The sequence below is a fragment of the Leucoraja erinacea genome, chromosome 7 (genome assembly GCF_028641065.1).
Source record: "Leucoraja erinacea ecotype New England chromosome 7, Leri_hhj_1, whole genome shotgun sequence".
Taxonomy (NCBI): domain Eukaryota; kingdom Metazoa; phylum Chordata; class Chondrichthyes; order Rajiformes; family Rajidae; genus Leucoraja; species Leucoraja erinaceus.
In genome coordinates this window covers 8,547,290-8,790,824 of record NC_073383.1, presented here as the reverse complement: position 1 = coordinate 8,790,824, position 243,535 = coordinate 8,547,290, and the positions used below count along the sequence as shown (strand labels likewise).

At 43.1% G+C, this 243,535-nt stretch overlaps 4 protein-coding genes and 1 long non-coding RNA gene across 5 annotated transcripts; 1 reads left to right on the top strand and 4 right to left on the bottom strand.

The window, feature by feature from the left end:
* Nucleotides 1–7,449: 7,449 nt before the first annotated feature.
* Nucleotides 7,450–10,204, bottom strand: LOC129698620 (uncharacterized). Its single transcript, XM_055637739.1, has 2 exons — nt 9,641–10,204; nt 7,450–8,399 (listed from the first exon to the last, which is right to left on the bottom strand). The coding sequence occupies exons 1-2, from the start codon at nt 9,954–9,956 to the stop codon at nt 8,092–8,094; spliced, it is 624 nt and encodes a 207-aa protein (XP_055493714.1). The 5' UTR covers nt 9,957–10,204; the 3' UTR covers nt 7,450–8,091.
* A 27,550-nt stretch (nt 10,205–37,754) lies between these two features.
* Nucleotides 37,755–81,174, bottom strand: rftn2 (raftlin family member 2). The gene is made up of 10 exons (XM_055637736.1): nt 81,027–81,174; nt 80,461–80,610; nt 67,663–67,846; nt 64,235–64,346; nt 58,365–58,719; nt 56,739–56,942; nt 46,665–46,786; nt 43,934–44,037; nt 42,901–42,985; nt 37,755–40,300 (listed from the first exon to the last, which is right to left on the bottom strand). Exons 1-10 carry the CDS (start codon nt 81,112–81,114, stop codon nt 40,040–40,042), a joined length of 1,665 nt encoding a protein of 554 aa, XP_055493711.1. The 5' UTR covers nt 81,115–81,174; the 3' UTR covers nt 37,755–40,039.
* Nucleotides 81,175–90,853: 9,679 nt separating this feature from the next.
* LOC129698619 (uncharacterized) lies at nt 90,854–96,829 on the bottom strand. Its single transcript, XM_055637738.1, has 2 exons — nt 95,861–96,829; nt 90,854–92,716 (listed from the first exon to the last, which is right to left on the bottom strand). Exon 2 carries the CDS (start codon nt 92,131–92,133, stop codon nt 91,246–91,248), a length of 888 nt encoding a protein of 295 aa, XP_055493713.1. The 5' UTR covers nt 92,134–92,716; nt 95,861–96,829; the 3' UTR covers nt 90,854–91,245.
* Nucleotides 96,830–110,012: 13,183 nt separating this feature from the next.
* On the bottom strand, nt 110,013–202,538 carry LOC129698618 (protein boule-like). The gene is made up of 11 exons (XM_055637737.1): nt 202,244–202,538; nt 184,342–184,494; nt 184,146–184,237; nt 176,212–176,266; nt 155,316–155,391; nt 153,371–153,498; nt 151,829–151,909; nt 134,429–134,476; nt 122,127–122,255; nt 116,920–117,018; nt 110,013–112,351 (listed from the first exon to the last, which is right to left on the bottom strand). The coding sequence occupies exons 1-11, from the start codon at nt 202,259–202,261 to the stop codon at nt 112,193–112,195; spliced, it is 1,038 nt and encodes a 345-aa protein (XP_055493712.1). The 5' UTR covers nt 202,262–202,538; the 3' UTR covers nt 110,013–112,192.
* On the top strand, nt 201,486–222,830 carry LOC129698621 (uncharacterized). The gene is made up of 3 exons (XR_008723687.1): nt 201,486–201,645; nt 207,513–207,604; nt 222,523–222,830. It is a non-coding gene; the product is annotated as an uncharacterized LOC129698621 (long non-coding RNA).
* Nucleotides 222,831–243,535: the final 20,705 nt, after the last annotated feature.

The window sequence follows — 243,535 nt, the reverse complement described above, 5'->3', positions numbered from 1 at the left end:
AACGTATCTGCTATCCTGTATCCATTAAATGGATTGTTAAAATCAGGGGTGAAATGGAATTGGTCGTTTGAATGTGTGAAGGCATTTGCTGATAGTAAGGCCTTGATTACATCAAGGAAGGTGCTTGCACATTTTGATCCAGCAATACCAATTAAGCTGGCTTGTGATGCATCTCCTTATGGTATAGGTGCAGTGCTTTCACATCAGTTTCCAGGGGGTCATGAACGACCAATTGCATTTGCATCAAGGTCATTGTCCACGGCTGAAAAGAATTACGCCCAAATTGATAGGGAGGCTCTTAGCCTTGTATGGGGTGTTAAAAAATTTAATCATTACTTATATGGACAGAAATTTACATTGATTACGGATCATCAGCCGTTGGTTTCGATATTTAATCCAAAAAAGGGGGTGCCCTTGATGACGGCACAGCGCTTGCAGAGATGGGCCTTGTTTTTGGGTGCACATCGTTATGACATCCAGTATAGAGGCACAAAGTTGCATGGGAATGCAGATAGTTTGTCAAGATTGCCATTACCGATTGTAAATGATGTACCAATGACTGATGTGGCAGAATTGTTTCATATGTCCATTTGTGAAGTGTTGCCAGTGGATAACAAACGTATAGAGCGTGACACAAGGAATGATAGGACTCTTTCAGGGGTATATGATGTAACAGTACGAGGGTGGCCAGCGGAAGGAGATTCTCGTTTTCCTCAATATTCAGCAAGAAGAGAACAATTGTCTACGCGCAGGGGTACCGTGATGTGTGGTTCTAGAGTGGTGATCCCCCAAAAGTTACAGAAACAAATCTTGGCGGAACTACACGTTGGTCATCTAGGATGCACTAAGATGAAAAGTCTGGCTCGTGCATATGTATGGTGGCCAGGTATTGATGGCCAGATTGAGGAATTGGCCAAAAATTGTTCTGGCTGTCGGCTTGAGCAGAAGACACCTCCATTGGCCCCTATCCATCCATGGGAATGGCCGTCTGGTCCATGGAAACGGGTTCATATAGATTATGCAGGCCCCTTTCAAGAGTCTATGTTCCTGGTGGTAGTAGATGCGCATTCGAAATGGCCAGAGGTTATAAAGATGTCCTCGACTACGTCTCAGAAGACGATTGCGACGTTACGAACAATTTTTGCAAGGTATGGTTTGCCTGAACAAATATGTTCGGATAACGGGCCTCAATTTGTATCTGAAGACTTTAAGAGGTTTCTGAAGACTAATGGCATTAAACACTATACGTCGGCACCTTATCATCCAGCAACAAATGAACTGGCGGAGCGCTTAAAGCAATGAAACATGAGGATCTGCCTATGCAACATAAATTGGACAATTTTTTGTTCAACTATAGAAATGCGGTTCATGCTGTAACAGGACAATCACCTGCGATGGTGTTTTTCAACAGACAGTTGGGTTCCAAATTGGACTTAGTTCGTCCTGATCTTAGAAGACAAGTGGAACAGAAAGTGTTCCATTGTGCACCTCAACGTCTTACCAGGAGTTTCCAGGTTGGTGAAGCTGTACTTGCCCGCGATTATAGAAACCAGAAATGGCAGCCGGAAGTTGTTGCGGAGGTACAAGGACCTCTAATGTATGCAGTCAACACGGCCGATGGCCAGATTCGCTGGCATGTGGATCAAATCGTACAGTCTACTATTGCTCCTCATCTGGAACCTCGGTTAAGTGCTTCGGATCAGCCAGTATCAATGGGGGGCCAATGGTCGAATAAGGAATTGGAACCTATTGTGCCTATGTCTTGTTATCCTGTTCTAGCTGCCAAAGAAGCACCTATGCCTTTGTTGGATATTTCACCAGCTAAAGTAGCAGTACAGGTTCCTGACCAGGTGGTTGCAATACCAAAACAGGTGTTCCCTAGCTCGGAAGTGCGGTGTTCGCCTGAAGAATCTGGATTAAGACGCTCAACCAGAATATCAAGGCCGCCACAGAGGTTGATTGATGAACTTTGACATTGAATACAGGACTGACTAAGTGATGTTTCCTGTGTGTGTTTGTTTTTTTTTTTTTCCTCACGTATTGGTGATGGTGTTATTATATTGTGCTTGCAAAATGTAAGGTGATAATGTAATTTTGTCATCTATTATATGATCTGTTGTAGGTATGGTGTACTTTTCCCCTTAGTTTTTGTGTAAAACTAAGGGTTTTAAAGGGGGAGGATTGTGGTGTATGCCCCTTTAAGAGATATCATACACCTATTGTAATACCGGTAGCCACCAAAGGGGGCTTGCTTAGTATAAAAGCCCTGGTGGTAGTGTGAGCACTCTCTCTCCCTTTCCCCCTCTGAAACCATGATTAAAGGCACGTTGGTTCTACCTGATGGTTTCTCGATGATTATTTAAGTATCTGACTCCAGTACTTAACAGGTTGGGACAGACTCCGGGACTTGATTAGGAGGGGGAAGTCTCCTTAATTTGGGGTCTGCGTACAAGACAGACTAACGACAGTTCGAAGAGATGACAACCAAACAAGCACAAAGCAAATGCACAATAAACCCACAAAACAATTTCCAAAGTCTCCGTTCGGCTCAATATTTTTGTAGGAATACAGATTTCCTTGGACATGAGCCTGATGGGCTGAACGGCCTCTTCTGCGCTGGGTCATTCATTCTGATCTCTCAGATCTGGGTCAGAATTCAGGGTCTGCAATGCGACAGCTTCGTTTGAATTGTTTGTGACATTTCCTGTAACTTCCTGTGGATTTCTGCAGCTCTGTATCAAACAAGAGCAACAAATATGTTTTAAATAAAGAGTTTATCCTGCAATGATAAACAATAGGCTGGAAGTGATAGGTAAGAGGGAGATTGTAGACAAAGTTGGGAACATTTACATGGCCATTTCATGTAAACATAAACACTCATTAGAAGTACGAGGAGTTCTGTAGCCCAATTGAAGGAAGGATGTGAAGGCTTTGGAGAAGATGCAGAAGAGATTTACCAGGATGTCGTCTGCATTGGAGTGGGGAAAAATGCAACATTTATGAAGTTTTATGAAGGGTTGTGGTAGAAACTGCTCAGAGAATGGCGTTTACGAGGTTTTTAGATAGTTAGATAGGCTCATTAATATGTAAGAAATGGAGAGGTTTGGATCATGAGCAGGTTTTTAGATTGGCACATTATTTAGATAGGGACATTATTTAGATAGGCACATTATTTAGATAGGCACATTATTTAGATAGGCACATTATTTAGATAGGCACATTATTTAAATAGGCTCATTAATATGCAGGGAATGGAGAGATTCAGATCATGGGTAGGCAAAAGGAATTAGTTTAAATTAGCATCATGATCAACATCGACATTATGGGCCAAAAGGGCTGTTTCTGTGGTACCCGGATGTGGCATCGAAGGACAAGAAGTCGAAGCAAAGAAGTCGAAGCCAAATAACCAAAAACATACGAAGCGGAAACGCCAATAAACCGAAAGGCCGTTCTGCCGAAAAGTCAAATAATGGACATGATATCACGGGAGGCGAGACTTGTCAGCAATTGTTCCAGACCCCACGCGTCCATCACATCACTGGCCGGTGGAGACGGGAGGGTGGGGGTCATTTTCACTAACAAGCCATTATCTGACTTTTCGGCAGTGCGGTCAGTGCGGCAGTTGGCGTTTCAGCTACGTTTCCTTTCGGTTATTTGGCGTTTCAGCTACGTTTCCATTCGGTTATTTGGCGTTTCAGCTTAGTTTCCATTCGGTTATTTGGCGTTTCCATTTGGTTATTTGGCGTTTCAGCTACATTTCCATTCGGTTATTTGGCGTTTCATCTACGTTTCCATTCGGGTCGTTGGCGTTTCAGCTTCGTTTCCATTCGGTTATTTGGCGTTTCAGCTACGTTTCCATTCGGCTATTTGTCTTCAACTTCTTTCCTTCAGATTCTCATCCTTTGATGCCACGTCCACACACTATTTCTGTGCTGCATTGTTCGATACAAAACACTAAAATACAGATTGTCACCACTCTAATATGTTCTGTGAACAGCCATTTCCTCAATGTCAGAGACAGCCCGCGATTGGTTTCTGTTATATTGAAAAGCTCATGAAATTCTCACCCTGTTCATCCTCCACGAGCAGCAAATTAGTCCAAGAGCAACGGCCAGTTTAATCACCAAGTAGCCCAGAACTATGATGATCCTAATGACTGTGAAGGACGGAATGTCTAATGATCCTTTGAAGGACAAAATTGACATTTTAAGTTCCTTTCTCCACCGTGTTTCATAATTAAATATTCCCTGTCTGTGGCGTGACAACATTCTGAATTAGACACTGGGACACAGTGAGAAATATTTGGGCCACGTCTAAGTCCAGGGTACCTTTTATTTAGTGTCCATAACATCTGAGTATTTCTGTTTGATATTTTCTGCTTCAATACTTTTGGAACAATGTGAATATGTTTTGGCTCTGAATATACACAAAATAGGTTGATTCAATATCTAAAATGATGTCAACCAGGTGTCTACACAAAAGGGCGTGGATACAGATTCACAGCTGAGACTCTGCAGGATCTGAATTCTTACTCTGGGCCGTATTGCCTGAGGAGCTAATAGGGTCATAGAGTGATGCAGTGTGGAAACAAATCTTTCAGCCCAACTTACATGTCCCAGTTACACTAGTCCCACCTCCCCCAAGCTTGGTCCATATCCCTACAAACCTGTTCTATCCATTACCCAATGAGGTGTGAGAGGCATGGCTCATTCACTTGGGTTCATTTAAAGAAATGTCCATTTTACAAAGGTGCAATCTTGCTTCAATGTTACCCTCATGTATAGGTTTGAAAGATCTGTGTTTCTGTCACATGTAAACACAAAATACTTCATATTTGTTGCTTTATTCATGGATATAGCATTATGCCATCAATTGGCAGGCTCCAGTGAAGTTACACCTTGATCAGTAGCATTGGGCATTGATGGAAATATTGGAGACTTTGAGAGAAATTGTTTTATTTAGGATTATACAGGAAAAAGGGGTGGAAGTTTGCAACCCTCACGTGGTCCGCCCTGTTTCAACTAATGCAATCAACTCGACGTGTCCAAACGGAAGATCAAATAGAACAAGTTGCCCAACAACTTTAGGCTGTGCACGCCACACGCAAGAAGAAGAAGATACAGGAAAAAGTATAATTATTACTCCAGCAGTGGTTGAAGGTTGTTATTGGTCCTTGTGAAATCTGCGATTAGAATTTTGTTTGGAAATGCCTCTAATGTCAAGTATTTCACACAGTCAAGGTACAACTATATTCCCCTTTCAAATGTCAGGACATCGAAACTCAATCATGACTAAGTATGAAGAACAAACCCTTATCACTTACCACTGGGCTTCTGATACGGGACAAAAAGCCGGGGCAGCTCTTGATCAAACAAAACACATCTCCAGTTCCCTCTGCCTCTCTCAGCTTTCTGAATAACCAGACTCAGTGATTTCTCTTCCACAGTCAGTGTCTTTTCTCCAACACGTTTGCCATCACCATTGATCCAAACCAGTCTCATTGACCCAATGACTTTAGACACAGAGCAGGTCAGGGTAACGGTGTCTCCCTCAGTCACTGCATCAGACGGTTCAGCTGTGACTGTGGAAACAAGCAGGTTGTTTACATTTTAAATAATAAGTTCATCAGTAAACACAGTGGCAACATTCTGACTCCTACCTTTCACTGTGATTAGATCAATGGTGGGAAATATATTTGATTCCAGGAAACAGATGTAAACTCCGGCATCTTGAAACACAACAACGGGGACAATCCTCACACTGAAATCCTTGCCATCGAAGAGTTTCCCTGAGGTCACCAGCCGATTCCTGAGGTTGGTCCCATTGACATTGATGATGACGGGCTGAGATCGTTCTGCAGATGCTATTGCTTTTTGTTGTTGATGGTGATGAGGTGTCCAGGCCCACTGAGCACGGGAATAGCCATCACCATTATTCCCAGAACAAACCAGGTGAGGTTCACTGTGATCGGTGCTGGAGCGGTAAAGTGTGTATCTCTCCTTATTTAAATCTGTATCAGAGAGACAGAGGGTAATTCATTTCAGTGTTACTGTTACTGTGCCATACACAGATTCTCAACTGTATTCTTATAAACATTTGTGGTGTTTTGTTCAACTGATCAAGTTTCAAATGTAACATCTTTCATGAATGCCACACTAAACTCATCAGATCTTAATAAAATACAATGTGCTGTACGGCAGTAAGTTGCAGTGAAGTTTGAATATTCCACTCTACATTTCAACATGAGGTTGGCCCCCACACCCGGACTGTCCGGGAAGGGTCAGTGTGGGGAGAGGGGATGGATTGTTGTTCAGTGTTGATGTGTGGGTCGGGACTCCCAGTGTGAGTGTGGGCAGCAAGTGCTGGTGACTACACTTTCTATCTGACACTTTGATGTGAGTCCTGCATCAGTATCTCAGTCTCAGATACTGGAGCATTGATGGCAAGATGAGTCCTGTATCTGTATCTCAGTCTCAGATACTGGAGCATTGATGGCAAGATGAGTCCTGTATCTCAGTCTCAGATCTCAGATACTGGAGCATTGATGGCAATATGAGTCCTGTATCAGTATCTCAGTCTCAGATACAGGAGCATTGATGGCAAGATGAGTCCTGTATCAGTATCCCAGACTCAGATACTGGAGCATTGATGGCAAGATGAGTCCTGTATCAGTATCCCAGTCTCAGATACTGAAGCATTGATGGCAAGATGAGTCCTGTATCAGTATCTCAATCTCAGATACTGGAGCATTGATGGCAAGATAAACTGACAAAATACTTTACTGAACAATGGTTACAGAAAGACATCACCCTCCTTGGCTGTGTGTCTGTCACACAGAGGTAAGCAGGCAGCTGCTCCACACAGAGACTTTCTGGAAACTTCTCCCTGATCATTGCAGCATTTTAAACTGGAGAGCAGTTGGTCACTGCCACAGTTCTTCATGGAGCACGCATATAATATTACAAGAAGCACCATGATACAACTGTCTACTTGATACCCAATGGGAGGTGTACACACTCACCGTTGTTTACAGTAAAATCTCCCATACTTGTGTGAAGAATGGTTCCGTTTTCCTGCACTTCACACACATACAGCCTCCCATGCACTGCCACAGTTCTTCAAGGAGCGCACACATATAATATTACAAGAAGCACCGTGAATCAAGTGTCTACTTCTCAATTTCAGAAGGAGAAGGTTAAATCGGAAGTGTCAGTAATGCAGTTGAACAAAGGGGACTATGAAGGCCTGAGAGGGGAGCTGGCCAAGGTAGACTGGAAAGGGATCCTAGCAGGAATGACGGTGGAACAGCAATGGCAGGAATTTCTGGGCATAATCCGGAAGACGCAGGATTTTTTTCATTCCAAAAAGGTAGAAAGATTCTAAGGGGAGTAGGAGACAAATGTGGCTGACAAGAGAAGTTAGGGATAGAATAAAACTAAAAGAAAAGATGTATAACACAGCAAAGAGTAGCCGGAAGCCAGAGGATTGGGAAACTTTCATAGGACAGCAGAAGGAAACAAAATGGGCAACACGGGCTGAAAAGATGAAGTACGAAGGGAAGCTGGCGAGGAATATAAAGAAGGAGAGTAAAAGCTTCTTTAGATATGTTAAGGGAAAAAGAGTAGCAAAGTCAAATGTGGGTCACTTGAAGGCAGACACGGTGAAATTATTATGGGCAACAAGGTAATAGCAGAAGAGTTGAACAGGTACTTCGGATCTGTCTTCACTAAGGAACACACAAACAATCTCCCAGATGTACTGGAGGACAGAGGATCTAAGGGGGTAGAGGAACTGAAAGAAATTTGCATTAGGCGACAAATGGTATTGGGTCGGGTAATGGGACTGAAGGATGATAAATCCCCTGGACCTGATGGTCTGCATCCCAGGGTCCTCAGGGAGGTGGCTCTAGAAATAGTGGATGCATTGGTGATCATTTTACAATGTTCAATAGATTCAGGATCAGTTCCTGTGGAGTCAAGGGATATGGGGAGAAGGCAGGCACGGGTTATTGATTGGGGACGATCAGCCATGATCACATTGAATGGCGGTGCTGGCTCGAAGGGCCGAATGGCCTCCTCCTGCACCTATTGTCTATGTTTCTATATCCAATGGGAGGTGTTTGCACTCACTGGTGTTTACAGTAAAATCTCCGTTACTTGTGTGAAGAATGTTTCCGTTTTCCCGCACTTCACACACATACAGCTTCCCATCCTCCACTGTAACGTGTTGAACCATCAGATAGACCGTGTTATCCAGGCGGATCTGATCAGTGTTGCTCCTGTTCTGCTGGGATGAGTCCATGGGTCTCCAGTGAAGACTGACTGTATCTGAGAGTCTGGAGATGGTGCAGCTGAGTGTGACGTCACTGCCCAGCAGAGGCCTCTGTGGACTTGCCTCAACTGTGAAAAACAGATCAATGAGATTCAGAGTGAGTAGTGGTTTGTACAAGTCAAGTCCCAGATAGGACAATGACATTCTTGCTTGCTGCAACACAACAGAATATTGTAGGCATAAATACAGAACAGAACAGTGTGTCCATATACCATAGAATATTTATATATATACACACATAAATAAACAGATAGAGTGCAATAAGCTGTTATAGTTCATAGTTTGTTTGAAGTTGTGTTTAATAGTCTGATGGCTGTGGGGAAGTTGCTGTTCCTGAACCTGGATGTTGCAGATTTCAGGCTCCTGTACCTTCTACCTGATGGCAGTGGAGAGATGAGTGTGTGGCCAGGATGGTGTGGGTCCTTGATGATGCTGCCAGCCTTTTTGAGGCAGCGACTGCGATAAATCCCCTCGATGGTAGGGAGGTCAGAGACGATGTTGGACTGGGCAGTGTTTACAACTTTCTGCAGCCTTTCCCGCTCCTGGACGCTCACGTTGCCTAACCAAGCCACGATGCAACCGGTCAGCATGCTCTCTACTGTGCACCTGTAGAAGTTCGAGAGAGTCCTCCTTGACAAACCAACTCTCCGTAATCTTCTCAGGAAGTAGAGGCGCTGATGTACTTTCTTTATAATTGCCTCAGTGTTCTGGGACCAGGAGAGATCTTCGGAAATATGCACGCCCAGGAATTTGAACAACGCTACTCACCGTGGGACTGCAGGTGGAACCGGCAACATACAGGCGTTGTTGTATTTACACATGCTCTGTTTCAAATATTCACAAACTGTTGAAAATGCATCTATTTCCACTCCTTCTAGGTGTATCTGATTGGTCTCAAGAGGTGAACTCTATGACAGAGCCCATGTTCCACAGGTGATGGATGAACTTCCATCCACCTGGTCACAGGGTAACATTAAGTAGCAGTGTCACCCCGGGACCACTACACGGACACATTGGTTCCATACCACCTTGCTTGCCGCGATCACCTTACCGTGTGCCGGCAAGAAGACCATGGTATTCGCTGCGGCTAGATTCATTGATTTGCTGTTCCCAGTGAAGTCATCAAACTATTATCACCCATCTCTGCTGATCATTACAGAATCAATGAACAAAATCACTTCCCCAGTTGTTTGACTTTTCACCGGGTGGAAGAAGTCTCACAATTCCCGCCATCTCTCATCATTCATTATAGGTGACAATATTTACAGAGATTAATTCAACATTATTGATCCTTATCGCACCCACTCACCTTTCATCACAAATATTTCATATTGTTTCAGGATTTGCTTTCCTAGTTTTGTTTGAGTCAAAGTGAAAATTCCCGCCGATTTAAATGTGGGTTTATCAATTGTTAGATCAAGGGTATTCTGATTCACACTAATCTCCGGGTACAAGTCGCCAGCGGCTTTATCTTTGATCAAATAGTTCCTCATTCTTCTAAAAGTCGACGATTTTCCGATTTGCTTCCCTGAGTGTGGTTTCCATTCCCAGACAACAACAGTGTCTTTCTCAGCATTGTCCGGTCCGTTTAACACAATGTCGTCTCTATTATCTAAGAAATACATTCAATTTCTGTTTTCTGTTGCGAATACGAACAATGAAGAATTAACATTTAAAACACATTTCCCCCACCCACCCCATATCCGTAATCATTAATTTTGAACAGAATTTAATTCCAGACAGTTGTGATCTTCCTTGGAAACCCCAGCGAGGAAGTCACGGTTTGTGAAGAGATGTGTGTGTGGAATAACCTGGCCTGATTGATGCAGGGATATTTCATCACATGAAAGAAGTGAGTGAGTGAGTGGGAGGGAGGGAGGGAGGGAGGGAGGGAGGGAGGGAGACAGAGGTGGGGGATAGGGGGTTGTGTTGGGGTTAGTGGAGGAACTACACCTGGTTTTGAAGGGACTTTGTGGGAGCGTGAAGTGAAGACATTGGGTCTGGTTCTCGGGCTGCGACTGGATCGATAAGTCGAGGGCATTTCCACCCACATGGACTGTGGTGAGGAGATGTTGGGGAGGATAGTGTGGACCGTGTCAAAGGCTGCAGAGGCTGAGCGGGATGAGGAGGGAGAGTTTAACTCTGCAACAAGTTCACAGGAGGCCATGTGGAATGGAGGTCCAGCAAGGATGGTGTGGGTTTGTGAGAAGCAACACATTCAGGGATGTGGAATGGAGGTCCAGCAAGGATGGTGTGGATTTGTGAGGCAGCAACACATTCAGGGATGTGGAGAGGAAAGTGAGATTGACAATAGGGTGTGGGTTTACACGGACAATGATAATTAATGCAATGTGATTGTGACCGGTGAAGAGAAAGTACTTACTCTGTGTGGAAACTGGTCGAAGAAACCCAACATCAAACCTGCAGGCAAACTGCTGCAGAGAAACCTCGGCCTCATTTTGTACATTCTCTGTTTGGAAACAAGGTGCAGTTTTAGACTAAGGATCAGTAAATTGGTAGTTGGCAAATGTTGTATTGAGTACAGCCAGTTTGAAACTTCTGACCCTGGAGCATTTTAGAATTGGTCACACACAATTACACGGGGAAAATACATTCACTTGGTGGACTCTGCAGCTGGAATATTGTCACTTCAGTAATCTGGGATTTCACCACCATATTCAACTGCTATTGTCCCAAATCATTCACCTGTACTACGCCTTTTTAATGTTTGACTCAATTACCTCCGACCACTGGTAAAATGTTCTCAACTAAATCAGACCTCGCTAGTGAGTTAATGAACAGAGAAGGCAACAAAATGGCAAGGAACATTCAATATTCTCAAACGGTCCCAGGACGTTGCCGGCGAAACGGGAACAAAAGTATTCAATTTAGATTGACTAGGAAACGGAGATGAGGAAATACTTTTTCTCACAGAGAGTTGTGAGTCTGTGGAATTCTCTGCCTCAGAGGGCGGTGGAGACAGGTTCTCTGGATGCTTTCAAGAGAGAGCTAGATAGGGCTCTTAAAGATAGCGGAGTCAGGGGATATGGGGAGAAGGCAGGAACGGGGAACTGATTGGGGATGATCAGCCATGATCACATTGAATGGTGGTGCTGGCTGGAAGGGCCGAATGGCCTCTACTCCTGCACCTGTTGTCTATTGTCTATTGACACCAGTAGGAAAATGGCATATGCTGGTCATTTAGCTGTGGGAAATAAAGGAGACAAAACGAAATTAATAAAGTTTGTATGCCCTTGTCAAATCTAACGTGGAACAAACTGATTGAATGAGTGATAAATCACAGTTTACAGGACATCCAACATTGTTCAGTTTGTGGATACCTGTTAAACCACTCTTTGACATGAAGTGAGACTGCAGTGAGGTCACCTACCTTGTGAGAAGAAACTGATGGTGAACGAGTACAGAGACTGAGTGACAAAGCTCCAAGCACGGCGACACACTGAGATTCACAGTCTCACACAGTTTCTTTGGAAGGGCAAACACCCTTCCTCTTTCTATCCAGCTCAGGATTCACACACCATTTGTGTTGATAATGTTTGCGTCAGATTAAAAATCATCTTTTTAGGAGGTCCAGAACCTGGCAGCCTGGTGTACCAACAATAACCTCGTCCTCAACTCCAAGCAGACGAAGGAAATCATCGTTGACTTCAGGAAGACCAGAGGTGGCAGACATACCCCCATCCACATAAACGGGACTGAGGTGGAGCGCGTCTCCAACTACAAATTCCTCGGGGTGCACATCTCAGAGGTTCTGTCCTGGTCCCTCAATACCACCAAATTGATCAAAAAGGCGCAGCAGCGCCTTTACTTTCTGAGGAGGCTTAAGAAAGTGCACCTGTCCCCCCAGATCCTGTCCAACTTTTACCGCTGTACCATCGAAAGCATCCTGACCACCTGCTTCACGGTATGGTACAGCAGCTGCACCACAGCTGACAGGAAGACACTGCAACGGGTGGTGAAAACCGCTCAGCACATCATCGGTGCCCTGCTCCCTGCCATGGATGCCCTCCACCGAAAATGGTGTCTGAGACGGGCTGGGAAGATCATCAAAGACCCCTCTCACCCTAACCATGGACTATTTGCCCTCCTTCCATCAGGGAGGCGGAACAGGAGCCTCAGGTCTCGCACAAGCAGGCTGAGGAACAGCTTTTTCAATAACACCATTACACTGCTGAACTCAGAGTCCCGTCGCTAGCTATCTTTAGACTCTCCCATTTGTATAGTTATTTGCCTATGTATCAGTTTTAATTCATCCACAATCAACATATTGTTAACCAGTATTTTAATTTATTTTTATTGTATGCTTATTTTGTATTTTTATTTTTACTTCTACTATCTTGCACTATGACCAGACGCTAAACTGCATTCCGTTGTACCTATACTGGTATTTGTGCAATGACAATAAAGTTGAATTGAATTGAATCTTGTAAAAGCTAATTTGGACAAAACAAATCGGGAATTTCCTGAGGTCACAAATACATTGGATAAGTTTAGACGTGGAACCTCCTTATATTAAATGCTATTAGTGGGTGGCAAATGTCTAAGATAATGGCAAAGGAAGGAATCTGCTGTTTTGTAAGGAAGGGAACATGGTCAATATTCACGCCTTGCAGCTATGTTAGAGCTTTAGCTCAAGTTCAAGTGAGTTTATTGTCATATGTCCTTGATAGGACAATGAAATTCTTGCTTTGCTTCAGCACAGCAGAACATAGTAGGCATTGGCTACAAAACAGATCAGTGTGTCCATATACCATTATATTGTGGCGGCTCCTAAGGGTCGTCCCATTATACTGCCGAACCCCTCGGCACAGGAGTGGTGCAGTCCGGAGGCGGTCCTTAGCCGGAGGGTATAAAAGGCAGGGTTTGGGTGCCATCTTTCCCTGGTTTCGTCTTCCCCTGAACCGGGAGGAATTAAAGTAAAGTGCTTCTCAAACTTCAGACTACTTGCCTCGTTTTGAGACCCACGCACTACAATATGTCCATATACCATTATAGCAGTTTAAACTACCTGTATATCCAAATGTATCAGATCACGGTGGGTTTACGGGGTTACAAATGAGGTGCATTTGAGAATCAGGATCATACATTATTTTCAAACTTAGTACAATATTGAATGCAATTTTCTCCCGAGCTTTTAATTTCACTCAAGGAGGAACCTGCAGCCAATATTTTCATTGCCATCCAAATAGTTCCTGCATCTTGCAGTTTTCTCCAAGTTCAACATCACAGAGTGCACCAAGACCTTCACAGCCTCTGAGAATAACCCACATCACCATCTTGCATTTCTGAAAAACAAACGTCACCATTTGAAGTGGTGACGAGTGGGCAACAGAATGGCGAGGACGTTGAACATCCTCAATCAGTCCCAGAGGATTGCCGGGGAAATGGGAAAAATAAAATCCACATGAGCATGGATACATTAGATTGACCAGAAAGCCCAAATGGGTAAAATGGCAGATGCTGATAATTTAGTTTCATTAAGTTTCTAGTGGAAAAAATGGAGACAGAAATACATTGATAAAGTTTCATGTTGGAAGGAACTGTAGATGCTGCTTTACACTGAATATAGACACACAAGTAACTGGGCGGGGCAGGCAGCATCTCTGGAGAGAAGGAATGGGTGACATTTCGGGAGACACACAAGTAACTGGGCGGGGCAGGCAGCATCTCTGGAGAGAAGGAATGGGTGACATTTCGGGTCAAAGATGTCTGGGTCTGAAGAAGGGTCTCGACCCGAAACATCACCCATTCTTTCTCTCCAGATGCTGCCTGTCCTGCTGAGTTACTCCAGCATTTTGTGTCTCTCTTCATCATTCATTACGTTTCTATGTCCTTGTAAAATCTAAAGCAGAACAGACTGGTACAGTCTAATAAATGGTTGTAGGAGTGGAATATCACACGTTAGAAATTTGAAACCTTACATAGACTATATTACTCAAAAACTAAAATAAGTAAACTTTTTCCAAATGTCTCCCCCATCTGTGATAAATGTCTATCCCATGAAGCAACTATAGCACATTCCTTTGTTTTTTGTAGAAAAATCCAAACATTTTAGAATGACATTTTTGACATTTTTACAAAATTATTTAAAATAAAACTGAAACCGAACGCAGAATTGATTATCTTTGGAACAATGGAAAGCAGCCCTGAGCTAACTGTGTCCCAAAAAAGCCGACTTAATTACGGTTTAATAATGGGAAAAAAACTCGTACTTAAATTCTGGAAAAACGCCCCAACACCAACAATAAATATGTGGATTTCAAATATGTTCGAAACGTTACACCCGGAAGATATGAGATTCCTTCTAGCAGGAAAACCCAGACCATTTCCAAAAGATTTGGTCTCCATTTATCGACTTGCTACAAGTATAAGGTGCAACAGATACTGCAAATAAATGGTTTCAGGACCTGGTGAGGGGGGAGGAAAAATGCAAAGTTTGTTTATCCCTTTTAGCTCTTTTTTTTAAAAACTTTTAATATATCTTCTGTTTTCTTTTTCTCTTTTTCTTTTTCTATGGCTTGCTTCGTAACTCTTTTCATGTCTAAGGGTCTCTTTTGATCACTCTTTTACACACTTACTATCCTATTTAACTCTCTTTACTTTTCTTCTTTTCAAAGTTTAAAATATAAAGTGGTACAGGAAATGTATTATGTTATTTTTGGCTTATATTATTGTAATGTACACTACTAATAAATAAAATTATATTTAAAAAATGAATAAATTAAAAAAAGAAAGTATTGAACACGGAGTTCCGTTTCTAGATCCCATTTAAACCACACCTTTACCTGAAGTGAACCTGTAGTAAGGTCGCCTACCTTGTGGGAAGAGACTGATGGTGAACGAGTCCAGAGACTGGGCAGCAAAGCACCAAGCACGGTGACACACTGACTTCCCCAGTCTCACGCTGTGTCTTATGAAACTACAGGACCTTCCTCTTCCTCTCCTGCTCAGGGTTTAGAAATCACTTCTGTTGAAAGTGTTTGTGTCAGTGTAAAACCCATCTTGTCAAACCTTATTCGGCAAAGGAAAATTGGAATTTACTGAGCTCAAACATGCATTGGATGCGTTGAGACATGGAACCTCATCATTCTAAATGGGAAGGGGGGAAAGGGGAAGTACAACGGGATCTGGGGGTCCTTGTTCATCAGTCTATGAAAGTAAGCATGCAGGTACAGCAGGCAGTGAAGAAAGCCAATGGCATGTTGGCCTTTATAACAAGAGGAGTTGAGTCTAGGAGCAAAGAGGCCCTTCTGCAGTTGTACAGGGCCCTGGTGAGACCACACCTGGAGTATTGTGGGCAGTTTTGGTCCCCTAATTTGAGGAAGGACATTCTTGCTATTGAGGGAGCCCAGCGTAGGTTCACCAGGTTAATTCCCGGGATGGCGGGACTGTCATATGCTGAGAGAATGGAACGGCTGGGCTTGTACACTCTGGAGTTTAGAAGGATGAGAATGCATCTCGTTGAAACATATAAGATTGTTAAGGATATGTACATGCTAGAGGCAGGAAACATATTCCCGATTTTGGGGGAGTCCAGAACCAGGGGCCACAGTTTAAGAATAAGGAGTAAGCCATTTAGAACAGAGACCAGGAAACACTTTTTCTCACAGAGAGTTGTGAGTCTGTGGAATTCTCTGCCTCAGAGGGCGGTGGAGGCAGGTTCCCTGGATGCTTTCAAGAGAGAGCTGGATAGGGCTCTTAAAGATAGCAGAGTCAGGGGATATGGGGAGAAGGCAGGAACGGGGTACTGATTGGGGATGATCAGCTATGATCACATTGAATGGCGGTGCTGGTTGGAAGGGCCGAATGGCCTCTACTCCTGCACCTGTTGTCCATTGTCTAAAGGTTATTGGAGGATAACAAATGTCAAGGGCATTGGGGAATGAGAGTATCTATTGTTGTGTAATGAGAGTATGTGTCAATCTTCTTGTATCTGTAGTGATGTTCTGATTGAGTTTAGTTTTGAGACACAGCATGGAAACTTGCCCTTCAGCCCTCTGTCCGTGCCGACCACTGATCACCCGTGCACACTCGTTCTGTTCTCTCACTTTCCCATCCGCTCCCTACACACTACAGGCAATTTATGGAGGTCCAGTAACCAACATCCCCACTCATTCATGGCCACAGGGAGCGTGCTATCTCCACCCAGAGAGCACCCGAGGTCAGGATTGAACCCTGGTCTCCGGCACTGTGAGGCAGCAGCTCTAACATCTGTGTCACTGTGATTTGGGTGGTTTGGCTGTTTAAAACAATGTGAGTTTTGGGTTGAGGAGAACACAAACCAGTAGATGTGATATTAAAATGCTGAATTTACTCAGTTATTCCAATATTGAGTGTAATTATCTCCTGAGTTTCACACAAGGTAACCCCACCAGTCACCAGCCTCATCATCATCCAATTTCTTCTGCAACTTTCAGTTTTCTCCAAATCAAACCGCACAGTTTGCACCAAGACCTTCACAACCTCTGGGAATAAATCACACCCCTTCCAGTTCAATTCAGTTTAGTTCAGTGTCACGTTCGTGAGGTAAAGAGAAAACCTTTTGCAGAATGCTAACCAGCCTGGAGAAAGACAAGTATAATTAATGCCATTCACAACTGAAGGTAGAATTGTTTCCAGTAACACATATTCAAGCAGATGACTGTGTGATGTTTGAAATGTCTATGACAATGGCAAATGACAGAATCTGTTGTTTTGTAATAAATGGAACGGTCAATATTCTTGCCTGTTCATGCTGTAGTTGGTCCGATAGATCAAACTAATATTTATTGCATCAGATCATGGCGGAGGTTGGACTTAGGAGGTCACCAATGAGCTGCATATGATGATCACTACTACAATTTGTCAAAGTAAGTCCAGTATTGAGAGCAAATTTCTCCTCAGTTCTGAATTTCACTCAAGGTAGAACCTCCAGCAAACATCTTCACAATCACTAGTTTTTCCCTCTGTCATTTGGTGTTCTCCAAGCACAACCTCACAGAGTTGCACCAAGATCTTCACAGCCTAGAGATATGGACACGAGAGATACATTGTGTTCCAGGTGTACACTGGCCCTATCCCCGAACTCTATCCCCATTACATTGATGACTGCATCGATGCTAGAAAATATATCCACAATATGCAAACACAATCCATACCCAGGATTGTTTGGTCATGTTAGTGGAGTGGCACAAATTGACCCAGTCACCATCATAACTTGGAAAGACATTGCTGGTCCTTCGTTATTTGTGGGGCCTACTCCTATCATTTACTAAACACATCCATCAGTGGTGGAATAAGGATGGTCACATCCTCATGGGTTAAAACTGGAAGCCTAAACACTGAGGCCCACACCCAAAAACATAGATTTATCAGCAAAACATCTGGAGGGAATCACAACGTGTAGCTCATCATCAGCTCAGGAGTTAGTGTCGTCCTCATTGTGACAAGAAATCTAATCAGGCTCCTTCCTTAATCCGGGTTAACAACTCATTTCCCCCATATTGTGTGAATTCTGCAGAGAAATACAATTCATTTTTATTGCTGCTCACCCTCTGTTTTAGATATTTTTCCCCAGTTCCTGAATCTTTCTTATCATAATTCATCCCATCTCCCCGTCCACCCCACACTGTCTGTCACTCTCACATTCTAAACATAGAAACATAGACAATAGGTGCAGGAGTAAGCCATTCGGCCCTTCGAGCCTGCAACGCCATTCAATATGATCATGGCTGATCATCCAACTCAGTATCCTGTACCTGCCTTCTCTCCATACCCCCTGATCCATTTAGCCACAAGGGCCACATCTAACTCCCTCTTAAATATAGCCAATGAACTGTGTGGCCTCAACTACCTTCTGTGGCAGAGAATTCCATCAGCCATCTTTATGAGGGGTTGTTGGCGGCCATCTTGGTGAGGGCAGGTGAGGTCGGCGCCGATGATTGGTCGGACGCCGGCGGACATCTTGGTAAGGGGAGGTGAGATCGGCGCCGCTGATTGGTTGGATGCCGGCGGCCATCTTGTGAGGGGTTGATGGCGGCCATCTTGTGAGGGGTTGATGGCGGTCATCTTGGTGAGGGCAGGTGAGGTCGGCGCCGTTGATTGGTCGGATGCCGGCGGCCATCTTGTTAGGGTCCTGCCGTTCAAGACGCCATCTTGAGAAGGTACCAAAGGCCCAGACACTTGTGTCCATTGTCCCCTCTAAACCTGTCTTGTCCACTCACCTGTCCAAGGGTCTTAGTTTACAACTCTTCACCCACCAGTGCCCATTTGACTTACTTTGGCTGGGAAAGTACATCTGGGACCCGTAAACACTCAGCATAGGAGCACCGCAAAGCTGCGTACTCTCTCCTCTCCTCTACGCTCTCTACACCAACGACTTCACCTCCACAGACACCTCTGTCAGTCAAGCTTCTCAAGTTTGCGGACAACACAACCCTGATTGGACTGATCCAGGATGGGGAGGAATCGGCCTACAGACAGGAAGTGTCACAGCTGGCGTCCTGGTGCCGTAGCAACAACCTAGAGCTCAATTATCTTAAGACAGTGGAATTGATTGTGGACTTTAGGAGACTTCCCCCTCCCCTCACCCCATTCACCATCAACAACACCACAGTCACATCTGTGGAATCTTTTAAGTTCCTGGGAACCATCATCTCCAAGGACCTTAAATGGGGGGCTACCATCGACTTCACAGTCAAAAAGATACAATAGAGGATGTACTTCCTGCAGCAGCTGAGGAAACACAATCTGCCACAGGCAATGATGGTCCAATTCTACACGACCATCGTAGAGTCTGTTCTCACCTTCCCCATCATGGTCTGGTTTGGCTCAGCCACCAGGCACGACACCTGGAGGCTGCAGCGAATCATCCGATCAGCAGAGAAGGTTATTGGCTGCAACCTTCCCTCCATTGATGAACTGTACACTGCAAGGACCAGGAAGCGAGCGGGTAAGATCATCTCTGACCCCTCTCACCCTGGCCACAAACTCTTTGAATCACTACCCTCTGGAAGGCGACTCCGGACTGTCAAAGCAGTTTTTTATCCACGAGTAGTTGCTCTACTCAACAGCCAAAAATCTGTAGCCTCCCTTTGATCTGGTATTTTGTCGGTTCACATGCTTGATCAATGCTGTTTTATCATTAATGTTTTATTATTATTAATGTTTCGTGTTTTCTGAGTCATTCGTAACTGCCACTGGATGTGATGTTGTTACTTGTGGGCAGAGCATCAAGGCAAATTCCTTGTATGTGAATACTTGGCCAATAAACTTACTTACTTACTTATTAAAACATGCAAAAGAGGAGCAGGAGTGGATTATTTGGCACTTTGAGCCCATTCCGTCATTCAACACAAACCTTCTCTGTCAACCCCAAATTACAATTCTCTCCCTATAATCATTTATGCCATTTGTGTAAAAAAAAACCTATCCCCTACTTAACTGGATTCAGTTACTTGTCATCTACCACTTTTTCCATGGGGTGAATTTTAAAGGATCGCTATAATCAGAATGAAGACATTTTTCTACACCTCAGCCCTTCAGGTCTTAAGTCTGCGACCCCTGGTTCTAGATCCTCTAGTCGCCAAAAACATTCTTACGGAATTTGTCTCACTCTGCCTGAATTTTGTTTGATTTAGTGAGGTCCCGTTCATGTCTTCCAAACTCCAGTGACTACTGGCCCAGTGGCTCTTCCTCTCCTCACACGTTAGCCCTGCCATTCCAAGAATCAGTCTGGTGAGCTTTGGCTGAATTCCTTCTGTGGCAGGAAAACCCTTTCTCGGGTAAGGAGACCAAAACAGCACACAAGGGGTGGTCCCAGGAATATCCTGTAATATGGCAACAAGACATCTTGTTACTGTGCTCAAAAACTCCAGAAGAGAAGAGCAACAAATATCACTTGCCTACTTACTGCATGCTGCATCACATGTCTGCTTTCAGTGATTAGTGCACAAAGACGCAGATATCTTTATCAATATTTCTGAATTAATCACAATTCCCATAGTTCTCAGTCTTTCGGCTTTTTCATCAAAACAGCAAGTTTATCCACAATATTATGGATAGGAGATGCATGGAGGGACATGGGTTAGGTGCAGGCAGTTGGGACTGGCTCAGATAGACAACTTGGTAAGCATGTATGTAGCAATGTTACAACATTTTGAGATTTAAAAAATCAAGTCTGCAATTTATCCCATCAGATAAAGCGTAAAAAGAAGTTTAATTTGACACCTAATTCACTTTCATATCTCAAGTATTAAAAAGGTTATGGCCATTTTCATACTCGGAAATTAGCATCTTGTTCCCTATTGATTTTCTATGGACATAACAAAAAAAAGCTGTGATCGTGGACAGTCAAAAGCCCATAACTTTCTTAAAAATTAAGAGAACTGAATGAAATTTTCAGTTATCATAGATTGAAGCATTCTGAAACAAATATAAAACAATCTTACTTGGATGACCTGAAATTAAAGCATATAATTAGTTAGTTACTCAATTGTAGCTAATTCCAAACTTCAATTACTAGATCTAAACATCTATCCATTTCTTAAGAATAGATTAACATTTTTAAATAGCCTAAGTGTCCAAATAACATTCACACAATAATTCAGAATATAACATACTTTTTAAATCTCACTTCATGGGTTTATAGGCCAAATGGAAGGAATTTAATGTTTAATACCTGTAGATTAATGCCCATTTAAATCAGCTTGCGAATGGGATTTACTGGAACGGGACCATTTAGAACGTTCAGATGCGGTAATTTTAGTCCCCCATATCTGCAGCAAATACACTGCCGGTTGTTCGGGGGGAAAGATCACCGTTTCGCAACTTAAAATGTGAATTAAATACATCTTAAGCAACACTTTTATACATTAAAAATAAACTACTTTCCTTTACGTGGTCCTGTATAAAATCCGTCCCAGTTTTCTGCATTGACGGCTTCAGAAGCTGCTTTTAAAATCACTCCAGCGATTAACTTGTCGGGTACATTTAAAAAAAACACACAGAACGGCGGTAGGAACAATTCTTTAGCAAAATCTTGCACTCCAACAAAATATAATTCAGGACCAGGTCGGGAAAAAAAAAAAACCCCATTTTAACTCCTCCCCTCCCCTCCCCCTCCCCCCCCTCCCTCCCCCCCTCCCCCCCCCCCCCCCCCCCCCCCCCCCCCCCAAACGTGCCAAAATCACGCACACGGCCAGAGGGTGAATTGCAGTGCCCTGATGGTAAGTTTTGTAACATGCAGCATGGGACCCATACACAAATAAAAACATTTCTTCCATCGAACATGTCCAAAGACAGGCAGCTCGATTTGTTACTAACACCTATGAGAGAGAAGCGAGTTTCACCAAACTTCTGAATTCTCTGGTCGAGGTGGAACCCTCTCCAAGACAGACGTGAAGCTCACCGTTTGACCTGTTTTTACAAAATGTTAAATGGTCAGCTAGACATAGATTACAAGACCTACACCGAACCCAAACCAATTAGGAGCAGACGAGGGCATTCGATCCAATTTGTGATCCCAGCTACAAAGACAGATGTGTACAGCAATTCGTTCTTCCCACGCACAATTAAAGCATGGAATAATCTCTACCAAACTATAGTTACCCAACCAGATGCAACTAAATTTAAAGTAGCACTTTCTTCCCAATAGCCCTTTCTAGCTTAATCCCTCCCTTCACCACCTCCAGTTTAAATTCCAGTTGGAATATTTTGGAGGACCAAGAAACCAAGAACATACCTAATGTATGCATTGGGCCAATGGGCTTATTTCCATGCTGTACAGCTCTATGACTCTATGCTGCATCTGTGTGTATATTTGGATACTAGCTCAACTGACTGGGAGGAGCTGGCTAAAGTTGACTGGAAAGATACACTAGCAGGGATGACAGTGGAACAACAATGGCAGGTAATTCTAGGAATAATACGGAACGTGCAGGATCAGTTCATTCCTAGGAGGCCAAAAGATTCCAAGGGGAGAAAGGGGCGACCATGGCTGACAAGGGACATCAGGGACAGTATAAAAATGAAAGCGAAGAATTACAAAGTAGCAAAGATGAGCAGGAAGCAAGAGGATTGGGTAATGTTTAAAGAACAACAGAAGATAACTAAAAAGACAATACATGGAGAAAATATGAGGTACGAGGGTAAGCTAGCCAAGAATATAAAGCAGGATTGTAAAAGCTTCTTTAGGTATATAAAGAGGAAAAGATTAGTTAAGACCAAAGTTGGACCCTTGAAGACCGAAAAAGGTGAATTTTTTATGGGAAACAAGGAAATGGCAGATGAGTTGAACAGGTACTTTGGATCTGTCTTCACTAAGTAGGACACAATCAATCTTCCTGATATAGTAGTGGCCAGAGGATCTGAGGTGACAGAGAAACTGAAGGAAATCGACATTAGGCAGGAAATGGTGTTGGATAGACTGATGGGACTGAAGGCTGAAAAATCCCCAGGGCCTGATGGTCTGCATCCCAGGGTACTTAAGGAAGTGGCTCTTGAAATCGTGGATGCATTGGTGGTAATTTTCCAATGTTCTATGGACTCAGAATCAGTTCCTGTGGATTGAAGGGTAGCTAATGTTATCCCACTTTTTAAGAAAGGCGGGAGAGAGAAAACAGGGAATTATAGACCAGTTCGCCTGACATCAGTGGTGGGAAATATGCTGGTCAATTATGAAAGATAGTGGCACATTTGGATAGCAGTAGCAGGATCGGTCTGAGTCAGCATGGATTTACGAAGTGGAAATCATGCTTGACTAATCTTCTGGAATTTTTTGAGGATGTAACTTGGAAAATGGACAAGGGAGAGCCAGTGGATGTAGTCCACCTGGACTTTCAGAAAGCATTTGATATGGTCCCACATAGTAGATTAGTGGGCACATGGTATTGGGGGTAGAGTGCTGACGTGGATAGAACATTGGTTGGCAGATAGGAAACAAAGAGTAGGGATTAACGGTGACTAGTGGGGTACCGCAAGGCTCGGTGCTGGGACCGCAGCTTTTTCCAATGATTTGGATGATTAGCAAATTAGCTCATTTGTAGCATTAGTAACATTAGCAAATTTGCAGATGACACAAAGCTGGGTGGCAGTGTGAACTATGAGAATGCAAGGTGACTTAGACAGGTTGGGGGAGTGGGCAGATGCATGGCAGATGAAGTTTAATGCGGATAAATGTGATGTAGTCCACTTTGGTATTAAAAGCAGGAAGGCAGATTACCATCTAAATGGTGTCAAGTTGGGAAAAGGGGAAGTACAAAGGGATCTGGGGTTCCTTGTTCATCAGTATGAAAGTAAGCATGCAGGTACAGCAGGCAGTGAAGAAAGCGGCAGTGAAGGAAGTTGGCCTTCCTAACAAGATGAGTTGAGTATAGGAGCAAAGAGGTCCTTCTGCAGTTGTATAGGGCCCTTGTGAGACCACACCTTGAGTATTGTGTGCAGTTTTGATCCCCTAATTAGAGGATGGACATTCTTGCTATTGATGGAGTGCAGCGTAGGTTTACAAGGTTAATTCCCGCTGAGGGAATGGAGCGGCTGGGCTTGTACACTCTGGAGTTTAGAAGGATGAGAGGGAATTTTATTGAAACATATAAGATTGTTAAGGGTTTGGACACGCTAGAGGCAGGAAACATGTTCCCGATGTTGGGGGAGTCCGATTCCAGGGGCCACAGTTTAAGAATAAGGAGTAAGCTATTTAGAACGGAGACGAGGAAGCACTTTTTGTCACAGAGAGTGGTGAGTCTGTGGAATTCTCTGCCTCAGCGGGCGATGGAGGCCAGTTCTCTGGATACTTTCAAGAGAGAGCTGCATAGGGTTCTAAAGATAGTGGAGTCAGAGGATATGTGGAGGGCAGGAATGGCCTACTCCTGCACCTATTGTCTATTGTCTATTGACAGGCATTCCATCTCCTGTGGTTGCAGGGGAAATTTTGTAATGTACGTGCTTAAATCCAAGAGTTATGCTCAAGACAGGGTCTTGTGCTGTAAGCCAAGGTTCAGTGAAAATCCCCAAGTAGTTACACTCAAGTTTCTGTGTAAGTGACAGATGTTTTTAAGAAGACAAAACTCCCAAGTGTAGCATGCAGCCATTAGTGACTAATACAGAATGATTCCCAGTTCAGAATTGTAGTTTTCCACTTGTGTGTAGGAATGAACTGCAGATGCTGGTTTACATCAGAGATAGACACAAAGTTCTGGAGTAACTCAGCGGGACAGGCAGCATCTCTGGAGAGAAGGATTGGATGAGTTTTCGGGTAGAGACCCCAGTTTGGTGACCCCAGTACACTGCTCCATTTAGTTTGTGCAAATCGGGCCATTCTCCCCCACTGACCTGTGCCTCCTATCATACTTGCCAAGGTTAATGGTGGCAGGAGGAGTGGATGATTATTTTTCCTTCTTACGGTTCATTTTACCAATCTGTTACAAGTACAATTTTGGTCGCCTAATTATAGGAAGGATGTCAACAAAATAGAGAGAGTACAGAGGAGATTTACGAGAATGTTGCCTGGGTTTCAGCAACTAAGGTAGAGAGAAAGGTTGAACAAGTTAGGTCTTTATTCTTTGGAGCGCAGAAGGTTAAGGGGGGACTTGATAGAGGTCTTTAAAATGATGAGAGGGATAGACAGAGTTGACGTGGATAAGCTTTTCCCATTGAGAGTAGGGAAGATTCAAACAAGAGGACACGACTTGAGAATTAAGGGACAGAAGTTTAGGGGTAACATGAGGGGGAACTTCTTTACTCAGAGAGTGGTAGCTGTGTGGAATGAGCTTCCAGTGGAAGTGGTAGAGGCAGGTTCGATTTTATCATTTAAAAATAAATTGGATAGGTATGTGTCAATAGTCAATAGTCAATTTAATTGTCATTTGGACCCCTGGAGGTCCAAACGAAATGCCGTTTCTGCAGCCATACATTACACACAAATAGACCCCAGACACAACATAATTTACATTTTACATAAACATCCATCAAGGCCGAAAAAAACTGTGATGGAAGGCCGAAAAAAAACTACTCCCCCCCCCCCTGCCCCCCCCCCCCCCCCCGATGTCAGAGTCAAAGTCAAAGCCCCCAGCTGGCGATGGCGATTGTCCCGCGGCCATTAAAGCCACGCCAGGTGGTGCGAGGTCGCACACCGGATCTTGGTGTTAGAGCCCCCGGCGTGCGCTCGCAGAGTCCCGCGGCCATTCCAAGCCGCGCGGGGCAGTGATGTAGGCCCCGCTCCAGGAGCTCTTCGACCCCGCAACTCGGGCGGGAGAAGTCGCCGTTGCGAGAGCCCTGACAAACGGTCTCCCTCCAGGGACCTGCGGGCTCCCGGTGCCGCCGTCCGCAGACCCGTAGTAGCAGCCTCCGCATCAGCAGCAGCAGCGGCAGCAGCAGCAGCAGCGCTCCACCACCGCTCCACCCGCTCTGGGTTCGGCCAGCTCCGCGACGGCGAGGTGAGTCGGCACCAGAGTCCCCGGCTTCTTCTGTTGGAGGCCGCTCCACGTTGCAGCCCCAACGACAACTGACACCCGACAAGAAAAAGGTCGGGTCTCCAGTGCAGGGAGAGATTTAAAAATTTCCCCCCTCCCTCCCACCCCCCCCCACCCCCCCCCCCCACACACACACCCCACACACCCCCCCAACAAAAAAATAACAAAAAACTACATATAAACATAGACAAAAAATAATAAAAACGCGGACAGGCTGCAGAGGCCGCTGCTGACCAGAGTCGTGCCGCCTACCGGATATGGACGGGAAAGGAATGGAGGGTTATGGTCTGAGTGCAGGTAGAAGGGACTAGGAGAAAATACGTGTTCGGCACGGACTTGAAGGGCCAAGATGGACTGTTTTCCGTGCTGTAATTGTTATATGGTTATAACAGCGGCGTCTAGCATTTATATATGCCTGAAGTAATCGAACTCCGCAATTGAATCTACAATGTTGTACACGTTCTTCTTCCTAACGTGTCTAATCTGATGTGCAACTATTTGGGCGGCACGGTGGCGCAGCGGTAGAGTTGCTGCCTTACAGCGTCAGAGACCCGGGGTCAATCCTGACCGGGGATGCTGGCTGTTCTTTCTTCCCTGTGACAGCGTGGGTTTTCTCCGGGTGCTCCAGTTTCCTCCCACACTCCACAGACCGGCAGGTTTTCAAGGTTAATTGGCTTCGGAAAATTTGTAAATTGTCCCTAGTGCGTAGGGTAGTGCTAGCGTACGGGGTGATCGCGGGTCGGCGTGGTCTTGGTGGGCCGAAGGGCCTGTTTCCGCGCTATATCGCTAAAGTTTAAATCAGCTTGTCTTAACTCATCTCATTCCCTTCCCCACCAAACCCTTTGTTAAAGTTAAAGATTGATAACCTGAGGTATAAAACATATAACAGTACAACACAGGAACCGCCCCTTCGGCCCACAATGCCTGTGCTAAACGTGACACCACTGCCAACTCTTATCTGTCTGCACATTATCATTATCCCTCCATTCCTTGCCTATCCAAAAACCTGTTAAATGCCACTGTTGTATCTGCCTCCACAACCACTGACAACACACTCAAGGTGCACTCTAACCTCTTATAACTTGCTCCACACATCTTTAAACTTTGCCCCACTCTCGTTAAAGCTATGCCCTCTAGTATTCCATCTCTGTCCTGGGAAAAAGGGGCGGGCACGGTGGCGCAGCGGTAATAATAATAATAATACCTTTTATTTAATGGGCGCCTTTCAGACGTCTCAAGGACACCTTACATAGATTAATAGGAATAAAAACATATAATCAGAACAAAATAAGTAATAAAGACATCACAGAGACACAAATTAAAAACAGAATTCAATCCAAAAACAGAAAATCAAAAACACAATGTGAAGAGAGAGCAGCGGCAGCCAAAGCGCGCCAGCGTCCACTCTCTCTTCACGGCAGCCATCTTGGACACAGACTAACAGGATTACATTAGACAAAAAAATCATCCCCCCACAGTGGATAGCACTGTGGGGGAAGGCACAATGTCCAGTCCCCACCCCAAGTTCACCCCAAAGTCAGGCCTATTGAGGCCACCGCAATTGCCTCTACGGAGGCCCGATGTTCCTGGCCGTTCTCACCGGGTGGTCTTGCCCCGGCGTCGGGAGAGTCCTCTCAGCGGCTGGGCCACCTGGAACGGCCGCTTCCTGGTTGAAGACCGCGGCTGCCGAAGCCGACAAGGCCGCGCCGGTTTGGAGCTCCCAGGCTCCCGATGATAAAGTCGGCGCTGCCTCTCCGCACTGCCGCCTCTCCGCACTGCCGCCTCTCCGCACTGCCGCCTCTCCGCACTGCCGCCTCTCCGCTCCGCAGACCCACAGCCCGGAGATGTTGCTCTCGGCGGTTCAGCTCACCAGAGCTCCAGCGCGTCGCTCCAGGCGGCGACCCAGGCAAGGCATCGCCCGCTCCACTCCGCTCCGCGATAGCGCTCCAGCGCTGTGCCGCCACCGAGGCCGAGCTGCTGGGCGGTCCCGCCAGGAAACGGCGCTCCAAGTACGCTGGTAGGCCACGAGGACGGGTCGACGGGCAGCCCGGAGAAAAAGCTGCCACACCGACCAGGTAGGGACCTAGAAATAAAGTTTACACCTACCCCCCACATTAAAAAGTCCATATCCCCTACAAACAAAAAAACAGGACTCACTAAAAACTATTAAAAAAAACGAATTAAAACGGACGGCTGCTGGCTAGTAGCCGTTCACCAAGATGGCTCCTCCTCCACGAGCGGTAGAGTTCCTTGCTTACACTGCTTGCTGTGCCAGAGACCTGGGTTCGATCCTGACTATGGCTGCTGTCAGTACAGATTTGTACATTTTCCCCTTGACCTGCGTGGGTTTTTTTTCTGAGATCTTCAGTTTTCTCCCACAATCCAAAGGTTTCAGATTCAGAATCAATCTTTATTGTCATTGTGCAGTGTGCAGTGTACAGTACAGAGACAGCGAAATGCAGTTAGCATCTCACCCAGAAGAGCGAACATAGAATAATGGAACAGCAAGATATATATATACGTACATACAATTTTTGCGTAGTGCAATTTTTCTGCGGGAAGGTGTGTCCGGGATGGGTGACTGGCAATCACCAAGGTGCAGAGTTAAGTTGTGTAACAGCCGCAGGGACGAAGTTGTTCCTGAACCTGCTGATCCGGCAACGGAGAGACCTGTAGCGCCTCCCGGATGGGAGGAGGGTAAACAGTCTGTGGCTGGGGTGAGAGCAGTCCTTGATGATGCTGTGCACCCTTCGCAGACATCGCTTGCTTTGGACAGACTCAATGGAGGGGAGTGAGGAACCGGTGATGCGTTGGGCAGTTTTCACCACCCTCTGCATTGCTTTCCGGTCCCCACGCTTGGCGTAGCTGCTTCGTCAGCTCCGCCCACGCTTGGCGTAGCTGCTTCGTCAGCTCCGCCCACGCTTGCCGTAGCTGCTTCGTCAGCTCCGCCAGCTCCGCCCACGCTTGGCGTAGCTGCTTCGTCAGCTCCGCCCACGCTTGGCGTAGCTGCTTCGTCAGCTCCGCCAGCTCCGCCCATGCCTGGCGTAGCTGCTTCGTCAGCTCCGCCAGCTCCGCCCACGCTTGCCGTAGCTGCTTCGTCAGCTCCGCCAGCTCCGCCCACGATTGGCGTAGCTGCTTCGTCAGCTCCGCCCACGCTTGCCGTAGCTGCTTCGTCAGCTCCGCCAGCACCGCCCACGCTTGGCATAGCTGCTCCGTCAGCTCCGCCCACGCTTGGTGTAGCTGCTTCGTCAGCTCCACCCACGCTTGGCGTAGCTGCTTCGTCAGCTCCGCCCACGCTTGGCATAGCTGCTTCGTCAGCTCCGCAAGCTCCGCCCACGCTTGGCGTAGCTGCTTCGTCAGCTCCGCCCACGCTTGGCGTAGCTGCTTCGTCAGCTCCGCCAGCTCCGCCCACGCTTGGCGTAGCTGCTTCGTCAGCTCCGCACACGCTTGGCATAGCTGCTTCGTCAGCTCCGCCCCCGCTTGGGCGTAGGTGCTTCGTCAGCTCCGTGCATGCTTGGCGTAGCTGCTTCGTCAGCTCCGCCCCCGCTTAGGCATAGCTGCTTCGTCATCTCCGCCCACGCTTGGCGTAGCTGCTTCGTAAGCTCCGCCCACGCTTGGCGTAGCTGCTTCGTCAGCTCCGCCAACTCCGCCCATGCCTGGCGTAGCTGCTTCGTCAGCTCCCCTCATGCTTGGCGTAGCTGCTTCGTCACGTCCGCCAGCTCCGCCCACGCTTGGCGTAGCTGCTTCGTCAGCTCCGCCCACGCTTGGCGTAGCTGCTTCGTCAGCTCCGCCCACGCTTGGCGTAGCTGCTTAGTCAGCTCTGCCCACGCTTTGCATAGCTGCTTCGTCAGCTCCGCCCACGCTTGGCGTAGCTGCTTCGTCAGCTCCGCCCACGCTTGGCGTAGCTGCTTCGTCAGCTCCGCCAGCTCCGCCCACGCTTGGCGTAGCTGCTTCGTCAGCTCCGCCCACGCTTGGCGTAGCTGCTTAGTCAGCTCCGCCCACGCTTGGCGTAGCTGCTTCGTCAGCTCCGCCAAATCTGCCCACGCTTGGCGTAGCTGCTTCGTCAGCTCCGCCCACGCGTGGCGTAGCTGCTTCGTCAGCTCCGCCCACGCTTGGCGTAGCTACGTCGTCAGCTCCGCCAGCTCCGCCCACGCTTGTCAGAGCTGCTTCTTCAGCTCCGCCCACGCTTGGCGTAGCTGCTTCGTCAGTTCCGTCAGCTCCGCCCACGCTTGGCGTAGCTGCTTCGTCAGTTCGGCCAGCTCCGCCCACGCTTGGCGTAGCTGCTTTGTCAGCTCCGCCAGCACGCTTGGCGTAGCTGCTTCGTCAGTTCCGCCCACGCTTGGCGTAGCTGCTTCGTCAGCTCCGCCCACGCTTGGCGTAGCTGCTTCGTCAGCTTCGACCACACTTGGCGTAGTTGCTTCGTCAGCTCCGCCCACGCTTGGCGTAGCTGCTTCGTCAGTTCCGCCCACGCTTGGCGTAGCTGGTTCGTCAGCTCCGCCCACGCTTGGCGTAGCTGCTTCGTCAGCTTCGACCACACTTGGCGTAGTTGCTTCGTCAGCTCCGCCCATGCTTGGCGTAGCTGCTTCGTCAGCTCCGCCAAATCCGCCCACGCTTGGCGTTGCTGCTTCGTCAGCTCCGCCCATGCTTTGCGTAGCTGCTTCGTCAACTCCGCCCACGCTTGGCGTAGCTGCATCGTCAACTCCGCCCACGCTTGGCGTAGCTGCTTCGTCAGCTCCGCCCACGCTTGGCGTAGCTGCTTCGTCAGCTCCGCCCACAATTGGCGTAGCTGCTTCGTCAGTTCCACCCATGCTTGGCGTAGCTGCTTCGTCAGCTCCTGGAACATCCCAACCTCCAATATTAAAATTTGGAGGCATCTTATCTTAACAGGGAAAGAACTTCACATGGAGGGAACTCTGGGGCACATTAAGGAATGTCTTAAAAACTACTTCCTGGGAAATGTGCGACCCTCATCAGACACCAGCACCTCAATGACCACGGAGGATGCCGAAATAGTAACAAACCTACTAATAGTAACCAGGGAGGTTGGTGGGATCTAACAGATCTATCTGTATGCATAAAATTATTCTACCGACACTTAAAATTCAGAGTTATAAGGGTATACCTTAGAATTATTCATTCCATTATCCTCCAGTTCAGCATGTACCGGACTGAATGTTAATGCTTAACGGGTAAGAATCAACTAAAGCGCATACTGAACTACAGTGCCCATATATTATAGGAGTCATGGAGGACATCCACCACGTATCACAGGAATTCGTGTCCTAAATATCCTTATCATAATTTAGAGGTGGTTGCCACTTCATCTTTGATTGACTAATTTGAATGCTTCTTACTTTATATTCATTACAGATGGGAACCTTTGGTGCAACTAAGGTATTGATCCTAGGGTACTACATGGCAAGCATGGTATTAAAATATGCTTGCTATATAGTACTTATTGGAGGTGCCCACAGATGTATTTAACACAACAGATCGTCTGCGGTCCACCGTTAACACACTTCACATGGCAGTGACTTTGCCGTAAAATTAGATTAGATTAGATTAGATTAGATATAATTTATTGCCACACAACCAGGGTCAGTGGAAATTTGGGTTGTCAGCAGTAGTACAATAATAAAGAACACACAACCACAATAAAAATGTAACACAAACATCCACCACATTCATCACTGTGGTGGAAGGCACAAAATTTGGCCAGTCCTCCTCCATTTCCCCCCCCCCATGGACAGGACCAGAGTCCAGAGTCAGTCCAGGATCGGCTCTTCCTCACCGGAGACCGCGGCTTTAAGATGATGTAGGCCGATCGGTCGAGATTTAAAGACTCTGCCGCAGCCAGAAGCACTGCAGACCGCAGGGCCAGCGGTAGAAGCTGCCCTCCAGGGGTGATATTAAGTCCATGCCGGACCCGCGGTAGGAGTTGGCCGCGGGCCGGCAGTGATGGCTTCTTCTTCCCCCGGGTCCCCCACGAGGGATCCCGGGCTGTAGACGGCGCACCAGCTGGAGCTCTGCAGACTGCGGCTTCAGGCTGCCGGCTGCCCCGGGCCAGCAAAGCGGAACGCTCCCCTCCAGCGAGGGTTCACCCGCTCCACAACGAGAGTCCACGCTGCGCCCGCCGCTGAAGCCCCGGGCATGTCTCCGGGAAAGGCCGCGCCGATCCTTGATGTTAGGCCACGGGGGAGGTGAACTGAAAAAAGTTGCTTCTCCATGGAGGAGACGACCAAAGCGGTTTCCCCCTTACCCGCCCACACCACCCCCGACACAAAACACCCAAAGGAACATTAAATGCATACTTTAAAACATACTAAAAAATAAAAAAAGGTTGAAAAAACTGACGCGCTGCTGACATGGCTGCTGCCAGAGCAGCGCCCCCTAAAGGGTACAGCCTTTATGGAGGCTTGCAGGGAACTAAACCATCCATCAGACTGGTAGTAGAATAATTGGCATTAGGGGCTGTGTGACAGCCACATGATATCGGACCTTTACATAATCATAGTACAGAGCGTAACACGTGTCACTCAAGAAATTATGTGGGGGTCATTCTGACAGACTAATGAAGCAACCAACAGAGGCCACTATGGTACACAAATGGTGGAACATGCATTAGGCATTGTTCCTAACCAAACACAGTTACCCGTCTATGGAACCACATACTGATGGGCCTTGGATTGGGATGCTACTAATTCCATCTCCAGCTGTGGGGCAGATAGAATGCTCAGGAAGCATCACTACAGGTGCACAACCTTTTATCCGAAGCCTTGGGACCAGACACTTTTCGAAATTCAGAATTTTTCGGTTTTCGGAATGGAAGATTTTTAGCGTAGATTTTAACGGCTGGCTGAGTGGTAGAGTGCTCGGCTCGCATCCGTAAGGTCGCGAGTTTGGGCCTCGATCCCGGCAGTTACTCGATCGCGAGTTTGAGTCTTCAATGTAGGTTTTTCTTGCAGAATAGGAGAGAATAGGGAGGGTTAGGCTGGGATCCTTCTCTGCGAGATGATCTTAGTGCGGGAGACAAGTGTTGGAGAGGTGTACTGACTGTGTGGGCAGAACTTTGGAAGTGATTGCCCACCATTCTCAAAAGCTGCTGTGGCTCCCTGTCCCTCCAACTCCAGAGGAATCCGCTCCCCGATGCGCCGCTACGGCGACAAGTGGCAGTTCGCCCACAGCCCGAGCTGCGCCCCCTCATCCGCAACCCGGGTTCCTCTGGAGTTGGAGCGGGGCTGGGCTAGAGTTGTTGCTGGCTGTGAGTCTCTGGGATCTCCGTGCTTGCAGTGGGCCTGGGGGTCGGTGTCCCGATGAGGGGGCGCAGCTTGGGCTGTGGGCGAACTGCCACTTGTCGCTGTAGCGGCCCATCGGGGAGCGGCTTCTGGTGGTCCTGACGTCTCTCAGCTCCTGTCTAGGGGGATGGCCGGAGACGTCAGGACCAACAGGAACCCGCTCCCCGATGCGCCGCTACAGCGACAAGTGGCAGTTCACCCACAGCCCGAGCTGCGCCCCCTCATCCGCAACCCGGGTTCCTCTGGAGTTGGAGCGGGGCTGGGCTAGAGTTGCTGCTGGCTGTGAGTCTCTGGGATCTCCGTCCTTGCAGTCGGTGTCCCGTTGGGCCTGACGTCTCCGGTCACCCCTCTGGACTGGAGCTGAGACTGGGAACTGTACCGCCATTGCCCCCCCCCTCTGCAACTGCAAACAACCCCACAGTTCCCAGTCTCAGCTCCTGTACAGGGGGGTGGCCGGAGACGTCACAGCCCGAGCCATCAGCTTCTGTCCCTACGGGGACAGCGGAGAGCGTGTTCCTCTGGAATTGGAACGGGGCTGGGCTGCTGCTGGCTGTGGGTCTCTGGGATCTCCGTGCTTGCAGTGGGCCTGGGGGTCGGTGTCCCGTTGGTCCTGACGTCTCCGGTGACTGGCACTAGCTCCGACGTGAAGACAGTACAAAGCCCCCGCGCCGGGAGCTGGAGAGGGGAGGGAAGGGGTCACACACATGGCCGGGAAGCAGAGGGGTGTAGGTGGGGTGAAACTTAAGGGAGCGACAATTTGCTGCTGCCCGCTGAGTTAAAAAAGTTCCCACGCAAGGCTCACGATACACTGTGTATCGTGAGTCTACCGTGGGAACTTTTTAACCTCAGCGGGCAGGCAGCAGCAGATTGTCAATTATTAACCCTCCCGCGCAATATACCCTCACCTTCTCTTTTATGAATGGGGCTTTAGTTCCCCTTTCTTCGAGGACCGACGGGAGGTTCCGCTGTCACCTCTGCGGGCCGCCCTCGGTGAACGTTTTCAAGGACCTTTCTTCAAGGACTGAAAAAATGTCGCTATTCGGAGGTTTTCGTTATTTGGATCTTCGGATAAAAGGTTGTGCACCTGTACTAACGTTGGGCATATATACCTGGGGAAGTGAGAGCTAGTCATGGCTTTAAGTCATATTGTTTTGGGTTATATCACCAGTGTGTTAGTCTACAAATTGACAACACCACCGGGGTAGCATATGTCAACCATATGGGTAGAAACATATCGACACCATGTGACTATCTGGCCAACACTATTTGTGAATTGAATTGAATTGAATCCTTTATTGTCAATCAGACCTTTCGGTCTGAACGAAATGTTATTGCCTGCAGCCATACATGTAATAATAACAACACACAATAAACACAAACTAACATCCACCACAGTGAGTTCACCAAACACCTCCTCACTGTGATGGAGGCAATAGTCTTAGAGCTACTGTCTCTATTAATCTGGATTAATAGCGTATCCAGATAGATTGGATATCAGCTTCCAACTACCAGGGAAACTGAATTTAGTGGCAGACAACAGGTCACGCTAAGTCTAAAAACACTGTATGGATGTTGGATAAAATATGTATTGCTGGAACAGCCGGTATGGAACCCCAGATAACGACCTATTCACATCCATGCTCTTACCAGTTATCAAATTATGTTCTTGGGAGCCAGAACCTGGGGCAATGGTTCAGATGTATCTTCGCTGATTGGGGGATCATTTATGCATCCCTCCCTTTGCCTCATCAGTCGGGTATTTAGGAAGAAACTATAGACTCCACGCCTCGAATTTTGATAATACCTGATTGCCCTACGCAACCATGGGTACTAGTGATATCAACATGGGTCAGAACCATACATCACCATCCATCATAGACCTAACTTACTGGGTCTTCCCACAACAAGGGAAGTTACCCATGTCACTATTATATATTAACCTATTTATTTAGAGTTAAAAGCACCTCTTCTACACCTGGGACTGATGGACTGAATGCGGAATTATTTCAGCGGGTCACAGACAGTCCACCCAAACATCAGTACTTGGTATCATCTAGTAATGGGAAGTACTGTCACAGCAATAATCATCACCCACAGATCTATGAACATCCCGTCTGTTCTGGAATTCCTGGCAAGCCTCCATTACGATGAGAGGCTCAGTCATAGTGCCATCAACTGCGCCAGAAGTGCTCTGTCAACATACCTGTTGAAGGTACAGAGCGGCATTCTGTTGGGACAAACCCTGGTAAACAAACTCATGAGGGGCATTTTTAAAATTAGTCCCCAAGAACCAGGTACTCCCAAATATGGGATGTGAGCATTGTACTGACCATGTTAAGAAACTGGTCTCCAGCTACAGCTCTGTTCCTACGGAAACTGACTATGAAAACAGTCATGCTGATGGTCCTGGTCACGCCACAAAGGGTCCAGTTACCACAGAAACTAAGGTTGGACAACATGATTAATTCATCTGGAATTTAAGGTTTACATCAGTGTAATAGTCATACAGAACAGACAGGGGTCAACACGCCTAAAAAACAGAATTCAGAGCCTACCCTACAGATGGTCGTCTCTGTATTATAACTCACTTACTATCATACATGAAGTATACTAAGATCATCAGAGGGAAGAAATGTCACTTTAATCAGCTACTAACAGCCATTCAAAACAGTGATAGTCCAGACCATCTCTAGATGGCTAAAACAAGTCCTAAATAGGCTGGAGTGGACACTAGCATTTCAAATCTCACTCCACCAGGGCTGCAGCTACATTGACAGCTATGAAGTTGGACGTACCAATGGACCAAATCCTCAAGACAGCAGGATGGCCAACGGAGGAACTTTCCAACGACTTTATAACAAACCAGTCATTGAACCTGGAACATTTGCAGAAACAAATTTAAGTTCTGTAATATAATATACCCATAAATAGGGGCAATAATTGCTGTTAATATTTTTACTGTTGGATTTCAATATCGTATTGATGTCTAATGATGTTAACTCTATTTACCCCAAAAATCAAGGCAGATGTGATGCATGGACTCGTTTCACGGCATGAAATCACGGAGCTTTAAAATCTTCACGTAGTCACTCACGTGACTCCGAAGTAAAATGGTAAGATTAAACGAGAACTTACCAGTTTGAAGTTTGATCTTTATTTTATGAGGAGGAACGTTGAGGGAATACGTGCCCTCCGCTCCCACCCTTGATCATAGTCTGAACTGGTATCTGTTGTCTAATCTTACTATGTTTAGTCATTATAGTAATCTGTGATTCCACACTGCTGCTTTGAAGAATGACATGCATGCATCCTGGCGGGGTTCTTCACGTATTCCCTCAACGTTCCTCCTCATAAAATAAAGATCAAACTTCAAACTGGTAAGTTCTCGTTTAATCTTACTATTGTACCCACATCAGACAGCTTTGGAAGGTCAAAACACAATTGGCGACACATCGTGTTAATACGGTGTTAACAGAGACATTTAACAAGCGCTTAACAGTGACACCCCCACTGTCTCGCGGAAAGCGGAGATTTTAATCTTTTTTTTCCCATCCATTAATTCTTCCCCAACTCTCAAAACATTGGGGGGGGGGGGGGGGGGGGACACGTGTCCCCTAGGATTTCCACCCATGCTCCCCAGCAACTCTCTATTGTCACCGCAGGAGATCAACAAGTATTTCTACCCCTCTTTTCTCACCTCCATTCTGGGACCCCAAAAGCCAGTCCAGATGAGACAGTGGTTTAGGTGCATCTCTTCCAATCTTGTGTCTTGTATTTGTTGCTCTCGATGAGGCCTCCTCGTTAGCCTCATCGAGACCAATAGTAGACTAGGTGGCTGCTGCCCTGAATGCTTGAGCTCTGTCTGTTAGAGCCAGCTGGAGCTCCCTGTTGCGAGCCACTTAAGTCCCACTACTTATCCCCATGCAAACCTTTCTGTCCTTGGTCTTCTCCACTGCCAGAGTAAGGGCCACATGCAAACTGAAGAAACAGCACCTCATATTCTGCTTGGGTAGCCTACAACTCAATAAGCATGAACATTGAGTTCTTCAATTTCAGGTAAATCCCTCCTTCCTTTTCAGGCCCCCCCCCCCCCCCCACCTGCACACCAATTTTATTTCCATTCCCCCCCGCTCCTGTCACCTAGTTCGTTTCCCCCCTCACCCTCTCCATCTGGTCACCTCCCACTGCTCTCTGTTCTCCCCCCCCCCCCCCCCCCCCCCCCATTTTCATCCCTCCCCTCCAATTTCAGTTTACCTACCATCCTCTCTCTAGTTTACATTTCACTATCCACCTTGCTTCCTTTGAAGATTCCACCATTTGCACCCATTCATCTTTTCGACCTCAAGCCTTAGTTGCTATCTCTACCCTTTGGCCCTCTATCCGACTCATCTGCCATTCCACTACTTGTTACCTGCATCCACTAGCTCCACCCCTTCCCCCGTTTCTCTCTTCCCAGCTATGTTCCTACTTTCCAATCTCTGTCTGAAAGATGGTCCCAACCCAAAACACCATCTGTCCATTTACTTCCTTAGATGCTGCTTGACCTATTGAGTTCCTCCACCAATTTGTTTCATTATATTTCAGCATCTGCAGTCTCTTGTGTCTGGATTTCTAATTTGTTTGGTTTATAATTTCTATTGAAGTTAGTCAGAAACTCCTGTTTTTAAAAGTCAACATTTTATTTGGACTTTAATATAGCTTTTTGCAACTTTGAACGTGTAACTCAAAAATATTGTGTAAAAAAGCATAACATGAAAATAACACTGTAAAACTAACATAGCATGAGAAAACAGGAATTTTGTTCAAAAACAATAATAAGACAAATAATGCACCTTTAAAGTTAACAGCATACTGTGCAGCATATTATTATTTAAAAAAATACAAGATCATAACACAGTATTCTAATAACTATGGCCATATTAGCATTATAATATGCTTTGCTGCAAGACTAATTTTTTTTACAAAACCCTTCTGTCTATCAGTTGATGAGATTGTCACTCTGCAATGATGATATCACACTCTCGACAATCTGTGTTATTTTAATTAATTATTTAAAAACCACTATGCATGTATCAAAGATTATGGCAGGTTGCAATTTAATTGCAAGACATATCTAATCATCCGAATCTCAATGTTAATTCCAACTTTAGCACACTCACAAATACCCGTAATGCATATTACATGGTTTGATATCAATAAATTGTTTCCCTCTGTAACATTAAAGTAGCAAAATAGAATTCTGAAGGAAGGCAGCATCTGTGGAGAGAAATGGACAGTCTACATTTTGAGTCAAGACCCTTGCTTGTTCACTGTCCATTTCTCTCCACCGATATTATCTGATCTGCTATGTTTCTCCAGCAATCCGTTTTTGCTCCAAATTCCAGCATCTGCAATCTTTAGTGTCTGCAAAAAATCTAAGAACGTCAGCTCCATTTACTCTCTCCCATTCCATCCTTTCACACTAACAAAATGATAAATGTTAATAAGCACCCATCAAACCTCGCTTCTGAACAGTAACATCGTTAAAAACTTTACAGAATTCAAAGATAATTAACATTTATACACCAAAAATGTAGCAATCTGTTTTATTCCACAAAAAAAGGTTATTGTAAGGATTGTATAATTTCAAATGGAGATTTTGTAACTTGTTCTTTGTTTTTTTTTACCTTTGTGTCTGGTCAACAAGAAATTTGCCAAATAGATACTACAGGTTGCAGGTTGCATCTTGCAGCCATCCAAATGTAACTGCATGCCCAATTTTTCATCCTATCAAAAGGTTTTCATTTTTAAGTTAAAGGAAGAGTTTTAATTCACTGCTGGACATGGACATGGATGCATTTAACTTCAGCATTGTACAAATAATACAAGTGTGACTACAAATACTTCAGTATCATATGAATAATGTAAGTATGACAAAGCATGTAGTCATGTTTATAATGACTTAAAAATCATTGTCCTAAATGATGGATGACTATTGTGCACATATTCTTCAATGTTATAATATATAACTGGTAATTGTGCAGAGCAATAAATGAAAAAATATCACTGTGGTCCACATTAAGTACATGATTCAGCTGAGTGCTGCAACTGATATCGTACTCAGTATACACAATGTTACAAAAGATTCTTTATACATGGCAACAACAATATTTTCAGTTATTCTCCTAATGAACAAAAGAAATTAATAAGTTAACCGATGGAATATTGTATTGACACCAGTGCCAGACTGATTCCTATAAAATACCTCAATGCGTTCGAAGTTAAAGTTAATATTTCCATCAGTAGATTTAGCTAATATCAATGGGACAGAGCTAAATGTTTTTTTGTACAATTCATAATGACTTCTACGTTAGTCAGCAAGGTATCTGCCAATGTTTTCATTTGTTGAACAGTGCTCCCAATTAATTTCAATAATTCAGTGATAATCTAATCTGTATGAACATATTCTTGAAAGCTAGGAATATTAAAAAATTAAAAAATTGTACAAACAGAAATGAAAGGATGACCTACTATTAACAATATCAGTACGCATATTATAACTTGAACAAATGACAAAAATATCACTTGAAAATTGTAAAATAAAATATAAATATTTGTGGATATGTAAATATTCCCTATCCTGTGAAAGGTTTTGCTAAATAAGTAGAAAGTAGTTTTAAACCATGTTGAAGTTCTTTCGCAAGATAAATTGTAATTGATTTGTTAAAAACCTGGATCTGAGCTTAGATTCTGACAGACTGAACTATTTGTCAACATGTTTGCTGTAAAATTATAGAAAGGTAATAAAAAGATTTCAAAAATAAATATTTTCCAACATAGTTTTCTGTTGAAAACAGGATTCTTCTTGTTTCAGCCAAATCTATCAGATCTTATCAAAGTATGATTTAGAAACTCTGTTTAACTTTATACAATTACCTTTTGTAAATAATAGCAGAATAGTGTGCATCATATGCAGGTAACTTGGGGTGTTTCTTCCTCTTGATCTAGCTGCCCGTCATCCAAGTCTTTGAGAACACTCTCACTACTGGGCATCCCTGAAAAGCCTTCATGTTGATTGATAGTTTCTTTGATCCAGAAGGTTTTCTCCGTGGTACTACAGCAATGTTCAGCAGATTCTGAAGGCTTATTTTTACCAGTGTTCACACCCACGTTTCGATTCCAATTTCTGCTTTTTTCGTTGGTTTTAGGCTGCTGAGTAGATTTTTTCTGTAAAGTAAGTCTTAATAAATTGGCTTGTAGAAATGGAAAGTACATTTTTGTTTTACTGAGCACATCTAAAGGTAATTTTCAACATAAGCAATTAAATCACTTTTCCTCATTCACTGTTAATTTATTCCTGTTCTTGTTAATCTAGTTCACTGTTAATGTCATCTTACCAGTTACTATCACTTTTCATGAGTTTATTGAAAGTAAATATGCTCGGCTGTCATCTATAAAACCATTTACTAGAGAATTTAAAAAAGTGAATATAAAAGCACATGACCATAGGTAATTAGAATATATTTACACAGTGAGAGACAATCAAAATGTGCACTATGGTCTGTTGAGAATTCTATATTCTCTGAAATAAAAACAGTAAAAAATATCAGAATAATCAAAACAAAACAATGATGCTTCCAGAAATGTAGGTGATCAGAATTAATAAGGATTTTGAACTGTGATAACTCACATCAGCAGGGGTGAGAGTAAAGACAGAAGTGAAGATGGAGGAATCGACATTGGTCTGCACTTTTAAGAGAAAAAAAGTACCACGTTTTAAAATGCTTTGCGTTAGCTTCCCTGATCACTTGGCTACTGATCCTAGGAATGACAGAACCGCAGCTTATCTGATCTATCTTAGTATCGCAAAGGATGGCTATGGATGGTGATATACAGGGTTACCCTCTGGCCTTCAAATGAATAGCAGAGAGAGAATCAAGTGGCCGAAAGAATGTAGGACAGGTATGATACCATAGTTAATTTTATGGTAGAAGATCTGCAAAAAACAGGACCGTTTTGGAATAATTCTGTTGGTGTGATTTCATAGATTTCAAGTCTATGAACTGGGAGTAACTTATCAACAATTTGTATTGACCACTTTTAACAATGTAAAATATACCAAGGCACATCATAGAAATGTTGTCAAATAAAATCTGATTAATGGACAACCAAACATTTGATCAACAAGGAAGGTAATTATAGAGAATCTTGAAGGAGGATACCAAAGTGGAGAGCCGGAAGGAGAATGTCCAGAGCTTAGCTCTAATGGAGGCCCTGGGAAGATTATTTAACCGTCATACTTCAGACTAGAAGCTAGAAGGAGACCATCACTTTTCTTGAGTAGTCTTTAAGGAGAAACATAAGGTATGTTACCATGTCCCAGGGACATGGTGGCTGCCAATCTGTGAACTTTCCCAGTTACTTCACAAGTCAAAAAAAAGGTACAGTACATTAAAGGAGCTGGTATTACCCACAAGCACTCAACATTAGTGATTGTAGGATTCCTCCGTAATTCAAAACCCTTAATTACGATGAGCTCCATTACACGTTAATGTGCGATATGGTGATGAATAAGATGTTGCCTTTTGAAGATTCTTGACATATTTTAAGGAATTGCGAAGGAATTGCGAAGGAACTAAACCTAAGGGAACAGAGCCATGGTACGGTTGAAGGATCCATATGCAGCTATCTATTTTTAGTTGGAGACTAACAGAACACCTTGCCCTGATGCAGAGGAAGAGGGCTCCTTGGGGCACCAAGAACTGTTTTACATCAATGACAATTTTCAAACAGCCACTGTGACATGGCTATTTGAAAATTCAGGCCATCTTCATGTGTGGCTGCATCAGGCTGTGAGTAGAGCACGTGGGCATTAAGTGGCATTACCAGCTGAGGTTCTACCCGTCCCTGATGTTGCAAAGGATGACCAGTCAGCTGGACATTGCCAAACCATCTGTCCTCCATGGAAAGGTTCTTTCGCAACCAGACCTTCGGCCACAATCCATCGGACAGTGGTCTCCATTGAACATCCTGCTGGTACTGCAGGACTTGATGGATCCTGTGGTGTGATTCCTTAAGCAGACTGCCCAGCTTTTCTGGCAAGGTGCCTCATCACCCAAACTCACCAACAAGCACCAAGACCTGGCTTGGCTGACAGTGAGAGGGGCCCACCCAGTCACCGTTAGAATCTTAGCACACTGCTCTCGGGATGGCTGCTATGGAGACAGTTGCTCACCTATTTGCAGAGTGTGGATTTGCAAGGAGAGTCTGGAAATGATGCAAGGGTCCTTGTCACAGTTTATCTCAAACAGCTCTATAACAGAGAACTTTAATTTACAACTGTTCCAATCTAAATATTCTGATTAATGATCCAAGGGACATTAGTTCACATTTCACATTTCACTAAGCAAGAGAGGAATTTAAATTTATTAATTAAACAAATTTGTAATGGAGCCGTGTGTATAAGTAAAAACCCATCCGGTTCATCAATGTCCCTGGGGGACGGAAAGTGTGTCATTCTTATCATGTAAATGACTCCAATGTTGCTGTCTCATAACTGTACTCTGAAATGTCGTCAAGATGGCCATTCAGTGCCAAAGTAATTTTGGTTGGTCAAGAAAAGTTGCATTTGCCAATCATATTCATATCCTGTGAATTAATTAAAAACCTCCAATTCCTTCACCTCGGACACTGCAAATATTGGAACTAACATGAAGATTTTCTACTTTCTATTTTGCTTTGGAAAATACAATTCACATGAGTATTAAAAACATAATTACAATAGCAATAGTAAACAAAATATTACAGTGTCCTTTGACATAGCCTACCTCTGCCTTTTCCAGACGCAGATCATGGCTTGCTATGGCAGATCTCTGTAAGAATATTACTTGTTTTGTTGCTAAATTTCCTTCACTGTAAACATGAAATAAATGGCATTATATACAAGATCTGGAACGATTATAACAATGAATCTAATATTAGGCACAAAGGGTCATTCAAAGCATTATCCATGGAAAAGAGAAAATAAATAAGTAAACCTCTAGTCTCTCTTTAGCTTGCACTGCAATTGCTAATCTCACCAAATGAAGTGTTCCATCATACCGAGACTTCACGGCTGCATTCATAGGTTCAATGTGGAAGGCACAGAACGACTAAAATAATATTTGTTAATTGTCCTGACGCATGCAGGTGATGAGAAGATAACAAGATAATGATGAAGGCAGTCACTTCTCCGTAATGAACTGACATAATTCCATAATCATAAGATAAAAGATGTAATGGACGAATAAACGTCACTTTTTAACAAACATATTTCTTAAATTGACATGCATTCTGTCTAATCTGTTCTTGAAATAATGACTGTTATTGCTTGAAAATAGCCTGTTTGTTGCTTGGGCCTTTTACAAGTGAATGAAAACAATTTATAGTACTGAAGAAGGCCCCTCATGTTTGTGTAATCGTACAAAGAGCTATTTAGATCCAAATAGGTTACAACATATCCAATGTCTACCTGGTGCTTTCAAAATGAGGATTTGTGCTCCACTAAACATTCAGACAGTGAGTTCCAGATCTTCATCACTTTTTGAGATAATTCTTCAGTTCTCCTGATTCTTCTATAACTTATCTTAAGTATATATCCCCAACCATTATACTTCCCTAGGAGAATATGTTATTTCCATTAATTTGTTTATGCTTACCATATTTACTTGAGAATACAACAATATACTTCTTACCTGGAATTGTCATGTAATATTTAAAGTGAAAAGTCAAAATATTGATCTTTATCTTAAATATTTCTCACGTGATTTGTAAAAAGTACTTCAGCAAGATAGTCAAACAATTCTCCATCAATATATGTACCTGTCATGGCGAATGATAGGTGTGGCTAGCACACAAGTAACCAGCCATCCAAATTCAGCCAGTGTATGTAGCAAAGGACCATAATCAGTCTTTACTTCACAACCCTGGAAAAAAAATGGGTGATTAACTAATTCAATTATTCACGTAATGCTGCTCATCTATATATTACTAAAAGTCTGTTCTTGACTGGTTTTGGCCATCTGTGCTGCAATTTCCGAATGAACGCCGCCACCTACGGCCGTCATTTTTGGCCACCTTGCTCAGAGCCCCCCTCCGCCACATGTATGCCGAGGATTTTTCCCGTCGATGAAAAATGACAGAGATATTAATGTTTTTACAAAATTCCCCATTCTCTCTGCTGCCCCCACTGGCGGTAGGCGGGAGGGACTATAAAACCAGGAAGTGGTGTGCCACACAGTCTCTTCAAGATGGAGGAAGGCAGAGGGTCACGTTTCTCTGAGCTGTGAGTAACACTGAACACATGTCTACTCAAATGTAAGTGCCCTTAGTGGTTCTAAAATGCTTGCAGAATGTGTCTATTGGTTCTAAAGCTTGCAAAAAATGTATATTGGTTCTAAAGCAAAAGCTTGCAAAAAAATGTCTATTGGTCCTAAAGCTTGCAAAAAATGTCTATTCGTTCTAAAGCTTGCAAAAAATGTCTATTGGTTCTAAAGCTTGCAAAAAAATCTCTATTGGTTCTAAAGCTTGCAAAAAATGTCTATTGGTTCTAAAGCTTGCAAAGAAATGTCTATTGGTTCTAAAGCTTGCAAAAATATGTCTATTGGTTCTAAAGCTGGCAAAAATATGTCTATTGGTTCTAAATTCTTGAAATTGAAAGGCACTACTTACTGAAAATGGCGGCATGAAGTTAAAAGGCACTACTTACTGCAAATGGTGGCTTGGGAGCTTTGGCTTGAAGTTGAAAGGCACTATTACTGCAAAGGGTGGCTTGGTTGTTTTGGCTTGAAGTTGAAAGGCACTACTTACTGCAAATGGTGGCTTGGGAGCTTTGGTTTGAAGTTGAAAGGCACTATTACTGCAAATGGTGGCTTGGTTGCTTTGGCTTGAAGTGGAAAGGCACTACTTACTGCAAATGATGGCTTGGGTGTGGCTTGGGTGGGGCGAAGTAGAAAGGCACTACTTACTGCAAATGGTGGCTAGGGAGCTTTGGCTTGAAGTAGAAAAGGCACTACTTACTGCAAATGGTGGCTTGGGTGCTTTGGCTTGAAGTTAAAAGGCACTACTGTAAATGCACTTCCTGTTTGCACTGTATATTGATTTTAGATAAAACGCTACCACTTACGGCTGTGATTTTTGGCCATCTTACTCAGTCCCCCTCCGCTGAGCAGATGCAGAGAATTCTTCCCATCAATGAAAAATAAAAGTGTTATTAGTTTTTTTTTAAATGTTGAGAATTTCTCTCCTGTCAATCACTCCAGGAGGGGTTATAAAACCCGGAAATGTGGGTGTGGCTCAGTCTCTGCAAGATGGAGGAGGGAGAGGTCACGACTCGCTGTCTTTAGAGGCTTTGTACCCTACTTCAAATGGTATGAAATTGCACTTGAATTTGGTGGCCTTGCACCCTGCTAGAAGTGGTAAGAAACTGCACTTGAATTTGGTGGCCTTATACCCTGCTTGAAATAGAATTTCAAGGATTAGCCTCGAGTCAACTACCAGCCCACCAGCCGCGAGTGAGTTGCCAGCACAACAGGCTTGATTGACTGAGACGCCAACCCAAGAATCCATTTGGCGCACAATTTGCAAACTAGCCCTCTGGAAACCAGTCCCTTCAGCCCACAACACCCATACTAGTGCTCCAGAAAGCCCCCCCCTACCCCAACTGGCCACCAATATTATAATTGGTGGAGAGGTGGAATATTGCGTTGGATGACCAGCCCTCCTGTGTGATGCTGGGACCCAACGGGTCCCACTTAGTCTAGTTTTATATATAGACACGGCAATTCTTTTTTAAGGACCATCCAATTATCTTTTAAATTATACCACGGATTCATTTACCATTAGGCTTTCAGGCAATAGATCATTTCAATTTGCTGTATAAAAATAATTTCTCAATTTTCTTCTTTCAATTATCTTACTGTTGCTAAAGATTTCTGCTCTGCAATGAAATATTTCTCATTCGCACCATCAAAAACCCTCATAATTTTGAATACCAACAAATTAATTACATTTTTTTCTCAACTGGAAGAATTGCTAAGTCATTATAAAAGCAAAGATGGCAGCAATTTTCAATGCCAGTAAGTCGGCATCATTTCCCCAACCAATGGAGTACTGGGAGACAACCTGATCTTCCAAGCACTTTGTTCGATAGAGTCCCCTAGGGAATATCACTTTACCTTTCATCTCTTGGCGACAATCTTCCTCTCCCCGATCATCTCCTGAGAAATATTTTGTTTAAATGGTGTACAATTTAGACCACAGGAGTTTATTTAGCAAATGATGTTGTGTGCAAATAGAAAAAAAATCTTACCCAGCCTAATCTCACCTTTTAGCACCTAATGCATTATTGTGTACAGCTCACAAGCATTTAGAAAAGTGATTAAGGTTTCTGTTCCTGACATTGCTTCAGATCCCTAACGCCTTTTGAGAAAAAATGGTTTAAATCTCTCTAATCCATCTGCTAATTAAGAATATGCCCCCTGGTTTTTATACTGAACTACAAGTGATAGGACATTCCTAATGCAAACTCTAAACAAATAGGACAGTAGCTTACCTCAATGACAGTCCACTGTTCAACAACTATAGCATCATGTGGCATCTTGTTTGACTTAACCGTGTCCAAATTACGTTCTTCATATATAAACATTCCATCCACAGTCTTGGATAAATAGTCCCCTGGAATGGAAAATGTATGTATCAATCAATGTGGTCAAAGGTGGTAGATTTATTACACTTGAACCTTCTTAATTTTGCCCACATACTTTCAATAAGCTTTTTCACTGGCGCTTACTGTGATTGAAAAAGCACTTCATGCAACATCTTCTACAGGATGGTAGACACAAAATGTTGGAGTAACTCAGCGGGGCAGGCAGCATCTCTGGAGAGAGGGAATGGGTGACGTTTCGGGTCGAGACCCTTCTTCAGGGTCTCGACTCGAAACACAAGAAATGTAGTCTATCTTTTTAAAAACTCCAACCATTCATTTTCTTGAGTGAAAGTGTCTCCATGTTTCTATTTATTTTTTCCAAGACTAGAAAATGTATTTAGCAATAATTATGGTCTACCTTTACATGAAAGCCACATTTGACTGAAAAAGGACCGATGATAGTGGTACATAGCTCCTAGTGCAGATCTGTGCCAGTTCCATCAGCAAACATGGCAACAGTATCCAATGGATGAAAATGTAATCACTGACTGCAATTTCTGGATAATTAAATTCTAATTACATTTTAATCCTTTTGAAGCAGCCTCTTTCAGACAGAAAAATGTTTTTTATGTGCTCATTCCTTCATCTTAATTTTGGTTGGAGTTTGAGCACTGACAGCTCCTCCATTCGCACAGCAAAATATGAGCTATCAAAGCATGTATAAAAACTAAATTAAAGACATGGAAATAAAACTGGGATTAGGAGAGTGAGAGGAAAGGAAATATGAAGCAAATTCAATGTTTTCTCCTCCATTATTTCAAATCTCCACACAGTAGTTTTATTACTAGCAAAACTCATTGTGAACCTTTGAAATATGATTTACAATATTCTTTAGATAGTCACACAGTTGTTACAATAAATTGCTGTGTATTAACCTGGGACAATTAAAAAATGTTGGAATTATAATTATCATTGATCGGGATGGAACTGCAGTAAAAATTAAATGTTTTAATAGTGACAACCGTCACATATTTTAGTTTGTCGAGAAATAATAATGAAGAATATAACACATGAAATTCCACAAGACATAACTATTTTGATCAGGCCATCTATATAATAACTGCAAATCAAAAGTATATTATGGCCCATTAACCAGAAGATGCAAGAATAGAAAATCAGAGCATAGACTCAATGTTAAAAATGAAATACCAAGCTCATTACCTGTCGCTATCAATATATTCTTAGTTTATCACTTGCTCTTTTATGTATGAGTAAATAAAACAAGTTTGACACAGAAGTGAAAATAAAAACTTTTTATTTGTCTTTTTTAGTTAGTAGTAAATACATTATTTTAATATATAACTTTGCTTCTAATTCATATTTGTTGAAGCCCTGTGGGAAAAGTCAACATGATCAGAGGTCTCCAGAGCATCATCATCAGATTAGTTGTAGTTGCAAATATCTAAACAAACTCACAAGAATGAGTGATTGATGATTCCAAGGAGATCTTATAACAACATGAAGTGTTTACAAAAAGGAAAAAACTGGTGAGGGTGAATGTGGGTCAGAGATTATAAAAGTAATTATAAGGAAAAAAACAGAGGAATGAAATAATTACTTTGTGTCTCTTTTCAGGGAAAAATGAACCAGAAAAACTCCCAGAGATTCAGGGGTCCTGTGACAATATGCTATGATGGAAATACGTAGTAATTATAAAAAAATAGGAGAGTTAAAAGTTGATATAACAGAGGATCTACTTTCCGGAGTTTTTTAAGAGTTGGTTGTAGAGATAGTTATCATCCACCAAAACTCCATGCATCTGGAATTATTACTGTGGATTGCAGGGCAATAATTATGAGCCCACTGTTTAAAAAAACGGCAGGAGAATGAAAACATGAAATAACTGATCTGTAAAAGTCTATTGTCAGTGGTGGCAAGGTGTTGTAACTATTTGAGGACACAACTAGTAAAATAAATAAAAGGGAGCCAGTATACAGGTTTTTCCTCCGGTTCCATTCCTCTGCACTGCTCATAAACCTGAATAGTTCACGTCAGAAATGCGACCTTAATCACATTCCCCCATGGGAGAAGATGCCTGCAGTTCCACAGAGACCAGCAAATCCTCACCACTGGTCTCCCAAACACTCGTTTGTATTAATGGGCTGTACATAAATCAGGCATTTGTAAGGTAATGAGGACCAGTATTTGGATTTTCAGAAGGCTTTCAACAAAGGCAGACGGTGTACACTGGCCAATAACATTAGAACATATGGATTTGGAGGTACCCTACTGACATGGGTTGAGATTTGGTTATCATATAGGAAGAAAATAGTGGGAATACATGGATCTTTCGCAGGTTTGGAGACTAGGACTACTGGAGTGCTGCAGAGATTGGTGCTTGGGTTCCAGCAACAATGATCTGTATCAATGATCCAGCTGAGGGAATCACTGATATATTTCCATGTTTGCTGATGATACAAAATGAGGTAGAATTGTGAGCAGAAAGAAGGATGTAAATAAGTTCAAAGGGACATCAACAAGATGATAGGGTGTACAAGAGCATTGTAGACCTGAATGTAATGCAGAGAATATGAAAGTATGGAAATAATATACTTTACTATACAAACGAGAAAAGCAAGGTGTCCCTTACATGATCAGAGATTGAGACCAAAGGGACCAAGGGGCAAAAGGTACAAACATTTAAAACCAACATTTCAATACTGCAAGTAATTAGGAAAGCAAATGGGACCCTGGTCTCTATTACAGAAGGATTTGAATATAAGAGTAAATTGTATGGAACTTCAGTGAGATTGTATCTGAGCATTGCATGCAGTTTATGTTTACTTACCTATAAAAAATAATGAAAAAAAGATTCACTAGATTGGTTCCAGAGAAAATAAGGTTTGACATATGAGGAGAGATTGAGTAGACTTGGCCTATATTCTCCAGTGTGTAGACAAATAAGACAACTAATTGAAACTTATAAAAGTCAGTGCTTGACAAACTGAATACAAGAGAATTGTAAGTCTGGAAGCAGGTATTACAATCTTAGAACAAGGATAGGCCTGTTAGGATTGCGAGGATACATTTCTTAATGGTCTGTATCAATCTGTGTGAAACTTTGGAATTCTACGCTCTGTATGGTGTGGAGGGTTAGTTATCATGTTGATTCAAAAGAGATCAAGAGATAAAGATTATTAGGATAGTGCTGGAAAAGGCACCGTTTGAAGATTAATGGTGGAGCAGACTCGAAGGGCCAAATAACCTACTTCTGCTCCTATATGTTATGTTCAAACATTTCTGAGATGAACAGAGAAGAACAGGCAAACTGAAAAAAGGCCCAAGTTCAAGTAGTTTTGCCATTTTTAGCGACGAAAGGATAGAATGCCATTTTCATTGGTGACCATTGTTTTAAGAGTGTCACAAAGCATTTCTGTCTCTTTGATCTCTTCGACTGCTCACTCTGGATGTGAAGGTTCGACCGGCTAATCCAAACAATGTCTTTTCATATTATGAATATTTGTCGAACCAGCAAGCTGTCTTTCAAATTTGATATTTCTTAAGCTAATTTATGACCTTGAATGTTGGTTGGTCTTTCACATTTGGTAATGGGATTGAGCTTTCTTCATTTTATTCATCTTTACCGAAGCTCTAGAACTGAGAACTTCTTCCAATCACTGGATTTGGTTGAACATCAGAAATTATTGGAAACACTCAGCAGGCCAGACAGCATCTGTGAAAAAGGAAAAAGCGTTAATATTTGAGGGCAGTGACCCTTTGTCAGGTTGGATTTAATTTGATGTTAAGTTTACTGACCTGCAAGACATGGAATTTAAAAACAACAAGGTGTGTTTAGCTGATGGTGGGGCTTCCTTGGCCCCACCAAAAAAATAATTTATTAAGAAATTTCACTTTTCATTCTCGGTCTGGTGTCCTGAACGGCTTGGATTTTCAGATATTCTTCCAGTTAATTCATAAATGTAATGAGAGCCTCTGCTTCCATCACTCTTTCAAGCAGTGAGTTCAAGACCTCCAGGTACTCATTGGGAGACCATTTTTTCTTTCAACTCCTCTTTTGTACTTTTATCAATTACCCTGAAATTATGTCTCTTTTCCGTGGAGAGAAATAGGTCCTTTCGGTTCAGTCCGTCCAGGCTTTCATTATTTTATGCAATGGATTGAATTTCCACTCACCATTCTTTTTTCCAAAGAAAATATACCTAACCTAGCCAATCCTTCATCATAATCAACAGCCTTGATAATATACTGGAAAATCTCCCCTGCAACCTTTTACCCCACCAAGAACTATAAAATCTTCTCCGATATGGTGGTCAGCACCACATTCAGAACTCTAAGTGCGGTTTAACTCTTAACTGAAGACATAATGGTGTCGGAAATTGTAAATTATTTTAAGAGCTGTATATTGCATAGGATCTGTGACAATACCTGGAGGTATGGTAGAATTAGATTCAATACTTACTCTAAAAAGGGAAAGGAACACATTTGCAAGTCTATGAAAAGTAATTTATTTGTATACCTCTTTCAGTGATTTGCCCATACACAAGAGTCATATGGCTGTAAATTATCTATCAATCTACCTACTCTTGAGTTGATATTTATATTGTACTTTGTTCAATGATATAATGCTTGATCTACTTAGGTGTTAATCAAATTTGTGCATTGGTTGAGCGTACTGTCTTCTCTTTAATAAAATAGCCAAATATAAAAAATACATATTTCTTTCAGCAGAAGTTACAGATCAAGTTAAGGCAATGTTCCAATGATATATTCCTGGATTATTAGGGAACAACACATTCATAGTGTGTTTACCATGATACTGTGATTACTATGATAACTGGTAGAAGTCTCAGCAGGGGGAGCTGTTGGGGAAAACAAGGATGTCTGAACAAAAACTAAAGAGGACACATGAAAAACACATGATGAACACATGATGACATTGATTTATTTTAAAATGCTATCTAGAGATGGCAGAAGGTCTGTGTGACAGAGAATTTAAGTTTTGCCTTCCACCACAGTAAAGAGGTGTTTGGTGAACTCACTGTGGTGGATGTTAAATTTGTGTTGATTGTGTGTTTTTGTCATTTAAAAAAAAATTATATGTATGACTGCAGGGAAATAACATTTCCTTCAGACCGGAAGGTCTAAGTCTAAGGGTGACAATTAGCTGAAATTCCAATTGTAAAATAAGAGTCATAAAATAGACATGCTACAATTTATCTGCAGTGTCAGGGCTTGATGTTTTTTTCATTTCATTGCTCTTGGAAGAATCTTTTGTCCATAATTCTCCAGGAACCTATCCATAATAAGACAGAAAAATGTCTAAGCCTATCAGATTTCACACAGCAGCAGAACTGATCATATTGAAATAAAATGAGATAAAAAGTACAACTTGGAGACACAAGAGACTGTAGATGCTGGAATCTGGAGCTAAAAACAAACTGCTGGTTTGTGGGTCAAGCAGCAGCAAGGCTGATTGATAAACAATAGACAATAGGTGCAGGAGTAGGCCATTCGGCCCTTCGAGCCAACACCGCCATTCAATGTGATCATGGCTGATCATCCCCAATCAGTACCCACCGTTCCTGCCTTCTCCCCATATCTAGAGCCCTATCTAGCTCTCTCTTGAAAGCATCCAGAGAACCTGCCTCCACCGCCCTTTGAGGCAGAGAATTCCAGACTCACCACGCTCTGTGAGAAAAAGATTCAGATTCAGATTCAGATTCAATTTTAATTGTCATTGTCAGTGTACAGTACAGAGACAACGAAATGCATTTAGCATCTCCCTTGAAGAGCGACATAGCAAACGATTTGAATTTAAAAAAAAAAATAAGTGTCCGGGGGGGACATAGGGGGGGGGATTGGCAGTCACCGAGGTACGTTGTTGAGTAGAGTGACAGCCGCCGGAAAGAAGCTGTTCCTCGACCTGCTGGTTCGGCAACGAAGAGACCTGTAGCGCCTCCCGGATGGTAGGAGGGTAAACAGTCCAAGGTTGGGGTGAGAGCAGTCCTTGGCGATGCTGAGTGCCCTCCGCAGACAGCGCTTGCTTTGGACAGACTCAATGGAGGGGAGCGTGGAACCGGTGATGCGTTGGGCAATTTTCACCACCCTCTGCAATGCCTTCCGGTCGGAGACAGAGCAGTTGCCATACCATACTGTGATGCAGTTGGTAAGGATGCTCTCGATGGTGCAGCGGTAGAAGTTCACCAGGATCTGAGGAGACAGATGGACCTTCTTCAGTCTCCTCAGGAAGAAGAGACGCTGATGAGCCATCTTGATCAGAGTAGAGGTATTGTGGGTCCAAGAGAGGTCATCGGAGATGTTGACTCCCAGGAACCTGAAGCTAGAAACACGTTCCACCTCCGTCCCGTTAATGTGGATGGGGGTGTGCGTGCCGCCTCTGGACTTCCTGAAGTCTACAATGAGCTCCTTGGTCTTCTTGGAGTTAAGGGCCAGGTTGTTGTCAGCGCACCATGCTGCTAAGTGCTGGACCTCCTCCCTGTAGGCCAGCTCATCGTTGTTGCTGATGAGGCCAATCACCGTTGTATCATCTGCATACTTGATGATGGTGTTAGTACCATGTACAGGTGTGCAGTCATAGGTGAAGAGGGAGTAGAGGAGGGGGCTCAGCACACAGCCCTGAGGAACGCCGGTGTTCAGGGTGAGGGTTGAAGAGGTGTGCTTGTCTAACCTCACAGACTGGGGTCTGTTGGTTAGAAAGTCCAGTATCCAGTTGCAGAGGGAGGGGTCGATGCCCAGGTTACCGAGTTTGGTGATCAGTTTTGATGGAATAATGGTGTTGAATGCTGAGCTGTAATCGATGAACAGCATTCTTACATAAGTGTCTCTGTTGTCGAGGTGGGAGAGGGCGGAGTGAAGTGCCGTTGAGATGGCATCCTCCGTACTCCTGTTCTTGCGGTAGGCAAACTGATAGGGATCCAGTGTGGGGGGTAGGCAGCTTTTGAGGTGTGCCAGGACCAGCCTCTCGAAGCACTTGGTGATGATGGGGGTAAGTGCAACTGGGCGGAAGTCGTTGAGGCTTGCCGCAGTTGAGTGTTTTGGCACTGGCACGATGGAGGTGGCTTTAAGGCAAGTGGGGACAACTGCTTGGGCAAGTGACAGGTTGAAGATGTCAGTCCAGACGTCTGTCAGCTGCGCAGCACAGGCTCTGAGCACGCGCCCGGGGATGCCGTCGAAGAGTGTTTCTTCGTCTCCGTTCTAAATGCCTTACTCCTTATTCTTAAACTGTGGCCCCTGGTTCTGGACTTCCCCAACATCGGGAACATGTTTCCTTCCTCTAGCGTGTCCAAGCCCTTAACAATCTTATATGTTTCAATGAGATCTCCACTCATCCTTCTAAACTCCAGAGTGTACAAGCCCAGCTGCTCCATTCTCTCAGTATATGACAGTCCCGCCATCCCGGGAATTAACCTTGTAAAACCTACGCTGCATTCCCTCAATAGAAAGAATGTCCATCCTCAAATTAGGGGACCAAAACTGCACACAATACTCCAGGTGTGGTCTCACTAGGGCTCTGTACAAGTGCAGAAGGACCTCTTTGCTCCTATATTTGATTCCTCTTGTTATAAGGCTATATTCGATTCTTCTTGTTATAAAACTACATTTGATTCCTCTTGTTATAAAGGGTTCAGATTCCTCTTGATATTTTGGGTTGAGATCCTGCACCAGGACCAATGACCAACCTGTTTGATTAACAAGTTGTTTTAATCATTTAACAAGCTGCGTGCTTCTATATTTAAACAAAGCCCATCACCCATCATTGAAGCAGTGGACTGCAATAAACAAATAACGTAGAATCAAAGAGCTTCAATAATTACTAATTACAGTTGGAAGAAGATCTATATGGCTGGAGGCTTGTTTCCTATACGTAGGAAAAAGGTTTAATTTGATCTGTCCTATAAATACAACACAAGGGTTTAGAGGATTGTGTACTTTGGGCGATAAGAGCATTGTGGTGATGGGAGGAGACCAGAGATTTGAAAGGAAGCCAGTGGTTGTTAAGGTGGGGGCTGGAGATGGGTTTCTGATGACATGAGAATAGTGATGAAGAATAAGGTAAACAAGCCAATTGCCGCAATGGGGCCACAATTTACACACTACTGAGAAGGTTTAGTTGCGCTGAAGTGCCCAACAGTGGTCACTCTTGGGACATCTTGTTCCGAGTCCCCCTGTTATCCCACAAATCAGACACAAATTGGATCTGCAACTTTAAATGACACTGAGACGAGCACTGTGGCTTTTTTGGAATGAAAGTTTGCAGATGACACTAAGATTGCTGGGGTTGCAGACAGTGAGGAATGTTATCAGCAGGATATAGATCAGCTACAGAAATAGGCGGAGAAATGGCAGATATATTTTAATCTGATCAATTGTGAGATGGTACACTTTGGGTGGTTGAATGTAAAGTGACGGTTTACCAGAATGAAGTCTATATTTGGGGTATTAGCCGCATGGTAGGTTGGACAGATGATTTATTTCCTCTGGAATGCCGGAGGTTGGGGGGGGAAACCTGATAGAAATATGTACAATTTTGAGAGGCATAGATAGGGTAGACAATCTGCACCTTTTTCCCTGGATGGAAATGTCAATTATAGGGCATAGCTTTAAGGCAAGGGGGACAAAGTTTAAAAGAGATGTGTGGGACAAGATGTGTTTCTACATGGAGGGTGTGAATACCTTGAATGCACTGCTAGGGGGTTGTGGTCGAGGCAGATACAATACTGGCATTTACTGTAAGAGACATTTGGATAGGCAGATGGGTATGAAGGGGATGGAGTGATATGGTTATGTGCAGGCAGATAAGTATTGGCATTGTATTCTGCACATGCACTGTGGGCTGAAGAGCCTATTCTTGTGCTGTACTGTTCTATATATCCCTAAATAGTGTTTAGTCACTTTATTCCATAGTTAGGTTATTTACAATTGCCAAAATCATTATTTAGTGTTTAAACATTTCATTTAGTTTTTAAGAAATTATATTTTAGAAATTCCTCTGCTCAATGCCTCAAAAGGGACCATTGTGCTGATGAAGATTGTGGTAATGTGGCATGAACATGTTTTAAGCACATTTTGAATGAGATAATGCCAGCTGTTAACATGAGAGGGATATTAGGGTGCAAGCATTTTGTGGTATCCAGCTAACTCAATTTGACAGCTGTGCAACACTCAAACAAAATAAACTGATGCTGGAACATAGATGATGATCAGAAACACTAACAAAATGAAGGAAACCTATGGGTGTAAAGCTCAACAGTCTTAAATGTACAATTTCCCAAATTACCCTCCCAACACAACATACATTACAACATACATTTAAAACATGTATTTTTAAATCAATTAAAAAAGTCTATTACTTTTATGCTGAGAAAAAAAATATTTTGTACATTGTGCTATGAAAAGTGATTAGCAAATAGATTCATTTTTAAAGATACATTTCAAGGAGCTTACCAGAATTGATGATCCATCAAGATTATTGTCTCCATTTTCTTCTTTCTGTTCCACACACACATTTGGAACTCTTCAGTTTCAGATATCCTTGTATGGATGATCCACTGGTTATTGTTCCATAAGCTTGATATTCTGCTCTGTGGCATTCTCTTGTTCTTTACTGAATTACTACTTTCTAATATCCTGCCAAGTTCTTTTAATGCAAGAGATCACATTCATTTGCACCATGTACTTGATCCTATGCATGCTCACAGCCTCCAACCAGGTATAAAACTTTAATTTATCTGATGAGGGTTGTTATACATTAAATCATTTACTACCGCTATACGTACATTATCTAATGACAAGATATTTTCAAAGCAGTTTTCTAATATAATAACTTTTAATCAATTTCCCTGAAATAATTAAATGTATTCTATCTAATATATATTTTGCTGTACTTGGAGAAGCTGCTGTTTAGTACCTTGTTGAATTTTGGCAAAAATATGTATTTACCCTTCATTGTTTCCCAGTCTACGAATGAATCAATCAAGGACATTCCTCTTTTATAGTAAGCTGTTGTAATTTCCAGCCAATCTGCTTCCACGGTGCAGATGGTTTGGCCTCTGCGTGTTACTCTGAGAGATAAATTGCCTTCATGGTAGGACCGCTTACTGCAATCTTCATCAGTCACGTTGAAAAGAGCAAACATTTTCAAATCTAAATTGAAAGTAGAAAAAAACCCATTCATGTATACCTTTCATGATGACCTCAACAGGCATTTCAGAAGAACAATGGAATTCAGACGAACAATGGAATTCAGACTGATGTTGGCTTGATTATTTATCCAGGCAATTGATTTTACTTCTCTTTGGAAAGGGTATCTGGTTGAATCACAGTGCTGAGGCTGAGAACTGGGGTATGAAACCGTCAACCAAGCCAGCCACATCAGACTATGACCACCAGGTGGCGTCACCAATGGCTGCCTCGTCAACAGTCTGTCTGTCTGTCCCTACCTTCTTTATTGTTTTATAGTACGCATTAAATGTATGTTTTAGTGTTCTTCAGCTTGTTTTATGTGGGGCGTGGAGAGGGGTTGGGGGAAACTTAAATTTTTTTTTACCTCGACGGAGATGCGATTTGATTCCGTAACGTATTTCCGTCCGCATGCAGCCTACATCAAGGAGCTGGCGGCCTCTGCTGGAGACCGACTTCAGGAGCTCCAACAGGAGCCTGCAGGACTTACCACGGTGGAGCTGGTGATCCCTTTGCCAGGGATCGACCTCGGAACTCCATCCGCAGGAGCCTGCGGACTTAACATCGAGGAGCTCGCAGTCCCCAATTAGAGACCGACATCGGCAGTTCAAATCCGCAGGAGCCTCGACCAACCGCCTTGACGCGGGGGCTTAGACTTCCCTGACGCGGGGACTTCGACCGCCCTGACGCAGGGACTTTAAACGGCCGGACACGGGGACTTCGACCGCCCGGACACAGGGACTTCCATCGCCGGCTGCTGGAGTTTCAATCGCCCCGATTGCGGATGGTTCAACTACCCCGACAACGGAAGAATAAAGAGGGAAGAAGATTAGACTTTATTGCCTTCCGTCACAGTGAGGAATGTGGGGAATCCACTGTAGTGGATGTTTATGTTAACTTTTATGTAGTTGTTTGCCTTGTTGCTTTTTTTTAGTATGGCTGTATGGTAAATCGGATATCACTGTAATGTAATTGGTACACATGCCAATAAAAGACCTTTGAAACCTTTGAGTGTGAAAAGCAGGTGGCCTGAACAATCTTGTCAGTGCCTGGTGATGTAAAACAGGTGGAAAAGCAATCATGTCAGTTCCTATTACATGGTTTAAATAAAATGACTTTTATTGTAGGTTTGGAAGTGGTGATTCAGAAACCAACAGGGTAATCTTTTCATTTACAACTTACAGAACTGTGACATGATTTTTCATGTTACACCTCATATTGTTGAAGTATGTGCACATTAGCAGATGTTGGATTATAATGAAGGTTAGATAAAATAAAGGGCTTTTGTAGTACACCACTGTTTCGATATATAAACTCCAAATAAACACGATTTTAAACCATACTTATGAAAGAAGTAATTAAAAAATATATAACCATCACACAAACCTTCTTTTGGTTGAGCAGAAGCAAAGCTTTCTTTTCCAATTCCCTTTCCTCTTCCATGCAAAATATCTTCTTCTGGAGATGGGCCATTCTCTGAAACATTGGTGGTTTTATTGCACCAATGTTCTCCTTCTTCTGTAGATTCCAGAGGCTTCATGTTTAAAGTTCCCTCATTATATTTAACAGAGTTATTGTCGGGATTGTGCTTACTTTGATCTGTCAATTGAAAGGTGGCGACCTGAGCCAAATCCACATCTGGCTCTGTTGATAAATTTGTGCCATTGCAGGCCTTTGATTGCGCATGGAGCTGGTTTAAAAACCCAATGAACTTCATTCCTTTCTTCGCTGAATCGTTGACCTAGAAGAAAATTGTTATATTTGGGTTAATCAGTAATATCATAAGAGGCCTGTAGAGCAGGTTGTGGTTCCATGGGAAGAACAAAGGAGGACATAATAAATTTTTTATTCCCAAACACAGATCTGCAGAGGGGCGGGAAGGGGGGGGGGGGGCCGTTGGATTGTCACACAGCACCTCAGCTGTGGAGATCAATGCTCTGTGCCATTATGCAAACCAGATCTCCAGATTGAGGACTAAGTTCCTTCTGTTGCTTCTTAAAGTTCTAAAAAAATCTAAAAACAAGGAGGCTTAAAAATATCTCATCTGATGCATTCTGGAAACATCAGTGCAATCTGTAGAGTGTGCTGGAAGCCTTCTCTACTATTTCTCTCGAAGTTGAGGGTTTCTCGCTTTGGCTCCAGTCCTGTGATTCTGAGGTGGCTGATATACCAACATAGGATCTGGAACTGCTAAAGATTGGGTATGAGGTGCATGGAATGGTCGCCCGAGTTGAGTTGGAGGTTCCATACTCTTTCTGCCATTCTTCTGGACTTCCATGTATTCTGAGAAAGAGACCCGTAGGTTATTTGTGTCTTCCAGGATGCTCCATCTCTGTTTTGAGTGGTCGCTGGTCAGGGATTCCCATGAATGAGTGAGAATGTTATAGTGTTCCCAACGAGAATTTGGTAACACCAAGAAGCATGTTTCTACTGTCCTGGACATTTCGTGCCAAGGAAGAGTGCCTATTTCAGGAATCTGCTACAACTGGGGCTTACTGAGTTCATTAGTGCTCCTGTGCAGGGTCTACCTGAATACAAAAACCACAGAAGAATGAACAAATTCACTATCTGCTAAAGTCCAAATCCAAAGCTTTCAAGAAGGATGAGCCTGCACTGTACAAGAAGGCCAAATATTATCTCCACAAGGCTATCAGGGATGCCAGGTGACTGTGGCGCCGATGGACGAGAAGCCGAAGCAAAGAAGTGGAAGCCAAATAACCGAATGGAAACAAAGCCGAAACGCCAAATAACCGAATGGAAACTAAGCCGAAACCCCAACTAACTGTAAGGATGGGACGCCTAAATGCAAACTAACCGAAAGGGCGGGACGCCTAAAAGCCAACTAATTTAAAGGCTGTGTTGCCTAAAAGCAAACTCACCGAATGGCCGCTCTGCCGAAACGCCACCTACCCAAAAGGCGGCGTCGCCTACAAGTGAACGAACCGAATGCCGCTCAACAGAAAAGTCATATGCGCACATGACATTGCCGGGGGGCGTGACTTGTCAGCGATTGGTCCAGACCCTCGATTCCATCACATCACTGTGGAGGGATGAACATTGTCCAACACCTCAACTCCACCTGACCCACAGCCCGCGGAGGGTGGCCGTGGGAGAGTGGGGGCTGTCCCGAGGGATGCGCACCTTCGGCCACTTACAACTTGGTGCTTGGGTTCAGATTGCCCAGCCACCTATGACTTGTGTGGGAAAATGACCCCCACTCTCCCACTTCCACCCACATTTTCTCACACATGCCATAGGTGACTGGGCATTCGGTTATTTGGCTTCCATTTCTTTGCTTCGGCTTCTCGTCCGTCGGTGCCATGTCCGCACACAGACTGTGGCAGGGCCTCAATATCATCACGGGCTACAAGTCAAAATCAGTCAATCTCTGGCAATTTACACACCTTTACCAGAGGACTTCAATGCCCATTTGAACAGGCAAAAAAAAGTTCCACCAAGGCACGGCCCCCCATCTCCTGCTGATACTGCCCCACACAATTCAGTGGCAGAAGTCAGATCCACTTTCATGAAGATAAACTCTTGGAAAGTGCCAGCCTGGATGGAGTCCCTGGATGGGTTCTGTAATCATGTGTCTTTAGACTTGAGAAACAGTGCAGAAACAGGCCCTTTGGTCCCAGTCTGTGCCAACCAGTGATCACCCATACCCTAACCTACACACGAGGAACAATGTTTACAAAAGCCAATTAACCTACAAACCTGTACATCTTTGGAGTGTGGGTGGAAACCGGAGCATCCAGAGAAAATCCACGTGGTCACAGGGAGAATGTACAGACTCTGTAAAATCAGCACCCGTAGTGAAGGTCAAACCCGGGTCTCTGGCACTGTAAGGCAGCAACTCTACCATTGTGTTAAAGAGGGAACTGCAGATGCTGGAGAATCGAAGGTTACACAGAAAAGCTGGAGAAACTCAGCGGGTGCAGCAGCATCTATGGAGCGAAGGAAATAGGCAACGTTTCGGGCCGAAACCCTTCTTCTTCTGTGTAACTCTACCATTGTACTGGCCCAATATTCCAATCAACCTCCAACTTTAATAGTATGTTGTGCCTATCTGCTTCAATGAAACCTCCATCTTTCCAGTCCGCAAGAAAAACATGACCTGTCTCAATAACTGATGCCCAGTAGGCCTAACATCAACCATAATAATATGCTTTGAAAGAATGGAAATGTCACACAACTAAACCAGTCTTCTGCATAATCTCTACCCCTTGCAATTTGCATACAGGAAAAATAAGTCTATGGAGAATGACATCTCTCTTGCACTACATTCAGATCTGGATCATCATGATAATACAAACACCTATGTCAGGATGCTTATCACAAACTACAATTCAGCCTTCAATGCCATAATAACAAACAAGTCCATCCCTCAAGACACACAGGGAACTGCAGATGCTGTAATCTTAGAAGACAAAGTGCTAGAACAATTCAGCGGGTCAGGCCGCATCTCTGGAGGACGTGAATAGGTGACGTTTCGGGTAGGACACTTCTTCAGATGTCAGACTTTCAGGTCCGAGAAAGGCTCCTAACATAAAATATTACCAATCCATGTCCTCCGTAAATGCTCCTAACCCACTGAGTTATTGCAGCACTTTTGTGTTTTAAGCTCATTCTTCAACTTCTGAACCTTGGGGTCTCCATCTGCAACTTGTGTCCTGACCGGCAGGTTCAATCAATTAAAATTGTTCATAACAGCTCCTCCATCCTGACCCTCAACATTGGTGCTCCTCAGGGTTGTGTGCTAAGTCCGTAGCTCTACTCCGTGTACATTCATGATTTTATTGCCAAGTACAATGACCAAATGAGATAGAATTATTTTTCAGACTATGTGGCAGCACCTCCAGGAAGGGGGTGTGAAGGAGACGATTGATTCAGGTGTTTATGATAGCGTTGTGGAAGAAAATGTTTTTCTGAAGGTCTGAGCTTTCTTTGCCCAAACTATATCACTTTTGCCATCTGAATATATCAGGGAATCTGTTACTGCTCATAAACCATAAAACCTATGTAAGTTCATTGTCAATATTGAAATTTAATTCTAATGAAAATCAACCTTTTTTTGCTCAGGATTATTCATATTTTAATAAACTTTAGTTGAAGCAATTACCTTCTAAAGCATTACATAGTGCCTACTTAATAGAATAAATGTTTAATAGAATTTGTAAGTTTTCAAATGGATTGATTTATTTTTACAACATTGAGCAAAATTACATAAGGAAATAAACAAATACATTTTCCAAAAGTTGTAATTCCTAAGAGGTGATGCAAATTAAACACTGATTTTGGGGTAACTGAAGAAGATATGCCCTGGTCACAACTGTGAATAATGCATCTTACATGTATCCAATAGGTATTATCCAGGGGGACTATGACACTGCAAGTCCCAGGGGTGAAACTATAAAATCACTCAAAACAAGCCAAAATTCAGGCCCATTATTCAGATGGAAAACTGATCATCTATGCATTTGCCGAGTACAGTCCCCTGCATAATGTTTGGGACAAAGACCCATCATTTATTTATTTGCCTCTGTACTCCACAATTTGAGATTTGTAATAAAAAAATCACATGTGGTCAAAGTGCACATTGTCAGATTTTATTAAAGGGAATTTTAATATATTTTGGTTTCACCATGTAAAAATTACAGCTGTGTTTATACACAGTCCCCCCATTTCAGGGCACCATAATGTTTGGGACACATGGCTTCACAGGTGTTTGTAATTGCTCAGGTGTGTTTAAATGACTCCCTAAAGCTAAGATAAGAGCTCTCAGCACCTAGTCTTTCACCCAGTCTTTCACCCAGTCTTTCCATCACCTTTGGAAACTTTTATTGCTGTTTATCAACAAGAGGATAAAGTTGTGCCAATGAAAGTCAAAGAAGCCATTATGAGACTGAGAAACAAGAATAAAACTGTTAGAGACATCAGCCAAACCATAGGCTTACCAAAATCAACTGTTTGGAACACGTTGTTAAGAAGAAAGAGAGCACTGGTGAGCTTACTAATCGTAAAGGGACTGGCAGGCCAAGGAAGACCTCCGCAGCTGATGACAGAAGAATTCTCTATATAATAAAGAAAAATCCCCAAACACCTGTCCCACAGATCGGAAACACTCTTAAGGAGTCACGTGTGGATTTGTCAATGACCACTGTCCGCAGAAGACTTCATGAATAGAAATACAGAGGCTACATTGCAAGATGCAAACCACTGGTTAGCCGCAAAAATAGGATGGCCAGGTTACAGTTTGCCAAGAAGTACTTAAAAGAGCAAACACAGTTCTGGGAAAAAGTCTTGCGGACAGATGAGACAAAGATTAACTTATATCAGAGTGATGGCAAGAGCAAAGTATGGAGATGAGAAGGAAATGGCCAAGATCCAAAGCATACCACCTCATCTGTGAAACATGGTGGTAGAGGTGTTATCGCCTGGGCATGATGGCTGCTGAAGGTACTGGCTCACTTATCCTCATTGATGATATAACTGCTGATGGTAGTAGCATAATTAATTCTGAAGTGTATAGACACATCCTATCTGTTCAAGTTCAAACAGATGCCTCAAAACTCAATGGGCGGCGGTTCATTCTCCAGCAAGACAATGATTCTAAACATACTGCTAAAGCAACAAAGGAGTTTTTCAAAGCTAAAAAATGGTTAATTATTGAGTGGCCAAGTCAATCACCCGATCTGAACCCAATTGAGCATGACTTTTATATGCTGAAGAAAAAACTGAAGGGGACTAGCCCCCAAAACAAGCATAAGCTAAAGATGGCTGCAATACAGGCCTGACAGAGCATCACCCAGCAACTGGTGATGTCCATGAATCGCAGACATCAAGCTGTCATTGCATCCAAAGGATATGCTACAAAATACTAAATTTGACTATCATCTACATGACATTGCTGCATCCTAAACATTATGGTGCCCTGAAATGGGGGGGACTATGTATAAACACTGCTGTGATTTCTACCTAGTAAAACCAAAATGTATAAAAATGTGCACTTTAACCACATGTGATTCTTTTCCTTTTACAAATCTCAAATTGTGGAGTTCAGAGGTAAATAAATAAAGGGTCTTTGTCCCAAACATTATGGAGGGCACTGTATATACTCAGGTGCTCCTCGAGGACCTAATTCACTAACGCAATGCTCATTTGTTTGACTCTATTCATGACTTCCATGAACCCATTCCTGATTCTGTCAGTGACTCAACAGGCTGCTTTGAAAGGCAAGCATTATGAGAGAGTACCTTGTCCAACAGCCCCTTCAAAATATCACTGGAAAGCATTTGATTACTGACAGACCATTCTTCAACAACTAGTTTGCTGTGCTTTTGTTCTCGGTGCTCTGACTTCTTTACACTGTATTGAAGAAAAATAAACAGAAACGATATCAGAGCCATAAACAATTTTCCTGATCATGAGAGCAATAAGATTTTTTCCAGGACCTATACATGAGACATGTAATCAATTACATCTTGTTCACATTAGATTTGATATTACCAAAAATATTCTGATAACGCGAGTAAGATTCAAAGTTATCATATGATGAGATTGAAGGACAAATATCTTTTTTTTCAGGTTTTGCATCAGGTATGTTTACATTTTCCATATTTATTTAAAATATCAATACAAATGCAACACATTTTTTGTTCAGCAGAAGTCACCAGATGTAAACGGAGACTCAGCATTATCTAAGCTCCTCTGTTAAAATATGAAAAGTTTTAAGAGCAGAATAGCCATTTGGATGCATATGTGTTAGTTTTGTGAGATTACATAAACATTCTGATGTTTAAAAATGATTTACAGTTTTTGTCCATGTAATGCAGGGTAACTGTAGGAATTGAGGCCACCCAAATAAAATCCCAATGCTAAGATTTAATTTTATGTTGTACAATAAGAGGTTTTTAATTAAATATATGCATGATCTGTTTGCCTATGATTAGTAAGACATTAGGTATTAAAGTTAGGCTCAGTGTTATAAACCATGAGATCTATTGGACAATATTGCACTTAACTTGATAATGATTTTTAACGTACTCTTTGTACACCTGTCTCTAAATACGTTTCCCCATCTTTTGGGGCAAAGCCATCCTGCAGAATGCCAACATGCCTTTCACGTCAACTCCCCTACCCCTCCGATTATCCTAATTTTCTTCTGCAGCCTCCATGATTGCTCCTTATTTCATCCCTTTACTCCCCAATCACATGCCTATTTTCTCATCCCTGGTTTCTATGAACAGAAAATAATATCAAAAGCAATTTCAAGAAGGAGGCACTAGAAGTTCCAGGTACTGGATTTTTGAACAAAAAAAACCCCAAACTGCTGAAGGAACTCAGCGGGTCAGGCAGCACCTGTGGATGGAAATGGACAAATGACATTCTGGGTCAGGACCTTTAGTCTGAAGAAGGATCTCAACCCAAAACACCATCTGTCCAAGTCCATCCACAGATGCTGCCTGACCCACCGAGTTCCTCAAAGAATTTTCACTTCGCTTAAAGACCTGGTTGGAATGGGAATTGCAGAATGATAATGAATTGAGCCATGTTAGAAAACACAACCATGAAGCCCCAAACTTAATTACAGTACAGGCAAAACTGAGGATGAGTGGAGAAAGATGCAAAGAAATTAAAACAACTGTGGTTAAATTTAAATCTGTAGGCAAGTCATTGCTCTAAAACATTGAAATTTTGATTTGGAAATATGTTAAGTCCTGGTACAATGCCTACAAAGTTACATGCTATAAGGTTTGAAAGATAAATAGACAACAGTGCCACCTAATTTGGAGACCTGGTAACGCAGTATCTGTAAGTAAAACAATGGAAAAGCAAGAGAAAATAAATGGCACAAATGGGAATAGCACTGCATAAATGTCAATGTGACAAGTTAAATGCCAGTTAAAGGAAACGTCCCAAAATTGGGGAAACAGAACTTTTGGACATATCACTTTTCTAAATCCACAAGCCACAATGTCCACAAGCAGTTAAGCTACATTAAAACAAAACAAAAATATTGTAGATATCAATCAGAAACATCAATAAAATGCTGGAAAGCTCAGTGGGTTAAGCTGCGTTTCCAGGCAGAGAAACTGATGTTCATTGTCACATAAGTTTTAAAACATTTAAATTCAATAATTTATTCTTGCTTTGGACATTAGATTTTTTTTCTGAAAGAAAAACATAATAACCAGATTAGAAAAGATGTCTGAAGTTGCAGACGAGGAGCTGAAGAAAACATAGGGAGTGCCTGTGATAAATTTGAAACCAAAAGAGAATAAATGACCTAAATAATATCGGTGTCTGATGAAGAAGGAAGTGGCTTGTTAATCATGGTTGAACTGTCTAGAGGTGATGAAATTAGTTAAATGAGGAGAGGGTGAAAATGAAAAGAAAACAATGTACGGGCTGTGAGTTATAAAATAGTGCAGATGATGGAAATCTGAAATAGAAGAAAATGCAGGAAATATCTAGCAGTCCAGGAAGCATCTGAGGAGTGGGCAATAAAATAATCAACTTTGTAAGTTAACGATTATTGGGCAGAAATGACTAGTTCTGATACAAACTGGAAGCCAATTGAGTCAATTTTGAACTTGAGGGATGCAGCGTGCCCATTTGGAAGTTAAGATGTTGCTCTTTGAGCTTACATTGGATTTCATTGGAACAGTGTAACTGTCCAAATATCAGAGTGGGATGGATCATTCAAGTGATAGGCAGCTGCAAAGTCACGGTGTGCCTTATGTACTATATGGAAGTGTTTTGTAAAATAGTCTCCCAATCGGCATTTGGTTTCTCCAATGGAGAGTAGTCCACATTTCGGAAGAACTACAAATGCTGCTTCACCTGGAGGGAGTGTTTGAGGGCCTGGAGGTGGAAGGGAAGATGTAAAAATATAGTTGTTACATATCCTGTAAAGGCAAAGAAAGGTACCATGAGAAGGAAAGTATTTTATTCTCATGGTTAGCCTCCTGTCCCTCAGTTATAATTTAGCCTGATGGATCCCCCACATGATGTATTAGCCTTTTTTGTACCATTTAGTAGATAATCAGGATTTTGCTTGTTACTTCGCTCTTTAAACCACAACTTCACACACGCGTCTCTTCAGCATCAAATTTTAAACAGGAAGCATTTGCAGATATGATTTAAATTCTTATGTAGGAAAGAATTGCAGATGCTGGTTTAAACCAAAGATAGACACAAAAATCTAGAGTAACTCAGCGGGTGAGGCAGGTCAAACTGAGGGACTGACTCAGTCTGAAGAAAGGTGTCGACCCGAAACGTTACCTATTCCTTTTCTCCAGAGATGCTGCTGTGTTACTTCAGCTTGTGTCTATCTTAATTTATATTCTTGTTGATCATATTCTGATATCAACTACCTGGACTCAAAACGGGATATTTTTCCCCAAATGCAGCAATAAAACTAACAAGCAATGAATCAAGAGTGGGAGTAGGTCACTCAGCCTGCACTGCCAAAGGTCTGCTCCAAAATTCATTTTGATCATGGCTGATCTTTGGTTAAATTGAAACACTTACAGCTTTAAGCCTGTATAACAATTACTACAACCCTCAAAGGCAACTGTACTCTGAAGCAGTTTAGAATTTTCAAACATCAGTCTGAATTAGAACTTTTGAGCTCATAAATTGAAGCTTAAGCAAAAAAAAGTTTATTAGTTTAACTTACCTTGACTTTATTTTAGTTAAAATAACTCTAAGGATGTAACTTAATGGTGATTGTTTCCTTCGCCCCACGGAAAGAATTGTAGGGTGGATGGTGGCAACAACATATCCCTTCCTGTAGTACCCTTCCAGCTTCGAATTAAGATCCAAGGGAGAAGAGATCCAGATAACGTCTGGATTTGATGAACCTAGAATGTGATGAATAAAAGACAAAAAAATTAGCTCTTTAAAGATGAATTTATGCCCTAATTCCTACAATATGGGAATTTTTAAATTGCAAATTGTAGATGCAACTTTCCACAATGTCACTATTATATAATAAACAAAGTAATTGTTATTGAACACATTGAATGTAAAGCATGGCAGTGAAATTAAGAACACTTTTGTAAGTTAATGGAAGTTGTTAAGTTAAGTTGTGTTTTCATGTCAGATATTAATCCATCGATAATAATGGGCCGTGATGTCATCACTAAAGAGTCCTGAATTGTTTGACACTGAAAAGCATGAAGGTTTAGAGCAAAAAACAAATGGCTGGAAGACCTCAGCAGGTCAGGCAGCATCTGTGGAAAGAAATAGACCAACCGCATTTCAAGAAGGGATAGTCCTTCAGATTCAAATCCATCTAAGTTTAGTATTTCAATTGTAAACGTTCCAGTTGAATAGATGGAAGATATATAAGTGGAGAGGTTGGCCAAGCAGACCTTATGACATGCTTGGAGAGAGAAGGCTTTATTATCACTTTAGGACACGGGTGTCTATTGAATAGATTGTTTTTATTTTCTGCAGAGAAAGTGCTTGAATAATACTAATTGAAGGCATTTCTCAGGGTTTTTAGGGTATGCACAAATGAGCATCAGGATTTCAAACTATATAATTGATCTACCGTTGAAACAATAATTTACAAGCTTCAGCAAGCTTGGCTGAACAACAGTTAGGCTGCACTTGTGGATAGGGAAACAAAGTTAACTTTTCAGGTCAATGACTTTTCATCAGAATTGGGTAAACGTAGAAATAAAACAAGTTTTAAGTGACAGAGAAAGGGAGGCTGTGATGAAGAGTTCAGTGATGGCTTTAATGGAATGCATTTTGGATGGTGCAACTACCCATAAAAAGTGAATTTCCTTTAATGTTTTAGAGTCGCCACAGAATGCCATGTTGTAAATCCACAAATTGTTTGTGCTTGAGGATCTCCCAGTAATCTCATGGAACTTTGTCCCCTGTAGATAAAAGTTTAAACAAAGAGTTAATCTTTGTCAAAATTTAGGGTTGATAATATTTTAGTAATTTGAAAGGCTGCTACCTACCTGTTGCCCGATTCTAAGCCTCAGAAGCGACAACTTTGTAAGAACATTCAAAGCGTAATCATTAATACTGCAATATCTGTTTTTTGTAACTTGTTGGTCGAGGTAATTAGACGCAAATCTGGAATCGATGTTAATGTGTTGCTATGACCACTTAACCTGCCCATTTGGACATATTAGAAATTCAAGGCTATATAATATCCTATCAGTAAAGCAAATCAGCAAATTTACAAACCAAGGAAGCCATTGTGACTCTCGGCTGTAACAGAGCAGATACATGTACAAAATAATAAATCCTATATTAAAAAGATCACGGAAGCAATGGATAAAGCTAAAGATTTGTCTGCGGGAACTAAACAAATAGATTTTAGTTGGGAATTTCTCAAGAATAGAAGGCTTTAACCACCTCAGTACTATTAGGTATTCACACTAAATTCATCACAAAGAGCCAATGATTGCCTAGAAATTTAATTGCAAACTGTGGAGGAGCCCAGAGATATGCATGCAAGCAAGAAAGTGGGGTTAAGGCCAAGATTCGATCAGTCATTGTCCTGGAATTGTGGAGCAGGTCCAAGGAGCTTTGTGGATGATTCTTGCTCTTTTTTCTTATGCTAATGAGAACGGTGTGCAATGCAAATTTTGACATTAGTTGTACAACGCTGTAGTCCATTGGCAAACACTGCAAACCTGGCAAAATGAAACAAGTCATAGCCACAGAGCTGAGGCTTATATTTTTACTTAATGGACATGTCTTTGGGGCAATGCTGGGACATTCTGGGAGACCATCTTTTTCTAGGTATGTTTTCCTCGCTGACTAATGCTATTTTTAAAATTATTACAATGTGTACTGAGGTGTAGGGAAAAGTTAATGTTTGCATGCTATCCAATCAGATCAAATCGTACTATAAATGAGTATAATCAACCCATCCACACGTACAACAAGTAGTTTGAAGAGAAAAATACCCGCGTGCATGATATAGGGTGGTTGCACGTAAGGTTTCCCGGTCATAGGGCTTGACGCACGGAGCCCGTTCAATCCATCTGGAAGACATCCGTCACTTCCGGTGTACGTTATTAATGCTAGAAACGCGTACTTTTTTACCTGTTAAAAACCGCCAAAATGTTGAATTTTTTCACTGAAATAAATTGTGGGAGTCGGGGTAAGTGTGAGAAACATGTACCCAACTTTAGAATTCCAAAAGTGAAGCGAAATGAAGGTATAGAGAAGCGAGAACTGAAGGGACAATGGCAGCTAAAGTGCTTGGTAAACATTGGCCGTGCAGATATCGGAATTGAAAATATTGGGAATTATCGCGTTTGCTCACTGCATTTCATGAAGTAAGGCATTATTTGTGGTTTTTCTTGATTCCTTTGTTATCTAAAAAGTCTCAGAAGTGATAAATCTGGCTGTAAATTTTTCTTTAGATGCGTTTTCATTTTGTATGTAAAAACCCACTTGGGAACCATGGGCGATTTAAAACATTTGCAGCCAGATTTATCACTTCTGAAACTTTTTAGATGCCAAAGGAATCAAGAAAAAACACAAACAATGCCTTAATTGATGAAATACAGTGAGCAAACGGCCAATGTTCGCCAAGCACTCTGGCTGTTGTTGTCCCTTCAGCTCTCACTTCTATCTATCGTCATTTCTCCTCACTTTTGGAATTCTGAAGTAGGCTAAATGTCTCTCACGCTTATCCCGATTTCCATAATTATTTACAGCGCAAAAATTGACAATTTCAGCGGGTTTTAACTGGCCCGCTACGCTGGAAACAATGGTAAGTGCCTACCTGCAGTACATCCCCTATAATCCATTTGGAGTAGCGTAGCAACAGTACGGGTCATGGGTCGTGACCCGACTGCCGTGAAACCTCCCTATAGTGTTATCATATAGCATTACAGCATTACGGTTACAGAGAAGAAATCCATAATGATGGGGGGTGGAAGATCAGAACTACATCCTAACTAATACTTGCAGAGTTTGATTTCCTGCTCTGTGTGCCTATCCTTACAACCAATTTACTTATCACATCAACAATTTACTTTCAATTTTGTGAGCATAATTGCTGTTTCTTTTGAGGGTCTTCAAAATAACTTTGTATGTTTAAATAAATAACATCAGGAGACATTCACTGGGTCAAAAAAAAAATCAATCAGATTCATCTGGCATGTTTAGCTCAAAGATTTCAAGCAATTCCGAGATCTTTTCCTTAATTACAGTCTATACAAGGATAACCAGCTTATGATTTCTTAATTTCTATCTAATCTTTCTGAAATAACAGAGTGGCATGCACTGTTATGCTAATTGAAGAAATTGAGTAAATTAATAATGATGCTTGTAAATAAACTGGTAAGAGATGCCAAGATCAACTCAAACTTTTTTTACATTTAAAAGGATGTTAATCATGAGCAATGTTAACTCTTTAAAACAGATATTAGCGATACTAGAGATGAAAATAAAAACAAAATGACTGACAATGTTCCTTTGTGATCAAGGAAAAGAATCGGAATGGCTTCTTGGGCCAAGTGGGACCAATGGTCATTAAAATGATCAAAGGGATTTAAAGCACGGTGAGGTCCACAACTTGATGAATTTTGTGAATAACTCACTAGTATGCTGAAAATTATGTTCATGAGTTCAGATACTCTGAGGATTCAGCTACATCTTCTCCCCCCATGTTAGCCAGCGGCCTAGAAATCATGGGTTCCTGAAAGGTTAACGATTCATTTACATTTAGGAGTCTAAATGCAAGGAGGACACAGCAGTGTCATAAATCAATGGGGGAGAATTTCAATATGTATGGAAATCCTATCATATAATGAGCCAGATGGTTCACATCCACAACACTTCACAAAACTCATCATACTAATCAAACCCAACTGGGATTCAAAGTCCACTATAAATTTAAATTTCCAACCAAAGAAGAACTGTGTCGGCATAGAAGAGCAGCAGGTAGAGCTGTCCCCTCACAGCACCAGAGATCCGGGTTCAATCTTGAATGATGCTGTCAGATGCTGTCTGTGTGGAGTTTACATGTTCTCTCTGTGATGCGTGGTTTTACTCCTGGTGCTCCGGTTTCCTCCCTCTTCCCAAAAATGTGTGTTTGCAAGTTAATTGGCCTCTGCAAATTGTCCCTCGTGTGATGGGAGTGGATATGAAACTGAGTTAACATAGAACTTGTGTGAATGCGTGATCGATGGTTGGCACGGACTCGCTGGGCTGAAGGGCCTGTTTCCCTGCTGTATCTTTCAATCGCATCCTCAACGTATTGCAATAAAAATGAATCAGGAATTTCATAACTGAAAAGCCACTGAAAACCCCTGTGCTCTCCCTTTCTGACTTTTTCAGATTTATTTTACCCTCTGTGTATTAGTCATAGAGTCATACAGCATAGAAACAAGTCCTTAAAGCCCTGTCCCACGGTACGTTCATTCCAAGAGTTCTCCCGAGTTTGCCCTGATTCGAACTCCGAGATGTACGGTAATGGCCACTCGTCGGTACTCGGGGCTCTCGTGGATATTTTTCAACGTTGAAAAATCTTCACGAGTCTTCCCGTGCTTACATGCCGTTAGTGAGTCTTCCCGAGTACCTGCCGTTAGCGCTAAGAGACGTCTCCGAGCTCCGACGTACCTGCTACGTTCATTCTCCGTGCTTTCCTCGAGTTTGATTTTTTTTAAACTCGGGAGAGCTCTTGGAATGAACTCGTACCGTGGGACAGGGCTTTTAGGCTCAACTCATCCATGCTAACCAAGATGCCCCATCTAATCTAGCCCTTTTGCAGTGTTTGGCCCGTATCCCTCTAAACCTTTCTTATCCATGAACCTGTGTTTTAAATGCTGTGTTAATACTTCTCTGGCAGCTTGTTCCATATACCCACCACCCTCTGAGTGAAAAAGCTGCCCTTCAAGTTCGTATTAAATCTTGACTCTGTAGGTATTCATCTCTGACTCTGTGCAGGTTGAAACTCTCAAGTCCTGCAATTTAGAATCTGACTGGTGCCTGACCACAGAAAATCCCAACCACATAAATTGCCCCCCAGTCATCTTTCTGAGCAGGAGAATGTTTCTTTTTAAGGATAGACATTCCTGGATTATGCAAGGGCTCTGAGAACTTTTTGTAATCCGTAATGGAAATGTTGGCACTGAGATCGCTGTTAGCTGAGATCGCAGAAGTTGCATAGACAGGTTAATTAGCTACAGATCAGTTTAGAGTTTAGTTAATTTTAGATCTTAGTTAGAATTAATTAGAATCAACCTGTATTATAGATTCAGAGTTGCCAGGTCATAGAATATTGGACCAGAGTTTAACCCTGTAGTTCTGCTGTATGAGCTGTCGCGCCTCAAGATATAGACAATAAGCATCACCTCCTCACAAATGTTTCACAACTCCCAGGTACATTTGACAATTGCCTGGATCCTGACCAACATTAAGAATAGCTACCCTCGGTTACCGAGGTTAGTGCAGCGTCATGGTTTGACAGATGTTCCACCCCACAACGTCTAGTGCTGGTTCCAGATCTATTTTCAGGGTATCGGTCTTTTCTCTGGCTTCTCCATTTCCTGTTTATTAACTCTGATCATTTTCTTTATTGCAACTTTTACATCATCTGAGGCTTTCCTCAGTTGTGGTGGGTAGTCCCTGACCTTCGTTGTCTTTGACCTTAGGTTATTTCCCATGCTTCCACTCTTGGTCTATCTTCTAACAATGCTAACATGCTCCCTCCTACGTCAGAATTTCCATCCCAGAGTTTATGGATATGTTAATGATTTTTCATGATTTACAACACATTTTCAGCACCAACTTGACATTTAAACTCGAGCCATACCTCTTCCATGTTTCACCACCGAACACACTTATACATTGATTGACCACCTCAACTTCCATCCGCACGTTCCTGACCATTTCCCCATACTCGTGTACAAAATATGGAAAACAAGCAAGACAAACTTAAAGCTAGAATTACTTAAAAAAGTGAGAGACTGCTGTGTGTTGTTTCATAGACACATGGCTCACACCTGTCATATCTGACTGTGCCATTCAGCCAGAGGGCTTCTCCCTTCACTGGATGAACCGCAGTGTCTTCGGGCAAGGTTAGAGACGGCAGTCACTGCGTTCTAATCAATACCTTGTGATGCTCAGGCGAGGCAGTCCTGGCGAGTTCTTGCTCCCCGGACTTGGAATATCTGACTGTAAAGTGCCGCCCCAATACCTGCCGAGGGAATTCACCTCAGCTATCCTGACAGCAGTCGACATCCTCCCCTGCTCCCATGCAGATGTCAAGCTTGTTCTTAACAAACTGTATTCAACTATCAACAGCCACAAGCCAAAACACCCTGAGGCCCTGGTCGTTATAGCTGGAAACTTCAACCAAGCCAACCTCAGGGGCGTAGTACCAGCATGTCTCATCCCAACAGAGGCCAGAACAGCCTTGACCACTGCTGCACATCAATTAAAAACACCTACCACTCTGTCCCCCCAGCAACATTTCGGGAAATTTGATCATCTAGCTGTGCTTCTACTCCCTGCCTACAAACAAAATCTGAAGCAGGAAGAGTTGTTAAATGCTGGTCAACGGACATGGATGACATCCTTTGCAAATGCTTCAAGTCAGTGGACTGGTCTAAATTTCAGAGATTCTGCAGCTAGCCTGAATGAGTACGTCACTGCTGTGACTGACTTCATCAGCAAGCGCATGGAACACTGTGTGCCGACAAAGACAATCCGAGTGTTCCCCAACTGGAAACCATGGATGAACCGTGAGGTACATTTACAGGTGAAGGCCAAGTCCACTGCATACAAGTCAAGTGATCCCGAGTGGTACAAGAAGGCTCGCTATGATCTCCGTAATGCTATCAAGGATGCCAACAGACAATAGCGAGACAAACTTGAGTCCCAGTATAAACACTCGTATGTGCAAAGTACTAATGATATAGTCATTATATATCATAACAAGCACTTTTAGTTTGAATACATATAGAGACCATCGAAATGAGTACTGTAGGCTCTGAATCGTAAGTTGAACTAACTAGCATGGCTGCCCACATGCCATCAGGTGGTGGTGTGGAAAACCTGACATGGAACCACAGTCTGAAGAAGGGTTTCGGCCCGAAACGTCACCTATTTCCTTCGCTCCATAGATGCTGCTGCACCCGCTGAGTTTTTCCAGCATTTTTGTGTACCATGGATTTTGGATCAAGTCATCAGCAGCAAAACCAGACACGGATCAAATCAGCAATACTGTTTGATCTACATCGGATGCACGCAGCAAGGTCTGAATAAGATAATTGGCTGCAAAGCGAGCTCAGGCAACATCACTGGTGATAGTACGACCCTACCTGATGAACTGAATGCTTTTTACGCTCGATGCAAGCAGAAGGCCAATGGGCCTTCAGACTGAAATGCGCCTCTTCCCAGGGTCACTGTTGCAGAGGTTTGATCTGCTTTCCTGAGGGTGAACCCACAGAACGCAACTGGCCCAGATGGAGTTCCAGGCCATATCCTTAGTAGCTGTGCAGATCAGTTAGCGGAAGTATTCATGGGCATGCTTAATCTCACCCTACTCCGTTCTGATGTACCCACCTGTTTCAAGAAGACTACCATCATCCCGGTGCCGAAGAAAAGCAAGATTCCATGCCTTAACGACTATGGTCCAGTGACCTTGACATCCATCATAATGAATTGCTTTGGGAGGCTAATTATGGATCGCATTAAATTAAGATGAATGGCGGTGCAGGCTCGAAGGGCCGAATGGCCTACTCCTGCACCTAATTTCTATGTTTCTATGTAAGTCTACCGATCAGCAGCCTTGACCCACTGCAGTTCACCTCCGCCACAACAAGTCCACGGATGGTGCCATCTCCCCAGCCCTACACTCATCCCTGGAACACCTGGATAAGAAAGACACCTTTGTCAGACTCCTATTCATAAACGAGAGCATTGCTTTTAACACCATTATCCCATGCAAGTTCATCACCAAACTTGCGGGACTTAAGTCAGCACGCATTTTTGCAATAGGATCCTCGACATCCTGACCAACAGACCCCAATCAGTGAGGATTGGGTACAAATCATCCTCTACGATAATCCTCAACACTGCTGCTCAGCAAAGATGCATACTTAGTACCCTTTTTACTCCTTGTACACAAACGACTGTGCAGCCATGTACAAATCAATTTACAAATTTGCAGACGATGCAACTATTGTGTGCCGTTATCAAATAATGATAAGACGGGAGTACAGGAAGGAGATTGAGAACCTCGTGACCTGGTGTTGAGACATGTTCCCAACAACTTTCACTAATATATAGATGCACCATAGAAAGCATTTTATCAGAATGCATCACAGCATGATGCTTGGGAACAGCTCCATTCAAGACCGCAAGAAATTGCAGAGAATTGTGGACACAATCCCAGACCATCATACAAACCAAACTCCCTTCCATTGACTCAATTTACACCTCGGCAAGGCCACCAACATTATCAAGTACGAGTCGCACACTGGCCACTCCCTCAGTTTCTTCCTTGTTGTTATCAAGCAACTGAACCATCCTACCAACAACTAGAGAGCAGTCCTAAACTTCTATCTTCCTCATTGGAAACCCTCAGACTATCTTTGATTGGACTTTACTGGCTGTACCTTGCACTTATTCAAAATATTCCCTTTACCATGTATCTACACACAGTGGATGGCTCGATTGTAATCATGTATTGTCTTTCCGCTGACTGGTTAGCAAGCGATGATAGCTTTTCACTGTACCTCGGTACATGTGACAATAAACTAAACTCAAACTAAAATGCAACATCTGCCCATTTATTTCTTCTTGTCGCTGTCCACAACCCAGCTACCTCAACTGTCTTGAGATTGCAATTTACTGGCATAGCATCCAAGATATTGCTATTCAAGGAGTAACCTTGTCGAATAACTTTGCTCAAAGCATTGTTCTGTCCCTGAAATATCACTTTGAAATAGAACTTCGTTGTCATCTTTGAGTACTCGCATTATTTTAAGATCTCCTCTTGCAGTTCTCCACATAATGATTTGAGCAATTTCACAATGCAGCTCCCTCACTTATTTGTTTGAAAGATGTGAGGGGTTCATCGTCTGAAGATAGACACAAAAAGCTAGAGAAACTTAGCGGGCGGAGGGTGGGAGAAGAAAGTTGGACCTGGTGCGGGATACTTTGTAACTTTGTCGGCACCCTTTATATGGCGACTATTGCACACCTTGGGTAAGCAAGCAAAGAATTTCACCGTGACAATGAAGTATTCATTCATTTACTCTTTCACGAATAGATGACGTTTTGGGTCGAGAAGGACCTCGACCCAAAACGTCACCTATTCTTTTTCTCCAGAGATGCTGTCTGACCCGCTGAGTTATTCCAGCTTTTTGTGTCTATCTTTGGTTTAAACCAGCACCTGCAGTTCCTTCCTGCACAAAGTTGATCGTCTGTTGGGTTCCTACGAAAATTGGGAAGAAAAGGAAATATGATTTTTGGGCATAATTCCTTTGGTGGAAAAGAACAATTTTGGTCTGTTATTTCTAGTTTGATGCTGACAGACCTTCTGAATAGTTTTGTTTTACTTTGACTTTCCTGCACTTGCAACTTTATCTTTAATTATTTTGTTAAATGCATCTTTTCTCCGACTCTTCCAAGTTACTTTTTTAAATCTAGTTGGCTCCCAAAAGTAAACTTTATATCCATCATCTCACAGTACTTGGTTCATTCTTGGACAAGAAGGCTCTGCAGAGAGTAGTGCGTTCGGCCGAACGCACTATGGGAACTTCACTCGCTCCCCTGCAGGAACTATACATCAGGAGGTGCAACTCCAGAGCCAATAAAATCATGGGAGACCCCTTCCACCCCTGCAACGGACTGTTCCAGCTGCTACGGTCAGGCAAATGCCTCTGTTGCCATGCTGCGAGAAAAACTTGACTTGACTTGACTTGACTTGACCCCATGTTGTTAGTAAATCCATCATTTTGTTCATTGGATCAGAGGTTCTCCTGGATCAGAGGTTCATAGTGAGTCTTACATTTAGCCCTTTATCAATGCGGTCCTTTTATCCTCGACCTTAGGTCATTTTGAGCACTGTGTAGGCACCCAGAGGCAACTGTCAACAAAGGGAAACTGCCACTGTAAAGGAAATAAATGTTGATTATGCTATAGTGGTCACCCACTGCAGCATCAAAAGAGCAAAAGGCACAGTTAAAGGGATGGAAATGCCTTAATATTAATCTAAATCACAACATGACCAACTTTTAAAGTGTGGGACGGGGGCAAAAATGAGACACACTCTTCTGAGTGTCATTCATAGAAACATAGACATAGAAAATAGGTGCTTCGAACCAGCACCGCCATTCAATATGATCATGGCTGATCACTCAAAATCAGTACCCCATTCCAGCTTTTTCCCAAAATCCCTTGATTCCCTTAGCCCTAAGAGCTAAATCTAACTCTCTCTTGAAAACATCCAGTGAATTGGCCTCCACGGCCTTCTGTGGCAGAGAATTCCAGATTCACAACTCTCTGGGTGAAAAAGTGTTTCCTCATCTCAGTCCTTAGTGGCCTACCCCTTATTCTTAAACTGTGTCCCCGGTCTGGACTCCCGCAACATCGGGAACATTTTTCCTGCATCTACCCTGTCCAATCCTCTAAGAATTTTATATGTTTCTATCCCCTCTCATCTTTCTAAATTCCAGCAAATACATGCCCAGTCGACCCATTCTTTCACAAATGGGTTGAGCTGGGAAGCTTGCAACATTAGGATGTCTGAAGTGATGGGGGAAAGAAAATATATAACTGCACCTATAGAAGGAGGGATGGAGCAGTAGGCGCCATTCCTTATGTCCCTTTTAACCCATGATTTTGGAAGTTAAACAATAAAAAAGTCATGATCACATTGAATGGCGGTGCTGGCTCGAAGGGCCAAATGGCCTACTCCTGCACCTATTGATTATTGTCTAAAAAAGTTAATTAGCTCCTCTTTGTGAGGGAAGAGAACAAATGTTTTGATCATTTTTACCTTTTCAGCTTACTTTGTTCAGACCTATTAAAGAATCTATATTTCACCCAGTTCCCAGATTTACATTCCGGATTCTGTGGAAACTACTGTATTATTCTGGCATTTTTAATTTTCCTCAATAAATCTTCTTGTTCAGAGTACTTTAAAACAAAAAGCAAGAAGTCAAAAATATTTTCTATGGAAGCAAGCAAACATGCCTATTGTCAATGTCCTAGACAAATGTGTGGATTTCATTAATTTGTGATGTTGTTGACGTCACATAGTTGTTTTTAAAGTGATTATCTTCTGAAGCTGTCTGGTCTCAATCGATTTTTGACACAATTTCAGATTCTTATATGGAGTAGAAACAAAACTGTAGTCAATTCCGCTCTCAACCATTAAAAAAAACATTAGAAATCACAGAGGAATAGACAATATAGTTCATGATGCATGATGCCGAATGGTTACTTCTTCCACGTTTCTGCATAAACCCAACAAAGGTATGTAAGTTTGCAGGAAGGAAATGCAGAAAATAAGTTCCTTTAAAATGTTCTTCTCTAAGTATCTAAGTTTTCAAATGTGATTTCCCCATTTCCCTTTTCAATGGCATTACTGCAATTAGTTTATGTTCTTCAAATGGACAAAGCATAAGCAGTCATGGTTATGAAGCCGTCATTTTTACTACAAAGTGCTTTTATACCAGGGTGTAATACGGAATAAGTTCAGTGCTAATGCTTGCAAAGGTTAAAATATCATTGACACTGCTTTAGTTTATCTATAAAAAGCTGGTGATGGGGGTGGGTTGGTGGGAAACGGTGGTGGGGGAAGAGGTCGAGCAGAAGAAAATATCCAAGATGGTAAACAAATACAGTAATTAATTTAATTCTACCTTCTTCAGTCATCTAACTTTCATCAAATATGATAACATTATTTTTAACAAATTAGCAAACAACATCTGATTGAAGATGTGCTGAGTAAATGGAAATCTTCAAATGAATTATAACATGACTGCTTTAGATTGCGATCTGTATTCAAACCTCAACTGAACACTGGATATTCTGTTTCCAAAATGCTACCATCTGGAGTTGTTTATTTGCCTATGGATAGTTTAAGCCATGGTGCTAACTGCACAAACCAGCACCTATGGGAGAAAGCTGCTGGTTGCATTCTAAATTAAATAGAAACTGAGCACCCTACAATAACATTTAGTATCCATGCGATTTACTTTGTGAAACTGAATTCCATGTTTAACTTTGGACGCATTTCTGAAGTGGCTTTGTTTAACTAAAGATTGCTGTCAACATGTGTTTGGAGGTGACAGATGCTAATGTCAAATAACAATTATATATTTGATTAAACCGGAGAGAATTGACTGAAATGTGAATAAGCAACTGCTCAAACAACGATCTGATTTTTGATCAAATCAATGTTAAACGCCATAAAACCAAGCAACATTAAGTAAGGTTCCGACAGAAACAGCAATAAAGCTAAGGGACTCACTGATGTCCAAAGTAAAATCCAGCAAAAGGTATTCGTATGAAATATCAGTCTTTGTTTCCACTTGCGGTCTCTTCAGAGTAGAAAATATTTTGCCAGGACTGCTATCATCCGGCTCTTCCAGCTTTCGTAGCCCACAACCCATGGCAGGATCTGCAAACAGATTCAAGAACTGCTCGTGAGTCCTGTGACCGTGATTTTAACAAAGAGCAGTTATAATTTCTGTTATGCCTCTGGCCTCCATAAATCCTGAAGTCAGTTAAAAGTAAAACAGGGCCCCTGAACTCACAAAAACTCAGCTGTTTCTCAACATACAGTATTAAACTCCTGCCCACTAAATTGATATTTTAAACATATTTTAGGCATAGTCCCTGCATTCATGAAGTTAGTTACATCCATTAATACTGCACACATACAGCTTAACTTATCACAGCCTTTCAAGCCACGTCAATCTGCACTAAGGCCCTTAATAGTTTAATAGTAGACACAACCCTTGTCCTCCCCCACAGACTTAAACTGGGTAATTAACAAGTAAACAAAAGGCAAGAATAAAACTTGGATGGCATTACCTGCGATGAGAAGAGCAGCTCTGGAACTAGGCAAATGGAAACTCTGTCTGAAGTAGAAAGCTCCAAAATGGTTGTAGACTAAAATCATTTCCAGAAAGGAAGTAAAATCCCTGAGAGGAAACTGTTTCTGGCATCTGAGAGGAATGGTTAACGCACTGAGAGCTTCAGATTCTGCCGAAGCCATTGCCTTTCAGATTAAAGTATAGTTCCTGGATACATTGGAAACCACAGTAAATCAAGAATTTGTTTCAGGAAACTAAATTGCCAAATGCAATTACCACAAAATTGATCATACTGCATTAAAATATGAAAACATTTTAACACTTTTGTCCTAGTTTTATAGGAACAACTAAAACTAAAATTGACTTGAATGGACTGAATAATAAAGCTCTGAAAGAATTTTATGACTAAATTATTTGAGAAAATTATACATTTTTACTTTCAGAAATTCAAAATGATAGAGAAGGGAGATATGCTGATGCAATTTCTGAATCATCATAAATAAAATCATCGCCTTCAGACTGCTGTAATTAAACAAATACATCTGGAATTCAAAACAACACGGTTTATATATAAATAATTGCTGCAGTATTAATATACTTACATCATGTTACAATAATTAAATGTAGCTTGAATGTTATATATTTTTTACTGTTATTTTTCAGAATTATTCAAATGTATACATAGTTTAGAGTTACAGCGTGGAAACAGGCCCTTCGGCCCACCGAGTCTGCATTGACCAATGATCCTCGCACATTAATACTATCCTACACACACTAGAGACAATTTACATTTATACCAAGCCAATTAGCCAAGGCAACAACTCTACCGCTGCTCCAGCATGCTGCCCCTACTTATGCACAAGTGCTGCTGACTGTAGATGGATTGCAGTAATAGTCAGATTGCCTTAGTTCAAAATTAGTGTCCTGATTTGATCAACTGTGCTGTAGCACAAAGGGTTGCTGGTACCAATCTTGCTAGTTACATTTTAATAGTTTCCCTACACAAGACAATTGAGATGATGGTATTCTGCCAGCAGCATGGCATGTTCAAATGTCCTACGGCTCTTAAAAGGTTTCTGCCTCCTATTAAATGGGTGAGTTATAGCAGAACTGCACACATGCATCCAAAGCTATCTAGATATAGGTATTTGGGAGAAGCACACACCTTCTAGAGAATCTTGTTAGACCTAATTAATGAGACAAAGTAATGGCGTTGCCAGGTTACTTCAAGTGTGAATTTAAAGCTAATTGGAAGTGAACCCATCAGATCCTAAAAATGAAAAGGAAACTTTCTAAAATTGGGAAGAATATTATGTACTTTATGAAAGATTTTCACACAGAGAGTGGTGAATCTCTGGAACTCTCTGCCACAGAGGGTAGTTGAGGCCAGTTCATTGGCTATATTTAAGAGGGAGTTAGATGTGGCCCTTGTGGCCAAGGGGATCAGAGGGTATGGAGAGAAGGCAGGTACGGGATACTGCGTTGGATGATCAGCCATGATCATATTAAATGGCGGTGCAGGCTCGAAGGGCCGAATGGCCTACTCCTGCACCTAATTTCTATGTTTCTATTATGCATTTTCCAAGTTGACCATGCGTTACATATACCAATCCATATTTTTCATGTGTACCAAACTCACAGAAATATTGTGCAACAGAAGCCCTCTTTCTATCATTTCAATGTGATCTTGTTTGGACTTTACCATCTCGTTCGTTGAAGGTTTTGACTGCAACGGAGCCGATGGTCAGCTTGGACTTCGAAAATGGCACCAAACCGTGGCGATTCTTGTATATGATCTCAGTGGGCTATTTCTATACAATGTACTTAATCTGGGATTATATTTATGTGTGGTAATAATCTATTGAACTGTATGCAGAAAATGAATTTCACTGTCCCTCGGTACATGTGATAATAAAGAACCATTGATATAGCAACACTGCCACTAAAACAGTTCTGTTTGCTTGACTAGAACAAAAAAAGGTGTTGAGTTTGGCTGCATATATACTTTTAGCATTTCAAATTCATGGATATGTTGTATACACTTCCAGAAAGAGGCAGAACATGATAAGTTATTTTACAGGCGCCGTCCTGTATGGGTATGGCTGCCCAGCCTGCAGCTATCCGTTTTTTCATCTCTTTTTTAAATATTTAGTTAGTTGAGTTTTGTTTTTCAGAGTTCTATTTCGTTTTATGTGGGGTTGGGGGGGGAAAACTGCTTTTCAGGGTCCCTACCTGTTCGGAGAGGCGGCTTTTCTCCGGGCAGCACCTTCAACCCGTCCTCGCGGCCTACCAGCAGGCCTGGAGCGGTTTCCTGAGGGGACTGGCCAGAATCGCGGCTTCGGCTATCGCAGAGTGGGCGATGTCTTGCCCGGGTCGCCCCGCTGGAACTCTGGTCAGCTGAAGACCGCCAATGAAACATCGCGGAGCTGCAGATCTGTGGAGTGGCCAGCTGCGGGGGCACTGAACTTTATATCAGGAGCCTGGGATCTCTCGCCGAGATCGCCAGTGGTGGAGCTCCATTCAGTGCGGCCTGTCGGCTTCGGAAGCCACAGTCTCCGATAAGGAGGCGGCCGTTCCAGGTTTCCCAAGCCACTGAGAGGATTGTCCCGACACCAGAGCACCATCACTCGGCGAGAAGGGCTTGGAACATTAGGCCTCCGTAAAGGCGACTGCGGAGGCCTCAATAGGCCCGACTATGGGTGGACACGGGGATGGGGACTGGACTTTGTGCCTTCCCTCACAGTGGGAACCATTGTGGGGTGGATGTTTTTATGCTTAAATTTCTTTATTATTGTTATGATGTTTTCTTTTTTAATGTGATGCAATGGCCATACGCATTTCACTAAACCAATTGGTGTATGTGACTAATAAATAACTTTTGATATACATGGAAATAAGGGGAGCAAGCTATTTATTCAACACATTTATGACTGAACATCCACCACAGTACCCTGTTCCTACATTCTCCCATATCCTGTTGGCGTTAAGAAATATATCTATCCTATTTTTGAATATAGTCAATGACCCAGCCTGCACTGCCTTCTGTGGTGGAGAATACCATGGGTTCATCATGCTTTAGTTGAAGAGATTTATCTTAATCTGTTCTAAATGGTATATTCATATTCTGAGGATGAGGTCCCTGGTTTTGGATACTCCAGCCTTTGGAAGCATTATCCCTGTTCACTCCTGTTAGAATTTGTTGGTTTCCATGAAATCCCCTCATTCTTCTAAACTCCAGTGAATATCAACCTAATGTCTTGCTTAAATTCTACCTTGTTAGTACCAGTCCAGTATATTGTTGTTATGCTCCCTCCATAGAAAAAAACTTCAGATACAGTGACCGAAACTGCACCCAAAATTCCAAAAGGGGTCTCACCAAGCCATTGTACACCTGTAGAAAGAGATCTTTGCTTCTGTATTCAATTCTTCTTGCAATTCTAATACGACATATCATTAGCCTTCCGAACTGCTTGCTGCACCTGAATTCTTGTTTTCAATTTCCAATAACACCCAAGTCTTATTGAACATTCTGTATTCCTAATCTAATTCAGTTAATGTCTTCTATATCTTTAGAATCAAAGTGAACAATCTCATATTTATTTACAATCTACATTTGCCATGCATTTCCCTATTCGCCCATCTTGTTCAAATCACATTGAAACCCTCTTGTATTCTCAAATTCAGCCAGCTGCAAACTTAGAAATGTTACAATACAATACAATACAATAAATGTTAGACTTAGCACTGCCATCCAAATCATTGATATATTTCTGAATAGCTGGGTCCCAATCACTAATCCCTGCAGCATCGCACTATTCATTATTCCACCCATAAAATTCCTATTTAATTCTACTCTCTGCCTTCTGTCGATCAATACTTCATTCCAGTGCATTACTTCAATCCCATATATTTAATTTTGCAAACCAACCTTTCTGCAAGGTCAAAAACATTGCACGCACAGGTTCTCCCTTACTCATTTTACTTCACAAACCTCAATGGGTTTTCTAAGGATTTCGCAAAGCCATGCCGACTGACCTTGTCCAATACCATCAATAGTCTCCAATTATTCTGTTGTTGCATTTTTATGCTAGATTTTAACATTTTTCCTGATACTTACATCAAGTTTGGTCTGTAATTCTATTTTTTCTTTCTTCCTCTTTTAAATTCTAGGATTACATTATTCTCCAATGTGTAGGAACAGTGCCAGAGTTTAAAGAATGTTGTAACATGACCAGCAATGCATCCAGTTTTTAGTGCTACCGTCTTTGGTACTCTGGGACAGATTGTCAGTATTTAGCCCCATTAACTGCTAGAGCACTATTACTTCACTAAAACTGACTTTACCTCAATTACTCCCTCTTTCTAAAAATCTTTGCTCACTGGCATGTTTGAGAGGTTATTTGTGTCCTCCTTTGTGAAGACAGTAACAGAGAATAAATACATGTACCTATTCTGCTATTTTATTATTCCCATTTATAAAATAATGTAATCTGGTTACCGTAAGGTAGGCTTCCAAGTCCTGCTTTCAGAATCAAAACTGGAAACCAAAATCTTACTGATAAAAGTGAACTACCAATAGATGAGTGACTTGGTACCTTAGTACCTGCTTTGCAAATCAATAGCAGAATCCTCATTAATGTACAGAATTAGGAAAAGTTGGAATGAATAACTAAGATTTGATATAAGGATTTACTGTCACAGTGGTGCGACTGGTAGAGCTGCTACCTCACAGCGCCAGTGACCTGGGTTCAATCCTGACCTTGGGTGGTGTCTTTGTGGAGACATGTTTTCCTACATGTTCTCCCTGTGATTGCATGGATTTCCTCCAGGTGTACCGGTTTCCTCCCACATCCCAAAGACTTGTGGTTCTGTATGTTAATTGGTCTCTGTAAATTGCCCCTAGTGTGTAGCGAGTGGGCGAGAAAGTGGGATAACATGGAACCAGTGTGAATAGGTATTGAGGGTGTTTGTAAACTCGGTGGGCCAAAGGGCCCGTTTCCATGCTGTATCTCTAGTATCTAGTTCCATGCTGTATCTATCAAACAAATGAATGGCTTTACAACATTATATGACAATGCAAATAATTTTGTGTTTATCTGGGTGAGCAAGAGCAAGAAATTAGCTGCTGAGAATGTGGGAGGTACAATAGTTGAGTAGTTATGGTTGTAGTGGCCATTTGGCCTATTTTGCATGTCATTGAGGATGGCATGTGCCTTTAAATTTTAGATGCCCGTTATATTGTGGGTGGGATTTATGACGTGTTTTTGGGCGTGTTTGGAACTTAGATGCTTGCGCAGAAGGTTAGTTTTTAGATTAGTTTGGAGAGACGATGGGGAAGGTTAACCCTTCTACCATGCGGGATCATGCGGGCCACATGCCAGATCTTGCCAGTGTTACGGAGACATGAGGAGTTTTCTAATGTCTAAAATAATCTGGAGTTCGAAGAAGATTGTAGTAACGAGTCAGAAGAAATGTGGATGTATCTCACTGTTTTCTATCAACAAGAAAGCATTTATTCATCAAAAGACTGTATTTTGAAGCCATATCTGAGAAGAAGCTCCGAAGGTCTCTGTGAGTGAGCTCGCATGCGTTTAGAAGACCAATTCAACCATTCTCATCCACATAGCGGTTAGGGTGCTAATTACCTGAAAGATATTAAAATCTGCCGCTACATTAAGTAGAAGGATTCCTCCGGCAGGGGGTTTTAATACCAGTCCCAGTGAGTGGGACAGAAGATTAAGTCGAAAGAGACCTCCGTCACAGAAGACCAGGCAAAGATCTCGGAGAGGTTTAGCCAGAAGAAGACTGGTTCCAGTGGTGGGACTGAAGAAAATACCAGTCCCAGAGATTGGGACAAAAGATTGGCTAAGATTCTCAGAGAGGTTTTAGCCAGAAGAAAGTGGTTCCAGGAGGAACTAAAGATAAAGAGAAGGTCCTTGAGGTCTATCTACAGCATCGAGACGTATCTGAAGACGTATCACTGGATTTGTGAGTACAAATCGATTATTACTCTTTGAATTGAAATCACGGCTATTTTAAAAGACTTCTGTAACAGAGAACCCAGAAGGTGTTTTTTCCAGCTTGTCTGGGGAACGCAGACCGACCTTGGATTGTTTTGAATCGCTTATGATAAATGCATTCCATTTGAATTAGCATCATTCTTTTGGAACCTGGAGTTAGAGAGATGTTCTCTACATTATCAGCATGTTATGGTTTTGAAAGAAATGTTGACAAAACAAAGCCACAGCTACTAGCAGAGACTTTTGTTCGATTAATTTAAACTTGGCAATCTGCCAAGACCTCTTTAAAATCATGGAATTAGAAGATGAAGAAAGAGCTACCCCAGAAAAACCATGTGGTGGTGAAGAAAGACCCAGACAACTTGAAGAAACAGATATTTCACTAGCTGCCTGTTTGAGAGAAACCGAGAGAAACAAATTATGGTTGCAGGTTAACAGATTAATTAATACACAGAAAAAACGAATGGAATCAGAACAGAACGTGATCAAGGTGAAATCTAATATGAGCCAACTATGGAACCTCATCCAGAACGTTGGCAAGAAACAAGATGTACTGTTGTGTTCAGAGCCGTCTTGGGAAGAACGCAGAAGACATACCCAGTAGGTTGAAGTTAGGTTGAAGATATTTAATGGTTTCATGAAAAAGGCAGAGATGTGGTTATCTGAAATAATATCACAACTTACATGCTTAGTAGCTGGAAGTGCGAAGCAACAAGGTGCCAGAATGGAAGATGAAAATTCAAGCAGTGAAGAGTCTGGCAGTTCAGATGAGGAATCTCCTGCAAAAGTCAAGGCATAACAAGGTTCGTACAGTGCTGTATCACCTCCCAAAGTTCAGAATGGAAAAGCAGGCGTGAGCAAGAAGAAACTAGCCGCAGGAGTGAGTAAAATGGAAATCAGTGACGTGTCAGACGACAGCTCAGACAGTAGTGATGAGGAGGCACCAGTAAAACCAGCCGCAACAATTGCACAGAGGAGAGCTCTGGTAGGCGGCGTGGCTCTGGCCAGCAGCGGCCTCTGCAGCCTGTCCGCGTTTTTATTATTTTTTGTCTGTGTTTTTATGTAGTTTTTGTTATTTTATGTTGGGGTGTGTGTGTGTGGGGGGGGGGGGGGGGGGGTGGGAGGGGGGGGGAAACTTTTTGAATCTCTCCCTGCACTGGAGACCCGACCTTTTCTTGTCGGGTCTCAGTCGTCGTTGAGGCCGCAACGAGGAGCGGCCTCCAACAGGAAGAGACCGGGGACTCAGGTGTCGACTCACCGTTGCCGTCGCGGAGCTGGCCGAGTCCGGAGCGGGTGGAGCGGTGGAGGAGCGCTGCTGCTGCTGATGCTGTTGCTGCTGCTGCTGCTGCTGCTGCTGCTGCTGCTGCCGGAGAGTCGGAGGCTCCAACGACAGGTCTGTGGACGACGGCACCGGGAGCCCACGGCTCCCTGGAGGGAGACCGCTTTTCGGGGCTTCTGCAACGGCGACTTCTCCCGCCCGAGTTGCGGGGTTGAAGAGCTCCTGGAGCGGGGCCTTACAGCACCGCCCCGCGCGGCTTGGAATGGCCGCGGGACTCTGCGAGCGCACGCCGGGGGCTCCAACATCAAGACCTGGTGTGCGACCTCGCACCACCCGGCGTGGCTTTAATGGCCGCGGGACAATCGCCATCGCCAGCCGGGGGCTTTGACTTTGACTGACATCGGGGGGGGGGGGGGAGAGTGCAGTGGAGAGATAAGTTTTTTTGGCCTTCCATCACAGCTATGTGATGGATGTTTATGTAAAATGTAATTATGTTGTGTCTGGGGTCTATTTGTGTGTAATGTATGGCTGCAGAAACGGCATTTCGTTTGGACCTCCAGGGGTCCAAATGACAATTAAATTGACTTTGACTCTTGACTCTTGAGCTGACACCACGTTGGCCAAGGCGGCGGCTGCTGCTGCTCAGAAGCCTGCGGCCAAGAAGGCCAGTACCAGCTCGGACAGCAAGTCCGATTCTGAAAGTACCGAAGAAACTTTAAGTGATTAAGAGCCTCAGTTGAAGACCCCCGTAGCCCAAATACAAATGGCAAAGGCCAAGCTTTCATTACTGCCTGCAAAGTCTGTGGCCAAAAGAGCCGATAGCAGTAGCAGAGGCTGCAGTAGCAGCTCAGCTAGTTCAGGATATAAATCTGGTTCTTCAGCCAGTTCGGTTTTGAGGGCTTCTGCTTGATTGGGAGCTAAAGCTGAGCTAGCTGCTCTCTCAATAGAAGCGGATGCCATGAAGAAGGAAACCAAATCGGATAGAAACAAGTTGTGGAAGAGGATTAGAAGGCTGCTTGAAAGTGTGAAGTTAGCCAGGGAATCAGATGCTAACCTGGAGAATGTGGAGAATAAATTACGCCTGATACGTAGCCTTAATAATGAGCTTAAAGAAAAGCAGGACACACTGCTGGAAGCAGAGCGATCTCAAGAGGAACGTGAAAGACATTATAAGTGGTATTCAGAAAATACGGAGTATTATCATGGATCCATGGAAGTTGCGGAAACATGGTTAGCTGAAGTTGACCAAAGTGAATGTTACAGAAAAGGAGATGCTAAGCAAGCAGAAGAAGAAGATGATGATGTTGTACCGGGAGACAGTATTTCAAATGTATCTTTACGAAGATCAGGCCGCAGATCTGGTTGCTCAGCCAGTTCAGTTTCAAGGGCTTCTGAGTTAAAGCTGACCTAGCTGCACTCTCAATAGAAGCGAATGTCATGAAGAAGAAACATGAGATCGAGCAGGATCAAGAAGCCATGAGGCGACATCAAGAAGAGATGAGGCGACATCAAGAAGAGATGAGATGACCTAAGGAACAAAGATGGCGGTGGCCAAAGTCAGGAAGGACATACTGGAAAGTGAGGGGTCAAGATGCAGCTCTAGATTGTCGAAGACGATGAGCTCTAGACCAAGAGAAAAAACTGCTCAGAGTGATTTGGCAGTTGGATCGATTCCACGGTCAAGGTCCACCGGATACCTTGGCTTGGAAAACCTAGAATCAAATACACTGGACAAGATGTTAAGAAGTCCCTTGTGCCAATATGTGGGGAGCATTTCACGACATTCGTTGATTGTTGAGAGTGGTAGACGCTCAACATTGGTGGGGGGGGATACGTATATCTTGGCCTGGGTAACCTTCAGGACAGTTGGGCACAGGACACATCATCAGTAGTGTACCCTTGCATCACTGAGTGTTTCGGCGTTTTAACACTATACACCCTCCACAAGGGCGGCCCGCTGCAGGATGATCAGCCCTCTGTGCGTGTCCCATGTCAAACCGTCCCAAAGATTCACCCTGACGTACTTGGGGCCCAGCATGGGTCTTTCCGCTTGAGCCAAATCCACCGGCTGCTTCTTTCAGCCGCCTCTGAGAGTGATCTTACGGTCTTCCGCAGAGCCTGACCGTAGATTCCAAGCTCCTTCAGCAGTCTGATGGTAGATGATGCAACAAATCCTCTGCATCCCACTTCAACTGGATAGACTTTGGTGTTCCAGCCACGCTGCGTTGCCTCTGCTGCAAGCTCGGCGTAGCGCAGCTTCTTACGCTCATAGGCCTCCTCAACAGAGTTCTCCCATGGAACTGTGAGCTCTATGATGTAAGCAGTCTTCTGTGAAGGGGACCAGAACACCAAGTCTGGCCTGAGGTTGGTGGAAGCAATTTCAGGTGGGAAAATTAGTTGTCGGCCGATGTCCGCCAGCATCCTCCAGTCACGGGCCCTGCATAGGTTTCCTTCTTCTGATCTGGTGGAAGGATGTTTAGATGTTTTCTGTCCTTCTCGGACAAAGGTTGTTGCCCTTAGGGGGGGGGGGGGGGGGGGGGGGGGTTGCTTGCTCTCGGAGGCAAGGAGTTGGTCGCACACCGCCTGTTCTCAAGGGCTGATGCCAGGCTTTTTAGTACCTGATTATGCCGCCACGTGTATCTCCCTTGCGTGAGGCTGGTCTTGCAGCCGACCATGATGTGTTTGAGGGTCGCTGGAGTTGGGCAGAGGGCACAGGTTGGATCCTCGCCGTACCACTGATGTAAGTTCTTTGGTGATGGAAGCACGTCATAAGTCGCTCTGATGATGAAGCTGATCTTGCTTGCTTCCATTTCCCATAGTTCTTTCCAGCTGATCTTCCTCCGCTCCACACCTTCCCACTGCATCCATTGCCCCTGTTTGGCAAGAGAGACCGCCTTTGCACTTCTTGCGGCCTCCTCCTATCGCCGCACCTCCTCGACCACCAAAGTCCTCCGCTCTGATGTTGTGGCCTTTCGCCAAGTTGGTTTACTTGTCGTAAGGCCAAAGCCTCTTCCGTGCTGGACTTGCCCCACGATGTCTTTGTGCCTCAGGGCTGATGAAGCTTGCGGTACTGCATCAGATGGTGTCCACTTCCGGCCAGTTACTAGGGGCGGCGCAACAGCACTGATGGTCTTGTCTCTAGAATCCCTCAGTGTCAACTGGAGTTTTACTTTAGAACACTTGTAATCCTCTGTTAGACTAGTGAGAGGTAGTTCCGGGACCCCTTTGCCATATAGGCCGATGTTAGTTAGACATCGTGGGACCCTGAGCCATTTCTTCGCGTATGAAGTTATGGTTCGCTCCATCTTCTCCACAGTTGTTATTGGGGCTTCATAAACGGTCAGTGGCCACATTGTCCGAGGAAGGAGTCCAAACTGTAGGCACCAGAGCTTCAGTTTCCCAGGCAGTAGGGTCTGATTGATGTTCTCCAGGCCGTTGACAATTTCTTGCCTTAGTTGTTGCACCTGCTCTTTGTCCCTAAGACTTGCGTTGTACCATCTGCCCAGGCTTTTAACTGGCTGCTCAGACACTGTTGGTATTGGGTCGTCACCGATGCAGAACCTTGTGTCTCTAAGCACCCCCTTGACTATGGAGATGCTTCGAGATTTACTTGGATTGATTTTCATTCGGGCCCATTTGATGTTCTCCTGCAGCTTTCCAAGTAGCCGCTTGGTGCATGCTGCAGTAGTGGTTAGTGTTGTCATGTCGTCCATGTATGCCCTGATGGGTGGCAGACAGAGCCCAGCCCTGGTTTGTTCACCGCCCACCACCCATTTTGAGGCCCTGATGATGACTTCCATGGCCATTGTAAAGGCCAAGGGTGAGTGTGCAGCCTGCCATGATGCCTACTTCCAAGCGCTGCCATGTTGTACTGAAGTCAGCTGTGGTGATGAGCTCTGGTACATGGAAAAAGGCAAAAGATTCCCAAAAGAGTTCATGGGGAACTGAACCAAATGCATTGGCCAGATCGTGGAAGATCACATGTACGTCTCTCTACTCCTTCTTAGCTGCTTGGATCTGGTGCCAGATCATGCTTGGATGCTCCAAGCAGCCCGAAAATTCTGGAATTCCTGCTTTCTGTACAGATGTATCAATGTACTTGTTTGTTACCAGATAGGTGGACAGCCTTTGTGATACAATGCTGAAAAAGATTTTTCCCTTGACATTGAGGAGACATATTGGCCGGAATTGGCTGATGTCTGACGCATCCTTTTCTTTAGGTATTAACACGCCGCCGGCCCTTCGCCACACCTTAGGTATTGTTTGTTTCTTCCACACCACCCTCATGAGCTTCCATAGAAAGCGTAACACATCCGGTGCGTTCTTGTAGAGCTTGTATGGTACTCCGTTTGGCCCCGGAGCTGATGCTGCTCTAGCTCGCCAGACAGTCTTCTCTGTCGAGTTATTTGTATAATAAGGCTCGTACCACGACGTAAACAGAGTATATCTTTATTTAACAACTCTGTACAGCAGCCGCAGGTTCGTGTGCATGCCCAGGCAACTCCTCAACTGCCACTCCCCCGGGTTCCCACGTCACATCCGGCCACCGCATTCCTTACACTATTATTCCCATAATACCACATCTCCCTTTCTTTGAGAACAAAGGGTGGACTACCTTTGTCTCTGCAGGTCTTAAGGGATTTATTCTGCCCTTTTGCTGGAAGACCTGTCCCTGATTCAAGCATGCAAAATAGAAATAAAATAACTTCCGCGTTACCATACTGTGAACTATTACTTTAGCAGGCTGGGTTCTTCAAAACTTAAACTCTCAGGTTTCAGGTGAATGTACCAGGTTTACAGAACAATTTCACACCCATCTTCTCCATATGGTCTATCTCCTCCTTCACTTTTCCCATAAGCGGCAGAGGGACTCTGCGTGGTGTGTGGAGAGAGAAGGGCACAGCCTCGGGCTTCAATTTAATTGAGTATGGCCTCCGAACAAGACCCAAGCCACTACACAGCTTCGGATATTGGTGTTTCACTGATTCCACGGTGATGCCGTCGACCCTGCACACAAGCTGAAGCCGTTCTATGGCAGGCCTTCCCAACAGTGCAGTGTGCAGGTCTTTTACTACATAAATGTTCTCTATGTAGGTATGTTACAAAACCTACCTGAATCGTCGATGAGAATCTTCCCCCAGGCCGTGTGTGTGATTTTGGCGCTGTTTAGAGGGGGCGGGTTTAAAACGCGATTTTTACTAGGCTGTTGCAATCGAAAATGTTCAGCCTAGTAAATCATTAACGGAAAATCGCTGAAAGACCCCATCGCAAAAGGTATTATTAGTTTTTATGGCCTTGCATAATAGTTATAGTAGTTTAAAAACCACTCTCTCAACCCGCGACCTCTCGCAGCCCCAGGGTTTTATAAAGCAAACAATTAAAGGTATGTACCTTATTTTTACATTAAAAGGGGCTTCTTAAGAACCCTGTATATAAAGTTTTCTATAGCGAATAGTTCATTTTGGGCTCTTTATATCCCGCAGTATTTTTCTGGGCATTTGAGGGCACAAATCCACTGCAATGTGAACTTTCTAAACCAGCGCCTTCACAGGAACCCACTAGAAAGCCGATTTAAATGGACTTTAATTTACAGCAATTGAACACTAAATTCCTTCCATTTGGCCTATAAATTGATGTAAATGAGATTTAAAAATCATGTTTTATTGTGAATTATTTGTGAATATTATTTGGACACTTAGGCTATTTAAAAATGTTAATCATTTATTAAGAAATGGATAGATGTTTAGATCTAGTAATTGAAGTTTGAAATTAGCTACAATTGGGTAACTAACTAATTATATGCTTTAATTTCAGGTCCTCCAAGTAAGATTATTTTATATTTGTTTCAGAATGGTTCAATCTATGATAACTGAATGAAAATTTCCTTCAGTTCTCTTAATTTTTAAGAAGGTTATGGGCTTTTGACTGTCCTCGATCACAGCTTTTTTGTTATGTCCATAGAAAATCAATAGGGAACAAGATGCTAATTTCTGGGTATGAAAATGGCCATAACTTTTTTATTACTTGAGATATGAAAGTGAATTAGGTGTCAAATTAAACTTATTGTTATGCTTTATCTGATGGGATAAATTGCAGACTTGATTTTTTAAATTTCAAAATGTTGTAACATTGCTACTCTATGGCTGTCTTTTTGCCTCTGCGCAGTGTTTATCTGGCTACACCCAGGACAGAGAGTGCATTGCCCCCTGGCCCAAACAATGGGCGTGTCGACACTGCCAGGCGCTTCACATCATGGCCCCCTGTAATGTCATGGTACACCTCGGCTGACATGGCGGTGACATCAGCACCATGTCTATTTTAAAGCACACTTTTTTTTGTCTCACTTGTAGCTGCACCGTCCACGGGTCTTTTCCAGCATCCACGGCCCCCAGGAAAAAGCTCTCTTCTTCCTCTGTAGTGACAGCATTGAGAGATTTTGCACTGTTTCTGCACACTTTGCCATAATGTCCCTTTTTGCCACAGTTGTGACACACAGCATCTTTAGCAGGGCATTCCATTTTCCCATGCGAGGGCATTTTTCCACATCTATAACAGGCCTTTGAACCTGGCTGAGGCCGTGTATTAAGTTTATTTTTGCCTGGTGTTTGTGCTTGTGGCTGAGGCTTTGAGGGATATTTGGGTTTTCTGTAGTTTTAGCATGCACAGCATCAACATTAGACCACTTGCTAGCACCGCTATTTTCTCCTCTTAAGTCAGACCACTGTCATCTAACTTCTTCAGACTGCCTTGTTTTTGTTATAGCAGTTCCAAGGGTTAGGTCTCTGTCTAGCTGTAGCTTTTCTGACAATGAGACGTTTCTCAGCCCGACCACTAATCTATCGCGGATCAGCTCGTTCTGTAACTGCCCATAGTTGCAGTGTTCAGCTAATCCGTATAGAGCAGTGATGAAGGAATCCACCGTTTCTCCTGGCAGTTGCACACACTGATTGAACTTGGCTCTTTCGTAGATTACATTCTTTTTAGGTACAAAAAATGCATCAAAGCCTGCCTTGACTTCCGTGTACATCCTCCTCTCATCTGCAGTTAGCGTTAGCCCCTTTAGCACATCTTCGGCTTCATCGCCCATGCAATACACTAACGTGTTCACCTGGTTTTCTGCCGACATCGCGTTTAAATTGCTTGCAAGCCGAAAGCGGTCGAATCTCCTGATCCAACGCTCCCATTCTTGAGGCTTGGTAAAATCGAATGGCTCTGGAGATTGTATTGTGAACGTAGCAGTTGGTGTGGGTTGCGCCATATCTGCCGGCTCGTCTCCCATTTCCCGCCAAACGATACCCCTTCCTCTTCTTTTTTCTTTTGCTTACAAGGCTCCCACTTCCGACACCATGTCGAGTTATTTGTATAATAAGGCTCGTACCACGACGTAAACGGAGTATATCTTTATTTAACAACTCTGTACAGCAGCCGCAGGTTCGTGTGCATGCCCGGGCAACTCCTCAACTGCCACTCCCCTGGGTTCCCACATCACATCCGGCCACCGCATTCCTTACACTATTATTCCCATAATACGACATTCTCTACCTCTTTCCATCTCGGAGGGCTGGTGTCCAGGTTGAATTCAGGTGGTTGAATAGGCGGGATGTCATGTGGGATGACTAACTGCTCATGCCTTTTCGTGTCTTGGTGGGCCTTTTCCAGGTGTTCCTCCAATTCCCGTTTTGATGTTTTCAAAGTTCCAATTTTTTCCTTTGCGAAGAGGTCTTTGATGAACTTGAAAGGGTCTTTGTAGAACCGTGTTCTTGTGTGTTCTTTCTTCTCAGATTCAGATTCAACTTTAATTGTCATTGTCAGTGTACAGTACAGAGACAACGAAATTGCGAAGTTTCCTCAAGTTCTCTGCTTTTCGCAAGGTTGCCAATCGGCTCTTGATGCCCTCTTGGAGTAGCATGAGACCTTCTCTCTCTGTGTCAGTTGCTTTTTTCCATTGCTTTTTCAACTGTCTCCTCTCTCTGATTAGCCTCTCGATCTCCTGCTGCCTCCTGGACTTGATTGGTGTTGGTAATTTATTTCCACCTCTCCCTTTACTCACCCCAAACCGTTCTTCTCCGTAGCTATAGATTGTGTTGCCATCCTTTCAAGCTTTTCCACTGCTGTGCCCACTTGTTGCTCCAAGATATGTATAAGGTCACTGTTGACTGTCTCCCACTCTTTCTTTTCAACAGCTTTGGGCCATTTCACTCCAGGTTTGTGCCCTTTGATCTTTCCCTCCAATGGAGGTCTTTGTAGTTGTTGCGTGGGCTCCTCCACCGGCATTTCTGTGCTTGTATCACCCTCTTCAGTGACATGGGTGCTGATGCTCTGCGAACTTTGGTTTGAGTCCCGTCGCTGTGCTTCACTCGACTGATTTGACTGGTTGCTTCGTAAGAAGTACTGGTCAATGCGAGGCCCATGTCTCTGCTCTCTCAAGCACTTTTTCTTCCCTTGGTGGATCTTCAAGCCCTTCACTGATGTTATTTTCTCCCAACCACAAATGCACAATAAATATGTTGGGTAAAACTTCATCTCAGCAAATGGGTGCTAGATCGAAACCAACTACTATTGGAGCATCCATACAAGCTCGAGATAGACCAATAGGGACCACGCTTTTCCAAGGCCTAAGGCACGGGCTCGAACAAGCCAGTTTGAGCCAAGACCTGTTTATCAACAGATGGAGTCAAGCCAAGGGAATCAGGATGGATTATTGGCACGGTTGAATAGGCAAACTAAATTCAACAAGATTATAGCTCAATACCTCTCTCATTCTACCACCAGTAGAAATTCCAAGGTGGAGATCCTTTGGAGTATGAAACTTTCGTAAGGGCACGAGAGGAGGTGTTAGAGACGAAAGTTAAGGATGAAAAAGAGTGCTTACGATTTCTGGCGAAGTACACAAGTGGACGTGTGAAGGCACTTGTTAAAAGTTGTCAGATGGAGCCAGGCAACCAGGGCTATAAAAAGGCGAGAAGATTACTAAAATAATGTTTTGGTGATGAACAGAGGATTGCGAACGCATACATTGAGAAGGCCCATGCTTGGAAAGAAATCGAGCCAGAAGATGGGGAAAAATTGAGTGATTATGCAATATTTCTGAAAGATTGTTGCAGCTCGATGAGAAAATCTCGGCTACATGGAGGAAATGAATCTTGCGAGTAATATGAGAATCATCATTAGCAAGTTGCCCAGAAGAATGAGAGAAAAGTGGAAAGATGAAGCAGGCAAAATACGAGATGAGAGCAAACAAGTAGCCAGGCTACCAGACCTGATGGAATTCTTGGACAGGGAAGTACGGAACATGTTAGAACCACCCTATGGGAATATTGAAGACTACAAACCGATGGCAACTAACAAAGGTTCAACCTTTTCCAAAACTGAAGAAAGATCTAAGAGATTTTGCTATCACGACCGTACCTGTGGAAAAGTCAGATGGAAGAAAAAATGTCTACTAGCAAGCAAATAGTATTTTGTTTGTTATGTGATGAAGTTGGTCACACCATAAGATTATGTCGTAGATTCAAGACGAAAAAATATGAAGACAAGATGGATTTCTTGAAAGAGAAGGGAATCTGTTTTGGATGTTTGAAAAAAGGACATATGGTGACTGTAAAAGTCCTATAATTTGTTTTGAGTGCAAACAATATCATCCCAAAGCACTTCACATTGAAGAAGAGCTACCAGAGCATTGGGAAGATGAACCGGAACAACCGGAACAAACAGAACAGGGCGAGAAGCCAAATACTAGAATTGCTATCACCTCGGTTCAAGTAACTGCTCATATTGGGGCCGGGGTAGAATCTTGTAATTTTTTAATCTTACCAGTACAGGTAAGGAACAGCAAGACGAATAGTGTTGCAAACATATGCTTTTCTGGATCATGGAAGTTCGACTACCTTTTGCACAGAAATACGAGAAGGCTGAATATCAAAGAGACTAAGATTCGATTATGTACCATGACTAAAGAAAAAGAGAGCACGAGTCATTGCATTATGACTATGGAGATATCCAGTTTGGATGAAGATAATTTCATACCGATATCTGAAGTGTTTACGCATGGAACTATGCCCGTTGGTCGTCAAAATATACCAAGACATGAAGACTTAAAGCAACGGCCTTACCTGAAGGATGTCAAGATATCTGACGTATATTCAGTGTTGATCTACTTATCAGAATGAATGTTTTGAAGACTTTGGAACCTATACAGATTGTTGGGAGCCAAGGCAATGGACCGTATGCTACGAAAACCCGACTTGGATAGGTTATCTATGGCTCCTTGAAAAGGAACCACAAAATCGGAAATCAGAACTGTCCTGCCATTACTGTTAATCAAATGTCTACTGATGAATTAGAAAAGCCAGTGATGAATCATGACGTTAATGAAAGTACCAGCAAGGAATCTGAAGAGATGTCCAATGAAGAATTGATGTTCATGGATGTTATGAACTACTCAATGAAAACTGATGGACACTGTTGTGCGGACTTACCTTTCAAACAAGAGTGTTAATCTGCCGAATAATCGTAGAATGGCAGAGCAACGTACCCAGACTTTGAAACGCAAGTTTGACAAGAATAGTAAATTTCATGAATTAAGAATCTCTTTGAAGAATAATTTCTACAAGGATGATTACTTAAAATCTATGTCTACTGAGCAGGAAGCAATTCTACCAGTAGAACATCTGACTTATCTTTGCAATAAGGGAGGATTTAGACTTTTGAAGTGGAACAGCGACAATTGTGAAAGCATTCCACTAGATGACAAAGCCAAAGAAACCAGAGAGTTGGAATTGGACAAAGACGATCTGCCAATGGAAAGAGCATTGGGAGTTACTATTGTGGTACAACTGAAATATGTTGACACAGAAGAACATTTTGCGAATAAAGTTTCCAGAGAATTGACAGTGGACCGTTTCTTAAGTGAGAAGAAATGGACCAATGAACTAAAATCTCTCTGCAAGCCAGACAGAGAATGGCCAAAGCTTGAGCTGGGATTTGAAATCCCTGCTAATGATTCAGACATTAAATCAAACTTAACGGTGAACTTTATTGCTAAAAATCCTGTTATTCTTTTGAAGGATTTTCATACTTCAACATTGCTGTTACAACACATTCATGAGTTGATCGGACATGGAGGAAGACGTTTCATGCTGTCAAAGCTTTGGACTATTATCTTTTGGACTATATACTGGGTATCATGCCTGATTTTAAGGGTTTGGTATGCACAATATGACTTTGACCTAAAACCACTGTTGTAATAAGATTAATAATCAAGTTGTGCTTGCTTCTTGAAGGCGAAAGTGAAGATGGAGGAGTCGATGAAGAATTCTGATTGCAGATATATAGTGCATGTTATTTTTTCCTCATTAGTATAGTGATTAGTAACCCTGCCTGTCACGCGGTAGACCGGGGTTCAATTTCCCAACGAGCCACAGGGTTTTATTCCGACCTTTTGCTTTTGAAATATGCCTTTATGGCCACTTTTTTAATGCTTATTAGTAATTGCCTCATTATATACTCAGAACAATTAGGGGCCAGTGTGTAGTGGCCATTTGGCCCGTTTTGCATGTTATTGGCATGTGCCTTTAAATTTAAATAACAGACTGCCCGTTATATTGTGGGTGGGATTTATGACGTGTTTTGGGGCGTGTTTGGAGCTTAGATGCTTGCACAGAAGTTTAGTTTTTAGATTGGTTTGGAGAGACGATGGGGAAGGTTAACCCTTCTACCATGCGGGCCGCATGCCAGATCTTGCCAGTGTTACGGAGACACGAGGAGTTTTCCATTGTCTAAAGTAATAAGCTGGAGTTCGAAGATTGTAGTAACAAGTGATAAGAAATATGGATGTATCTCATTGTTTTCTATCAACAATAAAGCATTTATTAATCAAGACTGTTTTTAAGCCATATCTGAGAAGAAGCTCTGAAGGTGAGTGATCTCGCATGCGTTTAGAAGACACCCCCTTCAACCATTCTCATCCAAATAGCGGCTAGGGTGCGAATTACCTGAAAGATATGAAAATCTGCCGCTACAATGGTAACACACTGGTAATAACTCTTTATTTAGGCATCCAGAGGCTAACACATATGATTCTCAATCATGAATTCAATGTCAACTACAACTATGCATTATAAATTCAGTTAATACAATAAATCTGGAATTTAAATAGTTAGAATTAGTAAAGTGGGCTTGAAACTGCTTGCTAGTCTGAAAAAAATAATAATTTGGTTCAGTAACACCCTTTAGGAAAATAAATCTGTTACCGATTCTAGAACCACAGTGGGAGGTTAACCAATGACAGGACATACAATGAATAAACGGGCCCTGGGGAGTGATGTAGGAGAACAAGAAGTACAATTTTATAATTCCCTGAAGGTGATGACAGAGACAAGGTAATGAAGATTTACAAAAAAGCTGGAGAAACTCAGCGGGTGCAGCAGCATCTATGGAGCGAAGGAAATAGGCAATGTTTCGGGCCGAAACCCTTCTTCCAGGTAATGAAGATTGCCTTCTTATGCTTGCTTCATCAGACATGGCGCTGAGTACAAAAGTTGTCTTGTTACAGCTGTACAGGATGTTGGTGAGACTGCACCTGGAATGTTGTGTACAATTCTGATCATACTATAGGATGTAATTGAGTGCAGAAAAGGTTCACAAAGATGTTACCAGGACTGGATAACTTGCATAATAAGAATACACGGTAGGCTGGGACTCTCTCTCCTGGAGCAAAATAGTTTGAGGGGTGACCTTATTGGGGATCAACAATCATGAGAGCCATAGATAAGGTGGATGGTCAGTCTTTCTCCAAGAGCAGAGGTGCAATTAAAAAAAAATAGAGGTATGTGAGAGTAAGGAAATATTTTTGTTCTGCCTCTGCTTCATACCCGTCTCATCACTTAATGAAATCATGCCAAATCTATGACCACTCTCATTGGACCCTCTAAGCCTCAACACTCTAACCAATCTCAGGTTTTAAATTATTAACTTTTCATTAGGTTCAGAGCCATTTCTGAAGAATTATAATCTTCTACCACTTTTTGTGCTTCACCCCTGAAAGGTCTTGTTCGAAATGTTAAACTATGGCTCCAAGGTAAACCTTTTTTTACTCATTCCCAGGCTTATGAATGTCATAGCAATGCCAGAATCTATTATTCATCTCCAATTTGTCACTGGCCTAAGGAAGAGAAGACAATAAAGAACCAACTACATTTGCAGACCTGCACTCACATGTAGTTCAGACCAGGTAGGAATGCCAGATTTCCTTCCCTGAAGAACATTTGTGAACTAGGTTTTAAAAAGTGTGGCAGTTCATGGATGTGATTTAAATGTTTGTCTCTGGACAAATAGTCTTAGAGCTCTGGATATTATCCAGGAATTAATCACGAAACCACTGCACCAGTTAACTCACAGATATATCTTCCACATGCCCTACAAGTGACATAGATATGCATATGAAATTTATTATCTGAGCAACCTTTCACCTTTTGATCAACATGGAATTCTTGGAGCAAAATTATACAGGGAAATGAATATGCAAAAATGTAAAATCTGATTAAATTAGGTCTGAACAGTTCTAATAGCCAGAAAATAATTCCTTTCAACACATTTTTAAAATTCCAGTCCCATCGCTGAAAATTGCAAGCATGGCCTCTTTCCATTGATGCTGCTGAATCCTTACATTTTTCAGTTTTTTAAATTTCAGACATACAGTACCCAGTTAGACTTTCAAAATTACAATGATTTAACTATTTGATGTGACACCTCCCCTCATTTGGCAACCGTCTGTTACTCCAGCTTTTTGTGTCTATCTTTGCTTTACATTCAAGCTCCTTTCAATAAACAAGCTGTAAAGTAATTATATCCTCTCCTGGCTATCCAACACACAGATCTCTAGTCTTCGCAGTGTTTATCTAAATGTCAGTGTTGAATTATCAGTAAAGCCTTAATGTTGAAATATCCCTCCGAAGATATCTATGTCCAGATGTTGGGCTTGCAGGTCAGTGACAAGAGACAAATTTCATTTGTATTAAGTGGGGCTATGGTATAAATTCTATGACCGTGAAAACTCTAAATGCCCATATTTGAATATGCATATTTTGTATAATGGTATCCAACATACTTCAATTTGAATATTTAGCGGTCTAACAAGAGCAGTGGCAGTTAACTGTATTGGAAACTGGGCTTTAGCATTACTAGAAAGGAGATCCTGGATTTTTTTGGCATTTCAACATTGTTGGAATGTGGCAGTCGGTTAATTCTTAAATCTGACTTCACTGTGGAGGGATAAAATTTAGCAGAACTTGAGAATGGAACATGGATTTTAACTTCCTGGTGGACTGCTACTTTTGGTCTTGGTTTACCATTATCTGATACCAACACTGTACTTTGTGGAGGTGCAATGTTAGTTGCATCAAAATTAGTGTGTATTTCAGTTACCATGGTTATTTTAAACCTGTTTTTCTGCCCTTGCCTTTCAGTTGCCAGTAATAAGCCACAATATTTTTAGTGAATTTAGTTTATTTTAGAGATACAGCAAATAGGCCAAGTCCATACGGACCTTCAACCACCCATTTACACTAGCTCTTTGTTATCCCACTTTTGTATCCACTCCCTTACACACAAGGGGTAATTTACAGAGGCAAATTAACCTACAAATCTGCACATCTTTGGGATGTAGGAAGAAACTGGAGCACCTGGAGGAAACCTGTTTGGTCATTGGGAGAAAGTGCAAACTCCACAGGCATCACCCAAGCTCAGGATCTGGCACTGTGAGGCAACATCTTTACTAACACCATCATTGTGCGTGCTTGCATGTTTCCAAATTTTTTTTTTTGTAATAAGAACACAAATTTGGAAAGGTACGTCAAAAATGATATGATTAAATTGTTGATTAATACCCATTTAAGTATTTGTAATTTTAATCTAATAAATATGTAATCAATGGAGCCACAAGAAACTGCAGATGCTGGAATCTTGAGTAAAAAACTGCTGGAGGAACTCAGAAGTCATGTCCCCCCATCTCAGACTAATGCTGTCTGACCCACTGAATTCATCCAGCTTTGTTTATTACTCAAAATATAATCAGTGGTCTTTTACATAGAGATAGTTCTGCCATTATGCATATTTCCTTAATAAGAATTGAACAGGCCTCGGGAGACAAATTAGGGAACACAATATGTATTACAAGGGGCAAATTGGTTATAACGAGATTTCAATTGGGAGCTAATCGAACGATTTTAAAAGCTATCCTCAAAATTAATGTGTAGAAAAAAATGATTTGAGCATAGCAGAGAAATAAAAAATATTTCCATGTGACTTACCACAGTAATCAGAGACTACTCAGTCTCTCAGTACTTTTAACTGCATTAAAGTGGCCATTAAAAATGATAAACAATCACTTTTATTGATACATAGAATTATACTCTTAAAACAATGTAACATCTAGCCTTCAGTATTTTTAGCAGTAACAGAAGAATACATGTTTTTTATTTTTATTTTTGAAAATCCTGCAGAAAAAAAATAACTGCTGGGGCATTGAGTATAAGTGCCAGGAAGTCATGTAACAACTTTATAAGTTTGTTTAGGCTGCATTTGGTGGATTATATGTAGTTCTGGTCACTCTATTGGAGGATACGGAGGCTTTGGAGTGGGTTACCAGGATGCTGGCTGAATTAAAGGGCATGAGTAATAGGGTGAGTTGGACAAACTTAGGTTGTTTTTCTGTAGTGCTGGAAGCCCGTGGAGAGATAGGATAAAATGTGAGAACCTTCCCCCCCCCAGGGTAGAATTGTCAAAAAACTAGAGGCCATAGCTTTAAGGTCACAGCTGGAAAGTTTTTAAGAGAAGTGCAGGACATGTTTTTTTTTTTTACGAGAGGCTTTTGATAGGCAGGGATGGAGGAATGTGGAGCAGGCAGAGGTTAGCTCAATCACCGGGCTGAAGGGCTTGGCTCTGCGCTATACTGTTCTGTTATTGCCAGTCTGAAGCTTTCTAGTTCTGAACTCACATTCCTCCATTGACACAATTGTCTTTATAATGTGAATTTATGTAACATTGTTTCTTAGGAACACTGTCTTGTTATAGAGGAACTACCTGTACGTACAGTTCTACAGATAGATCGATTCCCCGTTATTTTCACTATAAACCTACTGACTCCCATGGCTATCTGGCCAACACTTCTTCCCACCCTGCTTCCTGTAAGGACTCCATCCCCTACTCCCAATTCCTCAGTCTACGCCGCATCTGCTGCCAGGATGAGGCATTCACCAACAGGGCATCTGAAATGTCCTCATTCTTCAGGGAACGGGGGTTCCCCTCCTCCACCATAGATGAGGCTCGCACCAGGGTCTCTTCCATACCCCGCAACACTGCTCTCTCCCCATCCCCCCACTCGCAAAAAGGGCAGTCCCCCTAGTCCTCACCTTTCACCCCACCAGCCGTCACATACAAGAAGTAATCCTCCGTCAGTTTCGCCACCTCCAACGTGACCCCACCACTCGCCACATCTTCCCATCTCCCCCCATGTCTGCCTTCCGCAAAGACCACTCCCTCCATAACTCGCTTGTCAATTCTTCCCTTCCCTCCCGTACCACCCCCTCCCCGGGCCCTTTCAGTTGCAACCGCAAGAGATGCAACACTTGTCCCTTTACCTCCCCCCTCGACTCCATTCAAGGACCCAAGCAGTCGTTCCAGGTGCGACAGAGGTTCACCTGCATCTCCTCCAACCTCATCTATTGCATCCGCTGCTCTTTATGTCAGCTGATCTACATCAGTGAGACCAAGCGGAAGCTTGGCGATCGTTTCGCCGAATACCTCCGCTCAGTCCGCAATAACCAACCTGACTTCTCGGTGGCTCACCACTTAAACTCCCCCTCCCATTCCCCATCCGACCTCTCTGTCCTGGGTCTCCTCCATGGCCAGAGCGAGCAACACCGGAAATTGGAGGAACAGCACCTCATATTCAGCTTGGGGAGTCTGCATCCTGCGGGCATGAACATTGAATTCTCCCAATTTTGTTAGCCCTTGCTGTTTCCTCCCCTTCCTCAGCCCTCGGGCTGTCTCCTCCCATCCCTCAGCCCTCGGGCTCCTCCTCCTTCCTTTCTTCTCCCCGCCCTCCCCCCATCAGTCTGAAGGGTTTCAGCCCGAAACATTGCCTATTTCCTTCGCTCCATAGATGCTGCTGCACCCGCTGAGTTTCTCCAGCATTTTTGTGTACCTTCGATTCAGCGTTGTTTTGAGTATCTTTCATAATACCCTTAGTTGCTGCTTCTTAAATTGTGCAACACTCTACAGTATCTCCATATATTCTTTCTATCAGCAAGTTAAATTTATATGAAATTGGCAACAAAATCTTTGCCCTCAGTCGCCTCCAATTCATGGGCCCCGAGTCCCTCCACTTCCTTGCTCTTCAGGTGATATTTTGCCGTGCTCCATTTCGATCCATCGATTTCTGTGCTACCTTCTCACTCACCGGAGCCTCAGTTACCATGCTTCCTTTTGACTTTCCTATTTAATTCTTAAACCATTGATTATTTATACATTTGCAAACTTGGATCACTTCACCTTTGCCCTGCGTTGAGAATTCTGCAGTATTTGATGTTTATTTTCATCTTTGCTTTTGTTCCCAAAATATATTATAGACTAGTTTGGTTTAGGTTGGAAAAACTGAATGAAAACAGGCCCTTCAACCCACCAAGTCTAGGCCGACCACTGATCTTGGAATTAAAACTATATCTGATACTCATCTAAATATAAATTGAGAAAATCATATCATAAATGATTAAATCCAAGGATTGTAACAATGCACACTGCTAAGTTATACTCAGAAACATTGAACCATAATAATGAACTTTTTATTTACAATAGGGCTTACATAACAAGACAATCTTAAGATATTACAATCATTTTTGAGTTGCTGGTTATGCCTAATTTGTAAGCCTTAGATTTTGCTATATTTTAACAATATTACTGGTCAAATTTGGTATTTTTTCTTTTACTATTTTTAACAAGTTATTGCCCTACTTTAATATGTTAACTGATACAAAGCTACATATTAGCTATATTGCTTGGTACCAAACCAAACTCAAATCTGCATCACATTAAAAAACACTTTAGTCCTTATTAGGAATTTTATCAAAAATATGGTTATGTTAGAACAATTTGACCATGTTACTTTAGCTTCAAAAAAAGCTCAAACATAGCTGTTGTAGGCATTGGACTTAAATAATTGACAAAGCAGTTTTTTTTGGACATAATTTCTTATTTTTACATGAGTACAGTAGTAGTTGTATACAGCAGAATAAGGAACGTGTGTGATAATAAACATTTTCCTTGTAGTTGTTTCAAACTAAATATTACAACTAAAACCTTAAAAACCTGCATGTAAAATGTGACACTTCATTTCCACAATCCATGTAAAATTTTCTTTTTGTAAAAGAGCTTTACATGGGATAAGAATGTAATCAGGAAACAAGGAACTGAGAGATGTTGGACGTGATGCACTGAACTGAGTTTAGTTTGTTCACAATTAGTTACTTTCAGTTGAAACATTTGTAGCAAATTATCATAACAATGGTACATCTTCAGAAGTTACATTTTACGTGTGCCTAATGTGCTTTAACTACAACAGGCAAACCTGTAATTGTGTGTCCTATTACTTAATAGTTTTGATTTGATTGGGGAAGTTTAGATATTGCATTTTGAGCAATAATATACCACCAATAATTACTCAACATTAGATTTACTGTATGCTACCTGATAAAACTTGGTTATTGACTTTTTAAAAAAGTAACAAAAGCAGTAACATTAAGTTCCAAGTTGTATGCCTATAAGCAGTCTGCTTGACCATCAGGTTCTGTTTCAGAAGGTACTTTTGATCAATTATTACTGCAAATTTAACTAACACCATTGTCTTCTGAAAGGATGTTGCTTTAAAACCTTGCTAATTGTAATACACACAGATCAATTTTTACTTAAGGCAGCTTTATTTATTAAGCTTTACATAAGGCAGCTTTAAAACCTTGCTAATTGTAATACACACAGATCAATTTTTACTAAGGCAGCTTTCCATAAATTTGTGCCCACCCTTTAAATCAGAATATTCTGACATCTCCACATTAATTTTATATAGACTATTAATAATATATTAACCTAGTTAACTGAACAGTTAACACCATGTCTGTCACTCTTTATATTTTATTGTCATCTTTAGGATGGAGACCACAGAGAAAATTGACATAAAAATTGAGAGATCACGAGAAGAAGCCATAGTGCGTTTGGAAGTAAAAATGGTATATATTTACCTTTCACATTTTCAGAGAGCCCTAAAATCTTGCTGCCAGCTAATTACTTTTAAACATAGTTAATAGTACTGTATTGGTTATTGTTCTAGAAATTCCTACACGAGCAAACCAGATCTGCATTAAAAAAACATGAGTTTGAGAATTTATTAAATTCTTCGTAATTTCAATTTGCAAATTGCTGCATTTCAGTTCAGTGTAAGGGGAACTGTAAAATGAATTATTTTACCTTAATAAGGATATTTGTTTGTTTTTTTAACTGCTGTAGTTGCTTAATCCTTTATGTTTGAGCATTCCTTCAAATCCAAGTACAGGAGTATTTTAACTACTGACTGCTTTGATTTAAATTAAAACGAGAAACTCTACTAACTGTACAATGAAAAAGTAAGCTGCTCCATGCACATGACATTTGATATGCAGTGGACATTTGGTAATTTTGGGTCATATGACCATCATGTATAAATTTTCAGCTTTGAGATAGAGAACAAACTATACTTGCAGAACTACAATAACTTTGTTAAATAGCCAAATAATACTTCAGAATTCTAGAAGGCATAAATTGCTGCAAGAATTACACAGTTAACATTTCGAATAACAGAATATAGATCATAAATTAATTGCATTGACATGCAATATATTGCTTGTATAATATTTTTGCAACTATGCACATAAATGATATTCTGACTGCTGCCAATATTGGACACCAGTGAACATTGGTACCTTAAAGATAAAATACAATCAAAATTCAGTCTAGATTAAAAAATAAATTGAGAGGCAAGAGGAGTAATTTTCAATTCAATTGACCAGATGACCTAATTTTCATTTTTTTATTAATTAAAGGTGTGAAAATTGAGTGTTTTCAATAATGATAAGTAAAGCCTACTGTTACAATTAATTGCTGGAGCAATAATGCTGAAAATTACCCCCCAAAAAAAAAAAAAAATTAATGTCACAATTAAGGGGAGAGTTATAAATAGGTTCAAATTAACATTAAACTTACTTGTATATTTTTATTCCAACATTCATGGTTGTACACACAACTATTGTAAAACAAAAAATGTATATGTTGCACTGATGCAAAACTTCAGTCCATAACTTTTACATGAGGTAGCAAGATTATTAGCACTGGCACATTAATTCTACCCGTACACTCGTGGGTCCAGAAACACTGGAGATGTAATAATACCCTCAAATATGTATCACAAGAGAGGGAAACTAAACACCATTGACAGGACAACTTAAATGCTTACTTTGCAACAGATAAATGAAGATTAGTTGAGATGCTACATTATGCAAAATCCCAAGTGATATCAGTCAAAATAGCCTTCAAAGTTCTTCTTTCTAACTTCCACAAAGTTATCAGAAACAGGTCAAATTGGAGAAAAATAGCTTTTAAAAATCTGATGAAAGCCTAATTGTTGGTAAGCTAATAGTTATATGAATAAAGTTACATTTGAGTGGAATATCCTCTTTTTGTATAACCGAGTACTTTATGAAGTGTCTTTTCAGAGAACAGAGTGGAGAGAATAAACTCTGGCAATAAGGCCTTCATCTACAAAATATGAATTGGTTTGTTGTCTAATAAATCTCCACAATTTATTTAATAGTAAATTGCTTGATTTCTACACAACCTAATTATATGCCTATCATAATTATCTTTCATTACTCTCAAGTATGTAATAACAAACCACTGGATTATTTTAATATTCTATTCATTGTAACACAGACAAATAGAGCGTAAATTTTAGTGCACAAAAGGTCATATAGATGCTGGCTTAAGTTCACAGAAGAAAGAAAAAGCTCCAATATTTTTTGTGTTTTTTGCATTGCCTTTGTTAGTCTGAATAACACTATTTCGAATATCAACAGAAACAAGTTTAGTTTTTATGGATAATTTAGTAGCACTGCTTAAAGAATACAACACGTTATTATCCCTGAAAGAATGTGGTTTAACAACTACACATAGTTGAACAAGGGCATAATGAAAGATTAACTAGTTGACCACAGAATAGGTGTTTTACAAAGTTTAACTGATGGGCATGATATATTATGCCATTATATACATTCAATTCTGTAATGCGTCTTTCTTATCCAGCTGAAATTTGGTATTACTCGTTTCACAGCACTTACATAGACAATTATGGCTGATATGAGTTATGACTGATAATTAATAAATTTTAATCTATCAGTTTAAAATTTTCCAACCCAATCATCACAACAGAGATTACAAATTGTACCTTTTGATAGTTATAATGCAAAAGATATTATTTGCAAAATGGTTGCAAATTAATAGCTATATGAATTTATAAATATATAGAATTAAAAAATGAAGTACATCCAAGGTGTGGTATGATCTTATATTGTATATATTACTTTGAAATGCCTCCCCCCCCCACACCCTCCCTCCCCCGAGTCCTCATTTTTTACTCCCTTTCCAGAAGGCAGCATTGGGATACAGTTGCTATCTAGTATCTCATTCAAACAATCATTATTCATGCTTTACCATTTGCTTAATAGAAATTAACCAAGGGAGCCATGGTTTAATGTTTTACTATGCCTAATCCAGTTGCTGACTATCTCTGCTGAGATCAGCTGACAAACTGATTAAACCTCAGTTCCTTGCAGAAGTCTATTTTCAATATTGATCTTTCTTTTTGCTTTGTGGATAGTAGGCTGGAATGCTCCAGTTGATGCAAGCTAGACTCCAATAAATATAGATGATTAGAGTGCACTGAAATGCCAAGATTTGGGTTCCGCATGTTTCACAGGAGCAGGGGTTGGGGGTCTTCGGCTGGAAATATGTGCAAAGTTCAACAATAATTGCAGGAATGTTATATGTCTAGGAATCAGTGGATAATTACATTTGTAAAAGGTTCAGTCTTCAAGTTGCGAGATCGCAATGACAGATCTAAGTTTGGTGCACCAAAGGTATCGTTCTCAATTGCTATAAAACAATTTTTACAGCATTGCAAGGAACAAAAATAATTAGAACAAAGGGAGGTTCTTCTACATAAAGAAACCAACTACCCAGTATTATATGGATTGATCTGCGATACTAATATTTAAAATGTGTGTTGAGTTTTATGCTTCAAATTGCAAATACACCTAAGAGTAATTCAAAAGCTACAAATATGATTTCAAAATCTCCCACCACGGCGATACCTTCCTAAAATGAACTCACCAGCAGTTGGTTCTGTGGAATACTAAACCAATAATGAATTTAACCTAGGAAACACACAGAATGTTTGGGACACAGTTCTTCAGCGGCCATGCAGAATGTTGTTCAAAAATCTGTATCAACAAAAGATCATTTTGGGGATGGGTGGGAAGAAATGGAAAACCTAGTAACATTAGCTCCCTAATAACACCCTAGCCTATTTTGCGTTCCATTTGACTTTTACTAGAAAGGAAATGTGGTTGGTGTGTAAATCAGATGATCTACTAATTGCTGCCATTTCCTGTCTTGCAGGAACAGTTACAATCAACTCCATGGTCTCAGAGTATACTAATTATTGAATATCGCCAATTTTTAACAAAAAATCTTGACATGAATGCTTACATTGTCAAATGGAATTGAAGAACTATTTTGAATAGAACACATGCACTCACAGATGCCTCCTCTTACGATGAAATATTACGGCACTGAAATGTTACAATGCCAGTTGATTATTTAGGATGCACCAATTTACCTTACATCTAGAACTCTAATAATTATTTAACTATATCTAAGCTACAATAAACAATCCAAACTACAATAAAACAGTAATACCTCAACATTATACTACATTAATTGTTTATCTATGAAAAAAAATGTACATTTTAGGATATGTATAAAGGCAACACAATAAAAAGTTACTGTGTGCAAAAGTGGTCCAAAACTCAAGAGCTTTTACTCAAGACTTACACATTAAGTAAATTCTAAGTTACTTTGTAAGAAAGGGTAAAAGAATCTAGTGTAAATTAACATATTATAATTTAAGCTTTTTCCACATAAATAATATAAATGAAATTGCTATAAATAAGACACATAACACAAATGGTTAAAAAAAAATCCCAAACAGGTTGATGGAAAAGGCAAATAATACAAAGGTGTGTAAAAATTTGTAAACATTAAAATTCTTTAAAAATTAGAGGTGCCTCATTCAAGCTCAAAACTGTGGCTTATTTTCTTCTTCCTATTAAATAAATGTCTTCTTTTAACCTCCTGCTGTTTCTCAAAATCAGCATAACTACTGTACTGTACCCAACAGCCACATATTATGCCTGGTCTGGATTATTTGCAACTTCTAAGAATTCACATTGTTGCCATGATTCTTAAAAATATTCTGGTTTAACTTACACTGCAAGATCTCTTCAGTTTGAAGTATAAAATGCAGACATATTTAGACTGTGGCATGTTCGATAACAATAACTTTCTTCTGATTTACAGTATAGTGTATTTAAACCTACACCATTTAACCAATTACATTTTCAGATCTTTAAGAATCACTTGTTACATGCATTTTTGAGAATTAAGACTTGTATATGCCTTCTTTCATACGTATGTATTTTCATTTAACAATGGTTTTTACAAATTTGTTTACTTAACAGATTCAGTTGAAGAAGGTGGAGTAAGAATAGAATCTTCTGCCCTATACTCCTTTCTCATATGGTAATGTGGACTGCGTGTGTAACGGGGTTTAATTCCAACTGGTGGAGGCTGAGAAAAATTCCGTCTGACAGGATGCAACCTAGATTCCTGGAGGAAAAACATAAGAAATGTTAATTGACAATCATGCTGATTACCTTCAGTGTAATTGATACATGCAGCACCAGTGGCAGTCTAAACTAATACAACAGCAATGCCACAGCAAAGTTCACAGAAAAGAGTAGAATGGATAAGGAAGAGGTGTATCTGGGCTTTCAAAAAGCCTTTGACAAGGCCCCCCACAAGAGATAAGTGTGCAACATTTGAGCACATGGTCTTGTGGTGGTGGTGGTGGATGGTGTAGCCTTCAATGAAGAGAAGTCTCCATACCTGTCCCTGAGCAAAAAGCAAGTTACGTTTCCTTGCTTGAAAATAGAAAAGACAGTGTGTGTGTGTGTGTGTGTGTGTGCGCGCGCGCGTGCGTGCGTGTGATTCGATTTTCAGGTCTTTTTTCAGATCAGATTTGTGGCCTTTGATTCCTTGGTCCGCCAAAACCACACGCTGAAACTCGAAGATCTTTTTCCATTTCGCTAGCGATTTCACTTTTACATTCGCTAATCCACTCGTTACATTTAGACATTGTTACGTACACATTTTTTAAATAAAATCCTCCCCCCCCCCCCCCCCCCCCACTCTGTCATTTTAAAACCTTATCATCACTGTTGGCGCAGCTCGTGAAGCCTTGCGCGCTCATTCCAGCTGTGGGTTTACAGAGTCAGAAGCCGCTTCTCTATCTCTCTCTTCATTTGACAGCCCGGCTCTCCTCAACCCCCCACACCCCCCCGCTGCCCGCACCATGCCAAGTATGCTCGCGCCACGCCTCCCGCAGCTCGACTCCTGCCCGCCCGCTCCAACCCCCCCCCCCCCCCCCACTCTCCCCTTCATCTCCCCCTTCAACCCCACTCGCCCTCTCCCCCCCCAGACAGAGCAGAACGCCAGTTGTTGACACCACCGCCGCCGCAGTTTTTCAGCTTCTGGCAACCGACCTGCTTCAGGGGAGAATCCCTGCCCGCCCGCCTGCCTTGTGTTTGTGACTGTTTGTGGGGTGGGCACGTGCTCTCCATTCAAGCGGACACTCTCATCTGTTTGTGGGGGCGGGTGCTTAGTGTGTGTGATGACACACGCTCCTCCTCCTGAACTCCAGAGCCTTCACTGACATGTTACAAAGGACCCGCTGTTTGGCTGGGCGGGTGCTTAGTGTGTGAGACGGCGCATGCTACTCCCCCCCCCCCCCCCCCCCCACAGCTTTGGTGCATGAGACGCGCGCAGCATCTCCTCTTCCCCTCTCCCTTCCCCACCCCTCTCCTCTCACATCACCCTCTTTCCCCTCTCCTCTCCCCTTCCCCCCCTCTACCACCCCCCTTCCCCCTACCCGTTTCCCCCTTCACCCACCCCCCGCTCTCCTCCTCTCCCCCCCCCTCCTCCTCTCTCTACCCATCTCCCCTCCCCCTCACCCACCCCACCCATCCTCTCCTCCTCCCTCTTACCCTTCTGTCTCTGCATCTCTCTCTGTCTCTCCCCATTCGCTCTCTGCCCTCTCTACCCCCCCCCCCGCAACCGCACGTTGGGGGAACAGACCCAACGGGTCTGCACTTGGTCTAGTATACTTTTAAAACTGTGTATGTCATTTTTTTGCCCTTTGATTCATTACTTCGTCAAAACCACACGCAAAAACTATGAATTTTTACCATTTCGCTAGCGATTTCACTTTTACATTCGCTCATCCACTCATCAAATTTCATCATTTTTCTGTACACATTTTTAATAAAATCATTCCCCACTCACTCATTCTTTCGTCTCCTGCTGGCCAGCGACCTCCAAAAACGCCGACATTTTTCACATTTCGTTAGCGATTTCACTTCCTCCACTCACCCCCGGCCCGGCTCAGTCACGTTTCGACGGGCGTACGCAGCGTCTTGACGGCGTACGCCTAGCGCATGGCATTGCGCCATGACGTCAGGCCGCCCCTCCTTGCAACCGCGCGTTGTGGGAACAGACCCAACGGGTCTGCACTTGGTCTAGTACTTATTAAAACTGTTATCCACTTTGGTGGCAGGAACAGGAAGGCAGATTATTATCTGAATGGTGTCAGATTAGGAGAAGGGGAGGTGCAACAAGACCTGGGTGTGTTTGTACATCAGTCACTGAAAGTAAGCATGCAGGCAGTGAAGAAATCTCATGACATGTTGGCCTTCATTGTGAGAGGATTTGAGTTTAGGAGTAAGGAGGTCCTACTGCAGTTGTACAGGGCCCTGGTGAGATGGCACCTGGAGTATTGTGTGCAATTTTGGTCTCCTAATTTGAGGAAGGACATTATTGCTAAAGGAATCCAGGGATATGGAGAGAAAGCAGGAATGGGGTACTGATTTTAGATGATCAGCCATGATCATATTGAATGGCGGTGCTGGCTCGAAGAGCTGAACGGCCTACTCCTGCAACTATTTTTCTATGTTTCTAAAGGCTACTATCATAACTGCCACAAGCACCACAATGATGAATAGAAATTCTGAATCAATGCTATAAGATTGTTCTGTAAGACAAAATGGTTGGCCAGGTAGACTGAAACAAAGGACATAAGATGGCTGCTGACCAGGCTTGCTGGAACAGGCTGTTAGGAGGGAATACACAATGTCTTGCAGTTACTGCGTAGTCATGAATAAAGGATCACAGGCCCAGTCTGACAAGATTGAGGAATACACAACCCCCCCCCCCCTTGCCAGGAAGACTAAGGGATGTACTGGTCTGAGATTATGTGTGGTTCCTCTTTCATCCCCTTATATGTACATACTTGGTTTCCTGTATTCTTCGTACGTGTCGGTTCTTTGATCGGGGGAATGTGGGAGGTGCTAAACGGTGGCATTAACATATAAAGAGCCTTGCAATTAAGGGCAGGCAGCTTGACTCTTTGCTAGGTTGTTAACCTGTGTGAAGACTCCCGCTCAATAAACGTACGTTTAAAGCAACCCCGCCTGGTCGATTATTGTCGAAACAACCGATGTGAGAGAGAAACGTGAATCAACAACCCCTGGCAGCACTTTGCTGGCATCCACCACTGTGCAAACTATAACGTATTTGTTAATGGCTAATAAATAAGTTCAACTAAAGGGGAAGAATGCCAAATGTTGCAAATTTCCTGAAAGCTCATCAAGTTACATTACTCGGCTCTAGACACAAAATGCTAGAGTATCTCAGCGGGACAGGCAGCATCTCTGGAAAGAAAGAATGTGTGACCTTTCGGGTCGAGACCCTTCTTCAGATTGCAGTTCTTTCCTATACATTGCTGTTGGTTCCCCCTATTTTCAATAATTTGCAGGATTGGCATGTTAATTTTTCATTAAACTGAGCTACTTGTTTAAAGCTTCTGAATGCAAATAAACCTAAATACGCTAACAATGAAAAAATCTATATATTCAATTTCATTTCTCCATATGGTTAATTAACAGATTAAAAAATGTTGTTTTATTTTTGAATTTTTCCGAATTTTAGTCCTCTCCCAATGATATGTTCCTTATTTTTGTTGTATCATGCTTTGACTGGACTATTCTAAACCTACCGACTCCCACAACTATCTAGACTACACTTCTTCCCACCCTGATTCCTGCAGACTCTAATCCTCTACTCCCAATTCCTCCATGTACGCCGCATCTGCACCCAGGATGAGGAGTTCCACACCAGGACATCCGAGATGTTCTCATTGTTTAGGGAACGGGGGTTCCCTACTTCCATCATAGATGAGGCCCTCACACGTCTCCTTGGTACCCTGCAGTTCCACACTTGCTCCCCCAACCCTAGTCGCAACAGGGACAGAGACCCCTAGTCCTTACCTTTCACCCCATCAGCCATCGCATACAATCATAATCCGCCATTTTCGCCACCTCCAATGGGATCCCACCACCAGTCATATCTTCCCATCTCCACCCCTTTCCACCCTTCGGTAGAAACCATTCCCTCAGGTTAGGCAGAGGTTCACTTGCACCTCCTCCAACCTTATCAACTGTATCCGTTGTTCGAGGTGTGGACTCTTGTACATCAGCAAGACCAAAAGTGGACTGGGCGATCGTTTCGCACAACTTCGTTCAGTCCGTCTGGTCCAACCTGATCTCCCAGTGGCCAAAACTCTAGTTCCCTTTCCCATGCTGAATTTTCTGTCCTGGGCCCCCTCCATTGTCAGATTGAGTTCAAACGCAAATTGGAGGAACTGCATCTCATATTTTGCTTGGGCAGCTTACAACCCAGTGGTATGAATATTGATTTCTCTAATTTCAAATAACCCTTTCTCCATACCTCCCCAAGTAGTACCAGCTTCAGTCGTTTTAAGTTTCATTGCCTGTACTCGTTTTCACCTAGTACATAGCTAACAATGGCCTGTTTCCTTTATCATCATTACTTTCCTGCATATCTTTCATTAATTTATTCTAGATCTCTCTACATCACCGTCTACATGTCTCATTTCCCCTTCCCGACTCTTAGTCTGAAGACGGGCTTCAACCCTAAACGTCACCTATTTATTTTCTGCAGAGATGCTGTTTGACCTGCTGAGTTACTCCTGCTTATTTGTCTATCTTTGGTTTAAACTGGGAACTGCAGTTCCTTTCTACACAAGTGGAAATGTTTCCTACCTTCACCTGTTCCTGCTGCATGACGGGGGCTGCGACTGCCATGGGACTTTGAGTGTATACCTGATGGTATGGTGCTTGAACACTGTGATCTGCATAGGCCTATAGGGAAAAAAAAATCAGTTCGTTATCCAGATAGCTACCACAGTTTTAATCTAACAATCACAGATGTATGTAATATAAAAAACACAGCTCTGCGAAAATTACTACTGTATTTAATAAATCAAGCTTAAGGTAACATTGCAAGTGCAATTGTGTGTGCCATTGTTTTAGATAAAATGAAAATATGAGCAACAAAACGAGTATGAAAAATCAATAAACAGGAATCATGCAAATTCATATTTTTTTTACATACGAATTGTAATGTGTCATAGCACTTACTATTGTCATGTACACAACAATCCCTTTCCCAAGTAAATTATTACCTCTGAAGTTATCAGATATCAGAGCAAATGAATAATATTAATATATCACGGGGGGTTAGTCTGTGTGCGACGCCACAGATCCTCCCCCCCCCCGCGTATCACATCATAATATATCATCATATTAAAACTCTGATCTTGTAAATGTGTATATATATGTGGTTGTCTTTAGATCTTTGCAAAAACATCACGCGTAACAATAACATTTTTACATATCCTGATTGACATATTTCCCCTCTAGGCTGAGATCACCTTCTTTGAACAGTTTATGCTTTATATCTGGACTTATTCTCGACTCATTATTGATTAAAAGTTTTTTAAAAAATCAAAAGACTTAATTTAAAACGATCAGCTTCAAATGATGACGTCACAATGGCTCGGCTAGCAGTGATCAGCCTCATGGAAGATTTCATCCTATATTTGACAAGTTTTTCGCGATTAAAGCTTCAAAAATGCCAACTTTCACAAGATTTTTACTGTTAAAATCATCCCTGCCAACTTCCAACACACTTCGATACAATGTTGCGACACAGGAACACTCTGAACTTTTCACCTCACAGGAGAGGGAGGGCGAATTACTATTGCAACACGCAGGGCAAGTGCAATTGTAATTTTTTTTTAAGCCCACAGCTGTGGGAGGCAGGGGAGTGCTGGAATCTTATGTTCGGGAAAGGCTTGAGTTGGAGGACCACGCCTCCCATGGGGGATATGGGTAGGGAACGTGGTGCGTTGAGGGAGCAGACCCTACGGGTCTGCAGTTGGTCTAGTATAACTTTAAAACTTTAATCTTGTATATTTGTGTGTGTGTATATATGTGTGGCTTTAATTTTCGCCAAAACCCTACGCAGGTACGATAACATTTTTTTACATATTCTGGCTCACATTTTTCCCCTCTAAGCAGTGATCAGCTTCCCAAGATTTGACTTAATTGGTGATTAAAGTTAAAAAAAAGACAAAACTGCCTTTTAAGCTTCAACTGATGACGTCACAATGAGGTTGGCTCGGGTCGGCGCCCGCTTCATATACAGAATATTCCGCTTTTCCTGACCCGGGTTTCTACCCTTGACGCCCCGGCTGGGGTTTTACGCGGCCATCAAGGAGGCATCGAGACCGCAGCGGTGAAGGAAACATTGAGACCGCAGCGGTGAGGCCTCGCGACGATGGGGCCGTGGCGGTGGTGAGGTCTGGGCCGGTCAGTTGGCCCCGGCGGAAGTTGAGCTGGGGTTGCCGCTTTTCTTCGCGCTAGTTGTGGGCCTGGGGTCGCTAGTGTCGTCAGTCCGGGCCTGTCGATTGGTCCGGAGGGAGTTGAGCTCCTGCGCCAGCTCAAAGAAGCAGCAACCCCAGCTCAAAAAGGCAGCCAACACCCCCCCCCCCCCCCCTCGGGTTATTCACATCCCAGTTGGGGGACCAAGCCTCCCATGTGACAGGGACCCAACAGGTCTCAGTTGGTCTAGTATCATCATCATATCATATACTTCTGATCTTGTACACGTCTGTGTATATGTGGGTGTCTTTACATCTTCGTGAAAAAACTACGCGGTAACGATAACATTTTTACATATTCCGGTTGACATTTTCCCCGTCCAGGCAGTGATCAGGTTCACCTAAGATTTCAACAACACTGAACCTCGTATTGTCACATCTCGATCGGAAAAATACCTATGCCAGGATCCTCTTCATAGACTTCAGCTCTGCTTTCAATACAATCATTCCGCAGCAGCTGGTGGAGAAGTTGGAGCTATTGGGGGTTGATGCTGGCACATGCAACTGGGTCCTGAACTTTCTGTCGCAACGGCAGCAGACAGTCAGGGTGGGCAGTAGGACATCAAAAACCATAGCCGTGAGCACTGGCTCACCCCAAGGCTGTCTCCTAAGCCCCCTTCTGTTTAGTCTGCTGACACACGACTGTACTGCCAGACTCAATAACAACTTCATCAACAAGTTCGCTGATGACACAACAGTGGTGGGTCTCATCAGTGACAATGATGAATCGGCGTACAGGATGGAGGTGGAGCTGCTCACAGGTTGGTGCAAATCCCATAACCTCATTCTTAACGTGGGAAAAACTAAGGAGATGGTGGTTGACTTCAGGAGGGCGGGGAAACAACACCATACACCTCTGCACATCGACGGAGCTGATGTGGAAAGGGTCAGCAGCATGAAGTTCTTAGGACTACATCTGTCTGATGACCTGACGTCCACGGCCAACACCACAGCTCTGGTCAAGAGAGCCCAGCAGCGACTTCACCCTCTCCGAAGACTACGTAAAGCAGGCCTCCCCACCACACACCTACGGACTTTTTATAGGGGGACTGTCGAGAGCACACTGACATACGGCATCACTTCCTGGTTCGGGAGCTGCAAGGCGTACGAACGGCACCAACTGGACAGGATAGTGAAGACCGCAAGCAGGATTATTGGTGCTCCACTCCCCTTCCTGCTGGACATATACAGGAAGAGATGTATCAACAGAGCCATCTCCATCATCAAAGACCCTTACCACCCATCGCATGACATTTTCTCCATCCTCCCATCTGGGAAGAGGTACAGGAGCATTAGCTGCAAAACCAGCAGGATGCTCCTCAGCTTCTTCCCACAGGCTATAAGACTGTTAAATGGACTTTGCCCCCTGCCAAGTATCGCGCACAAACCCCCACACTGCAGCAGAGCCACTGTTGTGCCGCTGCCGGTCGGAACGGCTGTTGAATGTTTAGTAGAGTGTTAAATTTGTTCATGACATGTATTTTTTATTTTCATTTCTATTTATTTTTTCATACACACTGAATGGACACTGGTTTCCTCTGGGTATGCGAATACTCAGGAAATGACAATAAAGATATACAATACAATACAATCCTAAATTTCACGTTATTTGCAATTAAAACGTTAAAAATGCCAACTTTCACAAGATTTTTACTGTTAAAATCATTCCTCACAGCTTCCAACACACTTCGATACAAAGTTGCAAGACAGGAACATTCTGAACTTCTCACTTCTAATGGGATATCACAGCAAGTGCACTCGATATTTGCAACAATGTTGCCATCATAGCTCCGGGCAAGTCAGGAGGGGGAGGGTCAAATGGTATTGCAATTGGGGAAGTGCAACTAGGATTTTTTTTCAAGTCTAGTGCTGGGGGAGGCAGAGGAGTGCTGGAATCTTACGTTCGGCAATAGGTTGCGTTGGGTGACCAGGCCCAACGGGTCTGCACATGGACCACGCCTCCCGTGAGGGTTACGGGTAGGGAACAGCTGCCTTGGTGGAGCAGACCCAACGGTCTACACTTGGTCTAGTATAACTAAAACTTTCATCTTGTATGAGTGTATATGTGTGTCTTTAGATTTTCGCAAAAACACTACGTGGTAACGATTACATTTTTACATATACTGATTCACACTTTTCCCCTCAAAGCAGTGATCAACTTCATGAAGATTTAATGCTTTATTTCTCGACCTGTTGCTGATTAAAAGTTAAAAAAAAAACTTTCGCCTTTTTAATACGACCATCTACCACTGATGACGTCACTATGAGGTTGGTTCGGCTCTGAACCCGTTTCACACATAGAATTATTCCACTAGTTTCGAGTGATGTCACCCCCCCCCCCCCCGACCTCTCCCCCCCCCCCCCCCACAATCGCCCCCCCCCCCCCCCCCCCCCCGGTTTATTCACACTACGCCCCTCCGGGTTATTCACACCCCCCTCGGGGTCCTCGGCTCGACGCCCGCTCGCTGCCTCGCTCGGGGTCCTCGGCTTGATGCCTGCCCGCCTACTGCCTCGCTCGGGTCGACGCCCGTTCGCGTCCTCCCTCGAATCCACGCCCGCCTGCAGCCTCCTTTGGGTCGAAGACCGCCCGCCACCTCACTCGCGGCCCAAGGGTTGACGCCCGCCCGCTGCCTCGCTCGGGGTCCTCGGCTCGACGCCCGCCCGCAGCCTCGCTCGGGTCCGTCACCCGGCGGGGAGGCTGTTGCCGTGGGCCGAGCCTGGCGATTGGGCCTGGGTTGGAACAGAGCCTGGAGCTGGAGCGAGGGCCAAGCCCGGGGCGTGGGATGGGGCCGTGACCGGTGCCGAAAAAGAAGCCGCCGGTGGAACAAAGGACGAGCCTGGAGATGAAGTCGAGACCTGCCTGGAGATGAAATATGGGCCTGGACTGCAGACCTCGGCGGCCGAACTGACAGCTGCAGTCTCCAGCCAGGGCTGGGCTGAGTACGAGAACAAGGCCGAGTTCCAGGCCCTGGCGCTGCTCTACGCCCTGGGTAGGTGCTGCCTCTATTCCCTCCCCCTCTGCCCCGCATCCCCCTCTGCCCCCCTCCCTCTCTGCCCGCCTTCCCTCTCTGTCTTGGGACAGAGTATTGGGACCTATGGGCGAGTGGTGGAGTATTGCGTTCAGGGACCAGCTCTCCCCTGTGAAGCCGCATCCTCACCCACCCCTCAATCTCTACACCCCCTCCCCCTTCCTCTCTACCCCCTCCCTAGCCCATCCCTCTCTAGCTGTGCCTGCGCAGTTAGGGGCTATGCATGAGTGGATAGGGCGGGGGATAAGGAGCGGATGAATAATATTAATATCATATTAAGGGGGGGTGGGGCGTTAGTGTGAGTGTGTGTGCGGGGTGGTTAGTGTGTGTGTGTGTGTGACGCCGCAGGCCGCCACCCCCCCACGCGTTGAGGGGACGGGACCCATCGGGTCCCACTTGGTCTAGTAAATACTAAAAGTTATAGTGTGTACAGCACAAAATTGGCATGAAACAAATAAATGTTTTTCCTTTTGTTTAACTAATTTAGTATTTTTACCTCTGGCATTGAGGCTTCCATCACTGGAAGTGGGGGTGGTGCACATCCTCCATCTTGAGGCATTTCCACAGGTTGATATATTATCTCAGATGGTTGTAAATATAGCACAGAAGCTGTGGAGGCTGGTGACTAATAAAATAAAAAATGAGCATTGTAAGCGGATCTTAAAGTATTTGATGTAACTGACATTAGATTTGCTTCAGTTAAAATACCAGTTCATTTAAACAAATTTTAGAAAATGGTGCTGAATGAGACAATACAGTAAAATAGTAAGATTAAACGAGAACTTACCAGTTTGAAGTTTGATCTGTATTTTATGAGGAATTACGATGAGGGATTACGTGAAGAAGTCCGCTAGGACGCATGCGTGTCATTCTTCAAAGCAGCGGTGTGAGATCAGAGATAACTGTAATGACTAAACATAGTAAGATTAGAGAAGAGGTACCAGTTAAGTATATGATCTGGGTGGGAGCGGAGGGCACGTAATCCCTCATCGTAACTCCTCATAAAATAAGATCAAACTTCAAACTGGTAAGCTCGTTTAATCTTACTATTTTACTTGAGTCACATGAGTGACTACGTGAAGACTTCAAAGCTCTGTGATTTCATGCCGTGGAAATGTCCATGCACACGTCTGCCTTGACTGTGGGAGGAATAGAGTTAACATAATTGTACATGATTCGTTATTGAAATCATAAAATTTATTAACACAAATATAACCCTATTTACGGGTTTTAATCAATTTACAGAATTTAAAATTCTTTCTGCAAATGTTCCAGTCTCCCTCACTGGTTTATTATAAAATAGCTGGAAAGTTATTTCCCCTGACTATCCTGCTGCTTCGAGGACTTGGTCCATGCGCACATCCAGTCGTACTGCTGCTGATGTAGCTGCGGCCCTGGTGGATGAGATTTGAACACATTAGTATCCATCCCGGCCTGCGTCAGTACCTGTTTCAGCCATCTCGAGATTGTCTGGACCATCACTTTTTTGTGAGGTTTCGTGTGGCTGATCAGCAGTCCCTTCTCATTGCCTCTGAGGTTTTTAGTTTTCTCTATGTATAGTAATAGGCGTTTTACTATACAGAGGCGGTCATCTGCAGGGTATGACCTGAATTGGATGTTGAGGCCTGCTGATCGCTGTCTGTTTTGTTTCACCAGTTCGAAAATATGAAACGTGATATTGACTGGCGAGGAGGTCATGTTGTCCAGTCTAAATTTTTGCAGTGACCAGACCCTCTGAGCCGTAACCAATGCCATCAACATGACTGTTTTTAATGTAAGTCTATGTAAGGACAGGGTTGCTGCTGGTGACCAGTTCCTGAGTGTTTTCAGGACAATTGTTACATCCCATATATAGGAGTACCTGGTTTTAGGGGGGTTAGCGTTAAAAATTCCCCTCATGAGCTTGGTTACGAGGGGGTGAGTCCCTACCATGCAACACTCTGTCCCTTGCCATAAGTATGTCGACAGGGCACTTCTGACACTGTTGATGGCACTGTAGCTGAGCCCTTCATCATAGTGTAGGCCTGCCAGATATTCCAAAACAGATGGGATGTTCATATTCCTGTTGGTGATTTTGTTCTTTTGGCAGTATTTTTCCCACTTCCTTATGTAGACCAGATATTGTTTCTTTGTCGATTCTCTTTGGGCCGCCGAGATGATGTTTACTGTTCGGTCCGTGAGTCCCAGTTGTAAAAGTGGTATCTTTAAATTCTACAAATTAACAGGTTCAAGCTTTTATGTCTTGGATGGCTATCCCCTGTCACGGGATGTAGAAGTAGATCTGGTCTGTGTGGGATTGTCGTACATGGTTCTAATACCATGTTTAGCACCACTGGGAACCATGGTTGTGTAGGCCAGTCGGGTACTATCAAAATACCAGACGCAGAGTCTTGTCGTATTTTCCTTAATACCCGACTGATGAGGCAGAATGGAGGGAATACGTCGATAAACCATTCCCCCAATGCAGTGAAAATGCATCTATTGCCGCTGCCCCAGGGTCTGGTTCCCATGAAACATAGTCAGATATCTGATTGTTTAGTCTGGACGCGAAAAGATCGATATACGGTTTCCCGTATTTTGCTGTGATTTCAGCAAACACTGTTTTGTTTAACATCCATTCGGTGTTTTCATTAAATTTGCGTGACCTGGTGTCTGCCACTAAATTTAGTCTCCCTGGTAGGTAAGTGGCTGATATCCAAATATTTCTCTGGATGCACCATTGCCAAATTGAATTAGCGAGATTGACACATGATATCGATTTGTTGCCGCCCATGTGGTTGATGTATGCTACCACAGTGGTATTGTCTATTTGTAATCTAACATGCTGGTGGTGTGTTTCTGTACAATATGACTTAAGTCCATGAAATGCTCCCAACATTTCCAAGTAATTTATACCCAGTGTCAGTAAGAAAGATGCCTCCTGCACTGTCCATCTACCTCCACAGCTGGTGATGGTATTGGTGGCATTGGTGGCTCCCCACCCTAGTGCACTGGCATCCGTTTGTAGTACCATCGAAGGGTTACTGACAATCATAGGGTTGGAACAAAGCCAGATATTATCGATCCACCATTTTAGCTCCGTTTTGGTTTGGATTGGTAGTCTCATAGGTCGGTCAAAGTGACCTGCATTGATTTTTAGAGCTTGAATTTTAGCTCTCTGTAAGTTTTGGTAATGTAAAGGTCCAAATTGTGTGGCTGGGAAAGCAGCCACCATTTTACCAATTACTATGGCTACCAATCTGATCGATGGATTTGTGATGTCAATGAGGTTGTTACAAACCTTTATTATTTCTCTGGCCTTTCCCTTAGGTAGTGTCACCGTCATGTGGACTGAATCAATGGTGAATCCCAAGCAGTCCATAGTAGTGGACGGTGTTAGTTTAGATTTAATTGGATGGATAATAAATCCCAGTTTTTCAAACAACTGTTTTGTGGCTGTTACAGTTAGTATGGCCAATTCCAAAGTTATGCCCACAATGAGTATGTCATCCAAAAATGCCATAACCATGTTTGCGTTTGCATAGAAACGCTAGGGCTGGTTTTAAAATTTTTGTGAACAGCCTGGGGGCTGATGTTAGCCCATTTGGCAGTGCTTTATATCGCAGGTTGTCCCATCCAGTTAAATTTTAAGTAACGTCTGTGGTCACCTCGTATGGGTACTGAATAGTATGCATCTTTTAAATCGATGCTAGCCATGAAGTACCCTTTGGAAATTAGTTGTTTAGCAGTAACAAAGGTTTCCATTTTTAAGTGAATATATTGTACAAATGTATTCAATTTTGTCAGATCTATGATGATGCGACAACCACCATCTTTTTTGGTTTTAGTAAATATATTGGACACAAATTCTAATGGTTCGTGTTGTGTTGTCTGAATTATATCTTTTATGTAAAGTCGCTCCAGTTCTTGTGCTTCTGTTTTTTCCCTATCAGAGAGCACAAATTCTCGGTTTGGTTTGTGTTGAACTGGAGGGCTGTTTTGGTGTACAAATTCTATGGCATATCCCTGGATACTGCTTAAGACGTAAGTATCGGATGTTAGCATGCTCCATGCATTTAAAAACCAATACAGTCTTCCCCCAACCTCCATGCTTCCCATATTATTTGGGGAACCAGACCCACCTACCTTCATTGTTACCAGTGGCAGGACTACTTCTTGCTGAAGTTCTTTCGTTGCTGTGCTGGTGGTTGGCTCTTCGGGTTGGTTGCTGGTGTTCTTGGGGTTTCCCGCATCTTCCAGGAGGGTCGGCGTGGTTCATGGCCTAAAAAAGACTCATGTTGAAAGTGCGGAGCCCTCGAACTTTCACCAGTTCTACCAGTGAGTGCGTAGGGGTGATGTCGTAGGCTATGGTGGATTTTAGCAGGGTGGGTTGATCCTTTAATTAACCCCAAAGTTTTGGCCTCTTCGTCCAACTCTTTTACCTGCTTTGACAAGTTGCCTCCGAACAGGAGAATGGACGGTTTGGTGGCTCCAGACTTACACAGCCCCGCAAATTTTGGATTCAGCGTTGGCTGTATGGCACTTTTTCTAATGCTATTTAGTTCGTGCTGTGTGTTGCATAGAAGTGCCAGGGCGTCCTGTTGGTCTTGGGACATGGCCGTGGTGTCCACCGTACGGGCAAAAGCGGTTATTCCTGAAGTTAGTAACTTCAGGACTTTTTGAAGCTTCACATCCATGCTTCTGACGCCTGGCCCGATGTGCTTCCAGATGCAGCTGTTTACAATTGGCACATTCAGGGAAATGCAGTTTCCTGGTGCTAAATGTCTCCCTGTTGTATCCAGCACAGCCTGTTCCTGTAGCTGGTTCAGTGACATATAGTCAATGCTTGCTGTAAGCTTAGGCTCCAGGTTTGCCCGTTTGGTCTGGCTGCATGAAGCTTGCCACCATATCCAGTAAATCTTCTTTCCCCTGCACCCCATGCACACTGGTGTTTTCTTCCGCGGTCCCCTCTTCCAAGTCAGCCCAGAACTGACTCGAGGTGCTCCCCTCTGAAAGGGTGGAGATATTGTGCAGCCCTTGAAAAGGTGCTGCTGTGGGTTTGATATATGGCCCACAGGGATCTGATTTCAAATCGCGGAGCCGGTCCCGCTGGAGCAGATGCTCCAGACACCGTTCCATTCGGGTCCAGCGTTCTTCATTGCTGGTCTCCCGCGGTGTGTCAGAGTCGGACTCCTCCGAGTCCACGACTCTGTTAGTCTTGTGTTTTGCCTTTCCGCCCGGCCGCGTTGATTTGGCCGGTGCGACGGCTACACAGGGCACTAGTGATCCCACTACGGGTGATCTAGGTGCCGACGGCTGCTTTGGCTGGCTGTCCGCTACTCCGCGGTCCTTCCCGGCCAGCTTCGTAACAGCCCTCTTTGATTTTCTCCCTTTCTCCATGTCTGTAGAGGGAAAAAAGTTTGCAGAGAAAATCCTTACCTGCGATAGCGGCTTTTAAATTGCCGCCGCGGGGGAACGTCCTTCCACCGCGTCTGATGTTTGCAAATGCGTGTAGCGCAATGACACGCATGCGTCCTAGCGGGCTTCTTCACGTAGTCACTCACGTGACTCCGAAGTAAAATAATTAGGCTCCTACTATATCATCAGCATGTAAAACTCATCAATGCCTGGTGTAATGTTTCATCAAAACTCAGTAAATCACTTCTGAACAGAAATTTAGTTTGTCTTGAGGGATACTTCACTTTCACTGGTCACTTGAAGCCAGGAAAGCTAATGTTTATTCCTTATTGCCTGAAATAAATATTATATCAAATAAATAAGCTTTCTTTTAAGCCAAATATCATCCTTTACAAAAAGAAAATATACAAGGATTCTTAGAGCAGCTTGTGGCGTAGCCTACCAGGAAAAAGGCAATTTTGTATTTAGTGTTATGTCAAGGTCAATAGAGGAGCGGCAGGTGAAGGAGTGCAGGGATTGGCTGAAAAATTTAATTAGCAAATCGGTAAGTTAGCTAATTAGTGAATTAGTCAATTCCAGCTAATATAAGCAAGGTTTGCTCTAGGGGAGCGGCCTTGTCGAGGGAAGTGCCTTGTGAAAAAAGTGTGAGTTTTTGGCTCGAGTGCCTTGTGAGAAAAGTGCGAGTCTTTGGCTCGAGAGTCTTCGGCGAGGAGGCTAAGATGAGGAGACTACGCCAAAAGTTGGAGAGGGTGAGACGCAGTGAAGAAATGACAGGCAAGCTGATTCAGTGTGATGTTTGCAGGAAGTGGGAGGTCAGGGACACTGCTTGCGCCTCTGGCTGCTGCAACTGTGGAAAGTATGTCCAGGTTCAGCTCCTGAAGGACCGTATTAGGGAACTGGATGACCTCAGGATCATCTGGGAAACAAGAGTTTCCTGGACAAGACCTACAGCGAGATTGTAACACCGAAGTTACCGGAAGAGAGAAGGTGGGCGACGATGAGGAAAGGAAGGAAACGGGAGTACAGGAGACCCCCGGGGTTGTACCTCTTGAAAACAGGTACACCCTCTTGGAAGACACTGCCAGTCTGAGCGGCGGTCAGGTCTGCGAGTCAAAACCGAAGAGACGGACATCAGGCAGAGCTGTGGTAGTAGGGGACTCCATAGCGAGACGTACAGACGGGTTTCTGCGGCACAGACAGGATTCAAGGATGGCGTGTTGCCTCCCTGGTGCCAGGGTCCAGGACATCACGGACCGATTGCAGGGCAGCCTCAGAGGGGGCAGCCGGAAGTGGTAGTGCATGTCGGCACAAATGACGTCGGGGAAAAAGAGGAAGGAGAAATCTGCAGCATGACTTTAGAGAGCTCGGGAGAAGGCCGAACAGCAGGATCTCCAGGGTGGTTATCTCCGGTTTGCTTCCAGTTCCTCGTGCTAGTGAGGGCAGGAACAGGGATATAGGGGATCTGAATGTGTGGCTGAGGAGATGATGCAGGGGGCAGGGATTTTGATTCTTAGACCAATGGGATCTGTTTTGGGGTAAGGGTGAATTGTGCAAAAGGGACGGGTTGCACCTTAACAGGCGGGGGAGCAGCATTCTAGCAGTCAAGGTTTGCCATGCAACATGGGTGGGTTTAAACTAAATAGTGGGGGTGGGGGAAGAGACAAATTGGAAATACAAGGATGGAGTTAAAGGGAAAAAGAGTGTAGAAAAGTTAAGAAAGACACCAGAATAAACGGGACAGAAAGCTCACGAAGGGATAGGAGAGTATGGCCATGTGAAATAGGAATCGATGTGAAAGATGTGGTGAGTAATGGATTAAAAGTATTGTATATGAATGCATGAAGTATAAGAAGTAAAGTGGATAGAAACTTAGAAACAAGGATCAATTTGAGGCTCAGCTGGAGAGTGGTAGATATGACATTGTGGGGATTACAGAGACATGGCTGCAGGAGGATCGGGAAGGACAGGCAGGTGGGGACAGGAGGTGAGGTAGCTCTGATGGTGAGGGATGAAATTCAGTCCCTTGCAACAAGACTGAGTCGCTGTGGATAGAATTGAAGAATTATAAAGGTAAGAAGACACTAATGGGAGTTATCTACAGGTCCCCAAACAGTAGCCTGGATATAGGGTGCAAGTTGCAGCAGGAGTTAAAATTGGTATGTAACAAAGGTAATGCCACTGTGGTTATGGGAGATTTCAATATGCAGGCAGACTGGGAAAATTAGGTTGGTTCTGGATTCCAAGAAAGGGAGTTTGTAGAGTGCCTCCGAGATGGATTCTTAGAGCACCTTGTATTGGAGCCTGCCAGAGAAAAGGCAATTCTGGATTTAGTGTTGTGTAATGAACCAGATTTAATAGGGGAGCTCAAGGTAAAGGAACTGCTAGGAGGTAGTGTCCATAATATAAGTTTTACTTTGCAATTTGAGAGGGAGAAGGTTAAATCACATGTGTCAGTGTTGCAGTTGAACAAAGGGGACTATTAAGGCATGAGAGAGGAGTTGGCCAAGGTCGACTGGAAAAGCAACCTAGCAGGAATGACAGTGGAACAGCAATGGCAGGAATTTCTGGTCATAGTCCAGAAGATGCAGGATCATTTCATTCCAGAGAGGAAGAAAGATTCTAAGGGGAGTGAGAGACAACCGTTGCTGACAAGGGAAGTTAGGGACAGTATAAAACTAAAAGAAAAGGTATATAACATAGCAAAGAGTAGCAAGAAGCCTGAGGATTGGGAAACTTTCAAAGGACATCAGAAGGTAACAAAGAGGGCAATATTGGATGAAAAGATGAAGTACGAAAGTAAGCACGCAAAGAATATAAAGAAGGAGAATAAAAGCTTATTTAGGTATGTTCAGAGAAAAAGATTAGTAAAGAGAAAAAGGTGAAACAGGTGAAATTATTATGTGGAACAAGGAAATGGCAGAAGAGTTGAACACGTACTTCGGTTCTGTCTTCACCAAGGAAGACACAATCTCCCAGATGTATTGAGGACGGAGGATCTAGGGAGAGAGAGGAACTGAAAGAAATTTGCATTTGGCGAGTAAAGGTATTGGGTAGACTGATGGGACTGAAGACTGATAAATCCCCAGGGCCTGATGGTCTGCATCCCAGGGTACTCAAGGAGGTGGCTTTAGAAATTGTGGACGCATTGGTGATCATTTTCCAATGTTCTCAGGTTCAGGATCAGTTCCTGTGGATTGGAGGGTAGCTAACGTTATCCCACTTTTCTAGAGAGAAAATGGGGAATTATAGACCAGTTAGCCTGACATCGGTGGTGGGGAAGATGCTGGAGTCAATTATTAAAGAAGTAATAACTGCGCATTTGGATAGCAGTAAAATAATTGGTCTAAGTCAGCATGGATTTATGAAGCGGAAATCCTGCTTGACTAATCATTTGGAAAATTTTTGAGGATGTGACAAGTAAAATGGATGATGGAGAGCCTGCGGATGTAGTGTATCTGGTCTTTCAAAAAGCCTTTGATAAGGTCCCACACAGGAGATTTAGAGCACATGGTATTGGGGGTAGGGTATTGACATGGATAGAGAATTGGTTAGCAGACAATGAGTAGGAATAAATGGGACCCTGTCAGAATGGTAGGCAGTGGCGAGTGGAGTGCCGCAAGGCTCAGTGCTGGGTCCACAGCTATTTACAATATATATTAATGATTTAGATGATGGAATTAAAAGTAACACTAGCACATTTGCAGATGACACAAAGTTGGGTGGCAGTGTGAACTGCAAAGAGGATGCTAGGAGGTTGCAGGGTGACTTGGACAGGTTGAGTTAGTGGGCAGATGCATAGAAGCTGCAGTATAATATAAAATAAATGTGAGGTTATCCACTTTGGCGGCAAGAACAAGGAGGCAGATTACTATCTCAATGGTGTCAGATTACGAAAAAGGGAAGTGCAACGAGACGTGGGTGTCCTTGTGCACCAGTCACTGAAAGTAAACATGCAGGTACAGCAGGCAGTGAAGAAAGCTAATGGCATATTGGTCTTCATAACAATAGGATTTGAGTATGGGAGTAAAGAGGTCCTTCTGCAGTTGTACAGGGCCCTGGTGAGACCACATCTGGAGTATTATGTGCAGTTTTGGTCTTCTAATTTGAGGAAGGACATCCTTGCTATTGTAGGTTCATGAAGTTAAACCCCCAAGATGGTGGGACTATCATATGAGGAAACATTGGAAAGACTGGGCTTGTATTCACTGGAATTTAGAAGGATGAGACGGGATCTTATAGAAACATATAAAATTATAAAAGGACTTGACAAGCTAGATGCAGGAAAAATGTTCCCAATGTTGGGGGAGTCCAGTCCAGGGGCTACAGTCATAGGCCTCCCCTAAGAATAAAGGGGAGGTTATTTAAAACTGAGATGAGAAAAAACATTTGCACCCAGAGAGTTGTGAATTTGTGGAATTCTCTGCCACGGAAGGCAGTCGAGGCCAATTCACTGGATGAATTTAAAAGGGATTTAGATAGAGCTCTTGGGGCTAGTGGAATCAAGGGGTATGGGGAGAAGGCAGGCACGGGTTACTGATCATGGATTATTAGTCATGATCACAATGAATGACAGTGCTGGCTCGAGGGGGCCGAATGGCTTCCTCCTGCACCTATTTTCTATGTTTCTATGTCTAATGAACCGGATTTGATAAGGGATCTCAAGGTAAAGGAACCATTAGGAGTTAGCAACCACAACATGATAAGTTTTAATCTGTAATTTGAGAGGGTGAAGGTGAAATTGGATGTGGCGGTATTGTAGCTGGGCAAAGGGGACTAGAGGCATGAGGGAGGAGCTGACCAAAGTTGACTGGAAAGGGACAAAGCAGGGATGACAGTGGAACAGCAATGGCAGGAATTTCTTGGAATAATCCGGAAGATAATTTCACACAGAGAGTGGTGAATTCACACAGAGAGTGGTGAATCTCTGGAATTCTCTGCCACAGAGGGTAGTTGAGGCCAGTTCATTGGCTATATTTAAGAGGGAGTTAGATGTGGCCCTTGTGGCTAAGGGGATCAGGGGGTATGGAGAGAAGGCAGGTACGGGATACTGAGTTGGATGATCAGCCATGATCATATTGAATGGCGGTGCAGGCTCGAAGGGCCGAATGGCCTACTCCTGCACCTAATTTCTATGTTTCTATAAAGGATCTTTTCATTACAAAGAGTAAGAAAGATTCTAGGGGGAGAAAGAAGCGACTATGGCTGACAAGGGAAGTCAAGGACAGTATAAAACTAAATGAGAAGGCATATAACATTGAAAGATTAGTGGGAAGCCAGAGGATTGGGAAGCTTTTAAAGAACAGAGGGTAACTAAAAAGACAATACAGGGAGAAAATAAGAAATACGAAGGTAAGCTAACCAATAATATAAGAGGATAGCAAGAATTTCTTCAGTTATATAAGGAGCAAGAGAGAGGCAAGAGTGGATGTGAGACCACTAGAGAATGATGCAGAAGTGATAATAAGGAATAAATAATTGGCAGGAGTTGAATAACGTTTTTGCATCAGACTTCACAGTGGAAGACACCAGCAATGTGCCTAAAATTCAGGAGTCAGGGGGTGGAAGTTAGTGGAGTGGCTATTACAGGGGGAAGGTGCTTGGGAAGCTGAAAGGGCTGAAGGTGGGCCTGAAGGTGGATAAGTCACCTGGGCCGGATGGACTGTGCCCTACGGTTCTGAAAGAGGTGGCTTTAAGGATTGTGGAGGCATTGATAGTGATATTTCAGAAATCACTAGTCAGGAGTGTCCCAGATGATTGAAAAATTGCCAATATTACCCCACTGCACAAAAAGGGAGCAAGGCAGAATAGTGGGAACTATAGGCTGGTTAGTCATGACTTCGGTGGTTGGTAAGATTTTAGGGTCCATTATAAAGGATGAGGTTACGGAGCACTTAGAAGTTCACGATAAAATAGGCTAACAAATGTGCAGGAATTTTGAAGAAGTAAATAGCAGGACAGACAAAGGAGAGTCAGTAGATGTTGTTTATATAGATTTTCAGAAAGCCTTTGATAAGGTGCCACACGTTAGGCTGCTTAAGAAGATGAGAGCCCACAATATCAAAGGACAGATACTAGCATGGATAGCAAGCAGGTTGGCTGGATGACAGAACACAAAAAGTGGCAATAAAGGGGGCTTTTTCTGGTTGGCTGACAGTGACTAGTGGAGTTCCACAAGGGTCGGTGCTGGGGCCGCTAGTCTTCACGTTGTGTATTAATGATTTGAACGAGGGGCTTGAAGGCTTTGTGGCAAAGTTTGCGTATGATATGAAATTAGGTGGAGGGGCAGGTAGTGTGGAGAAAGCAGGGACTCTGCAGAAGTACTTGGGACAAGTTGAGAGAGTGGGCAAAGTGGTAGATGGAATATAGTGTGGAGTCATGCATTTTGGTAGTAGGAATAAAGGTGTAGACTATTTTCTAAACGGGGTGAGAATCCAGAAATCAGAGGTGCAAAGGAACTTGAGAGTGCTGGTGTAGGATTCCCAAAAAGGTTAATCTGCAAGTCGAATCGGTAGTAAAGAAAGCAAACTCAATGCTAGCATTTATTTCAAAAGGGCTTGCATACAAAAACAGGGATGTAATGTTGAGGCTCTATAAGGCGCTGGTAAGGCAGCATTTGAAATATTGTAAGCAACCTTGGGCACCATATCTGAGGAAGGATTTGCAGGCTCTGGAGGGTTCAGAGAGGTTTACAAGAATGATTCCAGGAATGATGTTAACTTATGATGAGCGTTTGTCAGCACTGGGCCTGTACTCACTGGAGTTTAGAAGAATGAGGGGCGGGACCTCGTTGAAACATACAGAAGAGAGAAAGGCTTGGATAGAGTGGATGGGGAGAGGAAGGAGAGATAGATCAGCCATGACTGAATGGCGGAGTAGACGTGATGGGCTGAATGGCCTAATTCTACTACTATTCCTTATGAATTCTTATGAAACAGGCATTTTTTACACAAATAGCTATGTTGATTTTTTTTTTAATTAAAAATTGAAAATGATTTTACAAAACTAAATGTTTTTCAATGTTTTTGTTAGAACTATTAATAGATTAATTGATTTCAATAAGCAGCTAAATAGTTGCAGAATTTTAGTTTATAAAGTCATGAAATAAAAACTACATGCAAAAATTCTGTAGATGCTGAAAAAAGGAAATTAAACAGGAAATAGCATGTCAAGCAACTCCAAGGAAGAGATACACTGTTTTCAGTTCAATTAACTTTTGTCAGTTCTATTTATGACTTCACAATAGCTGTCTGACCTGTTGAAAACAACATTATCAAACATCTTTATCTAAAGACTTGCAACAAATATACAATTTATTTAATTCACCAAACAGCAGAGCAGAATCAAAACATCAATGTCAATGAACTACCATGTTTGGAAATTGAAACAAATTAAAGGTTTTACCTGTGGTAATCCCCACTGCCACTGCCCTGCAAGACAATGTGCAGGTGCCTGCAAACAAAAGAGAAGTAATCAAATCCTTATTAATTTACAATATTGACCTGAAAAGATCCACTTTATTTTATTGGTATAACATTGGGGGTTAACTTATTGCTGTTAGTGAATGTCATAAAAAAGAGAAATTTAACGGCAAGATTAATTGTCTTAATTGTCCTGATTAAAGAGGGTGCCAGACCACCAGTTGTCGGAAAATCATTGGTGGACCTGTACTGAATAAATGGATATTTCGGAGATTGGAGGGGTGGATAGTGTTTCTGGGGATGAACAATTGTACAAACCTCCAAGCTTTGGCCAGGCATATCTGACTGGAGATAGCCAGGGAGGTTTCTGCAAGGAATGGGTTCAATATATGACAGTCTATATCATGGAGTAGCCTTCAATGCAGAGAAGTCTCCATACCTGTCCCTGAGCAAAAAACAAGTTATGTTTCCTTGCTTGAAAATTAAGCTTGTATAACCTCCTTAATCCAGAAAAGAGCAGCTGTCTCTAAAGAGAGTCGATGTCTCAATTTAAATGTGCAAATATGAATTGCTATGGTATTAACTATCATTTCATCTATGTGTGTGTGTGTGTGTATGTGAGAGAGAGATTTGGCCTTTGATCCCTTGCTTTGCCAAAACAGCTTTGAAAATATCCTACATTGTCCCCATTTCGCTGGCGATTTCACTTTTACATTCAATCATCCACTCTACAAAATTAGTCTAGTATACTTGTAAAACTCTGTGTGTGTGTGTGTGTGTGTGTGTGTGTGTGTGTGTGTGTGTGATTTTAACTTTGAAACATATTTCCTCGAAAAAACTAGACACAAAAACGCAGAGATTTTTACATATTTCGGTAGGGATTTAACTTACGATTTCAGAAATCAACTCTCTAGATTTGGTCAATTATTTCCCTAGATTTTGAATAAAATTGTTCACAAAACATAAAAAAAAATTAAATCAAACTGCTGCCCTCACTCTCTACCCCCCCCCCCTCTCTAGACCCCCCTGCAAATTGGGGGCTATTGCTTCAGTGGATAGGGCGATATGGGGTAATAGGAGCAAATTTATAATATTAATATAATATCAAAGGGGGTAGTTAGTGTGTGCGTGGGTGGTTTTCGTGTGTGGCGCCGCATGCCCCCCCCACCCCCCGCAAACGTTTGTTGGGGGAAAAGACCCAACGGTTTGCACTTGGTCTAGCATCTATTAAAACTGTGTGTGTATGTGTGTGTCATTTTGCATTTGAAAAGTATCTCCTCAAAAACCAGACGCAAAGACGCAGAGATTTTTACAATTTCGGTAGGGATTTAACTTACGATTTCATAAACACACTCCTCTCTAAATTCAGTCAATTATTTCCCCAGATTTTGAATAAACTCACTTTTTAAAATATAATCGCCGCTTGCCAGCTGCTGACGTCATAATGCCTACCAATACAGGCCCACCTGCCTATTGGCCTTCCACCCCCCCCCCCCCACCGCGAAAGTTCTGCAGAACAAAGATTCTACATCTCCGTTTCGCTATAGGATCTTTGTTCTACAGATCTCGGGGCAGCGGCGCCTCACGCGCTGAACTTTCTCCTCGCCAAAGATCTTTGCTCCTCATTGTCGGCGGAGCTCGTGAAGCCCCACCCGCCTGCGCACTCATTCCAGCTGTGGGTCTCCAGAGTCAGAATCTGCTTCTCTCTCTCTCTCCCCTCATTTGGTAGCCCGGCTCCCCTCCAACCCACCCCCACCCCCCACCCCCCCCCCCCCCCCCCCCCCACTCTTCTGCTCACCTCCTCCCCTCTCCATCCTCCCTCTCCGGGACGATCGTCTGTCCCCCCACCCCCCCCTCCCCCCGGCCCAGCTCTGCCACGCTGGCGGAAGCCACGATCGGCTGGTCCCCCTGCTGCTTTTCACCGTCCTCAGATCGCTCCGTGCCTTGTTCAGGCTACCGCCCTGCCCCCCTCCTCTCTCCCTCTACCCCCCCCCCCCCTCTCTCTCTCTCCTCCTCTCTTTCCCCCTCTCCTCTCCCCCCCCCTCTCTCACCTCTCTCTCTCTCTCTCCTCCCTCCTCCAGTAGTTAGTGTGCTAATGTGTGTGACGCCGCATGCCACCCACCCCTCCCCCCGAACAGACCCAACGGGTCTACACTTGGTTTAGTAATAATATAAAACTCTGATCTTGGATGTGGATGTATTTATTTGTTTATGTGTGTGTGTGTGCGTATGTGATTCACATCTCCTCGAAAACCCGACGCGCTACATATTCCGGTAGAGATTTACCTCATGATCTCAAAAATCGCCTCATCTGAAAAATTGATAAATTATTTCCCAAGTTTTTTAAACTAAAATTGTTCACCAATCTGAGATCTTTTTTTTAAGTTAACGAGCTGATGACGTCACAATGGCTCTGCTGATCGCGGCAAGCTGCGCAGTTTTCAATGCGCTGCCGGCTGGGCACTGTTTTCCAAGAGTGACGTCACCACCATCCTCTGTACTGCAGATCCTGAGGTCACAAGCATCCCGGCTTGCTTTTGAAGAACTTTCTCCTCATGGCCTGCGGCACTCCTCCTCCCTCCCGCTGCTAGAGGGGAGAGGGATGAGTGAGGGGGGAAGGGAGAGAAGGGGGGGGGGGGGGTGAGTGAGGAGGTGGGGAGGGAGAGAGGAAGGGGAGAGCAGGAGGATGGGGGAAAAGGAGGAAAATGGGGAGAGGAGGAGAGCGTCAACCAAAGGACTGCGAGTTCAGCGGCTTCAATCCAGAGCCCGGGGGGGGGGGTCGTCACAGGGGAAGGCTGGTTCCCGGATGCAATACTCCCCCGCTCCCGGCTTCAGGCTCCAGGGCCCCGAGTACCGGGGGGGGGTGTCACTCGCAGCGCGGGGAACGCGCAGTAGACCCATTGTGACGTCATCAGCGAGACCATCTCGTTTATTTTCAAAGTTTTATCGGATTTGTAATCATTTTCATAAATCTCGAGAAATAAAGCATGAATTTTTCAGATAAGGCGATTTCGGACTCCTGGGATCTCACATGGGACAATGGGATCTCACATGGGATCAACAAAGTTGCAATCGGAGAACATGTAGAGGAAGGCTGAAAAGTGCTGGGGGATGCAGGGGAAGTGGAATTGTTTTTTTTAAGTCCATGCAGCAAGTGTGTGCATAGGGAGGGGAGAGGGGTTATGGAGGGACTGAGGGTACGGGATAGAAGTGGGAGGGGAGAAGGGTTATGGAGGGAAGGAGTGACTGAGGGTAGGGGAAAGGAGTGGGAGGTAGAGGTGAGTGGGGGAGGGAAGGAGGAGAGGGGAAAGAAGAAGGGAGCAAGTACTGGGGATGAGGGGGAATAGAGGAGGATAAGGGGAGGAAGAGGGATGGCAAGGCGCAGTTGGGGAGGGTTGCTGTCACTCGCGTCACAACGGGGATCTCTGGCATCACAACGGGAAACCGCCAGCCAAGCCTGCGCAGTTGGGGGCTATTGGGCTAGTGGTGGAACATTGCCTTGGGGAACGGGTCCCACTTGGTCTAGTATATCTATCTATCTATTTTTACTATTAAAAGTCTGGACTTGTTTATCTGTGATCTCAGGAGCTACGCCAAAACGGTACACATCAGCGCAACATTTTTTGCAGAATCTTACTCAGCTCTTTCCCATGGTCGTTCGTATCAAGTTTGTTCACATTTGATGTTATATTTCACGTTATTGATAATTCAAGGTTTAAAAAAGCCAACTTAAACAAGATTTTTACCGTTAAAATCCTTCCTGCCAGCTTCCAACAAACCTCGATACAAAGGTGCAATACAGGAATACTCTGTGCTTCCACCAACTTTTAATCTAAATGGGATATCAGTCCTCTACCTGACATTTACAACAATGTTGTTGCCATCATACAACACTTACTTTAGCTCCTGGCAGGACAGGAAGGGGAGAGTGAATTGGTATTGCAATTGGGGAAGTTTTAAGTCCAGTGCTGGGGGAGGCAGGGGAGTGCTGGAACCTTACATCCGGCAACGGATTGAGTTGGGGGACCATGCCTCCCTTGGGGGCTACAGATTAGTAGTGCAATTTTGCATTGGGGAACGGGTTGCGTTATGGGATCAGGCCTCCCGTGTGACAGGAACCCAACGGGTCCCAGTTATTCTAGTATACTATTAAAAATCTCGACTTGTTTGTCTGTGATCTCAGGAGCTACGCCAAAACGGTACACAGTAGCGCGGATATTTTTGGATCACCTTACTCACCTTTGTCCCATTTGCATTCCTATAAAGTTTTGTTCAGATTGATCTTAAATTTCACAAGAAAGTTTACATTTTTTAAACTTAAAAAGTCAAGATTTTAGAACAAACAAGACTAAGTGGGACCCGTTGGGTCCCATGTTCACACGGGAGGACTGGTCTCCCAACACAATCTTCCACCTCTCCACCAATTCCAATATTGGTGGCCAGTGGTGGAGGGGGTCTTTCTGGAGCGCTAGTACGGGTATTGTGGGCTGAAGGGACTGGTCTCCAGAGGGCTAGTATGGACATTGTGGGCCAAATGGATTCTTGGGTAACAGCTCAGTCACTCAAGCCTGATGTGCTGGCAGCTCACTCACGGCTGGTAGGCGAGCAGTTGACTCACGGCTATTCCTTGAAATTCCATTTCAAGCAGGGTGCAAGGCCACCAAATTCAAGTGTAGTTTCTTACCACTTCAAGCAGGGTGCAAGGCCACCGAATTAAAGTGCAGTTTCATACCACTTCAACAAAGGTGCAGGGCCACCAAACTCAAGTGCAGTTTCCTACCACTTCAAGCAGTGTGCAGGGCCACCAAACTCAAGTGCAGTTTCATGCCACTTCAAGCAGGGTGCAAGGCCACCAAACTCAAGTGCACTTTCATGCCATTTCAAACAGGGTGCAAGGCCACCAAACTCAAGTGCAGTTTCATACCATTTCATGCAGGGTGCAAGGCCACCAAATTCAAGTGCAGTTTTTTACCACTTCAAGCAGGGTGCAAGGCCACCGAATTCAAGTGCAGTTTCCTACCACTTCAAGCAGGGTGCAAGGCCACTGAATTCAAGTGCAGTTTCCAACCACTTCAAGCAGGGTGCAAGGCCACCGAATTCAAGTGCAGTTTCCAACCACTTCAAGCAGGGTGCAAGGCCACCAAATTCAAGTGCAGTTTCATACCACTTCAAGCAAGGTGCAGGGCCACCAAACTCGAGTGCAGTTTCCTACCACTTCAAGCAGGGTGCAGGGCCACCAAACTCAAGTGCAGTTTCATACCACTTCAAGCAAGGTGCAGGGCCACCAAACTCGAGTGCAGTTTCCTACCACTTCAAGCAGGGTGCAGGGCCACCAAACTCAAGTGCAGTTTCATGCCACTTCAAGCAGGGTGCAAGGCCACTAAATGCTAATGCTGTTTAATGCCATTTCAAACAGGGTGCAAGGCCACTAAATTCAAGTGCAGTTTCATACCATTTCATGCAGGGTGCAAGGCCACCACATTCAAATGCCGTTTCATACCATTTCAAGCAGGGTGGAACCACCATAAAAATGCACAAAACACCACTCACAGTTCAGTAGACATTCAATGTGTTCAGTTGATTCACAGCTCAGAGTCGTGACCTCTCCCTCTCCCTCCCCCTCTTGCAGACTGAGCCACACCCACACTTCCGGGTTTGATAATCCCTTCCCTCTCCTACCAGAAGGGGCGTGGCCTTCATGGCGTGATTGACAGGAGAGAGATTCTCACATTTTTTTTAAAAACATTAATAACTTTTATTTTTCATTGATGGGAAGAACCCTCTGCACCTGATCACAGCAGTAAGTGGTAGCGGTTTATTTAAAATCAATATACAGTGCAAACAGGGAGTTGTGCAGTTACCACCACCAACAACCATTGCAGTGCAGCATTTCAAAGCAGTTACCACCACCAACAACCATTTGCAGTGCAGCATTTCAAAGCAGTTACCACCACCAACAACCATTTGCAGTGCAGCATTTCAAAGCAACCACATTTTCATTTTCAAACCACATTAAGGGCACTCACAGTTGAGTAGACATGTGTTCAGTGTTAATCACAGCTCAGAGATGCGCGACCCTCTCGCTTCCTCCATCTTGCAGAGACTGAGTGAGGCACAACACTTCCGGGTTTTATAGTCCCTCCCCCAGCAGGGGCAGCAGAGAGAATGTCAACATTTTTAAAATATTAATAACTCTTTATTTTTCATCGATGGGAAATATCCTCTTGTCCTGTGCAGCGGAGGGGGCCCGAGTAAGATAGCCAAAAACACAGCCGTATGTGGCAGCATTTTCTTTTTTAAATCATGAAACAGAAAAACAGGAAGTGGTCAAGATCTTACTTTTAGTAATATAGATTTCACTATGTAGCTATCTTTACCTGTGATGTCACAATTGCTACATTGTTGCAATCTCAGCACACTCAGTCCAGCCAGGCTGACAGCACTAGAAATGTTGTATCCCTTTTTTTGTTTAATCCTGGCGAACTGCGCAGTTGGGGGCTATGGGTAAGTGCTGGAATCTTGCATTGGGGGAAAGGGTTGCATTGGGGAAACGGGTGAGTGGTGTGCAATATTGCTGTGGGGAACGGGTTGCGATGCGGGACCAGGTCTCCCGTGGGGGCTATGGGTGAGTGGTCCAATATTGCCTTGGGGTCCAGGCCTCCCGTGTGACAGGGACCCAACATGTCCCACTTGGTCTAGTATATTATATTATATTACTAAAACTCTAATCGTGTTTGTATGCGTGCGTGCATAGATATGATATCCCAAAACGGTGCACGATAGCACTACAATTTTTGTCCCACCTTACTCACCATTGTCCTGGGATGTAAATATTTTACAAGCTATTGACATTTTAAACTTTCCAAATCCATTTTTCAAACCACTTTTCCACTTGCCCTGCCCGTCAGCCATGTTACAATGACGTCACAATGGGATCCCGAATCTCATTTACATTTTAAAAAATTGCAATTTAAAAAAAAACAAAAAAACGTTAAAATCAAATTCTTGTTTTCATTCGCAATATCTCATTTTACATTTTTTTTAAATCAGAGATTTAAAATAAAACTCAGTTTTAATCAAATTCCGTTTTCATTAACAGCTAACATTGTGTTTCGGTTATTTTAAGAAAAATCGCGATTTTCATTGTGGGGAGTGGGATAGGGGGGAGGTTTCATTAAAAAAAAACATCAGATAGTGTGGGAGAGGAGGGGGATAGAGGAAGAGAAGGAAGGAGTGGAGGAGGTAGGGAGTGGGGGATAGAGGGAGAGGAAAGCAGCGGAGGAGGTGAGGAGGGAGATGGGGAGTGGGATGGGGGGAGGTGAGTGGGGGGAGCAGGGGATAGAGGGAGAGGATGGGGTTAGGGAGGGGAGAGGGGTTATGGAGGGAATGACTGAGGTTAGGGGAAAGGGGAAGGAGGGAGAGGTGAGGGAGGGAGTGGGGAGGGGAGGAGGAAAGGGGAAAGAGGGAGAGTGAAGACGTGGGGGAGGAAGTGCTGGTGGATGAGGAGGAATGGAGGATAGGGGCAGGAAGAGGGATGGCAAGGCGCAGTTGGAGGAGGGTTGCCGTGACTCGCGTCGCAACGGAGATCTCTGGCGTCACAACAGGAACCCCTCAGCCACACCTGCGCAGTTGGGGGCAATGGGTCAGTGGTGGAATATTGCCTGAGGGGACAGGCCCAACAAGTCTGTACCTGGTCTAGTCTTAATTAAATTTATGGCTTATACAGTCACATGTTGAATGAACAGGGATCCAATGAGCAACACCAGCAAAATATACAACACTAATTTGATGAGTATTTGGTTCAATTTATGTTGTTTTTATGTTAACCATATAACAATTACAGCACGGAAACAGGCCATCTCAGCCCTACAAGTCCGTGCCGAACAACATTTTTCCCTTAGTCCCACCTGCTTGCACTCATACCATAACCCTCCATTCCCTTCTCATCCATATGCCTATCCAATTTATTTTTAAATGATACCAACGAACCTACCTCCAGCACTTCCACTGGAAGTTCATTCCACACCGCTACCACTCTCTGAGTAAAGAAGTTCCCCCTCATGTTACCCCTAAACTTCTGTCCCATAATTCTGAAGTCATGTCCTCTTATTGTCATTAGTTATGTTGTTTTATAACTAATTTATGTTGTATTTGGTTGAATTTATTTATCTGTGAAATGCGGCATAGAACACCAGCTGCAGTTGTACAGGGTCTTGGTGAGACCACATCCGGAGTACACACAGAGAGTGGTGAATCTCTGGAATTCTCTGCCACAGAAGGTAGTTGAGGCTAGTTCATTGGCTATATTTAAGAGAGAGTTAGATGTGGCCCTTGTGGCTAAAGGGATCAGGGGGTATGGAGAGAAGGCAGGTACAGGATACTGAGTTGGATGATCAGCCATGATCATATTGAATGGCGGTGCAGGCTCGAAGGTCCGAATGGCCTACTCCTGCACGTATTTTCTATGTTTCTATGCAGTCTGGAGACATTTTGAGATTAGGAAAAATGCTGATTAGGAAACTGAGAGTGAACATGGTAGTGTCCTCCACAAGCAGAGCTTCACTGGTCACAGACTTCAGCGAGGAGAAAATGGCAGTTTGAATATTGTCTCTTTAATCATACTTTCAAGGGAAACTGGGTATATAGTACATATTGTTCCGTGAATAAATAAATAATTTTGTTTTTCAGACCAATGTATTTGAATTTTACATGCTGGAATATTTTTGATGTGATTTGGAGTAGTATTTTGCTGGGATAAAAAGGTGGTTGGGAAAACAGAAATCCCGGCAAAAAGTCATAAGTAGAATTGCCCGATATCTGGTAAAATACCCAGTGCGTAGGTTAAGCAAATTTCCAGCTGCCTCCCTCCCCATTCTTGATCTCCCTCTCCATCACAAGAGATAGACTATTGACTTTCTATTACAAACCCATTGATTCTCACACTATCTAGATTACACTCATTCCCACCCTGCTTCCTGCAAAGACTATTTTCCCCTACTCCCAATTCTTCCATGTACACCCTGCCCCCAGGATGAGGAGTTTCATACCAGGACATCCGAGATGTCCTCATTCTTGAGGGAACGGGGGGTTCTTGTCTTCCATCATAGATGAGACCCTCACATGCGTCTCCTCAGTACCCCACAGATCCGCACTTGCTCCCCCAACCCCTAGTCGCAACAGGGACAGAGTTCCCCTCGTCCTTACCTTACACCCCATCAGCCGTTGCATACAAAATACAATCCTCCGACATTTTCGCCACCTCCAACAGCATCCCACTAGTCACATCTTCCCATATCCACCCCTTTCCACCTTCTGCAGAGACCGTTCCCTCCGCAACTCTCTGGTTAACTCATTCCTTCCCACCTAAACCACCCCCTCCACTGGTACCTTCTCTTGCAACCGCAGGAGATGCAACGCCTGTCCCTGTATCTCCTCCCTCGACTCTGTCCAGGGACCCTGACAGTTCTGACAGGTTAGGCAGAGGTTCACTTGCACCTCCTTCAACTTCATCTACTGTATCCATTGTTCAAGATGTGGACTCTTATACATTGGCGAGACCAAACATAGGTTGGGCAATCGTGCCGCTGAACTCCTTCGCTCAGTCCAGCTGGACCTACCTGATCTCCCGGTTGCTAAACACTTTAATTCCCCTTCCCACTCACCTTCACTGTCAGAATGGGGCTAAACGCAAATTGGAAGAACATCTCATGTTTTGTTTGGGCAGCTTACAATCCAGGGGTATGATTATGATTTCTCTAACTTCAAGTACCCTGCCTTCCCTCTCTCAATCCCACCCCCACCCAAGTCACACCATCTTTCATTCTCACACAATTACAGCTAAAAATGATACACAAAAAAGTGGAGTAACTCAGCGCGACAGGCAGCACCTCTGGATAGAAGGAATGGGTGATGTTTCGGGTCGACACCCTTCTTCAGACTCTGCAGTTCTTTCCTATACATTACTCTGCTGTTGGTTCCCCTATTTTCAATAATTTGCATGATTGGCATGTTAATGTTTCATTGAACTGAGCTACCATTTAAAGTTACAGAATGCAAATAAACCCAAATACGCTAATAATGTAAACATTTATACATTCAATTTAATTTTTCCAAATGACAAATTAACAGATTAAAAAAAAAAGTTTTATTTTTGAATTATTCCTATGTTTGGTTCTCTCCCAATGATATGTTCCTTATTTTTGTTGTATCATGCTTTGACTGGTCTATTCTAAACCAACCGACTCCCACAACTATCTAGACTACACTTCTTCCCACCCTCCTTCCTGCAAAGACTCTGAAGGATCTCAACCCAAAACTATTCCTATCCAGAGATGCTGCCTGTCCTGCTGAGTTACTCCAACATTTTGTGTCTGTCTTAGGTTTAAACCAGCATCTGCAGTTCCTTCCTACAACATTCTCACCGAGAGCTTTGCTATAAAGTTGTTGTTTGACAGAATCACTGACTTAATGACTATAGATTTTCTGACCTGGGTAAACTGCATTGGTGAGATATCAACTTGCAGCACCTTAGCACAAATAATGATATTTTGTTAGAAATTAAAAAAAAAAAAAAAAAAAAAAAATCAAGATAAAATCATACAGCTATTTTGCACAGTAAAGAGTTGCGAGGTTTGAGGTTCAATAGTCAATTTATGACACATGGGATTGCAGAATAAACAGTCAATTTGGAGCTCACCATCACCAATATCCCATTCTCTCCCCTAGAGGTGCAATCTAGTGAAGTTTCCAGCTAATGGAGAACCACGTGATATTACTGTAAAATATTCCAATACCGTTTAAATTACTGTAACAGATGGGTTCTCATGATTGAAGTATTTTTTCTCCTCTCCAATTTTGTGCCCTCTGCAACTCAATAAAAGTTGTTCTTTCGTTTGAAAGATTTTTGACCTGAAATGTTGACTAACAAATTACAGCATGTTATCTGCTGCGAACTGCAATAAGTTCACACCAATTTTGATGCGCAACTATTTTTGGATTTGACACTGGAATATAATGTTCTGAGACATAGAGACAGGTGCCGAGAAATAGAATTGCACCGACTCTTTGTGTGTCCAAAGGTGGAGTAATGCTGACAAATGCTGAGTCTTCCACAAAAAGCAGAAAAATTGGTCAAAATCTAGTTTGAATGAGCATGAGAATTAGGATGGTTTATTACTAGAAACAAGTGCTAAAATGATAACAGTGAGATATCCAGCAGGATCACATCCCAATTATGTACATCTCTCAAGATTTTGTTGTACGGCAATCAAAGGGTGCCAGCCACAACATGTGGCAAACATGGGGGAGACAGTGCAGTGACGGTCAATTCCCACAATCATGAATACACACTGTTAAGCACAAAAAAAAATGTCTTGAATAAGGTCTTATAGAAAAGGGGTAGTTGGAAACTAAAAGATTCAATTAGTCACCATAAGAAAAATTAAGGAATTTCTACACAATGCTGCAATGTTAACAGAGATCATGATCTCTCCAAAGTTTTGTTTAGTATACAGCTTGGAATAGTATACAACCAGTCCTTTGGCCCACGACGACCATCTCACCTGTTCTCACAGTTTCTATGTTAACCCATTTTTTGCATCCATTCCAATTCAATTCAATTCAATTCAATTCAACTTTAATGTCATCGCACAAATACAAGTATCAGTACAACGAAATGCAGTTTTGCGTCAGTCCGTAGTAGTTGTACATAAAGAGAAAAAACAAGAAAAAAATAGAAAGAGAGAAGATACAGAATAATCAGGAAATACAGAATGATTAAACAAAGGGGGACGGAGGGACCAGAGAAATCTATCATCGGGACTCCGAGTTCAGCAGTGTGATTGTGTTGTTATAGAAGCTTTTCCTCATCCTGCTGGTACGTGACCTGAGGCTCCTGTACCGCCTCCCTGATGGGAGGAGGGCAAACAGTCCATGGTTGGGGTGTGAGGGGTCTTTGATGATCTTCCCAGCCCGTCTCAGACACCGTTTTCGGTGGAGGGCATCCATGGCAGGGAGCGGGGCACCGATGATGTGCTGCGCGGTTTTCACCACCCGTTGTAGTGCCTTCCTGTCCGCAGCAGTGCAGCTGCTGTACCATACCGTGAAGCAGGTGGTCAGGATACTCTCTATGGTACAGCGGTAAAAGTTGGTCAGGATCTGGGGGGACAGGTGGGCTTTCTTGAGCCTCCTAAGGAAGTAAAGGCGCTGCTGTGCCTTTTTGATCAGCTTGGAGGTGTTGAGGGACCAGGACAAGTCCTCCGAGATATGCACTCCGAGGAATTTATAGCTGGAGACGCGCTCCACCTCAGTCCCGTTGATATGGATGGCGGTATGACTGCCTCCTCTGGTCTGCCTGAAGTCGACAATACTTAAAGGGCAATTTGCAGACCACTTGACCTACAAAACCACACGTCTTTGGGATGTGAAAGGAAACCAGAGCACCTGGGGGAAATACACAGATAGAATGTGTAAACTCTAAACAGACAGCACCTGATGTCTGGATTGAACCAGGGTGTCTGGCACTGTGATGCAGTGGTTCTATCAGCTGTGCCGCCCAAAGTATGTCAAAGTGTTCAAATTTCCAGAATGGAAAGCATCACTAAAAATGTTTCTTAGACAATGGTGTGAGCTCTTTAGGTGAGGTGTCACATCAATAAAATCATTTAATGTAGCAAATCTCTTAAATATTTGGAGCAGGGATTCATTCATTCATGTGCTATTATTCAGTGCAGTAATATGCAACAGGCAATAATGCATTCTCAGGTGCTACCCATTATACAGGTTGAACACCGATTATTTTCCAGCAACTGATGATCCGCTCACCCCTATAATCCAGACAAAATTACGAGAGCTCAGTTGAAATTCCATGAGTGGCCATAGATGGCATTGTGAGTGGCGAACGCTCTTTCCAGACCTGTCCCTCCATTGAAAAGAATCCATTATGCTCTCAATCTTCTCCCCTAACTAATTCCCAGAAAAACACATTAAACCCTCGTTCTAACGACCCCCTTATAACAGATGTCGGATATAGCGGTCGGACCTGCCATCCCCTGCTCGCACCATCTCCCCGGCCATTTAAAACCTCAGCCTCTGACCCCACTCATGACTCGCAAGCATACCGAGAAGGAAAAAAACTTGTCAACCATGGTTGAACCACGTGGCCCACTCTCAGGTGAAGTCCAAGTACAAGTCAAATGATCCTAAGCTGTACAACAGATCTATTTGCAATCTTGCAAAACCATCAGGGATGCCAAGAGGGAATTCCAGACCAAGCCAAGTTCAGAAACAACAAATGGATGCCCGTCGATTGTGTCATGGAATGATACAGCGTGGAAACAGGCCCTTTGGCCCAACTTGCCCACACCGGTCAACATGTCCCACCTGCTTGCGTTTGGTCCATATCCCTACAAACCTGTCCTATCCATTTACCTGTCTAACTGCTTCGTAAATGTTGGGATAGTCCCAGCCTCAACTACCTCCTCTGGCAGTTTGTTCCATACACCCAATATCCTTTTGTGTGAAAAGGCTTGCATTGTGGCAAGGCTTGCATGTTTTAACGGGCTACAGAGTGAAGTCGAGCAGTTTGACGTATCCCCTTTGCTTTGAACGAAATGTCATCCATCCTGTCAGCTTCGATTTTGGCTGAACAAATGGTCACTGTCGCACATTTAAGATTGGCCTTCCTAAGAGTGAATCCACGGAAAGTAACCGGCTAACTTGCAGGAGTATAGACTAGCTTGCAGGAGTATTCACAGGTAGCTTTAACCTCTCACTGCTCCATTCCGAGGTCCTCAACTGTTTCAAGAAGACCACTATCATCCTGATGCCAAAGAGAAGCATGGTAGTATGCCTTAATGACTACCATCCAGTGGCTCGGACATCAAGTGCTTCAAGAGACTAGTGATGGTGCACATGAACTCCAGCTTCCCAGACAGCTTTGATCCTCTGCAGTTTGCCTACTGTTGCAACAGGTCCGCAGAAGACACCCATAACTCATATATGGAACACCTAGACAACAAGGACATTACTGAGGAGAATGTGTTTGGGAAGCTGAAAGGTCTGAATGAGGATACGTAACCTGGACCAGATGAGCTACATTCTGATTGCGGTAGCTGTTGAGATCGTGAAGGCGTTAGTAGTGATCTTTCAAGAATCACGAGTTAGGAATGGTTACTGAGGACTGGAAAATCACAAATGTAACTCCACTGTTTAAGAAGTGAGCGAGGTAAAAGAAAGGAAATTATAGGCCAGTTAGTCTGACTTGTGGTTGGTAAAATTTTAGGCCATTATTAAGGATGAGGTTTTGGGGTACTTGGAAGCACATGATAAAATAGACCAAAGTCAGTATGGTTTTGTTAAGGGGAGATCTTGCCTAACTAATCTGTTGGAATTTCTTTTGGCAGTAACATCCAGGATAAACAAAGAGAGAGTTGGTGGATACAAAGTGCTAGAGTAACTCAGCAGGTTAGGCAGCATCTCTGGAGAACATAGATAGGTGATGCTTCGGGTCGTAACCCTTTTTCAGACTGATTGTAAATGGGGGGGGGAGGGGGGGGGTAGAAGAAAGCTAGAAGAGGGTAAAGGCAGGACAAAGCGTGGTAAGTTATAGGTGGACGCAGAAGAGAGGGCCTTTTGATATGGTTAGGGCAGAGATAACAACTGGTGTGAACTGGATGAACCGCACCTCATATTCTGCTTGGGTGGATTACAACCCAACATTATGAACACAGAAGATACAAACACAAAATGCAGGAGTAACTCAGTGGGACAGGCAGCATCTCTGCAGAGAAAGAATGGATGACATTTTGTGTCAAGACCCTTCTTCAGACTGAGGACAATGAACACAAAATTCTCCAACCCTGTCTCACAACTTCTGCTATTATCTCTGCAATCAGTCTGAAGAAGGGTCTCGACCTGAAATATCACCCATCCATGTTCCCCAGAGATGCTGCCTGACCTGCTGAGTTACTCCAGCACATTGTGTTCCTTTGTGCATTTACCAGCATTTGCAGTTCTTTTGTTTCTCCATTAGAGTCCGTGGATGTTGTTTACCTGGATTTTCAGAATGCCTTTGATAAGGTGCCACACATGAGGCTGCTAAACAAAATAGGAGCCCGTGGTATTAGAGGCAAGTTACTAGCATGGATAGAAGATTGGCTGACTGGCAAAAGGCAAAGAATGCGAATGAAGGGGTCCTTTTCTGGTTGGTAGCCGATGACTAGCGGTGTTCTGCAGATGTTGAGGTTAGGTCCACTACTTTTCATGTTAAATCTTAATGATCTGGATGATAGAATTGATGGCTTTGTGACCAGGTTTTCAGATGATACGAATATAGGTGGAGGGGCAGGTAGGGTTGAGGAAGCAAAGAATTTGCAAATGGACTTGGACTGATTGGGAGAATGGGCAAAGTGACAAAGTGACAAATGGAATACAGCTTTGCAAAGTGTATGGTCATGCACTTTGTTAGAAAGAATAAAGACGTAGACTACTTTCTAATTAATGAGAAAATTCAGAAATCAGAGGTGCAAAGGGATTTGGGAGTGCTGGTGCAGGATTTCCAAAATGATAATATGCAATTTGAATGGGTGGTCAGGAAGGCACATGCAATGCTAGCATTCATTTCAAGGGGACTAGAATTTAAGCATGTAATGCTGAGGGTTAATGAACTGTTGGTCGAGCCACATTTGGAATAGTGCAAGTAGTTTTGGGTCCCATGTTTTGAGGAAGGATGTGCTGCAGTAGGAGGGGGTCCAGAAGAGGTTTATGAAATTATCTCAGGAATGATTGAGTTAACATTTGAGGAGTATTTGAAGGCTCTGGGGCTGTGCCCTCTGGGGTTTATAAGGAGTAGTGGGGATCTCATTGAAACCTATTGGACAATGAAAGGCCTGGACAATGAAAGGCCTAGACAGAATGGATGTAGAAAGGATGTTTCCAGTAATGGGAGACCAGAGGGTACAGCCTCAGAATAAAAGGACATATTTTCAGAATGGATAGGAGGAATATAGAATCTGTGGAATTCATTGCTACAGACAACTGAGGAGGCCAAGATACTAGAGCAGAGATTGATAGGTTTGTGATTAGTAAGGGCATCAAGGATTACTGGGAGAAGGCAGGAGAAACAGGCAAAATGATTTATTTGGATGACTGAATGGCGGAGTAGACTTGATCGGCCGAATGGTCTAATTCTGTCCCTATGTCTTATGGACATCTATTTATGGAGAATAGCCACCTTCAACTCCATAATCCCATTGAAATGCATGGACATAGGAGTCAGCACCTCACTCTGCCACTGGATCCTTGACTTTCTGACCCATTGACCTCAATTAGTGAGGATAGGTCAGTACTCATCCTCCACAATAATTCTCAACACCGGTGCCCCACAAAGATGCATATTTATTCCCCAACTATACGTGCTATACACTCGAGGATGAGGGGTGATCTTATAGAAGTATACAAAATCGTGAGACGATTACATCAGGTAAACGGGCAGAATCTCTTGCCCAGATTAGGGGAATCGAGAACCAGAGGACATAGGTTTAAGGTGAGTGGGGACTGATTTCATAGTAACCTGAGTGCAGCATGGTGCCTGTCCCACTGAATTACTCCAACATGTTGTGTCTATCTTAGAATTCCCTAGCAGTCAGCAATTTTTGGAGTACCTTCTGCAGGAGGTCAGCATCTGTTCAAGATGGTGGTAATAGGGATGGGCAACAGATGCTGTCTCAGTGATGCTCATATTAAAAAAATCTAAAAATGTGATGCACTCCAATTGGAATTATCATTATGACACCCAAATTTAGATTTAATAGCAGCTGTTGAAGCCTGAAGTTAACTTTCACCATCACTCATGTCTACAAAATCAGTCAAAGTTGGCTTCCAGAACTGTTACATGATCGAGCAAAAGACTAATATATAATTTATACCACTGCAAATTTAGGAGTGATCCTTTCAAATACCATAGAAAGGAAATTGGGAGCGGTTAAACACTGTACAAGTTCACGATATTAGCTGAATGATTGTTCTTCAAGTTGGCAGCACTGGCATCAAATCAGTGTTAGCATATATCTGACAAGTAGAAATGTCACACGTGCTACGATGTTTCTCAAAATCCCGCAGGGTGCCCAAACAATGGGTGTAACAGAACTGAAATTCATAACCATAATATTTTAAGGTAAGACACATATTTTTTATTATCCATTAAAATTAGGAAATATAAATTCACTAGATTGTATGATCTTATCTGCATTTGACAGATATTCCTTCCAAAGCATCTTACTGGGAGCATGAATATATAAAATCTGATCTTTTTTAAACACATTAACATTTTCATTTATTGCTCGACTATGTAGACAGGGTACCATTTGTTAACATCATTTCCTACCTGATAATGGTATGCTGGCTGCTGGTAAATTGGCGGAGCTTGATGAGCCACCATTACAGGTGAGCTAGAAATAGAGCGAGGCTGTTGGAAAAGAACAGATTTTTAAAAGGTGGCACAAATAACATATGTTCTGCAGATTTCATATCATCTGAATCCCTCCAAAAGATGTGTTTACCTCCCCATATTGAGCAAATTACAGCAATCCAAATGTCTAATTGAAACATTGTTTCATATATTTTGTGTTTTTATGACTGTTGGCAGATCAATTTCCCTCCTGGGATAAATAAAGTTCTATGTATCATATATCGAAACACGCCCTTTCAAGTATTTTTGTGTCATCGGCAAAACTGAATATCTCGCATTTTGCTACCTTCTCCGGCTCTTTAATATAAACAGTAAATAATTGAGGGCCACGAAGTAATCTTTGGAGCACTCCACGTGTTACATCCTCCCACCTTGAAAAAGACCTGTGTATTCTGAATCTTTACTGCATGATAAGCAATCTTCAACCTGTTAACATATTTTCCCCAATACGATAAGTTCTTATCTTGTACGGCAACCATCAAATGCTTTCTAGAAATTGAAAAATACTGCATCTGCAGTTTTCCCTCCAATTACTTTGTTTAGTTAATAGTTTAGTTTAGAGATACAGCGCGGAAACAGGCCCTTCGGCCCACTGAGTCCGCACCGACCAGCGATCCTCGCACATAATCGTACACTAGGGACAACTTTTGCATTTATACCGCCAATTAACCTACAAACCTGTACGTCTTTGGAGTGTGGGAGGAAACCGAAGATCTCGGAGAAAACCTACACAGGTCACGGTGAGAACGTACAAACTCTGTTCAGACAAACGGCCATAGTCAGGATCGAACCCGGGTCTCTGGCGCTGCAAGGCAGCAACTCTACTCCTGTTATATTGTGTGTTATATTCTCAAAGAGTTTTAGCAAATTTGTCAAATTATATTTAACATTCATAAAACCATATTTTCAAAATGACCTGCATAATAATTAGACACCATTACCTCGCTGACAACGAATGTTAAACTCACAGACCTATAGTTACCCAATTTTTGTTTTTCTTCCTACCTTGAACAAGGGAGTCACATCTGTGATTTTCAAATCTGCTGGCATCTTCTTGCAACTGTGGCAAGTTTTGGAAAACTTCAACCAATAGTTGCATTATCTTGATATCTACTTCCCTTAAATCTCCTGGGTGCAAGCTATCAGTCCCGGTGACTTTGGTCCTATTAATTTTTCAATTCTCTGGGATACTTGGAGTGTACTCTAACATAAAAACTAATGTAAAGTATTGAGTTCATGCATCTGTCATGTCCTTGTTTCCTGTTAATAATTCCCTAGTCTCACCCTCTCGTGGTCTCACATGAACTAACCTCCTCCTTTTTATAAGTCCGTAGACGTTCTTGCTGTTTGTTTTGATCTGACTTGATTTTCTGTTTTAATCGATCGCTCTCTTTAAGATTTGAGTTTCTCACTGCAAGTTCCTGTAAAATTAAAAATTACATCCATGTGTTTACTCACAGGCCAAGGTTGTGGAACAGAGGCAATTTCTGGGCTGTGGAAATAAGCCACTCCATTGTGGTATGTGTATGGGTATCCTGTTGAAGTGGTTAAGTACATTGTCCCAGCTGCTGGCATTAAGCTTGTTCCTATTCAACAGACAAAATGTATTCAGTTAAAAATATTGTGAACTTACTGAAAGAAAATATCAAACTTTATATATAGTCATCTGCTGAAAATTATGCAATGGCTAATATGTCAGCTGAAAGATATCAAAGAACATAGAACAATACAGCACAGGAACAAGCCTTTTGCTCCACAATGTCAATCCTGAACATAATGCTAAATTAAAAAAATCTTCTATTCATTCATTCTCAGCATATTTATGTGCTTATCTAAAATGACACTACCGTATCTGACTCCACTAATTCCCCCTGGCAGTGCATTTCAGGCACGCACCACACTCTGTAAAAAAACTTGCCCCGCATATCTCCTGTCTTTTCTATCTTTGCCTCATGGTTTTATATACTTGTTAGGTATATCCCCTCAACTCCAGAGAAATTAAATCCAAGTTCATCCAATTTTACATTATAGCTAATACCCTCTTATACAGGCAGCATTCTGGTAAACCCTCTTCTGCATCCTCCACTTTCTTCCTGTAATGGAACAACCAAATTGCACAAGATACTCCTAACCAAAGTCTTATAAAACTGCAACATGACTTCCTCCAAATCAAATCAAATCAACCTTTATTGTCATCTTGCAAAGCAACAGTTGCACAGTGCAAAATGAGAAGACATTTCCCAGGGAATACCGGAGCATTGCACATGAAACTTAAAACATTTCACACATAATAACAATAAAAAACAATCCAGCCCTGACTCTTATACTCAATGCTCCAACCGATGACGGCAAACATACCATACACTTCCTTTATCATTCTATCTATTGTATTGCCACTTTCTTAGAGAGTTATGGACTTGGACCCCAAGATCCCTCTGTATATCAATGTTGTTAAAGCATCTTGCCAGTAACTGTGTACTTTCCCCTGTCTTTCGACCCTCACATTTGCTCGATTACTTAAATAATCATTAAAGATGGTAGCAGCATCAACATAATTCTGCATTCATGGATGTGGAAGAGAAACTTTTTTATTGGGGTACTTTGGTGTATTATGTAATGGCATTCAATTCACTTATTGAGATTCTTCTTAAGGCATTAAATCTATGGCAATTATATTTTGATCTGAAAGAAGTTAGAGAAATAAAGCAAAAGTATATGAATCCATTTTTTTTAATGGACCCATGAAGAACAGAAAGACAGCAGAGTACAGTCAAAACTTTATATTGAATAAAATTGAACTGGACTCCTTTGGGTGCATTGTATTGTATCAGTATTTTCGATTTCAATTCATCAATTCTGATATTATAAATAACTTCTGAGAAGACTGCTTTTCTGTGATTTTTAAATCTCTGAACTTTGATGACATTACATCATTCCAAAGAAACAGCTTTTCCATGCTTATAAAATGGGGCCAAAATGTGGACAGTCAAACATTAACAGCATTTGCTATTAAGTAATGAAAAAATAATTTACAAAGTTAAATGAATACGCACCCATAAATTCAAGCATTTGTCATGTCCTGCCATGACACTTGGCAAAATGGGTAAATTTCACTACTCACTTAGAAACTCCCCATTGAACACAATGTGCTTACCATATTATTATTCTCTGAAGCTATTCAGGCAATGCGCTGATTTATGGTCTTAACGTTAAATTTATTTCAAAGTACAAAAGAGTGACAATGAAGCCGAGGAGCTTCATTCAAAGTACTGCATTGTTCCCAAACGTTTTATTTAAACGTCACCATGGAACACTTTGGTTTGATGCTATTTATTATTGCTGCCATTAAACACAATCAACTATATTTTCCCCCTGAATTAACAGCTATCCATCGCATACATACGTGGTATCCCCACTTGCTGCTTTCTTATTGCAGGACCAATATTCAGTTTTTTATCCTTATAATTCAACTTTTCAGCCTGAAAAGATAAATGCACAAAATGTAACTTTGTGTTAAATTTAAGAAATAGCAACAACAGAATTAAAAATCATAATTTAAATCAAATTTGAGAATTAAAATTTACATTCATCCAGCAAAAAAGCTTGAGCATAACTTAAGACTCAAAGTGGTGCTCTTCAAATTTTGTTAAGGTACTATATTCATTCTAAATTACAGAGACTTTTTACAGTCCTAAGAATCTGGAGGGGAAAACAGTAACTGGGGATTATTCAATTTGAACAAAGTAAATTTGAAAGTCATGGCAGTCTAACTTTCAACTTCTTGAATCGTATGAAGATGGCACTATTCAGTCTCTGAAGGCAATGAACTTGCATAAAATCAATGTCATCTCCAAACACGAATTTGGGATCAGGATAATCAGTATCAAAACCTTCTGAAGAAGAATGGAAAAGATAAGAATGCCTAATGAGCTCAGGTTGATTTAAGCTTCAGGTTCATAATTTCCAAGAGTATTACATGAAACTTTGCTCACCCCTTTGTTATGTCATGAAAAAAACCTGACTTTCCTGAAATAAACAATGTTAAGTGCAGATAGACACCAAAAGCTAGAGTAACTCAGCAGGCCAGACAAAATCTCTCGAGAAAAGGAATAGGTGGCATTTCAGGTCGAGACCCTTCTTCAGACTGAGTCTGAATGTTAAGTGCAGATCTAGTTCAGAGGTATAATTTAGTTCAGAAAGTAGAAACACCAGCCTACAACTTTTTTATGATCACTGTGAATTTTATTTCAATACTGACAAAATATAAAAGTCTTAACTTTTTTATGATCACTGTGAATTTTATTTCAATACTGACAAAATAAAAAAGTCTTAACATCTACACGCAACTAGAATGTAACTTAACAATGAAGCATAATAGGATACTTGAATTAATGAAGACATCTATCAGTCCAGTCTATGGTAGATGAGTCAGCAGCTCAGTTCTAACAGGATCCAAGTTATCAGTCAACAAAAAAATGGCAGTGTACAATGAAGAAGTAGGACCACAGTAAGGATGAGGAACAATAGGTGGATAGGCGAAAAGTAGCTGAATGGGATAAAAACAGCTGAGATGCATTGTGAATAGTACTTGGCAAGCCCTATGGTTAGGATTGTGAATAAATGGTTGGGCTGGGTAGTATGGTATGGTCACATTAAATGTGAAAATGATGGTATTTGTACCTTTAAGATATCAATATAACAACTTCAGCCTTCTGATTCTGACATGTTTACAGGATAACATGAAGGGCCAAACAATTGCAATATTTGATCAATTGTCAATCACTGCCTTTGTTTCTAACTATAGAAAGACAAAGAAGATAAAACAAAAAACAAAAACAAAAAAAGGAAAAAACAAGATGTGGCAGGTAATAGATGCAGGCAAGGGGGATTTTTGACAGGCAGATAGATAATTTAACATTTCCATATTTATTCACAATCCAAACAATCAAGTTGGGGGAAATTCCATTGACAGAAAACCTATCATCTAAATATTGAATTATAAATATTACCCATGTGATTTGTTCCCTTATCCATAACACTTTTTTTACCCCAGGCCAAGCAATTGATTGATAATTAATGGTCATATAAATGAATTAGATTGTCTGAACCAAATGTGTAATGTAGATGACACAAAATGCTGGCGTAAGTCAGCGGGACAGGCAGCATCTCTGGAGAGAAGGAATAGGTGATGCTTTGGGTCAACTCTTCTTCAGACTTAAGAGTCAGGGGAGAGGGAGTCTAGAGATATGGAACGGTAAGGTGTGAAAACTTGCGTCTTGCGTTGGGCCTTACTCTGACATTGGAGGAAGCCCAAGACAGAAAGGTCAGTATGGGAATGGGAGGGGGAGCTAAAGTGTTTGGCAACCGGGAAATCAGGTAGGCCCAGGCAATCTGAGCGGAAGTGTTTGGCGTCTGTGCTTCATCTCGCCGATATATAGGAGTCCGCACCCGGAACAACGGATACAGTAGATGCGGTGGGAGGAGGTGACTCACCGGAAAGGACTGTCGGGTTCTTTGGACGCAGTCGAGGAGGTGGTATAGGGACAGGTGTTGCATCTCCTGCAGTTGCAGGGGAATGTACCTGCGGAAGGGGTGGTTTGGGTGGGAAATGATGTGTTAACCAGGGAGTTGCAGAGGGAACTGCATTTTATACAGATCTAGTTTTGCTAAACTACCAATCATTGTCCAAAAATCAGCTCCCCGCCAGTAATGAACAGTTTATAGTCACAATAACATACTGAATTCTGGTTCTGAAATTTTCAACGTGAGTGCAAAGGACAAAGTGTTTACAAGTGTTTTCTCTTCCTTTTTTCTGACATTCATTTTTAGACTCTCAAGCGTTGCTGGCAAAGGATACATTTATTTAACATTCCTAAATGTTTTTGTGAAGGTAACGGCATCTCCTTCTTGAACTGCTGTAATATTTTGGTGAAGATGCTTCCAATATTGTTTTGGATAATGTTCCAGAAGTTAAACCCAATGGTGATGGCTTGTGACATACATTCACACAAGAATGGTGTGCATGTGGATGGTGGTGTTCCCATGCGCCTGCCACCCGTCCTTCTTTATGGGATAGAATGCAGGCTTGGGTGGTGCGTAAAGAATACATAGAACAGTGCAACACAAAAACAGGCCCTTTGGCCCACAATGTCTGTGCTGAACATGATGTCAAGTTAAACTAATCTCCTCTGCCTGCATCTGATCCACATCCATCCATTCTCTGCATATTCATGTAGCCTGGGTGAGTAACTGCAGATGATACATATTGCAACACTATATGCTGGTGGAGGGAATTTACGTTTAAGATGGTTGGTGTGGTGTTATTAAATGAGCTGTTTTTTCCCCAGATAGTGTAACGCTTCCTAAGAGTTTTCAACACTGTGCTCATGCACACAACTGGAGAATATTTCATTGCACTCTTTATTTTCAAATGATGGGAAGACCTTGGAGTATTTGGAGGCGGGGCACTTCCCACAGGATGCTCAGCATCTGACTTGCCCTTATACCCATGATATTAACGTGGCTGGTCTAGTTGGATTGCAAGTTGATGGTTATCCCCAAGATAGTGGGGACTTTGCCGATATATTCATTACATTTCAAGAGCTGGTAACGAAGGACTTGCCACACAACTAGAGAATACAAACCCAAGGAAAATAAATGCCTGATCTGTAAGCAGGTGGTGGGCCAATGAAAACCTAGCTGTTGCTGGTAAATTCAGCAGGGCACGAGGTCCCTGCTATCTATCAGTATGAAAGAGGCCTACAGAAAATACTTTTATTTCTGCATATTTTGCCTGTGCCACGAGAGTCTGCGTGACATTTTGAAGTCTCCCAAGCAGTGTCCCGAAAAAAAATCTTCAAAGTGGCATCCAAAAGTGTGTTGAATGCCATAGGATACTTGATGTACATCCATGCTCTAATGTTGTCTGTACAATCCTTTATTCTGAGCCCGAGCCCACATGGGCAATAGTGAAGTTTAGATCAAGTAGTGGGAAAGGGACAAAATAGGGGGGGGGATTTTTACTTTCTTTCAAGTAAGAAACATTACTTGACTTGGGCATTTGCCTTAACATTGCAATTTGTTTTGAATTCCATGAAATCGAAGTTCTTTGTCAATGTATCAGCTCATTTTTGCAAACCCAAGGGGAAGCCTCAGACATCACGATTGGATAAAAATTTGCATCTAACATCAGTGAATACAGATTTTATTGTATTCTGCAATAAAATGCCAAGCTGGGCATTAACAACAAATGCAAGTAGAGAAATTCTTACAAGGTCAGGAAAGAACATGAACAGTTTAAAAGGGAAAAAGTGGGCGGCATGGTGGCGCAGCGGTAGATTTGCTGCCTGATCCCGGGTCTCTGGCTTGCAGTACCAGAGACCCGGGATCAATCGCGACTGCAGGTGCTGTCTGTATGGAGTTTGTACGTTCTTCCCATGACCTTGTGGGTTTTCTCCGAGATCTTCGGTTTCCTCCCACACCCTCAAGACGTATAGGTTTGTAGGTTAATTGGCTTAGTAGAAGTGCAAATTGTCCCTAGTGTGTGTAGGATCGTGTTAATGTGCGGGGATCGTTGGTCGGTGCGGACTCGGTGGGCCGAGGGGCCTGTTTCCGTGCTGTATCTCTAACCTAAACTAATTAACTAATCACCCACATTACCTCCCACTGGATCATGCACATCCTCCCTCTCTCCCCACTGACCATCAGATCCCAATTACTGGCCTTATTTCCTCAAGGATCACCTTTTAATAGTCTCTAGCTTTAAAGCATCACAACCTCGCAGAGCTTAATTCTACCCCCTCCCCAGGATGCATGTAAGGGTGTCCCGATAGACCCATTGTTTCAGCCCTCTATTGCCCCCAGAACTTATTTTGCTCCAACCCCGATTGCATTCTTTCTTCCCTCTGCCCAGTCCCTTTTCATTTGCAACACCTTTCATTAGCTTCACACCTCATAACAGGATGGTCTGAAGAACCTTCACTTCTTCCATGAAGAGAGCGCAATCAATCTCTTTCTACCACCCCTCCTCTGCTTGGCTGAATTTATTCCTACATCAAACTACTTTTCCAATCCCATTTTTGTTCATACCAAAGGTATGGTGATGGGAGCCCCAATGGACTCAAGCCAGGTTTGTATATTGGTTGGATATATTGAACAATTTTTGTTTCAATAGAAAGCCAATAGACAATAAGTGCAGGAGTAAGCCATTCGGCCCCTTGAGCCAGCACCGCCATTCAATGTGATCATGGCTAATCATCCACAATCAGTACCCCGTTCCTGCCTTCCTCCATATCCCTTGATTCCGCAATCTTTAAGAGCTCTGTATAGCTTTCTCTTGAAAGCATCCAGAGAACCAGCCTCCACTGCCCTCTGAGTCAGAGAATTCCAGACTCACAACTCTTGTGTGAAAAAGTTTTTTCTCATCTCCGTTCTAAATGGCTTACCCCTTATTCTTAAACTGTGGACCCTGGTTCTGGACTCCCCCAACATCGGGAACATGTTTCCTGCCTCTAGCGTGTCTAAACCCTTAATAATCTTATGTTTCAATGAGATATCCTCTCATCCTTCTAAATCCCAGAGTATACAAGCCCAGCCGCTCCATTCTATGAACATATGACAGTCCCGCCATCCCGGGAATGAACCTGATGAACCTACGCTGCACTCGCTCAATAGCAAGAACGTCCTTCCTCAAATTGAGAGACCTAAACTGCACACAATACTCCAGGTGTGGTCTCACTAGGGCCCTGTACAACTGCAGAAGGGCCTCTTTGCTCCTACACTCAACTCCTCTTGTTATGAAGGACAACATGCCATTCGTTTTCTTCAGCCTGCCGTACCTGCATGCTTACTTTCATTGACTGATGAACAAGGACCCCCAGATCCCATTGTACTTCCCCTTTTCCCAACGTGACTCCATTTAGATAATATTATGCCTTCCTGTTTCTGCCACCAAAGTCAGTAGCCTCACATTCATCCACATTAAATTGCATCTGCCCACACACCCAACCTGTCCAAGTCACCCTGCATCCTCATAGCATCCTCTTCAGTTCATAATGCCACCCAGCTTTATGTCATCTGCAAATTTGCCAATGTTAACCATATAACAATTACAGCACGGAAACAGCCCATCTCGGCCTTACAAGTCCGTGCCAAACACTTATTTTCCCCTAGTCCCATCTACCTGCACTCAGACCATAGCCCTCCATTCCTTTCCCATCCATATACCTATCTAATTTATTTTTAAATGATAAAATCGAACCTGCCTCCACCAGTTCCACTGCAAGCTCATTCCACACAGCTACCACTCTGAGTAAAGAAGTTCCCCCTCATGTTACCCCTAAACTTATGTCCCTTAATTCTGAAGTCATGCCCTCTTGTTTGAATCTTCCCTACTCTCACTAGGAAAAGCTTATCCACGTCAACTCTGTCTATTCCTCTCATCATTTTAAAGACCTCTATCAAGTCCCCCCTTAACCTTCTGCGCTCCAAAGAATAAAGACCTAACTTATTCAACCTATCTCTGTAACTTAGTTGCTGAAACCCAGGCAACATTCTAGTAAATCTCCTCTGTACTCTTTCTATTTTGTTGACATCCTTCCTATAATTGGGCGACCAAAATTGTACACCATACTCCTGAATTGGTCTCACCAATGCCCTGTACAATTTTAACATTACATCCCAACTTCTATACTCAATGCTCTGATTTATAAAGGCTAGCACACCAAAAGCTTTCTTTACCACCCTATCTACATGAGATTCCACCTTCAGGGACCTATGCACAGTTATTCCTAGATCCCTCTTCAACTGCATTCCTCAATTCGCTACCATTTACCATGTACGTCCTATTTTGATTTGTAGAAGATGTAGAACCTCACACTTATCAGCATTAAACTCCATCTGCCATCTTTCAGCCCATTCTTCCAAATGGCCTAAATCTCTCTGTAGACTTTGGAAATCTACTTAATTATCCACAACACCACCTACCTTAGTATCATCTGCATACTTACTAATCCAATTTACCACACCATCATCCAGATCATTGATGTACATGACAAACAACAGTGGACCCAACACAGATCCCTGAGGCACCCCACTAGTCACCGGCCTCCAACCTGACAGACAGCAATCCACCATTACTCTCTGGCATCTCCCATTCAGTCACTGTTGAATCCATCTTGCTACTCCTGCATTAATACCCAACAATTGAACCCTCTTAATCAACCTTCCATGAGGAACCTTGTCAAAGGCCTTACTAAAGTCCATATAGACAACATCCACTGCTTTACCATCAATTTCCCTAGTAACTTCTTCAAAAAATTCAAGATTAGTCAAACATGACCTTCCAGGCACAAATCCATGTTGACTGTTCCTAATCAGACCCTGTTTATCCAGATGCTTATATATATATTATCTCTAAGTATCCTTTCCATTAATTTGCCCACCACTGAAGTCAAACTAACAGGTCTATAATTGCTAGGTTTACTCTTAGAACCCTTTTTAAACAATGGAACAACATGCGCAGTACGCCAATCCTCCGGCACTATTCCCGTTTCTAATGACATTTGAAATGTTTCGGTCATAGCCCCTGCTATTGTTACACTAACTTCGAGGGAATATCCTGTCAGGACCTGGAGACTTATCCACTTTTATATTTTTCTAAGTGTCAGTACTTCTTTTTCTTTGAATCTCAGTTTCCATAGCTACTGTACTTGTTTCACTTACCTCACATAATTCAATATCCTTCTCCTTGGTGAATACCGAAGAAAATAAATTGATCAATATCTCCCCCATCTCTTTTGGCTCTGCAGATAGCTGTCCACTCTGTCTCTCTAATGGACTAATTTTATCCCTCATTATCCTTTTGCTATTAATATAGCTGTAGAAACCCTTTGGATTTACTTTCACCTCTTGCCAAAGCAACCTCATATCTTCTTTTAGCTTTTCTAATTTATTTCTTAAGATTCTTTTTACATTCTTTATACTCCTCAAGCACCTCACTTACTCCATGCTGCCTATAATTATTGTAGATCTCGCTCTTTTTCCGAACCTTGTCTAATTTCCCTTGAAAACCATGGCTCTTTCCAATTTTTACTATTTCCTTTCAACCGAACATGGACATAAAGATTCTGTACTCTTAAAATTTTCCCTTTAAATGTTCTCTTCTACATCCTTCCCATAAAACAAAATGTCCCAGTTCATTCCTTTTAAATCCTTTCGCATCTCATCAAAGTTAGCCTTTCTCCAATCAAAAATCTCAACCCTAGGTCCAGTTCTGACCCTCTCCATAATTATATTGAAACTAATGGTATTGTGATCACTGGACCCGAAGTGCTCCCCAACGCATACCTCCGCCACCTGACCTGTCTAATTTCCTAACAGGAGGTCCAGCACTGCCCATTCTCTAGTAGGTACCTCTATGTATTGCTGCAAAAAACTATCCTGCACACATTTTACAAACTCCAAACCATCCAGCCCATTTACAGAATGTGTTTCCCAGTCTATGTGTGGAAAATTGAAATCTTCCACAATCACTACCTTGTGCTTACTACTAATATCTGCTATCTCCTAACATATTTGCTCTTCCAATTCTCGCTCCCCATTTGGCGGTCTATAATACAACCCTATAAGTGTTGCTACACCTTTCCCACCTCTCAGTTCCACCCAAATAGCCTCCCTAGACGAGCCCTCTAATATATCCTGCCAAAGCACTGCTGTAATATCTTCCCTGACAAGCAATGCAACACCTCCACCTCTTGCCCCTCTAATTCTATCACACCTGAAGCAACGAAATCCTGGAATATTTAATTTCCAATCACAGCCCTCCTGCAACAATGTTTCACTGATCGCCACAACATCATACTTCCAGGTGTCAATCCAGGCTCTAAGCTCATCCACCTTTCTTACAATGCTCCTAGCATTAAAATATACACATTTAAGAAACCCACCACCTCATATTCTCTGTTTATTTTCTTTTTCTTCTTTCTCCCCTAGATTTTGGGTCCAGGTGCTTCCCTTCTCTGCCTCCTGCCTCACACTCTGTCTACTAGCTTTCTCTATTTAAATCCCTCCCCCCAACTGTTCTAGTTTAAAGTCTCCCCAGTAGCCTTTGCAAATCTCCCCGCCAGGATATCGGTCCCCCTCGGGTTCAAGTGCAACCCGTCCTTTCTGTACAGGTCACACCTTCCCCAAAAGAAGTCCCAATGATCCAGAAACTTGAATCCCTGCCCACTGCACCAGTCCTTCAGCCACGCATGTATCCTCCACCTCGCTCCATTCCTTCTCTCACTGTCGCGTGGCACAGGCAGTAATCCTGAGATTGTTACATTTTGGTCCTTTTCCTTAACTCTCCTCCCAACTCCCTAAATTCTCCCTTCAGGACCTCTTCTCTTTTTTTACCTATGTCATTGGTACCTATATGTACCACGACCTCAGGCTCCTCTCCCTCTGATTTCAGGATATCGTGGACGCGTTGAGACACATCCGAGACCTTGGCACCAGGGAGGAAAACTACCATCCGGGTCTCCTGACTGCGTCCACAGAATCGCCTATCCGACCCCCTAACTATAGAGTCCCCAATTACTATTGCCCTCCTCTTCTTTTCTCTACCTTTCTGAGCAACAGGGCCGGTCTCTGTGCTGGAGGCCCGGCCGCTGTCGCTACCCCCAGGCAGGTTGTCCCCCCCAACCGTACTCAAACAGGAGTACTTATTTTCAAGGTGTACAGACACTGGGGTACTCACTAGTCCCTGCCTCTGCCCTTTGCCCTTCCTAACCGTGACCCACTTGCCTGTCTCCCGTGGTTTTGGAGTGGCCACCTCCCTAGAACTCCTCTCTATGACCTCCTCACTCTCCCAGACAAGAGGTCATCGAGCTGCTGCTCCAGGTTCCTAATACGGTCCCTTAGGAGCCCCATCTCGACGCACCTGGCGCAGATGTGGACGTCTGGAGGACTATCCGACTCCAATGACCTCCCACATCTGACATCCAGAACATGTTACTTTTAATCCTTCCATCTAAATCATTAATGTATATTGTAAATAGCTGCAGTTCCAGCACTGAGCCTTGCGGCACCCCACTAGTCACTGCCTGCCATTCTTAAAGGGACCCATAAATCCCTACTCTTTGTTTCCTGTCTGCCAACCAATTTTCTATCCATGTCAGCACCCAAACTACTTTCAGTTCTATGACAGTTCCCATCTTCCAACTCTTCTTCTGTTGTGATGTTTACTATAATAATGCTAATTTTTACATTCATACAAAGTTGCATTACCTTTGCCGTCAATTTCTATCCAGCTCTCACATTCAATGGTCCATGTCTGATTCTTCTCTTTCATAGTTATAGAGTGATACAGTGTGGAAACAGGCCCTTCAGCCCAACTTGCCCACACCTACCATGTCCCAGCCTGTCTTTTTCTTAAACGTTAGGATAGTCCTAGCTCAACTACCTCATCTGGCAGTTTGTTCCATACACCCACCAATCTTTGTGTGAAAAAGTTACCCCTCAAGGTCCTATTAAATCTTTTCCCCTTCACATTGTCCTCTGGTCCTAGATTCTGGGCAAGAGACTGTCCATCTACCTGATCTTTCCTCTCATGATCTCTACAAGATCATCCCTCATCCTCCTGCGCTCCAAGCAATAGAGACCCAGCCTGCCCAACCTCGACCTACTACTCAAACCGTCTAGTCCTGGCAACCTCATAAAGGGCCTGTCGCACTGCGGCGACCTATTTCACAAGTTTAGAAGAGTTTGCCCTCGACCCATACTAGTCACAGCATGGTCGACACGAGATCCTAGGAGGTCTTTGTAACTCTCCTTCATGCTCGAGAGTAGTCCCCACGTACTCGAAGGCCTCAGCTAGGTCGCAGCGTTTTTTCAACATGCTGAAAAATGCCCGCGAGTAAAAAAAGATCACCATGGAAAAAAATAGATTTTTTTTTAATTTGTGGGTTTAGTCGAGGTAGGTCGTAGTAGGTCATAATGCTATTTGTAGGTAGTTGAAGTTAATCGAAGGTAGTTGAAGGTAAAAGCTCGTTGAGAAAAAAAGTAAGCAAACCTTTTTTAAACTTTGTCTGGCTTCTTAAAAGTGTCTCCACTCCTTCTCCCCCCCCCCCCCCCCCCCCCCCCGCTCTCTCTAAAGGACATACCGTACTGTGCCAGCCGCATTTTACCTTCCTGTTCATCGCGGGTGTGAATTTCAAACAGCGCTCCCCCCCCCCCCCTTTCCCTGGCCCCCGCCTTTGCGTTGTGCGAGTGTGCGCGCGCACAGACAGTCGATCCGGCTCACGGTTTCATCGCTGACGGTCGATCCAGCTCGAGGTTTTTCAGGCGAGTGCCCTCGAGCTGGAATGTCGAAGACAGTCGCGTCAGTGGGACAGGCCTTTTAATTTTCTCTGAACCCTTTCAAGCATAACAATATCTTTCCTATAACATGGTGCCCGGAACTGAACACAATATTCTAAAAGCTGTCTCACCATTGTCTTATACAACTCAACATTACCTCCCTTATCTACCTGTGACTCAACCTTCAAGAAACCATGCACCTGCACTCTTAGATCCCTCTGCTCTACAACACTACTCAGAGCCTACTATTCACTGTGTAAGTCCTGCCCTTGTTGGACATCCCAAATTGAACACCTCACACTTCTCTGTATTAAATTCCATCCACCATTCCTCAACACACCTGATCGATCCAGATCCTGCTGCAATCTTTCACAACCATCTTCACTAACTGCAAAACCACCCACTTTTGTATCATCAGCAAACTTGCTAATTTTGCCCTGTATGTTCTCATCAAAATCATTGATGTAGATGACAAACAGCAACAGGCCCAGCACCGAACCCTGAGGCACACCACTTGTCACAGGTCTCTAGTCCTAGATGCAACCTTCCACCATCACCCCCCGTTTCCTTCCATGGAGCCAATCTGCTATCCTTACGATCTACCTCAGGGGAGAGGTTGGCTTCTAATACCACGGACACAGATAATTCTCTTGTCTGCTATTTTACGGAATTGATTCAATTTTTCTTGTTTCTTCATCTGTTGGATCTGCTTTGATGATGAGATTTCCCACATGGAGATCAAAGGTGCCTTTCTCCTTAACCATGGTATTCCTTCCACAGTTGTCAGGCTCTCAATCATATTTCCTATATCCTGCAATTCCACTCTCACCCTGGATATGGTGCTCCTTGTCCTCAGATTCCACTACAACTGCCTGCACATCAATAGATCATTCACTATAATCTGTACTATGATTCCATTGCAACCACCCCCTTTTGGCATTCTGAAGAGACCATTTCTTCAATACCCTATTCCGTAATTACCAAGCACTCTTTTTCTCAAAACTCCAGTATAGAAGTTGAGAGGTCATGTTGCAGTTATACAAGACACTGGTGAGATGCTGGTAAGGCCCCATTGAAAGTATTGTGTTCAGTTCTGGGCACAAATTTATATAGGAAATATGTTAAGTTGGAAATGGTATAGAGAAGATTTACAAGGATGTTGCCAGGATTCAAGTGTCTGTGCTATAGAGATGTTGAGCAGGCTGGGACTCTATTCGCTGGAGCACAGGGGATTGAGGGATGATCTTATAGAAGTGTATAAAATCCTGAGAGGAATAGATCAGATGGACGCACAAAGTTTCTTGCCCAGAGTGGGGGAAATCGAGAACCAGAGGGCACAGGTTTAAGGAGAAGGGGGAAAGATTTTAGAGGAATCCGAGTGGTAACCTTTTCACCAAAAAAGTGGTGGGTGTATAGAACAAACTGCCGGAGCAGGCAATTGAGGCAGGGACTATCGTGACGTTTAACAAGCTATTAGACAGGTACATAGATAGGACAAGGATATGGGCCAAACGCAGGCTAGTGGGACGTACAGATGGGACATGTTGGTCAGTGTGGGCAAGTTGGGCCGAAGGGCCTGTTTCCACATTGTTTGACTCTGACTCTTCCCATGCAACTGTGGTAACTGTGTATTTACCACTTCCTTTTCATCATCCAAATTTTTGACTACCTGACACACATGAAATATTAATATGAATTTCTGAGAGACACTATTCTCCTTTCAGAGGTGGAAATAAATTGTGGACATTTGGGTGCTGAAATGCCAGGGAGCAGGCATTAAGCATATTTCATAGGATTTATAGTATTTCTTTACAGTAAGAAATAAATGTTTCCCCCAGAGAAAGGTCAAGCTTATTCAGGCTCTTTGCACTGAATGCTATTGGACATTGTCACTATTGTCAATGCCTGACTTATTTTTACTTAAAATGTGATACAAGTCGCCAGGTGCAGTGCAAGTTCCTGAAAATAATTATAATGCGCCATCCTTGAAGACATTTCTGTGCAATACTATAATGGTGCAAGTCATCAAGTTGCTTATATTTTAGGATTGCTATAAGCTGTTTGGCTTCTTACATAGGTTTTCACACCACCTAAACAAATGATCTGCTCTGTGTAGCAATGTTACATAATTTGGAGATTTAAAAAATCAAGTCTGCAATTTATCCCATCAGATAAAGCATAACAATAAGTTTAATTTGACACCAAATTCACTTTCATATCTCAAGTATTAAAAAAGTTATGACCATTTTCATACTCGGAAATTAGCATCTTGTTCCCTATTGATTTTCAATGGACATTACAAAAAAGCTGTGATCTTGGATAGTCAAACACCCATTTCTTAAGGAAAGATTAACATTTTTAAATAGCCTAAGTGTCCAAAGATTATTCACAAATAATTCACAATATAACATGATTTTTATATCTAATTTACATTAATTTATAGGCCAAATGGAAGGAATTTAGTGTTCAATTGCTGTAAATAAATGCCCATTTAAATCGGCTTTCTAGTGGGTTCATGTGGAACGCGCTGGTTTAGAACGTTGACATAGCGCTGGATTAGTGCCCTCAAATGCCGAGAAAAATACTGCGGGATATAAAAAGCCCAAAATAAACTACTCGCTATAGATAACTTGATATTCAGGGTTATATATATGCCCCATTTAATGTAAAAATAAGGTACATACCTTTAATTGTTTGCTTTATAAAACCCTGGGGCTGCGAGAGGTTGTGAAATGAGACAGTAATTTTAAAACTATTAGAACTATATTATCGAGGCCTATAAAACTAATAATACCTTTTGCGACCGGGTCTTGCAGCGATTTTTCGTTAATGATTTACTAGGCTGAACATCTGCGATTAGTACAGCCTAGTAAAAATCGCGTTTTAAACCCGCCCCCTCCAAACAGCGCCAAAATCGCCGACATGGCTGAGGGCAGATTCCTAATGACGATTCAGGTAGGTTTTGTAACATACCTACTCTGTGCCATGTTGTTGTTTTCAGAACTTTGCTGTGTGTAGTGATTGTTTGGCTTATTATTCTCACGAGTACCGAAAAGCATTGAAAAGATTTGTTTTGCATGCTATCCAAACAGATCAGACTATTCCTCCACTGTAACTAACCACATTTCAATAAGTAAACTTTAAAATGCGTTGGAATATCCATGAAAGCACCAAAGACTTCCCCAACCCCGAATTTCTTTCTCGTTAAGAATTTGTTTTGCACAAATTAGAATATGCCAGTGGCATCAACAGCTACTTGGACGAGAAAGGAATGGAGGGTTATGGTCTTAGTGCAGGTAGATGGGACTAGGTGAGAGTAAGTGTTCGGCACAGACTTGAAGGGCCGAGATGGCCTGTTTCCGTGCTGTAATTGTTATATGGTTACTTGGAGAACAGAATGAGAGAAAGAGGTCCTGTATATTTTACGACAATCAAAATTGTCGTAAAATATGGCCTGCCACAGACAAAGCTAACTGCCCCTAATTAGCCCATTCTTCTCCAAATTAGAACAAAGTATACCCCAAAGAATCCTCTCCAATATCTTCACAGCCACTGGCATGAGGCTCACCGGCCTACAATTTCCTGGAGTATCTCTGCTTCCCTTCTTGAACAAAGGAACAGCATTATTTGCTCTCCAGTTTTCATGCATCTCTGTGGCTGGAGAAGATAACAAGATACAAGGACAGTGCACCTATTCTTCCAATTTAATAATCCAGGATAGATTCCAACAGGCCCTGGGGATTCAGCCACCTTAAAGAGCCTGTCCCACTTCAGCCATTTTTAAGCAACTGCCGGCGAATGTCATAGTAGTAGCTGGGGGAGTCCAGAACCAGGGGCCACAGTTTAAGAATAAGGGGCAAGCCATTTAGAACGGAGATGAGGAATTACTTTTTCACACAGAGAGTTGTGAGTCTGTGGAATTCTCTGCCTCAGAGGACGGTGGAGGCCAGTTCTCCGGATGCTTTCAAGAGTTAGATAGAGTTCTTAAAGATAGCTTGATTAGGTGTGAGAGAAACTGGATGAACAATGCAGAATAATATATTTTTTTTTAAGCAATAAGGAAGTGATTCATCAGTTTTGTACCTAGCTTGCTATGTTTTTAATGAGAGATGCACAGTGAGGAGGTGCTTGGAGGACTCACTGTAGTGGATGTTAATTTGTGTTTATTGTTGTTTATTATTGTATTATTGTATGCATGACTGCAGGCACGAAATTTCGTTCAGACCGTAAGGTCTGAATCACAATAAAGGAAATTCTAATTCTAATGTTCGCCAAACTCTCTCTTCTTTGGCCAATGGTTTTATTGTTCATTCTGTATATAAATGATATATGTAGTGTCAAAAATATTGAAATTTGGATGCGACTCAGTCACTGCAAGATCGCGAGGGAGGCCACGACTCTCATTCTATGCTGTGAATCAATTGAACTGTGAGTATGCAATGTACTTGTAATAAATGATTTGTCAGCCCTAAATGACAATGCCATGAGTTGTTTGGCCTGCTGCCCTGCCTGTGCTTGAAACTGCAATGCTTTATTAGGTCCGACTGTGTTTGGAAGGAATAAATGCTTTATTAGGTCCGACTGTGTTTGGTTCAAAAGTCACACTCCTCGTGACTTGGTGGACAGGTATTGAAATTTCCTGTGAGTGCAGAGGTCGCGCTAATTGCGTAATTTCCGGTAAGTGCAGAGGTCACGCTGATGGCGGAAGTCCCGCTGACTGCGGAAGCCCCAAAGTGGAGAGGATGTGCTCAGCCGTGTGAGTATTCAAGAAAGTTTACTGCCATATATATGGTGTGTGAGTCAGTGAGTGTGTATATGGTTGTGAGTGCGTGTGTGTGTGTGAGTGCGTGTGTCTGTATGTGTATGTGAATGTGTGTGTGTGAGTGTATGTGAGTGTTTGAGTATGTGTGTGTGTGTTTGTGAGTGTATGTGTGCGAGTGTGAGTGCGTGTGGGTGTGTGTGTGTGCGCGCACAATGTCAATACTAGCCCTCTGGAAACCAGTCCCTTCGGCCCACAACACTCATGCTGGCGCTCCAGAAACCCCCCACGCCCCCCCTCCCAACAATATTGGAATTTGTGGAGAGGTGGAATATTGCGTTGGGGGACCAGCCCTCCCGTGTGAAGCTAGGACAGTCCAGTTATCATTAAATTTGAACTAAACAAACATTATGATGTTTGGAAATTGTAAAATAAGCACTCGGGTACCAAGTGAGGATAGATGGTGTTGATATAGAAAGAGTGTATGAAAATAAATTTCTAGGTGTTATATTAAACCACAAAATCTGCTGGAAACCTCATATAAACCATGTGCGAGCAAAGCTGGCAAGGAGCTTTGCAGTCCTGGAAAGAACAAGGCACATTCTGAATCACAAAGCGTTGTACATTGTTTATTGTTCACTTGTACTGCCAAATCTAAATTACTGTGTGGAGGTATGGGGTAACATTTACAAAAGCACCCTACATCCATTATGCATACTGCAAAAAAGGGCCATTAAGGATAGTTAATAATGTAGAATTTTGTGAACACACCAACTCTGTTTGTAAAGTCAATGTCTTGAAGTTTATGGATCTAGTAGAATTTAATACAGCACAAATAATGTATAAAGCAAGAACTAATTTACTACCAGGTAATATACAAAAAATGTTCTTTAACAGGGAGGGTGGTTATAATTTGAGAGGAAAGTTTAATTTAAAGAAACTTTATGTTCGTACACTATGAAAAGTATGTGTATTTCAATCTGTGGGGTAAAATTGTGGAATGATTTGGATGTGGAACTCAAACAAAGCACAAACATTACTCAGTTTAAGAAGAAGTGCAAAAAAAATATTTTCCAGAATTATAAGAATGAGGAAGGGCTGCGATGTTGGTTACGTTTTAGTTTATTGACACAGTGTGATATTCGCGTTATAGATGGAATTTGGATAATTGTTTATAAACTGTATATGTATGTTTGTGTGCATGCATATATGTATGTGGCTTATGTATGGGTTTATATGTATGTTTGTGCATGTGTATATCTATCTATTTATCTATATCAATACTATATACATGGCCGTCCGAAAGGGGGGGGGGGGGGGTGGGGGGGGGGGGTGCGTTGGGTGCAACCCCCTTTTTATCCAGTAAGAAATTTTTTTTTTTTTTTTTTAAATCGGCAAAAATATTTTTTAAAAATCAGCAATTCCACTTGGGAAACGGTCAGTTCTCCGTTGTCCCGTCAGCGGGCGGGAGTGGCGGAATCTGAACCCAGCGGCTCTAACTCCAACCCCAACCCCAGACACCGCTGCAGCGGGGCCCACTCCCCTTGCCTCGGGGGCCCAAGCCATCTCCCGCCCACACCACCCCCGCTGACCCCACGCCACCCCCGCTGGGCCCACGCCACCCCCGCTGGGCCCACGCCATCCACGCTGGGCCCACGCCATCCACGCTGGGCCCACGCCACCCCCACTGACCCCCGCTGGGCCCACGCCACCTCCACTGACCCCCGCTGGGCCCACGCCATCCCTGCCTCCCCCACTGGGAGGAGATTGATATATTTTTGATTGATACGGGTGTCGGAGGTAATGGGGAGAAGGCAGGAGAATGGGTTAGAGAGGGAAAGATCTCCCAACTTCTATACTCAATACTCTGACTGATTAAGGCCAAAATACTTTTTGACCACCTGATATACCTGCGACATGCCCTTCAAGGAACCATCAACCATTCCTCTGCCCACCTGGCTAATTGATCCAGATCCTGCTGCAATCTTTCACAACCATCTTCACTATCTGCTAAGCCACTCACTTCTGTATCATCAGCAAACTTGCTAATCTTGCCCTGTTCTATGACGTTTCACAGAGTGCTGGAGTAACTCAGCATGTCAGGCTGAGTATAGTTGGGTGGTCATGTTGCATTTGCATAAGAAGTTGGTGAGGCCGCATTGAGAGTATTGTATTCAGTTCTGGGCACCATGTTATAGGAAAAATGTCATCAATCTGGAAAGAGTACAGTGAAGATTTACGAGGATGTTGCCAGGACTAGAGGGCCAGAGCTACATGGAGAGGTTGAGTACGCTGGGACTTTATTTCATGGAGCACAGGAGGATAAGGGATGATCTAATAGAGGGGTATAAAATCATGATTTGGATAGATATGGTTGAGTCTTTTGCCCAGAGTAAGTGAATCGAAGAGCAGAGGACATAAGTTTAAGGTGAAGGGCAAAGATTTAATAGGAATCTGAGGGGTATGTTTTTCACACAAAGGGTGATAGGTGTATGGACAAGCTGCCAGAGGTGGTAGTTGAGGCAGGGACTATCACAACATTTAAGAAACAGTCAAACAGGTACATGGATAGGACAGATTCGGAGGGATATGGATCAAACGTGGGTAGGTGGGACTAGTGCAGATGAGACATGCTGGGCCAAAGGGCCTGTTTCCACACTGTATCACTCTATGACTATCTATCTTTCCCTCTCAAACCCATTCTACTGCCTTCTCCCCATTACCTCCAACACCCATATCAATCAAGAATCTATCAATCTCCTCCTGAAAAATGTCCATTGACTTGACCTCCACAGCTGTCTGTGGCAATGAATTCCACAGTTCACCACCCTCTGACTTAAGAAATTCCTGCTCATCTCCTTCCTAAAGGAATGTATTTTAATTCTGAGGCTGTGGCCACTGGTCCTAGACTCTCCCACTAGTGGAAACATCCTCTCCAAATCCACTCCATCCAAGTTTTTACCAGGCTGGGACAGACAGCAACAGCTTCACAAAGCTTGTGCCCTGTCCTGCATCACCCAAGGCAGCAGAGACGTTACAAGAGAGGGCAAGCACCGTAACAAAGTAGCTCACAATGGTTTGGATAACATTCAAGAATGTCTATACATCATGAATATTACTGAACGGTCTTGACACAAAATATAATCTATACCTTTTCTCCAGAGATGCTGACTGACCCGCTGAGTTACTCCAGCACTCTGTGAAATGTCGCCTATTCATATTCTCCGCAGATGCTGCCTGACCCACTGAGTTACTCCAGCACTTTGTGACTATTTTCCCTTCACCCATCTGCCCAAGCCCACCCTCCCCCTCCTTTCCTATGTTCCTTTCCACCCATAAACCTCTCTCTGCCTTTACATTTCACTCCTCTTTCAAATCTGCTCTACTTATCTACATGCATTTTTCTTCTTCACTTTTTAGTCATAGAATGATGCAGTGTGGAAACAGGCCCTTCAGCCCAACTTGCCCACACCGACCAACATGTCCCATCTAAACTAGTCCCACTCACACGCGTTTAGCCCATATCCATCTAAATCTGTCCTATCCATGTACGTGTCCAAATGTCTCTTAAACATTAGGATTGTCCCAGCCTTAACTACCTCTTCTGGCAGCCCGTTACATACACCCAGCACCCTTTGTGTGAAAAAGCTACCTCTCAGATTCCTGTTAATTTCTGAAATATTGGTCATAAATTTGGTGCATAAATGCTCCAAAACAAGGCTCAGAATGCATCAGAGGGCATCTAAAACCCCTGGACTCTGGCATCGAGGGACTTCACGCTTCTCACTCGTGATGTGCGCAGCGCGCACATTATTTCACATTAAGTTTTTTGTAATCCTGTCATGCCACCCCCCTTTTTTTGAAAAGCTTCGTACGGCCAGATATATCTATATATTACTAAAATTCTCATCTTGTTTCTATCTATGCGCGCGTATGTGATTGGGGCCTACGCCAAAACGGTAGCACTAAATTATTTTTCATTCAGATTGATGATATATTTCACAAGCTATTGACATTTACAAGTTTTTAAAAAAAACACTTTGAGAAGAATAACTTGACAGATGCTGTGACAGTTGATCGGAGATTCTGGCAGTTACAAGCTGTGACGTCACAATGGGATCTCACAGTCCTCCAATCACAATGGGATCTCAGCTACCAATCAACAGTGTTGGGATAAGCTCCAGCCAGTGCAGAGAGATTTCTTGTTGCAAGGGGAGGTGGGGAGTGGGGGAAGGGAGGAGATGAAATGTCATTTAAACATTGTGTTTAGTGGGTGAGTACAAAAGGGGAGAGGTGAGGGAGTGACTGATGGTAGGGAAAAGTAGAGGGAGGGAGAGGTGAGGGAGTGTATGAGCCGCGCCTACGCAGTTGGGGGCTATGGGCGAGTGGTGGAATATTGCGTTGGGGGAACAGGTTGTGTTGAGGGAATGGGTACATCACAATGGAATCTCATTTAGATTTTTTGGGAGGAGTTTTTCTATTGTGGGGGGAGGTGGAATAGGGGAGAGGTTTCATTTATTGTTAAAAATGTGGGTTTCCTTGTGGTGGGGTGGGGGGGGGGGGGGAGATCGGTGGGGGACCTCTTCGTTTCTTTGGGAGAGGTGGAATAGGGGAGAGATTGAATTTCCACAATTTTCCTTGGGTGGAATAGGGAAAGTTTCATTTCCAGAACTTTCCTTGTGGGGGGTTGGGATGGAGGATCGGGTTACGTTTGCGTAACGGGTGAGTGGTGATCTTGTTTGTTTGTTTGTTTGTATGTGCGTGTGTACTGGAAACTCCGCCAAAACTACACGATAGCGCTACAATTTTTGGCCCACCTTACTCACCATTGTCCTGGGGTATACATTAGTGAAGTTGGGGGCTATGGGCGATAAATATAAAATATATATATATATATATATATATATATATATATATATATATATATATAAATATATATATGTGTGTGTGTGTGTGTGTAATGTTTGTGAATTAATTGATGAGTAGTGGAGCGAATCCTATTCCTTTTCGAATGTTTAAGATTTAATTTGTGATGTTAATGAGAAGTTATTTAATGAGTTATGTATAGGTTTATTGTTATTTTCATGTTATTTTTATTTTGTTTGGTAAATATAATATATTCTACTATTACATGGACCTAGAGTAGGTGGAGAAATGAAGTGATGTCGCCATTAAAAAAAAAAAAAATATTTGCTCCTACCTCTTGTAAAATTTTTTGAGCATCTTCTTGGGTTTCAAAGGTAATAAAGCCATACCTAAAGAAAAGTATAGGCAACAAATTAATTTAAATGTACGTGATAAATTTAAGGAAATATAATAAAACCAGTATTATTTTTCGGTGTCTGATAATTTAAAGCATGTCAATATTTTAAGTTTAGTTTTGTCCTTTTATAGCTATGTTGAAAAGCATGGCTGATTACAAAAATACGATTTTGTAGGCTGAAAAATTGCTTCAGCAGAGAAAAAAAAAATCAAGGCATACAAGGTGATACGATTTTAAAACGTCTTATCTCAGCTCTACGATTCTTCACCCCAATGTTCCTTGAAGGACGAGCACACCCGTAGGATTAATTTCCTGTGCAACATGCTTGAACACTCTTCTGTCACGAAATAAAGTCAATCACTTGGGTCATATTTAAACATATTGTGCCAGCTATCACAGTGGTCATACCATATTTCATATTCCCACTTATTGCAACAGTGTCACTTGTCCACGATGGATTAAAAAAAAAACTTACAGCAGTGTAAAAACATGACATGGAATTTTCCATTCATTTTAATTGCTAATTAACACTACATAAATACATTCTTTAATCTACATTGGAATATTATGTTGCACATTTTGTTAATTTCATTTTCACAGGAAAAAGGAAAAATGAATTCCCACGGTGGACAACTATTCCATAAAGTATGGATCTATCCCCTTCTCTCAAGCCCAAGATAACTATACAAGTGTGTTTGTGGTTAGAAACTGAATTAGTCACAGATAAACACAGTAAGGAAACCATCCCTTTGGTCCACCGAGTCCACATTGATCAACCACACTAATGCTCCTGTCCCACTTAGGAAACCTGAACGGAAACCTCTGGTGACCTTGCGCCCCACCCAAGGTTCCCATGAGTCGCCAGAGGTTTTGGTCACTCGCCTGGAAAGCCTCGACCGAAGCGTGAGCTGCATCTACTGACCAAAGATCCTACAGGATCTTTGCTACCAACCGCACACACACATCGCGAAGGTGGGGGCCATGGAGCGCTGTCTGCGCGATGAAGAGGAAGGTAAACGGCTGGCACAGAGCACGGTAAGTCCTTTAGAGAGCGCGGGAGGGGGAGAGAGAGATGGGGAGAGAGAGAAGGGGAGAGAGAGAAGGGGAGAGAGAGAAGGAGAGAGAGAGAAGGGGAGAGAGAGAAGGGGGGGGGGAGAGACAGTTTTAAGAAGTTTAATAAAGTTAGCAGGCATTTTACCTTCCGGCAGATCTTCTAGGTCCTGAAAACTCCAATGAGCCAATCAAAATGGCCGGTCAGCGAAGGAGATGGCCTTCGACTGCCTGTAAGTAAATAGCGACCCCACTCCACTGGCTTTGACCAAACGGCAACCTATTTTTAGTCGAGGCCGGTTTTGATTTTGTTGAAATAATCGAAGGAACATGGAAGCCTCAATCATGCGGAAACCACTTTCGACCATTAGGGAGAGTGACCAAAACCTCCGGGAACCTCATGGAAAACTTGGGTGGGGTGCAAGGTCACCAGACGTTTCCGTTTAGGTTTCCTAAGTGGGACAGGGGCATTATCCTACATTTTCATTAACTTTTTTAATCTCTTCCATCGACGGAGTTGCGACTTTTTCCGTATCGGAGGGGCATTGCTGGACCTCCTGTTAGGAAATGAGACGGGACAGGTGGCGGAGGTATGCTTTGGGGAGCACTTTGGGTCCCGTGATCACAATACCATTAGTTTCAATATAATTATGGAGAAGGTCAGAACTGGACCTAGGGTTGAGATTTTTGATTGGAGAAAGGCTAACTTTGATGAGATGCAAGATGATTTAAAAGGAGCGAACTGACACATTTTGTTTTATGGGAAAGATGTAGAAGAGAAATGGAGGACATTTAAAGGGGACATTTTAAGAGTACAGAATCTTTTATGTTCCTGTTCGGTTGAAAGGAAACAGTAAAAATTGGAAAGAGCCCTGGTTTTCAAGGGAAATTGGGCATCTTGTTCGGAAAAAGAGGGAGATCTACAATAATTATAGGCAGCATGAAGTAAATGAGGTGCTTGAGGAGTATAAGGAATGTAAAAAGAATCTTAAGAAAGAAATTAGAAAAGCTAAAAGAAGATATGAGGTTGTTTTGGCAAGTAAGGTGAAAGTAAATCCAAAGAGTTTCTACAGCTATATTAATAGCAAAAGGATAACGAGGGATAAAATTGGTCCATTGGAGAGACAGAGTGGGAAGCTATCTGCAGAGCCAAAAGAGATGGGGGAGATATTGAACAATTTCTTTTCTTCGGTATTCACCAAGGAGAAGGATATTGAATTATGTGAGGTAAGGGAAACTAGTAGAGTAGCTATGGATATTATGAGTTTCAAAGTAAAAGAAGTACTGACACTTTTGAAAAATATAAAAGTGGATAAGTCTCCAGGTCCTGACAGGATATTCCCTAGGACATTGAGGGAAGTTAGTGTGGAAATAGCCGGGGCCATGACAGAAATATTTCAAAATTCATTAAAAACGGGAATAGTCCCCGAAGATTGGCGTACTGCGCATGTTGTTCCATTGTTTAAAAAGGGTTCTAAGAGTAAACCTAGCAATTATAGACCTGTTAGTTTGACTTCAGTGGTGGGCAAATTAATGGAAAAGATACTTAGAGATAATATATACAAGCATCTGGATAAACAGGGTCTGATTAGGAACAGTCAACATGGATTTGTGCCTGGAAGGTCATGTTCGACTAATCTTCTTGAATCTTTTGAAGAGGTTACTAGGGAAATTGACGAGGGTAAAGCAGTGGATGTTGTCTATATGGACTTTAGTAAGGCCTTTGACAAGGTTCCTCATGGAAGGTTGGTTAAGAAGGTTCAACTGTTGGGAATAAATGCAGGAATAGCAAGATGGATTCAACAGTGGCCGAATGGGAGAAGCCAGAGGGTAATGGTGGATGGCTGTTTGTCGGGTTGGAGGCAGGTGACTAGTGGGGTGCCTCAGGGATCTGTGTTGGGTCCTTTGTTGTTTGTCATGTACATCAATGATCTGGATGAAGGGGTGGTAAATTGGATTAGTAAGTATGCAGATGATACCAAGATAGGGGGTGTTCACGATAATGAAGAGGATTTCCAAAGTCTACAGAGTGATTTAGGCCATTTGGAAAAATGGGCTGAAAGATGGAAGATGAGAGTTTAATGCTGATAAATGTGAGGTGCTACACCTTGGCAGGACAAATCAAAATAGGACGTACATGGTAAATGGTAGGGAATTGAAGAATACAGTTGAACAGAGGGATCTGGGAATAACCGTGCATAGTTCCTTGAAGGTGGAATCTCATATAGATAGGGTGGTAAAGAAAGCTTTTGGTATGCTAGCCTTTATAAATCAGAGCATTGAGTATAGAAGCTGGGATGTAATGTTAAAATTGTACAAGGCATTGGTGAGACCAAATCTGGAGTATGGTGTACAATTTTGGTCGCCCAATTATAGGAAGGATGTCAACAAAATAGAGAGAGTACAGAGGAGATTTACTAGAATGTTGCCTGGGTTTCAACAACTAAGTTACAGAGATAGGTTGAATAAGTTAGGTCTTTATTCTCTGGAGCGCAGAAGGTTAAGGGGGGACTTGATAGAGGTCTTTAAAATGATGAGAGGGATAGACAAGAGTTGATGTGGACAAGCCTTTCCCTTTGAGAATAGGGAAGATTCAAACAAGAGGACATGACTTCAGAAACCTCGACTTTGGGAACTCCAACCGCAGGAGCTTTGACCGCCTCATTGCGCGGGTTTCGATAGCCGACTGCGGGAGCTTCGATCGCCCGACTGCGGGTGTTTTGAAAAGGAGGTAAAAGGTAAAAGTTATTTGCATTCCATCATAGTGGGGAATGTGAGGTTGCCAAAAAACAAGATGGACGTGCTGCCTATGCTGGTGGGACCTCGTGGAGGGATTGCAGTGAGTGCAGTGACCTTTGCGTTTGCGGGTACATCGCGCCATTAGAACATCCTGGAGTCTGGTGTGAGTGTGGACGGCTTTCTGGATGGGCGGACAGGACGTGCAGAGAGAGTGACAGCAGTCGGCACAACTCTGGTCACATCACGGTAAAGGAGCGCGTGTCACCCGGACATTGAACTGATGGCGGTGGGTCTCCTCTTGTGCTGTGCCCTAGGGATTCTCATACGCCGTTGTGGTGGCTGTTTATGTTTAATCTTTATGTAGTTTTGTATCTTGTTGCCTTTTTGGTATGACTATGGTAAATCAAATTTCACTGTACCTCGGTACACGTGGAAATAAAGGACCTTTGAACTTCAAGATTGAAGGTCTTTTATTGTCATGTGTACCAATTAAGGTACAATGATATTCGATTTACCATCCATCCATACTAAAAAAATATATTTTTAAAAGCAACAAGACACACAGCTACATAAAAGTTAACATAAACATCCACCACAGCGGATTCCCCACATTCCTCACTGTGATGCAAGGCAATAAAGTCCATTCTTCTTCCCTCTTTATTTTCCCACGGTCAGGGCAGTCGAACCATCCGCAGTCGGTGCGATCGAAGCTCCCGGAGCTGGTGGGATGTTTTGAGCTGGTTAATGGAATTTAATACAGAGAAGTGCGAGGTGTTGCATTTTGGGAAGTCAAACCAGGGCAGGATCTACACAGTGAATGGCAGGGCTATGGGGAGTGTGGTAGAGCAGAGATCTAAGAGTGCAGGTATAGTTGGATGGACTGTACAGTTCCTTCGGGCAAGGTTAGGGGCCTGCTTCCTAATTAACGACTTGTGGTGTTCAGATACCTGGCAAGCTATTGCTTCCCAGACCTGGAATATCTTATGGTTGAGTATCGTCCCTGCTATCTGCCTTGGGAATTCACAAGCTGTCCTGACAGCAGCCTACATCCCACTCCATGCTGATGCCAAGTTTACACGAGAAACTACACAGTGTTACAAAACAGCCTTGAAACAAAGTATTCCAAGGCCTTCTTCATAGTAGCTGGGAACTTCAATCAGAGCAACTTCCAAGACTGTACTACCAAATTACTATCAGTACATCTCGTGTTCAACCATTGAACCAAACACCCTCGAACACTGCTACATCAATCACACCAATCGCATGATCCCCTGATCGCACTTTGGAAAAATCTAACCACTTGGCTGCGATTCTACTCTGTTCACAAGCAGAAATTGAAGTGGGAGGATCCAAGACAAAATGTCAAAGAGCACTGGTCTGGGAAACAGATTAAATCCTTTGCAAATGTTTTGAGTCAGTAAACTGGTCCATATTTAAGGACACTGTGGCCAAGTTCAGAAGCTGGGGCTCCCCTCCACCAACTCTTTCCCCTACTGCAGCTGCCTCTTCCTTCTTCCCCAGAGTCGCCGATATATTCCACCTTGGAAGCGACAGCAGGTGAGCGGGAAGGAAGCCCCACACTGAAACACAAAATGCTAGAGTAACACAACCGGCTGAATCAGTCTAAGGAAGGGTCCCAATGTCCCTATCCATGTTCTCCAGACATCCTGACCTGCTGAATTACACCAGCAGTTTGTGTCCTTTCAGTGGGTTAAGGGCTTGCGAGTCGGGAGTGGCTTCGGAAGCTGGGGTTCTAAACGGGCGTGGGATTGGTGTGAGCCAGAATGGGTCGGCAGGTCATTCCATTCACATTCAGTTTACATTTTATATTTGGTTTTGCTCTCAATTGTAGATATAGCAAAAACTATGGTCACAATTGTTGAGAAACCATAATCATATTTTTATTGTCATGTCCATTTCTGATCTCCTAGGCAGGGCCGGCCTTAAGAGGTGCGGGGCCCAATTGGGAACAATCTTGGTGAGCCCCAGGGTCCCAGCCAAGGTCTGTAGAACCCCAGGTTCCCAGCCAAGGTCTGAAGTGGCTGCGCTGCCTGGCAGCTGCGGCTCGCCTGCAGTCCATCTGTTTTTTCTTTTTTGTTGTTGTTTTCTTTTGTCTGTTTTAGTTAAAGTTAGTTAAATTTAGTTTATTAGGCTGTATAGGTGTGATGTGTGGGGGGGTGGGGTGGGAGAAACATGGTTTTAGTCTCTTCTTTCGGGAGGGTGGCACAACTTTTTTCTTGTGTCCCCCGTCTCAGTCTGCGCTGAGGCCTAATGGCGGAGCTGGCGGCCTCGGGGCTATGGCGGCGCTCCGGAGGCGGCCCGACTTGGATCTGTGGCGGTGACCTGTTTTTCCGGAGCTCCCGCTAACAGCTTCGTCCGCTGGACTGGAGGGCGGCAGCTTCGACCACCGGAGCACCAGAGTTTGAACCAGCCCGTTCGCGGAGCACGGTTGAGCCGCGGGACTGACTTATTTACCATCACCCGGTGGGGTCACAACATCAGAGGCCAGGTTCGCCTCAGCGCAGAGGGAGAACAAGGAGGGGAGAGACAAAGACTTTAAGACTTTTGCCTTCCATCCCAGTGTGGAGGTGCCTGGTGGACTCACTGTGGTGGATGTTAAATTTGTGTTTATTGTGTGTTATTGTTATTTTTATTATATGTGTGACTGCAAGGCAACAAAATTTTGTTCAGACTGAATGACAATAAAGGATACTTTGACTTTGACTTAACTAGAATCATAGAAATACAAATAAAGTCTATTATAGACTTTATATCTCTATGGTAGAATGGAAGGTAATCAAAATATACGCTTAAAAAGTGCCTGCGAGTTAATGGACCAAACAGATCTAAGCTACATTTTTATATAAAATTGCACACATGTACCTCCAAGTAACAAACAAAATGTGTAGATCACCTTTGAAAAGTACATAGTTACAATACCACTTGTTTTAGTGACTGCGAAATGAAAAAAAAAAAAAAACTAGATCCTGGAAACCTATAACTATTGGCGAAAAAACAGTCCTGGCATTCAATTTTGGGATTCAGCCCCATCCTACCCTTTGGGCTTCTACCCCATCCTAACTTAGTTGTGTGTGTGTTAGTTGTCTGTGCGTGACGTGTGTGTGTTAGCTGTCTGTGCGTTATATGTGTGTGCGCGTGTGAGGCAGTGATGGAAATGGGATGTTCGTTTTGTACAAAATCCGTATGGCGAATGTTTTTTTTTAAATCTTTATTTAACAAAGCGAATTTGTATTTCCATACGAAATACGGAAAATTAGGCGCGGGGACACAATTGAGAGAAATCGGTCCAATCGGCTTAAGGCCGTCCCTGCTCCTCAGCATACTAAGCACCAACTCCTTAAGGGCCTGTCCCACTTGGGCGACCTAATCTGCGAGTTTAGAAGAGTTTGCCCTGGACTCAAACTCGCTGCATGGTCGACACAAGGTCCTAGGAGGTCTTGTGAGGTCGCTGGAACTCTCCTGCATGCTCGCGGGAAGTTCCCGCCTACTCGCGGAAAAATGTTCAGGATATCGAAACATTTTCAGCGAGTAAAATTTGGTCGGCATGGGTCTTTTTCACTCGTAGTGCAGTGGAGTCGCTATTTAGTTACAGGCAGTCGAGGGCAGCCGTTGGCAATCTCCTTTGCTGACCGGGCATTTTGCTCATTGGTTTTCAGGACCTAGGAAGACCTGAAGTAGGTTAAATTATGCTTCTTAAGTGTCTCCACTCCTTCTCCCCTCCCCCCCCCGTCTAAAGAACTTACCGTTACTGTGGCAGCCGTTTACCTTCATCTTCATCGCGCAGACAGCGCTCCTCCCCTTTCCCTGGCCCCCGCCTTCACGATTTGTTTGTGTGTGTGTGTGCGGTCGGTAGATGCAGCTCGCGGTTCGGTCGATCCAGCTTGCGGTTACAACGGGGCCGGTCAATCCAGCTCGAGGATTTCCATGTGAGTGCCCACGAGCTTGAAGGTCAAAGACACTCTTCTGGACTCGCGGATTAGGACACCCAAGTGGAACAGGCCCTTTACCTACACTAGTTTGAAGAGAATACAAAGTCTTATTCAATGTTGTTTTATACTCACCCTTTAGAAACTCCAGCTCTGTCATTTACTATTTTTACTTCCTTAACAGTTCCATACTGTGCAAAAAACTTTCTTAGATCATTTTCATTTGTCTGGAAAAAAAAAAGTAAAGTTTCCTGAACCACAAATGGTCTTGAATTTGAAATCTTCTACTTTATGAAAATAAATTAAGGCAACAAGCGCAGACACAACTAACTTTAAAATCGATTCCTCCTACAAAGATCCGATTAGGAATGACTGTTCCAAATCTCGGGGCACTGGTTGGATTGCTATTATTCAGTGGCACTGGTGAAACTGGGTTAGGAGATGGTGATGACGAATCCATTTGTGGCAGATTAGTACTTTGCTGCTGTAAAAGAAAAGTTTAAAACAAAAATCAACTCACAAATTTAAAACATGGTCTAATTAATCAATTCATGGAATCAGTCTTGCAAATCCATATTTATAACCCCACTGTTTCAAAAGTGGATATTTGGAAGAGTATTGGGTGTTTAGAAGATGAATGACATTGTTATTTTCAAATTCCAATACTAATACAATGCTATTTCCATCAAACGCCAAACATTTTTTAACCATTGGAAAATCCTACTTTCCAACCTACAAAGATTTAATACTTCGTGCAATTCAGTAGCAGCATTGCTGTCTGAAACCATGTGTTAAAAAGTGTTTTGTTTGGAGGTCTATTCCTTTTTATGTGGGGGGGTGGGGAAGGGGAAAACTGCTTTTCCTGGTCCCTACCTGGTCGGAGAGGCGGCTTTTCACTGGGCAGCATCTTCGACCCGTCCTCACGGCCTACCAGCGGGGCATGGAGCGGCGTTTCCCGAGGGGACCGGCATAACCACGGCTTCGGCGGCGGCACAGCGCTGGAGCGCGATCGCGGAGCGGGCGATGCCTTGCCCGGGTCGCCGTGCTGGAACTCCGGTGAGCTGAAGACAGCCGATGAAACATCGCGGAGCGGCCAGCTGCGGCGCTGAACTTTACATCCGGTGCCTGGGATCTCTCGCAGAGATCGCCAGTGGTGGAACTCCATCCAGCGCTTGGCTTCGGAAGCCGCGGAGTCCAGTAAGGAAGCAGCCGTACCAGGTGTCCCAGGCCACTGAGAGGGTTCTCCCGACGCCAGAGCACCATCACCCAGCGAGAAGGGCCTGAAACATCCGGCCGCTGTAGCGGCGACCTCAATAGGCCCGACTATGGGCGGACAAGGGGGATGGGGACTGGACTTTGTGCCCTCCCTTACAGGGGGATACCATTGTGGGGGCATGTTTTTATGTTTATTGTTAAATTCTTTAATGTTGGTGTCTTATCATTATTTGTGTGCTGCAATGGCAAGTCAAATTTCACTACACCAATTGGTGTATGTGATAATAAATGTCCTTTGTCCTTGTCCTTGTTCTCCGAGCAAAACACTTGTACCTCTCCAGGTTTACGTTCTCAATGTAACTAAATTGCAATTAGAAATGTTATACAGAACTAAGCATGCAATTGTTCAATCACAGAATTCTTACTGAGCCAGAAGAAATCCATTCACCTTGTCGCATCTATAATGCCCCATGTACGAGTAATCCAGCTAGTCCGACACCCCTGCCTTGTTTCTAGTCTGCCAATACATCCTTTCAAATACTTAGCAAGTTTCTTTTTGCATGCAACAATTGAATCTGCCTCCTATTTCAGTCCGCTGTGCAGTCTAGACCAGATCCTAGCTAGCTAGCTAGCTAGCTATCTAGCTATCTATCTTTAAAACTCTGTGTGTGTCTGGCTGGCTGGCTGTGTGTTCCTGACTTGTGGCTGCCAGCCTTTGATTCGTTGCTACGCCAACACCCGACCCACAAACGCCGTGATTTTTTCCATTTCGGTAGAGATTTCACTTTTCATTCCAAGTATTCACTCATTAAATTTTGTCGTGTTTATGTACACATTTTTTAATAAAATCCCCCCCCACCCACTAAATTTGTCGCCTCCTGCTGGCCAGCGACCATAACGGCTGCTGGTGCCCGCATCTCGCCTCAAAGACGCCATTTAATAACAGCCGCACTGCTGATTCCGGAGCCGCTTGAGTTGGAGGACCACGTCTCCCATGGGGGCTACGGGTAGGGAACGGCTGCGTTGGGGGAGTAGACCCAACGGGTCTGCATTTGGTCTAGTATACTTATAAAACTCTGATCTTGGATGTGTGTGTGTGTGTATAATCACACTGCTCGAAAAAAGGACGCCCTGACGATAATCTTTGATTTTACTGTAGAGATTTATCCGGTCAAAAATCGGCTTACCTGAAAATTTCGAGCTTTATTTCTTCAGTAATCAAAATGTTAAAAAACTTCAAACTTAGAAAATGAAACCGCTTTGGCTGATGACGTCACAATGGCTGCACGACGTGTTCACACGCTGCAAGTCACGTCGCCCAGTAGCGCTGCTCGCAAGACCTTTGAAAAAAATCACGCTCTCTTCTTGCTCACGCTACGAGTGACGTCACCCCCCCATCTCGGGCCGTGGCTGCAACCTTCTCTCTGCCTCTGTGTCCTTCTCTGTGCCCTCCTGTGTCCTTCTCTGTGCCTCTCTCTATCCCTCTCCCTCTCTAGCCATGCCTGCGATTTGGGGGCTATGCGTGAGTGGATAGGGAGGGGGATGGATAATAGGAGTGAGTGAATAATATTAATATATCATCAATGGGGGTGGTTATTGTGTGTGTGGTTTATTAGTGTGTGTGTGGTTGGTTAGTGTGTGTGTGTGTGGGGTTGGTTCGTGTGTGTGACGCTGCAGGCCGTCTCCTCCCCCCATAACCATTGAGGGGACGGGACCCAATGGGTCCCACTTGGTCTAGTATAAATAAAACTCTGATCTTGGATGTGTGTGGGTGTGTGTGTATAATCATACTGCTAGAAAAAACAATGCTTGAACGGTAAAAGTTTACATATTCCTGTATAGATTTATCCCGTGAAGTGAAAAATCTCCTTATCTGAAAAATTCATGCATTATTTCTCGTTATTAATCAAAAATTTCCAATAACTTAGAAATTCGGCTGGCTTTGGCTGATGACGTGATGATGTCACAATGGCTGTACGTTGTGTTCACGTCCACTTGCTCCCCTCCTCTTCCTCTCTCTCCCTCCCTCCCCCCCCCCCCCCCCCCCCCCCGCATGTGTGTGGGGTGGTGTGTGTGTGTGTGTGTGATGCCGCAGGACGCCCTCCTCAACTCACCCCCCTCTCTCCGCCCCTTCCTCCCTCCTCTCTCTCCCTCATCCTGTATGTGTGGGGGGTGGTTAGTGTGTGTGTGTGTGTGTGTGTGTGTGTGTGTGTGTGTGTGAGACACCGCAGGCTGCCCCCCACCCGCAACCCACTTGATCTAGCGTTTAATAAAAAGGTCATTTTTAGTTTCTTTGCCAATCATCTTTATTCTACATCACTTCACAGCCACAGCTTCTCTCCATCTACTCTGACTATATCATCACCTTGTTATTACAGAAAATGTTCCGAAATCTGACAAAAATTTAAAAACGACTGTCTTTCGCTGATGACTTCACAATGGGTCTGCGTGCCATCCTTCCTCGCGCTGTGAGTGACATCACCCCCCCCCACCCCTGCCTCCTCCCCCCCGTTATTCAAATGACGCAGCCGGAGATGAAGTTGGGCCCTGCGCTGAAGCCGTGTCCCTGTCTGCGCCTGTGTCCCTGTCTGTGCCCTTCTCGACCCCACTCCCTCTCCAGCCGCGCCTGCGAGTTGGGGGCCATGTTTGAGTAGATAGGGCGGGGGATGGGGGTAAAAGGAGCGAATTAATATTAATATATCAAGGGGGGTGGTTAGTGTGTGTGTGGTGCCGCAGCCCCCCCCCCCCCCCCCCCGCAAGTGCGCATTGAGGGGACGGAACACAACGGGTCCCACTTGGTCTAGTCTATATTACTAAAAGTCTGATCTTGACCACTTCCTGTTGTTCTGTATATTGATTTTTAGAAAAAACACTGCCACTTACGGCTGTGATTTCTGGCCATTTACTCTGTCACCCTCCACTGCGCAGGACAAGAGGATTTTTCCCAACGACAAAAAAAGTTATTAGTGTTTAAAAAATGTTGAGATTCCCTCTCCTTCCGGAGGGACTATAAAACCCGGAAGTCTTGAATGCCGCAGTCAGTCTCTGCAAGATGGGGGAGCGAGAGGGTCACGCCTCTCAGTCCGATTTGTGAATAACACTGAACATATGTCTACTAAACTGCGAGTGGTTTTACTGACCTGTCAGTGCTCTTAATGTGGTTTGAAAATATAGTTTGGAAATGCTAAAGCTGTGTTGCCTTTGGTTTGGAAATGCTAAAGCTGTGTTGCCTAATTAAAGTTGCTTTGCCTTCTATATAATTAAAAGTCTAATCTTGACCACTTCCTGTTTGCGCTTTATATTGATTTTAGACAAAACGCTACCACGTACGTCTGTGATTTTTGGCCATCTTACTCAAGAGTCCCCCACCGCTCATCAGGTGCCGAGGATTTTTCCCATCGATTAAAAATAAAAGTTTCATCTCCGGCAGCGGCGACGAAAGGACTGCGAGTTCAGTGGCTTCGGTGAAGGGCCCAATTTCATCTCCGGCAGCGGCGACCAAAGGACTGCAAGTACAGCGGCTTCAGTGCAGGGCCCGATTTCATCTCATTTCACTTGGTCTAGTACTTATTAAAACTCTGATCTTGTATGTGTGTTTTTACATCTTCGCGAAAAAACTATGCGGTAACGATAAAATATTTACAATATCAAAAGACTTAAATTTAAACGAGCAGCTCTCGCTGATGACGTCACAATGGCACGGCTCGAAATTAATGGTTGCCCGGGTGCCATTGACCACCCAAAGTGCCGCCAGGCAACCTAAACAGCTTGCCACTGCAGATACTGGTTTATACCGAAGATAGACAAAAAAAACTGGAGTAACTCCGCGGATCAGGCAGCATCTCTGGAAAAAAGGAACGTGATGTTTCGTGTCGGCGACGGCTGTATTGCGGGGCAAAGATATTAGGTGCAGGGTGACGAAGGGTCGGAGCGAATGACGGGCCCCGAACAGCGGCAGCAACAGCGCCTCCATCTCCTCCTCTTCTCGCACCCCGCCCGCCCTGATAGCGGCCGCTTCTTGCAAATCCGCTAACGGCGCTTTCTAAACAAACTCTTCCGCACGCCGAGGCCGGGAGGAGGGAGGGCCTCCTTCTGCCATCAGAAGCAACTGCACCAAAGATCATATAGCTATAGGATCTTTGAGCTGCATCGCTCGGCCCCGCACCTTGCTGTTGGTTGGCGGAGGAGGGGAGGCAGTGGCGAAGATCCCAACCGCCTCCTCCTTTGGCGGCGGCACTTGGTGGTGGACAGGGACGGCCAAAGCAGCGGGGCTATGTTGTCCGAGGAGCGCTGACCTTCCTTCCTCCCCACCTCCCCTCTCTCTCTCTCTTGTACGCCCCCCTCCACTTATCCTGGGACCCCTCCTCCATCCCGCCCTGATCCCCATTCCACCCTCTATTCAGTCCTCACTGATCTCCCCTGTGCTCCCCTCCCCATCTACCACTTAATCTATTCATCCTCCGTTGATCACCCTATCCACCTCGCATTGCTTCTCCTGCCACCCACCCATCCATCCTACTCTGGTTCCCCAATTGCTGCTGTACTTACCCTCCTTCCCATCCATCTTGCACTTCTCCTCCATTCATCCTGTCCTGACCCCCCCAGTCATCCTGTACTGATATCCCCCATTCATCCTGCACTGCTCCCTCCATTCATCCTGTACTGATCCCCCCCATTCATCCTGTACTGATCCCTCCCCCATTGATCCTGTACTGAACTCCCCTCCCCCATTCATCCTGTACTGAGCCCCTCATTCGGCCTGGAGTGATTCCCATTCATCCTGCACAGGCCCTCCGATCCACGCTGTACTGCCCCCCCCCCCATTCATATTGTACTGATCCTCCCCTTCATCCTGTGCTGTTCCCCCCCAACCCCCCAGTACTGATGCCCCCATTCAAGAAGAATGGGGGGAGCAGTCTGAAGGTCTCGACCCGAAACATTGCCTATTTCCGTCGCTCCATAGATGCTGCCTCACCCGCTGAGTTTCTCCAGTATTTTTGTCTACCCCCATTCATCCTATACTAACCCCCCCATCATCCTATACTGATCTCCCCCCCCCCCATCCCGTACTGATCCCCCCATTCAACACCACTGACACCCCCGTGCTCTCCCCTCTTTGTACATACTCCAACCAACACACTTACTAATTCACCCGCCTCAATCCATCCATACCGCACCGATTGCCTTCTCAACCCCCCCCCTCCCCCCCGCCATCTCTCCACCCGCACTGATTCACACACACCCCCTCCCTGACCCTATTATGCTGGAAATGTCTTTAGAGTGAACATTGACTATGTTTGATAACGGAATGCAATCAAATGTGTTTTAATTCCCAATGTTATTATTTGTTTTAGTCCATAAAGATGGATTAAATTGTGAACACATGAACCATTAAAACTGCAGTATTCGATTGTCACTGCTACTGTTGACACTTTATTACAGAATTCATTTTAAATGGCAAATTAATGCTCTTAATATGGAGTATCAGTATTGTAGTTATTTAATAAGCTACATTCACAACTATATGTTGGATTTATCCAGGTTTTACTTCTAGTCGGTCATATACATCACAAATTTGGCCAGGAGATATTTCAGTTGAAATTTTAACGTTAATTCTGATGTGGGAATGATGAAAACGGTGTTTAACAATTATTTTTTTTTTTTTTTTTAAATCGTTGGAACTGGTTATCTACATTGCTGTTCACAACACGTAAATCTAATCTGAATGCGGCATTTTGACACCTTTAAACATATTACCAAAAGAACATTTGCTGCAGTTATGTTCTTTGGCCATCTCGTCAGTTAGTGTAATGTTTAACCAGTCAGATGGGTATAGTCGGTTTTAACAGCTATTATCATAAAATGCCTTTAGAAATTTCCTTGTAACCTGTATATTTTGTTATGGATAAATTATGTGGGAAGCGAGTGTTTCTGTACCAATAGCAATAACGACCCATGCTATGGCCATGTCATGGTAATTTTTGGTCCTTCACAGAAAACATGCTTGCATCAATCTGTGGTGTGCATGGTTAAGTACATTTGTTACCATGGTACAGGATTTATTGACACAGATTGATCATACGCTGAATAATCCAACCACATTTTTGTTTGGAAGTGGAAAGAACCAATAGAAATTGCATTAATTGCAACGTGTAAAAATAAATGAGATACTGTATTGTAATTTTGCAGCATATCATTGTGGTATAGATCATGTCTTGATTGGTGAATATGTTTAGTTTGTGACTTTTATCATGCAAACCGTTTTAAATGTCCACCTAAACTGTCATTTGGCAACCTAAAAAGCTGCCAAGGTTGCCCGGCTGGCAACAGTGAAAAAGAGTTAAGACCGAATGGGTCTGCTCGGCTTCAGTCACACAATCTTCCACGTGCTTCGAGCGACGTCACCCACCCCCCCACGGTTATTCAAAAGACGCAGAAAGAACGAGCCCGGAGATGAAGTCGGGCCCTGTACTCGAGTGCCCACCCGTGTGTGTTGCCGGGTGCCAATACACATGTGTGTGTGCGTGAGCGAAAGGGACAGGGAGGATCTCCATGTTTGTATTGCCCCACAGGGCTCCTTTGCCTTAAACCCCAATTCTTCATCTTCTCTTTCCACTCCTCTCTCCTCCTCTCCGGTCTCCCCCCCCCCCCCCCCTTTTTCTCTCTGACCTCTCTCTACCCTCCCTCTCCCTAACCCCCTCCCTCTCCAGCCCCCCCTGCGCAGTTGGGGGCTTTGCATGAAAGGAGTGAATTAATATTAATATCGGGGGGGGGGGGGGTGTGTGGGTGTGTGTGTGTGTGTGTGGTTAATGTATAGTATAGTATTGTGTGTGTGTAGGAAGGAACTGCAGGTGCTGGTTTAAACTGAAGACAAGACACAAAAAGCTAGAGTTACTCAACAGGTCAGACAGAATCTCTGGACAAAAATAAAATATTACGTTTTGGGTTGGGTCTGAAAAAGGTTCCTGCAGATGGGCCAAAGGAATTGGAAAGAAATAATATAAATTGCATTTATTGCAACGTGTAAAAAGAGATGAGATACTGTATTGTAATTTTACTGCATGTCATTGTGTAATAGATCATGTCTTGATTGGTGAATATGTTTAAAGTGTGACTTTATTTGAAGCAGAAATAATATGTGAATGCTTCGTTGACCATAATTCTGACTGGTAACTGCGCACTTCGTCCGAGCACATTATCCCATGCATCATGCAAGCCGTCTTAAATGACCACCTAATCTGTCATTTGGCAACCTAAAAACCTGCCGAGGTTGCCCGGCTAGCAACAAGGAACAAAAGTTAAGCGGGAGCCCTGCTCTGCCCCCCCTCCTCCCTCTCTGCCACCCCCCACCCCCCTTCCTTCTCTGCCTCCCTCTCCAGGTTGTGGTGAGTATTGGGACCTATGGGTGAGTGGCGGAGTATTGCGTTCGGAACCAGCCCTCCCCTGTGAAGCCGCGCCCCTCACCCTTCAAACTCTATCCCCCTCACTCACTCTACCCCCCTACCCCTACCCCCCCCCCCCCCCCTATCCCTCTCTAGCATGCCTGCGCAGTTGGGATCTATGCGTGTATATAGGGCATGGGATGGGATAAAAGGAGCAAATGGATAATATGAATACGATATCAAGGGGGGGGAGGTTAGTGTGTGTCTGTGACACCACAGGCCGACCCCCCCCCCCCCCCCCCCCCAACCACGTGTTGAGGGGACTTGACACAACGGGTCCCACTTGGTCTAGTCCTTATTATAAATGTTTTTCTCAGATCTTCTTGCAATCACTTTTCCAGTCGACAATTGTACAATTTCTCATTCTTCAATCATAACAATTTTATTGTTCACATACTGATATCCCTATAGGGTGATTTCACGAAAGGTCACTGGAGCGTAGATCCGCACCCACGTGACCGAAAATTTGAAGTGGAGGACATGCTACACTTCCGGTACATGTTAGTGAATGGGGAAAACACGCACTTTCACACCCGTTAAAAACTTCGAAAACGGCCAGTTTTTGAGCTGCAATTTATTGTGCCAGTCGGGGTGACCATGAGGCACAGCTACCTAAATTTACAGCCCAAATAAAAGATAGAAACTAAGGTAAATTCAAGAGGGAGCTGAAGGTGCCAATCCAGCTGTCAGTTGGACAAAATTAGGACATTTTATTATTTTCCAAAATATTTTTCTCAATGTTTCTTGTTTAAAGCCTGCACATGCACATTCACCCAAACGACTTATTTATTTATTTATTTATCATCGAGTACATTCCATGCTGCAGGCTTGTCTGTTATTAGATGATAAAGAAATAAATAAATAAGTAGTTTGGGTGAATGTGCAGGCTTTAAACAAGAAACATTGAGAAAAATATTTTGGAAAATAATAAAATGTCCTAATTTTGTCCAACTGACAGCTGACAATTATCCCATTCCTTAGCTTGCATCCGAGTAAAATTCATTTCAAAATGCATTGATAGTTTACCATTATTTAAATGGTAAATGTAGCCTGTCCCGAAGAAACCAAACCCAGCCTGCCATAATGACTTTCGACCAGTGGCTCTAACACCCATAGCAATGAAGTGTTTTGAGAGACTGGTTATGCAGCACATCAAAAAGAGTCTACCTGCCGACCTAGACCCACTGCAGTTCGCCTACAGAGCCAACCGATCCACAGAGGACGCAGTCTCAACAACACTGAACCTCGTACTGTCACACCTTGATCGGAAAAACTTATGCCAGGATCCTCTTCATAGACTTCAGCTCTGCGTTTAACACAATCATTCCGCAGCAGCTGGTGGAGAAGTTGGAGCTATTGGGGGTTGATGCTGGCACATGTAACTGGGTCCTGAACTTTCTATCTCAATGGCAGCAGTCAGGGTGGGCAGTAGGACATCAAAAACCATGTCTGAAGAAGGGTTTCGGCCCAAAACGTTGCCTATTTCCTTCGCTCCATAGATGCTGCTGCACCCGCTGAGTTTCTCCAGCTTTTTTGTGTAACCATCAAAAACCATAGCCGTGAGCACTGGCTCGCCCCAAGGCTGTGTCCTAAGCCCCCTGCTGTTTAGTCTGCTTGCACACGACTGTACTGCTAGACTCAATAACAACTTCATCAACAAGTTAGCTGATGACACAACGGTGGTGGGTCTCATCAGTGACAATGATGAGTCGGCGTACAGGATGGAGGTGGAGCTGCTCACAGGATGGTGCAAATCCCACAACCTCATTCTCAACGTGGCAAAAACTAAGGAGATGGTGGTTGACTTCAGGAGGGCGGGAAAAGCCCAGCAGCGACTACACCCTCTCCGAAGACTACGTAAAGCAGGTCTCCCCACTACACATCTACGCACATCGATGGAGCTGATGTGGAAAGGGTCAGCAGCGTGAAGTGCCATCTGGGGAAAGGAGCATTAGCGGCAAAACCAGCAGGATGCGTGAAGTTCCTAGGACTCCACCTGTCAGATGACCTGATGTCCACAACCAACACCACAGCACTGGTGAAGAGAGCCCAGCAGCGACTACACCCTCTCCGAAGACTACGTAAAGCAGGTCTCCCCACTACACACTACACACTGAAGGGTCTCGCCCCAAAATGTCACACATTCCTTCTCTCCAGAAATGCTGCCGTCCCGCTGTTATTCTGGCATTTTGTGCCTATCCCTTTTTATATTTACTTCTTAAGAAAATAATCAAAGAAATTAAATATTTTGATCCTACATTCTGGGTCTACTTTTCAATATTTCTTCATTTGTGAAGGGAAATTAAAAGATAAGTGTTCAGGATTATTATTGTTTCAACAAAAGCATCCAAAATTGAATATTTTTTTAAAAGACTCTGCTCCGCCATTCCATTTTTTTCTGCTATACTTATCCATAAACAGGGATACATCAGAATCACATAATACTTGCAGTACAAATGCAGATAAATTACGTTTAACCAATTCCCCACAAAATACAGAATTGTCTCCATGACTGGACTTGAACCAACTCAATTGAATTAGGAATAACCAATTCTGGATAAAACCTCAAAAGTGAAAGGATTGAGAAATGTTTCTCAGCCCTTACAAGATCAATAATATTTAAATATTACTATTACAGGTGCACACCCTTTTATCCGAAGATCCAAATAACGAAAACCTCCGAATAGCGGACATTTTTTCAGTCCTTGAAGAAAGGTCCTTGAAAACGTTCACCGAGGGTGGCCCGCAGAGGTGACAGCGGAACCTCCGGTCGGTCCTCGAAGAAAGGGGAACTAAATCCCCATTCATAAAAGAGAAGGTGAGGGTATATTGCGCGGGAGGGTTAATAATTGACAATATGCTGCTGTCTGCCCGCTGAGTTAAAAAGTTCCCACGGTAGACTCACGATACACAGTATATCGTCAGTCTTGCGTGGGAACTTTTAAACTCAGCGGGCAGGGAGCAGCAGATTGTCGCTCCCTTCAGTTTCACCCCACCTACACCCCTCTGCTTCCCGGCCATGTGTGTGACCCCTTCCATCCCCTCTCCAGCATACAATGCCAATTACCGGAGACGTCAGGACCAACGGGACACCGACACGCAGGCCCACTGCAAGCACGGAGATCCCAGAGACCCACAGCCAACAGCAGCCCAGCCCCGTTCCAACTCCAGAGGAAAACTGCAAACTAGCCGGAGACGTCAGGACCACCAGAAGCCACTCCCTGATGGGCCACTACGGCGACAAGTGGCAGTTCACCCACAGCACGAGCTGTGCCCCCTCATCGGGACACCGACCCCCAGGCCCACTGCAAGCACGGAGATCCCAGATCAGCAACTCCAGCCCCGCTCCAACTCCAGAGGAACACGGTAGGGGCAGAAGCTGATGGCATGGTACGTCTTGTTCTTGGGGTGGCGCAGCTCGGGCTGTGGGCGAACTGCCACTTGTTGCCGTAGCGGCCCATCCGGGAGCGGATTCCTCTGGAGTTGGAGGGGGTTATTGTGCTGTTTGATCGCCCCCTACTATCCCAGGGACAGGGAGACAGGACGTTCGCCGAGGGCGGCCCGCAGAGGTGACAGCGGAACCTCCGGTCGGTCCTCGACGAAAGGGGAACTAAATCCCCATTCATAAAAGAGAAGGTGAGGGTACATTGCGCGGGAGAGTAGGAATCCCAACACAAAGTTGAGTGAGCGTTCACCGAGGGTGGCCCGCAGAACCTCCGGTCGGTCCTGGAAGAAAGGGGAACTAAATCCCCTTCATAAAAGAGAAGTGGAGGGTATATTGCCCGGGAGGGTATATCGCCTACCTGGAAGAAACCGGACATTTTTTCCAGGATGTCGTCTGCACACCAAAGCTCACGTTTGGCGCCAAACGCACGTTGCCTCTGCTGCACACGGATATAAGAGTGTGAAAATGTCGCCTTAGGCCGCCTAAGGGCATGTAGCCCCGCTAGGGTGACATGAGTGCGAGAGGTGATTCAATGCTTCGGTCACATTTACAAATTCAGGAATTCATTCAACACACTGCATTTCATACAGACATTTATTCTGCAAGAAAAAACTACAGTGAAGACAAACTCGCGACCGAGGAACTGCCGGGATCAAGGTGCAAACTCGTGACCTTGCGGATATGAGCCGAGCACTCTACCACTGAGCCAGCCATTAAAATCTACGCTAAACAATTTCCATTCCGAAGACCGACAAATTCCGAATTACGAAAAGTGTCTGGTCCCAAGGCTGTCGGATAAAAGGTTGCGCACCTGTATTATTATCACTCGTGTTACATTTCAGTGATATTTACATAGGAAGTCCAAGGATCATTCGTGATTGTTCTTTTTACAAGAGTTCTATTAATTTAAAAAAAATTAGCTGCCTTTGATAGTATACACTGCACATCAGAATGTATTCACATTCTCTCGTCCACATGAACCGACATTACAGTAGAAGGTAGATCACATGAAGTATTAAATGAAGACACAAAATGCTGGAGTATTCAGCAGATCAGGGTTCTCTGGAGAACATGGATAGGTGATGTTTTGGGTCAGAACCCTTCTTCAGACTGATTCTGGCAGTGGTGGGGAAGAAATCTGGAAGAGGAGAGGCAAGACAAAGCATGGCAAGTGATAGGTGGATACAGGTGAGGGTGCTTTTGTATAGGCAGACAATTGGACAAAGGCCAGAGACCAAAAGGCCAAAGATGTAAGAACTGCAAACTGTGAAGGAACCTAGATGGAAGAGGCAGGGACAAATGAGTGCAAGTCAAGGTGTTGCACAGGGATGTGAAGGTGGTGGTTTTGCTAAGTTACCTAAAATTGGAGGTTAATGTTCATACCATTAGGGTATAAGCTACCCAAGCGGATGGAATGGCAGGTCCAAGTGGACCTGCCATTCCACCAGTTGAAGTTACCCAGGCAGAATTCCGGCCCCACCCTTTTTCCCCACATCCCATCTGGACACACCCATTTCTCCCCTCACCTCCTTTCCTTCCTCTGGTTTCACAATTCACAACTCTTCTATCTTTATCTCACACCTTTAGTCTTTTCATTTCTGGCATTTGTCAACCATATGTCTATACAAAACTTCCTCATCTGAATCCACTAATTACTTCCTGGCTTTGTCCTGCCCCTGCTACCTTCCAGCTTTCTCCACCACTGCTCCGCTAATCATAATCAGTCTGTACAAGGGTTCCGAACTGAAATGTCACCTATCCATGTTGTCCAGAGACGCTGCCTGACCTGCTGAATTACTCTAGCAGTCTTTTTTTTGTAAACAATCTGCAGTTCCTTATTTCTCCATTGGACTATTAAAAGGACACAATGCTCATGTCACCATTAATGTCCTGCCAGAGGAATCAAGGCAACTTCTTGTTTGATTGCTACAATTATTAAATTTCTCCAGTGTTTTTCATTCAGTTTAGAGATGCAGTGCAGAAACAGGCCCTTCTGCCCAGTCCACAACAATCCCCACACATTAACCACTATCCTACACACACTTGGGACAATTTACACTTATACCAAGCCAATTAACCTGCAAACTTATACGTCTTTGGAGTGTGGGAGGAAACAGAAAATCTCGGAGAAAACCCACACGGTCGAACTCCATACAGACAGCGCCCGTAGTGAGTTTTTGAACCCGGGTCTTCTATGCAGCAAGCGTTGTAAGGCATCAACTCTACCGCTGCGACACCTTGCCACCTAAAATCTTCTAACGTTTATTATATGATCCCCAATTCCAGCAGATTTTTCTCTGTGAATTGTTCGTAGCTCAAACAGTTTGCAGGCCAAAAATGTGGCCGCAAACCAAATTCCCACATGCAGAAGATGCCTGTAGATATGCAGCAGTTCAAAAACCCATACTGCAATCTCCCAAACACTTGTGTGAATGTACAGACTATATAGCTAGTTCTGACATTACATGATTGATGCGATTGTAAGAAATCTTGCATTATACAACATTGTGTGAATGGGGAAAAGATGTTCAGGGCTAGTTTCAGAATCGCAATAACAAAGTTAGTTTTTTCCACAGGCTTTTCAAAAATGAAAGTTTTTTCTCTCAAAAGCAACAATTTTTGTCACTGCAAACTAAAAATACTGAAGGCTGTGTATTATTGCATAAGTTTCAATAGAAGAGATTGTTTGTCAATTTCAATAACGAAATGTGGCAAAACTAGTAGCCTGCATTCTTAAAAAAACAATGGTGTCTGATTTCTGATGGGACGTTACATGGAAACAGTATATTTCTCCTGGACCTTTATCCCCACCCTAAATTGGTCTCCAATTCCCAATCGATTTCATGTTATAAGCAATTTGCCCGGCTTAATATAAATTGTGTTCCCCAATTTACACTCGCATTTTATCCAATTAGCCTTATAGTAACATGTGTCATGGCTGAGCTACCTGTACATTGATCAGTTGGGAAGTCAGGCATAGATCAGCTGGGAATGACTTGAAATTGTCATTCACAATTACCAGGTCTGGCAATACAACTGAATTAAATAAAGTATGGGTTCTTTTGCAATTTTGCTAAGTAGCCAGTCACTCTAAGCCACACCCAGAGATTCTGCTGTGCAAGGATCCATGAGTATGTACCAACATCAGGAAAATCTCATTAACTTGGATAGAATACACACTCCAGGCACTTCCTTGGATATTTATCACGATATAATCAACTATCTCATTAAAGACAAGTATGGCAGACTGGGGTCAACAAACTCTTAAAGTTCTCAAAATATTCACCAGCTAGTCTTATTACAAGGCTCAGTTCCAAGATTGGACGTTGCATGGTTGTGCAGGACTAAAGACAATGAATAGAAAACTGATCTTTGAAATTTTGATTATAGAATATTTCCTCTTCTCAATAATGTTTTTTTCGTTTAATTATATTAGTGAACAGTTTACAATTTTGCATTTCTATTAAGCATTTATAATAAAAATCACTATGAAAATAAGAAACCTTTTACAGGAATGAGCATTTCTTCTCCCTGAATAGAGTTTAGCTCAACTGTTGAATTTGTTGCTTCATATTTTTAGAACCGTGAATCTTTTTATGAACAGTGAAACCCACCCTAACTGCAAATTAAACTTTTCAGTTTCCTACCTCCAATATTCCAACCACACTGGCCACAAAACAAAAGAAAATATATTTTGAATATTCTGAAGGGGGGGGGGGGGGGGGGAGGGAGAAAAGAGACTACCATCAAGGCAGTAAGAGCATATTTAAAAATAAGTGGGTGTAAAGGATCCCAAATAGTCATCGGGAATTAGAACGACTATTATGTTATGAGATCACAGATAGGTGTAGGAATATAGGATTGTAATAGCAGGTGATATTGACTGGGACTGCCTTGGGAAATTAGATGGGAGCAGAATTTGTTAAGCGTGTTCTTGAATGTTTTCTGAAGCAATATGCTGATGGCCTCAAGGGGCTACACTCAACCTGCTCTTTGGAAATGAGGCTAGGTTGATGTGGAAAAGTGCTTGAGGTGTTAATGTGGGAACAGTTTGTGGGCACAGAACATGCTTCTATTAGTTTCAAAATAGTTATGGAAAAAACTAGTCCTCTGGTAACAGTCCGAAATTGGGCAAAGGCAGGAACTCTCAAAAATTGAATACAAGAGGCGGTTTGTAGATAACATGCAAGAGGGAATATTTTAGAAGTGTGGAAGATGTTGAGACCCAGTATGTTGCTCATAAGAGCAAATATTAGAGAACCTTGGTTGACAAGAGGGACAAAAAAGGGGCAATGGCGAGTCAATGTAGTTATCTATGTATGAGAACTACTTGAAGCTTAAAGTTTACTTTCAATTCTGCTCTTCAACTTTTCGAATGAAGATTACGGAACAAAAATCTCAATACTTCCATGAAATCACAATGCCTTGTTTCAATCTGCAATTATCAATTGTTGTTTTACAGCATCGTTATTTTCCATCTTCCGCCTGCCTAATTTCGACGAACATTTGCAGCACGCTTTCTTACCTGCAGTGCAAGAACCATGCATTGTTCATTTCCGATCAGTAAGTGAATCCATGGTTTTCAGTTTCATAACAATCTTAAAACATTCTCCAAGAAATCCTAGCTGTTAGAAAACGCGAGGTGGTGGAGGGAAGCTAAAGTTTGTACTTATTTATACTTAACCCCCCCCCCCCTCCAAAACTGAAACCGCAACAAAAACCATAGATTAAATAAATGAACGACGATCACACATCAGGAAAATCACTGCTAAACGTGCAAAATCCCAGTGCCATCTTTGCACTTCCAACTATCGCGGCGGGGTTGAGGTTTTAATTGACTTTCAAACCACCTGGAGCCCGGCCGGGCGACGCGGGCCGTTACTCCGCGCTCGCGGCTCCTCGCCGCCCGCCCTCCCCCCCCGCCCGCAGCTACACGACGCCCGGAGAAGCCGCGCCATTTACGTCCAGAAAGCGTTCAATTTTCAAAAATATTAAAGACGCCGCCCGTTCCCTCCTTTAAACCCCTTCCACATTCTCATTTATTTCGCCCCATCTTCAGTTCACACAGTAACCAATAAAGCGAGACACCCTGCAACCCAAACCAACCCGCCGCCATTTTCAGGCACACCTGTTTGATTTTGTTTCTCTTCTCTTCCGCCCTCCCCCCCCCCCCTCCTCCTTCCTCCTCCCGCCCCCCGTTATTCTGTCCGCCTGTTTTGCTTCTCGGCGCCAGACGAGCGAGAAGAGTGGGAGTCGGGGGGCCCCGGGTAATTTGTAATTTACAGCGAGTCGCCGCCGGCGCTTGGTGCCCGAGCAAACTGGCGAGAACTGGAACCAGTGCGCCAGCGCAACGGCTTTTGGCGGGAAGCTGCAGGGAGGCGACGCCCGCCCGCCCGCAGCCTCCCCTTGCCTTCCCCGGGGCCAAGGCAGCCCGCATCGCCGCCAAAACATAACTCTCGCAACACAGCCGTCTCGGATGCTTTCATTTCGACCGTTAAAGTCTATACCCCACCGCATATATCTCGCCAGCAACGTAAGTTATCAAATTATACCACAAATAACACCACCACTGGTGTCACCCACCGCCCTCGCGTCCAACCAACACCAAATGACTTCTTATGGGCAAATCAAAAAGCTGAGGACTGAATTCTATCGACATCGACGTCCCTCGAATGATCACTTTGTTCAAATCGCAAATTTATTCCAATTCAATTCAACAATTCAACTTTCGATCTTCTGGACGTTAATCGACGGCCGAGCCGGTTTCAAGTGTAAAATGTTCAATGAAAACACTGATCGGAGGTCACTCAAGTCCCCTCCCTCCGCACAGAGAAATATAAATATAGTATCGTTATTATTTTTTTAAAACACGGGGTGATGAAAGTCCCAAAGGCCGCGCTCGGTCTGGGCGTCGAGCTGAAGCCACGGCGTGGCCGCACGCACGCTTTGTCAGCCTCGCCCAGCAGCATCTCGCCTTTCCCCCCCAAAGTTATAAATAATTTCCACATCAGATCCTGTGGACACGCACTGGGAATGAGTGTACAGCCGAGCGATGCCTGCAATCGCTCGCAAAGTGCGTGGAAAACAAGTTGGAGCCATCCCTCCTTATCCCGGCCGTCCCACGTACTCACCGCTCCTTCGCTGTCCATCTGCTCAGTCAGGTCAGCCTCGGGCGTTTTTTATTCTCTCTCTGTGTTAGGTGTTAGGAGGGTGGTACCGATTTTATTCAAGCGCAACAAAAAAAAACCCCAGCCGGTTCCCTGCGTCGTTGGGTTAGTGGGCAATTGGCAGCACCTTAAATTACCGGGTTGTACCACGTCGAGCCAGCGACCGGGGGCGGCAGAAACCCCCGACCAGCTCCAACTCACGAGACCAATCAAATCCCTTATAAATGTGAACCAACATGCAGTGCCAGCGCCTGCACCCCTGCCCTCCCATAAAAAAAAACAACCTTTAACAATAGGAAACTTTGCATCCAGCTAGTACTATTTTCTCCCCATTGCCAGCAAAAAAAAGTTTCTGCGTTCTGCAATTTTTCATTTCAGAAAATGTTTCCCTGAAGGCTCCGTGCGACTGTTGCTGTTGTCAATCATCTCTCAGCTAGTAGTTCAGAGTCAGGGCGAATGACGAGGCCGGTCGTGAATTCAATACGCGGTCTCGTGTTGGATTAGTCATTTGTCACAACGATTGTGTTGAAGAAAGAAAGCAGACAGCCACCTACCCAGAAGTTCATTGCCGCAGTTTGCTTCGAGGGCTCGTTAGCGGAGGGTGTGCAGTTTTCCCCTGCGAGGGGGAGCGCGTCATTAAACTTTTGCTCTCATATTGGAGGGCTCTGAATTCCCGAGCCCAGCATTCCTCTTTAAGTATCAGTTGTCACACAACCCTTCAGTGGGAAATTGAAACGACGTCTCACTTGGAGGCATCAAACTGTTTGGAAAAACAAACACTTACATAATGCATCTTCTTTATTTATTAATTATTCATATATAACATGCATCCGACTGGCCCATGCAGTACACAATTAAATGGTTTCTGTTTTTAAATGCAAAATGCAATTTTGACTGACCTCATTGACGAGCAAAAAACAGACTACCCAGCGTTTTCACATGATCATGATTGTATGTTTTCATGATCACCTTGAAATTAAAAAATCAGTTGAAATAAGAGATGTAAAATTGACCCTAATATAGTGCTGTTTTCTACCGTTTGCCTTAAAAATTAAAGTACCTTTGAAAAAGTGAAGCTGGTACAAATCATTCAAATGATAACAAGCATTTTCCAGAATTATGCCAATTTGTTGTGGTTTTATACATTTAGATTACATCTCCAATAACTCTCAAGGAACTCTACACCATACACAAAGTCAGCCGCGGCATCTTCTCATAAGGCTATCAGCATATTGCTTCAGAAAAGTTTCCTTCTGGCTCTTAACAAATTCCTCTCCCCTACCTTTATTTGCCTGGCACTCACACAGCTCGGATACACCCACTGATTCCGCACTGATCATTAAACTACCCATTTGTACTAATGATACCCTATTTCCACTGTTACTCTCCTCATATTCCCATCAACAAATCCCCCTCTTCAACCCTTCTACGCCCCCACTACCACCTCCAATTCTACCATTCAACTTCACACTGGATGCATTGCACAGTGGCCAATCAGCCTACCAACCCATACATCTTTGGGATGAGGAAAAAGCTAGAGCATCTGGGAGGAAACCCTTTGTGGTTGCAGTGACCATGTGCAAACTCTTTATGGGCTGCACCAGAAGTCAGTATTGAACAGAATCGCTGGAGCTGTGAGGCCGCAACTCTACCAGCTTGTGCCATTGTTTTCTCCAGCATGCAGATATCTACAATTATTGACCTTTTATTACTGTCAGGCATATTTTATAACTGTTCAATCTCAAATTCTTCTATGCTTTAAGTAACAAACAAATCAAAAACAGTAATTCCTTTTTACTAAAATCTTATAGAAATGTGTTTTTAAACACCTGTGAACCCACCAGATGGATATATGAAAAAGGAAAAGACATTCAACTTTGCTTTGAAGACATAACAAAATGTTCTTCAGTTTGCTGCAAACAAACTGTTGACCTATTGATGTGCAGAACTGATTTAATCTCAAATCCTTTTTGTTAGCAGAAAGCGCGGGATCTAGGAAGGAAAGGCAAAAGACAATTAGAAATCCTCCACATTCAACACTTGGGTAGGGTGGGTGACTGACAGCTGAAGACGTCATGAATTTACATTCTCCTACAATCTGTAAAATTGTAGCCAATGGTACTTTTTGTATGGTAGACACATGGGAAATGACAATGTTTTTCCCATTGGTGTATTCTTTTTCAAACATTTAAGCCAGGAGACCTTTATCTAAAAGGAACTTTCCTCTCTTTTCAGGAATTACAGCAGAAGTACGAATTACATGTTAATATTTTTTTTAGATATTTATAACTTAGAGATTATGTAAAATTACATACGCAAGATTATAGATTTAGGGGCCCAAAAATCCTTGATGAATGTCTGAATCGACATCCCAATACAAATAAATTAACATCTTATATTTATAATACCCTTTTTGACACTGACATTCCGTCGTCAGAATCATATAGACGCGCATGGGAGAGGATGAATTGGCTCAACCCATAATGAAAGACACATGGGATGAAAGTTTACAACATATATATCATTGCTCGTTAAATACTAGACATTCCTTAATACAGTTTAAAATACTACATAGATTACACTAATCGAAGACAAAATTGAATAGGATCTTCCCAAGTACTTCCCCTCTCTGTGATAAATGTCAATTTCAAGAAGCCAATTTAACTCATACTTTTGTAACTTGTATAAAAATGCAAAATTTTTGGACGGACATTTTAAAAATTATCTCTAAAGTTATCGATAATCAACTAGACCCAGATCCAAAATTAACAATATTGGGATTATCAGAACATACCACAAACCTTACGAAAAGCCAGAGACACTTTCTTGATCACAGTTTAATAACTGCAAAAAAATTAATACTTAAATTTTGGAAAATACCAGCAACCCCCACAATTAAAATGTGGATTACGGAAATGACCGAGACCTTGCATTTGGAAAAAATAAAATTTGTATTAATTGACAAACCAGAACTATTTTCCAAAATATGGTCTCCATTTATTGAATTTAAAAAAAAGTAAACTGGTTTAACACAAAATTAAAGTCACAACTTGAGTTTAGGGTTGGATGAACAACTATATTCAACATCTCCTGGATCTATCTCCACAATCTTTATATTTGTAATCTTTCTTTCTTGCTTTTTTTTCCCTTTCTATTAGTTTATAGTCTCTCTTATCTCTTTCTCTCTCTCTTTCTTTTCTTTAAAAAAAACCTTTAAAAATTGAAGCTACAGCTATGTAAGAACTCTGTAACCAGTTTGTCCTGTACTGCCATTGGTACATATGCTTTTAATAAAAAAATTAAAAAAAACAAAAAAACATTTAAGCCAAATCTTTGTAGTTTCTAATTAAAACCCTTTCCCCTCACTTGATTTAGGATGCAAATCATTGTTTCTGATGTGTGGTCATCACTCCTCCAACTTATTTTAGTCCTGTTGAAGTTTAGATTTATTTTAAGGGCATTGTTTTTTCCCCACAATAATCTTAATCTGAATAGGTGAGTGTTAATTATTCGCTGGAACAGGAATTTTGCTATTATTTTTACTTGAACTTCTGCATGCTGTACAATAGAATGTCCTGTGCTTTAGCTCAATGCTTTAGGAGAGCTCCCCCTCCTCTCCGCCCACTTACCATCAACAACACCACAGTCACATCTGTGGAGTCTTTTAGGTTCTTTGGAACCATCATCTCTAAGGACCTTAAATGGGGGGCCACCATTGACCCCACAGTCAAAAAGGCCCAACAGAGGATGTACTTCCTGCAGCAGCTGAGGAAACACAATCTGCCACAGGCAATGATGGTCCAATTCTATACTGCCATCGTTGAGTCTGTCCTCAGCTTCTTCATCATGGTCTAGTTTGGGTGAGTCACCAAGCATGACACCCAGAGGCTGCAACGAATCGTTCGGACAGCTGAGAAGGTTATTGGTTGCAACCTTCCCCCCATTGACGAACTGTACACTGCAAGCGAGCGGGTAAGATCTTCTCTGATCCCTCTCACCCTGGCCACAAACTCTTTGAAGCACCCCTCTGGAAGGCGACTCCGGACTGTCACAGCCAGACATAAAAAACAGCTTTTTTCCATGAGCAGTAGCTCTACTCAATAACCAAAAGTCTGTAGCCTCCTTTTGCTCTCGTATTTTATTTCATTCACATGTTTAAACTATAATTTTTTATTCTTAATGTTTTATGTTTTATTCTTAATTGTTAACTGTTTGTCGTGTTGTTACTTGTAAGCGGAGCTCCAAGGCAAATTCCTTGTATGTGTACATACTTGGCCAATAAACTTATTCATTCATTTATTAATTCAATCCTTGCACACTGTCAATAAAATTTGAATTAATTTTGATTATGCCACTATGGACCAGAGACGAATTGGACCCAGCCATTTTTTCACAGGTAGTTCATATAGTTTGTCATTGTTCATTAATTCATATGGTGGCAAATTTAATCCATGAGTTAGATGTAATTAAATTATATATTCTTCCCGGTTGATGATTACATACATTGCCTAAAAGATTTCCACCTTCTTCTGTATACTTGTGGCATTGCTGTAAATCTTAATTATTTTGCCATTTTAGTACTGCCTTTCTCTGTGATAGATAAACGAAAGATCATTTGCATTAACTGACCCTACATCGAACTGGATCAGAGGGTGCTCGAAATGCCAGAAGCAAATCTATTGAACATGAAATGGGGAGAAAAGGAGATAGGAGATATAAAAAAATATTACATATGAAGGCAGACAGTGATGGCAGAAGGAGTAAAAATGGTATGAAGAATCCCGGGCCTCAGATTTCTCAAAAACTGTGGTAGTTATCTTATTGTTATAGATAATGGAAAGAAGACAAACGTTTAATAGCCTGCATGCACACTGGAGGGAAGTAGCTCTTGTAATCAATAGCAACTCTTACTTTGTACACAACAGTCCACTGGCAGAAACATTTAAATTATCCTCATCAAATAGGACAAGGCAGCTGAAAGTCCATGCAAATGGTGAATTATTACTGTCTGCAACATCTTTCAGGGCTGCAGCATTTTGTAAAAGAAAAAAAAATGTGTTTACCAGTGGGCACCAAGCCTCTGCCATCTATTTCATAGGTACACATCCTCTCCTACTTTACCACTTTATGGAGACGTCCTAATAATTTGAAAAGTACTTAGTCATGGCTGATTTAGATCTTCTGATTCAAGAGTGCAACCTCCTAATATGGGTGTACTTTGTGTCTCCCACAGATCCCAAATACTTAGAGGGAGAATTATCTTATAAGCAGCTTGGCACCATATAGAATAAAAAATCTGGAATATATGAAAAGAAAATGTACATGGTAAGTAGGCTGATAAGAAGTATTTATAGTTCGAGGGCATAATGAATAAAACAATGGTGGCAAACAGGTATATAAATGTATTTATGCATTTCCCAGAGATGGAAGGCCCAACTTAACAGTACTTTGTTCATTGATGGTGCATTCAAATTTCAGCCGAGATTTTATGTTCAGGTCATTTTATGCTCAGGTTGTGACTAACTGTAAATCCACAATTTTCTGACTCAATTGAAAGAGTGCTGGCAACAAGACAATCTTAGTACAGATAATTTGTAGCCAGCCTCATGTCTGATTGCAATTGGTCCAAACGCACTTTGCCAGGGCTTGAATTTCCACAGTTTTCTTCCCACTTTTCTGGCTTACCTGCAGCCAAAAAGTTGCAGTGACCCAGGAAAATGATAGAAATAATATTTTACCTATTTCTGCAGCTGTCATGCTGGAGTTAAGATTGGGAGTACCTCCTTGTAACAATTCACCTTACAATTCATACAGTTGCCAAACACCAGTATTCCAAGTTAACACCCAATCCTTTTGGTTCTCACAATGTCAAGAGTGTTTTATTGTCGTATATCATAAAGTGGAACAATGAAATTCCTATTTGCAACAGCACAACGTATATGTAAACATAGTACTCTGTAAACATCATAATAAACATCAAAAATAGATGTTCGGTACATGTAAAAAAAATAGTGCAAAGACAAAGACAATATCCCCCAAGTCCATGTAGTTTGGAGCATGTTTGGAGGTCGTGGCCTGATGGTTGTTTGGCAAAACTTACATTTTTCAGGCTTATATCTTCTTCCCAATGGTAGGAGTGAAATGAGAGTGTGGTCAGGGTGGTGTGGGTCTCTGATGATACTGGCTGCATTTTTGAGGCAATTACTCCTGTAGATCCCTTTGGTAGTGGGAAGGTCAATACCTGTTGTGGACTGGGCAGTGTTCACCATTTTTTGCAATCTTCTTCGTTCATGGGCATTCAAGTTGCCAAATGAGGTGAGATGCAACCAGTCAATATGTTCTCTGCAGTACTATAGGAGTTTAAGAGAGTATTAAGTCGACATACCGAATATCCTCATTTTTCTAAGGAAATAGTGGCGTTTTAGAGCTTTCTTTATGATTGCATCAATGTGCTGGGTCCAGGACAGATCTTCAGTGGTATGTATGCTCAGGAATTTGAAGATTTTGACTCCTCATCACCGTTCCGTAACTAAAGACAGGTTTGTGGTCCTTGGCCTTCCTCTTCTAAGTCAACAATCAGTTCCTTGGTTTTACAGACATTGAGAGCAAGCTTGTTGTTCTGGCATAATTTGGTCAGCTAATCGACCCTCCTATACTCTGACTTATCATCTTTCAGATGTAATTCGTCCAACAATGTGTTGTCTTCGGCGAATTTGAAGATGGAGTTGGAAATGTATCCAGCTACAGTCATGGGTATAGAGTAAGTAGAGCATGGGGCCTGAGCACATAGCCTTGGGGTGCTCCTGTGCTGATGGTTATTGAAGAAGAAGTGTTACTTCCAATTTGTACTGATTGTGTTTCTATTGACGAGGAAGCGAAGGAACCAGTTGCAGAGGGTTGTGCAGAAACTTAGTTCTGTGAGCTTGGTAACCAGTTTGGAAGGGATGATCATGTTGAATGCCGAGCTTATGAACAATAGTCTATTGCTCTTTGATTCGGTTCTTTGCTTTTTGTTGCAGTACTTTAAAATTAAAGAGCTATGTAAATTGTTCCAAAGATAACATTTAAAGCTGTTCTTTTCCAGAGAAGATATAAGAAGTGTCTGGAAAAAAGGATCATGAATGGCTTAGATAGAAAATAACATATTTGATACAAGTGATTGGTGATTATCACCTGTGTAATGGTACATATTCCAGCCAGATATCTTATACCTCTTCAACACAGGACAATTAGGTGCTAGGTAGGTCGCATCCATTTATAATAATCAAATTATGGAGGTTGTGCAAATGATTTACAGTTTTCTGTGTTCTTTGATGCCAAAAATATGTATCGCCAGCAAAGGCGGTCCTCGTATCAAATTCTTAGTCACGTTTTTTTGTCCGGGTTTGAGCACCTGTTCAGGATTATTGACTTCTTGGGAACTTTGCATTGACATGCATAAATGAATTGGCTGTTAGCGATCAACATTCGGCCATTCAATAAACATAACCCTTAATTAAAGTACTAAGGATATGTTCATAGTCACGTGGGCTTCGAACAATGACATCAATAGAACATAAAAAAACAGGAGCATGAGTAAATGAGAGCCGCTTAAGCCTGTGCTCAATGCTTAAGTCCATGCTTAATGAATCCTCCACATTGTATTAATTACAAAAAGATCTAATCTTGTCCTCAACATCACCCCCTCTGTCCAAATACTCCTTGACTCCCTTGTAGTTTAAATGTCTGTAAATCTCTGCCATGAATATACAGTATTCAATGATTTTCTTTCACAGTTTTCTGCAGGAGAGAATTCCAATAATTCACAACCTTTCCAACCATCCACATACTGTCAAGTCCCCTCTTACGTATCTTACATATTTCAGTAAAATCATTTTTCATTTTTTCTAAAATTCAATGAGTATACAATATAAAGCCCAACCCAACAACTCGCCTTCATACAGTAACCCTGCCAGGAATCAACCCAGCGAACCTTCTCAGCACTGCCTCCACAGCAAGCACAGTATGTATGGAAAGTAAAACTTGTAGCACTTCAGACGTGATCTCCCCAGAATCCAGTAAAATTATTTCTACATCTCCATAATTTTGTTTCCTGTCTTCTTGCAGTAAAAGAGAACATTCCTAGTTACTTATGTATCTGCATGCTAACTTGTTTGTTTGATTACACAACAACGTGGGCATGGTGGCGCAGTGGTAGAGTTGCTGCCTCCCAAAGCCAGAGACCCAAGTTCGATCCTGAATATGGATGCTGTCTGCATGGAGTTTGTACGTTCTCCGCATGACCTGCGTGGGTTTTCTCTGGGAGCTCCGGTTTCCTCCCACACTGCAATGATGTACAGGTTTGTAGGTTAATTGGCTTGGTAAAATTGTAAAATTGTCCCTAGTGTGTGTAGGATAGTGTTACTGTGCGGGGAACGCTGGTCGGCGTGGACTCGATGGGCCGAAGGGCCTGTTTCCGTGCTGTATTAACTAAACAAAACTAAGCATTTTGCAGAAGATAGACAGACACAAAAAGCTGGAGTAACTCAGCGGGACCGGCAGCATCTCTGGAGAGAAGGAATGGGTGACAGTTCGGGTCGAGACCCTTCTTCAGACTGGTTTGGGATAAGGGAAACGAGAGATAGACAATGATGTGGATAGATAAAGAACAATGAATGAAAGATATGCAAATAAGTAACGATGATAAAGGAAACAGGCCATTGTAAGATGAAGGGTGAAAATGAGAAGCTAGTGTGACTTGGGTGGGGGAGGGAAAGAGAGAGAGGGAATGTCGGGGCTACCTGATGTGAGAGAAATCAATATTCATACCACTGGGCTGTAAGATGCCCAAGTGAAAAATTTGCGTTTAGCCTCACTCTGACAATGGATAAGACCGAGGACAGAAAGGTCTGTGTGAGAATGGGAAGGAGAATTAAAGTGTCCAACATCCGGGAGATCAGGATGGTTCACGAATCACGCGGGCTGAGCAAAGTTAAAATTCAGCTATGTTACAAAGATAGTGAGCTCATCTGTACTAGGTGTGGCCTACTGCCGAGGCTGACTGTTCATGGCCTACACAAATATGGGCTGGATGTGAAGGGACAATAAAGCTGACCATTAATACTTGGAAAGTGCGTGGTGAATCATCGTAAAGCTACCTGGTGACCAGCTCTCAGGCGACTGCCCTGGTCGCATTCTGACAGCTTTTGAGTGGGGCAGCCGTGCCTCCTGCACCTGTATTTTTAATGGGTTTCTGATTGTTCATGATATTTAGAAACTTAAAGGGCCTGTCCCACTTTCCCGAGTTATTCACTAATTTTCCCGAGTTATTCACAAATTCTCCCGAGTTTTCCCCTTGATTCAAACTCGCAGAATGTTCGTAACGGGTCCGTAGGAGGCCGTAGATATATCGTAGCGGCTTGTTATGCCAGCCCTAGGTACTCGGGGCATTCTCCGACTATTTGTTTACTCGTGGACATTTTTTATCAGGCTGGAAAAAACGTCCCGGCTTACCTGATGCCCTGAGTACCTACGGCTGGCATAACGAGCCGCTACGATATATCTACGGACTCCTACGGCTTCCTACGGACCCATTACGAACATTCTGCGAGTTTGAATCAAGGGGAAAACTCGGGAGAATTTGTGAATAACTTGGAAAGTGGGACAGGCCCTTAAGAAGTGGGACAGGCCCTTAAGAATGTTAAGAAGAATTTTAAAAGTAGAAAATGAGCATGTGAATTAATATGTATCAAACATAAAGGAATAACTCAGAGGTTAAAATCAAAATAAGCAAAAAATAGTTTTACATACTTCTATTCTAATCATATGTCAGTAATCCCAATTCAGGTAAAAGTTGGTAGTCCTGGTAGTATCTTCATGATTCTTTTCTGCATCCTTTCTAGCTAAATACATTCTTCTTATATCTGGGTGATCAGAACTGTGTGCAATACTCCCAAGTATGGTCTTGCCAGTGACTTGTGCAGTTGCAACATAATGTTCCAACCTCTGTACCCAATGTCTGGACAGATGAAAGCATTGTGTCAAATGCCTTCTTCAACCTTTTCTGTCAACTTGTGTTGCCACTTATAGGGAACTATGTATCTGTACCCCCAGATCTCTCTTTTCTACAGAGCCTTGCCATTTACTGTGTAAGTCCTTCCCTGGGACATCTTGCACTTGTCAGTGTTGAATTTGCCTGCCATTCCTTGGCACACTTCACTAATTCATTAAGCGGCTGTTGTAATCTTAGATAATCCTCATCACTGGCCACCACACCATCAATGTAGATGTCATCCACAAACTTACTAAACGGTAACAATGACAATCATTGATACAGGTGACAAACATCATTGTCGGAAGGAACTGCAGATGCTGGCTCACACTGGGGATAGACACAAAATGCTGGAGTAACTTAGCGGGATAGGCAGGATATCTGGAGAGAAGGAATAAATGATGTTTCGGGTCATGACCGTTCTTCAGACTGAATCAGGGGTGAGGGAATAGAGATATGGAAGGGTAAGGTGTGAAAACGACAGATCAAAGCAGATACTGATAAGGAAATGTAGAATGGTTCAAATAACAGTGTTACCTGCACCGATCTCTGCAGCACATCGCTAGCCATAGGCCGCAATATGAATAACAGTTTTGTTTAGAGATAAAGCATGGACACAGACCCTTTGGCCAACGGGTCCGTGCCGACCAGTGATCCCGGCACACCAACGCTATCCCACACACACTAGGGACAATTTACAATTATACCAAGCCAATTAACCAACAAACCTGTACGCCTTCAGAGGAATCCCAGAGAAAACCTACGCAGGTCACGGGGAGAACATACAAACTCCATAAAGACACCACCCGTAGTCAGGATTGAACTTGGGTCTCTGGTGCTGTGAGACAGCAACTCTACCACTGCACCATCATGCCACCCTCCATTTGCACCCTCTGACTCGTCACCAGGTCAATTTTGTATCCAATTGGTTCGCCTACCTTGGATCCCATGTGAACCAACTGTCCAGATTAGTCTATCATGTTGGACCTTGTCAAAGGCCTTGAAAAAGTCCATGTAAACAATACACGAGGTGGTAACACAGTGAAATAATTTTTCTTACAAACAGTCCAGTAGAGTATTACCATACCCCCGATCCTCGATTAGCAAGTTCACAGAAATATTCTACTGAGCCCCGCATGCAAGAGGCGCCGTGTTTTGGCACCATTTTCAAAGTCCATGCACCAGTTCTTCCTTGGATGCTTCACATCCCTCTCCTCGCCCATCCACCTTTGTTCCCTGGCGGTGCCTCCCGTGACCGACCACGAGGGCGTGGTGGGCCAGACCCTGATTTCCTTTCCTCTCTTACTGACCTCGCTTCTCACCAGGTCTTCTGTTTGGCCGGGGGGGGGACCGGCTTGGTGGGCTCCCCCTTCAGCCGCAATCCCCAAGTCCCGACCACAGGTGGACATCAAAGAACATCAAAGAGGAGGATGACTAAACTTTGGGCCTTCCCTCACAGTGCGAAACTTTGATTCCGCTGTGTGGGGGATGTTTATGTTAAAGACTATCGTGTTCTGTTCTTCTCTTTTTATTCGTATGGCTGGATGGTGACCCAAAATTTCACTGTACCAATTGGTGCATGTGACATTAAATGTCTCTTGTCTCTTGCCTTGTCTGGGTCTTGAATTCGGCCGCGCAAAGGCCGTGGCCTTCTCGGAGCCTTCAGCCACGTGCGCTGTTTTGTAATGTGGATATATTCCCATATATCACTATCCATTTCCCTTAATTCCTTGGCTTCCATGATCTTCTCCATGGTAAATACAGATGTGAAATATTCATTTAACGCCACACTCATTTCCCATGACTGTACACATGGAAAACCACCTTGATTCTTATGGGAGCCGAATCACTCCTTACTTGCTCTTTTGCTCTTTATACATTTGTAGATTCTCTGAAGATTCTCCTTTACCTTATCTGTCAAATTTCTCATGTCCTCTTTTAGGCGTCCTGTATCTCTCTTGAGTGTACTCCTACATCTCTAATACTTCTCAAGGTTTTGCTGCTTATATTTGACATACGTCTCCTTTTTCCTGACGAAAACCTCAATATCCAATGTCAACCACAGTTCCCTAATCCTGCCAGTCTCCCATATACTCTAAGAGGAACATGCCAGCCTTGAACTCTCCCTATCTCATTTTTAAATGCCACCCACTTGCCAAATGTATCTTTAACAGCCTCTATCAACCAACCGTTGCAGGTTCCTGTCTGATACCTTCAAAATTTGCCTTAACCTAGTTTAAGGTTTTAATTTGTGGACTGATTTTATCATTTCCCATAACTATTTAAAAACAAATGGAATTATGGTCACTGGTCCCAAAGTGTTCCTCCACTGATACTCCTCCACAGTCACTTGCTCTGCCTCATTTCCTAAAAGGAGGTCCAGTGTTGCCCATTGTATAGTACGAACAGCAATGTTGTTAAAGAAAACTATCTACATGTAACAAATTCTGCCCTATCCAAACGCTTTCTACTCTGGAAATCCCAGTCAATACGTGGGAAATTGAAATAATCTATAGTTCTTACATCTATTTGCAATCACCTTCCATACGTTCCTCTAATTCCCACTGATTATTTATTACAGGGCCTGTAATAAAATTCCATCAAAGTGATCATCTTCTTATATCTAAGTTCCATCCGTACAGCCTCATTGGATGATCCCCCAATACTATTCTCTCTGTACTGCTGTGACATTCTACCCCATCAACAATGAACTTCCACATCTCTCTTACTTCTATCTCTATCATGCATGTAGGTTCTCTTTCTGGAACAGAGGAACCACGTGCGCAGTGGGAGTATCCCGAGGAGCCACGGCCCCAAGACCAAGGACCTGTCCGGTAGGCCCAAGGAGCCTGCCATGGACCGGGGGACTTGCCCGTCGCAGATGGAGGATTTGCCCAGCATGGATGGAGGACCCAAGTCGCAGACTGGAACCCGCCTGGCAGACCCAGCTCGCCCGCAACAGATCGAGGACCCGTGCCGCGGACCGGAAGCCCTGGCTCGCCCGCCCAGAGTGGAAGGAGTTGGACGGAGGGCCAGTAAGCAGACTGACTGCGGGTGGGAGTGCTCTGCCTCAACGGTGGAACAGGCTGCTGAAGGCCCTTCAACAGCCTGGGGCTCGACTGGACCGGGTGCACGTGGAACAGCGTTGGAGCAGCGGCGGTGGCAAGGCGGGGTCTGTGAACTTGATGAAATGGCACCAAACATGGCGGCGCCAGCATTACCTGCAAAATGAATTTCACTTTGTAATATTTACTTGCATATGTAACAAAAAATATCACATCTCTCTTACTTCTTACCCTGAGCAGACAGTCCTGTCCTTCCCTCGACTGTGTTTCAATTAAGCCTTTAATATTCTAGTCCCATATATCAATACATGCCCTGAGTCCATTTGCCTTACCTGTCAGGCTTCTTGCATCAAAATAAATGCTGTTTTGTCTATCACACCTTCCTTGCTCCCAGTCTAGCCCCCCTGCCTGTCCATTGAACATGTTTAGTTTAACATTTTATATGCCTCAACGTGCCCATCTGCCAAACTACTAGTTTTGGTCCCACCTCCCTGATAGACTAGTCTAGTTTAAACCCTCCAAATAGCAATACCAAATCTCCCCACGAGGATATTGGTCCTCCTACACACTGGAATTTAGAAGATTGAGGGGGGATCTTATAGAAACTTACAAAATTCTTAAGGGTTGGACAGGCTAGATGCAAGAAGATTATTCTCAATGTTGGGTGAAGTCCAGAACTAGGGGTCACAGTTTAAGGATAAGAGGGAAGTATTTTAGGAGCGAGATGAGAAAATCATTTTTTACACAGAGAGTGGTGAATCTGTGGAATTCTCTGCCACAGAAGGTAGTTGAGGCCAGTTCATTAGCTACATTTAAGAGGGAGTTAGATGTGGCCCTTGTAGCTAAAGGGATCAGGGGGTATGGAGAGAAGGCAGGGATGGGATACTGAGTTGGATGATCAGCCATGATCATATTGAATGGCGGTGCAGGCTCGAAGGGCCGAATGGCCTACTCCTGCACCTATTTTCTATGTTTCTATGTTTTGTTCATGTGCAATATGCCCCTTCTTCTTCTTGCGTATGGCGTGCACAGCCTAAAGTTGTAGAACAACTTGTTCTATTTGATCTTATTTGATTGTGCACGCCAGGTTGATTGCATTTGTTGAAACTAGTCGGACCATGTGAATGTTGCAATCTCCCACCCCCAATACGTCCCTCATGTACCATTACCTCTTTCCCAGAAGGGATTCTAATGGTTCGTGAACCTGAATCCTTCTCTTCTGCACCAGCTCCTCAGCCGCACATTCATCTGTCCTGCTTTTTAACCTTCTGCCTATCTCCCTATATTTACTCTGCAAGACACCATCTCTTTTTTTTTAGCCATGTTGTTGGTACCAATACTGTATATACATTGACCTCTGGTTGTTCCCCCTCCCCCTCCCCCTTTAGAATATTCTGTAACTGTTCAGATACATCTATGACCATGGCACCTAGGAGGCAACAAACGATCCATGGAGTCTTGTTCACAGCTATAGAATCAACAAGCGGGTTGATGAGTGAACTGGGTGGTGAAACAGAGTATCATGATCCAAGGGAAAAATATCATAATTGGTATTTCATGGGATAGAGTTTTGACTGAGAGCGTCGGCGTTTTTCATGAGAGCCTATTGTTATACCATCCAAAGATGGATGTTTCTTTTTGAGGAATGTCCTGGCCTTAGTTTGTTCTTGCATAGTTAAACATTGTAGTATAGTCGTTTTTGTGGTTGCTTTTTTCACTTTAAATGACTTAACAGTGACTCCTATCATGATCTTCAGAAGTAATCTTCTCACCAGGAATTTGAAATAATGTCAGTTTTGTTAAGATCTGCAAAAATCCCAATTACGCCATGTTTTTTAGGGTTTATGCTAGCAGATTGGCGAGCCACTGTGGAGATTGCAGGTGGTAAAATGTGATTTTTTTTGCCCTTCTGGGTAAAATTATTTGATATATGGCAAATAAAGATATATGTGCAATGAAGATTTTGAGCAAGAACCCCTTAACCTGGTGAAAGATGAGGGTCAGTCTGCTAGCTCTCCCCTGGCTGTGGGTGGTCCTTCACACTTCTGAGCACAAAGCTAGCTGCCTGTTCAAACATTCCCCGGCAGATAAGATGTGACATTTTTTTAAACTTTTATTACTCAAACAATGTGTTGTGTCAACCTAAGTTTATGGCTAAGAACAAAGATCTGATATCAGTGCCAACTTTTCTCAGAATAATTAAAAAATAAATTCCACTTTATTGCCCTCTTTTTTGTATCCTTTACAGTTTCATTTTTTACCTTATTTTGTTAAAATATGCAAGGTCCTTCTCTGTGGAAGCATTTTATGTTCTAAGAAATGTCTATATATAACTATGTTTATCCAATATCCACTATCCTAACAAACGTAAATAAATTATGAGAATCATGGAAAATTTACATCATAGATGAAAAGCTTAAATTCACTCTTAAAGTACTTTTAAAATGTGAGAAAGGCTTTTGGCTTCAACTTTCTTTCATGCTACATTTCGTATTCCCACTAAACTCTGGGTCAAAAATTGTTTATTTTAATCTATGCCCATAGACTTTTGACTGCCCTGCTAAAGAAAATATATTTATTGTAGTTAACTACTCCACATTGAGTCATAATGTTATATATCACAGAAAGATGCTGTATTGGCCTCTTTTGGCCTGTCGACCAAGATGTTTATTTGAGCTAGTCACATCTGTCTGTATTTGGTCCAAATCCCTCTGAATCTTTTCTATCCATGTACCTGTCCAAATGTATTTTAAACATTGTTTGTACCTGCCTCTTTCACTTTCTCTGGCAGCTCATTCCATATACTCTGCACTCCATCAGGTAAACCAGCATTTGCAATTCCTTGTGTCCACCCTCAGGTTTCATTAAAGTCTTTCTCCTCTTATCTTAAATCAATACCCTCTAGTTTTAAACTATCCAGTGGCCATCACCTTATCTATACTTCCCATGATTTTATGTACCTCCTCTATAAGATCACTCCTCAGCCTCCTATGCTACAGGGAAAAAAGTCCCAGTTTATCCAGCCTCTCCTTATATGCAAATCCAGCCAGTCTCAGTAACTTCCTTGCAAATAATTTTTACACTCATTTCAGCTCTCCTCATCCTCTCTTGTTCCAAATAAAACAAGATTAGCTTATCGAGTTTTTCACGCAGCTATAACTCTCTATTAATCGGAACTGTAAATATCATCTTCAATTTGTCCAGTGCAATCACATCTTTCCTGTGTTGTGATGACCTGAACTGTATTTACTACTCAAGCTGCTATTAAGTCACCTATCAGAGTAAAGTTAATTTCTGTTGGCTTAATCAATGCATTTACAAACTTTTGAATCCTCACATTATATTTCCTCTTTTACACCAGCAATTTAGAAATTCATTTTTGAAACAAGAATGTTTAGGCAGAGTACATTTTTATTATCTTCCTTCCTCTGCCAATCTACATCAATCGCCCTTTCCTCCCCTACTTCCCCCAACCAAATAGCCCATGGCAATCCTGAATTTGAACTTTAGAAATCACCAAAGTTAGCTGTTTAAGTGTAACAATTTCAGCTGACTGCCATGTTAGCAATGACCTTCTATTACGTTCTGGTTTAAGGTAGATTCAGAGAAGAGTATTTTACTAAAAGCAATATATTTACTTTTTACTGGTTAATTAATTTGCAAAACCATGGCTACATTAGGAAAAGCTGTTCAACAGCCTAATTTCTCGGATGAGCTCCAATGGACAGCAGGTGCTGGCAGCATCAAGGAGGGAAATGCCTAATCCACTGAGTTCACCAGCAGCAGGTTGTCCTAAACCATTGCTTGGCCCCTGATGAATACATACTATTGAGTCATAGAACAGGAACAGGTCCTTTGGCCTTCAATGTCCATGCCGAACATGATACCTAGACAACCTAATTTTGTCTGCCTTGCGAATAATTGGCCTGTCAGGGAACTGAGGTCATTTTTTGTCGGCTCTGATTTGTCCTGGTCTTTTCTTGCTTATAGTTCCCCCCTCCACTATCAGTCAAAGGAAGGGTTCTGACCCAAAGCATCACCTATCCATTTTCTCTAGATGTTGCCTGACCCACTGTGTTACTCCAGGATTTTGTGCCTATCAGACTGATTTAGGAAACTGGAGCTGCGGCTGGCCAACCTCAGGGTTGAATGGAAAAATGAGAGCTTCATAGATAGGAATTATAGAGAGGTGGTCACACGTAAGGTACAGGTACAGATGGGTGACCACGAGGAAATAGGCTAGGCAGAGATAACAGGTGATCCGCATGGCCATTCCCTTTCAAAATATGTATACCCTTTCGGATACTGTTGACCCATTAGGGGTGAGCAGCAGTAGCACTCAGTTGTGTGGCGCCAAACCTGGTTCTGAGACGCAGCAGGGAAGGGTAATATCAGGCATAGCCATAGTGGTAGGAGATTTGGTAGTTAGAGGGGCAGACAAGAGACTCCGACAGCAATTGAGACTCTAGCATGGTGTGTTGTCTCCCTGGTGCCAATGTCCAAGTCTAGGAGCGGCTGCACGATTTTCTCAAGGGGAAGTGTGATCAGGCAGAAGTCGTGTGCATATTGGCACATATGACTTGGGTAGGAGTGTTGAGCTTCTGCAAAATGAATGTTGGGAATTAGGCAAAAGGTTAAAAAGCAGGACCTCCAGGGTAGTGATCTCAGGATTACTCCTCATGGTTCCTGCTAGTGAAGGTAGGAACAGGAAGATAGGACAGATTAATGCCTGGATGAAGGGTTGGTGCAGATGGCAGGGATTCAGATTTTTGGATGTTTAGGATCTCTTCTGGGGCAGAGGTGACCTGTACAAGATGGACAGGTTGCACATAAATTAGAGGGGAACTAATATCCTGCCAGGCAGGTTTACTAGTGTTACTCAGGTGGTTTTAAACTAGGTTGGCAGGGGGGTGGGATAAAATGCTGGACTGAGGCAGATGAGAGGCTGGAAGTCGGTATGAAAGTGATGAAAGAAAGTTCAGTGAACAGGATAGGCAGGAGCACGGCAGGGAGCGAGGTAGGGCTGGTGGATTGAATTATATTTATTTTAGTACGAGAATCTTGAATGGGTAAGGTGGACAGACTCAGGGCGTGGCTTATATTACTTTGTAGCAACAAATGAATTTTAGGTCATGAAGATGTGTGGCTTGAGGGAAATTTGCAAATGGTATTATTCCCTTGTACCTGTTATGATTGCCTTTCTAACTATTAAAAAGACACATTTGGGAGAATCTATTGAATGACATTTAAAAATTATTGCAATGTATGTTGATGGCAGGTAATAATATATCGTAATGATTTCATTACCATGAGCTACTGATAATGAAATAAAGTAATTTGATGAATAGGATGTCAATCAACTGAGATTTTCTTCAGATTCTGCGATGGTATCTAGCTGCTTGATCTTACTGACCCTTCACACGTTTGGCGTTTGGTGCCAAAATGTCAGCAGTACCTAGACAGGCAGTGAGGTACTGCTTAATGCCCTTGCAGAGTGGTGGAGCACAAGAAACCATTCACTCAATGTTCAAGGATTTGGTGAGATTTCAGTATGGTGTTTTGCACACCTATGAAAGGAAATAGATGCCTTAGAAGTTGTGCAGATAGCTTTGCACGATTGTTTCCTGGGAGGACAGACTTAACCTTTAAGAAGTGGTGAAATAAGACTGGCCTAAACCTATCAGGGCTTTGAAGAATGAGGTGATCACCATCGAAATATATAAAATTATGTAAGGATTGGTCTGGTAGGAGCTAGGAAGCGGTTTCTTCAGGCTGAAATATGATCTCAGTACAGGGGTCAGATGTATATGAGAGAGGACATCTTTACTCAGAGGATTAAATCACTTTGACATTCCCCAGTTCAGAAGATTGTGGCGATGCAGACTTTGGATACAATTACTGCTGGCCTGCTAGATTTTTGGAGACTAGGAGAAGCCAGGGATGTGGTTGGGTATGAAAGTGCACAATATAAAGAATTAGCCTTAATCTTTTTAATGGAAAAAAAGATTGAAAGGTTGTGATCTTTTCCTACTTCCATTTATTATGTTCTAAAACTGTGCTTCCTTTCATTGGGCTCACTGATTTCTCACAGCCTTTGTCCCATCACTGCTGGCCAAGCTTTCAGTTGTCCAGTCATTAACTCCTGGATGTCATATCTAGATATCGCTATCTCTGCTTTTTCATCTCTTCATACTTCTTTAAAAAACCCTGTAAAATCCATCTTTGACTAAGCTTTTAATCACCCCATGTAATCGACAAATCAAATTTAGTCTCATTATGCTGTTAATAAATCCCTTGGGCTATTTACCTTCTAGTGCAAACAAAAGTATGTTAAAATACCATTTTGCTTTAATATTTAAAGTTTATTCCTCTAACTATAAATAAAACCTATAAAATTATAAGTTATTCATCTGATATTTTATCAGGCGATGTTGACCTATGTATAATTAAGCGTTATGTCTGGCTGCTTAGCACACCAGCTGATACAGAGTCAGTTAGAAAAAAGGCTATTCAGCACAGATATGCTAACTGCCTTGAAGGAACGGACGACTTTATGAAAATGGACCTTTAGCACACATCCTTCAAAACTGCTGTGTGTGCACATTATTGTCCAATATATTATCAAAATACAACCCACTGTTCCAATTGATGTTATTAAAAAGCTGAACTTTGCACATGATCATTTGTATTCTGGTTGACCATATTGTTATCACAGTTATTTTAAATGGATTTTAGCAATTTAATTTACTGAATATTTCTGATTTGCCTGCATATTTCCTGTGTACTATGGCCAAATATCAATAATAGCACAATGTCATTTATTTTAAGAATTTTAAGACATTTTTTGTGATATGATAAAATACACTAATTGCAAAATAGTTATTTATTTGTTTTAGTGAAACTTCCAGGTTAGCAATCAGGCCCATCAATTACAGTAAATGCTTGCAAAAAATGGCAATTTACCTATTAATATTTTTGTTTATCTCTCAGTTGTTTCTAAAAGTCACTGAAAAAGAGTCATTTCTACTTTCTACTAAGAATACCAAAGATTTTATATAATTATGGTTCTTCTCACAGTAGCTTCTTGATGTTTTAGCAACATGCATTAAACTCCCAAAGTCATAAATGTATTTGCTTTTAATTTGTAGACTTGAATTGAGAATGCTTTGTGAAGGTGACATCAAGACTCCAATAAATGGTAAACCTCAACACCTTTGAGTGAGTGAAGTGTAAATAGTTCTTTGTTCACGCATCTGATTGTTTTGTAGCTTCTGTAGAAAATGCATATGTAGACATTCAGGCTCCAAAAATCTCAAGTCTACCAGCATCAGTGTCATTTTGTTTATTGTTTGCGGCCCAATAATTGATGCATCTCTGGCATTTGTCTGGCTCATGGGGACAAAAAATAAAATGCTCACCAAGACCAAGATATCCATGACTCTTGAGATTATTACACAGCTCAGCTCACAGGTAAGGGGCCAACCTAGATATATATTTTTTAAGCTGTTAAGATCCAGTGGTCCAGAAGAGGCATTTCTGCACATTAAATCTTTTCAAATTAAATCATGTCGAGTTTATTGTCATATGTATAAATATGGTGAAGTACTGATACAATTATAAACCTTGTTTGCAGCAGCATCACAGGTACATAGACAGATAAACACAAAAAAAACATAATACATACATCCTGAACCTAGTGCTGTACCTCCTGCCTAATGGTAAAAGAGGAAGGCACAGCCTTGATTTGGGGATTCCTTGATGATACATGCCTCCTTCTTGAGCCAGTGCCTCACGTAGATGCTTCCAATGATGGGAAGAGGTGTGCCCATGATGAACTAGGCTGAGTCCACCGCATTGTAGCCTGTGTAGAAAGGAACTGCAAATGCTGATTTAAACCGAAGATAGAAACAAAAAGCTGGAGTAAGTCAGCATGCCATACAGCATCTCTGGAGAAAAGGAATAGGTGACATCTCGGATCGAGACCCTTCTTCAGAGATGGTCTTTGAACGAGAGTTTAGGAATAATAGATTACACTGAGGCAGTACACTTGAGGTGCCTAGTTTCCGGCACCATTTTGTATGATTCGTCCAAAGTTGTGAAGAATGCAGTGTCTTAACTTGGCCATAAAGGCCCATTGTCCGGGCGGCGGCAGTGTGTTCGAATTGCAGGAGTCGGCCTGGCCAGATGATGTAGTCGATGTCCTCCACCACTGCTCCGCCAATCTGTGTTGCTGCAGGCGCGTCCGATCTACGCGCTCGGCCTCTTGGAGCAACACCTGATCCAATTGAAACTCAGGCTGATGCAGGACCTCCAGGGGCCTACTCCACCGATAACTCAATTCGGATACATTAAACCATGAACACACCATCCCTCACCTTACATGGCCACTATTCCATGGCCATGTCCTCAGGCGCTTCCTGCAGTTAACCTCGGAATCTCCAGATCGCCTCTGAGGGCGCAGGAGGTAAGACCCCAGCTTGCTCACCGGCACAATTCTTTATCTATGTCCACCACTGCCATCTTGAATCACTACATCTTGAAACATGAACAGTAAAACTCATTACAAACATCCTTAATATTTTCCATTAGTACAGTAAAAGTCATACTTTTTTTCCAGACTTGATTATAATCAATATATGATGGTAATGGCATTATACCCTAAAATTTCAATATTTAACAAAGGATGAAAAAAAATCATCATGAAAAATGCAAATCAATTAAAAAAGTTGCAACTACAGTTTCCACAGGTTATTAACATTTTATCAATAGTTGAAAGGCTAATTTGATTTTCCTGTTCCTAATTCAAGGTATTGAAACCTACGTTTCAGCCACCTACCCACTCGATTAAGATCAATTGACTTAGATCACAGAAGAGGGAAAAGTTACAAAAGACTCCCGAATTAATGGGAAGGAAAGGTCGAGAAGGGATAAGAGAGTAAGGTCAGGGCCAATTGCGAGCGGTGCAAGAGGGCAGGTGAATATCAAGGTCAAAGTGTTGTATATGAATGCAAGATGTATAAGAAATAAAATGGTCGCGCTTGAGGCTCAAGTTAGAAATTGGCAAGTATTATGTGGGAATTACATAGACATGGCTGCAAGAGGGCCAGGATTGGGAACACTATTCAAGGATATACTTCCTATCGAAAAGACAGACAGGTGGGCAGAGGGGGTGGGTAGCTCTGTTGGTTAGGAATGAAATTCAGTCCCTTGCAATGGGTGACATTGAAATAGAAAATGTGGAGTCAATATGGATAGAACTAAGGAATTGTAAGGGTAAAAATACCCTAATGGGACATATCTACAGGTCCCCAAACAGTAGCCTGGATATAGTGTGCAAGTTGAATCAGGAGTTAAAATTGACATGTTGTAAATGTAATGCTAAGGTTGTTATGGGAGATTTCAACATGCAGGTAGACTGGGAAAATCAGGTTGGTACTGGACCCCAAGAAAGGGAGTTTGTGGAGTGCCTCTGTGATGGATTCTTAGATCCGCTGGTATTGGAGCCTACCAGGGAGAAGGCAATTCTGGATTTAGAGTTATGTAATGAACCGGATTTGATAAAGGAACTTGAGGCTAAGGAGCCATTAGGAGGTAGTGACCATAATATGGTCAAGTTTAATCTACAATTGGAGAGGGAGAAGAGTAGATCGGAGGTGTCAGTGTTAGAGTTGAATAAAGGGGACTATGGAGCCATGTGGGAGGAGCTGGCCAAAGTTGACTAGAAAGATACCCTAGCAGGGATGACAGTGGAACAACAATGGCAGGTATTTCTGGGAATAATACAGAAGGTGCAGGATCAGTTCATTCCAAAGAGGAAGAAAGATTTCCAAGGGGAGTAAGGGGCGACCGTGGCTGACAAGAGACGTCAGGGACAGTATAAAAATAAAAGAGAAGAAGTACAATGTAGCAAAGATGAGCGGGAAGCAAGAGGATTGGGTAATGTTTAAAAAGCAACAGAAGATAACTAAAAAGGCAATACGGGGAGAAAAGATGAGGTACGAAGGTAAGCTAGCCAAGAATATAAAGAAGAATAGTAAAAGCTTCTTTAGGTATGTGAAGAGCAAAAAATTAGTTTAGACCAAAGTTGGACCCTTGAAGACTGAAAAAGGTGAATTTATTATGGGGAACAAGGAAATAGCAGATGAGTTGAACAGTTACTTTGGATCCGTCTTCACTAAGGAGGACACAAACAATCTTCCTGATATACTAGTGGCCAGAGGATCTGGGGTGACAGAGGAACTGAAGGAAATCCACATTAGGCAGGAAATGCTGTTGGGTAGGCTGATAAATCCCCAGGGCCTGATGATCTGCATCCCAGGGTACTAAAGGAAGTGTCACTAGAAATCGTGGACGCAATGGTGATAATTTTCCAATAAATACAGGAACAGTTCCTGTGGATTGGAGGGTAGCTAATGTTATCCCACTTTTTAAGAAAGGTGGGAGAGAGAAAACAGGGAATTATAGACCAGTTAGCCTGACATCGGTGGTGGGGAAGATGCTGGAGGCACATTTGGATAGTAGTAACAGGATCGGTCAGAGTCAGAATGGCTTTACGAAGGGGAAATCATGCTTGACTAATCTTCTGGAATTTTTTGAGGATGTAACTAGGAAAATGGACAAGGGAGAACCAGTGGATGTAGTGTACCTGGACTTTCAGAAAGCATTTGATAAGGTCCCACATCGGAGATTAGTGGGCAAAATTAGAGCACATGGTATTGGGGGTAGAGTGCTGACATGGATAGAAAATTGGTTGGCAGACAGGAAACAAAGAGTAGGGATTAACGGATCCCTTTCAGAATGGCAGGCAGTGGTTAGTGGGGTGCCACAAGGCTCAGTGCTGGTACCACAACAATTTACAATATACATCAATGATTTAGATGAAGGGATTCAAAGTAATATTAGCAAATATGCAGATGACACAAAGCTGGGTGGCAGTGTGAACTGTGCGGAGGATGCTATGAGAATGCAGGGTGACTTGGACAGGTTGGGTGAGTGGGCAGATGCATGGCTGATGCAGTTTAATGTGGATAAATGTGAGGTTATCCACTTTGGTAGCAAAAACAGGAAGGCGGATTATTATCTAAATTGGAAAAGGGGAAGTACAACGGGATCTGTGGGTCACCAGTGGCCACAGTTTAAGAATAAGGGGTAAGCCATTTGGAACGGAGACGAGGAATCACATTTTCACACAGAGAGTTGTGGGTCTGTGGAATTCTCTGCCTCAGAGGCTGGTGGAGGCCGGTTCTCTGGATACTTTCAAGAGAGAGCTCGATAGGGCTCTTAAAGATAGCGGAGTCAGGGGATATGGGGAGAAGGCAAGAACGGGATACTGATTGGGGATGATCAGCCATGATCACATTGAATGGCGGTGCTAGCTCGAAGGGCTGAAAGGCCTACTCCTGCACCTATTGTCTATTGTCTAAGAGAATGAGGAAAGTGGACATAAAAATAATTTATTTGCTGGCCAATGCAGTGGGTCGCTATAAACCAGTAAGGTCTCACTGAGAGACTGAGATAATGGGCTGCAGTTGAACTGGTGGTTGGGTATTTCAATTGTTCTTGGAGTAGAGAAGCAACAAGCATAAATAATTTCACCAGTCCCAATTACTAGCTACACATTCCTGCTGCATTTATGTATGTGCAGGCATCATTGGAAAATTAAATTAGGAGTACCTAACCTATAACGACCTCTTGGTTGAATAGTGTACTGACACCTGACAATAGGTGTACTGCTGCGAATCATGAAAGATCAGTGGGGGATCAAATTTTGCCACGGACCATTCTATACTAGGACAATCAGACAATGTTTTTGGAGATTAATAACTAAGTTGAGGTTGCTTAAATCAGTGGTTCTTAACCATGGGGGGTCATTTGAGGCTTTACCGGGTGACATGAAGGGGCCATAAATAACATATCCATTTGTTGAGAGCATTTTTAAGAACCTAACAAAGGTACATACCACTTACGGTATTTTGTTTGTGTATGCGCGTACTTATGCCAAAAAGGTTAAGAACCACTGGCTTAGATACTAAAGCTTTTCATTTTACTTTTGGCACACGTGACAAGAATAGACCTAACCTAACATAATCTAATTCAAATGTCTTCCAACTGAAAATCGCAAAAGTAATGAGCTTTATGCCACATTTCCTCACTTCCAACTGCCATTAAATTGCACGGAAATAGTTGAAAATCCATTGGAAAGTTTAGATTTCATTTTTGATGGCCAGTGTTTGTAAACAATGCGACAGCAAAGAGTCAGTATATTTAGGAGAACAATGAAAAAAGTTGGTGAATAAATTAGAGCAATGGCAATTAAAAAAATGCTAATTCAATTACAAAAAATATAACAATTTGCTGAAATTTGCGACTGGTACCCATATCTAGAATCACTAATTATAATCAACATGTGTAAAAAAACTTGCAAGCTTTCCCTTCCCTTCTTCTGATAGTGGAACTTCCACAGTTGTCATATTCTCCCTCGTTGATAATTCGCACAAATGGCAGTTCTCAGTGAATGAATTAAAATAATACAGGTGCCGTCCAGGTTTCAGTAGGTTCCTTCCGTTCCCGTGAACTTTTCGTAATGTGAGCAATTCTCAAGTTTGGAAAGCGGTTGCGAACCGTGTTCCCACCGATCCTACAATAGCTGGCAAATCCATACTGCTGATCCCCAAACACACACACTTGGACCATGATCCCACAGATGAGCACCAGTCCATAATCTCACAGACCATTTCTAAAATCGTCTGCCCCACTTTTATGTACTGGCTGTGCCTAAGTCAGGTGCTCTCTAGCTGAGGAAGGACCTGCAAATGTCAGCTGTGTATGAATGAAAGAGCAAACCATTCTTATCTTACCCTCAATTTTAACGCACACGTTCATTAGATTGTTTAATATTGTTCAGAAACAAAGACCAAGACTACATTTCCCCTTCCTTATTCAGAAAAATCCATAAACTTATCTGTCTTCAAAACACCGTGACATTGTTTTTACCTGCTGGGCCATCGGAGGATCAAGACAGATTAATTTTTTACTTTGATTTTTTAATGAATATTGTACTTTGTGGCTATTGTGATTTGAATGCTGATAATTTTTTTGTTGTTTTTTGACTTTTAAGTTATTTGTTTGGTTGTTTGCATCCAAGTTCATTAGGTTCATTTTATCTTTAATATTTCTGAAATCTTGAATTTGTTTATATGATAAACATTGTCTAAAATTGTCTTAGCAGAAATCTAAGCAAATATTTGAAATAGAGCAAATATAGTATATTCATATGCATGTAAATAGCATACGAACAGTTAAGATTCATTTTTGTGTGTTTTGAATAAAATGGTGCTACTGTAGTAGCTATTTAGCTTAACTCAGTATGTTATAACTATAACCAGTTACTTTAAAATTTTCTCTGCCTGTAATTATGTGGGTGGAATTTATTACGTAGTCGGAGGCGTTTTTGAGGCTGGGACTCTCACGCAGACGCAATAGTAGTTTTTGGTTTTAGTTTTGAAGAAGCATGGGGGAGATCACAGCGTTCGACCATGCACGAGTTTGACTACGAGTAAGAGTAAAATGTACTTAAACAAGTATAAGTTTGGATACAAGATACAAGATACAAGATACATTTAATTGTCATTTGGACCCCTTGAGGTCCAAACAAAATGCCGTTTCTGCAGCCATACATTACAAACACATAGACCCAAGACACAACATAATTTACATAAACATCCATCACATCGCTGTGATGGAAGGCCAAATAAACGTATCTCTCCACTGCACTCTCCCCTCCCCGATGTCAGAGTCAAAGTCAAAGCCCCCGGCTGGCGATGGCAATTGTCCCGCGGCCATTAAAGCCACGCCGGGTGGTGCAAGGTCGCACACCTTATATCAATATCTTACTGTTTTTACTATGATAATAAAGAAACTATTAATTAAGAGACTGTGTTTTGAAGATTTATCTTTGGACGGCTTTGAATGTCTCATGGAGAGCTCGCATGCATATCAAAATTATCTCCTTACCCCGGGTCTTCAATCATAGTGGCTAGAGGAAAGATTACTTGAACGATATGATAATCTGCCATTACATCTAGTCGCAAGCTACCTTACAGCCAAGAGGTAGAAGATTGGTCCCATTGAAGAGGGACAGAAGATTGATCTCAGCCAGAGATTGGCTTAGAAAAGCCTACCTGAGCGGTAGGTTAATCATCAAAGCCACGCGGCTTCTTTGAAGATTGAAAACTTCACTGATCGAGAGCGTGAGTAGAACATCTACTGTATCATTCTGTATATTTGAAAGCCAGAACGCTTTAATTTAGAACAGCTTCTTAACGAGATGCTGTAAAAATTCGACAAATGTCGTATTTTAAAAGTAAAACTACAGGCTCTGATAAAGAGTCTGGAGAAGTATTAGAAGCAAGTTCTGCTGAGTTTTGGAAGGGAGCCAAGGGCGAATAAAACTGAAATCAAGGTGCTGGCCTTGGTTAGCTGAAGTTGAACAAAGGACCGCGTGTGCTATAGCAAGAGGTGTTGAAATGGAAGAGGAGATTACACCACATGATAGTATCTCGAATGTATCTACACGAAGATCAAGACAGAAATCTGGTTCCGTAGCCAGTTCAGCGTCAAGGGCCTCTGCTCGTATGGAAGCAGAAGCAACTATGGCTGCTCTTTTACTATGAGTTGCCGCCTTGGCAAGAAACCATGAGATCGAAGCACAGGAAGAACAGTAGGAAGAGGCCGAGGCACGTGCGGAACAGACGAGGAGAGAGGCGGAGGCACGTGCGGAATAGACGAGGAGAGAGGTTGGGGAACAAAGAAGGCAGTTAAAGAGAGAGAAGGAACAGTTAGAACTGGATATGCAGTTAGAAGAAGCAAGGACGAAGATTGAGATACTGGAGGGCCAAGGTTCAAGACGCGGCTCGAAAGTATCTCAGAGGAAGAGTTCCTCAGTCCAAGAAGGAGCTGCTGAGCTGGAGACAAGCAACTGGATTAAATCCACAGCCGAGGACCACCAGGTTTTGTGGGTTTGAACACCCACTGAAACAGTGGTGGGCTGACAAAGCTTCATCTCAGCCACTGGGTGCTAGATCGAAGCAAATTACTTATGGGGCGTCTGTCGATGCTCGGGACAAACCAGCAACTCAGTACTCTTTTCTGAGGCCTAATCAGGGACAAACAACTAGTCATATGACTCGTGACAAAGCTTACTCGGACCAGTATTCTTTTCAGAGGCCTGTTTATCGTACGTCTGCGCCAAGCCAAGGATCTCAAGGTGAATTCTTTGAATTGGTGAGGAGTCAAGCTGAAATCAACAAGCTCATAGCTCAACAAAATCTTTCTTTCACCCTACTACCAATAGAAATTCCTAGATATGATGATGATCCTTTGCGGTATGAAGCTTTCATAATGGAGTTTCATGAAGGAGAAGAAATGAAAACTACTGATGAAAAAGAGCGCTTGCGATTTCTGGTGCATTACACAAGCGGACATGCTAAGGTGCTTGTCGAAAGTTGCCTATATAGGCCTGGAAGCAAGGTTATTGAGAGGCAAGAAGGTTACTTAAAGAACATTATGGTAACGAACAGTAGATTGCTAGCGTATACATGAAGAAGGCCTATGTTTGGAAAAATATCAAGTCAGAAGATGTGGTGCCATTAAGTGAGTTTGCGATATTTCTTAGAGGTTGTTGTAGCTCGATGAAAAATCTCGACCATATGGAGGAAATGAATGGTGTTAGTAATACTAGAGCCATCATTCTACAACTGCCCTATAGACTTAGAGAAAAGTGGAGAGATATACCAGGCCAAGTAATGGAAACAATGAATCGAGTAGCCATGTTACCAGACCTGGTGGCTTTCTTAGAAAGGGAAGTACGGTTCATGTCAGATCCACGCCATGGGAGTATTCATGATTATAAACCAATTGCAACTGTCAAAGGTTAAACTTTTACTAAACCTAAAGGAAGATCTGGACCTAAGGGAGGCAGTTTTGCTACTGCTATAATACCTGTGGAAACGACAGTTGGAATGAAAGGAGATGTATCTACTATCAAGCAAAAAGGATTTTGTTTGTTATGTGATGAAGTTGGTCACACCATAAGGTGGTGTCGAAGATTCAAGAAGAAGGAATATTAAAAAAAGATGTATTTCTTAAAGGAGAAGGGAATCTGTTTTGGATGTTTGAAGAAAGGACACATGGTTGAAGACCGTGAGAGTCCTATAACTTGTGATAAGTGCAAGCAAGATCATCCTGAAGCATTTCATACTGTAAAGAAGAAGCCGGAGCAAATAGAACAGAAGGAGAAGCCAGCTACTAGTGATGCTGTCACCTCATCTCGGATAACTGCCCATACTGGGGCTGGGGTAGAAACCTGTATCTTCTTTATCTTACCAGTTCAGGTAAGGAATAGCAAGACGAATACAATGTTACAAACATATGCATTTTTGGATCATGGAAGTCCGGCTACCTTTTGTACAGAAAGCTTGATGAGAAGGCTGGACATTACAGGAGTAGACGTTAAGATTCCATTGCGTACCATGAATGAAAAGAAGGAGTGCGTTAGTCATTACATTATAAGTATGGAAATATCTAGTCTGGATGAAGACAATTATATAACAATATCTGAAGTGTTTGCACTTGAGTCCATGCCTGTTTGTCATCAAAATATGCCCAGACATGAGGACTTGAAACAATGGCCTTACTTGAAGGATGTCAAGATACCTAAAATAAATTCTGATATCAATCTACTTATCAGAACGAATGCTTTGAAGGCATTGGAACCTATACAGACTATGAGGAGCCAAGGGGATGGACCGTTTGCTATGAAAACTAGGATGTGTTATCTATGGCTAAAGCAGGAACCAGAAGAACTACCCTGCCACTGCTGTTAATCAAATATCTACTGGTAAATTAGAAAAGCTATTGATCAAGTGATACAATCAGGGCTTCAATGAAAGTCCCAGTAAGGAATCAGAAGAAATGTCCAGGGAAGAGTTAAAGTTCTTGGATATTATGAACTACTCAGTAAAGATGATAGACAGACATTATTGTCTGGACTTACCTTTCAAACAAGAAAGTGTTAGTCTGCCGAATAATCGTCGTATTGGTGGAAATGTGTTAGACTCGATACCAATCAGCATGGGAGCACCTCAAGGCTGCATTCTCAGCCCCCTGCTGTACTCCCTTTATACTCATGGCTGTGTAGCCGGTCATAGTGCGAACTCCATCATCGTTCGCTGACGACACCACTGTTGTGGGACGTATCACTGATGGGGATGAGTCAGAGTATAGAAGAGAGATCAAGTAACTGTCCATATGGTGCCAGCGCAATAACCTGGCCCTCAACACCAGCAAAACCAAGGAACTGATTGTGGACTTTGGAAGGAGTAGGATGGGGACCCACAGTCCCGTTTATATCAAGGGACTGATGGTTGAAAGGGTCAAGAGCTTCAATTTCCTGGGCGTGCACATCTCTGAAGATCTTTCCTGGTCCGAGAACACTGATGCAATTATTAAGAAAGCACATCAGCGCCTCTACTTCCTGAGAAGATTACGGAGAGTCAGTTTGTCAAGGAGGACTCTCTCTAACTTCTACAGGTGCACAGTCGAGAGCATGCTGACCGGTGGCATAGTGGCTTGGATCAGCAACTCGAGCGCCCTGGAGAGGAAAAGACTACAAAAAGTAGTAAACACTGCCCAGTCCATCATCGGCTCTGACCTCCTTTCCATCGAGGGGATCTATCGCAGTCGCTGCCTCAAAAAGGCTGGCAGTATCATCAAGGACCCACACCATCCTGGCCACACACTCATCTCCCTGCTACCTTCAGGTAGAAGGTACAGGAGTCTGAAGACTGCAACAACCAGGTTCAGGAATAGCTACTTCCCCGCAGCCATCAGGCTATTAAACTTGGCTCGGACAAAACTCTGAATGCCCATTATCTGTTATTTGCACTTTATCGGTTTATTTATTCATGTGTGTATATATTTATATAATGGTATATGGACACACTGATCTGTTTTGTAGTCAATGCCTAGTATGTTCTGTTGTGTTGTCAGGGACACATGACAATAAACTCTCTTGAATCTCTTGAATTTTGAATCTCTTGAATCTTGTATGGCAAAGCAACGCACCCAGAATCTGAAATGCAAGTTTGGCAAGAATACAAAATTTCATGAAGAATATATGGCTTTCCTAAAGGATATAATTGACAATGATTATGCCGAAATGGTACCAACCAAAGATCTTAGAGCAGAGCAAGATTGGTTACTCTCACGCAAAAGCGTAGTACGCTCATGGGTGGATTCATGGGTGATTATAGGACCCATTTTAGCGACCAGTCCCCGCCATCTTGTTCCGCCATCTTGCTCCGCCATCTTGTTCCGCCATCTTGCTTCCGGCCAAAGATCGGATCTTCGTTTCCGCAGCGGGGAGAGGGATTGCGCGGCCCGGGGCAGCGGGGAGAGGGAGTGTGGGGCCCGGGGCAGCGGGGAGAGAGAGTGCGCGGCCCGGGGCAGCGGGGAGAGGGAGTGTGGGGCCAGGGAGTGCGTGGCCCGGAGAGAGGGAGTGAGCAGCCCGGGGCAGCGGGGAGAGGGGGTGCGCGGCCCGGGGAGAGGGAGTGAGCGGCCCAGGGCAGCGGGGAGAGGGAGTGTGGGGCCCAGAGCAGCGGGGAGAGGGAGTGTGGGGCCCGGGGAGAGGGAGTGAGCGGCCCGGGATAGCTAGGAGAGGGGCATAGGAGGGGGGGAGACATTGTAGTGTTTGGGCAGGCGAGGGAGTGCCTGGGGGAGGGGGGGAGAGTTGAGGGGTGGGGATAAGGCCTAGTGTGTGTGAAGTTGCGGGGAGGTTTACAATGTTTCTTATTTAATGTCCCTTGTCTAGTCTGAAATGAAGTTCATCATTGGATCAAAAGAAATATAATTGTGTGTGTTATATGATTATATACATTTATCACGTTCATGTATGTGTGTTTATAAACATTTTATTCTTTAACAAGAATTAACAGAATTATGAACTAACAGAATTATGAATCTAACCCTATATCACACACAAAAACTTCCCCCGCAATGTCAATTACCCTGCGAGTCGGGTCGGTTCCGGTTACTACAAAATCAACTCAAACACTGCTTGTGAGCCATTTAAAAAGAAATGATTTAAAAAACATTAAAAAAGACAATTACCAGAGTCAAGTTTTATTCTTGACAAGAAGTATGAACTGACAGAATTATGAATCTAACCCTATATCACACACACAAACTGTTGCCCCGCAACATTGATTACACTGCGAGTCGGGTCGGGTCAGGTAAGCTCCGGTTACTAAAATGGGCGGGGAAAAATGCCCAGGATCCCCTCTGTAGCGTACTACACGTCAGCCCATTGTATTTCGCAGGAGTAGCCCATCTTGCTCTGCTCTAAGATCTTTGGTACCAACAAACCAACCAAATCTCGGTGATGGAGAGCTTTGGTACATTCCACACCATGGGTGTATCACTCGAAGAAAGGGACCTTGAGGGTTGTGTTTGACTGTGCTGCAGTCTACAAAGGTACATCACTTAATTCAACTACTGCAAGGTCCAGACCTTACCAACTCACTCATTATTAAATTCAGACAAGAACCAATTGTTTTGATGGCTGATATTAGAGCGATGTTTCATCGTCAAAGTATCAGAAAAACACATAGGCTACTTGCGATTCTTATGGTGGCCTGAAGGGGATGTGCAACAAGACCTTGTTGAATACCAGATGAAGGTACATCTCTTTGGAGCAGTGTCATCACCAAGTTGTGCAAACTTTGCATTAAAGAAGACTGCAGAGGGCAATAAAGCTCACTTTCCAGAAGAAGTGATAACCATTGTGAAGAATAATTTCACTTTCCAGAAGAAGTGATAACCATTGTGAAGAATAATTTCTATGTGGCTGATTACTTAAAATCCATGTCTACGGAGCAGGAAACAATTCAAATGGTAAAACATTTGACTTCCCTCCGCAAAAAAGGAGGATTTACGCTTTCCAAGTGGATCAGCAACAGTCATGTTGTATTGGAAAGTATTCCACCAGATAATGGAGTCAAAGAGACCAGGGAGTTGGATTTAGACAAAGACAATTTGCCAATGGAAAGGGCATTGGGACTGCACTGGTGCGTTGAAACAGATGTGTACAAGTTCAAAATCTCGATTCAAGAGCGGCCATGTACTAGAAGTGGTATCCTAGCCGTGATTCGTTCTGTTTACGGCCCTCTGGGATTTCTTGCACCATTTACACTGCCAGCCAAGTTGATTTTGCAGGATCTTTGTAAGGAAAAACTTGGATGGGATGAGAGTATAACACAAACTTCCTCTCACCAATGGACAGAATGATTAGCAGATCTCAACAAGATCTCAGAAAATCGAAGTGAACCGGTGCATGAAGCCTACAAGCTTTGGTAAGATCAGAAGTGCACAGCTGCATCATTTCTCAGATGCCAGTGAAAGTGGCTGCGGCACTGTTTCATATCTAAGACTGGAAATGATAACAAAGAAGTACATGGTGCATTCTTAATAGGAAAGAGTGGTACCATTGAAACAGATGACAATTCCCAGAATGGAACTTACGGCCACAATCTTAGCTGTTAAAGTTGACATATTGCTGCAAAAAAAAAACTACAGCTTCAACTGGAAGAATCTATCTTCTGGACTGATAGTACTACGGTGCTTAAATACTTCAACAATGAGAACAAATGTTTTTTGACATTTGTAGCAAACAGATCCTCTTTTGTATTGGGAGTCACTGATGTTTCACAATGGAAATATGTTAACACAAAGGAAAATCCTGTGGATGAAGCTTCTAGAGGACTAACAGCTGACCGCTTCTTAAGCAATAAGAGATGGATCAATGGACCAGAGTTTCTCTGTAAGCCAGAAAGAGAATGTCCAAAGCTTGAGCTGGTATTCGAAATCTCTGCTAATGATCCAGAAATTAAACAAAACATCCCAGTGAATGTTATTGCTAAAGATTCATCAAAACACAACAAATTAATTAATTATCCACTTTTCATCATGGAATTAGTTGGTGACTGTGGTAGCTTGGTTTCTTAAACTAGGAACAAGGTTATTGCTGTTTGCTTGAAAAAGGAAAGAGATTGCTGAAGGTATCTTTGAAGAAGATCCTGAAATACTGAAGGAAAAGGTTGAAAAGAAGATGCAATTCTTAAGGCATCATACAATGTTAAGAGAGGTATAGAGGTTAAGAGAGGACAAAGCCTTGTAAATAGGTACAGTGTAATCGTCACTTGCATGGCAAGTAGAGCAGTACATCTTGAAGTTGCATCTATGCTTGACACAGACTCCTGTATTCATGCATTACGGAGATGTATCTGTCGACAAGGTCAAGTTTAATCGTTCAGGGCAGATAATGGTTCGGAAAGAGAATTAAAAGCACTTAAAGGCTTAAATCAGGATAAGATCCAGAATGTTATGCTTCAACAAGGGATAAGATGGAACTTCAATCCTCCAACGGGTTCTCTTCACGGCGGTGTATGGGAACGGTTGATCCACATGGTTCGATATGTGCTAAGCTCCATTCTTAAACAACAAGTTCTGGATTATAAACTTTATTCTGTGAAGTTGAAGCATTTTAAAATATTCGACCTATTACCAAGAGTTCTGATGATCAGAATGACCTGGAAGTACTTACACCAAATCATGTTCTTCTGTTGAAGACCAATCCAACACTACCACCTGGACTCTTTGTGAAAGAAGACTTGTATATAAGAAGCAGATGGTGACAAGTACAATATATGGCAGATCTTTTTTGGAAGAGATGGACACAAAAATATTTGCCTCTGATCCATGAGCGACAACGATGGTTGAGGATTAGAAGACATTTTTTTCCAGGTGATATTGTTTTGGTGGTTGATTCTACTGCATCACGAGGTTCCTGGTTGATGGGAAGGATACTAGAGATCATGCCTGACGTTAAGGATTTGGTGCTCACGGTACGACTTCAGACTAAGAACAATTGTTTTAATAAGGCCAATAACCAAGTTATGCTTGCTTCTAGAAGGCGAAGGTGAAGATGGAAGAATCGCAAAAGAAGTCTGAATGCTGATATATAATGCATGCTTTTTATTTTGTTTTTGATATATGTTAAGCCTTTATAGCTACCTTTTTTAAATGCCTATTAGTAATTAGATCGTTATATACTCAGAACAATATGGGGCTGGTATGTAGTAGCCATTTAGCTTAACTCAGTATGTTATAACTATAACCAGTTACCTAATTTTATCTGCCTGTAATTATGTGGGTGGGATTTATTATGTAGTCGGAGGCGTGTTTGAGGCTGTGATTCTCGCGCAGAAGCTCTAGTAGTTTTTGGTTTAAGTTTTCAAGGAGCATGGGGGAGGTGACAGCGTTCGACCATGCACGAGTTTGACTACGAGTAAGAGGAAAATGTACTTAAATAAGAAGAAGTTTGGATGGATATCTTAGTTTTTACTACGCCAATAAATAAACTATTAATTAATAGACTGTGTTTTGAAGATTTATCTTTGGACGGCTTTGAATGTCACGAGAGCTCGCATGCGTATCGAAATTATCTCCTTACCCCTGTCTTCAATCATAGTGGCTAGAGGAAAGATTCCTTGAACGATATAATAATCTGCCATTACATCTACAAAGTAACCAATTAGTTATATTAATAATAAATTTTGCACTTTAACTTCCTGCTATTTTTTTGATTAATGCAAAAGAATTTATTTTGCAATTGGTGAATAAATGTGTTTAAATGTAAGTATTGATAATTAGTAATAACAATTACTTTGTAGAGTATCAGTTTAATGTATCTCATTAGTGATATTCTTTTTACTAATCCTGATTAAAGTCATAAATTGAATATAAATTATTAATTATTTGTCGTGCCTGAATACAGTTATAAATTTACACAGTGATTTTTGGTTATGGTTCTGAATATTAAAACAATTTGTTAAAGCAAGTGATATATAAATGAAAAGCATTTGGCGACATATCTAATATAACATTTAAATTTACTTTGCTTTGCAATGGATATCTGAGATTGATATCTGTACCTGTAATACAGCAATTTACCAGAAGGTGCCACTGCAGCTAATAAATGGAGTTTATTGACTCCAATATATCATGTAAATATGCGCAAGTTTGAGATATCTGTGCACTCATTGTCAACACAGAAGTATTGACTTAGCAAAACTAAATGTTATATCTGGCAAGAGGAGACTCCACTGGACACTATTCAGCCATGTGCTGAGATTTCCAACAATTTATGCTGGAAAGTTTGTTCTCAGATCCTGTTAGAACAGGTACAGGATTTGTGTCTTTCATTGCTTTCAATGGAGATTATAGAGTTGCAGATAAGAAAGCAATGGAAAGGTAGGTTCCTTTTTTTAAATTGTTTTGGTTTTGTTTAAAGTTTTGGGAGGTATATTTATATTTAAAATAATTATTTGTAACTACATCATTTAATGCTTTAGAATTTTATGGAAGTCAGAGATATTTATAGCTCTTTAAACCGTTGACAGTTGTGTTTCAAGGGTAGAGCTTTGCTAGCTACCCATAACAGCTGGCTCCGTTACCTTGTTAGGGCACAAGAACCACCCTCACTTGGCTACAAAAAGTTCAAAGAGAAGAATAGCCCCAGAGTCTGCGAGAGTGGGGGAGCAAGATGACTCATCGATTAACCACCCGGTAACAAACCTTGGAAGAGACACGACATTGAATCAGGTAAGTGGCAAAACTCTTGAAAAACGAGCAGCTGGACATGTTCTTCTGACCTGTAGATGTGGCTGGACTAATGTAAATCAACACATGGTCTCAAAATTCATCAGGGACAGAAGAAATGCTTGAAAATCCCCAACCCAGGGCCCCGCATTGACCAGATTCTGTAAAGAGGAAGGTCAAATCAGTCGGATGAAACACAGCGGCAGTAAGAAATCCAGAGTCCGCAGAGCATCAGCACCCTACGGGATGTGGCAGAAGTTTCAGGCAACAGTCCAAGACACAACCAGGCACATCATAAAGTGGAGAACATGCAAGGACGTAAGCCATTGGTGAAATGGCCAAAGTCTAACAGCAAGGAGTGGGAAATCATCAATGCAGATGTGAGCTTAATCTTAAGTGGAATCAAGGGATCAGCAGAAAAGAAGTTGGAGGAGATGGGTGATCTAGTCTACAGCTATGGAAAGGAGAAATGTGGTGAGAAGGAACAACTCAGCAGAAAAGATAGGCCTCCTCCCCCCAAGTCCCGTCGTCTCCAGGAAATCCAACGACTTGTTAAAGAAAGAAGAGGCCTGAGGAAGGTGTGGAATAAAGCAACAGCAGAAGAAAGGGAGGGCATCAATCTCCTTCATAAGGACCTAAAACAGAGGCTCTCAAAGCTGCGCAGAGCGGAGAATTTAAGTAAACGACGCAAAAAGAAAAAGCAAGAACAGACTTTTACAAAGATCCCTTTAAATTTGTGAAAGGCATTTTCACAAAAGAGAAAAGCAGATCCCTGAAAGCATCAAAAAAGGAGGTTGAAGGACACATCAGAACCATCCACACTGATGAGTTAAAAGATGAATCGATTTTTGTCCCCGCTGACACCAATCTCACCCCCACAACATCAAATTGACATCAACCCTCCCAATCTGGGTGAGGTAAAAGAAGTAGTGAGGAAGGCAATAACAGCCTCTGCACCAGACCTTAATGGTGTTCCATATTGTGTCTACAAGAATGCCCCAGATATTCTGAAATTCCTCTGGAGGAACATGAGGGTTGCGTGGGAAAAGCAAGTTATCCTCAAAGCCTGGAGAAGAGCGGGGGGGGGGGGGGGAGGGGGGGAGTGCTGATCCGAAAGGAAAAAAATTCATCCACCATCGAACAGTTTCGGCAAATAAACTTTCTTAACATAGAGGGCAAGATCTTTTTCAGTGTGTTGACAAAAAGACTTACAAAGTATTTGAAACAAAACCATTTCATTGATACGTCAATCCAAACGTCTGGCATAGCAGGTTTCTCAGGATGCCTTGAACATACCAGCATCATATGGCATCAAATCCAGACTGCTAAGAAAGAACAAAATAATTTGCATGTCTTGTTCCTCGACCTGGACAACGCCTATGGATCAGTTCCTCGACCTGGACAATGCCTATGGATCAGTTCCTCATTCGCTACTGTGGACTGCTTTTGAATTCTTTCAGGTGTCTGCAATAATAATAAATCTAGTAAAAAACTAGTTCCAGGATCTGCAATTTTGTCTCACAACATCAGACTTTAACACAGCGTGGCAACCACTGGAAGTAGGCATCATGGCGGGGTGCACCATCTCCCCATTGACCTTCACTATGGCAATGGCGCTCATTATCAGAGCATCAAAATGGGTTGTGGGAGGAAAACGGCTACAGTGTGGTCAGCGATTGCCACCTATACAAGCCTATATGGACGATATAACAACACTAACAACAACTATCCCCTGCACCAAGAGACTTCTGGAAAAACTTCATCAAAACATCACATGGGCAAGGATGAAGATTAAACCCAGCAAGTGTAGAAGCATCTCCATTGTCAAAGGTCAAGTCAAGGATCCAAGATTTCATATTAACGGAATACCTGTTCCAACTGTTTCAGAAATGCCAGTGAAGAGTTTGGGCCGATGGTATGATGCAAAGCTCAAGGACACCGAGCAGTTTGAACAACTCAAAAAGGATACCATCACGCACATAGCTCGCATCAACAAGACCTTGTTACCAGGAAAACTCAAGCTGTGGTGTTTCCAACTTGACATACTACCAAGAATCATGTGGCCTTTAACTATGTATGAAATCCCCATCAACAAAGTGGAAAAGCTGGAAAGAATGATCAGCACACATGTGAAACAGTAGCTTGGACTTACACGATGCTTAAGTGCTGTCGGGCTGTACGGGAGCGGCAAATTGGAATTACCCATTGCAGGACTTGTGGAAGAGTTCAAATGCACGAAAGCAAGGTTGGTCTTGACCATCACTGAATCTGAAGATACAGGTGCACAACCTTTTATCCGAAAGCCTTGGGACCAGACACTTGTCGGATTTCGGACATTTTCGGATTTCAGAATGGAAGATTTTTAGCGTAGATTAGGTAGGTAGCGCGGGCGGCTTGAAAAGTCTGGAGCAGCTGCCTCCTCCCCGGAGACCGGGAGAATCATTGCATAAATGTTAGTCAGTTAGTTTGGAGGGATTTTTATGTGGTGGTGGTGGTGTAGGGGTGAAGGGGGAAACTTTAATTCTTAGTCCCCTACCTACCTGGTCGGCGACTCCCAACCTCGCGGAGCTGGGGGCTCCGTCCGGCCGCGGGCGGCGCCGGTTGTAGCTCCGACCCCGGCAACTCTACCCCTGCCTGCGAGGCGCTCCAAATCCAGCGCGGCCCGCGGCCGGACGTCCCAGCTCCGGGAATGTCGGGAGTCGGCGGCGTCGCGAGCAATGCCTTACCGGGTCGCCGTGCGGCAAGCTCCGGAGCGCTGTGGCCGCCTTCTTCCAACATTCGCGGAGCGTCGCTGGATTTGGAGCCGCGGAGCTGGGGGCTCCGTCCGGCCGCGGGCGGCGCCGGTTGGAGCTCCGACCCCGGCAACTCTACCCCTGGCTGCGCGGCTCCAAATCCAGCGATGCTCCGCGATGTTGTGTGTCGGCGGCCACAGCGCTCCGGAGCTTGCCGCACGGCGACCCGGTAAGGCATTGCTCGCGCCCCGCTGGTATCCCAGCGCGCGACGCCGCCGACTCCCGACATTCTCGGAGCTGGGACGTCCGGCCGCGGGCCGCACTGGATTTGTAGCGCCTCGCAGCCAGGGGTAGAGTTGCCGGGGTCGGAGCTACAACCGGCACCGCCCGCGGCCAGACCGGCCACAGCGCTGCGGAGCTTACTGCACAGCGACCCGGTAAGGCATTGACCGCTCCCCGCCTCTCCGACCAGGTAGGGGACTAAGAATTAAAGTTTACCCCCTTCACCCCCCTTCACATAAAAGCCCTCCAAACTAACTGACTAACATTTAAGCAATGATTTACAGATGTTTAAGCGTCTCCCGGTCTCCAGGGAGGAGGCAGCCGCTACAGTAGTACAGACCTGGGTTGATCGTGGGTCATTTTGGGTCAAGTTTGGCGCCAAACGCGAGGTTTGGTGCGCAGACGACATCTGGAAAAAATGGCCGGTTTTCGGAGCTTTTCGGTTTCTGGAACACCGGATAAAAGGTTGTGCACCTGTACTGTTATTCGAACAGCGGCTCCCAGTGTGGCAACGGGGAGGAAGTGGACCCCATCTGAAGCTGTTCAGTGTGCTAAGTCTGCTCTCCATTTCCGGGATGTGGTTGGCCAACTCCAACATGGGAGAGCCGGGCTCGGGCTCGTCCCGAAAACTCCTCAATGGCGCAAGGCAACATCAGTGCAGAAGAGACGGCTCGCGGTGGAGGAGGTGAGAAGACGGGAGGAAGCGACACGCCAAGGCCGTCTCAATTGCCAAGCAGGACCAATGGACTAACTGGGAGAGCCTTGAAAAGAGGAAACTCTGCTGGCGTGACATCTGGCAAATGGAAGGATCTCGGCTAAGTTTTGTCATCAGAGCCACTTATGATGTTCTACCATCACCCCAGAACTTTCTCCCTTTGCCAAGCACCTGTATCACTAAGGCACATTTTAACAGGATGCACTATGAGCCTCGGCCAAGGGCGTTACACTTGGCGGCATAACCAAGTTCTCAGACAGCTGGCATCAATCCTGGAATAGAGGCGTATGATCATAAATGCTTCCCCACAAACATCGGCAGGAAATGTCCATTTCACAACATTTGTACCAGCAGGCCAAATAACAGATAACATCAAAGGATGCAAGCATTCTGCAGCCTGCTCAGGATTGGAAAATAGAAGTGAACTTAGAAAAAAAGCTTGTGTCTCCCCCAGACATTGTGGCTACAACACTCCGGCCAGACATGGTCCTGTGGTCCACAACAGCCAAGTTGGCACATGTTGTGGAATTGACAGTTCCATGGGAAGATGGTGTTGAAGAAACCTATGAGAGGAAAAAGACCAAGTACTCTGAACTGGCAACTGAAGCTGCCCAGAATGGCTGGAAGACCGAGATTTTCCCTGTCAAAGTGGGATGCAGGGGATTTGTTGCTACATCTATGACCAGGTTATTAAAAAAAATGGGGGTGAGGGGTCAC

Coding starts and splice junctions, on each gene's coding strand:
- LOC129698620 (XM_055637739.1), bottom strand. CDS start 9,956: ATGTATTTCTTAGATAATAGAGACGACATTGTGTTAAACGGACCGGAC. Junction 8,400..9,640: donor TGAAATATTTGTGATGAAAG/GTGAGTGGGTGC, acceptor TGTTTTTCACAG/TTGAGGCAAGTCCACAGAGG.
- rftn2 (XM_055637736.1), bottom strand. CDS start 81,114: ATGATTTTAGTCTACAACCATTTTGGAGCTTTCTACTTCAGACAGAGT. Junction 42,986..43,933: donor CCTATCATTCGCCATGACAG/GTACATATATTG, acceptor TCATGTTTACAG/TGAAGGAAATTTAGCAACAA. Junction 40,301..42,900: donor TGCGTCTGGAAAAGGCAGAG/GTAGGCTATGTC, acceptor CTTACTTTACAG/AAAAAATCTACTCAGCAGCC.
- LOC129698619 (XM_055637738.1), bottom strand. CDS start 92,133: ATGGCCATGGAAGTCATCATCAGGGCCTCAAAATGGGTGGTGGGCGGT.
- LOC129698618 (XM_055637737.1), bottom strand. Junction 151,910..153,370: donor CTGTTCCACAACCTTGGCCT/GTGAGTAAACAC, acceptor CTTTTCCAACAG/CCTCGCTCTATTTCTAGCTC. Junction 117,019..122,126: donor TGGAAGCCTCAATGCCAGAG/GTAAAAATACTA, acceptor TTTTCCCTATAG/GCCTATGCAGATCACAGTGT.